Genomic DNA, 288,358 nt, shown 5'->3' on the forward strand with positions numbered 1-288,358 from the left:
ACGTGTATTTAAACAACTTGGCAAAAAGCCCCGCAGCTATGCAATCTTCCTCACTGTCACATGTTTCACTATCCCCGCGTAGTGGAAGCTCATTGACTGCTAAAAACTTCACAACACCTGCCATGCTTTTTATGTAATAACGATTATTTTCTATCTGTTGGGGGCCGAGCAAACATGCTACGGTCTCCCCCGACACCGATCGGCGGCAAAACTCTGTCCATGAGGTCGAGGCTTGTAAATGAGCTTGGCTGCACGCATGTTTTTGAAGACCGCGATCACGTTCTAATGCTGCTTTCCAGTTTCGAAAACCTGTTGAAACGAACGTGTCCTTTTCAGAGAAAGCAACACCGAACACTCGACACAGAAAACAAAAGCATGCATCGCGATCTACAGAATATTCAAGCCACGGCCGTGACTGATACCAAGCGGCCGAAAAACATCTCTCTCTCCCTCTAAAAAGAGTTCGGGGGTATGATTTCAGAACCGGCTGGTAAGGATTCGCCCTGTTTAAATAATTTGGGACAGAATTGCTGCATTTTTAAGTGGGTGTATTTGTGCTTTTGACACCATCGGAAGCTGCTGATGAACTCGACTCATCCATTTCTCCGACCTCATTGCCGCGAATGGATGAGGAGGTGGTAGCTGTGTCCTGGAGAGCTACAGTGGTTTTCTTTTGTCCTTTCGGAACAAGAAATCTGTACATGTTTTATTTTATTAGGCTACTATAGTGTGGTAATCATGCTCACTAACAGTTCTAATAAAAAAAAAAATTGTCTGTTACTGTCGTTTATTGCTTTATAATTCAGCACGTCCGTTTACCTCAAAGGTTGTGAAGTGAATGAGCTAAGTCTGTCTGTCTCAGAGGGAAAAAAAGAGGGGGTTGGGCAGAAATTAGAAAATAACGTATCTCGAGCTGAATTGAATATCGCACCAATTTTGTGATTGGCTGTTATGTGGTGTGGGGCCAGGGTGGGCCAAGCCTCTGATTGGGTGGGCCAGGCCCACCCTGGCCCCCCCGTGGAGCCGGGCCTGGTGCGGTGAGTATTTTTTCCCGTACCCATGTTTACAGAGCTTTCACACTGCACGCGGATGCAGTCCGTCGATGATCGATCCGTTCCAGTTGCGGTGCGTATACAGCAGTGCAGCGATCGTTTCCGCACCGAGTCTACTTTTGCCGTTTATATACTGTCTATGATTTCTGCTGTGCTGCAAACGCTGAATTAAAGTGACAGACAGCGCATGTTTCGTGGTCAAAATGAACACAGATTGACCTTAAAATGTAGTCATTTCACCATAAGTGCGATTAATTAAATAAAATGTAGTAATCTCACCATAAATTTATTTAATTAAATACTACTTTTTTCACTTTAAGACCGGGGTAAAGCAAGGAAAACTACAATTTACCTCAACAAGGCGACATAATGACATTCGTGGAGGTGGAAAAACAAGTTCTTTGTGACATGCAAGATTTATTGTATTAAAATTTAAATGCAAAAGATTTTAATATAAATACATGGTTAAATATTTTACCACTTGCTTGAGCAACTTAATATTGATGATGTTAATGAAGTTTTCATAACAATTACAGTGGGACCAGATTAACCATGTGGGGATACAGGTAGTAATCCATCCATATGGCTAAACTGGCCCTATCATATAACATACATAACAATAATAGTAATGGTAATAATATGATTGATATAACAGGAAAAAAAAATCTGCAAAGATCACCAATACTTACCAATTGCTGTTTGAGGGTGTTTTAAAGGAGGGCTGCTTTCTGAGGCATTGAATGAAACAAAAATGCATCACAATATTCAATATACACAAAAAATCTGCAAACTTATGAATAACAATCAGTGCAAGTTTTTAAGAGCACTGGAATTAGAGAAGGCAATAAAATTAGATTTTATAAATGTAATAGTTTTTAAATAAGTTAACCAGGTTATTTGTAAATGAGGCCTGTATCTCTATTTCACAGACTTTTATCCAAAATGACTTTGACAAATTAGGAAAATACAAGCAATTTTCAAACATTACATAGGCCTATGTGTAAAATCATCCTTAGCAGACACAAATGCATTCAAGTAAGTGCCTTGGTGTGGTGGTAATATTTTTAAAAGCCAGTCCTACCAGTCGTCTTTGGAAGAGCTGTAGTGGCTGCGGTGGTGTTGCAACCTGAAAGATATAATGTACCCACAAATGCAAAAAAAAATATCTCTCAACATACTGCAGAAAATAAAATTGGCCTTTTTCAGTTCATTGAGTAATTCCCTGTAATCTTTAAACAAAAAAATGCATCACAATATTCAATATACACAAAAAATCTGCAAACTTATGAATAACAAACAGTGCAAGTTTTAAAGAGCACTGGAATTAGAGAAGGCAATAAAATTAGATTTTAAATTTTAGATTTTATAAATGTAATAGTTTTAAAATAAGTTGACCATGTTATTTGTAAATGTAATCTTTATTATTATTATTATTGTTGATGTTTTTTTTGTTGTTATTATGGTGCACAAAATCTTACCAGTTGTCACTGGAAGGTCTGGGATGGAGGCTGGAGATGTGTTGCTTCCTGGAACATAAAGTCTCAAATATTATGTATGTGTAAAAAAAAAAAAATTTGATAATGCTACTAATAATAATATTAATAATTACCAGAAAGAATTTTGGCTACTAAACATGTTTGAAGCTCAGCATTTAATTTCCTCAGTTCCTTCCCTTCAGCAATAGCTTCTTGATATTTCCGAGTTAGAGATTTGTATCGGTTCTCAAGCTCATCAAATTTTGATTTTGGAATTAGTTCATCCTCACTCTCACTTGTTGTTATCTCATCATCTACAATATTTTTTCCTCTTTTAGGTGTAGAATGAGGAGGAAATAGTGGTTGCTTCCTTTTCAAGGCTTATCTCTTTTTTAAAATATTAAAATACTTACAGCATTATCCTTAGCTTCCTTCCTTTCTGACGTTTTGTTCTCTGGTGGACTTTTATCAAGCAGCTTTAGCACTCGAATCCTTTTCCCAGTTGCCAGCACATTTTCAATTTCCTCACAATGGAAAATTGGAATAGCTTTCTTCTTACTAAGTACTTGTTTATTTTCAGTCTAGAATTACACTAATGAAAACATCCATTTTTACTAGTTTGATTCATAAATTAAAATTACCTTTTTTTCTTTTACTTTAATATCTAATTTATTGGAATGGTCACCTGGTATTATACTGGCAGAAAATAAAATTGAAAAAGCATTTAAATTAACTAATTTGATATCAAATCATATTGTTTAAACAATTAGGATCTTAAAAAATGAATACATTAGGTTATTAAGATACAATGAGCTAGGTAACAACTAGCAGCTACAGGTTAACCTTATGTTATTAATAGCAGCGCTTTTCATTAAGTTATCTGGTTCACAGATGTCACAAAAACGTCCTCAGTTTTGTAAGCTGTTTATTAAGCATATTTATAGACATAGTACTGTAAATTGAAAGATTTAGGCCTACCTTTCATCAACAGAATCTGTCCTTTTATGAAGCGTCCTTTCTGCAGGATCCAGTAAGTGTGAGACGAGAAATCCGTCGTATTTTTTGGGTCAAAGTGTTTAATGTCTTTAACATTAACAACGTCTTTAACTCCATCGTCTAAATAATGTACATATGCGAACATTTTGTATTAAAAACGCAGATATCTGAAGCCTTCTCCGTGTCTGATAGAAGCCGATTCGAAAAGTTACCGTTAAACACGTGACGTGCATATGCGCGCGACACTTTGTGGTTCGCGCCACTTTGTGGCTCACGCAGTAGTTGCCCATGGATACGCGCAGTAGTTGCGCATGGATACACACATTCAGGGTTTTTTTTTCAAGTGAATTAAAGCTCCACCAATGTAAGTGACAAAAACAATCTGTTACTCTTATATTCCTCCCAAATTTTTCTAATTGTATTTAATTAACTTTTATTAATTAATATTTTTTGACAAATTTAGTTGACCGTTAGATGGCGCGCAGCTATTTCTGACAGATACTAGAGGTCCACAAAGGCTATGATTCTCACTATTTACAGAGACTCATGGTGGTGAGTGAAAAGTCTACTAGCTATTCTGTTTAATATTGTAGGATATCAAATAAATAAAAATAACAATTTGTTCAGCACAAATATGGTAGGCCTATGTATGTCTCGTTGCAACCTTAACGTTACATTGTTTAACAGAGTTTAAGAACCAGACAACAACAGAGGGACTAAAATGAAGAGGTATAAGCAGTACCTGGAGCCAGATACTACTTATCTGTTGCCAAGGACAACAAGATTTAGATCAAACACTTATAGCTCCCACAATGACGCACCTGGACCATCTAACAATGAGCACCCTGAACTAGAGGACAGAAATAGTGTAAATGGCACTGAAGTACATAATGAGGAAGAAAGTGAGACAAACGAAGCAAGCGATGGAGAAGCAATGGAATTGGAGGAAGGAAACTGTGTAGATGGTGACAGTGAAACGGCAAGTGATGGGGAAGTCACTGAAGCCGATGAAAGTGATGAAGGCAGTGATGTTGAGGAACATGATGGAGAAGAAAGACAGTCATTTGCACATGATACTGGTCCAAAATTTGATGAAAATCTAAATGTCCCAGTATGCAGATTTCTCTCAATTACAAAGGCTGAACTCCTCCTGCTGCTCATAACATTCACACTAAGGCACAATTTATCATTTGCTGCACTGCTTGACCTTTTGAAACTGATTAATTTTGTTTTCTCTAAAACAGTACTGCCAGCCAGTAAGCACATGCTTAGTAAGGTGTTCACACACTTCAGTCAGAGAACAGAACTTCATTTCCTTTGTACATTCTGTCAGTCATATCTTGCAAGTCATAAAAACAATAATCAGAGGAAACACTATGTGTGTTCACACTGTAACAAGACAAACAGTACCCAAGATCTGAAAAGCCAGAGTTACTTTGTAACTTTACCAGTTGATTTACAGGTTAAGTCATTCCTTGAAAATGACAACTTCAGAAATTCACTCAATTTGAGATTTACAAGAGCAACATCAGAGAATGTACTCAGGGACATTTATGATGGCGATATGTACAAAGAGCTCTCGCGCCCAGGTGGAATTCTGCACAATAAGGATAACCTTTCATATGTGTTCAATTCAGACGGAAGTCCCTTGTACAAAGCCTCAGGTACATCAATCTGGCCAATACAGCTGGCTATAAATGAAATTCCACCTGCCGAACGTAGAAAAAAACATGATACTTGCTGGTTTGTGGCATGGGAAAGGGGAACCAAGGATGGATATATTTCTTGACAAATTTGTAGAGCACGCAAAAAAATTGGTTGTAGATGGGGTAATGTGGTGGAACAAAATCACAAATTCATGGATAAAAAGTAAACTGGTAGGGTTATGCTGTTGTGTGGACTCTGTTGCTAGACCCTTGATGCAAAACCTCACTCAGTTTAATGGCTACTATGGTTGTGGGTTCTGTTACCATCCAGGAAAATATATCTGCGGAGCAGTCAGGTACCCTGTTAGTGAAGAGCAACATGCTGACAGAAATGCATCAGAAATGATCCATGACATGGAGGAGGCTGTTAGAGGTGGACATCCTATCAGAGGGGTTAAGGGCCTATCACCATTGGTCAATTTACCATATTTTGATGTGGTTCATGGATTTGTGCCAGATTATATGCATTGTGTTTTACTTGGTGTGACTAAACAATTGTCAAAGTTGTGGCTGGAGGAATATGGTAGCGAGTTCTACATTGGCTCTCCGGACAATCAACGTGTTATAAATGGACGCTTGTCTAAAATAAAACCCCCTCAGTATATTCGCAGACTCCCCAGGGATCTCAGTGAAAGAAAGTACTGGAAGGCTGCTGAGTGGAGAGCTTAGCTTCTTTTTTATGCATTGCCTTGCTTGAAAGATATTCTCCCATCAAAATATCTTTGCCATTTTGCGCTATTAGTGCAAGCTGTATACCTGCTTCTGAGTGACAGCATTTCAAAAGATGATGTAAATGCAGCAGACCTACTACTCCTTGAGTTTGCATTTCGCTTTCAGATGCTGTATGGAGAAAAGTCTTTGACATTTAATGTCCTTACTACATCATTTGTCAGCGAGTGTGAAAAATTGGGGACCTCTTTGGGCGCATTCAGCCTTTAATTTTGAAAATGGCAATGGAAAGCTTGTAAGACTTGTTAAAAATGCCAGGGAAGCACCACTTCAAATTGTTAACAAGTTTATAATGAGTAAAACTCTTCCCATGTACAGACACAATCAGCGAGAGCGTACTCGAGTTTTGTAAAGATGTGACTGAAACAAACAGACTTAAGCATTCTGACTCAGTTGGTGATGTCTGTTTACTTGGCTCTGCTGCAGTTTTGACACTCAGTTTTGAGGAGGAAGTTGCTGTGAGGCAAATTGTTCAAAACATGCCTATTGGTATAGAGTGTAACGTTTACTGCCGACTAATAGTGAACACTGAGGTCATTCACTCCACAGATTACCTAAAACCAGTCAGGTCAAATGACAATGTAGTGGTCTTGAAGGATGGAACATTTGGCATTGTCAGCAAGATCTTAACTTTGAAAATTGAAGAGTCAGAGAGATGCATTGTGCTGATAAAAGAAATATGTCCTGTTGATGTGCCCCTTTTGCAGAATGGAAGATCAAGGGTTTTTCTTCCTCACATTTTAGTATGCTCTTCTAATTTTGGTCAGTTACGGGCAGTTTCACCAACCGAAAGTGAACAAATGCTTGCACATTAACTTCACCAACGAAAAATACATCTGCATGTTTCCAAACACTATTGAAAGGGACATTTAATCTAATTGAAAATATAAATAAGATGCTCTATAACAGCACCACAATATTACTGTAAGAAGTTAGCTTACACATATGATAATGTGTCACATGTGTTATGACATTTTTTAAACAGTAAAACTTTACTAAACAGTAGCTAGGTGCAAAAACAATTATTTTAAATAATTATAGTATGTTAGCATTTTATTTCAACTACAGTATTTTATTGCATTTTACCTATGGTATTTAGCATTTAAAGGTGCATATACTCTGTATTTTTTGTCTTAACTATGTATGAATTATATTTTTTAAATATCTGTTTACCTATTTAACTTAATATTTAAAATGGCATATTTACGCTGTATTGCTTTGCTTTGTATTCTTACCTAGTATGAATTATAATTATTTTTTACATTTGTTTCATTTTATGTTTAATTTTTTTAATATCTGTTTACATATTTAACTTAGTATTAAAAATTGCATATTCACTAGGCATTTGATCTGTATTTATTTTCATCTTACTTGTGTATGAAGTATGATCATTTTTCATCATTCAACTGTTTCATTGTCTTTAATATAGCAATTTCACAAATTAGTCAAAGCATATTTTACATTAAATGTACAGTGGCGAGAGCTCAACGCGCTGCAACTGAATTAGAAAAACACCAGAAAATTAAGAAAACTTCTTCATCAGTTTGACAACACACTGCAAATACTCACATTTCATAGACGTATTACAGATGAGCAAACACTAACTAAAAAATACTCCCAGATGTAACACGCACATCAAATAGACATTACAGAGATACGTGTGCTATCAGAAATGGTTCCACCAGCTCATCCAGGTCCCCACCAGCTTAGCCAAACTGGTCCACCAGCTCATATGGTCCCTACCAGCCGGTCCAAGCTGGTCCACCAGCTCATCCAGGTCCCCACCAGCTGGTCCAAGCTGGTCCACCAGCTCATCTAGGTCCCCACCAGCTGGTCCAAGCTGGTCCACCAGCTCATCCAGGTCCCCACCAGCTGGTCCAAGCTGGTCCACCAGCTCATCCAGGTCCCCACCAGCATGGACCAGCTAATGACCAGCTTGGACCAGCTAATGACCAGCTTGGACCAGCTAATGACCAGCATGGACCAGCTAATGACCAGCTTGGACCAGCTAATGACCAGCTTGGACCAGCTAATGACCAGCTTGGACCAGCTTGGACCAGCTACCAGCTTGAGCTGGTATTAGCTGGATTCTCCAGTAGGGCGTTTAGCGCATACGGATCAACACCATTTCTGACTGAAATTTTCGCATTGTACCTCTCTCTGTCTTGTGTTAATAGAGTGTCTTTATAATCTCTGTCACTTTGTCTCTTCATGATTTTCGTAACATTATAAATAGGAAGAAATCTTCGAAATTTGCTTGTAAAACTTTGTAAACACAGCAGCTTATGCCCTCAAAGATGGCGTCTCCGGGGAGGTCACGTGACATTAATTGGCCTGTGGGAACTATGTATTCAAAGTTCACATCTAGCCAAGTCCAGTTCAAATCCCCGGATGTGTTCTTGATCCGCCCCTTTTACCGAGGATGCACGGGATGCACCGAGAGGTGACTTGTGCGAACTTGAGACAGCCAGGTATCCCAGAATGCATCTCACACCAACCAACAAGCGTCAATAGCAGAGGAGAAACCCCGTGTAATTTAAAAATACTGCTGTAATTGTGTCACAAAATGTAGTTTTAAGAGTATTTCAGGCGAGAATGTAGTTGTTTAAAGATCAAATTTTTGGTTTATTTATAAAGATATTTGAAAATTTGATCTGACGTTTTCGGAGTTGTGAGAACCAGGCAATCGGACGCTCGGCGCTCATGTAGGCCTACCCTGCTGAGAACAGCCTTTCCTCGGCTAGTGCTGCTGACTTGCCCCTGGCTGGGATGTCTCTAGTGGTTTAACATGAGATATAAATCGTCTTGTGTATATCTAACGGGCGATTTATTTATTTATTTATTTTATTTGTCTCATTAATCTATAATTTGTTCCCTGGTAAAACGTTAAGCTGAGGGCAAAGTGAAGTTTCATAGCTTTATTTAGTCTATTTAACTTTAACGTTGTAGCCTAGAGAGCTGACTTTTGTTTGACTGAATCGTTTGCTTTATTATTGTATAGCTTCTTATACCTTTTAGGCTACTTATACTTGATCATTAAAACTGACATTTAACAAAAAAAGGTTATGTCATTTTATTTTATATATTTAAAACATATAAAATATTTTATTATAGCCTACATGTTGCCTACATTCTCTTCACTGTATGTACATATATAATAAAATAAAATGACACAACCCTCTTTTTGCTAAATGTTAGTTTTAATGATCAGTATTATAATGTTTTTTATTCATCATTCATCAAGAGTCAGGGTTGTGCTTTATATTTCGTGTTGTTATAAATATGCAGTGAAGATAATCAATTGCGTTGCCTGAACCACATTTGTGTGGCCATTATGTTTAAGATTTTTTAAAATGAAAATGAAAAGAGGCAGAGTGGTGGTTTATAACATATTTTGTTTTATTTGTAGCCTAGATATACATAAAAAGATAACCGGAGTAGCCAGAGCGAGCTGAGTGACGCTATCAAGTACGCCGCTGTTCCATTTAAGAATCCCGTCCTCGGGAGTTCGTTCTCCTGAGTCGAACTTGTCAAGTCCGAACTACCAAGGACTCAAGTCCGAACTTTGCGTACTTGGTATTGAGAAACGGCTAGAGTTTTTTGGCACTCCCCTGTTCAAGGAACCAACCAGGTGGAGGAATGTTTATATAGCCTACTGATCTTCATTTAGCACAGACAGATTGCCAGCTCTGATATTCAATATTCATCCAGCATGTTGACAGACTCTCGCATTGGTTGACAGGAGACATGAGGAGGTGTGTCGACACGATCAATGGTTAAGTTACACAACATGGCACACATTAAAGGGTTAGTTCACCCAAAAATGAAAATTCTGTCAGTAATTACTCACCCTCATGTTGTTACAACCCCGTAAGACTTTCGTTCATCTTCAGGACACACACACAAAAAAAAGTATAAAAAGTATTCTCGTCGCTTGATAAACTTATGGTTGAGCCACTGTAACGTTAGTCACTTGGACTATTTTAAACATTGTCTTTAACAGTTACTAACTTTCTGGGCTGGCAAGTTTCAATTACAGAGAAGCCTGGAGGAGTGAGCCAGCTCTCAGATTTAATCAAAAATATCTTAATTTGTGTTCTGAAGATGAACGAAAGTCTTACGGGGTTGGAACAACATGAGGGCGAGTAATTACTGACAGAATTGACTACCTCTTTAACATCTCTGACTGTGCTCTGCCTCCACCAGACATATGAATTTCATTGCTCAGTTCTGGGAAACACACCCAGGGTTTCTTGAATTAGGTGTGCCAGAATACCTGAGAGAACGAGTGGGAGGAGCTTATGCTGTCATATGATGCCATGCAAATGAGTGTTATGTGATGTTTGCATGACTTTCTAGATTAAACATTGCTGTTAATAATCTAAAATAAAATGGATAGCTGGATGTTTACAGCAATAATAGGATGTAAAAGTTGGAAGGTTATACAGTGCAAACCCAACTTCCAAGAAACTGCCTGTACAAAAGTCTTACATCATGTGCCTAACGTGATTTATGCATGCATTTTGCGGAATAACAATGTTCAGGTTGTGCTGCTGTTCTGCGTGACTGAGCACATGATTATGACCCTCTTTTATAGCTATATGACAATTTATCTGTTCAATAAAATAACTTACCTGTTGAGCAATAAAAACTTTTCTCTTTTTACGGATATGACGAGACACACGGGCGAGTAACGTATGTACGCAATTTCCCGCGCAAACCATCCGGACATATTTTGGAAGAAGGATTGATGACTTATTTAAATTACATTATTTAAAATAAATGTACATAATGTACCGTTAAATAAATTTTACTTAGAATTAAAAGTGCCTTGTTATAAAATGTTTTATTGTTTATTAGAATTATTTATTTATAAAAAATGTTATAGACATTGTTACACAATTTGTCTCTTGGCTACATTTATCGAGCTCAGCCATTTAATTCTGTTACCCAAATTATTGTAAGACAAATGAAGAAAAAAAGATAAAATGAGATTTGAATCTACTTGTTCCTAAACTATCCAGTTTTACAGCTTAATATAGGCTACATCTTACAGCTTCAGTTTTACAGCTTAATATAAGCTACATTTACAACCCTGTAGCATAAATTTATATTATTATTTGAAAATAACTTATTTTTTTATTTAATTGTTTGATGTTTATTTAATGCATATTGCTGTCAAACCACTCAAATCATTCATATTTGTCTATATTAATTTTTTTTTATAACAATGGCTGCTATTATTATTATAACATTTTATTTACCTTAATACTATATAGGGCTACATTAGGTGACACCAACAAAAGTAACTTTATCAGTTATAACTATATCAGTTATCTTAAATGTAACAACTACATTTTCACTTTTTCCATTGGCTGGGCTTTGCATTTCCCCAGTTTGGTGGTCCAGTAGAGGTTATGTTTGTTTTAAGGCATACCTCATACCAGTGAGGATTCCAGACAATGTGATGTGTGACAACCTTACAACGTTATGAAATTATGGAAAGTTATGAAATTATGGAAATACGTATAAACATTTTGCAACATTGTTATTGAACAAAGGATTTATAATTATATCAGATACAGAAAGAAGTCAAATAAACCTGTTGCAACCACTTACAGTAAATGAATAGCCTACTTTTGTTACAACATTATTAGAAATTAAATCAGTGTAAGTGTAAACCTGTCTGTGGACATTACTTTGTCACACCATCGCTCACATTGTGCAACAGTGCAGACAAACAACATTATGTGTTCACATTTCACATGATCATATTTTATATGAGATACAATTTCATTTGGAAGAACTGCTGACAGTTAAAATGGTCCTCAACTGAAACTCGGCTAGAGCATAACTCTCATATTACAGACGGCAAAGTTCTTTGCCAAGCAACTCACCACAAAACGACACGATGCAATCTTCTTCTTTTTTTTACATTTTTGCAGTGTTCATGCCAGAGACAAAAAGAAAACTTAAAATAATCTTTTGACAGTCAGCATTGCCAAGTACTTACATAACCCTGTTTATCATATAACTACCACCCTATTATTGCCCCGCTTTATGAAAGAATGGTAAATCTTTTGTTACTGCATATACTGTACAGACATTACATAACTTGCTTTCAAAGTGTACACTTGCAATCTAAATAGAAAGGAGACTTAGTCTAAAGGCACTAAAATATTTATGTGGCACGACTCAATCAAAACATGCAAAGGCAACAGGCGCGGATAAGGAACATAACTCAAGTCAATGCATTATGTGCTAATCACCTTGATCAGAAGTGACAAGACATGCAATGTGGATGTGCATTAATGTACAGGTCTCGTCTTGGGCAGTCAGTATCGCTGCGAGAGACTGCCATCAAAAAGTTGGATCATATTTCCCACAAAGTTATAAATAAAATGTTTAATATGACTGGCAGGATAGTCAACCAAGTAATACTTAACAAGCACAGATGAACTCCAGGAAAATGAAAAAATGTATACACAACTCATGAAAGACAATGTTAAAGATAAAAAAGCTTTATTGACACAAGTTTTGTGATCATAAGAACAAAAAATGTGGATGCAAAGCTTAACTAAAAAATAATAATTTAATTTTGTTTCCCAGTCTCCCCTTCTATGGGATAATATATTCGCTGTGGGAAAACAATTATGGGCAAATGCAAGATATGAGAGAAATTGCATTTAACAAAAAGCAACTTTATGAAAGTGTGGAGCAAGACCGAAACTTGCAATTTACTTGTGAGCAGTCTGAATAAATAGATAGTGCACAAGAGAGGGAAAGCAACCAAGAGGGCTATGATAACATCATTTATCAAGACAACCCACACTTTCCCTGAGGACCTTCATTTGAGTCCCACCCTGTTAAATCCACAGAATCTTTGTCTGTTTATATTAGAATGGGCTGCAACTGCTTTTATTCCCATTACTCCGAACACAGCCATCAGCCTTTTTCCTCATATATTATGTTCTTCTTCAAAGGTAAAATTATTTATCTTAAATAGAACAAAAAAGAGAGAAAAGAAACTCAGAAAGAGAGTAGAATTTGGGAAGCTACGTTTTTGGAGCTGCAACATTCATTTTTGGATTTTCATGTCTGTTTGGTTTATTTTGCCTGGAGACATAATTGATCCTTTCTCACTAAATGCAAAGCACTTAAGGACACGTCGGGTTTAAACCCATTCCTTTTCCAACATTTAGCTTTTAAAATACCTTTGCGTCTCTGATGGTTTTCCCCTCTGACTAGAAAAGAGACCTGACCTCTTTGTATAATCTGCAATTACACATACATAGCCTGTGCTAGTCTATACAGATGACACAAAAGAGAACAGGAATATGACTATTTACAGACCATGGATCTCTCTTCTGCATCGCTATGAATCTTTATATGTACATATTTTCATTGTCCATGAGCAGACTCAGTTGGCCTGAGCGATGCGGGAGTCTGAGCCGATGAAGTTGAGCATCGTCTGGACCAACTCTGGCAGATCATAGTCGTGCTTCCAGCCCCAGTCATTGCGGGCGTTGGAGTCATCAAAGTTCATGGGCCAGCTGTCAGCTATGTAGACAAAAACAAGATCACACAATATTTTGCACCGTTTATTTTACAAAAATGTTTGATGATGCGTCTGAGGGTAGATTCATTGGCTCATACCTATAGCCTGTCGTACAGAGTCAATCTCATATGTGACCTGAAGGTCAGGAAGCTGTTTCTGGACCTCATTTGCGAGTTCCTCTGGAGTGAAGCTCATGGCGTTGATGTTGTAGGTGCGCATACTGAGCGTTTCCGTTGGCGCCTCCATCACCTCCAGCGTGGCCCGCAAACAGTCATCAATGTACATCATGGGAAGCCGTGTATCTGGCTTTAGGTTGCACTCAAACTTGCCATTCTTGACAGCGTCATGGAAAATCTGCACGGCATAGTCTGGAAAAGCCAAAAGAAACAGATTTTCATGACTCTTTGCTTTTTTTTTTTTTGGCCAGCAGTCGCAGCTAGCTGTAACAGTAAAACAGTAACAGCTGTAAAACTACTTTTCAGGTTTTAACATGTGACTTTAGGCAGTAGGAGGTGTGGTTCAAATGGCTGACTGGCATTGGTGCAGGCTATCAGTATATCTAAAAATACTGTGAACAACACCCCCGTTCTGAGCATGTGCCCGTTGTATAACTTCAATTACAAACACGAGCAAGGTCATGTGGCAAACACACAGATGGAGCAGAGTGTACCGTACCTGTTGTGCCACCGCCGGGCTGCGAGTCTGCAGAGATGATACCGGGGTATCTCAGACAGCGGAAGTCGAGGCCATAGCGGTGGTGGTAGTACTGCAGAAAATAACATTCTGAGTGACGTAAGGCCCAGAACAGTACTGAAAATACTGAAATAAGGATGACCCGTGTCTTACCTCTCCCATAAGCTCCGCGTGGACTTTAGAGACGCCATATATGGTACGTGGTCTCTGCACACAGAGGTCAGGAGTGGGGTTTCGAGGTGAAGTTGGTCCAAAGGCACCAATGGTGCTGGGCACAAAGAGCCGAAGCCCGTGTTCTGCTGCAATGTCGAGGATGTTGTGTAGTCCTACAGAAAAAAAAAAGAAAAAAAAAGATTATTTACATTTTCTGCCCAAAAGGAAGCAAAAGTTAAGCTATTGTAATTATAAATGGGGGGGGGGAGAAGTATAAAGAATGTTAAATCTAACTGTATTGTCTAAATGACTATCAGCCACTAACAAAACATGGTAAGGCACTACATTGAGTTCAAGTTTTCTTAAGTCTTACCTGTGATGTTGACTGCTCGTGCCAGTGCCACATTAGATTCCCCGACAGCACTTAGAAGAGCACTGTAATGCACTAACCAGGTGATCCTGTTATTTACTACAATCTCTCGCAAGTTCTTGTAGTCCAGAATGTCAGAGTAGATAAAGGGTCCTGTGTGGAAGAGGTTGAGAACTGTTAATCGACACATCAGCACTTGCATGATCTGTTAAGCTCTATGCTTTGAGTATTGTTCATTTAAAAAGTTTAACGGACTGATAAGGGAAAAACTTTATTTATGTTAATAAACTATTAAAATAAATGCTAGGAATGCAAATCAATTCTCTAAGCTACTCATTATAAGAGATTGTACAGAACAGGGCATTAACACCACAATTAACTTAATGAGCATTTCTTTACTGATTTAAATTACCTTAACATGGAAATTATAAATGATCCCTTACAACTCTAAACTACATTTGGCAAACATCTAATAATTATAATAATAATTATAATAATAATAATAATAATAATAATAAGACAGAACCCACTAATAGAGTGCAAACACAATTACTTCTCTAGTCTAATTAAATTATAGATTAAGAAATCACAGCCTTTCATTTGAGATGAACAAAAGACGTACCACTGTGAAATACGTTGCTTGGTGGTTTCCTGATATCTGAGAGGATCACATTGTTTTTTCCAAATCGCTTCCTATGAAACAGGAATAATTGTTTTATATACGTTTTTTATGTAAATCTTAAAATTAAGTGTTACACTTACAAATACATCTATAATGCAAAACTGAACACATTTTTTCCATGTACTGTAACTCACATACCTTAAGAGTTTAGCAAGCCCAACCCCTAGTTGCCCGAGGCCACCTGACGGAGAGAAAAAAAAAAATTAATGATCAAATATTATGCAAAAAAAACAGTAGGGGAGTCAGGAACCACCTTTCTTAAAAATAAACTAAAACATGGAGATCAACATGTGAGAATTACACAAGTCCCAACTTTTTAAATAATTAAAAAAAAGCATTAATCTAGTCGTTTTCATACCTGTGATAAGAACTTTGGGGTGGTCCGTCTCAGAGAAGGACACAGAATGAAAGCTGGCATCAGATCCAGAGGTGACCTGACGCGGGGAAAAGCTGATGTTGCGTATCGCCACAGTCAGAGACTGACATCCACACGCAGGGGTCAGCAGGGCCTGCTTTGCCACCTTACTAAGGGCTCTGAAGACTGGCATACTCGGTTACCTGCAAAAACAAGAGAATAGACAGGCGTTGAGACGTCACATAACCAAATGAATGAGTATTAAAAGAATAGTTCACCCTAAAACGTGAACTGTCATCATTTGCTCACCATCGTGTCCTTCCAAACCTGAATGACTTTCTTTCTTCTGTGGAACAATGATTACAGCCTCAGTCACCATTCACTTTCAGTGCATTTTCCCCCCTCCATACAATGGAAGTGAAAGGTACCTGTCATTTTGCTAACTTTCTTGTTCCATAGAAGCAAGTCATTCAGGTTTGGTAGATACTGGACATCTAAATATAAAAGTGTGTGCTATATTTGTATTAACATTTCGGGTCAAACATCGAACATATGTTTCTTACTTCAGAGCTATTTCCAACTTAATCACATGAGGCTCAGAATAGCCGATTTACCCACGCAAAATACACCGGTATCCAAACAAAATTTAATGAACCCTAGTGTAATGCATCTCAAAGTTCATCCTTTTAAAAATTCATACAGTAAACTTGAGAAAACAGTACATTCCAGGATGTCATCGTCGAACTTCTTACCTTGCAAACGTGAAAAGAACTAAAGGAACGAAGAATGTAATTTGAGCGTATTTATGGGGCCCCGCCTTCGGCGGCAGCCAATCAGCACGCAAGACCTGTGCGCGAGCGCTGCTCTGGCACCACGCCGAGCACGGGGGACAAGATGCCAGCCGAACACATCCTTCAATTCAACCTCTAAAGACTTCATTGTGCCAAGTTCTGCCGAACAATATCATGACACACAATCCGAGCCTTATTATTAGCCGGTTTGATCTTGAACGGAAAGGTCAGTCAGCCTTCAGGGAATTTTAGATCAGTTTAGGTTGTAAAAGACTTGTTTAAACTGGCTTTTCCAGTCAACCGTGGAACGTAATTCTGGGTTGTCTTGTTACATGTTCACACTGTTAATACTTTATCCTGGGTTAGTAATAAATCCTTGGTAGACATGCTTAGAGATTGTAAACCCCGTTTTGAAGTTCTTGTTTGCATATGTATTAGGCTAATACAGCACGCGGCTCGTATTAATAAATTCTTGCCCATCTGTAACGTTACCCAAAAGTCGCCACGTAGACCCGCTCTGGTCTCTTTAAGTATTCACATATCATACAGCCAATATAAATATAATACGCTCACTTCATAACCCACTGTGCCCGTTTGCTGCCGCTCTTCGACATTTTTATCCGTTTCAATCAGACATGGAGACTAAACTCTGCGCGTGAATATTTCAAGAAATAAGCACTGAGGAAGATCATGATTGGTTGTCTGTTTCTAAACAACTCGCTGTTATCTAACACAGACTAGCGGCTCTGTGCGTGAAGAACGTGAGCAAACTCACGACGACGACACCCCATGAATGAACATCTTAAAATAACGAGCACATCAAGATTTGGATATTCTGTTTCACATGAACAACCACATTTTGTCAAACACTAAAGGGGAGTCTTGCAATGAGATGATGAATAAAGACATAGAGGACAATCACCTCTTGAGCTTCATTATAGGCCTACAATCACATATATTTGCAGAGATCTTTAAGACAAAGTAATTGGATTCAAAGGTAAAAGCGATTCAACAGATAGTGTAAAATAAACAATGGACTATAATGCATTTTATCTTTCTAGTCAAGGCCTTACGTATAAGGTTCTAATTTCAATCAATTTAAAAGCAAAACGCAATAGATTTCAGTAAATGAATTCACTCACCTATTGACAAATAAGATAAGATTTGGCAAAAAACGTGTATTTCTGGTCTACGCGAGCAGCTGTCTTTATTTGGTTTTCCGTCACTGACGCTTCTTTCAGTGTCTTCCAGTATTGCATCAGCCCACCGAGGAGGTTTTATATCCGCAGCACGAGAGGCTTTCAAGAGAAGCCGGCTGCGCTCTGATTGGCCAGCGCTGGAGGTGAGGTCCTGGCCACGCCCCCCTGACGTCTGTAGAACTGAAACATGACGACTGAGGGTCTTCTTCAGGGCTGCACATGTTCAACCCACCTCTCACAACGAACGAATGCAGTCAACGGGACCTTTGATTATGAGATGGGGGTGGAAAGTGAGCGAAAGGAGAAATCTCGTAGTAAAGATTGGGAGAGAACATTTCGTATTTCTTGTAACATATTCTGTTTTCCCAAATGGAGGACCAAACAAATAATGACCCAATGAAATTTTCTTTCACTAAATTTAGTAAGAAAATCGTTTATTCTTAAACATTACTATTAAAGTCGACATGAAATCCAAATTGACCCTATTTAGGCTACTTTTTTAGCGCATATTACTAGTCTTGTGGTGAACAATTAATCCGTGCAAGTTAATACACAGAAACAAATTGTTTGCCGTGGTAATCTTCAAAATCTGAAAAGTTACTTCCGGTCTGGAATGGCGTTCTTTTTCTGATGACGTCAGCTTGACGGCTGGGGTTGAAAACGCTTAACCTGCCCTCTGTTCAATATTCCGTTTCAGTTGGAAATACGTCATAACACTGGAGAAAAGTCGTTTGCAACTTCCGGTTCACGGGGACTTTAAAAGTCGGCATGAAACGGAAGTTTCGAGTGAAGGCTTCTCAAGCAAGAAAAAAATGTAGGGCGGGACTTTATTTTATCCATCGTGATTGATTGGATGGTTGTAGTTTGCTATTGCTGTGATGTCATGTGAGTGACAGGTTGCCCCGCCCTCACACCAGTAAACACGTCATCAGAGAAGAGATGTCCTTGCAAGATGGAGTGGAAGTTATTTTGATTAAAGTTCAAAAGTGGATACATCATAATAATAAATAATACAATATTACTTTAAAACATAAAAATTGTCCATTTTGATTTCATGGTGATTTTAAACTTTTTTTAAAACAATTTTACTCATTTATTTTTATAATATTAATAATATTAATAATAATTATAAATCTGTGAACACCCCTAAAAAGTATGTTTTGGCATCTTTATCAAAAGCTGTGAACAAAAATAATAGAGGAATGTTACCAGCATAAATCAGCCTTCCTTTTTTATTGTTGCTGCTATTTTCTGCCAATGCCTGGACGACAAGTCAGAGCTATTACAGGTTATGCTCTGCCACACACAGTTAATATGATTAAGTTTTCCTGTAATGCTTCAAGGCCATTTCCTCTCAAAACAATCAATCGAATCTTTACCCTGAAAATCCATTAAAATCTCAATTGCATCACTCCAGGTGTATTTATGAGGCTTCTCAATTTAAGAGATAAATACTTGGACAGAGAAAGGAGGACAAATCTTCCTCTTTCCACAAGGTTAAAAAGCATCTTCCGCAGAACAAAATAGTGAATGAGTAACTCAAAGTTACACACTTTTAGGCTTGGCGAGGGGTGTTTACCAGAGGGATTACTTCAGGTCTGCTACTGTCTCTGTGAACCTAATGTGTCTATTAGACATTGTTTTTACAAAATTAGAAGCAAAATAAATTTAGCACATACATTATTTCCAGACATTGCAAAGAAATCATTACTGATGATCTTCACAGCTCAAGAGGTCACGTATAAGGGGCACTTGAAACTTGAGTACACGTATTAGGCCCGTCCCCCAGGAAGCACTGCATGCTCCTGATAATGAGCAGGGAAAGCACACGTGTTTATGTGATGAGAGATATGGCGCTTTACACAGCCAACGGTTGTATATGTAGCATAAGCATATGCAATGTAAAACTATCATTTGTGACAAAAAATGACAAACTTTAATACATATTAATGTTGATGTCCTACGGTGTATATATATATATAGAGAGAGAGAGAGAGAGTTTTTTTTTTTTTCCTATGAAATCTTTTATTTAAACTAAATATTCTAGAATAGATCCCATTTTGTTTGCTTTTTTCTTTGTAGCATCATGATCAGTCCTTATCGGCCATTATCACTTTGCACTGATAAGATGATAAGTCAAACTGACTTCTGTAGACTCTTTACAGTAGCAAGTCTGATTACTGAAACTGATTACTGTGACTCTTATAGATGTCAGTTTAAATATGAAAACACCACAAGGCTGTACATTAAACAATCTTTTAATGCCCACAGAACATAATGAAATTCAGTGTAACACTTGATCAATATTACATTTTGTAAAGCAAGGCATGACACTATACAGACACTTATAAGACAGATCTTAATGATGTATGTCAGTTGATGCTACTGAAGTGCCAGAATGAATTAATAAAAAATGATTAACTTGTGCACATGTATAAAAAAACCAAAACAACAACAATAACAACTAACTGTCTATACCAAGTATCAAAACCTTCCTTAAACTAAAACACATTCATAATTGCAGCAGTCTATTTGATGATAAGAACCCACTGGAATATTAAAATGACCTTTATATGCAACGGGAGTCATACATCATAGATTTAAATATTCACATATTTATGAAACAAATGGTTCCAAAAACCTTAATGGCACAATGAGTGTATATCTTGATTCATTGAGAAATGATTTGCAAACGTTTTTGCAGAAAGCACCTCTAGTCTAGATGAACATGCTCAAGTCATTCATGGAGAACTGGAGGGAATGAAGTGCTTTTGTTCACAACGGAAATTGTAATGATCCCAGTGGGCTTTATTTTTAGATGTTCCCAAACAACGGCTTTGTGTATCCTAATAAAGATCTTCATATTCACACACACAAAAAAAAAGGTTCTAAAGGTTGTGGATGGAGATTTATGACACATTATTTTGATTCACAATATCTCTAAAACAAATTTGTCATTTTAAACAAAATGCTAAATATTATTACTCAATACAAATATGTATATTACCCGTGCACAGAGGATCTTACATTTGTAAAGCAAACAGTGCCACTTTTGGCGATCTCTTATTCATGTGGCCAGAGTTATGGATCATGTAAGACTATGTAAACCACCAGTGTTATATTGAAATGATATTTTCAGCATCTCATAGTCAGTCTCTAATTCTTTCCCTTTCAAAACAGCTGTTTTATAGCTGCATTGTCTATTGCACTTTGTGACAAATGACTAAAAATGAAAAATGGCACATCAGCAGTCCCTTTGCTTTTGAGAATGTGTAAACCACAGCACCCAATTTGCAATATCTAGGGAAATGACATATAATAACCAGCTAATCAGTTCAAAGTGTTTACATTGAACAAGCAATAATAAGGACGAGCGCGGCATAGTGTTTGAGGAAGAAAACTACAATGATATACTAATATAGCATCAGATCTAGTGGCCATAGAGTAGAATCCATTGGAGACCAGTGAAATATGTTAATGTGAATAAAGTTGAGCAGTGGAATCATAAGGAAAGAGTACGGTCAGAGGGAGGAGTGTAGATACATGTGCGTATGACTCATTTCATTCTGTTGATGTCCTACGGTGTCTGCAGCGGGCTGTCCTCCGTCTCCAGCTGGGCCAGCTGTCTCCGCAGACTGTTCACTTTGTTCTGCAGCTCCTTGTTGTACTCTATAATATGGACCATCTCCTGATAGGCCTCATCCAAACACTTTGTGGAGCGATTCCAGCGAAGGAATATCCCTATAGAGAAAACAAGACCAAAGTAAATCTGTCACAATGTGATTATATATTCTTCGGTCGCTGATCAATGAACTTTTCTGGCATTTAAAAAAAAAGGTAGGTCAGTTTAATGCTGCATGAGAGATTTAAAGGGGTAATTCCCCACTGACTATAAAATGGCTGCCTATGTGGTGGATAGGCATGTTGCTGTCCAAGGCAACTCCCACCAGTCCACCCTTATTAGATAGGCTTGACCAGAGACAAATGCTGCCTTACTTTAGTAGGAAATCCTTCTTAGCAAACCTTTAGTCATAATGGTGTTGACTTGTATTGTTTCCGGGTGCAAGAATTCAAAGAATAAACGTTTAGCGGGAGTGAGTTACTTTTGGTTTCCAGTGAAGGATCCAGCGCGTTATAAGCAGCGGCTAAAGGCTGCAAATAATCGTAAATATGGAGAGAACGCTGCGATGGAAAATCTGAAATACCTCCGTGTTTGTACTCAACATTTCAAACTTTTAGGGCAAACGGAGGGGATAAACTGAAAGGAACTGCCATTCCGTCAGTTAAATTAAGGAACGGGGAGCGCAACGCCATAGAAAGCTGCTCATTTGCCGTCAGATTCTGTTCCCCCCATGTTTCTTACACAATGAGTTTCTAATATTTATCAAACTGCTGCCATAGTGTTCCATTTTTCCCATAATGCTGTTTATGTGAATTTCTCGGCCCAGGTAAAGAGTAAACATTTATTTACAGTAGTGCTGCACGATTAATCATATCGCAATCGCGATGTCTAGCCGATGCGATTATATGATGCATACCGACACTGAGCAGAGAGAGCAGGGCTGCCAACTCTCACTCATTCAACGTGAGACTCACGCAATTGACACTTTTCACACGCTCTCATGCCACACATCCAAAAACAAGAAGCAAAGAGGACACTGACACCGACAGACTAGACAGAGCAGGTTACTTCTGATAGGAAACAAATTCTCAGCCCTCAGATTCTGTCAATTTTATTAGGAAATTCGAACAATAGCGTTTTGGCGCTTGTAAATGTGACGTGACAGATCGTGGTCGTGAACCGAACATCTCTTACTTTTTACTAGTTTAATAGTAAATAAACACGAATGAAGTGTTTGTTGAAAGATACAGTACAACTTACCGAAATGTTTACATAATATCGATCAATCAGTGTTTTTCAACCGCGGAAAGAGGTCAATAAAACAGCTGGAGAACAATGTCACATAACGTTACATTTACCTCAGGAAAGCCATTTGCTAGTTGGCAAGACAAATTATATAGAGGAGTATTTTGCTAAATATGTGCACTATATTAAATAGTTATTATATTTTTACTTATATCATTAAAATATTGTAACATTGTTATTATAGCCTAGTAAAAACCACATTATATTTAATTTGAGTTGTTATTTTTAACCTTTAATAATAATACCAGCTGACAGGGCTCTGTATGTTTACAGCATTAGTTGAGTTTTTTTTTTCTTGAGAAAAATTAACATACTGTACCTAATATTTATCCAAATGAATCAATATTGAATCAAGATTGGAATCAAATCACAAGATTTGACTTGAAATTGTGAAATTTGTGTTAAGCAATAATAAAAACAGTAGCCTACCAGTCATTATACCATGTAAACATTGTAACGTTGTCACCAAACTTAACAAAATTCTGTTTAGTTACCAAATGTTTTTACAATCACAATAATCTTACACCAAAAATAATTTATTTCTACATGTTACATCCTACTTAAATGTCCCGGCTTGTTCAAAATATTTTATTTTCATGAGCATACAAAAGTTCTTATTTATGGTTCTATTTATTTTATACTATTGAGACAATAACAAGTTTGCAGTAATGCAAATATGTAATTATTTAATTTTGTAAAAAATACTATTTTAATTTGAAAACACTGTGCAATTTAGTTGTTGTTGCTAGTTTGAGTTGAGAAATACACATTTCAGCATTACCACTAATCTGTGTGCAATTTCCTTGAGAACCAAGCAAGTTGACTCATGAAACCATTTGTTTATTATATCGCAATCGCAATATTGACCTCAATAATCGCAATATGACATTTTCCCCAAATCGTGCAGCCCTAATTAATACATGTAATAACGACATTGTAACAAGGTTACACTTTAAATATAATGCTTTGGAAGAAATGCCGAAAAAAACTGAAAAAACATGTAAACTGGTCACATTCAGTTTCCATGACAGGCATTAACCATAATCAACTGCACCAAGTGTCTCAGCATATGTTTACACGTGCATATGTAATTAAGCTACAGTGGGTTTTTTGTGTAGTTGAGCTACAGTCTTCATCTGTCTTCATCTGCATAATCAGATATTTTAAGGATTAAATAAACATTGCACAATACACAAGAGCCTAACGCAGAGGCTAATTGTAGATTAACATACATGCACATGCTGGATGAAGACAAGCTACAATCACATTTTATAGCTCTGTTAGTCTGAATAAAAATTAGAACAATTTCAGTCAGACTAAAGCATTTATATGACATTTTATATAATTAAATAAAATGTATTATAGTTTAAATTCATATTAAATGCAATTAGCCAAATTTTAGAGTGCGTTTTTGACCCACCTAAGAAGGACTTTTAGTAAATCTGTATTTGTAATGTATACTTTAAATGTCAATTGTATTGATACTTGTATGTCATGTCATGTTTTGTACGCACGGCTAAAGTAGTGCTTGCCCGCATTACAGTTCCATATAACTTCACCAAATGATTTCAGTTATTTGAAAGGTCTTTACAGACTACAGAACCAAAACCCACAACGACAATGACCAAGCAAATAAATATAGTAAACAATAGGATAAAAATGACACATTATTTCCATGTTTTTGCCACAAAATTACATCTTATGTACGGACAGCACATACTCTCTTTCTCTCAAACGCACACATACAGTACGGACACACACTCATACAGAAACGTGTTGTCAGCGCTGCTCTAATGAATTTATCAGTAAACTGGTTTTACAACTTAAAAGCTACATGACATTTCTCACTAGTGAGGTAATGACAGCGCTGTTCTTGGAGCAGATAAACTTACAGTTTCGCTATTAGTAGAGTCGCAATTGCCAAACACTGTTGAGAGACGCACATACTCAGGTAATTATTTCTCTCTCTCTATTTACTGCATTAGTCTGCTAGTGCTATCAGTGGCTGAAGCCTCCGTTACGAGCTCTAAAATTACGTTTTGGAATTAGCAACGGAGGGATGAGAAGAGATGTGTAAAAAATTAGTCCTACACACAAGAACGTTTCAAGGACAAAAACCTGACAAATGTTTTGGAATACATCATCTGAACAATGACTTGAGGTGTAGTTACTCTAGTATAAGTGGAATAATTGACTCCTGGCATTTGAATTACTATAAAGTAATGCACGAGGTGTACCGAGGTGTAAGGGTGTGCATTCTTTTCTATTTAATGGCCCGTCTTCATTTATCCCTTACTTTGCAACTTCAGCATTACAAATGTGTAATTGCAAAACTTATATAATATATAAAAATATATAAACTTTAAATGCATTATCAAATAACACTGCAGTTAAAATGATAATAAAGTACTTCATGTGTGCTTTAGTATGTTATCAAAATAAGTGTACATGGGATACAAATAAGCACACTTTTTAAATGAACTTTTAGCAAAGCCATGCCATAATGACTGGAAACTTTGTCGCCACACCCATGTTTCTGAGCGCACGTACAGCTGACAGTCTTAAATGATGTCAGCAGCAGAGCAAACTGGTCAATACCCGCCCGACTGTGAAATTAACACTAGATTAGTTGTTCCTCAAAGGACCTTGAAGCTTAAATTCTTTGGGCACACTGTCCTCCCATTCTTTCAATTATTGCTCAATGCAAAGGCTTTTCAGATCCCATATTTTAATATCGCCTACCTTTAAAATAAATATTTTAAACTCTTAGCTCTTTTGGTGACTACATAATCGGTTAGTTTCATTTCATAGTTTGGATGAAATGTGGAAAATACTATTAATAAAGAAGAGTCGGTGTGTCCAAACGTTTGCCTGGAAGTGTATATGAAAGGTCTAAACATATCTGTGAGTTGTTTGAGAACTGCTCATGTGACTGAAAGTGAACCCCATGGCACTAAACTCCGTGTCTGCTTGGCTGATTTTCCCTTTCATTGAGAGTCCCTTTCACTGCACCTTTGAAATAGAGGCATGACAGGTTCCAGAGGTGAGGACTAAAAAAAAAAAAGACAGGCACAGAGGTCATCGGGGTTGAATCATTGTCACACTTGTGAATTCCACGTGACGTAATATGCATCCGCTGAAAGGTTTAAAACAAGCATTACTGAAGCTGAAGTTGCTTCTTTAATGCTTCTTTAATATCTTAATAAACATGATATTTTTGGGGGGCGAGTTTTCCTGAAAGTAATTAAAATTTCAACAGATCTAAATGGATCATTAAATTCAAAATAAATTTAACTGGGAAGTTTAGCACATTTTATCTTTATCTAATCTGTCAAGAAAACCACCATCTTTGCCTTAACACACACACTTTTTTTGCAGCAGACAACAGGTGTGTTCTTTACAATTTTCAGTAATTAATTTAAATAAAATGATATTAAAATATAAATAATTTAAATAATGACTTTTAATTAATTACATAAATTTTTTACAATTTTATATAATTGTATTTAAATTATTTACATTTTTTAAATTACATACAGTTTATAGTTTAAAGTAACAAATAGCCTAAAGAGGATAGATGGCTTTCATTTTCATTACACCAGGAAAATTATAATAATTAGGAAGGAAAGTTTGTTAAACATGGTTTTGAAGTGTCACTAATTCACAAGATATCTATAGGTTCGTCTACATCATGGAAGAATGGTTACAGTCATTTCAAAACACGCAAGGATCTCACAATCCACACGTTGCACATCTAAAGCGTCAAGGCAGAAATATAGCTAAAGCACCAAACAACACGTGACTGCCACCTACAGGTTAACTGGGTAAACGCATGGTGTCATGATGTAATATTTCGTGTCACTCACCCTCCCACAGCAGCAGGCTCTGAGGTGCCACAGACGGCCAGATGACCAGGTTATTGGGCTCATACAGCGGGTTGAGAAATCGCTCCAGCTCCTGAGGACGGTTCACCCATGACCACAGAGACACGGTTTTCTGAGACAGCTGCAGCTTCACCCTGAAACATTACACAGAAAGTACTAAGTTTACATTTACACCCAAACTTTACAGTAAAGTTTATGTTATGAGGAGCCAGACACATCCAGCCACTGCCATCCGTTATCTCAAATAAGCAAACAAAAAGCCTTTCACCAATTCTACTCTTCAAGCTTAACCCTAACATTCATAAACATTTAGAGCTACTGAATAAAGAACCTTTCAGTGAAAAGCCCTTTTTTCTTTGTGTAAAGACTTTACAAATCTAAACAATCTGTATTCACTAAAGAATCTTTTGTGGAATAAAAAGGTTCTATGGATGTTAAATCTTCTTTGTGGAACTAAACCCAAACCGAACCAAAACGAAACCTGTCCTCTGGAGTCTAAAGGCCAGATTTAGCCTATGTCATCACACACATTACACAATATTTATTGTCAGTAAATGACTGTACCAAATCTGGACATTTTGAAATGCGATACACATTTTAGCAATAAGTGGAAAAACATTGCACAACACATTTACCAAAACATCCTGCTCAGAATAAGAAACAAACACAAAAGGGTCACGGCCAGCTACAAGCTGACCTCTGCTGACGTAGGAGTGTTGACAGAAGAGGTCATGACCTCTGCTCCTGAACATATCTTTCCATACAGATAGAATTACAACCTGCCAACCAAAATGTTTAACACAGAGTGTACTTGGAAATGTCAAGTGCAAAATGCAGCCCTCTTCTGAATGCCAACCCTAGCAGTTCTCCTCTGAATCCACACTTTGGAGATGCAATTGCCTCACAGGCTGTTGGGTTAACTTCAGAATAATGGGACAGGGCCTGTGTTGGCTAGTTAGAAATTAGGGGTGATGTATCTGGGATTGTAGAAACAAAGTTTTTATAAGAAGGTTGTATGTGATGTAATAGAGGAAATGAGAGAATCTGTGAGAATCTGTAAATGGAGGGGAACACTAACCTTTCGGCCACTCTGTTTCCAAGGAAAGTGCCAAACTGTGAGGCATAGGTGTGCTCGAAAAGCATGATCAGGAAATTCTCATTGAACTGGAAGGAGCAGGGGAACTGCCGCAGGATCTGCCACACACAGTCCAGGAAGAGCAGGAACACGGGCGCTTCACTTCGAGGCTTCCCGTTTGAGTATGCAGACTGCGCACAACGCTGCTGGAACGGGTGACCGGCCTGGAGGTAAAGGATTTCATACATCACAGATAATAATCATTTTATAAAATAAAACCACAAAATTCCCTAGTTTCCTATTGTTAATCGAATTCAGCAATAGCAAAGGTGTTGATTCTCTTAACACTGACACTGATATGCCACTATATAAGACGTTGCATACAGTGACATTATGAAATACGCACTTGTCCTACAATTTTTTATTAAGAAAAACATAAATGTACATGCATATTAGCATTCAGACATGAAACAAATATAATACAAAGTAAAATCAGTAATATTGTGAAATAATACCACTACAATTTAAAACAACTGTTTTCTATATTTTATTTCTAAAATGTCATTTATTCCTGTGATGGCGAGTTTTCAGCATCATTACTCCAGTCTTCAGTGTCACATGATCCTTCAGAAATCATTCTAATGTGCTGATTTGCTGCTCAAGAAATATTTCTTATTATTCTTATTATCATGATATCAATGTTAAAAACAGTTGTGCTGCATTTTTTTGTGGAAACCATGATATACTTTTTAAAGATTCTTTAAACAAAAAGTTCAAAAGAACAAATTATTTAAAAATATAGATCTTTTGTAACATTATTATCGTATTTACTGTTAAATTTTCAAACAAATGCAACCTTGCTGAAATAAAAACCTTACGGACACCAAATTTTGCACGATAAAATCCATAAATTAAAAAGTAAAAATTAAAAGCTTTCTTTTAAAGATCTAAGAACTAAAATTCCTTTGTCACACACACACACACACACACACACACACACACACACACACACACACACACACACACACACACACGTTACAAAGGCTACTTTTATGGAAAGAATAGTGTTAAACAAAACTAAATTCTTTAAGCAACATAAGTTCTTTCAGCTTGATATTTATTTCCTGTATAATATTTTGCAGAAATAATGCAAAAAAAATTTTTAAAGACAGAATATACATTTACACTTGTGCTCATCCTGATGTCCTATGACAATATTTCTAGTGTGTAAATATAGTGCGCAGCCAGTAATCTACTGTATTTTTTCACTGCATTCTGGAAATTTCTAAGGAGAGCTGGAATGATTTTGACACAGCCTTAGAAATGGCCGCCTAGGGAGCAGAGTTGAAACAAATCAGGCATATCTGAGTAAAAGAGTTTTCCTTGTAACCTCCCTCACCTGTAACCACTCTCGCTCGATCAGCGCCTCAAAGCCACGGATGGTTCTGCATGCCGGATCGAGGATGATCTGGGCGAGAGACGTCACCTGCAGTGTCGAATCAGTGCCCTCCGTGCCATGAACCAGAACTGACGCCCCTTCCCTGCAAAACACCACAAATAACGCACATTACACATTATAAAAATGACTTAAGAGAGAAAAGAAAAACATTTTAGCTGTGATTTTTGGGATGTTAAGCACTTCCTCTGATCCCAGTTTGAAATTGCACTCAGTTTGAGATTATTTAGCTCACACACACAAACCTGATAATGAACTGCATGCCAAAAAAGCGTTTAAAACAGCAGTACTGGTGTATAAAAATAATGATGATTACAGCATGACAATTGCAGTAATTAACACCACAACAAGCTTTGCAACAAATGTGCTGAGAAACAGGGCGGCAGCAGCTTTTGTAATTAACTTAGACTAGAGCTAAAACAGTAATTAACACAGTATGCACAGTATGGCATAAGCAGATCTGTCTGTGGAGTAATGGGTCTGTGACAGGAACAGACAGACGCATCAACAGATGTACCTGTCAATGCACTGTGCAGCCAGGCAGGCCGTGGTGAGGATTTCCTTAACATGACTCTGCCAGTTGGAGGCTTCAAGTTTACTGAGCCAGCGGTCCATGCTGTGAGACTGATCATTGCACGCCTCCACCAGCTTTATCAGACTCTCCTGCAGAACATTAGACCTGTGGGAGAACAGCTGTCAGATTATAGTCCCAGTTACAGAACTCATTTGTGCAGCTGTGTTTGCCTGCTCACAAACGATATGCTTCAGCCCTGAATTGGCATTTTAGCTGCAATAGATGTGTATTTTCAGGCTTATGCCTAAAAGATTTTAACTAACAAGTCCCCTGATAAATGTACAGTCTCAGATGGTCCAAAGTTTGTTCACTGACTGTCTGATGCATATTGATCACATAATTGAGAAGTACTTTGGCAAGGTCTAATCTGACTTATGCAACTTTATCAGTACCTGGAAACCAAGCTGAGCGCTTAAGAAATGGTCACTGGATTTGCCAAAGTTTGTCATCAAAGTTAAAATTGCGATGAAACAGGAGAGAAGATTGAGTTATGTTTTGGATTATGCATAATTTACAACGTCAATTCAAAACAAGAAAAATAGATCTTATTGTGAACGATTCATCCATGTACAACATACATTTACAAAATAGCTGTAAAAATTATGAATTTTCATTTCGTGAGGACTTCTGCCATCACATTTTTGAAAGATACTCAGAGTTTTTGTTTAAAGGGGTCATATGATGCTATTTTAAAAGTTCATTATTTTAATTATTTTATTCATTAAAAGTTCATTATTTTAACTTTTTGTGCGCAAAAAAAAAACAAACAAAAAAAAACTATTCAACTATTAATTTTCTTCTGTGTGGGCCTCTGAGTGAGTTCACGTAGTGTAACAGCGCAGCGCTTCTGGGTTGTACGTCAGAACGTAAGCTCACTATTGGCCGACGCTGGTCATGTGTGTGATGCTGGCCAACAGTGAGCCTACGTTCTGACGTAGAAAATGAATAGTTGAATAAAGTCGTAATTTTTGTCTTTTTTGCACACAAAACGTATTCTCGACGCTTGATAAACTTAAGGTTGAGCCACTGTAGTCACTTGGACTATTTTAACGATGTCTTTACAAAATGTTCTGGGATGGCAGATATTGATTACCTAGCAGCCTATGAAGGAGTGAGCCAGCTCTCAGATTTCATCAAAAATATTGTAATTTGTGTTCCGAAGATGAAAGTCTTACGGGGTTGGAACAACATGAGGGTGAGTGATCACTGACAGAATTTTCATTTTTGGCTGAACTAACCCTTTAAAAACTTGATTTTTACCACAGGGGGTCTTTTAGCAAATCTCAAAATAAATATACATTTTTCATACTGTACATTATAATGTTGTGATGTCTAAATTTACTTCTAACATTTGAAATTATTATTATTATTTTTATTTATTTGGATAAAATAGTATTACATTTTATCATAACATGAAAATGATTATCAGCCAGAATATTAATATTATGCATCTCTACTATGCAGTTAGGATGGCTCTGTGAGAATAATTGGATACACACCTCTCAATGGCTTTATGGATCCTCCTCCACTGCGGGTAGTTGGCTTCCTGTTCAAATCCTCCTCCGCGAGCTTTAGCCTGCTGCGCTATCGCTATAGTCCGTGTGTCGATGATATAACCACGCTTCCCAGCGCAAAGCGTGGCATTGATCAGTTTCTCGTCTTCTTTGCAGCGGCGCCCATTGGTTCCTGTTAGTGGCTGCGCTGCTCGCATCATCACCTGTGGACAGCGAGATCAGGGTCTGTATTAAATAGATCAATATTTGGAAACAACATTTTCAAAGTGCATTTCTAACCATGCCGTTTTTCTTGTGGTAGTAACTGAGCATAGGGAAACGGCCACCGTGGCGGAAGGAAGCAGCTTTGCAGAGACTTTCATCATCGATGTCTTTGGGCACGGTCAGCAGGGACGGGTACGAGGGGCACACGCTGAAGTCTTTATTGACCTCACTCAGTCTCCATTCATCTGTCTGAGAGAGGACCACAGAGCAGTTTTTAGACAGTTCCTTTTTAAATCAAAATAACACAAATAGCACAAAAACAGAAAACCTAATTCTAACATTCTAATTGTAAACTAATAGGGGTTTAGAATAAGCTGGCATACACTACTGTACCCTTCAATAGTTTAAACTCACTAAGATTTGGTTTTTGAAAGAAATTAATACTTACATTTAATTGATCAAAAGTGACAAACTTCTATAACGTTACAACGATTTCTATTTCAAATAAAGTTATTTTGAACGTTCTATTCATAAAAGAATCCTTAAAACAATTTCAAAGTTTCCTCTAAAATATTAAACAGAAGGGTCATGTGACACTGAAGACTGGAGTAATGATGCTGAAAATTCAGCTTTGCCATCACAGGAATATTACATTTTACAATCTTTTAAAACAGATCATTTAAATTGTAATATTATTTCACAATGTTTGGAGCTGTATAAGTTTCTTCTGCTGAACAAAAAAGAAGATATTTTGAAGAATGTTGTTATCAAACAGTTGACCGGTAGCCATTGACTTCCATAGTATGGAAAAAATATCATGGAAGTCAATGGCTGCCGTCAACTGTCTGGTTATCCACATTCTTCAAAATATCTTCTTTTGTGTTCAGCAGAAGAAACTCATACAGGTTTGGAACAACTTGAGGGTGAGTAAACAATGACAGAACTTTCATTTTTGGGTGAGCTATCCCTTTAATATTCAACAATATTATTGACTTGACTGCACTGACACTATTTGATGCGAACTGAACTGAGCTGGACGACAACATCAATGTTTTTCTCTATAGATGTAAATGAACTAATTCTTTACAACGGATCTGAATCAACACTGAACTGACTACAGATGAACAATGACACTATTTTCTTTTAGAGCTGCTGTAGAGCCGAAATAAGCTGTTTGCATCGTTGAATAATTTTCCTGTTATCATTGTATAGCTGCTTTGAAACAATCTGTATTGTATTTCATAAATAAATAAAGGTGACTTGAATTGACAATATTCCTGTTTTACTCGGTCTTGATAAATGCAGCCATAAGAGTCTTCTTTCAAAAAACATTAAAAAACCTTACCGACCCCAAACTTTTGAACGGTAGTGTATGAAATACTAGCTATTTCAGAACATGTAATCATGAGCATTTGTTCCCTGGCGTCCCATAGAGAACAACCTGAAAAAACGAACAATGATACACTGAGAAAATGTATCACAATTTTTTTCTGATGACCTCAGTGTCAAGGCTTCCAGGGATAAAACAATACCATAGACTCTAGATCTTTGAAAGCCTCCTCTGGTATGAACAACTGCCATCCATCCTCAATGACCTCAAACAGAGGACGGTAGAAGAAGGGATACATCAGGGACACAGAGTCCAGCGTGGACAGAGCCTGAAAGATGAACCATCATAACCTGAACACTAACAGCATAAACTGATGAGTAGAAATTAGTAGATCCTCAGGTTATTATTTGTCTATTATTATTCTGCTTTATGAGTGAGTACTAATGCAGTCTTACCTCAATTGAGCTGGCAATATTAAGACACTCCTCCATGCCAGGTATGTCCAGCTGAATCACCCGCAGGTCTTTACACTTTACAATAATAGTTCCCAAGGATCCAACAAACCTGCACACATTAGGTCAGTAAGATTTTTGTAATGTTTTTGAGAGAAGTCTCTTATGCTCACCGTGGCTGCATTTATTTGATCAAAAATAGTGTAAAAACAGTAATATTGTGAAATAGGATTACAATTAAAGGGATAGTTCACCCAAAAATGAAAATTCTGTCATCATTTAGGCTACTCACCCTTATGTTGTTCCAAACCTGTATGAGTTTCTGTCTTCTGGTAATGCTGGTAACCAGTTGACATTGACTTCCATAGTAGAAAAAATACTATGGAAGTCAATGGCTACCATTAACTGTCTGGTTATCAACATTGTTTAAAATATCTTCTTTTGTGTTCAGCAGAAGAATACTGGTTTGGAACAACATGAGGGTGAGTAAATGAAGACAGAATTTTCATTTTTGGGTGAACCTTTCGGTATGTCAGTGGTACCTTTTCTCAATAGAGTCAATGTTGGTATGAAGCAGCCAGAGCTCCTCGGTGTTATCCTGGCGAGAGGACAAAATGAGGTGATGTCCCGTCAGACACAGAGTTCCCTCCACAGTGGGCATGAAGGGTCGGTGGAGGACCACCCCATCCGCACGAGGGGTTTTGATCAGCTCAGCAAACTCCATGATGTTTTGAGAGGCACAAGAAACCTGGGAGAGTCAATGGGACATGAAACAGTTATGAATACTGTAATACATTCATTACGTCTTAAGATTCTTTCTTTTTTTTTATGTTTGTCATTGTTGTGCGATTAGCATATATTTAGTAAGTTATATGTATATAACATTCTTTTTTTATTTAGCTAAGAGATGTCTTTGCACTGTTGATAAGAGGTTTGTTATTATTAATGTATTGTAGATGTGGATTTTGTATCTGCTGCAGGCTGAAAAACAAGATAAGCAAAGAGACAGCAGTAAGAAAAATACCACATTCGTCTATTTTACTTGAAGGAGCATAAATCAGACATATATGTTTCTTTATAAACAATTACTGTTACATATACAATGTATCTGGAAATTTCTCTCGGCTCGCTGTGTCATCACACTGAAATGATGACAACAGACGGGATTTGCAGCTTTGAGTCGCTCGTACTAAAAACTGTTCAAAGGCACTCGACAGAAAACCGTACATGCAATGTACCTTGTCAAAAACAAAATGTGCATTATTAACATGTACTTAGATTAGATGACAGCGGTAACAACAACATTCCTCTCACCAACACTTCCTTGTCTTCCACTCCTTTGTTGGATCTGACAACAGACCGCAAGCAAATATGAAGCAATATCGCCACCTACCGGTTTGGGTGAACGCGAGGGAGAATGAGAACATAAAAAAAAGATATGAGAGCTGAATAATCCTATTCTCACTAAAGGTGAAAGCCATTGAGTGATTATTTTAATAAATAAAACTATTTTTAAGTAGTTATATAAAATACGATATAATTATATAAATATAATTTTAGTGTTCTCTTCAGGTTTATAAAATATATTGACTTCACCAGAAAGACATGATCACAAAACATTAGTGACGAACAACACCACGACAATCACAACATGCAAAAGTTAAACAATGTTATACACAATAGAAGAGATTAGGAACAAGTTTTATATTTTGATATTGGGTCTATTTTTGCTTGCAAATAGGTTATTCTCAATTACTAGCTTAATAAATAAACAAATAAATAAATTAATAGCAGGATCTATATCTGAATTTTGTATATAAACCAAATTTAGAATGCTTGACAGGGATGCATTTATGTAGACTTCACAATCAGGACTGTTATTTTCATTATTTGAACTGTGGACTGTACATCTGTGGAACTGAACAAACAGTTCTGGAATGTATTCCAGGGAATACACAGTACTTGCTTCTTAATGTTATCCATTCAACCTTACAGGTGTTACTGGCAGTACTGAGAGTTTAGAACACTGCTGACGTGACCATTTTTGGCAATGAGTACAAAAAAACCTAAAAATCATTAATTTCGTGGCACAGGAATTTAAAAAATAGTGAAATTCTCTAATGTTCACCAGTGTACAAAGTATTCTCAATTACTTTATTTTTTAATGAAAATATGTACTATAATTTCCAATAAATAAATAAATTAATTAATTAATTAATTAAATAGAAATTAAAAAAATATATATTCTCATAATCTTCATGAACTGTTTTTCTTTCTGTGATTTCTTGGAACTGTATTATAAAATTGTACTGTACTATAATTTCACAAAGGTTTAATGGGGTTATTCTAAAGAATAAATAAAAAAATAAAATAAAAAATAAAAAAATATAATAAAAAAATTAAATACATTTTTTTTCAAAAATTAAAAAATTAAAAAATATATATATAATATAATATAATATAATATAATATAATACAAAATAAAATAAAATAAAATAAAATAAAATAAAATAAAATAAAATAAAATAAAATAAAATAAAATAAAATAATTAAATTAAATTAAATTAAATTAAATTAAATTAAATTAAATTAAATTAAATTAAATTAAATTAAATTAAAAATGTTTCTGCACGACTCTACAGGATAAGTGGTTTGGAGAATGGATGGATTGAAAAGTCTAATATTTTGGCTCCATTATTTTACTGAATTATAATATTTCAAGCATCTTTGACAGATTTGCAGCATTTACTGTTGACTTAGAGAATTTTTTCAGTGAAGTGTGTGTGTGTGGTTGTGTGTGTGTGTGTGCGCGCGCATGTGTGTACACCTGTATGAATCTACAACAGCTTCAGCTGTAGTCATAGCAGAATCCTGCTGGGAGCAGAGTGGCCTCCTGTTGAGGAGGAAGATGAGTGTTTCTTGAGCGCTGTGAGCGATTACAGTCACTGCATTATTTAGCTTGAGTTACATGTGTGCCATGAAGACCTACACTCCCCCCAAAAATATGCGGCTCCATTTGCTCTCATTAAAAATGCATGCTGTTTGTGTGTGTGAAAGAAAAAAAAACTCCCCTGACTGAGAGCTGATATTTTTGCAGATGTAACTCGAGCATTGAATATGGAGCCAGTCACACATAAGCATACATTTTCATCTCATGTTATGTCAAATCAAACCTCAACCTAATAGCTGCATGGCAGCATAAAGGTTTTAAAAATAACTGTGAAGACCTGCTTATTGTCATATGGCATATGATATGGAATGATTGTCTGTTTGTTACCACTGCAAAAAATAGCGGGAGAAAAAAAAGTCTCAAATCCTGATTATACTGGATCCAGTTCCACTATTGCTAAACTGCATTATAACATTTCAAGATATAGCATATCAATCCTTACATAGCTGCATGAAAACAGAAAGCTTTAAAAATGAAGACCTGCTTTTGTCATTTGCCATATGATATGAAATAATTGTCTTTTGTGTGTGACACCAAAGGCCATAAAGGCCACGAAATGCAATGACAATCTAAAAGAGACGGTTTCTCTTTTCTTCAGGCCACTTTGATATAGTGCCTTCTTACATTTAGTAGCTGAGCTATGCAGCTTATGCCATCATCAAACATTTCTGTGAAGTTCCATCGGCTCTAAAACCCAGAGGAGACACGGACGCCGCTCTAATTTAAAGAACTTCACACCAGACCTGCAGCACTGTGCAAACTCAAAGTCACTGCATTTATGAATGATTTCCAAACATTTGGGTACAGGAATCATTTGTGCATGAGGCAGCAGTGCACACACACTGTCTGAACATCTTACTTTCAAGTACTCACATCAAATGACCATTGCAGACTTAAACCAAATGGGTTGGCACAGGAATGTCATTCTCTTCCATGGATCGCTGTCATAAAAATGATGATTACTGTAATGCTGCCATGACGGTGCCTTAAGCCTGTTGGCAACTATAGTGTGAGATCATCTTATTAATGTAACAGTGACTCTGTCTTAATCCTGGTAATGCTTCCCTGCTGCTTCCACAGGTGTTGAGGATTTACAAAGGCTTGTGGGAGGGTGAGATGTAGTGGTGGCATCGGGCAACAGTTGGGCATTGCGATGCTGGCAGACAAAGCACGCTTCGTTTTGTAATCAGAGCTCAAGTGCTGTGTGGTAAGGTTTATTTCTTAGGATAACAGAAATGCTTTGGCAAAGTTTTATTTCTCTATCGTTTGCTCCATCTCACTTGAGTTTGATTGATACCTGGAAGAAACCTGATGCAAGGCATTGAGAAATAGCCGATCTCAGCGTTCAAATCGGCTGCTGATGCCATGGGTTTTCAAAGAATAAAAGGCTGAAGTTAGGAGTCAAACAAATAGTATATATCCTGTGTGGTTTTCAGCTGTTGGGGAATACGAGACCAACGTGGAGAAAAGTCACAGTTGCAATAAACTGTAAATTGTATTTTCCATTCTCCAAAATACTGAAAAGCATCTTACAGTTTTTCTCCATTGGTTTGGCTCATTTCTTGAAACAGAAATGACATTCTCAAAACAACATGGACAAACCTCCAAACCACTTGGCAATTGTTCACAACAGAATTGAATTTCTCATTCATTTCATCAAATTGCAAATGTCTAAGTACATGTCTCAATGTCTCAGTACATCTTTGCAAATGATTAAGTACAGGTAGCCTACATTTAGCACAAATTCCAAGTGAATAGATCTTGTTGATCTAAACTGATTGTTGATTCTCAGTCTAATGGTTGTTCGCTCCAAAACGTGTCAGCGTCATTTCATTGTATAAGTCATCACATGCACAATAGTCTGTTCAATTGTCAAAATTAGTCAAGAACATAATACCATGAATATTATGCTCAAACACTCTCCACCTCCAAGAGAGTGTATATAATCCAATTCCAAGAGAGAATATATAATATTATTGGCCACGGTGGATGTCCCAGGCCAGCGAGGGGGCAATATAACTATGTGTGCTGCCATATCTGAGAATGGTGTGGCCACTCACATCCCCAGTCTTGGCCCATACAATACGCTCCTCATCTTCTTGGACCGCCTTCATTTTGATTTGATCCCTGAAAATGAGAGAGGCCTCGTAGGGCCTCACCTACCACAATATGCCATTGTATGGGACAATGTGAATTTCACTCATCAGGGCCTTGTTCACTACTCATCCAAGGATGGTCATGGTGTTTCTACCACCTTACTCACCTTTCCTCAATCCTATTGCTAGGAGGTGGAGAGTGTATGAGCATCGGGCTCAAGATCAGAGGTCCCTGCTCCATGCAATGGACGCTGCGTGTGAGGATATTACAGGAGATCAGTGTAGGGGATGGTTGCGACATGCACGCCGTTTCTTCCCTCGTTGCATCGCAAGGGAGAATATACGCTGTGATGTGGACGAGAATCTGTGGCCAGACAGACAGCAGCGTGTGGATGGCCAGGAGGGTGAGGACGGTGGCCAGGAGAGGGAGGGCGAGGACAGCGACCAGTGAAGAACTGTTAGTTGTGAAACTCCAGCTTTATTTACAGCACTGTAGGCTGCATATCATTTTCATTGTTTTTTGTTTGTGTTTATATTACAGTATTATGCTGTATACATTTTCTTTTTACTCTGATGTATGGAAGTTACTTTATGTGTGTGAATGATAATGGTTACAATTTCCTTGGCAGTATGAGTGCAATGTGTGATGTCAAACCTTGGAGGCTACTCTTACCCTAAAATCCTATTTCTTTTTTTCAGTTTTATACACAATTGTATTCTGTTAGCTAGACAAAAAACAGTACAGTAACCACTGTCAGTGAAGGACTGGGCTAAGACTGAAAGGTGGACATGAGGGATATTTCAATGGTCCTCTGCCATAGTGACAAAACATCTAAACATTTTGACTTGAAGTGCTTACACAATGCCAAAGGGACGAAGCATTTTGGGGGCACTGACTGTTTAAATGAGAAGGAAATTTAGTTTTGACACATGAGTGAACTGTTTTGGGAGAGGTATGAGCTTTTGCAGGTGAACCATGGTGTTGTGCCGAACCATCCACGTTATTTTGGCAAAAGCACCAAGAGTGTTGAGAACGTCCGGTCTGTTTCAAGAAATGAGCCAAAGCAATTGAGAAGGATCTTTGCCATTTTCGTGGCACTGACTCTTTATATGGGAAACAATTTAGTTTTGAAGCATGAGTGAACAGTTTTAGGAGAGATATGAGCTTTTGCAAGTGAGCTATAGTGTTGTGCTGAACTGTAAGACTGTTTTGCCAAATGATCTTAGAGTTTTGAGAATGTAATTTCTGTTTCAAGAAATGGTCCAAACCAATGGAGAAAAGCTGTAAACCAGAAAATAGACCAAAAAAAATGTAGGGTGGAACTTGATCTTGTCCATCGGGAATTAATTAGATGTTGAATGGTTGTGGTTTGATAAAAGATTGTCAATTTTGAATTCTTCTTGCTTTTTTCAGCAGCTTTGACAGTAGTCAATATTACAAGTGTGACTAATTGAAAACAATGAAATGCTAACACTAATTTTATATCAATAATAAAATATAAAAATAATATTTAGTTATCTTGTCAAGATTGCAGAGAGACAGAACATGAGATAATGAGACCTTCTGCAGAGTTGCCCATTAATCATAAATATTTGAATATGAATGCCTCGACTGACCAATCAGAAGTAGCTGAATAACAGGATAGATAGATAGATAGATAGATAGATAGATAGATAGATAGATAGATAGATAGATAGATAGATAGATAGATAGATAGACAGACATATATAGACAGACAGACAGATAGATAGATATAGACAGACAGACAGACAGACAGATAGATAGATAGATAGATAGATAGATAGATATAGACAGACAGACAGACAGATAGATAGATAGATAGATAGATAGATAGATAGACAGACAGACAGACAGACAGACAGATAGATATAGACAGACAGACAGATAGATAGATATAGACAGACAGACAGACAGACAGACAGACAGATAGATAGATAGATAGATAGATAGATAGATAGATAGATAGATAGATAGATAGATAGATAGATAGATAGATAGATAGACATATATAGACAGACAGACAGATAGATAGATATAGACAGACAGACAGACAGACAGATAGATAGATAGATAGATAGATATAGACAGACAGACAGACAGATAGATAGATAGATAGATAGATAGATAGATAGATAGATAGACAGACAGACAGACAGACAGACAGACAGATAGATATAGACAGACAGACAGATAGATATAGACAGACAGACAGACAGACAGACAGACAGACAGACAGATAGATAGATAGATAGATAGATAGATAGATAGATAGATAGATAGATAGACAGACAGACAGACAGACAGACAGATAGATAGACAGATAGATAGATAGATATAGACAGACAGACAGACAGACAGACAGACAGATAGATAGATAGATAGATAGATAGATAGATAGATAGATAGATAGATAGATAGATTATAAATGGAATCGTAAATCCTCCCCTTCACAATAGAGTCATGAAGGAATAACGAAGAAGAGACCGCTGGGTATACCGACTGCTTCAGCACGCGCGCGATCTCATAAGGACAGATTTCTTGTCACAACAATATTTCTCGCGCTTCATTTTACAGATGTATGTAGGCTACTCTAACCTTTATTGCTACTTGAGGGAGATGCTGTTACGTTTACACATGTAGGCTACTAAGCTTTTCTTGTTTTCAGCGAAAAGGGATGTTTGTCATAAACAGGACAGCAGATGTGCGCGGTATCTGCCTGCAAACACGTCGCCCTCTGCGCTTCCATAGGCCTATTTGAAGTTAAATTAATTTAGTGAGTGGATTAAAATGTGTTATGATGATCAAGCCTAAAAAAAATTAATCATGGGTCTTGTAATTTTCATAAAAAAATGAAGGTGATAATTAAAAATAGTGTGTATATTTTATTAATAAAATGCCAGTGTTGTAGGAAGGCAAGGCAAGTTTATTTATAGCACATTTCATACACTACGGCAATTCAAAGTGCTTTACACAGAAAGGAATTAAAATAATCACAAATTAAAAGCAAGGAAAATTAAAACAAAATTAAATCAAAGTTGTATGGAAAACATCGAGGACATTTTACTTATAAAACCAAGAGATAGCCTACGTTTTCCCAAAAAATTTAAGGAAACATAAACAGTCTTGAGTCTTGAATTGAGCTGATAAAATTATGTAAAAAATAAATAAATAATAAATATATATCAAGCCTTAAAAACTATACTCAAAAATATAATGTGTATTGTTACCATAATTGTTTTTTTAATAGCAAATAAAAATGTTTGCAGTGTACAGGCCTAACAAGTGCATAAATAAGCATGACGCTCATAGTCGGGAACAGGAACAATTGAACAAGAATTGTGAATATGACAAGCAAAATCATTGGAAAACCTCAGAGACAGATATCAGAAATATAGCTAATGCATGGCCATTCACACGGTGAACATTTATAGAACATTTACGTATAAAGAAGAATGTTGTTTTTGGTGTAACTTTTTTTGCTTAGTCCTGTGCGCGAAATAAAATAATAATAATAATATTACTGATTATAAGCTATATAATATATGTTTAAATATAGGCTATAGACTTATAATTGAGAATAGGCTATATTTATATGAATAATAAGTAGGCTATTATACTTATTACAGAAAATAATTTGAAATAGTTTTAGATGGAGAATAGCATTTCACACCAGGCAATGACTTACCAAAATATTTAATGTCTCATAGCACAACACAGACCAAAAGGAAAGTCACACAAATGACCCATGCCCTGTTTGATGATTTTTAAAAATGTAATCCTTCGGGAAGATTTAAAATTTCATTTATTCCATTAATAAATATAATTTTTTATCTTATCTTATCTCATCTTATCTTATCTTATCGATTGTATTTAGTTGTATATATTATTATTCAATGCATAGCCCTCCTTTAAAAAAACAAACAAATTTAAATCAATATTTATAGGCTATTGAATCTTGATCATCTCGGAAGTCATGATGGCACAGAGGAGGAGGATGTGAATGGCAGCAAAGCCTACATGTGATTGTGTTCTTCCAACTGATTATGAGGAGCAAATTTCCACATGAGCGTGGATCTCTTCTGATAGCCTTTTTTAAAGGGTTAAACAACATGAGCGGCGAGCTCACTACTGCATTACATCATTCAGCAACCTCAGTCCTGGACTGTTGAATCAAGCACTAGGTGGCATCCTCGATGAGTAAGCATCCGCGCCTCTCTCTCTCTCTCTCTCTCTCCCTCTCCCTCTCTCTCTCTCTTCAGTCCAGACATCCAGTCAGTGGCGTCGGGTGTCTCAGGGAAGAGTCCCTCGCTCGCTCGCTCCCTGCGCGGGGATGCTGCGAGCACAATGTGCAGGTGACAAGAACCCGATTCCAGGAGTTCGTCTCTGACCTGTGCCGGTTCGAGGACTAGTTCAGCGCTGACTTCGCCGTCCGGAGCGCCGCAGGAGGAGGATGCTCTGCCTCTCTGGCGTCACCGTCACCCCACAACTCCATGGCTACCTCATTAGGGGTACTCTGGAGAAACAGGTGTCGGGGAAGTGACGTCAAGAGCCTCGGAAACCGGAGGTGTGCGCTTTGGAGAGCAAGATGGCAGCGAAATCCGACGGTCGGGGGGTCGTCACCGGTTTCGCCCAGCTGCACAACCTGGACGAGACGGTGGGAAGCTGCGAGGACGACCCGCGGCAGAACAGCTCCTTCCACATCTGCCACTGCTGCAACACCTCGTCGTGCTACTGGGGCTGCCGGAGCGCCTGTCTGCATTACCTCCTGGGCAAGGGGAGAGACGTCAGGCGGCCACCTCACGAGAAGGAGCGCCTGTGGTTGGACTGCCTGTGGATCGTTCTCGCGCTGCTCGTCTTCTTCTGGGACGTGGGCACTGACTTATGGCTCGCGCTCGACTACTACGCCAAGCAGGACTACCTCTGGTGCGGACTCACACTGTTCTTCGTGCTGGTGCCGTCGGTGCTGGTCCAGATCCTGAGCTTCAGGTGGTTCGTGCAGGATTACACGGGGGGCGGCTTGGGCTCCGTGGAGGGTCTCAGCAGCAGCCGAAGGGCCACGTCGGGCACGAGCGCAGGGGTGTACGGCAGGGCCAGATGCTGTCGCGTCTCAGTGTGGGTCTGGCAGACGCTCATACACATCCTTCAGATGGGACAAGTGTGGAGGTAAGCGTCCCGCGTTCACCTGGTATAACCCGTGCAGACAGAGTGGATCACTCGAAGCATGTGCTTTTCTGTGAATGAACATCATGCTCGGGTAAAATATGTGGCGTTAGTATGTGCGAAAGTGCAGCGCGTTACTGAGGTGAGTCTCGGTGCATCTGAGGATTCATTCTCCCTCCCTGACTGCTCAACTCTCTCAGACCACTTGGCGAGACGGCCATCGGGTTTTTACAGGCTCCCTCAGGAACGACATCCCTCCTTCCTACGCTCGATACCATCGACACAATTTGCGTTCCTTGATCCTTAATAGTGCATCTCACTGAATCATCATCATCATAGGTGCAGTGCATTGTAATGCCAGTCAGTAGCCTACAGTGTGTGTGTGTCTCGAGTGAGGAATAGTTCTGGCGCGTGCGGGGAATATCGCCCGTGACATATTGTACTTAATGTCTGATCCACTATAAAATGATGCGACAGTTTTCCCGCAGCAGACAGACGCAGTGGCCGCACTCACGCGTATGTGGAGGCGTTCAGTTTAGCCAGGCGATTTAGCTTGATTTCGATGCCATTCATTATTCATGTTTGCTCGTGTTCGTGCTTTCTGCTCTTTACGACGTGATTATTGCTGAAAGATGAAGTCCTGTGATCAGTGTCTGACAATTGTCATGATGTCATCGCTTTAAAGGTGCTGTACAGCATCTCACGCGCGCTCTCTCTCCCTCTGCGTGTGTGTACAAAATAAATTCCTTCTCATCTTTCATATAGGCCTAGTCACAAAACGGACGTTTGATGCATTTTCTAAGATAAATGTAGTTAAATCTTGATTAAAAGCCTTATGAAACGCTCATCTTGTAGCCTACAGTACAAGTTAAAAAATACTCTGCTCCCAATGTAAGATTTTATGTGGATTTATATTTTATATATATGTTTATATATATATATGTTGTTTTATGCTATCATTCGTGTTACACTGGAATCTAGAACTGACCCCGTAGAATTCCGCCTGCTCACGTTGATTTTCTGAGGTTGCTATGCAACCAGTTGTACATAATAGGCTACCAGAAAAGCGTTTTTTGCTCACGCGTCCGTTCTTCCTTTCTATAGTTTATATAGGCCTGTTATTTATATAGATGTAGTAGGATATGTAAAAAGCAGTATTTTAATAATGTCAGATGTTAGAATACTCAGTGTCGAACAACACCGGAGTGATTTGCTGAGATTGTGAAGTATAGACCCTGAACTATCCCATAATGCCACAGGTGCAAGCGTCATTTTCATAAAGTTGAAAAATAAAAAAGGCAGAGAACAGTGAGCTGTGCAGCTCTTTTTTGAAGCGCTATAGATGCTAAGGCAGTTGTCCCACAGATAGCATTAACTTTTAGTAGGGATGCACCGATATGAACATTTTGACCGATAATTCTTTAGGCTATATTTAAAAGCCGATAACCGATATATTGGCCAATAAATCTAAATCCAATTTTTTATATAATTTGTGTGAGCCTGATTAGCCTACAAAAACAAAAGTCTCTCCATTAAAAGCCATGTCCCAAAGCACACAATAATTATGTTCTCAATCTCATTATAATTTTATGTAGCCTATATGACAGACTTGCACATGTTGCACTTAACTGTAACCTTTCTTTCTTTTTTTTCAGTGATTCTAATCATATTTCAAGCAATTCAAAACCATTATGGTGAACAGTGCACATCTGAAGTGTCTCAGCTTGAAGGAAATAGTCCATTATTTATCGGCTTTAATATATCGGCCACATTTTCTTATTGGGCCGATAACGATAACATTAAAAATGAACACATATCAGCCAATACTGATATGGTGGCCCTAACTTTTAGGCCAAATGTGGAAGATAGCTGTCACATCTGGCCTGGATATGGCTTGGCTAAGCACACGTGGGCCAACTTTTCACCATATATGTTTTGCTATGCTTAAGAATTGGAGGGAGTTTTCTTTTGGATCACCATTTGTATTTAGGTATATGGCCCAGATGACAATACGCAACTGAGGATCATAAGTGGCTTGGCTATGTTAACATATGGTTAACATATGGTTTATACTTGGGAAAAAACGTATAACCTGCTAAAGTCATGTACATTTTTAGGTTTATGACAGTCCACACCTCAACCTATTCAACAACGCTATTGGTTGCTTTGCATCTTACATTGAAGTCCTATTGGTGGATTACAAATGTGACTTGCAGCTACTTAAATAAAGTTATTTCCGGTATTTCCTTTTCTGCTCTCTCTTCACATCAACAGCCTTTGCCCAAAACAATCTCTTATTAGCTTCAGGTAAGTGCTGTTTTTGGTGTTTTAAACGTATTTTTTATTATTATTAATATTAAGTAGATAGTATTAAGTATTATGTCTAAAATAGCCAGTTACTAGAGTAGCTTTAGTTTTGAATGGTATGAAAGCAATTTATCTAATGTTTTCTTCATTAAAAATGGCTGCACAGCAGCACTCATGCTACTGTATAGCCTAGTTGCGTCCCAATTCATATACTTATTTTATGACATTTTTACACCAAAAAAAACTTTCACTGTTGTTAGTTTAACTCAAATCATCCTTGTTCACATTACTTAAAAACTCATGTAACTACATGAACTTAATTTAACTGAGTTGTTTCTGCTAAAAATGAGTATTGTCAGCTTTACTTGATAAATGTTTGTTCAGTCAATTTAACATAGCAAATTAATGAAACAATATTGCACACGTAGCCGCCTACGCTGAAGTAGTGTGTTCACACTGAAAAGTCCACATAGAAAAAGTAAATTTTAAATACCCGGATGATGCACTTAATTAACGGAAAAGTAAGTGTGGACTGTTGGACACTTCTTGCACTCAACTGTCACAGCTTTAAATTACGTAGTGGTGGGGGGAGGGGCATCAGACTCCAATGGTGAAAGACAAAATAACTATAAAATTCATGCACTATGGATGAGCACATTGTGCATACATAAAGTGCAGAGGGTATAGTGCATCATTTGGGACACAACTTATGTCTTGGGTGGTAGAAACACAGAATGTGTGTAGTGTTGATTTACAATGATTAGTAATAGGCCTCTGCTATGTGCTTGTTTTACAATTCAAAAAACTATCTGATGTATGATACAAATGATATGTTATACTAATGTAATTATTTTTTATCTTCCTTTTCCTGACAGATGGTGAGTGAGAAAGATTGGTGAGACATAGAAGCAATTATTGTAAATGTATTCACACATTCAACACTTCCAACATTAGCACACTTCTGTTATGTTTAAGATGCTATATTTAATAAAAATAAAAATGTGTTAGTCAATTTTTGTGTTTAAGATTATTTGATTTACTGTGGGTTTTAAATAAACAAAAAAAAGGTGTGGTAAATATGATTAAACAATGGCTTTTGGTCTGTCAGCCACACAACTATATAAGAATTACATGTCAGGTTCACAAATGGGCCACATTTGTTTTTATTATTTGGCTCACTGTGGGTTGGATTATGGCACTGTTTTGGTTTAGCTCTGGCTAAAAAAAAGTGGACCAGATTTGGCTAGTAAACACAATCTAATCTGGGCCATACCTCAGCTTTTTATTTGTGCCAAATCTATGCCAAAGTATATTTGCTGACGGTTAAAGTGTACTTGTTTGGTTCATCATAGGTCAAAGTATGTAGTATGGAAGGTATTACACACCTGCATACCTCCTTCAATGGTGAAGAATTTAGATCTTCATTGAATTCTGTACTAAAAGTATGATAATTTGGATACAGCTGAAGTAAGGAAATGTTTAGCTATGTCTTGCTAGCTACCTCAATGAAAGACTTGCTGTATCTTTTGGCTGTTCAAATATCTTTAGCCTATTTTAAAGATGTGACTCAAGCACTCATGGTAATACAAAACAGTTACTGCTTCATTGTGCAATAAACGCAAAACCCAAATAAAGGCAGTCTGAGGTAGAATGCTCAGCGGTGTCAACATCAAAGAAGTGTCTTTTTACTCCTTTTAAGACTGTGAATAAGGTGTCCATATTTAGATTCATATAGAGACATCTAAACCAAATAAGTAAGAAGATACTGCTTCTTGCTTCACTGTTCTTATGTTTGTCGATCTTGAACTGTGTTTTGTTTATGGAATTGCATTGCAACTGTGTGCATTTTCATATTTTCAATGCTCATATTTTTGCTTTCAAAATATTTCAAATATTATTACTTTCAAATATCTTGCAAATATTATTACTTTCTACCAATAAACTTCTGAGGCCACACTGTCATCACCTTTTTACTTTTAACAAACTGAACCGATAATGTTCTCAGGTCACAGCAAACATTAGCAAGCAAAAAAAAAAAAAAATCTATAAAGTGGAATTACACAAATCTGTCTTTGCTAAAGCCCCTGACTACTAGACAAATCTTTTAAAAAATGTGCATTTTAAGAAAGTGCATGAGAAAAAAATTCAATTGGATGTTTTTTTTTATTCATGCTTGGCATGACAGCCCGGCAATGTTTTTGTTAGCTTCGGCAACTAGTCTGATGCAGCAGCTCCGCTGCCAAGACCTCAAGCCTTTCCAAATCGTCTTGACTTGAGAGTTAGTCAGCGCAAGTGTCTTGAGAGATAAATGGGAAATAATGCTCGATTAAGCAGCCTGGGCACTGGTTGTATAATTTGTTAGCCTTTGGCATAAAAATTGCTGTATGTCTAGTTCGGGCAACGTTTTGAAAACGACTACAGCTCAGGATTCTCATACCCAGCATGTCTGATATGCCCTGCGTAACACTAATATATATACTAATGTTCAAAAGTTTTGGGTCAGTAAGATTTGGTTTTTGAACAAGAAACAAAAACCGGAACATTTAAATAAGTATATGCATGAGATTACATATTCATTATTTTTACTTAACCTGTTCATTATAATTTTACTTAAAGGGGTCATATAATGATACATGCACTTTTACAAGTTGATTGTACTGGAATGTGTGTTGGCAGTGCCTGTACACAACCATCAAAAAATGATAAAAATCCATCCAGTGTTTTTTTTTTAAATCTTCTTATATGTTTTCCCCTCTCCTAAATCAAGCCGTTCAAAAAATCGACGCCCCTCCCACGATTGTTGATTGACAGCAGCGTTTCAACACAGACCCGCCCTCGCTCGTGAGCGAGCTGTCAATCATAGTCCACGCGTCATTGTTGATACGCTGGAGCACTGTCTATGAGCAGAATGGCGTCTAAGCGATTGTGGTGTTTTGTTCTTGGGTGCAATAAGGAACACAGCAGTCATTTTGATGTTCCTAAATCCGAACCGCTGAAGACGCAGTGGCTGAGTTTTGTTTTTGAAGGGAATATTCCCCACGATCAACGTCAATGCTTTCATGTTTGCGCGAATCATTTCACACACCAAACTGCTTTACAAACGAGGGTCAGCTGGTTTTGCTAAGAAGCTGCTCCTGAAAAAAGGATCGGTACCAACTATTCGTGTTCATGCTGCACCTCCAGAAGAAGTGAGTGTAACTTTTTATTAACCTTTATATTAATATTTATATTAATCTTTGCAAATCGCTAGCACGCTTCACGATGAATGTGGCTGTTTACACTCAGGGTACATTACGACATGTTTTCTATGTACGACGTTCTCAATATAATTCATAATCCCACGCTTATAATGAACAACGCGTTATGGTTATTGTGTTATTATTACAAACAGTGTATGCACAGAACAGAGGGGCGGGGTGAGCAAAGCTCATTATCATTTAAAGACACATGCACTTAAACAGCGTGCTGAAAACAGAGCTGTTTTTGACCAGGTAAAATGAGTGTTTTCTTACAATACTAATGAGAATTTTTAAATAAAGTATATTACAAACTTTTAATTTAGACCCTAAAGAATCATATTAGCTTGTACAAAATTGCATTATATGACCCCTTTAATAATTTCTTCATTATTTAAATTAGGTTATTTTTAAATAGGCTTAAGTTAAATATGTCATGAAAATAAGTTAGGCTATTACTGTCATTGTTTAAATGTTTATATTTCACCAACAAATTGTAGAAACATTAAAAAGTTGATTAAAAAGTTTATATAAAAAAAAAATGCCTTAAGTGTAATTTAAATGTTTATAAAACTCTGTATTATTTGAGTGTTAATTATTAAATACATTTGATGTATTAATTGATTATTAAATAAACTTTCATTTTAATTTTTGGTGTCGGTTTTCGGCCGTGTACATCCTGAATTCTCCTTTCGGTGAATCACTCCTACAATTTTATTTACACAGGAATTACAATCGCAGGAAACATATATATATATTTTTTTTCATTCAACAATATGCATTATGTGCATAAAACTATTTTTATGAATGTAATTAAAAAATGTAATTCTATCTGCATATCAACTTGACAAATAAAAGAGATTAAAGAAGTACTGAAGAAGAAATAGATATTGAAATTAATGCAGATCACCACTTTTTCCAGTGTATGTTTTAGTGTGCCACCCTATAGTATTTTTACTGTCCCCCTTTTGCCACCCCATTAAAAATTCATTGGAGACACTAAGTTCAATGAATGCGGAATGATTTTGAGTATACTGTATGAGTTAAGATGAACATATTTTGCTGGTTTGGTGTTGATGAAGGGGTCGTTCTTACTGATGGTGCTGTTGGAGTATCTAAGACAAAAACGGTTGGGAAGCACTGCTGTAATCCATGCCTTCCCTACTGTTTTAAGGCTCTTCCTCTGCCTCATTCCTTTTCAGTGCTGTCTGGGTAAAATCATTGCTTTGCTGCTCTGTCCTCCCCATCCACTAGTTAAAGTCATAATATGCACTTTCCTCTTCTCTCCCTCGCTGCCTGTTTTCCCTTTTACATAAATCTCCACTTGACCTCCATTCCTGTCGAGGAAACTGGAGCATCTGTCAGCCTTCCCATTATTAGAGACTTTTCCCCCATATGCGTGAAGTTTAGAGCACACTCCAGCCCCCCCTCCACACTCCATCACCTCTAGGAAACTCACTGTCCCCGTTCTCTCCTGTTTGCCCTCTCGGTGTCACACCTCTCACAGGTGCTCAGCTATAATGGCTGTTTGAGAGTTATATAGTGCTTGGAATGGCATATTGGGTAAAGTGCACAGACAATTTGTGTATGTACTCATGTCATAAACGCAAAGATTTCAGGGTGGTACAACTGTAAAATACTTTGTATCTTGAAAAGTATATTTCAAAACGTTTAAAGATGTGTACATTTACATTTATTCAAAAATGGGTTGCACTTTATTTTACAGTTACATGCATTTTCAATGTACTTACAGTGTACTTACCCACAAAAGTACGGCCTACTTTTGTCTGGCTCCAAAGCGCGAGGCTCAACTGCCTGCGTGCGCACCTCCCCAAACGGACGAGGCATTTATACTTGACGTGCTCGCTATTGTACTATTCTTTGAAACGACAGGGGGCGACTCAAGTAATTGTCCTCTAAACCATCAGGAATCAGCGGTGAGAAGAAGAAAGTTACACACGTGACAATGTTTATTTTAGTACGCCACCACCAATACCACACTACAAAAAGAATCATGTAAAAAACCCTGAGACTTGTGACATTAGAACAAAATATATGGATATGTTACAACTAAATTAACGATCTTTTAAAGGTGCTCTAAGCAATGTCACACGTTTTTTAGACCAACACATTTTTTGTCACATACAGCAAACATCTCCTCACTATCTGCTAGCGGCCTGTCCCCTGAACACACTTTAAGAAAACGCGTTCTCTGTAGACAGCCCAGGCTCCACAAACTGCAAGAAAAACAAACTGGCCCAGCCTGGACCACGAAACATAACAATGTTTCGAAACCTGGACCACGAAAATACCCCCCCCCCCCCCCCACATGTGCACGTTAGTGCTAACTATGTTAGTACGTTAGTACTAATATAATCGCACAGGGTTAGTGCGCGTGCACATGAAGGGGGGTGTGGGGAGTGGAGGAGAGAGAAGCTTGAAGAGGGAAGTTAGCTAGAGGAGAGATGTCCTAGACAACAACAACGACTAACGTTAAAAATTTATATTCTTGAGAATTTTGATATTTCACGACCAAAGAGACGACATTCCGATGAACAAATAACAAAGAAGAGGGAAAAGGAGAAGGAACGCGCTAAGTCCCGAATTTACATCGGAAAAGCGTTCAAAAGGTGGCGAGAACTCCGCCGGAAGAAGGGTTTCCAATCCGACATTCAGGTGGCTCTGTTTTTGCTGGACAGGTGGGTAAATCCAGTGTGTTTTTCCTAAATGATTCATGACTGTTTCAGGAAGCACGGAAGGGAGGGGGAGGGGACGGGATGAGGAGGAGGGAGGGTCGAGCTAGCCTCCGTTTTGTTTGACAATACTTTGAACGTCAACAAGGAGTGACTTAACCCAACATCGCTTAGAGCACCTTTAAATATTTTCTAATTTCACTAAACATTTCATTAAGTTTCGTGAACATTTTTATAAAACATGGACCTTTATGTTCATTAAAAAGGCTTATTATGCTATTGTATGCTCATTTTGTAAATATAAGCAACTAATTTAGACGTGCAAATGGGTGCCGGTGTGATGAGACGTACTTGCTCGGCTAGATTCACCTTGAAGTCGTTCATCTTCGGATGCGCAGCCGCGTGTGCTGGTACAAAATCTGCCATGCACAATGGCAAGCGAAATGGGGCCTTGCGCACCCAGCGTGCACGACCACCCACACCGCGATTACGTCATTTTTGCCGCGCACATTTTTGCGGACGTGGCGAGTATAAACTACATGGATTAAGTTAAGGTTTATGAATGTAACATTAACACAAGACAATGAACAGAGGAGAAATGAAAGCTTAAATACACTGGAGGAAGACAATCAATGAAACAGGGAACAGGTGAGAACTAACGAGAAACCATGACAACTAATGATTCAGTGTCCCAATGTGTAGTGAGCCAGGGTCCTTTCTGTCCTTACCAGTGCCCAAATTCATGAACACAATATACTGATTCACAACCTAGCAAGCTAGTGAACAGATTGAGACGAATCCATGAACTCAGACAAATGGTCACAATGAAACCTATGACTAGAAACTAAACACGACAGAGAAGCTAAACTTGTGACAAAAACGTTTTTTTTTTTTATCCTGGGCACTCACACTGTCGTTGACCCACAAATACTATAACAGATACAAATAACTTGGGTCTCTAGAGCTTTTTAAGCACCTCTTAAGGTGCTACTTTATTGTTCATCTGCCTCCTCAAGAGTTTTATACGAGTAAACAGCCTTCCTTACAGTTTAGTAAGTACTGAAGACCCAGCAGTGAGTGGGCTAATCAATGCGTTACACTCCTGACATGTCCTCAGATGTGCTTACAGTAAATACTACTCGCCTGTTATTCACAGCAACCTTGCAAGCATTGTAGAACGGTCTCAGTGAGAGTCTGGGCCTCCTCAAAGACCAGCCACACTCCATGAATTCATTTACACACATAAAGGGTTTCAACACAGACTTGTCAGAATATACGATCATATCATAGAGATCTGCTGTGGAGTACATATGTGTGTAATATATGTTGTGTAAGCCATGTGAATATGATCAATTGTCACAGCGTGTGTGCTAAAGGACATGGGGGGTGGAGAGATTGACATGATGCAGACATGCTGAAATCAGACCAGCTGACAAAAGCCAAATGCACAATGTAATGTTATGACTAATTGGTGAGTGTTTTCGTTTGTTAGCGTGTCGGTGTGAAGACCAAACTGGGTAATTCATGTGTGCTTCTATAATCTTGGCAGTAAACTGTAATGACTAATTTGTGAGTGTGTTTACAGATTGGACCACAGAGTGCTGTGAATAATCTAAATGTGTTTGATCAAACCAGCTGGGTTTACAAATACGATTATGACCGTATGTAGAATGGAGTAGCCTATTTATATGTGTGTTTCTTTAAAAATGTATATCACTGTCCCTCATGTTTATTAACCAGTGCTTTGTCTTGTTGTGTTTAGTTCGTTTTAGGTAAGCTACAGTAAATATAGTGCTGATTTCGTAAAGACCCCTCAAAGTAGTACGTGCATAGGTTAAGTTTCTGTGTCAAACTGAGGGGAATTAGAATGTATTTTATATTACGTGATAATTAAGATGAATATTGCAGGGATGCACGATATATCGGCCACCATATCGCTATCGGCCGCTATATTTTCATTTTTAATGTTATCGTTATCGGTCCAATAAGAAAATGTGGTCGATATATTAAAGCCAATAAATAATGGATTATTTCCTTCAGCTGAGACATTTCAGATGTGCACTGTTCACCATAATGGTTTTAAATTGCTTGAAATATGATTAGAATCACTTCGAAAAAGGAAAATACAGTTAAGTGCAACATGTGCAGCGCAAGGCTGTCATATAGGCTACATAAAATTATAATGAGAGCATATAATTGTGTACTTGGGACATGACTTTTAATGCTGAGACTTTAATTTTTGTAATCAGGCTCTCAAAAATTGTATGTATAAGATTTATCGGCCAATATATCGGTTATCGGCTTTCAAATATAAAGAAATGGGGTGGGGTAGAGACTGGTTTATTGGTATGGTTATGGGTGGGTTGTAAAGGTAGTAATCTGTAGGCTCAAACCTCACGTTTGACTTGTGCGAAAAAGAGTTAATGGGAGATGGAAACACATTTGCTGAATAAATTCTGACGTAGCGAACATTAAACCCTCAGACTTATCGGCTGTTTCCGCTGATGGTGTTTTATTTACTGTTGGTTACTAGGTTACCAATACCACCGTCATCCGATCGAACAACTTGATGGAAACGCACCTAATTAGCATTTGTTTTTTTATTTTGAACTTTGAAAAGATTCGCTTCACGTTTGGATGGAAACCCAGCTAGCTTGTCTCTCTTATCTTATCACTCAGTGCATGTGATGACAGACGAATGAGTCCCCTGAGGCCCGAGAGAGAGACAACCATCAGCTTGCACACCCACTAGTCAGCCATTAACCATTAGACATCACACCGTGACCCACAGCTGCCCCTTCTCTCTCTCTCAAACACACACACACACACACACACTCACTCACTCACACAGGTGTACAGGTATGTAGACAGATTTGTTCACTGTATCACTTTTTCAGGAATCCGTAATCCAGGAATAAAACCTCAAGGTTCCAACAGCAGAGAGATCATCAGAGATTCTCTTCAACGCAGCCTTCATGCCCTTACATAAATGATTTGCCCCATGTCTGTAAGAATCAGTGGGACAGATGACATCCTCGTGGAGCTAAAAGAGACTCCCTCCATCTCTATCCTCAGCTTATAAACATAAATCGCTTGTTTGCTATGAGACTGTTAAAATTAGAACAAACAAAATAAGATTTGAACTGTGAGCGGCTTACAGAATATTAAATCTTATATAGGCGGCTGAGAGTGAGCAGTTTTACATGTTCTTTGTGTCTAATATGAGCATCTGGCATTGAATCATAAAGGAAAAATATTACATATTTTTATAGCAATCCTGTTATTCAGAGAATCATATCAATGACTGCTGGTCTTTCTTTATGCAAAGAACAAAGAAAAGAACTCACTCTCTTTGTGACCTGACTGAGATGAGGATCTGTTTGTAAAATGCACTTGATGAAGTGTGTTAAAAATCTGATTTGTTTAGCCATGATGAAAGTGTGCTATTTATACAGTCATGACAAAAGAATCTCTGATTATAATTCAGAGGATAAGAAGTTGGCTGCAGGCTGTCAGGATAAAGCGAGCATCTCTATTGCTGTGGTGTTAATGCAGGCTTTGTAACAGGTTCTGTTTTGGTCTGGAACTTAAATAGACATGATGAAGAACTAAATAATGAACAGCTGTGATGATTAAATAAATATCCATTGTGACTGTTCGGAAAAGGAGAACAAATGAACACAGGAAAACAGGCGACTAAACAGACTGATAGAAAACGAAATCAAAACTGAACATAACTTTGACATCCAAGTAGTGGCGTTTCATTCCAAATCTGAATCTGTGTTTTGAACAAATCATTTGAGAGAGCGATTCAGTGACTCAGTGACTCGCCACCACCTGCGCAGGAGTGTAACATGCAGAAAGAGTTGCTGAAAAATCCCCACCAGTACTGCACAGACAATGATTACTCTCATTATGTATTTTTTTCCTAACAATACAACACAAATTGAAAGCAATATACTTTAAACAGTTTCTACTTGTTTGTACTTGACTAACAAAATTAGTTGACAAAAAAATAAGATGCCACGTAAGCGTAAAGTGAGGTTAACAAATTTGACTTTGTTGTTGTGCCTATTTGCAAAATAATGTGGTCTTTTGAACATACAAGGCATGCTGTAGGTGATAATGATTGTAGATAAAGCATTAGAAGCTGGCTTTAAAGTCACCATGAAATCAAAATTGATAATTCTTATTTTTTTTACAGACTGTTGTGGTGTTTATTATATACTAGTGCAAAATGCCCGTGCAAAATCAGTTTTTGTGTGTGTTTTTAGTAATTGTTGGTTTGGTGCCCGTGAAAGAGACTGTGAACGCATTGAATAGGATATGTTTAGTTGGTGAATAGCATAGGCTACTATTACACAGTAGCGATAACGTTAAGCGCACCAGAATGAAATACAATATTCAGAAGTAAACAGAATAGCTGACTTACAGATTCAGTTATCATCCACAAATGAATATAAGCGCGTCGATTCAGGGAGCAGTGCAAAGTGCCGTGTAAAATCAGATTTTGTGTGTGTTTTTTAGTAATTGTTGGTTTGGTGTATTTGAGTGCTCATTGTTACAATTACATAGCAAAAGTTCAGTGACATTTTTATTTGTGCATGGTAGAAAGCAAATACTGATACTGACATAATGACATACAATAAATGTGGAAAACTGAACTACACGATTGAGGAACTCAGAGAAAACGCTACTTAAGCTCCGCTGCTTTCTTTTTTTTTTTGCTTTTCTGGTCCTGCGCTGTGCTCACTCAGTGTGCAGTGTGAGAGGGGGAGTGGCCAGCGGCTAGAGTGGCAAAAGCCAGTGCGTGCTTCTTATACCGATATATATTTACCAATATTTTTTGCATTTCTAATCCAAACAATGTCAAACTTGGCACTGCACTTACTCATGCCCGTAGCGAGACAGCTGTCGAGTTTGAAATCCATCGGACTAACGGTTCGAGAGATATGCAAATAACACACACACACACAGACACACACAGACAGACAGAAATTTATAGATAGATATAATATACAGAAGTAAACGGCGTAGGTGACTTACAGATTTCAGGGAGCAGGCTACACAGTGAACTCCGAAAAAATGCTACGCTTGAGCAAACAGTTTGTGAATAGGTTACTACAAATGATGGCCGTGAATAAAATATAATAATTCAGAAGTAAACAGTGTAGCTTATCAGAATGTTTATTTTTAAACCACAACCTTCTAAGTGCTTCATTTACTGGTATTTTTAACGTTATCTTTTGCATTTCTCATCCAAACAACGTCAAACTTGGCACTGCACTTACTCGTGCCCGTAGCAAGACAGACGTTCCTGTAATTTATAGATAGATATAAATAGGTGTGCAGATTTATCCATGCACACACACACACACATATATATATATATATATATATATATATATATATATATATATATATATATATATTTATTATTATTATTCATGTGCACTCGCAATCTTTAATCAAAAACATTAACCTCCCCTCCCCCTCCAAACGATGTCTGTTCTCTCACGTGTCTCGGCAGAGGGTAGGGCTAAATATACACCAAAACTGACTGCAAACTGGCATTTAGATCTGCCTCCATTTACTTAGCAATGCCCAACAATCAATTCCGGATGGACAAAATTCAGTCCTGCCCTACATTTTTCTTTTATTCCACAAAACTTTTCACTTGGACATGCGTCATAATTGGGACGTTAAAGTTGGCATGAAATGAAAATTCACATTATTTTCTAAACGCATGTTACCGATCTTATTGTAAACGATTCATCCATGTGTATGTTTCATTTTTTTTAATTGTTTTGAAAAATGTTACATTTTTTGACAAAATGTCAACTGTATCTTCCAGTGAAATGGCAGACTTCTCTCTGGTGACATATGCTGGAGTTCTCCAATCATTTAATCATTTAATCGTTTAAACCCCGTCCCTTTGTTCAGATCCGCCACCATCCAATATACAACTGATGGACAAAACCAATTCCCACCCTATATATATATATATATCTGTTTCTCTCGGATGTACATCACGATATGGAAGAAAATATCTGTTAGAATACTCATTTATAATAAACACTGCAATATTCCAAAATAAATAAATAAATAAATTATTGTTCATTTTGATTTCATGGTGACTTTTAGAGAAATGACTTGTGTGTGGCCTCATCTGTGTTCGAAACACTTTCCTTCCCTCTGCAATGGGGAGGAGTACAAACCCTTTTTCGATAGCGCATTAAGTCTGGACGGATCGCCTCACAAGCAATGCCCCAATGCTAAAACTGACCTAGTTTTAATGGAGAGCATTGCAGTGACTATTCAAGCTGATAGTGCTTAAATGTAATGCCCTACAACCATACTCACTGCTCTCCACTCATGTGTGTTAACTCATGCCAGGAGCATCCACTTCCTCTCTTTCTTTTCTTGCCCAGCTCTCACTGGATCACACTTTCTTTTTCAATGCATCTCTTTTGCGGCCTCTTTTTCTGTCTCTCTCTTCCACTCTGTGAATGTGTTGACTCTGTTGAGGGACTCAAGGCTTTCCCACAGTTTTGTTATTTATTTATTTGAAGTTGAATGTAATCCCATGCATCCCCAGATGTTGAGACAATGCTGACTCTAGCAGCCAAGGCTGCAGGAGGAAAGACTTCCTCACATACCAATGTGTCAGGGTTTAGTTCCATGCTAAATCCGTATATGCACTGTAAAGCTTTAAAGGGATAGTTCACCCAAAATGACAGTTCTGTTATCATTTACTTTATCTCATGTTTTTCCAAACCTGTATGACCTTTTATCTCCTGTGAAACAAAAAAGTAGAAGATTTGCAGAATGTCTGAGCTTCATATTCCTTAAAATGCATGTGGATGGGGTTCTCATGCTTCAAAAGGGACAAAAAACAAACAAACATAAAGGCATTATCTTCATTATCAAGTCTTATGAAGCTGTTATTAGATGTGTTTCTAGAGGGAACAAACTGAAATTAATTAGTTATTCATTTGTTTGACAGCTGACAAAAAGCAGCTTGAAAATCTACTATAAATAATTAGTTTTTGTTCCAGTGAAGAAAGAAAATCATTTAGTAACAAACTTACAAAAACTTACAAAAACTTACAAAAACTTACAAATAAATTAAAGCTAAAGAGAATAAACTAAATTAATAAAAATGACAAAAGCACATAACAAAACTACTAAAACTTAAAATATAAAAATAAAAGCTAATTAAAAATATGAATAAATACTTGAATAATATCTAAATAATACAAAAATAACATTGTAGAGGTTTCAAAAGACTAAATAATGACAGAATTATCTTTTTTTTTCGGGGGGGGGGGGGGGGGGGGGTATTGTAGCGTTAAGTAATTCTCTTCATAAAATCTCATTTATACTTCTCTTTTCACACAGTTCAGATTAGAAACCACCCATGAGAACCAAGATTACCATCAGAAGACTATTTACTTAACCTTAATGCTTGCTGCTATGACACCTCCTCCACTTGTCTTTCTTTCTTTCTCCTTTTTTCCTTTCCCGTCAGAGGAACATGTAGACGCTTACACATACAAACTCTCATCGCGTGCTTTATCCCTCACTGCCTTCACTTTCTCTCTCTCTCTCTCTCTCCCCCCTCCCTGTGCTTGTTTCTAGTGGGTGCTGTGAGGCGATGACAGTTGTATTAGCAGTCGATTGCGAGGTCACTCTCGCTCAGCTCCTCTGAGACAAAGCAGTACAGCAGAGGAGCAAAGCAGAAACAAGAGCAACAAATATAAAGAATGAGATATCCAGTCACAGATAGCTGAATTTTCTCATTGAATTTTCAACATCTCTAACATTGTTTTTCCTTTACACGTGATATGAGGGAACGTTACTTCTTCCAACGTTGACCAATCCAAGTAAGATTTAGTTATACAACTGGGTCAGTGACAATTCTTTATATATTTTTTGTCCCAGTGATTAATTTATTCAAAAATCAACTGAAAATGCAATTCACACACGCAATGACTGGAATATACTTATTCCAGATTAGTATTACATTTTTGAATAAAAGATAATTTGGTTATTTTTTGGAGTGAAGTAAAGTGAAGTAAAGTCAAAAGTGTCTGGCTGTTCTGATATCATAATGATATCATAGTGAATAAAAAAAAAGCATCATTAAATGAATAAAATTCTTAAAATTCTTGGCATAATCTTCTTTTATTATTTCCTATGGGGAAAAATATCCAGAAAAACATAAAACAGGAAATTATGTCATAGAGGGGACCCCCTCAGACCCTCATGACTGTGTGCGACTGTCAGTAAATCTCTTAAAATATCAGGGAAATTTGACCTCTTTATGACAAACCAAGGTTAGTTTAGGTTGTAAAATGTCATGTGGTACAACTCCCCAAAAACGTATATGAATTAATAATTCATGATATTTGTAAGAAAAACAAAAACAAAACAACAACAACAACATGATATTGATATTAATTGACTGAATACATGATATTTGCAAATAAATTATTATTAATATATTTTTGGTAATACTGGTTAAGATGTGTAAACGCACATGTATTAAAGGAAAATATGCGATTACTTTTTACTTTATGGTTATGTCACATGACATTTTTCATTAAATTTAAACTTTTCTTTAAAAAGTTTTTCAAAGCCATAAACTAACATAAATGCATTGTGCATTTACAGTTCAAAAGAGTACATTTCTAAAACTTGACGTGTTTTAAACATTTTCCTAATTCCTTTTAAAGGATTTTTTCTTATTTGCTTACATCATTGGCTCAACTTTATTCTCACATCTGCTGCTATCTGACCTGCTGCTATTTGTAGGTCAGTGGATAAATGCATAGATCAGGAATATTGAACCTAAGATGTTTGTGTAGTGGAGAGATTTGTATTATTTAAGTACGAAGGGATCCGGCTTCCGGCTCGAATACAACTTTTATTTTAATAAACTAAACTGCAGACGGAGATGTACAGTATATAATTCCCTTGCTGCGAGCTATTTCATAAGATGATGGGGACAAAATCAGATGTGAGGAAGTCCCTACCATACAGTAAATGACAGTTATGGCAGCTGAACATCTGGGAGGTCTCTTGACATATTTTTTGGGAATCCTGTATCTTTGGCTGAAGAAACGACATGAGCAGTAAATGGCATTTTAAGAAGACTGACCTATCCGTGATGGCCCATATAAGGAAAGCCATGTTAGGGATTCCCCTTATCACTAATGCAGGTCTCTGTTCAATGTGACTCGCATCGAGGTGCCAATCACGACATCAGAGACAGCGAGGCACCCAGAGCTGGCTGTGCGTCTCCCGACAGAGAAGGACACAGTCTGTTACTCCTACACTATGAATAGACTGATGAGAAGCCTCCTTTGGGAACGCTGGATTCTTTGGGGAAAAAATGTGAGCCTGAGTTTATGGGCTGTTGAATGTTTGCTATACAGATTCGACAGATGGTGCAGTTGGGTTGACAGTGGGGCACCTCGTCCTAGTTGAAAATTTAAAATCCCTCAAGAACGGTAAAAACTGCTGTTCTAATTCACAATGGTTCTTTTACGGGTGTATTCACATTCTTATTACCTTTATACTATGTTTTCCTCCTTGACAGGACATATTATTTATGCACACATGTATTCTACGAGAGGCAGGGCATCATACAGCAGTTGTACTGAGGCAAATCTGGATTACTTGGTGCTCCAGTTTAGATAAGACACGACTAACGGGGAAAAAAGTATTTTAAACTCATTATAAATAATTTTTTAATGTATAAGATTAGTTAGTTAGTCTAGTGTTAAAGTTTTTGTTTATATGCAAGGCAACCTGGCTCATGTCCTGACAATAATTACATTTAAATATAATTTTAATTAAATGTAATTAAAATATAGATATTATATTACATAATACATTTTTCCTGTGAACACTGTGGTGTAATGAATACAATTGTGCTTGGTTCGTTAAAATGTGCTGTAAACTATGTGTATATGGAATATATATCTGCAACTCCTTCGGCACCTGTGGAAGTGTCTGAGGGTGATCTGTCGCAGGGGAAGAGTTGCCAAGCAGTTGAGATTAGCAGAAGGTGTATGGATCCCTAAGGAAGAGAATTCAAAGAACATCAGTCAGTTCAGAGTCATCTCACTGCTAAGTGTCGAAAGCAAGATATTCTTCATTATCCGACAACTAACTGAGTTCCTCCTGAAGAACAACTATATTGACACCTCTGATCAGAAGGGTGGAATCCCGGGAGTGCCTGGCTGTTTGGAACACATAAGAGTCATCACACAACTCATCAGGGAGGCTTGTGAAGTAAAAAAAGACCTCTCTGTGTTATTGGACTTTGCTAATGCATATCGTTCCATACCTCACAATCTCATTGTGCTTTCCCTCCAGCGACATCTTGCTCCCAGCAAAATCATGAACCTTATCCTGGACTATTACAGCAAGTTTAGGTCAAGAGCCACCACTGGGTCAAGTAATCAGACTGGCATCGGCTAGAGAAAGGCATAATTACAGATTGCACCATCTCAGTCCTCAGTCCAGAGTGCAGAGGCCCTTTGATGAGATCTGGAGTGCGATAGCCTCCAATAAGTTCATGGGAATTACATGACTGTCACAACCACATTCGTCCTGCACAGCAGGTGGATTCTCCAAGGGCTAGATCAACTGGGCAACTGGGCAAGGATGAGCTTTAAACCAGCAAAATCAAGGTCGCTAGTGCTCAAGAGGGGAAAAGTAGTGGACAGGTTCAAATTTTCACTGGATGAAGTCACCATTCTGTCCATTACTGTACAGCCAATCAAGAGCCTCTGTAATCTCTTTGACTGCAGTCTCAATGATTCTGCCTCCATCCAGAAAACCAGCAAAGACTTTGAGTTGTGGCTTAGCAAGGTAGACCAATCCGGTCTTCTTGGGAAATTTAAGGCCTGGATTTACCAACATTCTATACCGCCCCAAATCTTGTGGCCCCTGCTGGTGTACGAAGTGCCCATAACAAATGTCCAGGCCCTGGAGAGAAAGATCAGCAGCTATCTATGAAGATGGCTTGGTTTACCTCGCATTCTGAGCAGTGCTGCTTTGTGCGGCACCAGCAATGACATGCAACTCCCAATCAGCAGCCTTGCTGAAGAGTTCATGGTGTCAATAACACAGGAAGCATGGCAGTATGGAGAGTCCAGGGATCCAAAGGTGGCCGCAGCTGGCATAATTACAAACAGGCAAGAAATGGAGCGCAGAAAAAATTGCTGGAGGTGGCTAAGTCACGGCTGAGGTACAGGGCGCTGGTGGGGGCCATAGCAACAGGGCGTGCAGGCTTTGGCTACTTCCTGGTAACTAGAGTTGACAATGCTCAAGGTAAAGAGCATCAACATCGTGTTCAGGAGGAAGTGCAGGCAAGCGTGGCAGAAGTAAGAGCTAGCAGGATAGTGGGATTGGGTCAGCAAGGAGCTTGGACTAAATGAGAAAATGTTAGGCAACTTAAGATCACCTGGGCCGACATCTGGAAAGCAGACTTCCATCGTGTTAGGTTCTTAGTTCAATCAGTCTACGACATCCTACCAAATCAAGCAAACATCCACGTCTGGGGCAAAAGCGAAACGCCTTCCTGTCACATTTGTTCAGGAAGGGGATCCCTAGAACACCTCCTTAGCAGCTGTCCAAAAATCCCTTAGAGATGGGCGCTATCGTTGGCGTCATGACCAGGTCCTTAAGGCAGTTGCTGAGAGTATAGCCACAGCCATCAATTCCATCAAAGGCCACCACAAACCAAGAACCACCAAATTTCTCAGAGCTGGAGAGAAGGCCCATTTACAACCAAGAGCAAAGTCTGTCCTCCTCACTACCGCCATTAACTGGCAACTGGAGGTGAATCTTGGCAAACGGCTGAAAATCCCAACCAGAATGATATCTACTCAGCTTCTTCCAGACATGATCATTGTCTCAGTCTCTACTAAGCCTGTCACGATTATGAAATTTGGCTGACGATTAACTGTCTAAAAAATAATTGCGGTTATGACGATTAATTGTCAGTTTTAGGGCTTTGACGATTAATTGTCTGTGTTAGGGCTTTGGCGATTATGCCGATTAATTGTATGTTTTAGGGCTTTGTGCTTCATTCATTAAATAATTGTGATGAATTTAATCCTTTGTAAGTTATCATTTTGCAGTGTAAGATTACAGTTAACACCAAATATTAAATAAATATATTCAATAGCTATGACAATTTGTTTATTAAACTTAGTGAGTGTATAAATCAGCAGCAAAAAGTAATTTTTGAAAACATCTGCACAGTAATTTAATAAAATCTAAACATGTTAATAAAAACAAATGTGCACAAACCATGATAATATGATACGCTTCAAAACAGCGGAACAAAGCGCGTATAATGTAAATATACTACTGTCCCTCACATTAAGCTATGGAATGGCTTCAGATGACTTTGAATATATTGCTGGAAAACGTAATTAGTGCTTGTCTATTTATTTTGGTCCATGACTCCCCCTTGTGCCGTAGGCCTATAAAAGAGCGCAATAATCGCGGTTGTCTGAAACAATCGCGGTTAGATCAAATAATCGCGATCAGACGGTTATTTAATTATCGCGACAGGCCTAGTCTCTACCAAGCAATTGATCTTGATGGAGCTTACTGTGCCTTGGGAAGAGTGCATGGAGGAGGCCAATGAGAGGAAGTGCGCCAAGTACCAGGAGCTAGTGGAAGAGTGTAGGAGGCAGGTCTGGCAAACTCATTGTGAGCCTCTAGAGGTTTTGCTGGGCGATCACTCTGCAAAGTGTTTACACTAATAGGCATCACCAGAGAGACAAAGAGAAAGGCAATCAGATCCGCAACTGAAGCCGCAGAGAAAGGCACTAGGTGGCTTTGGATTAAGAGGGCAGAACCGTGGGCAAATACTGCTGGAACACAGGCCAGGGTCTGATCCACTCCAGCCGGGTCGCCTGGGCGAGGGTGTCTGATGTTGAAAGACCCAAAACACCCTATGACCCCAGGATACATCACTGATGATGTGTCCCAGTGCATCTGCATGATGTATCTTTTATCTATTTATATATATAATTTATATAAATATAAAAGTGAACCATTATATTCTGTGATGCCACTCAATAGCATCGAATGGACTGTGGGGAGTTTCATTAACTAAGCTCTACTCATCAGTGGCTCAGCATTTACTGCATGCAGGATGCAGTATCTACGGCAGAGTTTTCAGCCAACATGGCCATCACGCCAGAGTCCGCACCTGCCCATAAGCCCACTCCAGAGTCCACTCCTGCCCATGAACCCGCTCCAGCTCCAGAGTTCAGTCATGAGCTCCAACAACCTGCAGGAACCTTCTCCAGCCCATGAGTCTACACCAGAGACCACTCCAGCCCCAGAGCTTGGTCAGGAGGCCGCTCAAGCTCCAGAGCTAAGCCCAGAAAAAGCTACAGCCATTTTATGTGTGTTAGTGGCACACACCTCTGTAGCTCCCCCCCCCCCCATTTTTTTAGGGGGGTGCTACCCATCCCCAGCCACAGTGGCCGATCCAAGCTCCCTCAACATGACATCGGAGGTCTTCCATGAACTTCCTTTCTGCCCTAACACGACCATGGAGGTCATCCCAGAGCTACCTGTTTGCCCTGACTAGACCACAGAGGTCGCTGGTCGGTCCTGTTATGGCTACGGAGGCATTATTGAACTCCCTTCCTGTTTCATCTCGGCCAGAGAGGCCGTTCTAAATTCCCGAATCTCGGCCAAGGAGGCCACAATTAAAGATTCTGATTGCCTTGCCACAGACATCACACCTTGATGTCTTGCTTGCCCTGTTATGGCTACAGAGGCCATTACTGAACTCTCAGCATGTTTTGATAGCCAACCCTAACCTCTCTGTTCCAGTTCCGTCTGCAAAGCCTTGGTTGTTTCCATTTCCGCCTGCTCCAACGTGGTGGTTCTCAGCTATGCTTTGGTGGTCTTCAGCCCTTTCAACTCAGCCATGGTGGTCCTCAGCTACGCTTTTGTGGTTTTCAGCCTCGCTAGCTCCGCTGTGATGGCCTTCTGCTCTGCTGTGGGAATCTTTAAACCCGTCTGCTCTGCTGTGGTGGTCTTCTGCTCCGCCATGGGGATCTTCAAACCCATTCGCTCTGCTGTGGTGGTCTTCTGCTCCGCCGTGGGGATCTTCAGACCCATCCGCTCTGCTGTGGTGATCTTCTGCTCCGCTGTGGGGTTCTTCAGTCCCATCTTCTCTGTGGTGGTGGTAGTCATCTGCTGAGATGGTATTCAGCCCCGTCAGCTCCGCCCTGGCCACCTGCTATGTCTGCTTCACCCTGGTCACACGCTTGGCCAACTCCGCCCTGGCCATCTGCTCTGCCTGCTCCGCCCTGGCTCTCTGATCCTCCGCAATCTCAAGTTCCACCTCACTGGCCTGGCCCTTCATCCCTCCCCCTGTTCCACCTCCGCTCCACCTTCCCCGTGGACTTATGTGTCTGTTTGTTGAGGAGCATCTTGAATCCGCCCTGCTATAATCTTATAATTATAGTCATGTGTTTCCCTGGTTTTGTGTGAACGTTATTTCCTGTTTTGTGCCATGTTTTGTAGTCCGTTGCAGTTTTTCTTATTGATTAGTTCCTGATTGTTCCTAGGTGTGTCTTGTTTGCCTATCACCCCTTGTGTATAAATACCTCATTGTTTCTCATGTTCTTTGCCTGGTGTTGTCAAGTCAAGTCAAGTCACCTTCATTTAGTGCTTTTAACAATATGGATTGTTTCAAAGCAGCTTTACATAGATAATAGGAAATTACTGTAACAGATTGTTTAGGCTTTACAACAGCTCTAGGATAAAGTTATTGTCCAGCTAAAGTTAGTTTTGATTGATTGACTCACTTCCGTTGTGAAGATCATTAGTTATTAACTTAGGGACCGCTAACACAACACCGTTCTAACAGGAAAATCCTTAACGCACTCCGGCCACCCATCCGCACAAAACAGTGCCTGGTGTCTCGATAACGCACTCCCTGAAATAGGTTTGAAGGTGCAAACGTGGAAGTTATGTGTGCTCTGTTTATTTCTGTTAATATCATGGTTGGAATCTTCTGTTTGTTGCCTGTATTTACTTTTGTTTTGTTATAATAAAATAGTCACTGCATTTGGATCCTCCTCTCTGTCATTTCTTAACTGCCTCATAACGGGAATATATGTTTTTTTTTATTATTTTTTTATCAAAAGTTATTTTTGTATTTTGTTATACAGTACAAATTATTGCATTGTATCTGTCGATAATATTACAAAAATATTACATAAATAAAATCTCTAAGATTTGACTTGATAGGACTGACCAAATTTAGACAACTGACAACTCTCAGGAGACACATGCGTTGTAAATGCTCCACCTCTTCACTGAGAAGAGAGAAAAAGGCATGAAATCAGCATCTCCCAGTGGGAATACTCTGGAACTGTGCTCATCATGGTTACTATACTTTGACACCAGGCCCCGTGAGGCTGTCGCAGGCTGTTTGTATGGCCCCAGGCTGTGCAGGGAGCTGCTATATCTCTAAAAACATCACACTCTGCACTCTGATGTAGACATACAGGGAGACAGAGAGGGAGAGGGAGGGGAAAAAGTTGGGCGAGGAGAGAATCGGGGAGTCTACTGTAATGGAATTGAAATAAATTGAGGGCAATGCCAAATTAAATTGAGATACAATAAACTAAATCGAGGCATAAACTTGCACAAACATGAAAGAAACAAAAAAAGAAGAAACTGCTTGTTTTCCTCTCTGATTCATCTTTTGTTGAATGTTCTTTTTTGCTGTTATTCTGTCATCAAATGTTTGTTCAAAAGTTACTCACCAGTTTATTACAAATCTACATGATGTATAATATGCTAAATCACTCATTATAAAGCTGAATAAAATCAGTGCAACAGCATGCCATCTGCTCAAACAAACAGACTAACCAACCTTAGTCATCTGTCAAAACTGTCTTGTAATTCATAAAATGTTTTAACAATTTTCTAAGTTCAATTATACACTCACCTAAAGGATTATTAGGAACACCATACTAATACTGTGTTTGACCCCCTTTCGCCTTCAGAACTGCCTTAATTCTACGTGGCATTGATTCAACAAGGTGCTGAAAGCATTCTTTAGAAATGTTGGCCCATATTGATAGGATAGCATCTTGCAGTTGATGGAGATTTGTGGGATGCACATCCAGGGCACGAAGCTCCCGTTCCACCACATCCCAAAGATGCTCTATTGGGTTGAGATCTGGTGACTGTGGTGGCCATTTTAGTACAGTGAACTCATTGTCATGTTCAAGAAACCAATTTGAAATGATTCAAGCTTTGTGACATGGTGCATTATCCTGCTGGAAGTAGCCATTAGAGGATCGGTACATGGTGGTCATAAAGGGATGGACATGGTCAGAAACAATGCTCAGGTAGGCCGTGGCATTTAAACGATGCCCAATTGGCACTAAGGGGCCTAAAGTGTGCCAAGAAAACATCCCCCACACCATTACACCACCACCACCAGCCTGCACAGTGGTAACAAGGCATGATGGATCCATGTTCTCATTCTGTTTACGCCAAATTCTGACTCTACCATCTGAATGTTTCAACAGAAATCGAGACTCATCAGACCAGGCAACATTTTTCCAGTCTTCAACTGTCCAATTTTGGTGAGCTCGTGCAAATTGTAGCCTCTTTTTCCTATTCGTAGTGGAGATGAGTGGTACCCGGTGGGGTCTTCTGCTGTTGTAGCCCATCCGCCTCAAGGTTGTGCGTGTTGTGGCTTCACAAATGCTTTGCTGCATACCTCGGTTGTAACGAGTGGTTATTTCAGTCAAAGTTGCTCTTCTATCAGCTTGAATCAGTCGGCCCATTCTCCTCTGACCTCTAGCATCAACAAGGCATTTTCGCCCATAGGACTGCCGCATACTGGATGTTTTTCCCTTTTCACACCATTCTTTGTAAACCCTAGAAATGGTTGTGCGTGAAAATCCCAGTAACTGAGCAGATTGTGAAATACTCGGCCCGTCTGGCACCAACAACCATGCCACGCTCAAAATTGCTTAAATTACCTTTCTTTCCCATTCTGACATTCAGTTTGGAGTTCAGGAGATTGTCTTGACCAGGACCACACCCCTAAATGCATTGAAGCAACTGCCATGTGATTGGTTGATTAGATAATTGCATTAATGAGAAATCGAACAGGTGTTCCTAATAATCCTTTAGGTGAGTGTATATTCATTTATTTATTTACTTATCATATTGGTTAATATTGTAAATGTAAGTGTGCATGCTCATTTTCTTTAATTTTACATTTAGATTGTCTTTGTCTTATACTCACTTAAAGTTAATCAATAAAAACAAACGATTTATATAATATCTCAAAATGAATATACATTTTTCATACTGTAAAATGTTGTGATGAATACACTTGTAGCATTTAAAATGATTGATTTAAGTTTTTTGTGTTTTAATTTATTTTGATTAAATAGTGTATAATTTTAATATTGACCATTTATCAGCCATAATTATTGTTGGCTTATGGTACTGGGCGGAATTTTAAAATCAGTGCATCCCTAATCTAGTTCCATGAGTGTTGCATTTTTAAGACAGCTTGTCGCATTACAAAGAGTCCTTTCTGTTTTTGCCATTTTCTAGCCATTCTTTCATACTTAGGCTTACTAGTTGAGCAAGCATACTTGTGTCCATCTGTTTCACAGCTAACAATGTAACACTGAGCATTGTCAGTTTCTGCAAGCGTCTGTGATGAAGATCTCTCTCGCTCTCTCTCTCCCATTGTTTTTTCTCTCTATCCTCATCTTGAATGATTTGTGAATCTTATACTGATAGAGATGGAGGGCTTCAGTTCACAGAGGGTCACTGCACAACATCTCAGGCCTTCTGCTAATGACTTATTGACTGTGCATGCTTCATGGATGTGTTGTGATGCTTTCATCAGTGAAGGGAAAATGGGCACTTTAAAACCCTGCACATCATATGGGAACATGTGCATGCAAATTCACTGACATACACACCATATACAGAGTGGGAACAGAAAAAATAGTGAGACTGAGGGTACGTTTACACGACAACGATATGCTTAAAATGGAAAGGTTTTTCCTTTGAGTTTTCCGCATACAGACATTGTCGAAACGATCCCCATTCACACGGATCCACGAAAACAAATAAAAATGCTATATTCTGCTGCCAGGCCATTAGATAGCGATGAAACACTATAGACTGAACACGTAATAGCATGTGCATGACGTCATCGTCTTCAGAGATTCACGTTTTTGTTGTTTATACGGAGACACTTTGAGGTTTCAAAGTGTCTCCGTATAAACAACAAAAACGTGAATCTCTGAAGACGATGACGTCATGCACATGCTATTACGTTTTCAAAAGTTAGCGTTTTCAGCCAGCCAAAACACTGTTTAAAAGTTAAGGAATCTTACACTGGTTCAAACTAGGCTACTGTATTGTATATGTTTGATTTATGTTGAAGTGTTTGTGACAATGTCCTGCTGAGTGTTTGTGTAATGGCGAGCCTTTTGTTTATGTATACAGGCTATCAAAAAGTATATAAAAATTTGAATTTAGATTTATTGGCCAATATATCGCTTATCGGCCTTCAAATGTATTTGTAAAGAATTATCGGTTATCGGTATGAGCCAAAATTTTCATATCGGTGCATTCCTAATATAAATATTATATAATAATTACATATAGATAATAATAAATATATTAATTTCTTTCTGCTTAGTTTAAGACTTTTGGACTGTACTTTCCCACAGTTTGGAGGATTTCATGGTTTGCGATCATGACTGACCATGTCCTTCTATGTTTTAAACGGTGAGATAAAATCACCTATGATGATAGCTAAGCAGCTATTTTTGATAATTTACAGTAAGCAGACTTATTAAAGCAGTTGTTTCCTGTAGCTTTCAGCGTTCAAGAAAAAAATGAAGAAATGTGGAATGTTTTATCCACATTCTGTGTTCTGTGCATTTCATTCACCCCGCCAGCTGCCTGCTGTGGAGGTGACACCAAAATTTTGATCAGGGAAAGATTTCTGTTTCTCACATGCACTGCAAGCAATGGAGCTTCAAGTTCTTTCCCCCTCTCCCCTGCCCCAGAAAGGTCTCAATCCAGGTGTCCAGCAGAGATACCCCTCAGAAAGTGTTTGAGGGTGATTGTCAGGGATGAGTGCTTAAGCCTGTGTGGAGGGGTGGAAGAGGAAAGCGTGAACTGTATTTTCTGCCCACTGTTGGCGTCAGCGACTTTGTCCTGCTCAAAGCTGAGGCGCTGATTTTCCAGGACTTGTCTTCTTCAATTTGTTCTCAATGTGTCACTCTGACATGTTTTTTTTTTCTCCTTTTTTCTGAAGTAGAATGCGTCAGGGGCTCGCCTGTTTGCCGGAATGTGGAGTGCTTGAAGCCGGTTAAGAACGATAGCAGTCTAAAGCGTCCATCGAGGATATCTTTGTTTGAGAAAAGGGAGGAAACCTTCCAGTGAAGACTGTGACTCATTCAGTGTTCCTGGAGTGATAACACATCCCGATTTAATTAAAAAAACATGGATAATTGTATTTTCTGATCAATCTAGGCTTTCCGGAAGAGGATCTGTGTGTGAGAGGCAGTTTGCCTGATTTGACTGACATTTGAGGTTTTAGTATTGAGTTTTGTACTTTTCCACAGATATCTGTCCTAGTTTCCCTCTTTGTTTATCTCTTCCACCATTCTCTTCTCCATTCCAGTGTCGTCTCTATAAAAATTAGGGCTGTCAATCGATTGAAGATTGTAATCGAATTAATTATGTGAAATGCCAGTTAATTAGTCAAATTAATCACACATAGGAATATTTGCAGAGAAAAGCTCCCAAATGAAGATAAAGACGTTTCATTATTGTTAATAGACAAAAAGTAGCTCAATATCTAAAAAAAAATTCTATATCATTGAACATATGTTTATCACTGGCCTACAGCATACATAATTAGTCAATGTGTCTGATGTTGACTTCATGCATCTGTCGACTTCACTCTTTCATTATTGGACATGTTTTATTCAATCTAATGTTTTTCAGTGTCTCATGCCATGAGGGCATTGTTTTTTATTAAGACTATGTGTCAAGTTTAATGCTGGTTAAACTTTTACAAATGTTTTGTAAGACCCAATCTTCTGTTGCATTCTGTCCAGCTGTTTTTGAACATAAGAACACGTCCAGTGTAAATACGTCCAGGGTGAACACGTCCAGTGTAAATACGTCCAGTGTGAACACATCCAGTGTGAACACGTCCAGTGTAAATACGTCCAGTGTGAACACTTCCAGTGTGAACACGTCCAGTGTGAACACATCCAGTGTAAATACGTCCAGTGTGAACACATCCAGTGTGAACACGTCCAGTGTAAATACGTCCAGTGTGAACACGTCCAGTGTGAACACATCCAGTGTAAATACGTCCAGGGTGAACACGTCCAGTGAAAATACGTCCAGTGTGAACACGTCCAGTGTGAACACATCCAGTGTGAACACATCCAGTGTAAATACGTCCAGTGTAAATACGTCCAGTGTGAACACTTCCAGTGTGAACACGTCCAGTGTAAATACGTCCAGTGTGAACACATCCAGTGTGAACACGTCCAGTGTAAATACGTCCAGTGTGAACACTTCCAGTGTGAACACGTCCAGTGTGAACACATCCAGTGTAAATACGTCCAGGGTGAACACATCCAGTGTAAATACGTCCAGTGTGAACACTTCCAGTGTGAACACGTCCAGTGTGAACACTTCCAGTGTGAACACGTCCAGTGTGAACACATCCAGTGTGAACACGTCCAGTGTGAACACATCCAGTGTGAACACATCCAGTGTGAACACGTCCAGTGTAAATACGTCCAGTGTGAACACATCCAGTGTGAACACGTCCAGTGTAAATACGTCCAGGGTGAACACGTCCAGTGAAAATATGTCCAGTGTAAATACGTCCAGTGTGAACACTTCCAGTGTGAACACGTCCAGTGTGAACACATCCAGTGTAAATACGTCCAGTGTGAACACATCCAGTGTGAACACGTCCAGTGTGAACACATCCAGTGTAAATACGTCCAGGGTGAACACATCCAGTGTAAATACGTCCAGTGTGAACACATCCAGTGTGAACACGTCCAGTGTGAACACATCCAGTGTGAACACGTCCAGTGTAAATACGTCCAGTGTGAACACATCCAGTGTGAACACGTCCAGTGTAAATACGTCCAGGGTGAACACGTCCAGTGAAAATATGTCCAGTGTAAATACGTCCAGTGTGAACACTTCCAGTGTGAACACGTCCAGTGTGAACACATCCAGTGTAAATACGTCCAGTGTGAACACATCCAGTGTGAACACGTCCAGTGTGAACACATCCAGTGTAAATACGTCCAGGGTGAACACATCCAGTGTAAATACGTCCAGTGTGAACACATCCAGTGTGAACACGTCCAGTGTGAACACATCCAGTGTGAACACGTCCAGTGTAAATACGTCCAGTGTGAACACATCCAGTGTGAACACGTCCAGTGTAAATACGTCCAGGGTGAACACGTCCAGTGAAAATATGTCCAGTGTAAATACGTCCAGTGTGAACACTTCCAGTGTGAACACGTCCAGTGTGAACACATCCAGTGTAAATACGTCCAGTGTGAACACGTCCAGTGTGAACACATCCAGTGTAAATACGTCCAGGGTGAACACATCCAGTGTAAATACGTCCAGTGTGAACACATCCAGTGTGAACACGTCCAGTGTAAATACGTCCAGTGTGAACACATCCAGTGTGAACACGTCCAGTGTAAATACGTCCAGCGTGAACACATCCAGTGTAAATACGTCCAGTGTGAACAGTCTCGACTCTCGACACAATGCGAACCAGCATTATGTTGTGCTTATATGCTTATGTGTGTGGTGTGAAACGGGGCTTATTGAGCATTTAGTGCCTCGCTGTAGCAGAAGGAAAGAAAAGAATAATGTGTTTCATACCCTGTGCCTGTCTTTCTGTCTTCGGCGTTGATTCCATTAGTCCTCACGGATGGCTCGCGTAAGGCAGCGGTCTGCAGATCGAGGAGTTAACCATCTAAATCTTCGCTCTTTAAGTGACGGTGTCACAGGCGTGTGCAGATAGGAAGACGAAGACAGGTAAATATAGTAAAAAAATAAAAAATAACCCCGGCTTAGACCCCTTTGACGTGTAGTTTTTGCCCCATTTTGAAATTGCCTTTTATATTTAAGATGCTGTAAAAAAATGTGTATGTATAGCTTTATAATGAGGAATAAAATTTTAGATAAATTCCTGTCAGGTTTTAGAGTGTGCCATAGTACAGAGTCTGCTCTTCTGAAGGTCTCTAATGACATGCTATGAGGCATTGATTCTGGAAACTGTTATTCTACTTTTATTAGATCTTACCATGGCATTTGATACAGTTGATCATAATATTCTCATTGATCGTCTTAGGGATCACGTTGGTATTCAGGGCTTAGCCCTGAAATGGTTCTCTTCCTATTTGAAAGATAGGACTTTTTCAGTCAGTTTAGGGTATTATTCTTCTACTGTTGCCCCTCTTGTGTGTGGGGTTCCACAGGGTTCTATCCTGGGACCAATTTTATTTCTCGTTAGATCTCGTTTAAAAATGTAAAGGTGATCAGGCATTCTCTGTTGCAGCTCCTAGGCTCTGGAATGTCCTTTCTCTGTCTGTTAACACTGTCCTTAGCATTTAAAAATGCTTTGTAAGCTGTGTATGTCTCATGTTTGCATTGTTTTCATGTTTTTGTTTTAATTTTCTCAAATATCTTAGATATTAGATAGATTATCTTTTTCTGTCCAGCACTTTGGTTCCACTTGTGGCCTTGAAAGTGCTCTATAGATCAAGTAGAATTGAGTTGAGAGTTCTTAGCATGGAACATATGCCAATATTTATATATTATACCCACTTGAGTTAGTCTGACCCCAGCATGAGAAAACTTATTTCCAATCCAGACACACAATGGTGTAAACACCAGGCTGATCAACAGGTAAACTGTGTTAAACGGAGTTAACGTACTCGGACAGATATGTATTTGTTTGTGTAGTGAGCTGAAATTGGCTATCAGTACATGTTCAGATAGGCACATGCACACACACCGACGCAAAGCTGCTGATGTGACTCACTGTGAATCATAGGCCACCATGTAGGTGGATGAGCCAGCAGGAAATTAATAATGTAATCCACCTCAAAATACTGGGAGGTGGCCCACAACCTGCAGTATATATGATGTGATGACCTGTTATAGACCTTCATGCTGCCATTGTTATCCTTTCTCTAGGGAAAACTCAAAAATCCTCTGCAAATCTTTGTATGAACACCTGGCCCGTAACGTCTGTGTTCCAGTATTAGTAAGTGTAGCTGATATAATACATATGTCTGTGTGACTCACAGTAAACACTTAGATGGCAAGTCTGTGAGAGTGGCATCATAATGTTTTGACAGGGGGCATGTTTGGCGCACGCTTGCTTATTTTATCCAGGAACAGAACGCGGTTGACTAACGCAATTGGACGTGGGTGATTGATGATCCAGCAGGCTTTGTCACCGGTATTCACTTGACCTTTTCCTCCTTCTCTCTTTACTACTTTACTTTATTTTCTCTTTCTCCTCCTATCTTCATTGATGTTCATTAAACTGTGTTTTCTAGTCACTAGCCCTTCAGCCTATGACCTCTCTTTTTTCGTTTTATGTCTTCTTCCTCCCTCTCATTATTTATTCCTTTCTGCCTGTCTCACTTGCTTTATCTTTGTAGTGACTCCAGATCCTGTTTATAGCTGTGTTAAAGGTAACATGAAATCAAAACTGTTTTGATTTTTTTGGCATTCAGTTGCATGTGTGTTAGCTTTAAGCTCAATGCCAATCTACTGCTAAAGGTTGACAAAATCATCCAATATACCAATTAAGTTACTGACCGAAATTATTGATAGCTCATCCTTAAACAACCTAGGTTTTAAACAACCAATGCTCAGTGGAAAAACATGCCTATGGTGACATTTCCACAAAATTATATTATAGTACGTTGCTTCGATCTTGCACGTTTTGTGACACTTTCAAAGTAAATATCCAGTGAGTGGCGCTAAAAGCGTGTTCAGTTTTATCGAAGCAGATGAACGTGAATCTGGCAATGTTTATACGTTGTTTGTTTTCCGTATGATGGAAGTTTTTTTTTTTTTTTTGCTGAAGTTGAAGAAACATACAGTGAGCAAAATAAGTATTTGAACACCCTGCTATTTTGCAAGTTCTCCCACTTAGAAATCATGGAGGGGTCTGAAATTGTCATCGTAGGTGCATGTCCACTGTGAGAGACATAATCTAAAAAAAAAAAAATCCAGAAATCACAATGTATGATTTTTTAACTATTTATTTGTATGATACAGCTGCAAATAAGTATTTGAACACCTGAGAAAATCAATGTTAATATTTGGTACAGTAGCCTTTGTTTGCAATTACAGAGGTTGAACGTTTCCTGTAGTTTTTCACCAGGTTTGCACACACTGCAGGAGGGATTTTGGCCCACTCCTCCACACAGATCTTCTCTAGATCAGTCAGGTTTCTGGGCTGTCGCTGAGAAACACGGAGTTTGAGCTCCCTCCAAAGATTCTCTATTGGGTTTAGGTCTGGAGACTGGCTAGGCCACGCCAGAACCTTGATATGCTTCTTACAGAGCCACTCCTTGGTTATCCTGGCTGTGTGCTTCGGGTCATTGTCATGTTGGAAGACCCAGCCTTGACCCATCTTCAATGCTCTAACTGAGGGAAGGAGGTTGTTCCCCAAAATCTCGCAATACATGGCCCCGGTCATCCTCTCCTTAATACAGTGCAGTCGCCCTGTCCCATGTGCAGAAAAACACCCCCAAAGCATGATGCTACCATGCTTCACAGTAGGGATGGTGTTCTTGGGATGGTACTCATCATTCTTCTTCCTCCAAACACGTTTAGTGGAATTATGACCAAAAAGTTCTATTTTGGTCTCATCTGACCACATGACTTTCTCCCATGACTCCTCTGGATCATCCAAATGGTCATTGGCAAACTTAAGACGGGCCTTGACATGTGCTGGTTTAAGCAGGGGAACCTTCCGTGCCATGCATGATTTCAAACCATGACGTCTTAGTGTATTACCAACAGTTAACCTTGGAAACGGTGGTCCCAGCTCTTTTCAGGTCATTGACCAGCTCCTCCCGTGTAGTTCTGGGCTGATTTCTCACCTTTCTTAGGATCATTGAGACCCCACGAGGTGAGATCTTGCATGGAGCCCCAGTCCGAGGGAGATTGACAGTCATGTTTAGCTTCTTCCATTTTCTAATGATTGCTCCAACAGTGGACCTTTTTTCACCAAGCTGCTTAGCAATTTCCCCGTAGCCATTTCCAGCCTTGTGGAGGTGTACAATTTTGTCTCTAGTGTCTTTGGACAGCTCTTTGGTCTTGGCCATGTTAGTAGTTGGATTCTTACTGATTGTATGGGGTGGACAGGTGTCTTTATGCAGCTATAACGACCTCAAACAGGTGCATCTAATTTAGGATAATAAATGGAGTGGAGGTGGACATTTTAAAGGCAGACTAACAGGTCTTTGAGGGTCAGAATTCTAGCTGATAGACAGGTGTTCAAATACTTATTTGCAGCTGTATCATACAAATAAATAGTTAAAAAATCATATATTGTGAATTCTGGATTTTTTTTTTCCGATTATGTCTCTCACAGTGGACATGCACCTACGATGACAATTTCAGACCCCTCCATGATTTCCAAGTGGGAGAACTTGCAAAATAGCAGGGTGTTCAAATACTTATTTTCCTCACTGTATGAAGAAACATATTAAGGTTTTTTTTTTTTTTTTTTTTTTCATTTGCTGAAGCAACCATGCCATTTTAGCCAGTGTTTGAGCTCTTTTATCATGACTCAGTGCTGTGCATTGCAAGTGCAATGCTATACCAGGTGAGCTGCCCATCAAGTTTATTACATCAGAAAAGCCATACATATGTAGTGGTTATGTGATGCAAACGTCAAAATGTGTTAGTTTACAAATCATACATCATGGCAAAAGTGTTATTGTGATAAAATACATCTTGATTAATTGTAATCTTCCCCTGTCGTTTTTGGTGTTTTACTTTTTCTTTTTCAATATTTTCATTTTAAAACCGGCTCATTAAAAAGTCCAGGCACATACAATACACACACTTCATCTAAATATTTGCATTTCTGACATAAACATAAAAACACTTATTTTATTTTTCCTACCCTTTATAAATATTCAGTATTATGAATATACTGATTTTAAAACCGGGTGTAAACAGGGCCTAAAAGAACAACAAAGGATCAGGTTAGTGCTTGCAGAAGTAGAGTAAAAGGGAATCCAGTTTATTCATGTCTATTTCTTTAAGTATCTATTTCTGTCTGTCTCTGTAAGTATCTATAAATATCTATTATAAGTATCTCGGTCTGCGTGAGTGTTGAAGGACTTTTTGTGAATGAAATGAAAACTCAGAGGCACATTCATTACAGTCCTTGAATCACAGTCATTCAGATGTGTGTGTGAGAGAGAGAGCTTGTATGTGTGAATGTGTCACATTAACAGTGAGATATTGTCAGATTATTTGTTTTTCGCGGGATGCACCATTGCAGGGGGTTTGTTTTACTTTCCAAATGGCTCAAAACACTATGTAGCCCCATCCACTGTGAATCAAATTTTCATTTGGCCAGAGATGTCTAGCCGAACAACAGTTTATGAGTTTAGCTAGAAAATGAATAAGCTAGATGCCAACTCTTACATGTAAACGCAAACGATACATCCAGCTTAGACTGTTTGGTGTATTTTAGCCTACAACATGCTATATGGTTTATAACTGGTCCAAAACACAGCTACCAGCTAAATGTAGGTGTATTGTTTGTGTATGTGTTTGCATAGATCTACGTTCTTAAAACTCATTATTACCTCACTTTTAGGTTCATATAAACTAAACAGCTGTGTTGCTGCACATCCTTGCCATTTAAAAAATTTGTTAGAGCATCCCAAGTGAAAATGAATATACTAAAATGTATTTGAAATATGTTTATTTTATGCTAAGTATACTACAAATACATTTACATATTTATGTACAAAATATAAATACCCTGCAATTGTACTTTTGGTATACTAAATTGGTATACTTAAAGTCTGCTAAATTGGAACAACTAATTTTGTACAAAATGCACTTTAGTTATCCAGAAATTGTGCTGAGGTCCAACTAAAGATATACTTAATTTGATTGTGCCAAAGTGGAACTATTGCAAGTATACTTTAGGTACACTTTAACACTTTTTATCTTGCATTTAAAGACTGATATTATACAGAGATCATACTATCCTTACTAATAGTGGTATTAAAACACATTTTAGGCATAATATTAAGAAATGTGCATTGTACAATAAAGAAGTTCCCCGAATAAAATTTAATTATAATATTTATATCAGTAAGTCTTAATGTCAGTAAATATCAGAGGTGTAAAGTGCAGGGGTCAGAAAGTAAAAGTCCTGCCACATGTTTATTCCACACATGAATCTCCTGGCTGAACTGTACTAATTAGCAAATCCAAGAAGGTGATTGGAACAAAATACTGAAGAGGACTTTTACTTTCTGAACCTTGACTTTACACCTCTGGTAAATATGTTAATTGTTTTGTAGTGTACTTAGTATGAAATAAATATATTTTAAATACATTTGGTATACGTTATTTTCACTAGGGACAGCAAACACACTTTTATACAACTCAGGCATAGTGCTGCAGTGATGAGGTATTTTTGTAGGCCAAACCGGAAGTTAGCATCACCCTGCTTCTCTCAACAAAAATCCAATATTTTCCCACATATTTTATGAATAATTGAAGATAATAAGCTCAAACAGAGGTTAATGATTCTTACACGTTTTGTTCATCATGATTATCTTCACAAATGAGCACAACTTTTATGAATTTAGAATTTATTTATTTATTATTTTGAATACTTTTAATCTCGATTTAAATTTTTGATTTAAAATCTAAACATTTTCCAACTTGGAATAGTCTGCAAGAGTGTGACTATAAATGCAACATCTGTTAAAGCAGACTAACGATATGAGTTTTCTGTGTTTTCGACAAACTCTATAGTCCCATTTAACCACTTGTTAGCAATCACCTTTTTCAAGACACATAAAAGCTTTAAAAATTCATGAGTGGGCATTGTCATGTATCTTGAGCTTGTGTTACAGACCTTATTTCAGGCATTTAACCAGAAATGCATTCAAAAAACACATTGACTTGTAGTACAAGTACAAGTACAAAACTTGTTTATGGGTTTATTAAGCAGCACTCTATTATATTCCCATAATAATTTCAACTAACTACAAGATTTGAGATCCTAAGCTTTGATTCTTGAATAATACGCAAATTATGAAGCAAGCTTTTTATTCTTAGTACAGCTCTGAAAATGGCGTGACACAAGGTCCTGGTATCCAGCAGCACTGCAAGCTGATGAGTTGTCTGTCACCGTCTGTCGTCACGATCAGACTGACTCATAAGACATACGCTCAGTGTCAGGAGACACCTTGCGGTGGGTCAGCCACCTCTGAGTTTGCGGTGTGACTACTAACCCAGCCAAGTAAAAGCATCTATCCCGCACCCAACGACAGGGCCAGGAAAGTGTGTGTTTTGATAGATGATTTGAGACACGGTGATGGCGGGAAACCCCTCTCAAAGGCTCAGGAAATCAAACATTCACACGAACAACTGCAGCGTCTTTATTTGCAAGCAATATTTTGGTGAGGCGTAACTGATTCATGCTTCCCCAGGCGTCCTCCCCATGGGAAGCAATTCAAAACAGCACATTTGTTCCCCTTATTATCTCCCAGCTAAGCATGTCGGAATTGGGACACGAGGCATTTCCATCCTGATTTGTGTGTTTTTGACAGAATAAACCTTTGAACGTTTGCATGAAAGCACTGTAGATGTTCTTGACGCAAACATCTGTCATCATCATAAAGGCAGCGCTAAGCTGCGAGGTGTCGGGGGAGAGAGGAACATGATCAACGCGCCCTCAGACGTTACAGATGCACTATCAAACACTCTTTACGCACTCCCTCCTGAGAGACCTGCGCAGAGCAAAGCAGCTGCCGTTTTTTTTTTTGCGCAATGCCTTTTTTGCTGCTTAAACAAAGTCTACAATTATCCCCATAGCGCACAAATCTTCTTGTGTTCCTCCCAGCATCCTGTTCTCCTTCTGATTTACCTCTCCCATTTCTCCACTCCCAAACTCCCCTATGCGGGAAGGCGGAGTGGATGTGTCCCAGGGTTTGTCAGGGGGAGAGGGTGGTTGTGAAATGGTATAGTCTGATAGATGGAGTGGGCATGAGACTGCGTGTGTGAGCGGAATAGTAAAGGAGCCCTGGAGACGGGGAGGATGGAGGCACAGAGCCAGAAAATTGCATTGCATATTTGGTGATTAGTTTACCTCATGGGTTTCTTTCTTCCCATCGCTCTCTTTAGTCTTCCTCGTCTTCTTTTTCCTCATATTCATTCTGGTCATTAGTCTATTGTGTATACTGTATCATCCATGTTGCTCACATTGCCTGTATCACAAGCAATTTCTGTATTGCCCATATCACCTTTTTCCATGACATAAGACCTGTTTGTGATGTATTGGCTAAGGATTAAAAAAAATAATCCACATTCAGTTGTTAAAATCATGAGAATTTAGGCTGATTTCGATAATCATTTGGACACATTTTGTGAACTCTCCTGAGAACAAATATCTTGGTTATATATTTGATGAATCTCTATCTTTCTAAATTTCATGTAAATCAATTAAGGACTAAACTCAAGCTAGGGTTTTATTTTAGAAACAAAGCCTGTTTTTCATTTGAGGCAAAAGAGAGATTAGTTTATGTCACCTTCATGCCAGTTATTTTGATTGATATGTAGATGTTTTGTTGAGATGTTCCTTAGACACTCTTTAATCATGCTCTCAAAACAAATTGTAATTTCAGAACTCATCATTGTGAGCTGTATATGTTGGTCTCACTATCAATACGCAGACTTAAGCACTGGTACCTGTTTATTTTGAGTCTGTTGCCTTCTTATCTTTGTTCCTTAACAGAACATTTTTGGGGTATATTCTTTGCGTTCACTGAACTTACCCTCCCTTCCAGTTCCATCTGTACGAACTGAAATAGGAAAACAAGCTTTCCGGTGTGCCGTACCCAGTTATTGGAACTCTTAACAAAATTATTTGAAGATGCAGACTTTTAAATCTTTGTTCTGTGAGCTGTTGAAGGAAAAATCGAATTGACCCTTCGCTAAGCCACGCCCGAAAACCGCCACAGGCCAATCGTGGCTTAGCAACCGTAACTAGGCGCGGGAGGTCTGGCAAGCTTTCGAGCGAGGGAAACATGCCGAAGCGTTGTGTGTATGGATTGTGCAAATCTGATACCCGGTATCCTTAAAGTTCGGATGGGGGGTGGAATTTTTTCCCTTCCCGAAACCTAAAACCCAAGGGGAGAAATGCCAGGCGTGGATCAAGCAGTGTGGGAGACCCCATTCACAACTAAATGTCGACAGGATTAACAAAAACACCTACGTTTGCTCCACGACGTGTGAGCAGTAGCCTGGCGCGCTAAAATATAAGCGGGATAATATTATCATTGCAAAGTGGTCAGGCTAATGTCTTGTGTTTATTCTATAAGATTTATGGATAAGCTGTTTGATTTATAATTATTAGATTATTTTCAAATTTCACTTACCCTGCTGTGCATGACCATAGCTGTTCCTCAATTTGTGTGTTTCCCATCTGAATGGTCAGCATATGAGGCGGCTGCTGCTTGCGCTGGGTTATAGGCTTTAGCTTCAGTTTTGATTAAATTATTCTCTAATCGGTTGCATATTATGTTGTGGATATATCCCTTGAATGCATACTGCAGTCCCTTTTGTCTTGCTCTCTCAGATATTTCACCTGTTCGCCAAAAATTGCTAATTATCTCCTTGGGAATGTCTGACACCGGTGCATATATAGGCATACTGTAATAAAACGTGCCAGGCGCGAAAGCTTGTCAGGCGTAGCAACAGTAACTAAGGAGGGCGGGGCTTAGCGAAGGGTCAATTGTAAATGTTTTTAAATTTGTATTGATATTGTGGTGTTTTGTAACTGTGAAATTATGAGAAATTCTGTGGCTGCTCATCTTGGCCAGGTCACTTCTGAAAAAGAGATTTTGGTAACAGTTTTGATGGTCCCTTTCGAACGTACCCTACGGTGGCCGAGAAAGCTCAACGCACTGCAACTGAAGAAAACACATGCGAATAGAAAAACACCCGCAAATTAAGAAAACATCTTCATCAGTTTTACAACACATGTGTGCTCCAAATACTCACAAAACAACCAAAAACAGAAACGTGCTGCAAATAGCACAGACCACAACGGAAATGTTTCCAGGGGACCCCAATAAGTGACGAACCCGGCTGGGACGTGCTTATAGATCAAAGTCTACTTTTTTATTTATTTTTTATTTATTTATTTTGCAAAACATACAGAGATGACATGTTTATGACATATAACTTTGTATAGCCTACAATATGTTCAATGTCATCAGAATACAAATGAGAAAAGAAGAGTTAAAGGGATAGTTCACCCAAAAATGAAAATTCTATCATTGTTTACTCACCCTCAAGTTGTTCCAAACCTGTATGAGTTTCTTTGTTCTGCTGAACACAAAGGAAGATATTTGGAAGAATGTTTGTAACCAAACAGATCTCGGTCCCCATTGACTACCATAGTATATTTTTTTCCTACTATGGAAGTCAATGGGGACCGAGATCTGTTGATTACAAACATTCTTCCAAATATCTTCCTTTGTGTTCAGCAGAACAAAGAAACTCATACAGGTTTGGAACAACTTGAGGGTGAGTAAATGATGACAGAATTTTCATTTTTGGGTGAACTATCCCTTTAACAATGAGCTGAAGAAAAAAAGAACGGAGAAAAAGAACATGAAGGTAAGATTTTAATCTATACATCAGTTACTTACACAAAGTTTGTCATGTTATGTTTAAATAAGTTTCATAAGAAATGTTAGGTAATACAGGGTCCAAAGATGAGAGGATAAGTTTTAAAGTTGAGACACTCACATACTGATATGTAACGCATAATTTAAAAACTTTTTTGTATAAAATGTATATTTATTTGCAACAGTTATGTTAACAGTAACAATAAGAAATTTCTGTCGTAAAAACAGCTATTCCGCTGATGGACACCGTGCTGCGTTTTCATGGGAACGTCCCAGGTGAAAATAATGAGGAAATTACGTTGTCTTTCGTTGCTCCCTTCGCCAAGTGCGTTCCAAACGGCTACATAATGGCACACTAGTGCCCTGCTCACTCCAGAGTCCCCACTTCAAGGGCTCTACCCTTCGAAGGGAGTAGGGCATAGGGATGCTCACGAGCAATAATCGTGTCCCAGCCGGGTTCGTCACTTATTGGGGTCTATTATTATTTATAAATTATAAATATATATATTAATTATCTGACATTTTTGACAGTTTTTTTTTCCACCTGTATTTATTTTTTAATTCAGCTATTATTTTGTCTTGATGTATAAGAATATTTTGTCTCGTGGATTATAAGTAAACATCTGTTACACTGTAAAAAATTTGTAACACTCCCAAATCAAAAATTTCAATTGACCGATAACATCTAAATTTTTCAATTGGTCCAAGTGAAATTCTGTAAATTCTAAAATTAAATGTACAGATTTTCACTTGGGCCAATTGAAAAATTTAGATGTTATCGGTCAATTGATATTTTTGATTTGGGAGTGTTACAAATTTTTTACAGTGTATGTAAAATATCTTTTTTAGGGCAGTACTGCATTTTTTACTCTTATTTTCTAATAATATTTTTAAGATTCTGCAAGGTGTTTATAAAAATGACCACAACTATATATACAGAATTTATTATAGGAAGCACCTTGTTCACTGTTCTTTTAACAAACATATGAGTTCTTTCCACAGTCCTCAAAACTCTTTTAAAGATAAGTATAGGCAAATTTCAGTATAGTCCCACTGCTGAGAACAAATTTCAGTACACAGCTCCCAAGTCAGCAATTCTTTGAGGGAAAAATGTCCTTTTTGAGACTTTTTTTGCTCAGCCTTTGTGCAAAACAACACACTGAGACCATACTATTAAGAATGACAAATTGCCTGCTTATAAATGCAGACACTAGCAAATGCGTGTAAGTTAGTGTGCTCAGCTAGTGTGCTTCCACAGACTGCAAACTAGTAGGCAGAAATCTAAGACCTCCAGGAAATTATATTGATAATTGATTTCAATTGCTCTGCTGTCGCGAGGGTTCTCCGAAACGGTAAGCCACTTGCAGTAATTACAGTCTGAAACAGGATAAACCTGCACGACGTGCTTTTCAGTGACCGAAAGGGAAAGACAGGCAGCCGCAGCGTTCTCATAAAAAGCAAGTAGGTCAAGCGCTTTCTTTTAATCCTGGCTTAGTCAGGGCCCATGTCTGGTTGATGGGAGCTCTCAAAGCTCCAAAGAAGGCAGAGAAAATCCCATTCTCTTCTATACTGCCAAAAATTGTCCATATTCCCTTTGTTTAGATTCAAAGGATGCTCAGCTGTCAGTAACTCCTGCATTCTCTTTGGACTCGGATCTCTTTGAAACTCAGATGTTGTTTTTGTTGTATTTGCACACACCTGATGTTTGTTTAGTTATGAAACGACACAGGAAAGCATCAGAGATGAAATCGATGAAAGTCTCAGCATGAAATCTTTTACAGCTTATATAAGGCCTAATAATCATCCAATAAGCCAGCCAACAAAAATTAACTAAAAACTGCTCTGATTAGCTCACCGTTATTGCTTATTCGCAGCGATGGAGATGCATCGCCGTGGGCAGGAAAATACATTTATATTCGAGTGAAGAATCAGAACATCCCTGGCAAAGTCACGGTGGCCTCTGATTGGCTGGGAAGCCGACTCAAAAGGCCACACTTTCTACACATTCAGCTGCTCTCTGGGGCTCCAGAGCAGAAACAAGCAATGCGTGTATACTCTGACGGACATGACGGACCAGTATGCAAGGCACTTTTGTAACAGGATTTCTGCCGTGAAAGTGGAACACAGTGGCACAGTGTGCATAGACAAGAGGCATGAGATGTGTAAAACAGCAGCGGTGGATAAAGGTCTGGTCTACTGCTACATGCAGTTTATGTTAACATGCACTTGCTGGAATATAATTAAAAATACTGTGCTTTCATACTGTTAAAATGTAGCATGTAGCACGGGTATATTTGTGGCAATAGCCAACAAAACATAGTATGGGTCAAAATGATCGATTTTTCTTTTAATGCAAAAATCATTAGGATATTAAGTAAAGATCATTTTCCATTAAGATATTTTGTAAATTTCCTACTGTAAATATATAACACATTTAGTTTTGTGAGTGAATGCAGCACAATCGCGAACATAAATGGACAAGTTTAAAGGCGATTCTCTCAATGTTTCGATTTTTTTGCACCCTCAGATTTCAGATTTTCAGTTAGTTGTATCTCGGCCAAATCCTCTCTCTCTGTCCCTATCCTAACAAACCATACATCAATGGAAAGCTGTTTTTATTCAGCTTTCATATGATGTATAAATCTCAATTTCGAAAAATTGACCTGGTTTTGTGGTCCAGGGTCACATATGTATATTTATATGTATATGTACTATATATACACATATATATATCTCTATATTCACTCTGCCATGACTCTGCCATTCAAAGTCTGACTTTCTAACCATTACGCCATGAGTGCCCCCAGTCAGACTTCCTTCAAAAACATAAAAAAATCGTACCAATCCCAAACTTTTGAATGGTATATATATTGAACTGTGTATAAAAATAAATAATTGATTGGATAATTGAATAGATGACACTCATTGATTTCTGCCCGCTTCCGATTTCATCATGATCCCCAGACACTGTAAGTAAATATCACAAATTGACTATTTACCACAGACAGTAGATGATGATTTCCTCAGCCCCTCGTTTTGACAGACTGAGGTACGAATCTCTTTTTGCATTGACCACATCCTCTTCCTCCTCCCTCTCCTCAACATGAACTCATGTGATCCAGACTCTCGCTGTGATATGAGCAGGCAGTTGCTAATAGTGACAAAAGAGCGTGAAGAGAATCAGAGCGTGAGGGACTCACAGCTCCATTAACTATGAGCCGTGAGGCAGTGGGAGACAAACACACATAAACACACTAAAACAAATAACAAATGTTCTTTTTTTTTTTTGCTCTCTCTAAAGGTAGTGTCTATTCATGAATGCTACTGAAGTTGTAATTTAGTGCCAAATGATTAGAACTGACAGCCAAATCAGCATAGTGAAATTATTTTCTTTGTGACACTGAAGACTGGAGTAATAGCTGCTGAAAATTCAGCTTTGCCATCAAAGGAATAAATTAAATAAATAAAAAATTAAAACAGAAAGCAGTTATTTTCAATTGTAATATTTCACAATATTACTGTTTTAATCAAATAATTGCAGATAAATCAAATAAATGCAAATAAATTCAATATATTTACTATATAATACAGTATGTAGCCTAAATAATTAGCGGTTAGTCATTTTTGTTTATGTTGCAGTGGCTGGCAGTAATATATTCAGAAATCTATCCATTTACCCGAACATTCGAGAGCAAGTTGACTGAACGTCTGCAAGCGTAGTTAGACGCATGTATGAATATCTATCTGCAATAGACTTCAGCAGATGATTTTGCTAAACAAGACGACAATACAACAAGACAAAGGCGTCAGCTAACACGACATTAAAAAGGTACAAAAGTATAAGTAAAAACATTAAAGGTATAGTGTGTAATTTTGACAGTAAGTGGTTGAAATGTGTACTGCAGTCCGATTTCAAAATATTCAATATTATATTCCTGCAATACGGAGGGTAGAGTTTCAGTGGACGGGATCACACAGACCAAAACAAAAACAGACATTCTGACATGTAACACACACATTTCAAAGTAAAAAACAAAACTGTCTTTATTGTTTTTAGAGAAACAAGTATGTGAACTTAGCATGTTTCGTAAAAATCAGCAAACATATAGTATTTTATGCTTTAGTACAGTCAAAAAATTACATACACCACCATGAAATAGTAGTTTAAACCTGTAATATTGAGTTATTGTATATAAAAACACAAAGCAACACATTCTCACCTGTGAAAGGTTATCCCATTTCTCAGGGATAAATCTTAGCGGTTTCAAAGCCAAAAGCTGCCCAGTGTTGTGGCCTAACCCTTTCTGTGTGTTACAACACGCTGACCGTTCCAATATGGCGGGACGCCGACATGTCTGGAGTGGTCGAATGCAGAATGCTAATCAGACATGGGCTTTTGCAGTCTTTTTGGACTTATAGTGACACCTAGTGGCATGGATGCAGCATTACTCAAATGTTTTCAGTTATTGACCTTGCATCCTCCTAGTTAATAATATGTGATATTAGAATAAGCATGTCCCAAAGCATAGTCTGTTGAAAAGTCCAAAAAAGTCCCCAGATGTGTTTACTGGCGTGAGGGCGGGACAACCTCACTCACATGAAAGCACAGCAATAGCAAACCACAACAAACCAATCAATTTTCGATTGACTAAATCAAGTCCCGCCCTACATTTTTTCCTGTTTCAGAAGCTATTTGACTCAGATATACATCAAAATAGGGAAGAAAAGACAACTTCCGTTTCATGCCAACTTTAAAGCCTTCTCTGTGTCTGTGATTTATTGTATACTCTGTCTTAAAAGTGTTGTGTACTACTTTGATACATGGAAATGTTTCTGTACCCACTGGGAAGCATTAATGCCCTCACTGTTGCCATCATAGTGATGTAATGGAAGGTACTTTCTTGCTTTTCTCCAGAGACAACCAGTCAGCTCTAAATCTGGCACTGTCACACTTTCATAAAAGCCAAATTTAATTTGTAGCCATTTGTGTGTTTCTCCCTCATAGTGAATAGGACTGTGGCTATAAATACCTGAGTTGCACATGGGGACAGAGATGCTGCGCATAATCAAAGAGAACCTCAGCAGAGACAAATAATCAGGAGAGAGGGAGAGCAAAAGAGCGAGCGGAGAGCGGTAAATAATGATTAGAACCAGGAATAGAGGGAAAATGGAAGCATAAATAAATAGGGAATGCTGGGAAACTGGAGGAGCGTTCAGCAAGGTGATATGGAGGACCTGAAGAAAGTGTTCCCTCTCTCACCTCAGCTCAATGACTCATTTAGTGAGTCATCACTGTCCTGTCACACACACATCTGCTGCCCACACACACCTCTCCAACCAATTAGGCGTATGTAGACTACAGAAATATGCAAAACAGCCAAAATGGTGGCCATCTTAGCACACAGTATAATTTAAAAGTAACGACAGTGCTTTGTTAATACTTGAAAGGCATGAAATGGGTAATTTCCAAGGACGTCTATAATAGTGACTGTCATGTGAGGTGTGACGTGCGAGGCAGCAGACTAGGAAAATATAAGCTTTATGGTTCTCCAAAAAATTGGTCACTTCTGCTATATTGAAATATTTGCTACTTTAGGGTGTTTCTCCAAGATTTAGCTCAGTGGTTCTCAACCTTTTTGACTTCAAGGACCCCATTTGTCCAAGACAATATTCGAAGGCCCTCCTATCTACCCCTACTTCTGTTGTAAAAAAAATAAACTAAAATGTCACTTTAATGATGTACATTTTTATTTTAGGGTTTTAGCATTTTAATTATGTTAATATGACTAAATTGAAATCATTTTAAGACTTCCCCCAGGAAGTTTGGTTGAGAACCACGAGATTAATATTAATATATTTAGTTTATTTTTGATATGTGAAGGTCACATTAAAATATGGTAATGTCTGGGAAACTTTTTACTATGCCTTTTCTGTATACATTTAATTGTTTTACCCTTGCCCCAGACCCATACATGTGATGTGTGGTGAAAACTAAGAGAAATCAATGTAAATATTACTTCTTTTCCCCCCCAAAATATCAGAATATTTCATTGTGCATAATTTCAAATGAATCTGTAATTTTGTCAAATTATGTAAACATGTAAAAAATAGTGATGTATAAATATAGTGTATAATATACATACAATGTTAACAATTAAATTATTCAAGACATTAAAATAATTGTAATGCCATTTTATTAAAAAACACGTTACGTAATTTCCACTGTCATTCCTATCACAGAATGTTATTAAATGGCCAGTTCAGTTGCTGTCTATTTAAGCCCTGTGTTTGCATCACTTCTTTTCTTTGTCAGTTCTATGTAATTTTAGGTTGGTTGTTCTGTTCCTGGTATTCCTGTTCTTGAGTGTGATTTAAAGATTTGAGTTTTGTTTCTGAATAAAGACTGCTGCACCTAGATCCTGCTTTCTCTCTGCTGCAACCAACTGTGACAATGTAGGATAAATAAAATGCAACACGTGTGCAGCGGGAAATGGTCTGTATCTTTGGTGCGGATGGACAGATGGCTTGGACATGACCTGGAACAGGAGGCCAAGTGCAGGCTAACTAACGAGGCGTGAGCAAGCTCAATGATCTCAGGCCGAATAATTCAAAGGGAGCCAGGTTTCAGATAGCAGGTCTAAAAGGTCTCAGCGTGAGGGGCTTCAAATGCAGCATATGCTCATATCGTGTAAAAGGAAAAGACTGTGATTGAAGAGGATTTCTGTGTGAGTGAAAGTCAAACAAAGTTTACATGAACTCTCAAATAAGTCAGTTGAAAAGTGCAGCTTTCTTTTATATATAAAGGGCCCTTTGATGCGTCCCACCCCAGCTTCCCGTTTCAATAAGAAATACTTCAACTCCGGAAAGAAAGCTGCTCTTTTCAAGTGATTTATTTGAGTTTACATAAACCTTTGCTTGACTTTCACTCACACAGAAATCCTCTTCAATCATAGTCTTTAACTTTTACACAATTTCAGCATATGCTGCTGCATTTTATTGGACAATAGTTTTATGAGTGCAAATGATATTAAGACTTACATAAAGTTGGTTCATTCTCTCAGAAGAGAAAGAATATACATTTTAAATGTGTATCTGCTAGATGAATTCATCAAATTTGGGAGTGCATTCAGCATTCAGGGTGTATATTTGTTGTTGTCACACCTGGCAATGGGAGTGAAATGAGAAAAATCATGTATATTTCTCTCCAGCACGAGACCGTATTTTGAATAATTATTATAGAAATTGTTTTTTGATATTGTCAATTTGGATGCTTACTGTGAAGAGGAAGTTTGAAGGCAGTTTGACTTGAACTATAGCTGATTTCGGAAGCACATACTAGCATTCTACTTTTTTTTGTTGTTGTTGTCATGGCTTTATACAGTATGTGTTAGGTTGCAGTTCCTAATGGGCAAGCCATTCGGGGTGTCAGAAATCGCATACTGTCTGAGTAGGTGCTACATTTGAATTTACTTCAGGACCATTAAAAAACGAATGTTGTATGAATATGTGTAGTATGAATGAATTTCGGACGTATACATCCGTCATGTTGTTAGTTATGTGACCTACCAGCGTCAGTTACGTCACCTTACTGCCATTCATCAATTCTCTCCCGTGGCCTTATGGGACAGTAAAGTGTCCATCGCATATATATATATATATATATATATATATATATATATATACAGTACAGGTCAAAAGTTTGGAAACATTACTATTTTTAATGTTTTTGAAAGAAGTTTCTTCTGCTCATCAAGCCTGCATTTCGTTAGCCTCATAGCATAATTGCCTAAGTCATATTTCAATGTTTTTGGCAGAAAGGCAGGATGATGCAGCAGTGGTAGGACAGTAAAGTTAGGCAGATATCACAATTTGGCCAAAAAATGACTTGGGCAATTATGCTATGAGGCTAACAATTTATTTGTATCAAAAATACTGAAAAAAAAATAAAAAAATAATTGGTTTTCAATTTATTATACTTTAAATTATCATTTATTTCTGTGATGCAAAGCTGAATATTCAGGATCATTACTCCAGTCTATCACATGATCCTTTAGAAATCATTCTAATATGATGATTCATTATCAAAGTTGGAAACAGTTCTGCTGCTTAATATTTTTTCATAACCTGTGATACTTTTTTAGGATACTTTGATGAATAAAAAGTAAAAAAAAAAAAGAAAAAAAAAAAAAAAAGAAGCAAATTTAAAAAAAAATAACAACAATATACACTACTGGTCAGTAATGTGGGGTCAGTAATCTTTTTTCTTTCTTTTTTTGAAATAAATCAAAAGCAAGGATGTGTTAAATTGATAAAAAAAAGTGATAGTAAAGAAGATTTATATTATTAGAAAATATTTTTTTATTTTGAATAAATGCAGTTCTTTTTAACCTTTTATTCATCAAATATATTAGGCAGCAGAACTGTTTCCAACACTCATAATAAATCAGAATATTAGAATGATTTCTAAAGGATCGTGTGATAGACTGGATGTCACATGTGACACTGAAGACTGGAGTAATGATGATGAAAATTCAGCTTTGCATCACAGGAATAAATTATTTTTTAAAGTATATTCAAATAGAAAACTATTATTTTAAGTTGTAATAATATTTCAATATTATTTATTTATTATTATTTATTATATATTAATATTACTGGTTTTTTTTTTTCTGAACGCATTCGCCACCAATCTGACAAAACATTAAATGGTTATGAATTGTCATGTTAGCACACACTCAATAATACAATTTTGTTCTTTTTTTATCCACAAAAATAGTGCAATCTTAATTTTGTATTAACTTTGAACTTAAAGCTAATTTTGATTTCCATGGGGTCATTAGAAGCATTTGTTACATGTTTTTTTCTTACACTGAACTCTTCATTTGCTCCGCCCATTGGAGTCAGGAATCAGGATATGGAGCGCAGTCCAACAGCACACGAGTGGACTGGTTCTGGATCACACTGCTCCAACATTTGAGGAGCATGTGAGTGTGGGGGGCAAAGAGCATACTGGTGGGTTTGTTTGTTAGCACCCCCTGACATTTACCAGACTTACAGAAAATGTCAGTGAATGCCAGATGTTAGCTCTGGTTATGATGCAGCTCTTGAAAAGCCTGAGCTATTGATCCATAGCCTCCCTCCCCTCACCCAATTCACATCTCCTCTCACCCTGCCCCTTCACTTGTCTTTTCTCTCTCTCCTCCTCTCCCTCTCTCCTCCTGCCCTGTGCGGAGCAACCGACACCTGTCAAAGCTCAGAAGTCAAAGGTCTGAATAATGGATCGTATGCACATTCTGGCTGAAACTGTCAACATTTAGTTGCATATAGCCATGCTTGAGAAGAACAGCCCTGTCTTACATGAGTGGGCTATTGAATGTACGAGATGAATTATGTATGTTAAGGACAAATGCTTTGTCCTTTTTTTTTTTTTTTTAGCCCCACCTGAATCAGACAAGCCTCTGATGGAAAATCGGAGCTGACCTTCCCAGCTTTGACACACCATCTCACATTTCTTCACCCCCAGAGGGAAGTTTTATAGCTCAGAGGTTGCTCTTTCGTTGCTTAGGAGACTTAATGGACTTGTGTTTCTTTTATGTGTCAACTTTGCCTCTAGCAAATTCCTATTTTTAATTGAAATCTGATGTGATTGCTGACCCTTGTGGATCAATGATGTGACAATACATTAAAAATGCTATGACGAATACACCTTTACGCCACATATTTATAAATTAATAATTCATGATATTTATAAACTTTAAAAACCTTTAAATAATTAAGATGTGTACATTCATATGTATTCAAATTGTAAGGAAAATGTTAAATATATTATTTTGCTTGATGGTTACACATGACAATTTTGGAGTTATTAAACTTTTTTTTTTAAACCAACATGAAACAAAAAATAAAAATAGATTTTTATTTTGTATTTATTATTTATATGTCATATATTCTGGTTTCTAGACAAGTCTGAGCATGATTTGAGACATTGACTTTAAAGCGGACACGTGAAATTAGTAGGTCTTTTTATCAGGAGAATCAGGAGAAAAGTCTCCATTTGCTCTTAATGTTATCTGTAAACAATTGCAGAAACAATTGAGATCTCATTTGTGATTTTTCTTTCCTGCGGACAGGCTCCTTCCCTGGAACATTTTGTGTCACCTTCAGTCAGCTGACTATATGATTGAGCGGTGAAATGGAGCTGAAGCACTAGCTGCACGGTTTGAGATCCTCTCCTTGTTGAGGAAAAACCTGGCAAGTTACCTCGTTCATTCTGTTGGCATTGTGACAGGTGAAACTCCAGTTCACGTTGCATTTTTCAGATGCATGTGCTGTTTTGCCATTTGTCCTCAGAAATCTGATTCATGCAGTGAAGTGGTAAATGGGCTCCATGCATGATGCATTTAGAGTGACAGTTTCATTTCTTAACATGTAGTTATATTACATTTATTTCTTAACGTAGTTATTTGTAGGTTTGTCTTTTTTATTTTGCTATTTCACTGTGTCTTGTTCATTGGATCCTCATCTTTAGACACAACTGGTTTTATTTACTCATTGGTTACTGTTGGTGGTGGTCAGGCTGTTTTAGTAATGGATGGTTGTTGATTAGTCTTATTTACTCATTGGTTGTTCTTGGTCATTCTTGTTTAGTCAGATTGTTGTTGGTCAGTCTTATTTACTCATTGGTTGTTGTTGGTCAGTTTTTTTTGTAATGGATTGTTGAGTTTTATTTAGTCTTGTATAGTCATTGGTTGTTCTTGGTCAGTCTTGCTTAGTCAGATTGTTGTTGGTTAGTCTTATTTACTCGTTGGTTGTTGTTGTTGTTTAGCTTTATTTACTCATTGGTTGTTGTTGTTGTTTAGCTTTATTTACTCATTGGTTGTTCGTGGTCAGTCTCGTTTAGTCAGACTGTTGTTGGTTAGTTATATTTACTCGTTGTTTTTTGGGGTTTTTTTGTTGGTCAGGCATTTTTTTTTGGTAATGGATTGTTGTTGATTATTCTTGTATCTTTGGTGGTTGTTGTTGGTCAGTTTTGTTTAGTCATAGATTAGTCATTGATTAGTTTTGTGTAGTCCTTGGTTGTTGTTGGTTAGTCATGTAGTCATTGGTTGTTGTTTATTAGTTGGTTAGTCATTGGTTACTATTCATTTAGTCTTGTTATACAGTATTTTCGACCCCTATGTATGTACATAAGTTACCCCTCATGTTACCTTTGTCCCTTGTGTATATTAAATGTCCTTTTGGTTCTTTCTGACTGGGTTTTGTGAGTCTTGTACATGTCTGGTTTATGTTTAGAGCCCTTTTCCTCATCTATCTAGTCAAGTCCTGCTTTATTATGGTTTTTGTTTGCCAACTTTCCTATAATAACAATGTACTGGGTCTTCAGTTTCATCATTATGTCAGTTTGTTACACAAACACTGATGTTTGAACATATAGCTTAAAGGGGCTTTAGAGACATAAAATCCTCAGATAACATTAAATAAAATAGAGTGAATAACTTGCTTCTGTAACATTGTATGCAGAGATGTGTTATAGTCCAGGCTGTTGTGGAGAATTAACTCTCACAAAGAAACATGATGTGCTTTGCCGGTCTGCACAATAATGTCTTTTTGTTGCTGTTGTTAGTGATGTTTGCCACCAAATGTTCCTCCTACTTTTACATAATTACCGGCTCTTGTTAAAGCCATTAAGCTTTACAACGAATGCAAAGATGATTATAGTTGTAATTAGCTTCATGAGAGCAGTGAGCGGCAGAAAGAGATTACGCTCCATCCAAAACACATTCTGGTGAACGATTCTAAAGGCACACTCACTTCAAAAAAGCATGTGATTCCCAAGAGTCACTGAGACAAGCTGCCCTTTTCTGAAAGACCTGCAAATGTGCAAGAAACATTAGATACAGTATGCAGTCCTCATAAAACAATAGGCTATTGGGGAAAGCTTGATGGACAGTCTCGACAGGATGTTGAAGTCAAAGAAAAATTTTTTTTTAATTGTTTTTCATAAGAAAAAAAATAATTTTTGATTAAATGTTCACAGTACGTCTATATATATATATATATATATATATATATATATATATATGAAGAGTTCAGATGCAAAAGCCTCTAAGTGCCATCTGAAATTTTCTTCTAGAATGACCATTTTTATCAAGCTTGTATATTTTAGTTCAGTAATTTCACTTAAATGGCAATGAAGATTACCTATTAATTGTCATTAAAGTGAAATTACTGAACTTAAATATATGAGCTTGATACAAATTACCATTCTAGAAGAAAATTTCAGATGGCACTTATAGGCTTTTGCATCTGAACTCTTCATACATATATATATATATATATATATATATATATATATATATATGTATGAAGAGTTCAGATGCAAAAGCCTATTTTCAAAAAAAAACGTCATTTTCAATATTTATATATATATATATATATATATATATATATATATATATATACATATATATATATATATATATAAATATTGAAAATGACGTTTTTTTGTAAAGAAAAGTGTTTTGTCTTCACAATCTTTCATCAGATTGTAAAAACTATTTTTTTTTTTTTCTGAAAGAACCTTCCTTTTCCACAGGCATCACAAATGGGCAACTTCATAATGTTTACCAACAGCCAAATATCTATTGTGACTGTAGTTTAGAATGTTCACCAACAGCTATTTAGGCTACTTCGTAATGTTTACCAATGCCAAATAGCTATTGTGGCTAGTTTATAATCTTCTTTAATAGATCGGCTAGTATTCAGGCTACTTTGTAATGTTTACAATTGCCCAAATAGCTATTTTAGCTAGTTTAAAATGTTCACCAATAGCCAAATAGCTATAATGGATCATTTATATTGTTCATTAATAGCTTAGCCTACTTTGTAATGTTTACAATTAGCCAATAGCTATTGTGGCTAGTTTATAATGTTCACTAATAGCCAATTAGCAATACAGTTTATATTGTTGACCGATAGCTATATATGGGCTACTAAATAAGGTTTACTGATTAGCCAAACTGCTAATGTGTCTAGTTTTGTTCATCAATTGCAAAATAGCTATTTAGGCATTGTTATTTAAGCTCTATCTAACCTAAGCTCTATGCAATTCTAAACTCTTCTCTTGTTGACTATTCTGTATACTCGGAAATGCATTAAACAAAATAAAATGTGTTGCAAACAGCAATTCATATTGACTTCCAATATATCAAATACTACCTGAAACCATCGATGTACCATGGCATAATAACAGTATTTTTGTCAGAAGGGTAAACACAGCATTGGAAATAGAGTTTTTCAAACCAGTTTAGGTTTTCGGGAACAGACATCATCTGTGGAGTTATTGTGTGTGTGACTGTATAGCAGCTGTAGCGAGGTTCTGTACTTAATGTGTACATTAAATGCGAGAGCAGATGTAGCGGTGTTCACTAGGTGTGTAAACAGAGTGGGTGAGCCGCTCTCAGTGTAAAAGTAGCTCAGAGCAGATGGCACGGTTATGGCAGCCAGAGAAGTGAAGTCACAGCAACTTCAAGCAGCAGCTGCCCCTTTCACGCTGAAATATGACCCGCTGCTAAGTTTTTACATTCAGAATCCATGCCTGATGCAGTAAAAATGAGACTTCATAGATTTCAGTGTAACGAACAGGGCATTCAAAGCTTGGTGGTCCAGAGAGAAGTGGAGAAGAGGGAGCGGGGTGCACTTACAGACGGTGTGGATGAGTAAACCATGAAGAACATATTGTATGAACAGAATGGCAAACGCAGACATGAAAGAAACATAGAGCTGAGATAGCTGGAGATTATGCTCGTCAACATTGTTGTGGACTGGAGCCAAGGAGGTGGGGTGGCATCTGTGACTAACTTTGAAGTTCGTGTATAAATATGTGTGTGTTTCCCACCAGTTCCTTTGATGTACTGTGTATTACACTGTTTTCTGTGTAACAAAGGGCGTTTCCTCCGAGGTGGCAAGAGAGGCAGTGCCTCCTCAAAAAGACTAGATGAGAAAATAATCCACAGTAAAAATAAAACAATGCAGATATTACAAAATATTATACACTATTACAAAATCACTATTTTTCTAAAGTGACACTGTCCAACAGCGACACCAGTGACTATTAAAAAGAGTAGCCGAACATTAGTTAACAAATAAAATATATTTGTTACTATTTGTTATTATTTTGGAATAAATGTAAAAATATTGAGAAAACTTGATGATAACTATACTTTGTTTGAATAAATAGATCAATAATTACATTGTAAATGTAAAAATGCGTCAAGATTAAGTGTAACTGGTACATTAATCTACTTGAGCAAAAAGCAAAAAACTGTGATGACTTTGCCTCCATATTTCAGAACACCACTGTGCGCCACTGGCTTATAATGAGATATGATGGCTCGATTGTAAATAAATAGATAATTATCTTTATTTCTTGCAACTGCAAATTTACTTCTTGTGATTGTGACATTTATCTTGCCGTTGTTGTTTCTTTATTTCCCATCTCATAAGAAAATGTAGCTATTATACTAGTTGCTCATTTTGAATGAATTTATATGATTTAATACAAAAATGCACACACATGAATACATAAATTATTTATTTATTTATTAGTAGCTGTTTACATAGACTAGAACCATCACAGAGGCAGGTGTGATTTGTCAGGGAAGCTATTTTGAATGATATCTTTCAGGTAATAGGGACATTTTATGTGTAGAATTCAGAAAAATTGCTTCAAGCACCTTTAAGTAACAGAGTCATGCTGTTTTTACAGATTATGTTGGGCAAAGCCTGTTTTACACAACAGTAACGTGTACCCTCTAGTGGTGTAGTCGTATCATTACACTCTTTTTGGAGGCAGTTTCATTTTCTCAGATACTGGACCTGTGAGTCCTATTTACCTCCTGTTGACCTCATCAGTCCTGTTATTATGGCTGTATGTAATCAGCTCCTCTCAGCAACATTTTTATGTTCTTTATGTATCTTAGCTTCTCTCATTAAACACATCATAACTGAGCTTCAGTTAAGAAATGAGATTGTGCCTCCCGATGTTTAAATATTGTGTGGCTACATGGTGTTGAGCTCTAGAAGATCATCTAAGCTCAATAATCAATCTCTGACAGTCGCTGACACAGAACACCCTGTCTCCATCCCTGCCTAGACAGGCGCCCGTCAGCCACTGTCCTCACTGGTCTAGTGGTGTCTTTTAACACAGGATGAGAAAAGATATAGGCAAGATGTTTGCTGGAATAATTATCTGCTTCCAGTTATTGCACACTACTGATTTCCCCTGACTCTCAACTGAACCACATCAAATATCAGTCTTTTTAAAGACTGAAAAATAAGCCCTATAATGAATATGTTATTTAATATTAGATGTTTGGGAGCAAAAGGAGTATTTATGTGGAATAATAAATTTGTCCCATATATAAATGTGAAATAATGCTATTTGTCCTGTATTTTACATACACATAATTGAATAAACACATAAGGACGTTGCGATGTCATTGTCATTGACAGCATCTAACATAGTTTGTATATTTAAGTAATATTCACAAGACCACAATTCACAACTTTCAACGACAATGCAAATGTACTGGTGTGTGTATTACTGGACTGCTTGATACTAGCACCCCAATGGTAGAAGTCAAAGCAAAGCTTATGGCTCGATGCTTCTACACTACTTTTAGTACCTCCTCAACACAACACTGGTTTGAAGAATACAAATAATGCACAAGGTCATAATTGCAGAGAGAATGTACATATATCCATAATGGATACAAGATATCAGTCTGGTCAACTGATCCCTTCCCTTGTTTTCTCTTTCTCTGCCCCCCCCCCCCCCCCACCCCCACCCCCCACCCCCCCACCCCCACCCCACACACACACACACACACACACACTTGTTTACTGTCATTTTCTACATCTGAAATATAATCTATATAATTTCATCTCTGTATATTCCAGTTTCATACTATCTCTGCTTTCCTTTGTTTCTGCATCTGCTCCTCTGCAGGTACATCAGAACAATGTATCTCGGCATCCAGAGCCGCAGGCAAAAGGAGAACCAGCGACGCTTCTACTGGGCCATGATGTACGAGTATGCTGATGTCAACATGCTCCGTCTACTGGAGACATTTCTGGAAAGCGCTCCACAGCTGGTTCTCCAGCTCTGCATCATGATCCAGAAGAACCGGGCAGAAACACTGCAGTGTAAGGAGTGCCTCAAGGCTCTGTACTGAGACTGCTGACATTTCGTACAGTATTGCTTTTATACATCAGTAATGAATGTTCTTTGCATGTATACTTTTTTCCTGGGATAATTTTGAAATCTTGACAAGAAGATTATGACATAATTTATACTTTTCAGTAGATATATTTATTTTATAATTTCAGTAGTGAGAGTGTCAAATTGACTTTGCTTTGCCAGTAGTGTTGGACATTTTTCACATGCATTGCACGCTCAATCAACATTTCTTGATTAGAAATGTTGCTGGAAATGCATCTTTAATTTTTTATGAGTGCAACTCAAGACTCTGTAACAACATGATGCATGGCTAAAATTCGCAGTTAGGTTTGTGACATCAAAATATGATCTACTGGATCTCACAGCTTTGTGTTATATTAAATACATCAACAAGTCCAGCAACCATCTAGAAATGGGTAGCAACCATCTTAATCTTTCAGAAAACCGAGCAAATCATGACAAATCTATACAGTGCATCAGGAAAAAAGGCTGACTTGTGGACGAATCTGACAATCTGAGCCCTCCCTGGCTTAAATGATCAATTGTGTTTGTGGGGAACATGTTTGTTTTTTTCCTGCCGTGCAGCTGATAATGTGAGATGTAAGACCATTTCTTACGCGTGAGGTGACAGCACTGCCAGCAGTGTAGATGATTTTATGAACATGAAGTCTGAGCTCAGCAGGATGAATGGTAAACATCTTAGAAAAAAGATACATAGAATAAGCAAGAGGTATGTTTTGGAGAATATAGCTCCATAAATGGTAGGCAGGTGTTCTAGAAATGATAAGACAATGAATGATGCTGTTGTACTGTTTGTGTTAGGGTGCTTTTCATTAGCATTCCTGGATACAGATAAAGTCATTTATCACAGTACACACACATTGGGTTTGATTTTGTTCCCCCCCATTAATAACAGACAGATTAATGTAGATTATTTGTAACTTGGGAAATTTGGAAACTGGAATTCAGAGCACACTTTCATGCAGTTTTATTGTGGTTCTGGATGTTTCTCTATTTATCATGTAAAAATACATTACCATTCAAAGGTTTGGGGTCGGTAATGTTTTTAAAAGAAGTTTCTTATGCTCACCAAGGCAGCATTTATTTGATTGTTCTATTGTTTCTAATTTAACATTTTTAATTATTGTTGTTTTTTTTGTTTTTTTTTAATAATGATTAATACTATTATTTTTTTAAATATAATTATAATAATTACAAATATTAATAAGCAGTGATAGTACAGCAATAGTATAGCAATGATACTTTGTATATCTTATAATAATAATAAAAATTGTATTTCTCTCTGTTGTCAAGGTGTGTCAGCGATCGCGTCTCTTCTCTCGCTTTCCTGGGTTCTGGCCTCATACCACAAGCTTCTGCGTGATTCCCGCGACGACCAAAAGAGTATGAGCTACCGGGGAGCGTTGGTGCATCTTCTGTGGCGTTTCTTCACCATTTCTTCTCGGGCACTATCTTTTGCCCTATTTGCCTCGGTTTTCCACCTATACTTTGGCATTTTTGTGGTGCTTCACTGGTGTGCCATGGCCTTCTGGGTAATCCACGGAGGCACCGACTTCTGTATGTCCAAGTGGGAGGAGGTGCTATTCAACATGGTGGTCGGCGTAGTCTACGTCTTCTGCTGGTTTAATGTCAAGGAGGGAAGGACCCGATACCGCATGGTGGTTTATTATTCACTGGTGCTGGTGGAAAATACCATCCTTACCGCTCTGTGGTACACCTACAGAGACCCGGTTGCTACCGACTCCTACGCTGCATCCGCCCTCTGCGGCGTCTTCCTGTGCTTTGCCTCCGGAGTGGCCTGCATGGTCTTCTACTACGGGGTCCTGCATCCCATGGGACCCGGGCTGAGGGTGCTGGCCAGTTCCTGCTGTGCTGAGCTGCTCTGGGGTCTCCCGTTACCACCTGAGGCCGAGCCCATGGCTCCCACTCCGGGGCCTCGGGGCTCCCAAGCCACTCCGACCAGGGCTATGGCTTCAGGGGACTACAGCGAGGCGGAGGAGGCTGCCACAGACACATGCCTGCCGGTGTTCCAGGTGAGATCCACAGAGCCCACTGATGCGGCGGGCCGGCCCATTCAGCCCGAGGGGCCCCTAATCAAGATTGACATGCCCAGGAAGCGCTATCCGGCTTGGGATGCTCACTTTGTGGACCGACGTTTGCGGCGGACCATAAACATCCTCCAGTACATCAGCCCCAATGCAGTGGGCATCAGGTACAGGGATGGACCCCTCCTCTACGAGCTGCTCCAGTATGAGTCCTCCCTATAAAGGCGCACAATGCCGCTTCTTCTCTACTCTCATGCCCTCTCTGGTTCTCCACTTCCCTTGGTGCTTTTTTCTTCAGAGTTTTTATTTAGTTGTACTCTTGAGCTATAAGAGTGCATCTAAGGTCTAAAAGAGTCTAAACAGAGAATATTCAACATATATTTTGACTAACACAGTGTAGAGTTGCAGAACAAAGAGTCCGAAATACAACATTCCCTTGTTGGGGTTACTATGGTGTGAATGTTCGACTAATGTGTTTGTTTGATGGTGTTTGTGGCCCTGTCACCTCTGACATGTGCATGATGGGAATGATGGAGGAACATAGTCTTTAGCATCCTCATTCTGATTTTGGCTTTTACCATTTTGTGCCTAGGTTTTATTCAAACAGTTGTGATGACAACTGATCTTAAAAGACGGCAAACAAGTTCATATCTAATATCTAGACTCTAAGAAAGCACATTTGATTGTCAGAAAAAGCACACAATGCCCCATTCCATTTCTCTTGTGATTAAGGGGGAAGAGACTTGATTGTTGTCAAATTGCTTTAAAAAATGAACAATCGCTTTTTCAAGTAAAATACAATGATGTCATACCATATAGCACTGCCACTGCTATTTTGATCTTCAAGGGCCTTAATATTTATCTTAACATGTCTTTTCCTATTGAAACTCACTAGTGATGTGATATACAACTTTGTAATCTAATGAAGTTGAATATATTATTATTATTATTTTTTTACATATGGCCCACTGTTATATTTTTCAACCCATCTATTACACGTGAGTGCTCTTTATGAAAGCTAGATTTAATAAATGGGACATATTTCTTTGTATTTATATACACTATCGTTTAAAAGTTTGGGGCCAGTAAGATGTAAAGAGGTTTAAATTGTCACAAAAGATGTATCATGGTTTTCACAAAAATATTAAGCAGCACAACTAACAGTTTTCAACATTGATAATAATGATACATGTTTCTTAAGCACCAAATAATCAGCACATTTGAATGGTTTCTGAAGGATCTTGTGACACTGAAGACTGGCGTAATGATGCTGAAAAAATATATATTACAATAGACAACAGATATTTTCAATTGCAAGAATATTTCACAATATTACTGTTTTAATGTATATGTATTTTTGTATTAAATATCAAATAAATGCAGCTTTGGTGCGCATGTAAGAGAATCTTACCGACCACAAACTTTTGAACGGTAGCACATTTTTTTTTCTTTTTACATATGGCCCACTGTTATATTTTTTTAAAACCATATATAGTACATGAGAGTACACTTGTTGAAAGCTAAAAGGAAATAGACATATTCCCTTATATAAGTCCTTCCATACATAAATATACAGATATAAAGACAAAATAATAAGACTCTGTTAAACATTTTGTTATATAACTTAACTAAAAAAAGTGTGATTTAACATGCAATGTACCTGTAAATGAATTGGTTTTGTGCAATGAAAAAATATCAATTAATATGACAAAACTAACCTCAAAGAAATCATTTTTGAGGGTTAGATCATGTAAAAACTGACATTTAAGGTAACAATTGCAGGTTACTATTTTTACAGTGTTTTAATGAAATGTTTGCAGTGCGTGGTGCTTAATGCTAACCTTTAGTACTCCTCCATCATTCCCTGTACAAAATTGCATTTGTCTGTCCACTTAAACCTTTTCCTCAGAAAAAGGCTAATGGTTTCTTAAAGGGTCAAGAACCTTGACACATTGATATGTGTAAATGGTATACCATTCGCATTCAAAATGTACTATACTCATTTTTTTTCAATAGAAATCCTTTATTTGAAGTGTGCAATATTTCTGAAGATGTACTATGAAATGATTGGAGAAAAAGGTTGCTTTTGCCTGAATTAAGTTTATACGCCACCATCGAATGCATGCCGAGGTTGCACATATTGAGGATTGACTGGGTTGCCAGGTGCCAACCAATGAATGAGGCTTTCTAAAGTGCAAGATAATTAAATTAAACGTCCCATTTTTTATGTTTTTTTTTCTTTCTTTTTTTTCACTATCCTATATACGGTGCACTCAGAACAAACCTGAGGGTTACCTCTAGAAAAAGCCACTTGTTTACCTCCAATCCTGAGGTAATTTTCCCCCAGATTTCATTGATTCAATTGAGAATGAATGAATTGCTCTGAGGGGGCTGAGGTAATTTTTGTTGTTCCGACACTTAGCATCCAGGCAAGATAAGTGCAGGCATTAACATGGGATGCCAAGTTTCACCGCATGAGCCGCTACAAATCTCATTTGTGCCTGCTGAAATTTTCCCAGCAGACTTCAGATCGGTTGTAACGGACGAGGTGGAGTTTTTTATTTATTTTTTCATTTATTTTATTTTTTGCCAGGGATGGAAAAGAACATGAGGATAGACAATAGCTATCAGTGAGAATGTGCATTCGTGTGTATGTGTGTGTGTGGTTTGTAGGTCTTACCTCTTCAGCTCCATCCTTGGTTGCTGCTCAGACTCCTCCACCCCTCTCATGCGAGTGTTATCTGGGATACTCGAATGCAAACATTAGGGAAAGACTGCTTTCAAGATAACAACTTAGATTTATAACCTGGCTAAAGGGAATCAGGGATGGGCAAGGCGATTTCATGCAAGGAATTCTAATTCCTAAACATCAAAATTCAGTAATCCTCGCAATATCAGGTTTTCAGTTGAAACTATACGAAGCGTTTCCGTTCCCTGTTCCCTGTTCCCTTACAGTGCCTGTAACAGTCACCGATATTCCAATCCTGTAGGTGCTTGGCACATTGATGCACTGTTGTTTGCTGGGATATCACCAACCCTGTTATGTTATGATGTGTACGGCTACTTTAACTTGTTTTTACGGTTGTGTAACTCGGCTGCCTGGCATCCCATGATATATACGTTCATAGTCCAATTACAGAATCGGTTTCTACTGACGCACTTGAGGTAAGACAGACCAGGTGATATTTTCAACTACACTGTGATATTTCCTTCTATTATTCCACTTGCGCATTAGCATGATGTGTAGTGACCAACATTGCCACGTTTGAGCAGACATAAAGGGAGGGATTTGAAACAAATCCAACCCCCGTACAGCACACGTATAATTCCGAATTGGTTCGTTTTAGATTACCGCCTTACTAGTCAAAGAAGTTACACATCAGATTAGTCTATGTTAAAGTCATGCCTCCACTTGTACATGTCTAGTGTGGGGTGGGTGAGTGGGACCAGTCTCTAATATCTAATTCTTTGTGGTGCCTTGTCTTTTTGGGTGCTTCTGTATAGCCATGGCAGCCAGTGCAGCAAACAACAATGCCAGTGTCTCTATCTCCATTCAAATTTCACTCAGTACTGTAATGAGACAGTCAATTTTGTCCCATACATGCGCAGGAAGTGCTGTCTGGGTAAATCTTTGCTAAACGAAATGATCTGCATATTAGGCTATGTCTGAAAGGCAATACTTAACATCTACTAATGTTGGGTTTTACACTTTTCCTGAAAAAGAGCGGTTCCATTCAATCATTTACAAGGGTTTTATGAGCAGATGCGAAAAAGGAATGAGGTTTGTTTGGGTACTAAATGACAGTTCTGATGAAGTTAGCAATTTCTTTAATGATTGTTAATGTACTTCTGTCTATGCCTTCCTCTGTCTTGCAAAACGAATGAGCTGTAGTGCCAACAAGTTAATCTTTTCTCTCTGTCGTTTGTCTTGTGAACAAAAATGTCTAGCCAAATGGATTTATGCCTGCAAAAAAAAAAAAAAAAAGAAGTAAAAAAAGAACAAAATGTGTGTAGACCAATAAGAATAGAAAAAGTGGGGTACGTAAATATGGTGCTCACTGGATCGAATATTTCAACTTAAATCTGAGATGGCATTGGACACATTTTTAAAGGCCTCTAGTGGTGAACCATCTTCAGACTGCTTCTACATCCTTTGGATTTTTAGCATGTCCACAAAATGCATCCTATGGTGACCCCTCCGACACACTTGCATGTTTTCTTCAATGCAACGTCCCACCCATCGCTCCAGGGTTCTCAAAGAGCATCTATGGTCATCAAATCCAGTTCTGTACAGTGGTTCTGCAATGATTGGTATTGAAAAAGAGCCAAATGTTCTGATGACAAAACGACCACAAAACGGTGCATTTTTGTTTCTTGACCTGGTGCTTATCAACATATTCTTAAGGTGCTACCACACATGTGGACTGCAGGACCCCTGTTGTGGCTCACTAAGCAAGGCCACCGTCCGATAGACCTGCCTCTTTAAGCTCACGGACACTTTCCTCTCTGGAAGAACAAGCACCTCAACACAGTTTACAGCCAAACATCTCTCTTTGAAATATGGTGCCATGTATTATGTTTCAACCTGCACAAAGAAGCATTGGTGCAGCAAATATCTTAATTTTTTACTTCTTCCCCAAATTTCTGTTCATTTTTATGTATATTTGTTTTAAAAAAATGTTTAGGTGTTTAAAATATGCACTAGGATTTCTCGTAAGTGAAAAAAAAAGATGAAAATGCATCATTTTGACATTCATCCAGGCCTAAAAGTACTTCTGATAAAAAGGGATCGCTAAACATATAAGGTGATTGCCGTGCTGTATATTCCTGTCATCTCTATGTCCTAAACCTATGTGTATTTCTTCTGTTATTGTAGAGTTGGCTGTATATTTTGTTGGAAAATAATCTTATGATTGATTATGGTTGTCAGATGAATTGCTGCTGATTTTTAGAGTTGTTATCCATGCTGTTGGAGACGGGTAAATCACCTGCCAAACAGATTGTGTTAGATCGTCATTGTATTTCTCACATGGGGTATTAAAGAAATAAGGCACAACATTATAAGCAAATTCTTTGCTACTATCTGTAACGTTTCTTTTTTCTTAACTGACTGTACTCATTACTTATGTTGGGAAAAAAAAAAAGATTTATTTGATGTTGTCAAATACAAATGAAAGTAAATTGTTTTGTTTGATTGCCATTATTTGAGAACAAAAACTGATGTCTAGTAATGCATTAGACCTTATTTTTGGGGAACATATTACTAATACTGACAACATGGTGCTATGGTTGTTTTTGTAAACCTTAGTTTTTAGGTGAAAAAGGGAATATATTGGGAAAAAATAATATGTTGAGCCTTACTGTAGATCTATATATGAGACTGTTCATCACTGAAGACTGGAAACATAATTATAGTATTTGAAAGTTAGTACATATATACAAAATTGTATGCTTTACGTTCATGCACAATTTGCCCAATGACAGATAAAAGTGGTAATATACTTATGTATATGTTCAGATGTGTATGTGAATGTATACTGATATGATAGAGATAGATTTCCCAGATTAACAAACTGTTGTTTAATAAAGATATTACGTTATTATAATTCGTTTTTATCATCAAATTGCTTCAGTTGAATTACGGTGAAGAAAAGGGTTATAAAGCCCTGTAATTTATTCGGAATACTCTTATTCATAACTTATTCATATATCTAAGCATGTAACCACATGTTCAGGACTATGGGATGCGATTTAACAATAATAACAATATAGTAATGTTATTTTGGAGGTGGTTATTATATATAGAATATCAATAGACTAAAATAATTTGCTGTGGTGAATTTTGCATACATCTATCAATAAAAACATGCCACTTTATTTTAAATAATCATTTTGAGCTGTTTTGGCATTTTAATTAAGTTGTATTGTTTGAATTATATTATTTAAGTAATGTTGTGGCCCTTTAAGAAGTTTGCTGAGGCCCCCTAGTGGACTCCATTCCTCTCTGGCCCCAGAGCTACTGGACTAGATACAGAGTTACTATTAGGTTGCAGTTGTAGTTAAAGACAAAGCACTACCTAAAACGCCATAAAGTGGCCTAAACTATTTTTTTAGGGTTAATGAATAATACCATAGGCATTTAGTTTGTAGTTTAATGTGTTGATGAGATTTTCTGTTTGTCTCGCAAAGCACTGTGGGTAGACGCCCTACGCCCAAAATGGCGGCAGGATTGAAAAGTTTGCTGCTGTTTTTGTTTTATTTTATAATATTTGGTCGGTCTCTGTCCCCTTTTGAATAAATGCCTATTTTTACCAGGCTAAAGAAGGTTAGTCGTTTATTTCCGATCCCCGAGCACGTGATTTGGATCGTTGGTTTGTTTAGTTTAGATCGGTAAAGCGCCGCCGTTGACGTGTATGAGGCAGATGGCACTGAACTTGTGGACATCACTGCATCTAATACAGTTAAAATGAAGAGCATTTGTACATAGAGATGGAGGATGATGTAAAGAAAGTGAAAAAGGTAAGTTAACATTGTAATGTTACGAGAGTTTACACGTGTATGATCAGCAAAACTGGACTAATAGCTGAAAAGTGTTGACCTAACCACGGTTAAACAGCTGCAATAAAGCTCTTCAGCCTCTTAAAAACACTCGGCATTTTTTTAATACCCCTTCTGATATTAAGAAGTGTCTCTACCAGTTCTCTCGTGACCGGACTGGATTTGTATGTAAATGGCCGGCGGTTTAGGTTAGTTGTGGTACAAAGACGCGCAGCCCAAGATAAACACTGAGACTGCGATTTCACTGCATTTGTGACAAAAATCTGTCATTCTTCTGAGTTTCTTCATGGCTTTCAGTATCGCACTCTTACCTCTGTCTGAGATTTACAGAGCCCCCCTATGGCCACGTAGAAAAATATTTGAGATATGATTATCAGTACCCGTCATTTTCTAATCTGTACTCGGTTTATACAAATATTTGTAATCTGTACAATCTGTTGCTACTCACGAGTTCATAAACTGCACCCACAGATTTACAGCATGGTCATGTTGTTTAGAAACTGTCTCTACTGATTTCTTTAACGCATATGATCCTAAAATAATATAGATTTGCCTTGTAATATGTAAAATAAACAAACTCCCCAGCATTCAGTACATATGTCACCAAAAACTACAAATAAGACACTAAAGTTTGACAAAAAATATTCTTAGATCTTTGGCAAAATTTTATAAAAGTTTATGTTTACATAATATATGTGTGTGTCTGTGTACAGCCTATACATACACACAGATATATAAACATGATAATATAAACACATACTATGTAAACTTTTGTTGGATGCGATTAATCGATTTGACAGCACAAATATATATATATATATATATATATGTGTGTGTGTGTGTGTGTGTGTTTGCATGTTTGTATATATATATATATATATATAATTATTTTTTTCAACAATATAATTTTCTTAATATTATGCATATAATATTTTTTGTAATTTTAACATCTAGCTTATGTTTAATAAACTATTCTTGTTTTATAATTCATCCCATATTAATTAGCCCTATTTCGTGAGCAGTTTTCTAAATTAAGGGAATGACACTACAAATCTGTTTGTCAATCTCTGAGTACAAATCACAAAATCGAAGGTACAGTTTTTACAAATTTGAAAATGAGGAAACCATTTATAAACCGGGAGCACAGATTATTGGACCTGAAAAAAACTCTGGCTCTATTGGTTCTCATCTAGCCTGACTACGTCAGACTTCGTACTTCCGCTCAATTTCATTTCGCTTCTGTACTCAGTCTGAGACAGCGCAATAGCTTTCCGTTTTCCTCCGGCCTGAAAACAGCCGGCCAATCAACGAACAGAGGGCGGGCTGAGAGCCGTGACGTAGACACTGATTGTACCGTGGATGCGTAGGGTAGATTTACTTCACATAATCTGCAAAAGTCGTTCACAGCCATGTTCACTCCGGTATTTCACTCGATGGTTTTGTTTTCGCATCATACATGTGTTTACAGTGGAAGTTAGATGCGGCTGAGCATGCGCATAACACACGCCATAACCAAACGTTATGTGATTGGCTTACGGGTAACCAATGATTTTAAACTTCAGACAAGCGCCCCCCCCGCGAGAAAGAAAACGCTTTTCAATTATGCCATGCCTGACTCTTTCTACGAAGCAAAGCGAAGTAGCAGAGTTTGGTATTACCAGGCTAGTTCTCATCTATCCGATGATTCATTTAATAAGCCTACAGTAACGGCGTTATCTGATGTGAGGAATGGCATGATCACAGACAGGGTTTTTTTCATGATGTGACCTTTCCTATCCTATCAGCGTTGTATGGTAGGGGAGGTGTTTCCATGCCGAGGTCAGACTTTCCTCCTCGTACGCAGGGGAGAATGGAGGGCTGGGCTCTCCAAAGATTCAGACAGGATGCGACGCCCCCTGTGTCTGCCTCTTAATCACCACTGTTTCTTCCCCTCGGTCAGAGAGGCCACACAACATCCAAATAAAGCAAATCATTTGACATCCACTAGAGTTACAGTCCGTTTTGGGATGGGATGGGATGGGATGTTGTGTGATCATTCATATGTTTGGATTTTAGTACCTTATAATGAATGTTTTGGTTGTCTGATTGAGCTGAGAGGATAAGTTCCCCCAAGTGGCCACAAGCTGGAGCCATTGAGGCATTTACTGTCAAAGTCAGTGTAAAAGAAAAACTATAGATGGGTGTGTTTGGCCAGTTTGTTTTCATTAATAGCCATTTGAAAACCTACTGCAGATCCACAATTAGAGTATGTAATAGTTGTATAATTGAAATATTGGTTTGTAAACCAAGAAACATGCATTTTATAATAGGCCTAAGTATTCATTTTTTTGTTACCAATTGCTAATGTAAACACCGGCAAGACACAAGTACTGATACAAACCGTTTTTGTAAAACCTACAATAGACAAACATCAAACTTCTGTAGTATCATTCATGTTTGCATATGCACTACTGTTCAAAAGTTTGGAGTCTGTAAGATTATTTTAATGTTTTTCAAAAAAGTATTATGCTAACCAAGACTGCATTTTATTTGATCAAAAATTTCTTACAATTTAAAAGAGCTATTTTTCAATTTTAATCTATTTTAAAATATAATTTAATCCTGCTATGGCAAAGCTGAATTTTCAATAACCATAACTCTTCAGTGTCACATGATCCTCAAACATTTCTTACTAGCTATGTTGTTTACCGTATCGATGTTGAAATCAGTTGCTGCTTAATTTTTTTGTGGAAACCGTGAACCAGGATTTTTTGTTGAATTGAAAGTAAAAAAAAACAGCATTTATTTGAAATAGAAAACTTATGTAGCATTATAAATGTCTTAGCCTACTCTTTAACTGTAACTTTGGATCATTTAGTCATGAAAAAAAATCTTACTGATGCAAACTTTTGAACAATAGACAGTATATGTCTTTTTAATTCAGGTGAGGATCACCTGTGCACCTTGTTTCCTGAAATTTCATCAGGACACAGACTCATGAAATGTTGATGTTCCTGTAGTGTCTCCTTCCTTGGCTGTTCAATAATTTAGTAAGTGAGAGAATTAGGCTTGTCTCAAACAGAATATGTCTTGGATTTATTGATGAAAACAGACATGAGAATATTCCTGTCTACATGGAATGTTTTTGAATACCTTATAGCCTATATAAGGGCTCCTCCATCTTGTTCAGGCCAAAGACCCCTTGGTGGATATTAAAATGGAGCCAGGGCCTGTTTCAAAATTCTTATGACCATATTATGTATTTGCATTTATGACATTAAATCTTTAACTTTAAGCTTTACCTTTAATAGACTAGTAGACTGTATTATTAGACTCTGAATGGCATAATTATTTTTGGCAGTTCCTCTTTATTACTTCCTACCCAGCCTAGTGTTTTGCACCTAAATGATTAAATTCCATATCCATGTTAATATCCATTTATGCCATAATTGGAGATCAACTTATTGCAGGGACGACAGTACCTTTTCACGTACATTTTTAAAGTTTGTTTGAGTGTATCATCACAGGAAATGGCGGTTTCTGCTCTTCCTGATTGCATGAACTATAGCTTAAGTCAGAACGTGAGCATCTGTGTGTGGGGACGCGTGTGTGTCGTGGGGTGTGGTTTCTCTCGCTTCTTTGAGGGAGTTGGCCCCGATCTCATTTGTCACTAGCCACATGCGACCTGTTTCGAGAGCAGCATGCAACAGTAGTCACCTGTTGTAGAGGACAGCTGCCGCACGTCGTCCGTTTCCATTGTGTCGTCGTAGTGGCTGGTCATGGAGACGGAGGTAGGGCTCGCAGAAATCATGTTACTTTTCTGAATCGTAATTTCAATGTGCAGTTTACCATTACAAATCCTCAGACTTTGAAAAACAATGTGGTTGCTTAAACATTCGGTCCGCCTCCAGTGTTCAGCCTTAACTACTTTCAAGAGACTTTTCTGTTGGATAGCAAGAAGCTGACATTAGTGGTTGGGTTTACCACAGATTAAATAGCAGTCTTTTTCCATGGATGTCGATGTCATTATGCTTTGCAAAGGTGTATGGTTTCATAAAAGCCCTCAAGCCAATGTAGTGCCGAGACTAGTTGGTTATGTTATTGATTTTTTTTTTTTTTTTTTTTTTTTTAAGCCAATAGTGTATTTGATTTGGAAGGACAGCATGTCAATGCATATATTTCACTGATTATACTGAATGTTTTAATGTATAAGATACTTGTTGAGTCAGCGCAACTGACACTTCCATGTAGTTTGATGTACTGGCAGGCTTGGGATGGTTTTAGTAACAGTTGCCCCATCAGTCCAGATCACAGAATTCAAAGATGTTGTCAGTGGAAATCCAGTATATAAATGTGAAGTGTATACAATACATTAGCTAACATCATTTTGGCATAGCAAGCCACTGACCAAATGCATAAAATTATGGTCACACTGAAAAAAGCTCTTGTGTTTTTGACTTCCTCTGGTCGTGGTGTGATTTCCTCTTTCTCTCTTTCTGCAGCCAGGTATTGTGTCTCCATTCAAGCGAGTGTTTCTGAAAGGAGAGAAGGGGAGAGATAAGAAGGCTCTAGAGAAGTCCACTGAGCGCAGGGCCCTCCACACCTTCTCCCTCTCTCTCCCGGACCACCGTATCGACCCAGACATTCTGCTCAATGACTACATTGAGAAGGAAGTTAAGGTATTACTCGCCTTCTAATTTAGGTTTTTCTGTTATGTGCTTATATTTTATTGTTTTGATTAGGGTAAGCTTCAAGTTAGAGAAGAACAACTCCTGAAACTGTACTGGTAAGATTGCAGACAGCTAGAAAAATTAAATAAAAATGGGAAATGCAAATAAATGCTGCTTAACAAATAGTCATGCATAGTTAACATATCAAATTGAAAAGATGGAGAATACACCTGTCATATCTTTTGTTGCTGATTTCAAATGTGATTCGTCCAAGCAAAATCAAGAGCATGAAAATTAACTCATCGCTCGATTACCCTTAATATTCTTCTCCTGAATTCAAGCGCTTCATTTGACAGCCACAATAGAGGGTATGCGCGTGACGTCACGGTCGGCCGGAGGGACTGCAGTTACGCCCACTGAGTGGCAGAAAGACTGAGCGGCAGCATTGGTTTTTGCCGTGAATGCCGCGAAAACATACAAAACACATCTAAAACGGGAAAGAGCTTTGTGACTATACAACTAGATTTGACATGAAATCTGAGGTATATTTTTACAGACTGCCGAAAGCTACAGAACAGATAAGCAAATGGATCGCTGGCATTCATAAACAACTGGACTACAGCCAGCGAAAGATTGGTGGATTTGCAGTTATCATTTTGTGTCAGTATCAGTGGTGGAAAGAGTACTAAATAATTGTACTTAAGTAAAAGTATTGCTACTTAAGTAATAATTTACTTGAGTACAAGTAGAAGTACTGAAAAATAATATGACTCAAGTAAGAGTAAATATATAGTTTGCTTAAAAACTACTCAAGTAACTACGTTACAAAGTACTTTAGTATTATTTTTCTATTTTTACCCAAAATGGGGAGATGATGGCGATATGGAGTGCTAAACACTCTCATGTCAATTCTGTTTCATCCAGTACACACTGATTCATACCTCGCGCAGAAAGTCCACAAGTGAGATTCATAGAAGTGATTCACTTATGACGTTTCAGGAAATGCCAATATGGATATAATAACATGCAAATAGAGACATTTGACTGAAGAAACATGAAGACAAACACATGATAGCGATATCTTAGGTATTTTCATAAGAATGATGTATGTCTTTAAAGGGATAGTTCACCAAAAAAGGAAAATTAGCCCCTGATTTATTCACCCTCAAGCCATCCTAGGTGTATATGACATTCTTCTTTCAGATGAATACAATCAGAGTTATATTAAAAAATGTCCTGGCTCTTCCAAGCTTTATAATGGCAGTGAATGGCTAGAGAAAATTTGAAGCCCAAAAAAGTGCATCCATCCATGATAAAAGTGCTCCACTTTTACTCCAGGGGGTTAATAAAGGCCTTCTGAAGTGAAGCCATGTGTTTGTGTAAGGAAAATACCCATATTTATAACTTTATAATCTAAAATAACTAGCTTCAGCCAGACGACCGACCATACGCATCGATTTACGGTGGAAGACTAACCCCTGACCTGACGCACAACGTATATATATTATAGAAGAGGAGCTTCAGTTTGTTGCACAGCCCTATTAAGGCGTCTAAGCTTACGATACTCCTACATTCTACATCATACATGTGTCACAGGTTACTCTTGTGGCTAGTTATTTTAGATTATAAAGTTATAAATATGGGTATTTTTCAAAAACCCATGGCTTCGCTTCCGAAGGCCTTTATTAACCCACTGGAGCAGTGTGGAGTATTTATTTTTTTTTTATCATGAATGGATGCACTTTTTGGGGTTTTAAATTTTTTCCAGCCATTCACTGCCATCATAAAACTTGGAGGAGCCAGGACATTTATATTAATTATGTGTGAGTAAATCATGGGCTAATTTTCATTTTTGGGTGAACTAACCCATTAATGCAATGCTAATCAACATAGCCTGTATTATAGAATTTAATAAAATAATATATTCTCACACATGAAACCACAGAAGTAATTTCAAGTAATTTTGATTTTTGAAGCAAAACATGATATTAAACTCATAAATTGTATTTTTGACGGTATGCTAAGCAAACATAGGCTACTAGCTTTCCCTGTTGTCAAGAGAAAATGTTTTATTACTAATCTTTAAATGTAAGTCCAGGTAAGATCATTTGAATGTTTTTATTTGAATAATTTCAAGTTCAAGTTCAAAGTTTATTTGTCACATACCAGTTATAGTTCATACAACAAGCAGTGAAATGTAAGCCTGGTATTCCTATAGACTGTGCAATAAAAACATACCCTAAATATTATTTAAAAAGATACAACAATTTAATAAATATACAAATAATAATTACTAGTAAATTGCATAAGCAGTGCCATGTATTAACCATATTTGAATTTCATATTTGAAAGCAAATAAGGTTAAGTGAAAGGTCCGATAAAATAGATGTAGTATGAATAAAAAAGTGGCAGTAAAATAATAATAATTAAGTGAGGTATGGTTAACGTTAAATTAAATGCTCTTTTTTTTTTCGTTCTACCGAAAATGTGCTGGGAGCCTACTATTGCTTTTACATGCATCTGATTGACAGACAAATCATGCGATCTTATTTCACTGTTGTTGAGGATTTTTCAGCTTTGTACAAAGTTTGCTTCGTACATTTAGTTTAACTGTATTGTTAAAGAGGGCGAGCTTTACCTTTCAGTTGAACTGTGTTAATGTTTTCAAGACACTTACATTGTTCTTGCTCCGTCCAAGCAATAACGGTGTCCATGTTATGAGCCGAGTTTTTTATTTACTTCAACTGCTCAGTGCTCTGGTAATATCAATGGGATGACCCATTTCAGGAGTTGCCACAATTACATTTTAAAATCAGAATATGAGCATAGCTCACTTATATTCAATAAAATATTGAAACGTTAGCAATACAGATTCTAAACACGACACGAGCGCCAGTGATTGAATGTCAAAGCGTGGTTTGAACGCCCCGCCCCCCCAGCTGAACTCAGCCTCCACCGCACGCAGTCGTTTGAAAAGTGTTTGTGAAATGTAAGCTCGCTCTGTTGCTCCGTCGGCACCTTTGTCAAAGTACTCTGTACTTTTGGTGAAAAATAAATGTAGCGAAGTTGAATACTTTATTTTAATTCTACTCAAGTAAAAGTAAAAGTACCACAATTTAATTATACTCAAGAAAGTAGAAAAAATCTAAAAATCTACTCAAGTACTGTAACGAAAGTATTTGTAATTAGTTACTTTCCACCACTGGTCAGTATGCTGAATTTAGGGTTAAAAAAAATCAAACCCTATATATTGTATTGTTATATATTGTATTGACTACTCATCAATTAAATATTTACCGTCTTATATTCTGCATGGATGTTTTTAAATAAACACTGAAAAAATGATACTATAAGTTTTAGGGCTGGACGAAATGATGATATATATAACACTGATATGAGTGATCACCCAGATATTGTATTTATATAAAGCGCTCACACGCAAATTTGCTTTATGTATTTCCCTGGCGTCGAAATCAGGGACATATAAATGTCAGGAAACATGATTCCTGGCTGCATGTCAATATCCATGGATCACTGGATCTTTGGTAGGTTGTAAAGAACACTATATCGAGTCCAACCTTTAGTTTAAACTGATAATCGTTTGTTTTACTCGCGTTTTCACAGTCACGCAGCAGCTCTTTTGCCACTCTAGTCCGGCTGAGGGGGTGTGTTCCGGCGGGAAAGTGACGTCAATGCATACCCTCTATATACTTCCTACCTGCCTATCCTAAGTAATTGATATCACAACTCTGGATCACATCCTGCAGCATTTTATTATTATTATTATCAAATCTCCACCTAGTCAACATGTGGTGTCTCCCAGGGTTGGGTTCTCGGCCCGCTTCTATTTGCTTTGTAAAGTGATCTTGTGTTCTAGAAAGGCTCTATTCCATTATTGTTGTTATTTCTGTTGTAGTATCTGGGTCAGCTGACCTCAGTTCCTGGATATCTGAATCCCTCCAGTCGCACAGAAGTTCTGCAGCTTATTGACAATGCCAGGGTAAGTGTGACAGGCAGAGACTGTGCCTTATTTTGCAATGTAAAGAGATAAATTCCCATATTGCTTCTCTTATGTCTTTTGCAGAAGTCTCATCAGTTGGCAGGGCAGCTGACATCAGAGCAGGATGCTGTTGTCAGTCTGTCAGCATACAACGTGAAGCTCGTGTGGCGTGACGGAGAGGACATCATTCTTCGTGTACCCATCCACGACATTGCGGCTGTGTCATACATCAGAGACGACTCACTCCACCTCGTGGTGCTAAAAACAGGTACACGGTCTTGTAGTCAACCAATGAGCATTACACAAAAACTAAACAAATCAGAACACAGAAATTATGACTATTGTTGGGCTAAGGATAATGTGTGAAAAATAAGCTTGGTTTTTTCCTTACCGTTTTGTTTGCAGCTCAGGAGCCCGGTGGGTCCCCATGTCATAGTACAGAGATGTCAAAATCTCCCACTCTAAGCTCTCTGTCAGAGAGCGGGGCTGTGCTTGTGGAGGTGTGCTGTCTGCTTGTCCTGGCTGTTGACAACAAGGTTGGTTTTAGTCATTCAAAGCTACAATATGTAATTTTTTTTCGCCACTTCATTCTACCGAACTACCCGCAAGTGCTGAATAATACTCACACAGGTCAGTTTATTAGACGAATGACACTAAACTGCATTTGAGTGTGTTGAAAGTTATAATGTTATTCTGTGTGTTAGTTTAACTGTATGAGACCAGCAGTAAGCTATATCAACATTAGAATAACATACTGATCATATTCATAACATTTCATCATGTTGAGCTATATAACATTGATTAGTTTTATGTACATTTGCTCACCTGTCTAATAAAGTACACGCAAGAGCGGGGTCTCTGTCAAGTGGAAGTTAGTCGTGGACATGGAGCTCTGGGCATCATATTGTACCTTTAAAGGACACCTATTATGCACCTATTGTTTTTTTTACCTTACCTTTAGTGTGTAATATAGCTGTTTGTGCGTGTAAATGAGCTGCAAAGTTACAAATCACAAAGTCCATGCCAAAAGGGAATCACTCCAATAGAAAGCACTTAATCTGAAACACTCATTTTTAGTCCTGCCATTATTTTTGTTACACAGTTGTGCAATGTCCGCCTACTGGCTGCTTTGCCCCACCCTCAAATGATTCTGCTATCTTGAGGCGATGCTGTTTTTATTTTCAGCTGCTTATGAAGCCTCAGCTTAAGCTGAAACCCGATTATGGTAAGGGACATTACCATTTCCAACACACACTCTAAGCAGTAGACTAATCACAACAGACTGGGCTTTTTGGAAAGGCTGTTTTAAACAGACCCAAACTAAGGGTGAAAAGAGGTGCTGCAGCAATGAACAGTATGAGAAAAAATAGTTTTTTGGTTTTTTTTTTTTACTTTAAATCATGTAAATGTATTCAAGCTGACTAAATTATTATAAATTATTAACATTTAAATGAGTGAGCATAATATGTGCACTTTAAAAGGGCCTTATTTTTATTTGAGAACAAAGTGCTTAAAGGGATAGCTCACCCAAAAATGAAAATGCTGTCATCTTTTACTCACCCTCTAGTTGTGTTTGTTTCTTCTGCAGAACACAAAAGAAGATATTTTGAAGAGTGTGGGTAACCAAATAGTTGATGGACTTCCACAGTATTTTATTCCATACTATGGAAGTCAGTGGGGTCCCATCAACTGTTTGGTTACCCACACTCTTCAAAATATCTTCTTTTCTTCATGAGGAAAATAATTTTATGACAGAATTTTCAGTTTTGGGTGAACTAACGCTTAACATCTGGTTTAACTTGCTTTGATAAACCTTACAGAATTTAGTTTTTGGTTAAAAGGTATCTTTCAAGGCAGTTTATCGCATAAACTACAGATTTTCTGAAGGTTGTTTTCTATATGTTACGTAAGGGTTAATGCCCGACGAGGTGTGCATTGTCAGGTATTAATGGACGACGGCGAGGCGTGAACCGTCCGACGCGCAGCGGAGTCCATTACCTGACAATGGACACCTCGAAGGGCATTAACCTGGTTATACCATGGTCACTTGCCAAATAACACATTTTTAAAACATTAGTTTATATTTTAATTAGTTTTACAATCGAAATTTAAAGTTTTTAAAAACAATAACTTGGTTTTCCTGGTTACGCCTGACGGTTTATTTAGCAACCGGAGATATTTGTAGTCCGCTCAGCTTGTAGAACCCTTCAGTTTACTGCCTGTTGCTATGGTTACTCACAGCTGATGTAGCCAGCGCATTTATTTATTAATTTCGAACGGTAAACAGTCAGTTTCACCAGAACTCCTTTACTAGGTGTCCTCTATCACTTTTTAATGGACACCCTGCAGCCAATCAGAATCGAGTATTCACCCAAACTCAAATCAATAAAAACAGCAGTGGTCTGATTATCCTGAGCTCTTGTTTTGCAGGCTGCAGCAGAGGAGCTCTGTCTTCTACTCAGTCAAGTCTTCCAGATCGTCTACACAGAGTCTACCATTGACTTCCTGGACAGGGCCATCTTTGATGGAGCCACAACACCCACCAGGCATCTCTCAATCTACAGCGGTGAGTGAGCAACAGCTTCATCATTTTGGGATTTTCCAGTAAATTTGTTTTTGCCCAAAACCACAGACCACAGTCAGTTTCACATCACTATTATTTCATCTGGGCCATATTTATGTTTCCTGGAGCTTAGTCTGTGAAATATTGACCTTGTAGCAAAATGAAATAATTCAAAATATTTCCTATGATTTGTCCAATAAAAGAGGACTCCTCGAGCAAAGTAGATGTCAAAGAAGTGTTTGAGGCAGAGGCAAGCACATTGTGAGTATTGCTTCAACTGTTCTCTGCGGTAATGTGCTACTTTTTCGGTTGAATTGAGCAATCATGTTTTTGTCCAATCTCAGTTCGTTCCAGAGTTCTCTAGAGGCGGGGCACTCCTCTAGCCCCTCCCCCTCATCCACCCCGGCCTCACCACAAACCAAAACAGCCAGTGAGAGCGAACTGAGCACAACAGCTGCTGAACTGCTACAAGACTACATGACCACAGTGAGTGTATAAAAGTACACCTGGATGTCTGTTGTTAGTTTCTCTATCTTCAGAGTTCTCGCATATGAAATTTGTTGTTTTTCATCATATGTTTTTACACTGTTGTTTTCCTGTCATCCTCTGCAACAGTTGAGGACGAAGCTGTCGTCTCAGGAGATCCAGCAGTTTGCCACACTGTTACACGAGTACAGGAACGGAGCCTCCATCCATGAGTTCTGTATCAACCTGCGTCAGCTTTATGGAGACAGCAGGAAGTTCCTCCTCCTTGGTTAGTTACTTGCTGGGCTGTTCAATTGGTCTTTTAGTGTTTTTTTATTTATTTGTTTTTAAATGAAAATTAGAAGTGTTGCCTTGGCAGTAAATTTAAGTTTAAAGCTATGTTGAAAAATACAAATAAATTAATGCTAAATAGAAATATTTAAAACAAAAAATTATCTTAATAAAATGTTCAAATTAAAATAACTGAAAATATGAATCAGAAGCTTAATTCAAAATAATAAATGAGTAAATGTTAAAAGGACTTTTGCTGCTTCCTCATAGTAGGTATAGACGACTAGCATTTTATTTAAAGTGAAATCAAAGAAGTCAATTCATATTATTCATCTTTAAAAAAAATTCTCTGAGGTTCGCTTATAAGAATATTTTTTTTAATTGTATAAAAAAAAAAAAAAAGAAGTAATATAAAATGTGTCCGATTTGGATTTTCCACCCTCTCGCTGACACTTACACCATGTCCTAACTACACGCGGCGCGCGATAAAAGGTATCTTGAGAGTTTTTGTCCTAACCAGCCGCGATGGCGACACGCGACGATTCTATTTTAGAAACGTTTTTTCTGCAACGTCGTGGCTGGAACAACAAACACAAAGTGTGGCAATGATAATCTCAGGTACTGTTTATGTGCTTTATTTAATGTTAAAAGCGTGCCATGTGACTTTGAATATCATTTAGTGCTCCAGCTTTGTAGCTATAAAAGCAACAATGGATAATTCACCTCAGATCTTGAAATTAGTAGTAATTTAGTAACTCAGTAGCCTATGTATTTGAATAATGTTTAAATGGTGTAATATTTGTGAATTTGATTATGTAGCCTACTTATCCATTTTCTTGCGATTGCCGTCAAGATTACTCTGGCGATGTGCACTTGATGCGAGAGCCCGCCCACACGCTATTCTGATTAGCTGTGGGTTTTGATTGATTTTTACGCATCTCGCAGTCGCGTCACGTCTAGTGTGGACAGACAAATTATTTGTCATGTGAACCTTATCACATCACATCTGGTTAGGATACAGTGTTAGAATTAAATATTTTTTTGCTGCTGTATCTTTAAGACTTATATGTGAGCGTTACATTTATATATAAAAATGAATAACAACCAATAGTTTGTGAGTTTGCTGTCATGTCCAATTTTGTTGCCGCTTCTCCATCCTTCAATAACAGCTTCTTTCAGGTTCAAATGATTCATGCTGAAATTTACATTATTAAGGTCAGACTGTCATTGTCAGGGATTTACTTCCCAGAAAATAAACAGCTTCTTGTACAGTTCTGAAACTTACAGAATGTCTAAGTCAGGGGTGCCCAATCCTGCTCCTGCCGATCGACTGTCCTGCACAGTTCATCTCCAACCCTAATCAAACACACCTGCCTTTAATTTTCAAGTGATCCTGAAGACCTTATTTGGTTGCTTCAGGTGTGTTTGATTAGGGTTGGAGATGAACTGTGCAGGACAGTCGATCGGCAGGATTGGGCACCCCTGGTCTAAATAGTACAAGCTCCCATCAAGACTTACATTTGTTCTTACGCACCGGTGTTGTAGAATCTCTTAATTTGTCAAATCTATTCCTCTTTTCTTTTCTTTACTCCAGGACTGCGGCCTTTCATTCCTGAGAAGGACAGCCAGCACTTTGAGAACTTTTTGGAAACCATCGGCGTGAAGGACGGCCGCGGCATCATAACGGACAGCTTTGGCCGCTACAAACGCACAACGAGCTCCGCGTCAGACTCCACCACCAATGGAAACGGAGCTGCAGGCGGTTCAGATGAGGGAACGGCAACCTCTGAGGGCGACGAATGGGACCGTATGATTTCAGACATAAGCAATGACATTGAAGCGTTAGGAAGCAGCATGGACCAGGACGGTGTGTCGTCTTGATGTCACGGCACTCGGTCAGTGTGCTTTAGCCAATCACCACTTGAGATAATCACATGGGCCGTTGGTCCGTATTGCTGTCCATCAAATCTGACAATGCTGGAGTTTGGATACTGTATGGATACTACTTCCTGGCTATCATTCTTATTTTTATATGTTGTGCCATATTAACACAATTGTGTGATTTTCAAGACCTGTGATAGAAGGATCGTCTTTTGCTGTGGACAGCAGTTTCGTTCCTCTGGGATGTTTATTGGCAGTATCTGCTACCACTAATGAGAAACCTTGTTGCTGGTAGATGTTGCTCTTTCACACTGCTCTGAGACCAGTTTGTTAGTATTTCATTTAATAGTAAGCTGACTTTTGATCAGTGTGAAGAGGTTCATTCTACCTGGAGTGTGGAGCATTGCCTAGTGGCCTTCCTAAACCGTGTTCTGGATTGCCTTGTGTGTGTCATAACCTGATGGAAGTGAAGTGCAGTATATTTCCTCCTGCACTGAAGTGCTAATCAAAACTTGACCCTTTTACACCTTTATATTATCTGGTCGATGTTTGTTTTTCCTCTAACATATATTTTTCACTTCTTTATATTTTCTTTCAGCCAGGATTGGTTTTAATTACCCAGTTATTATCATGTGGGTTTCTTCAGGTAGGAAATGTAGCACTATATATGTTTGGTTTTGATTGAAAACCTGGAAAAAATTTGGTTATTAGACAAAGCCAGTTTTCTGGCTGATTGCAATATTCAGTACCCTGCATTACATTCACGTCCCGTCATTCATTGTATCCTCCTCAGTTTTCGGTAATCTAACATTGTGCCTTGCAGGATCACTGATTGTATCATCCAACAGGGATGCAAGTACTATTCTGTAATCTGTACAGAATGTGACTGAAGTATGAATTTATTAAAAAGTGCAACACTTACTTAATCATTTATTGCTTTTTGTCTCATTTGAGCAACTACCAGAGGGGTTATTTTACTCCAGGATTGCGGCCTTTCATTCCTGAGGAGGACAGCCAGCACTTTGAGAATTTTTTGGAAACCATCGGCGTGAAGGACGTCATAACGGACAGCGTTGGCCTAGCCTACCAACTACCAGAAGGGGTATTTCACACAAACGAATGGATTTACCTGCTTACCATAACATTTTATAGTTTTTGTTGGGCTTCTTTTGGAACCTATACTGTGCATTCTCAGTTAGGCTTCTGTTTTTTAACTGTTGGTTGAGCAACTTAACTGATTTTAAATCTTAAAAAACGGATTTGTTATTATGAAGTGTTGCTTTAGAACAGCTCCTTTTTTATGTTTAATGTGGAGTAGGAAATCATTTCCACTAAATCAAGAGTTTTGATTGCTGGTGGCTGTGTAACATTGTTGCCAGCAGGGGGCACTCAACATACAGTAGAAATCCAGATTGCCCCTCATTAGCCTTCTGCAAAATTAATAATTTGTTCAGGGAGTTATAAATATCTATTGTACAGATAGATAGCTTAAAATACTTACATTTCAAACTAATGACCAATGGACACCTTGACAGAAATAGACATTTAAGTAGAATCCCTGACATAAGCATAAGCCTGCTCGATTTATCCAAGTGTGTAGTTATCACGCAACGATAAGGAGGATTAAAAGTGCAACAGTGTACTCTCTCTCTCATTAGTGCACTTTTACCTCTGAAACAAGAGGACATTGCCCTGTAATGACTTTTTTTTAGGTTACCTAGTGGGTTAAATCTGAATGGGCTAAACCTGTGCTTTAAATCTGCCTTTTTAATTATTTTGTGCAGGAGTCCTTGCCATAAAAGCAAGAACTGTGTCCTCAAAGACACCGACTGGCATTCTCACATGGCTCCAGATCAAGCTCCGGTCATAAAATCATATTATTGTTCATCCCATCTCTCATTGGTGGTCCTTAAAACGACTGTACCAAAAGTTTATTCGAGCAGAAAACGTTAGCTTTATTTATAATATGCCTCTTGAATATGAACATGGCTGTTTTTAACATAACTTTGCTCACACAGCACATACTCGTAATTCCAGGGTGCAGGCATCCGTAAGACCCTCGTTCCTCGCTGTAGCCAAAATGAGCTGCTGTAGGGGCACACAAAAGGGTGTCAAAGGTCAGTATCCTGATCCGGAGATAACAAGGAGCTGGGAGCGTATGTCATGTTAGATCGCTGCATTTGAGACAATAGCACAGAGAGACTCGATCTCTCATTTGGGCTAACATTGTTTGGCGAATGGTAGAAGAGAATAGCTCTAAAACGGCAGCTGTCTTGTTAGTTTATGAAGGCTGAACAGGGTGAAACTGTGTCCGCCTACTTTTTCAGCGGCCTTGTTTCTGGAAGGATTTTTCGAAAAGGATTTTTTAAAAGTCTTTGATAAACACTTATACATCATGAAGCAAAACAAGCAATACAGAAGCAATGAAGCAATACAAACTGAAAATCAGACAAAAAGACAAAGGTACAAGACTGTATTTAACGGCTTTAATGAAGGAACTACAATCCCATGAAGCATTGCGAATGATGTAACCGAATTAACTTCTACATTTTTACATTTAAAGTGATTATATTTAATTTAATTTTTATTTAATTTTATTATACTTGTGCTTTATTGGAGTGGATGGGCGCTAAAGAGTGTTTGATTATCGGATTGGTGGAAATTGTTTCTGCAGAATTATGGGTAATGTAGTTTCGCTCTTAAACATGATTAATTAAAAAAAAATAAGTTGAAACAGTGCGAGTTGATGGCTTTAAAAAAAAGCATTTACCATCGTTATCATTCTAAATAAATTCCCCTGTGAAGAAAATGAATGGAATTTTTACTTCCGCAACTCGAATGTTGCACTCTGTGGCTTTGCACAAAAGATGCAATTTTCCAATACAAACAGTGAAAAGTCTCTGTGCTATTTGAATTTGAATGCCAGGCGCTCGATTAATCAAATTTGAGGTCTTTAGCTACTAACTTTTGTTATAATAATATTTAGCTATAATACTGGCAGTATTGCAACTTCTAATTGTGAAACAATGTTGAATGTACTGTACTGTACTGTACTGTACTTTACTGTACTACTGTCCTATACTGGACGTGGGGCTGAATTTCAACTATCCAGAATGCTTAGAGAGTTTAATCAAGGCTTGTTTGGCTGTACACAAAAGCCAGTCATTGAGAAGGGATGTGAAACACTACCTTCCTGAAAGAGGAGGTTGGCTTGAAACACACCCTTTCAGCTTTTGTTCAGAGCAGGTTTCACTCCATCTTTTGAAGAAACGTGAATAAGAAGGCCAAGACATTTTCTCTGAGGTAGACCTATTGTTCCCGCTGAGAGCAGCACAATATTCACATTCATTAAAAAAAAGCACTGTAAATGTTCAAGATTAACAAGAAAATCAACTGAACCAAACTATCGCAGTGTTCAAACAAACAGGAAACACCTAAACATCCATGTCATGAATAAGATAAATGAGCCTTGTAACGGCACTTATTATCATGACCTTTGAACATATGTTGGAGTTTTTGTTTATGAAAACATGCCATTTGAATGATTGAGATCTACTGAGACGCTCTTCCCAAATTGGGCAAAACGGAGCCACTTAAGAGCAATTGCTACATACCGTACTTAGAGATCGGCATCAGCTCAGTGAACTGAAAGTGGTACAGTGGTGACCCTTCTTGCTTCCTTTCATGCTGACATACTAACCCAGCAACAATGTACTGTAAAACATTTATTCTTGTATTATATGGATGAATTATTAGAAACTTTCTGTGAAAAAAAACTTGCATGCTTCCCCACAGATGCTCTATAGACTGGGATAGTATTACACTACATAGCAAATTATATCTTTACTGTACATTCAAAGTATAATAATATCCTCCTGGGACCCAAGAATAGACTTTTGTCCACTGTAGTGGACATTATATTTTAGTGAATTTCTCTGACATCATACATGTCACATGACACAACCTGGGTGTCCTGTAAAGAGCACATTCAGGACTTTCCAGAGATATGAAATGTTTGTAGGTTTCACCATGAAAACAACTTCTCCTTGGTCTTTAAAAATGTCTGACATTAATTTAGTGATCAAATGTATCATTCTTATGGAAATATGATAATATATTGTAATTATAATTTAAATTGGACTACTTTTCAAATTGTATTTCATAATACAACATCTCAGGAAAATGTTAAGAGGTTTCAAATAAAAAAAATATTTTCTGTTACAGAACAGGGCGTTGATTTCAAACGTGTCCACTGTAGAGGACACCAGGACTTAAATCATGTTTATCAGGCATTTTGTGAGACACAACAAGTGAATATGGAAATAAATTATACATCAATATTCCTATTAAATATTAGATATTATTATTAAAATGTTGCCAATTATTACTCCAATTATTACACTTCTTTTTTCATTAAATGTTGCTCCAAGAACACATTAAGGTGCAAATTAGATACAGTTTATAGATACATTGCATTGAATGGGAATATTAATTTATGGACATTTTACCCACATATTGCATAAAGTAAAATGGTGTATCAATTCATTCCGTTATTTCTTTCATAACATAGTTGAGAATCATCTTAATACAAATTTTGGTTGAAAAAATCCTGAAACCCCCAAATTTATTGGTGATTGAAAAAAAATCCCATTGTTTTTGCCTATACATATAATTTCATGTCATTTTATTTTTTAAACAACTTAGTCCTGGCGTCCACTACAGAGGACATAGCATAACGTATGAATAAAATATTATTTTTCAAAAATGTTTTTTTAGCATTTGTTTATTGTGCTCTAAACAGTGTGATGACTTGGAAAAAAAATAAATTCCAAAAACTTTTTTTTTCTGGGTCCCAGGAGGATATACCAGGTAATGGTAATGGATTTCAATTTAGCAATTAGCTAAAATCAATTTAGCCTATTATAAAGCTTGTTTTGATGAGAATCGGGTTGTAGCTCGTTGTCTAGGTTACTGTGATTGTAAATAGGTGTTGTTTGTGTTTTAACAACGTTTAGCTCAAGAATAGGGAAGTTCGAATAGCCCATGTGAATATTGCCAACTTCACTGAACTCCTTATAAGCACTGACCGCATTTCTTTATATGTGAGTCCAAGTTCAAACACTATGAAACGCTCCATTAACGTACGGAGCTCTGAAACACTGCCAGCGGGACATTACAACAGGAAGTGGCTGTCCGAGCTCAAAACAGGTTTTGCGTGGGAACGCAAATATCTTTGCGAGGGAACGCAAAAGTTTTGCGTGGGAACGCAAAATATATATATATTTTTTTAAATCTCCCATCCTAAAAACAATTCCACCACCACGTCCCTTTAGGGGCTCCGTACCATATCACTTCGTGTGATAATTCGTAAGGGGACACACTCGCATAGAAACGTGTTGTCAGGCTGCTCTGAAGATTTGATCAGTAAAATAGTTTAACAACTTAAAAGCTACATGACATTTCTCACTAGCGAGGTAATAATAACAGTGCCATTCTTGGAGCAGATAAACTATACAGTTTCGCTATTAGTAGACGCAGCTGCCAAAAACGGTTGAGAAACGCACAGACACAGGTAATTCACAATAATCTCTCTCTCTCTCTCTCTCTCTCTCTCTCTCTCTCTCTCTCTCTCTCTCTCTCTCGGCCCGTCGTCAAATATTCATTATTTAAAGACAACAAGTCTGTTTTATCAATAAAATGTTCCCAAATGAACCAAGAAATTATGTAGAATCATTTTTATCATGTATCAAAATTAATTTTTATCATTTTGAGATCTACTGTGATCTCAAAATTCTGGCCAGTTGACAATACCTAGAATATCAAAATCGACTGCTGGCGGTAGATCCTTCTCCTATTTAGCACCTAAACTTTGGAACAGTCTCCCTAACGTTGTCCGGGAAGCAGACACACTCTTGTCAGTTTAAGTCTAGACTAAAAACGCATCTCTTTTACCTGCCATTCATACAGAACATTACATTTCTATTATTCAAATCAGTTAAATGATTATTAGGCTGCATAGATTAGGTCAGCCGGAACCAGGGACACTTCCTATAACACCTGATGTACTCGTTACATCATAAGAAGAATGGCATCTACGCTAATGTTAGTCTTTCTGTTTATTAAGAGGTTTACTGAAGTCAGCCGGATCCCGGCCGTATCCAGATCAGGTGGTGGACCCATCCACGATGCATCCCTGAGGTGCCAGCCTCATCAGCCCTGTGAAGGCCTCATCGACACGACAGACATCGGCACTGATCCTCACAAACTCGTCTCCATACTGGCGTGACTTCCAGCCAGATGGAACTGGATAATATTCTGAATGTTCTGATCCAATCTGACTTCTGACCTGTAATGCTGCCTAAATCATAATCATACACTGTTCGCTCGTTGGCCAGAGGAGAACTGGTCCCCGACTGAGCCTGGGTTCTCCCAAGGTTTTTTTCTCCATTCTGTCACCTTGATGGAGTTTTGGTTCCTTGCCACTGTTGCCTTGGCTTTTGCCTTGCTTAGTTGGGGAGATTTAATATTCAACAATATTATTGATCTGCCTTATTAAGGTGGACGATGACGCAATTTTCTTCTAGAAACAAACTTTGTTGTATTATTTTCATGTTATCACTGTGAAGCTGCTTTGATACAATCTATATTATAAAAAGCGCTATATAAAGGTGACATGACTTGGCATGTACCATCAAAATGTGTGCAGTAGAGGGTTAAATACCACATTTAAATTACATTAATCAATACTTTTCACTGTTGATTCATAGTTTATTCATAATCAACACCCCATCCACAATCTTGTATGTATTGCTTTACTAAGTTTATCACATTGGATTATGGGGTTGCTTTCACCATGAATACTGCCTTAGAATTGGGCTAAAACAAGGTATCTTAAAGGCACTAGATTTATAGTACCTCCTGTTTTGGAACAGCCTTTCATGTCAAAGGGTGCACAAACGATTTGGAACAGAGCATGTGTGTGGTAAGAAACAGTATCTCATGACCACAACAAGAATTGTATGCAAGGCATAGAGCCATGGCTAACAGGTCAGACATTTTTTAGAAGTCACTGTCCATTGTTCATTTGATTAATTCAAATGATTTCACTGGCACAAGTACATAGACCAAGAGGCACAGGATGTTCTGTGACAACAGTTCTCATGGGTTTCAAAACAGTTGTCGAAGATTATTCAATTCACTTTTTGAGTCACTTGTTCTCTTTATTGCTGTATGGTCACTCAGAAAATTTCTAGCAAAGAGAGAAGCGTCTGGAGTTGATGTTCATCTTTGTGACACCAATGAGGCGCAGTGGTGAAGATAGGCCAAACCCCGGCGTGACGGGTCCATCACACAAAAGATCCGACAGCTCGTCACGCTCCTCCAGGCCAAAGGTGGCGTCATTGAGCATTCGGCGGTGCAGGTGACATGTCTGCTCCACTTTGAGTTTATTGATGTCACCGCGTAGTCGCATGAGCTGGCGTGCCAATTGCTGGTCCTGGATGCGCATCTCCATCTATGAATAAATAAAATTTAGGAGAAACTAAATTAAACGTAAGAAACTCTACGCCTACTCAAATTTCATAGTAAATATTATTAAACATACACCTTTACTTAGTCATTATGAAACAATATTGGCTAATTTTACTCAGAATAAGGTTTAGATGCACAACAAACTACACAATAATAAATGAAAAAATAAATGAAGTCACCATGAAATCAAAATTGAAAATTCTTAATTTTTATGGAAAATTTAAGTATTTTTTTTAATATATATATAAATGATTTATTGGTGCATTTTTTTTTTACAATTCATGTTCCCTCATAATCCTTAATCAAAATAACTTCGCCTCCCTCTTGCAAAGACATCTCTTCTCTTCTCTGATGTGTTTACTGGTGCGAAGGCAGGACAACCTGTCAAAATAAAAGTCCCGCCCTACATTTTTCTCTTGTTTGTGAAGCCGTTTAACTTGGATATACTTCACAATAGGGAAGAGAAGACTATCGCAATTAACTATCGCAAATTAACTGTTTCATGCCGACTTTAACTAATGTTGCTGTTCATTGTTTTGCTATTGCTTTGGCAAAGTTGTGTTTGTTGCCCCTTAAAGTTTTTGAGTCAGTGTCACTGTCATAGTGGAGTTTATGTACCAAATCAAAATGTGTCAGACTTATGTTTACAACAATGTACTAAAAACAGAAACGTTTTTCCGTACAGACAACAACGTTGGTAAAATGATCCCTGTTCACACGGATCCATGAAAACAATTAAAAAAAAGCTGTATTATTCATGCCAGGCCAGTAGTTGGCGATGTGACTTTATAAAGGAAAAATCGCACGCCTATAGACCATAGACTGAATATGTAAGATGCATTTCTCTAGTTTACAGGTTTACAAGAAGACGATAATGCCATATTTTTCAAAAACTTGCACTTTTTCAAAAGTTTGTGTTTTCAGGCCCCCAAAATGCCTTTGTTGTGTGAATGAACAGCCAAATCACATAAAAAGTTTCCAGTTTTTAATCGAAAACGCCTCAGTGCTCTATTGATAGCCAGAAAATATGACTGAAATAAATTAAAAGAAGAATATACCACTGATAGGCCAACAGCTGATTTTTCATTTCTACATGTTGTCATTACTTGAGAAATATTCACTTTAAAAGTTTAAGGGACAAAATCATAAAAAAAAATCTGAATTGTGCTGCTTAATATTGTAGTGGAAACCTTGATATTGTTTTTCAGGATTCTTTTTTTTTTTAATGAATAGAAAGTTCAAATAAACAGAATTCATTTGAAATAGAAATATTTTGTAACATTATAAATGTCTTTACTGTCGCATTATAAATGTCTTTACTGTCGCTTTTGATACATTTTAATGCATCCTATAGCTGAATGAATAAAAATCTTCCTGACTTTTAAATGGTAGTGTTCAGTCCTTTCAGACTCATGGCAAAATGCCTGGTGTGAAACTACTGCTTCTTAATTGCTTAATCGCTTCTAACCATTTAAATAAACATGGACATGTAGATCCATCTTTGTTAGCAAACATGCTTTTGTCCATTTCACATAACAAGGGGCTCAAAATTGGGAGAGGAGGTATGGATCGTCAGAAGTCCCCTTGTACCTCAACTGGCTCTGTTTATTTGTTTTTGTGTCCAATTTCCTTTGCGCAAAATGTTTATGGACACACACAGGGCAAAGGCAGTAGAAGAAAGGCTTCTGATGTGGTGAAAGGAGCCTCATTGCGTGCAGCGGCTATAATAGACTGTGCATACAAGTATGCCATGAACCACATGGCTCAGTGGAAGAGAAGTGATTACACTTACAGGAACAGAGAGCGAGGAAACAGACCGATCGCCTCTCATGCTCATCTGCTCACCATCCTTTCCACTCACTTTAACATGAATGGCAATCTCATGCAGTGATGAGGTCATGGAGGCCTGCACATTCACTCCATTGTTTCATGCAAATTAGCTAACTAATGGGGATGCTTTTTGTTTTCTTCCCTTACAAAAACATGATTGCAAAGAAGCAGCAATTATTTTGAAAAATCTGATTTATTTGTGAGAACCTGATAATGGCAAATAAGAGTGTGTAGGATAAAGATAAATCTTTTAAAAATCTTTTTTTCTTTTTGACCATTTTCAAGAAAGAAAACAAAATATATTTTCCATACACCTTGAAAGAACGAGTGTTCACAAAATATATTTTTCCAGGTAATTTTTAAGGTAAAATATCATGAATGATTAATGAATAATAAATAAATAAATATATATATATATATGAGATATTTATCTCATATATAGGGGGAGAGTAGCACCACTTGACATTTTACCTGAAACTGAATTAACATTTATAATAAAAGTTTTTTTTCTGATATTTTATGAGTCTTGACCTTCATTTTCAGGGGTCACGTATAATTTCCTATTGTTTTATTTGTTTGTTTTTGCATGTTGGTTACACTATATGACTATTTGATGGACAAAATAAATTAGTCCACTCCTCTTATGGACTTTTGCTGCCTTCACATATTATCGGAAATTTCCTACTTCCCACTTCTAAAGTCGTGATTACGAGCTCATCACATTCAAGTGCTTTGTTGTCGGAAGAACAGGAATAATGGAGGACACCAGGTTTAATCTTGCCTATTTATTTGGTAAATCTTATTAAAACTAAAATGATATTTAGCGTCCTTTTCATTGACAACCATAAACATTCACAGCGCTATACAGATAGTCAGCTTGCTGAAGACTCTGGAATTTTGGTCAAATACAGGCTATAATAGCTGTGTATAAAACAAACAATATGCTTCAGATTATTATATGTAAATATGCACTACAACAAGGCGATGTAGCTGCTGTAATAAAAACAAATAAAGAAATCCAGTCAGCAGTCGTTCTCCCCTCCGCCATGTTTAAAGTTTATGGCATGCCCAACTCTAGGGTCTCAAATAATCCATGTGAAGCATGGTCTATATTATTGATCTGACTGTACTGATACAATTGGATGAGAACTGAACTGAGCTGAACGATGACATCACTGTTTTCTACAGAGCTGCTTTATAGTTTAATTGAACTCATTTCATGTTTTATGATCTTCACACAGTTATTGAACAGAACTGAATCAACACTGAACTGACCTAACACTATTTTATAGATCTGTTTTCCAGCAGAATTAAACTTTGTTTGCATCAATGAATCTTTCCTGTTTATCCTTGTAAAGTTGTTTATTGTATAAAACGTAATATAAATAAAGGTGACTTGACTTAAGCATATAAATAATAATAAATGCATGTTTGAGCTGTTTTAACTGAAAGCAACTTGCACTAACATATGTTAAAATATGTCAGTGCCACTGTTTTGTCTCAAGATGCACACCAGTACTGTTTTTATCTAAGGCATGTTTATAAAAGCTACTTAAATGCCCTAATTGTACTAAAGCCTTATCCTGGCTTAATCTTAAGCCCTGTCTGTAAATCCAGGCCTATACTATGCCGATCTAATTAAGATTTTCTTTCAAGAATTTAATCCATTTCAATATCAAGTTTTATCACCCTAATGTTTTTTACTTTATGCTGTTGAAAAAATATTAACCTTAATTATATGTAATTTTAATTCAGAAATAATGCCACTTAAAGGTACACTACCTATTAACTTAAAGGTACACTATGTAACTTTTTTTGCTTTAAAGTTGACAAAAGATAATGAGCGAGTGCATTATAAATCCATCTTCCAAACCTTGTTGTTGTCTTATCCTGAATCACTACGGCCTGTAATAAGTGTTTATATTCGGACTATTTTAGACAAAGCGGGACGCCAACCTGTGTGGAGTAGCCCAGTACCTGTGTGACTCGTCATAGAAAAGAGAGAAGTAGCTACATGACTACAATGTTCTTCTGCAAGACGGATAGTTCTGTTTATTAACCGCCAGAGCGCCACAAAAGTCAGACATCAAGTCCTAATTAGGATACAAACTGGTTTTGAAACATATTGACTTACCAATTCTTTTCTAAGCCAAACCAGAGCTTCGTCAATATTATCGAACCCTCTAAGGCTTTTAGAAATCAGGCCGTTTCCTGCAGTCACTTGGGAATTCTCGATGTTCCTCTGAGGTGTTGCACTGGGCTTCAGTCCAGCACCTTTCTCCAGGTCTGATGAGCTCTCTGGCACAGCTAAGCTTTTGAAGCTCTGAGCTTCCACTCGTTCCTTCCACTCAAGATAGGACGGCCTTCTGGTTTCAAGTCTCAGCTTCTCAGTCAGCGCTTTCAAGTTTCTCAAGTGATCATCTGGAACAACCTCAACCTCAAGGCCATCATAGTCCTCTATATTAATCTGAGGTATAGAGCTCGCATCCATGGCCTTTGAGGAAGTGGTTAGTGTCGCCAAAAATAAACAGTGAAAATCAATTTAAGTGTCAGATGATCTCATCGCCTTGTTTGATCAATAAAAATACAGACCTTTGGATTTGCTTGTAGTTACCAGGATGGTTAGTCTGCGGGGCTATAAAATAAATCAGCAATGGAGATATTGACCTTCCATTTCTCCAGCAGTATCATCCCAGTAGTGTAGTCATCCAAACATATCTTGCTTCTTGATCCTTTCCTTCAATCGAAACAAACTTGGTTACCTTTTTATCATTTAAATGTTTAGGCCTAATATTAAATATTTATATGTATCAATTACATATAAATTCACCATTCTTTTCAATTTGACATTGATAATGACTGCTACAGTAATTGACATGTAGTTGCAAAGTTACTTATAGTTAGTAGAACGTCTAAAGTGGACTATCAAAATAAAGTGTTATCAATGAAACTAGTAAGAATGATATTTATTTAAAAGTACCAATAAACTGAATGTGTTTTAAAATACACAATAACTCATATATTTATCATCGAATCCATTTTATTAAATCAGTCTTTTAACTAATTACTCAAACTGAAACTAAATCTCGCTTGTTCCACAGTTAGCCCTATAAACCATGTGGTAAGTCGTTCAATTTAAAGGCATAGATCACCCAAAAAAATTTATTCTGTCATAATTTACTAACCCTCAGGTTGTTCCAAACCTGATTCAGTTTCTTTCTTCTGTTGAACACAAAAGAAGATATTTTGAAGAATATTAGTAGTAATCAAACCGTTGACGGTATAGCCATTGAGTTTACCACAATTTGATTACTAACATTCTTCAAAATATCTTCTTTTGTGTTCAACAGAAGAAAGAAACTCATACAGGTTTGGAACAACTTGAGGGTTAGTAAATTATGACAGAATTTTCATTTTTAAATCATCCCTTAAAAGTACAGTATGGAATTTTTCGCCACTAGGGGTTGCTAACCTCTTTACAATAACAAAGGCGTAGTTTGATGACGCAACATTTGCTAAGAATTATGGATCTTGTCGTCAACGTCAAGCCGACCGATCTAATAATGTTTATGGATGACTGAATAATACATCGATGCTTTTATCATGACTGTGATATGAAGCAGTTCGGGATTGCTAAGAGACAGCTATCAGCTCCAAACACGACGCGAGTCCCGCGGATATAAAAGGAATATGGACATTTCATTCTACCGAACTACACGCAAGTGCAGAATTACAACTCACAGGTCAGTTTATTAGACAAATGAAACCTGTGAGGTAACGCAGCGCATTTTTCACTTGGTCTAACATTACACTAGCACACTAAACTGCATTTAAATGTGTTGAAATGTACGTTATGTGTTAGTTTGTCTGTATGAGACTAGCAGTAAGCTAGATCAACATTAGAATAACATACAGATAATATTCTAACATTTTATCATTGTTGAACTATATAACATTGATTAGTTTTATGTAAATGTGCTCACCTGTTTAATAAAGTACATGTAGGAGCGGTCGAAGTCTCGGACGTGGAGCTCTCGTTTAGCTGTCTATGGGAGCTCTCGGCATCTCGAAAACACCGCGCTGATATTGATTCTCGTTTTAGTTCTCCTTTTTTATCCAAAGTCTGCTTGCCATGGTCCATAATGTTTGAATGAAACAACAACAGCTTGCAAATAGACATTGCAAACTACAAAGTTGTCCGCGTCAGTCGCTTTGGTTACTATCAGACGGCTCTGGTTCATAGCTCCGGTTACTATTGTAGTACGAGCGGAAACCAGGGACAACGCGGATATGACGCCATTGACGGCGACAAAACGGAAATAAAGAAACGGGACGTGTCTTCGAATTAAATTACAAATTTCTCCTGGTTTGAAAGTTGTTGGAAACAGTCGGGATAATGTAAGTACACAACTAAAAAAAATATAACATAGATATAGTGATTTTTGCTATTTTTAAAGCAAAAAAGTTACATATTGTGCCTTTAAATTGATTTTATATGATTATAAGTAATTTAAATTAATACACATTGAATATATGATTATTTAAATTAAATCAAATACATGCAAATATCTAATACCAAATAATGCATTTTTTTGGAGTGAAAGTAGAAGGGAAAGAGAATTTGATTCTATTATTTGGTTTTAATTCTGTAAAATCAGACGTTATTCTACCTCCTAATCCAGATCTTCTGGAGTAAATCATGGGTTAAACGGGCAGTTTACTGATCACATGGACACTTTCCATCCATGCCTTATATCACAGGCTCAATCTTACAAAGCTGGTGGTTTCCATAGCAACTAAACCCAGCCTATGAGTCAGCAGCACTGAAGACTGTCTGCTCTAAAGAAATGTCACTACCAGCCAGACCTGCATGTGACAATGAGCAAAGAATATAATGCTGCTCAATTACAGTCTTTCATTACTCTAATACAGATAAGCAAAACTACTACTGGACAGACATAATCGTATGAAGTAACTGCCAATAAATGGGCATTGTGCTTATTATGTAATTGGTCTCAGGACCACCCACATTTTTAATGCTTTCCCACAAAGCTGTCTGTCTATTGTACGTGTGATATAGTGTTTGGCATTTTGCCTTGATGTATTTCATCATCACAGCTGCTCTAGGAATGTGTCCTTCCCATAGGAGGAGTGGATGTTGGAGTATGTTGGTTCTTAATTGGCCTCTCTTTAACCTCCGCACGGCTCCAGGACTAATCAAACTCGGCTCATTTAGCGCTTTGCTCTGTGTGTGGCAGCAGTGGCGTCACTCATCTCACAGGGGGATCCATTCATCCCAGACCACTCTCACTTTAGACTGAAAATATGTGATTCTTAAAAGCCTTAGTGACTTTAAAATATGAGACTAACTAACATTAACTCGTGGTCAAAAAAGTGCAGAGTCTCTACAAAGAGAATGAACTGTATGGAATATGAGAAACTGATGAATATTCACATTCTGTTTACATAAGCATAAATATGTAAATGCCTGTAGTGTGATATTTATCAACAGAATAAATGAGCTCTGAAAGTTATATAATTTGAAAGTTAACAATATAATATAATATAATTAGTGCTGTCAAATCGATTAATCGCGATTAATCGCATCTAATAAAAATTTGTAAATATATATATATATATATATATATATATATATATATAGATGTGATTAATCACGACTAATCGATTTGACAGCACTAAATAGAATAGAATAAAGTAGAATATATTTTTTCTTTAAAAAAAACCCCCTCTTTTCGTGAGTCATAATAATGGTTTTGAGTGCTGTATCTTTCCACACACTCTAAAGTTTTGTTTAGAATGCAGATCTCAAGGGGAAAATTCTCCTTTTTTCCAGACATATCATGTTCTTGGTCCAAACAGACAGTTTAGAACACTAGTCATGACTGAATTTATCCATGTCTAATTAGATGTGGTGAACATAACTGTCATATCGCTGCAGTGCAAATCTGTTTTTCTCAGCATAAAATGATTGTCCTATTTGGAGTGAAAAAGGACTGTTCCAGCCAGAGTTGCGCTTCATGACCAATATGATCATAAATAATGTATTTTCCTAAATGGCTAATCATTTTCCGTTTTAGCTGTTCAGTTGTCTTTTACATCTCATGTCATAACAACATTTCTTTGATTATTACCAAAGAGTTTATTTATTACACATGTCACATAGCAATGATTAACTCAGCCTAACTGATACAAACTAAATACAAACTTGCAGGGTGTTGAATAACCTATGTCTAGACAGATCAGGAACATTAAATTGGTATTATAATGTCATAAATTAGGCTATATTATTTTAAAATGCACCGCAGCTCGCCTAATCATGGTCAGTGAACGCAGCTGATTAAAATGTAAAGTTCATTTAAGATTATCCCCAGTAACCTAAGTGAAGTAGATCCTGATAAAAATCTGATTGAAAGTCATTTTTAAAAAAAATAAAAAACTTCAAAAGCACCAGCTCAGTGACTCTTAATGAAGATTTAAATACTTAAATTTTCTAAAAAAAAAAAAATATATAACTTTTTTTTTTTTAAAATCGAAAATATCCCGTTCATATGGGGTTTAGAGAGTCATGAACTCATACCTTCGTACGGATAGCCTAGTATTAAAAAAAAGATGAGTCTTACCTTCATAGCAAGTAAGTAGTTTATCAGGCACTTGAAGACAGTCTTCGCGTCCCGCTCTACTGGAGAGCTCAACAACACTGCTTTTACTCCACACTTGTGTCTTGAATGAGATGAGAGGCTTGAATGGAGGAGGGGCGTAAATTGCGTCAGGTTGTGGTCGTCGTGGAGACGGTAAAGAATCTGCTCAAAGCCGCGAGTCCAGCAGCATCCCCGGATCTCACAGCAAGGAGAGGCCAGCATAGTAGACTTCTCTAAAACACAGGCTATAGATGGCCGTTGTCCACTTGTGCATCCATCCATCCATCAGCAATACACAATAGGAATCCTGTGGAAATATCATAATGAGCTATCAAACATTTTAAAAGCCCAATTTTACATCCAATTCAGCATTTTAATCATAAATATTTGTATAGAATTTCACAGAGTTGGCCTATGTGGGAATGCGCGTTGTTTTGTGTAGCTATTTCAGTTCTTAAAAAAGGCAGAAAAACAGAAAAGTAGACCATTATTATCCAAGAAGACCATGAATGCATTATATATTGGGTAGGCAATTGGGCTAGTACGTATTGATGACTTGACTAGCTGCTATTTATTATGTTTGTGTGACCTCTGGTGGAGAATAATGAAACTTACAGTATAAGTTAGGCCTATTCGTTTTTACATAGCTATAGCCTGTGTATCCTGACTATGTACTTTTACCTTACAGCCTATCGTTAAACACATTAGTCAGAATGTGATGGTAAACCCTCGCGAACAGAAATTGTTCGAGGAGCTAACCATAATTTATGACGTCTATAGCCTGATCTAGCGCTTTTGTTTACATTTGACAAAACATTTATTAATATTTTATATATTACAAACACAGGTAGGCTTAGCTCTGCGGCGACTGCAAGGCCGGGACGTTAAAGAAAATTCGCCTAAAAATTCGTATTTTAAACTTAATACCCCCCTGAAGGATTCCTGGTTAAAAATAGTACCTGCACACAACAAAAAGCAATTCAGAATTGGCACTTACGTCTGCCATTTAGGGTTGTCATATGTAGCCTAAATATACACACTACTTGTAAATGAAAATAAAATGAATAGTGTTGTTAGAGTTTATTGCTAATGATTTTTCTGTAACATATTCTCTAATGAGATGGAGAGCGAAAAATAGGCGGAGCTTCCTGTGATCGACCCTGTGCCTCAGTGACTGTGTTTATTTTTTTTGCAGTGCCAAATATTCCCCACACACACGGTAAGCTGAACGGTTGCTTGTATTACCTCAGGTTATATATATGCGTTTAATTTAAAATTTACTGGTTGTAATTGTGAAGATGCATTATATCGGAGACATTTTCGCGATGTAACGTAATGACATAAAGAGTTGTCATAGCATGCACTGCGCTAACTTGAGCTACGGTTTCCCGTTTGTTAACAGCAGCTGCCGTTTAATGGATAAGCACACTCGTCAGTTAAGGTTGATGTGAAAGAACCCAACAAGGATTGTTTTGTAGATTTTTTTTAAAGGATGAGAGTGAATCGAGCGAGCAGCATTAACGTTACAGGCGGCTGAAATGCGCTGCATTGTGTATGATGTCATGATGTTCCATTTCTAGTGACGCACTATACAATTGAATTATTTCGGTAGGCTATATTTGACATCCGTTTTGACCTGTTAGAGCGTTTATATACCGAAATGTTTCCATTTAGTTGTTACATTATGTATAAGAGAAATGCACCTGTTAACTGAGCAGGCGCTCTGAAAGTAGGCTGCACTTTCATGACCGAATATGACATGCATAACCGTTCATACATGCAGTGCCATTCATGACACAGTGCGCGACCGATTGCATTGTCATCTAAAGGGATTTTTTTTTATTTCAACAATGTGTCAGTCGTTGATTGGTTATATATATATATATATATATATATATATATATATATATATATATATATATATATATATATTTAGTTTTCTCTGAGTACCGATATTTTAAGATTTCCATTATGATCTTTCACAAAGCTGCATTCCCCTTTTACAGCTATATACTGTATATATATATATATATATATATATATATATATATATATATATATATATATAATGTATATCAGAAATGGTTGACATTATTTTTAGTGCCATAATCAGATTACGATTAAGTCAATATTCTGGTAAGTAAATATCTTGTTCAGAATATCCACCATAACCTTAACATTAATTCATATATTTGCATGTCCAAACAAAGATAGTTCTGGGTGATATTAGATACTGACATTTCTGAAAAGTCAAGATGTTGAAAAAAAAACAAAAACATTTTTGTATGATTGTATACTAATATTTTATAAACATTGAAATTTTATAGCCAACATGTTGTAAAATATCTGGCTCTTGTAAGTTATTGTTAAGGACATCAATGTGATTATTTAAATTGATTATGATGTTCTTCTATGTTCTATGTTATTCTTTTAGCATAGTAGGCTAAATGGCAAGAGCATCTTCCAAGCAATTTCCAGAAATTAATGCACATGTCTTATTAGCAATATGCTGATGTATGTATGTCAGTGTTCTTCAACCCTACTCCTGAAGGACCCCCAACACTGCACGTTTTTCTTTGTCTCCCTAATCAAACACACCTGATTCAATTCATCAGCTCATTTTCACATGGGTTAATGAGCTGATGATTTGAATTAGGTGTGTTTGATTAGGGAGACAAAGAAAACGTGCAGTGTTGGGGGTCCTTCAGGAGCAAGGTTGAAGAACACTGATGTATGCAGTAGGAATTCCAATAACTGATACATGTTTAACCAGAATATTGACCTTTATCAGAATGTTGTTAATGGTCCAAACTTTCTTTCATTCCCCATTCATGTCTATACAATGAATTTGTTTTTCTAGGTCTCCCTTTCATAGAAAAACTTGCATCATGCCATACCAGAGCTGCTTCCTTAGTTGCTTATTAGTACTGCTACAGACATCAAGCTCCCAGCAAGAAGAGCAAAGCCAGCTGCTACTGGTGTCCTTTGATGGCTTCCGCTGGGACTATGTGAACCGAGTACCCACTCCCAATTTTCGTGCCCTGATGGATGAGGGTGTGCAGGTGGAGAAAGTGGAGAACACCTACATCACCAAAACCTACCCGAACCACTACACCTTAGTGACAGGATTACACGCCGAAACCCACGGCATCATTGCTAATGAAATGTACGACCCCATTCACAACAAGTCGTTTTCCATGGAGGGACCTTCAGTGTACGATGCATGGTGGTGGGAGGAGGCCGTGCCGTTGTGGGTGACCAATCAAAAGGCTGGCAGGACGAGCGGAGCTGCCATGTGGCCTGGATCAGATGTAGCAATTGGTGGAAAGTACCCAACACATTACATGAGTTATAATGCGTCAGTACCCTTTGAGACCAGAGTCGAGAAACTCATTGATTGGTTCTCAGGGCCGAAGGCCATCAATTTTGGTGTCTTATACTGGGAGGAGCCAGACGAGAGCGGGCATAACTTGGGGCCGGAGAGTTCACAAATGGATGCAGTCATAGCAGACATCGATGAGAAGTTGGGATTCCTCAGGGACAAGCTCAAAGCCGCTAACCTTTATGATAAAGTCAATCTCATTGTTACAAGTGATCATGGAATGACTCAGTTATCACATGATAAGATTATTGAGCTGGACACCTACGTCAGCCGAGATCTTTACACATGGATAGACAAGAGTCCTGTAGTTGGTATTTTGCCGAAAGAAGGTAAGAATGAAAACAAAGCATTTGTTATTGTTTTTTGCGCTATTAATGCAGTCAGGTGTTTCTTCCACTTAAGGCTCTTTCTTTGTCTATGGTTTGTATTCAAACTAATAGATTTCATCTTTTTTCTTTTTGTAATATGAAGACCACATCCTGGTCAAAAGCAGGACAAATATAATTTGTGAGCAAAATATTTTTTTTTACAATTTCCAATAAGAATGAACTTCAGGCAAGGCAAAAATGCAAATAGTATTATTGTGTATTTAGGATACATCAAAACCTAACTATGAAATTAACCGTGGCATGACAAAAGAGATGGTTATTTTATTTCAAAAATGTTCATTTCCATCACCGTCATTTTCACCAAAGAATGCTGTTAAACACAACACATCATTTGAGATTTGGTGGAAAAGTTCATGACTTTCAGAAACAAGACAATTACCTCATGATTTATACACTATAAGATATTATTAGTGGACAAATTATTAATGAGTGCGTGAAAAGTGTTTTAAGAGATTTTATTTGTAAGAAACACTCATCAATCATCAATGAAATAATATGCTGCTATAATTGGTGACACATTCACACAAAACGTGTTTTTGCTGTTAAAAACGCGAGACGGAGGTCAGAGGAGTGAAAAGAAATGCAAGGTCTGGAAAAACACTAAACTTGTTTTAACTTTAGCACCACATTTTTAGAAAAGCGCGCCATGCACGAGATGCTGCAAAAGACGCGAGCGCAACGGTTAAACACGTCTGTCTAGCTCATGTTTACTTTGAAAAACAATGAAAAACGCATTCTGTGTGAACAGTATTTGAGTCCTCCTCTTAACCCAGGCAAACTTGAAGAGGTCTACAGCTCGTTGAAGAACGCCAACCCTAACATGGCTGTGTATAAAAAGGAGGAGATTCCAGATCAATACCACTACAGACACAATGCCAGGATCATGCCTCTGATCATAGAGGTCAAAGAGGGATGGACGGTCATGCAGAACAGAAATGGATCTCTTATGTGTGCGTATTGTTATTTACACATAATTCAAGCACAACGAACACATGCGATAACACATTAATGTCGCCGATGTGCTTGCTTATCAATACCTTGAGATACCTTTGCAGTTATTTAATGATCATGTGTTTGATTTGCAGTGGGAAACCATGGTTACAACAACAGCCTTCCCAGCATGCAACCTGTGTTCGTCGCCCGCGGACCCGCTTTCCGCCAAGACTACACCAAGGCGTCCATGCGCTCCGTCGACCTCTATCCTCTCATGTGCAGCATTCTTGGTCTCAAGCCCTTGCCCAACAATGGCTCTTTGTCAAGCGTGCAGGATCTCTTAGTGGAGACGTCAACCCCAAAACCAGTGGTGCCGCTCGTGCCCAGAGAGACTTCCTACGCCTGGGCTGTGGGATCCATCTTCGGCACCGCACTCGTGATCGGGTTTCTCTTTATCTTTGTGCAGCAGGTGACACAAAGGCAGCTACCGCCACTGCATCTGTCCAATAGTGAGATAACACAACCCTTACTGTAGGCTCAAACACGTCACTTCTCATGTGAGCTTCTTAAAGTATGCAGCACTGAATTTTTCATCCAGTGCCACAGATCTCATTTCAGTCTAAAATAATTCTGATTACACTTTTTAAGCAGTCAGCATGGTCGCTCGAATTCAAAAGCGATCAACATCCACGGTACCATGCCAAAGCCAAATATACCAAAAGCAATATGGGGAACGATGCTACGGTGGAAAAAGGTGATGACAAAAATGATAAAAATCAAAGCTGACCAAGCCAATAGTGCCCTCTTCTGGTGAAGCTGTCAGTGATACCTTTAATCTTGTCATCTAAAATCTAGTATATGAAGAAAAATGGCTAGCATCCCCATGCTTTTCCTTTCAATTTGAAGCTGATATTTATTTAATAAGAGAGAGATTTGCCCTATTCTCTTGAATTTGCATTAAATGTATATTTCGGGTTAAGTGTGGGTTTAAATCAATCGCATTTGTGGCATAATGTTGATTATTACAGAAATTCATTTCAACTTGTTTGTCCTTTTCTTAGAAAAATAATAAAAAAAAGCAATCTGGGACACAGTGAGGTACAAAATACTCACTATTTCAATAGTATAGAAAATTAAAATTACTGTTAAAAACATTTAAACAGCTTCACAGCTCAAATAATATGCACATTTTATCAGAAGACTAATTTTAAGTGATTTTATAAACTATAATCCTTTTGAATCCAAATTCACCTAATTTTAAGGATTCTTTGATGAATAGAAAGTTCAAAAGAACTACATTTATTTAAAATAGAAATGCTTTATAGCAGTCTTTACTGCCACTTTTGGACTCAAATAATACTCATATTTTAAAATAACATTTATTTTGACCCTATTATGCTATTTTAAAGGTTTGGAGGTCTTCTACAAAAGGTTTTCATGCATCCAAGGTTTTCCTCATAATAACATTGCAGCATCTCCTCACTTTTTAAAGTCTAAAAATGGTCTCAACAGTCTCCTTTCCATGAGCCTACTCTGCACTGATTGGTCAGGTGACCGAGTCTGTCGTGATTGGTCTACGGCTTACAGTGTGTGTCGGAAACGAAGCGGCCATTACCACATTTGAAATTCAGCTCCTGAAAGCGCTTGATACACAGTGAAATGTACAGTATCGATGCCGTTGTTTTTTTCCGTAACAATTCCAGCTTGATTCCTTGGAAGTGCATGCAAAGTGGATCTTTGGATTTCACAGCGCTGAAAACAGCATCTTCCCGACATGTCGACAACACAAACCAAACTCTTCCATGCCTCAGCTACTACTACTGTGTTTGAGGATCAAACTAGACTTTGTTCACGGGCAGCCAATGGAGCTGTAGCCTGTAACCATAGCCTGCCATTGTGCAAATTTGTTACAAACCTATTGGAATTGCTGACAACTCGTTTCAGCAGTTCAGAATTTCTTTTTTTAGAAGAGAACTTTTTGTCGTGCACTTTGATCTTTAAAGCTTTGCAGACTTTTTACATTCACAAACAGCTATATTACACACTAGGTAATATAGTCGAAAAAGCATAAGAAAACAAGTTCAACATTTACCTGTTAATCAACATTATGCCACAAATGCTGTCGTTTGAGTTTAACTTGTATTGAACATGGAATAGTCCTTTAACGGAATGTTATGGATAGTTAAGATTTTGAAGAAAAAAATTAAGGGACATTAGTAGCAGTTGCTTTTTGAATTTGTTGTTTATTCTCACACCCATTGTAGTTTTGTTTGTTAATTTGTTAAATGCAGTTGTTTAATTTGGCAGATTAATGTTAATGTGTTAATGAAAAGAAGCCGGTAGTTGTCAGACTACCTCCGTGTTGCACTAAGATCAATGTAAGCTAATCAGGATAGAGAGATGAAATATTAGACTAGTGGAAAGTTTTAGCTTATCTGCGTTTTGCACAATGTAATACCATCCAAAATTTATATAAAAAGGGGTAGGGGTTTCAGTGCCAAAATCCTTTTGATTGACATAGTAATTATATAGTTCCTGCGTTAATGTATTTTGTACTTTTTGAAAATAGCATTTAACAGAAAGCCCTGTGTGGGGCAAAACACTGTGATTGTCTTCTACTGGTGTAAAGATTAAAGGGAAATTAAGTATTTATGCTCTTTGAAATGTATGTTGCTGAAATAGTCGTAGTTAGCTGCTTGCAGAATGTTAGGATTGTTTCTGTCGAGGAAATTATGACTTTCTATATGGATGTGTGCAGAAACTGTGTTTTGTGCTAAGCATTTCTATGATTTCCTGGATTTGTCTTTTATGGCCTACTGTCTGACTTGATTTGGACCCGTTAAAAGTCCCATAACTAAAACATGACTTGTGCAAATGTGCAACAATAAAAGGTAAATTAATGCCTAATTTGGAAACTCCTGAGTTCTTATTAGCAGTCTCAACCCATTTCCCCCACAGTGATTATCTTTATAACTTTTTGAAGGCTACCAGGACATTGTGAAAGACCAGTGTGCAACAAAGTGATGGCTCAATTGTGGTTGTTTAATGTCATTCAGTGACCCGTTTTTATCTAAGCCAGTAGCTTCTGGCCAGAAAAGGCAGCTGTAGACTATACTGATGATCAAAAATTGAGCTCTTTAAGACTGTCACCTTAAATTCAGAAACATACCCAGCGAGATTTTTTTTTTTTTTTTTTTAAGAATTTAAAAAAGTATTTTATGCTGCTCAGTGCTCACAAAGACTGCATTTATTTGATCAAAAATACAAATAACCTCAATATTGTTTAAAATGTTTAAGTTATTTCAGTGATGACAAAGCTGAATTTTCAGCATCATTACTCCACTCTTCAGTGTCTCATGATCCTTCAGAATCACTCTAATATGCTGATTTGATGCTCAATCATTTATTTTTGTGGAAACAAATAGAAAGTTCAAAAGAACAGCCTTTATTTGAAATAAAAGTCTTTTGTATTGCCAGAAATTGTCACGGTTATTTTTGATCAATTTAAATGTCCTTGCAACATAATTATTTTTTGTGACTCAAAAACAACTAGAAACATGGTGGAATTCACAGGCAAATCTTTAATAGTTGCAAAAATACAAGGGGAACTCGAGTGCATTTTATGCTCTAGAATCTAAGAAACTCATGCATACAAACGAAAGCAACAATTCATCAGTAGAGCTGGTGAGAAGACTAAATAAGTGGCTTTCAGCAGATCGCTAACCTAGGCCTGGAGCTGAAGAAAAGGCCAAAGGAGGTGAAAAGGCATGCGTCTGACAAAAAGAAGCTGAGCAATATGGAAGAGGCAAATTTAGCTTTTTGGTTATTTCTTTAAATGGCATCAATATCAATGTCCTCCTCCTCATGTTCTGACTTCTCAGGTTTTTTAGTCTCCATTTTTAGCTCACGGGCAGAGGAGGAATACACCACCTAGGGAAAAGGGAAATTTGAGCAAATTCTGTGCTATCCAACAATGTTAAGCATCACATTTTGTATAACAATCTTACAAAAAAAAAATCTGAAAACCCTGGTTATGAAAGTTGGTGTGATAATGTGGCTTTTTTTTTACCTCAACATTGTCCTCATCATCATCTTCCTCTTCCTCACTGCCCTCACTCTCCTCCTCTGCCTCTTTGAGCCATTTAACGAAGGGCTCTGCCTTGGCATGAATCTCTTTAGCCAACTCTTTAGAGACATACTTCTTGGACACCTACAGCAAAACATCACAAACAGGTTTAAACTCATGAATACTGGTAGGTAGGGTTGGGTACCGAAACCCGGTACTAATATGGAACCGGACCGAATCAAAACGCAGATTTCGGTGCCACTTAAATGCCTCAGATGTTGGTTCAAATGTTTGCCCTCTGGTTCTTCAAAACGGACACAAGAAGCATCATCACCACCAGGGGCGCGGGTAGATATTTTAGGTTGAGGTTAGGGCTGCACAATTAATCGAATTTCTAATCGCGATTACGATTATGGATGCCACGATTACGTAATCGTTCAAAACCGTGATTACAAAAAAAAAAAAAAAAAAATCCACTCTGCGTGCATTTAGAGCATGTTATGAGAGGCGAATCACAACTACTTCAGAAAACCCAGCACAATAGAAACTACCAGGCAGTGCTATGTGTAAGTATTAAAATAAAAAGAATTTCACCTCAGAAAAACGGACGTTCCTGTGACAGTCATGTCAGCCGTTATAGGCTACTGTGTTCGTAGCGCACACTCTTAAATCGCACGCGCAAATGCGGCGGCGCGCGCTGTGTATAAAATGCAAAGGAAACTACGAGCATGCAACGTTGTTACGTTGTAAATTAGTAAGTCACGAAATAAAAGTAAAATACCAATAAATCATGTTACTGGTATGTCGTGTGTTAGCTAAGAAGGATTTGCATGCAGGTATGATTTTCATTCTATTCACCAGGAGCAGTTTCCATGTTTCATTAACAGTTCTTGTTAATATTGTGTATCACCATGGTAACTGTCGTTTCAATATTAACCCCAAAATGCCACTTTATTTTCACTTTGTGTTATTTTTGATATTTTTAAATGACTGGTGGCTCATACCAACATTGTATTAACAAAAGCTAGTTTGGGACTGCTATTTAATAGATTTAGCATCTATGCCTAATGTTTATTTCTCAGTAGTCTTTACTATTAGTCATATTCTTACAATTAATGTGTATGTTAAGTAAAGGGGGACAGTGTGTGTGTTCACAATTTTTAAGTAAACATGTATAATAATATGTCTATATATATATATATATATATATATATATATATATATATATATATATATATATATATATATATATCAAATGTAAATTGTGATAATCGTAATTAATAATCGCAATTACAATTTCAAGGGAATAATCGGCAATTATGATTTTTGTCATAATCGTGCAGCCCTAGTTGAGGTGCTGTTCTTTTGAATAACAATAGCAAGTCTATAAAACTCGTCAAAACTCTGCAAATCACAAGCATTTATACACTCATTTATACAGCATACACACACAAACTTGACTGCACATCACATTTTTGACATTATTGATACTGCTTTCAATCGTAATGCAACGGACCGGCCTACAGAACATAAATTACGCCTTTAAATAAAGGGTTATTCGGCTGTTTACACTCATGTACAATAAAAAAAGCATGAATAGCGACAGGAAATAGAAGTGCACAAAAAACCTGCCTAGTGCCTACCTTACACAAAACCGTGCCCCTAATCACCACAAGTGATCACTAGTTAACCCTACGATCATTCACACTGGTGTGACTAGAACGTTCAGATCGCGTGATCATCAACTTCTAAATTCAAATCTGCGTTCGTGCGTTGGCAGTGTTTAACAACATAAGGTTTTTTTAGGTTTCGGACATTTAAATACACAAGTACTAGCAAAACAATACATTTATACTTTGTAAAATACACACTGATGTCTATGGAAGCGGCAATAATTATTTTGATTATATTGATGACGTGTTAGATACACATTGTGTAGATAACTATAAAATTTACTCTATTCGTCTCACACTTCACCAGTCACTTGCTTTCATGCATTTCGGGAGAAGTGGATGAATTGACTTGTAAACCTGACAGATAATTGTCTGAACTGCGGTGCATTATAGATCAACTAACATGAATCAATCATTATAAAGGTTTCTTAAATAACAAAACATATTCACTTACATGTATTGAATAAAAAAATATCAGCCAAGGACTGACTGACATATGACGTGGAAGAAAACGATTTGTTGCGTTACATTTAGTAACGGACTGGCGTACATCTAATAAATTATTCATTGAAGAACGTTGTGCAAGTTTACTGCAACAATAGAGCCGCGAATTTCACATACTTTTAAAAATCCAGCATTCAGTTGATCCTGATGAGCGCTCATTGTCAGTTGCTAACATGACGGCGTTTTTCTTACACAGGGTTTCACATCACGGCATTTAAGGTGATACACTATAAAATAACGTCCTTTGGCAGAACATGCAATAAGTCAGGAGAGGTTATTTTGCCAGAGAAGGTAAAAAAAACGGTCATATTTCTGCAAAAGAAATGCTGAAATTTAAAGCTGGTTTGTAGCATAACAAGAATACAGACTACTTTGCTGTTATTAGTACTGTAACTTAGTGTAAAATTATTGTAGTTGAGTTAGGTGGCTTAGGTTTTATTGTGAATTTGTTATGTAAATTTGTTGTGTTTTGTATTTATGTATTGTATTGTATTGACTTATATTTATATATTTAAGTATACTTTAAAAATACATATATTGTTCAATTTAAAGAATTCTTATTTAATTATTATTATTTATTTTTTTTAAAGTCATTCTCCATCATATTGAGGCTCTTTTTTTAAGTATCAGTTCAGGCACTGGTACCGTTTTAAAAGTATTGATTTGGCACCGGTATCGAAAAAAACTGACCGATCTCAAAAGACATGCTCCTGACGTAAGAGGTATGTAGCAAAGCAGTCTCAATCTCTGTCCGGCGTGGGTAAAATTATGCTGAAGGTGAGGTACAATTCATATTTCTCAAACAGCGTGAGTGAATCTCTCTCCCTTTCACTGTTAAAATGCGCAAATGGCTTCAAGTCACCACATCTGCACGCTGCAGAGTTGAGACAGGAATTGTCATGCAGTGGCAATTGAGGCAGTGTCGCGTCGTTTGACTTAAGTTTATAGGCTGCATTTCTTAAGGGGCATGCACTCACACATAAGGCTGCCTCACAAAAAGCTTGAGTACCAAATTGCACTAAATAGTCAAATAGTAGGCATGTAAACAGTCGGTTTTGTCTTACATGAATGTAAACAATTCAGAAAGAAAATGCATGTGTATCAGTATATTGGATCCGTGCATTCGGTCTTAAAGTGACAGCAGCCTAACAACCCTGCTGCTGTCACTGATTTTGTCTTGTTGTTTGATTAACATTGACACTCGCTGCACTTGAAAGAATAACTTTAATTCTAAAGATTAATCTGTATTTAATTTATTCAGGGAAGACCATCCAGTATTATTTGATTCCTTTTTAAAGTTCTACTACTGTTAGACCTACCTGAATAAAACCTTAAAGCACTGTTGATTTCCTTTGTATCTTTATTCCATTTTATTTATTTGTGATATTGCTTGTAAATAGTTCAGTTCTTATTTAACAAACTGTTTACTTGTCTATTTTGTGAATTCAACTCGTGAAATCAGGCTCGTGCTGTGTGTAAGTTATTGTGCAACAAAATTGCCCCATTGTAAAAACAAATGCACTGCATGATCAAACATTTAGGTGAGAATTTTTTTTGAAAAATGCTTCTTATCGACAATCGGCTTCAAAAATCCAATCGGAACACCCTTAAACACTGGACTAGTCAAGTATGATTGCTGTTATCAAGCATGCAGGTCACAGACGTTACCATATTACAACCCCCTCAGACATTCAGGCTAAAATGACAGATCCTTCAAGGGTTGCCTGGCAACGGACCACATCATCCTTCTGTCTATGGCTACATTTATATTTGGTTTCATGCATGTAAACAACTGAGATCGATGTTTGGCATCTGATCATGACAGATTCTAGAATGTCAAGTGTTTTGATGGTAGGTTACCTTTTCAGCCCATGCAAGTATGACATCTTCCTCCAGTAGATCTGCATCATACAGGTCTTTGAGTATAATGGGGACTCTGGGTAAGAGCTGAGTCTGATGCAGCTTCACAAGGCACTCAAACCCACCCAGCAGATACTTCTGAGCTTTCTTATTGTTGTGGCAGAACTGTGGGTAGAAATGTAAACTTCTTATATTTACTATAGTTCATCAACAAGTCAGTATGACATTTGCAAAAGCAGCAATAATGCATTTTAACAAAAGAAATATGGAAAGACTTGTTGATGTGCAACTAATAGCATTTGAGAGATTAAGAAAATAAATCCAGATAATTCACTCCTTTTTTAATTACAACAAACCAGGGTTTTCCATTATCTTGGACTACATGGATATATTAGGTAGCCAATTTTAAAATTATGCACGTTCATGCAGGCAACAAATGTACACGTCAGATGAAGCTGTTCACTGCTGGATTGGACAAAGTCAGTATGGTTTGTGAAAAGCAATGTTTATTAGATAGTCAAAGATTTCCGAACGCTGATGGTAAATGACAACGTATTATACAGCGTTTGTTTTTATACAGGGTTCTTGCAGGTTTCAGCAAGTCAAATTTAAGACCTTTTTAAGACATTTTAAGACCATAAAGATTGAAATTTAAGACCTACACGACGCATTACCAAATAAATATTCAAATCAAAGAATTCATTTTATTTCAATGAATTCAGTAATTGAAAAAGCATTAATTTAATTTGCCGATAAATCACATTAGTAACCTTCCACACCCAACAACGCGTGTCAGAGAAAAGAACAGAATCAGATATAATTTTTTTTATAGAAAATTGCATATTATACTGTAAAAAACACATAATTAGTTGATTTTAGTTGATCATAACTAGAGATGAAATGGCATGAACATTTAATTTCATTATTATAGTGACAAAAATGATCACGGTTATCACAGAATGATGTTCAAAAAGTATTAATAATGTACAATGAAATCAATTCACCAAGTTTTATGTCGAAAACCAGCAAATAACAAATAAATTTAGCATCAATATGCACTTTTTGTTTACATAAACATTAAAATAATACCATTAAAAATGAACATTTTTAAAGTGTCTTGCATGTTATATACTAACATGTACAAGTTAAAATAAAGGTTTAACAAAAAAGGTTTTAGAAAAAGATAAACCTCACATATTTCAGACTTTAAATATTTTTTTATAAATATTTTTTTATAAAAAGAATGAGTCAAAAAAGATAAATTACTGACATTTACAATGCACTTTAGCTTATCTTTTATTATTAATAATAAAATTCGGTCCTATTTTCCCGTCTGGCGTTGCTATGCAACCATGCCCTGCGTCTCCACAATGACAAAGAAGTTGTAGCAGAGCCCGTCTACGGAGAGCCTTGGCACTTCCTATTAGCCCCATTGTATCGATCTTGGTTGCAGTTCCATTAGAATTCCACTGGAGGTGATCGCGGGCGAGTGCAGACTGAATGGGAGTCTATGGGGCTATACGGCTAAATGTGTCTCTTTCACCCGATTGCCGTTGAGAAATCTCAGATTTTATTGTAGGTTTTGCAAGTTCAACATGGGTTATAGGTCGAAAGTTGAATGAACGAGTACTTATGTCCTTTCGATTTCTTACAGGTTGAGTTGTTGTTGCCCATAACACGCTAGCATTCTGCTAATTAAAGCTGATTGGTCAGTGAAGGACTGATTACGACCAGAGATGCCGCTTGATGGCATCGTGGTATCCGAAGCGGGACCAGAAACAAACAAAACAAAAACTCTTCCAGCACGTGTGTTTGCCTGTGTCAGCTGTGTTGTCGATGCCTCGAGAGAAAAGAAAGTGCAGAGTGCGAAAGCACCATAGTGACTGAAGGATTGCCGTAAAGCAGCATCTCTGGTCGTACGATGTGTATGATGTCATTGACATTTTAAAAGACTTTTTAAAGCAAATAAGTGACTCTAAAAAATCTAACACCCAGCAATGTGTAATTTCTTTGCATCTCCTTTCGAATACAACATTCAAATTACTAGACACAAAATTATATCCTGAGAAAAGTGGATTTTGAGGGGTATTTCGCCATAGACCTCCATTCATTCTGCACTCGCCTGCGAGCGCCCCCGCATGGACAGAGACGTGTTACTGCAGCCAGTCCAGAAACCGGAAGTAAGCAGAGAGTGCCAATTCTCTTCCTATTAGACATTCTCTGGTTGTAGTAGCTAATGGATTTTCCACCACCGAAAAACGCTTGCTGTAGCTCTGCCACAAGATTTATTTACGGAGAAGAGAAAAACACCCGTAGTGTTTGGGTGCACCCCCATCCTTCCTGTTGACTGAGCTTTCAGACAGCGCCTGGAAAAAACGAGCGCGTCGCTTCAATAGCGTGCCGCACGAGTGCTATTTTTAGACCGCAAGGCCGCGTGACGTCAGCAACGTAAACCGGAAGGGGGTCAACATAGAAGCACGCTCGCTTATGATTCATGCTAGTACTGCTTGTTTTCTGCCGGTTATCCCTCAAATAAGCCTGGTCATGCTACAGGTAGGCCCTAGATCTGACAGATTTACTTTTTCTGTAGTAAGGAAACAGCCTTAGGGGGGAGGGTAAAATAATTGAGAGAATTTAGATTTGATATTAATTAAAAATTAAGTGTTGTTGGTTGTGACCAAGTAGCATTAGCGATCGCTAAACAAAAAATAAATACATTAATAATAATAATAATAATATAAATTACCCCCAACAACTGTCAGACGCAAGACAACCAGAGGACATAGTATATATGACAGACAGGACATAGGGTGGTAAAAGATAGCTTGTTGAAACTGCAAAATGTCACTGTCAGTGGCGTAAGGCGATGTTTTTTGGGGGAGAAATTCTGTCGATAACAATCTACCTCTGGATCAGGTCGGCTCTTTTTCCCGTCTTTTTCAGCCCTCTACACTCAAGCCATCTCTTCAATTGAATATTTGTATGTTCTTCTACTTCTATACCAGTGAATTTGGCACCGGGGACATCATTCTCGGACAGAGTTAGCAGGTTTAGCTCAGTAGACATCTCGTCCGTAAACTGTTTACATGCGTCTAGCATGAGTGACACGCGCGAGTTTGACCCCCCTAGCAACCGTCGCTAGCTTAATGAATATTAATGAGAAAAGGTGACGTATATCGTGCGGTACGCTATTATGAGCACGCTTACCGCGCGCCTACATTTGAATGAACTTGAGCGCGCAAAAGACGCAATATGTGAATGGCCTCTTGGCGAGCGACCTCCAATCAGGCCGCGAGCGACGTGTTGGAGACCCCAGCACTAGAGCTCCGCTTTGTAGGCTACGACTCCATACTTTTTTACTACTTTGTAATAACTTTCTGCGGCCAGCGTTTATGGAAATAAACGAGGGTAAACCCTTTTTAAGACCTGACTAAATTAAATTTAAGACCGCGGATGAAAATCTGTCCGTTTTTAACACGTTTTAAGGCCTTAAATTTAAAGTTCAGAATTTTAGACTTTAAGACTTTTTAAGACCCCGCGGGAACCCTGTTATAGTACTAATAATATAAAAGCAAATGCTATACTATTTGGTATACCATTTACTTTGTTTAATATTTCTATCTAATAACGTATTAGACAGAACTGTTAAACAGAGATCATAAACTAATGATGATGAAGAATGGGAGCGGTGTGTGGCACTCTTAGCACCGTCAATATAAAAGTCCCGCTTCTGACACATTGGACAAACAGAAAAACGTATCGGTCAATGCAGATATTTAAAAAAAAATGCAAAGGCCGATATATCGGTCGACCACAAATTTTATTAAATTGAGTGCCATTTTTTTTAAACACGTAAATTAATTGGTTAAAAGTGTGACCCCTGGAACTTAATTTAGTGTTGGGTTTTCAAATATTGTGGACAACGAGGGGCCTTTGAATCAAAGATTTGAGAACCATTGTTCTAAATGTTAAAAATGCTAATAGATGTCAGGACGTACCCTGAGGAAGTGACGCTTGTACTTCTTGATCTGGTCACGGATGTTCTCATCAAAGAGCAGCTCGCTCAGAATCAGAGGACCCATGGCCTTTACATCAAGCCTTTCAGCCTCAGCCAAGACCTCTTTATCTGCAGTGTCAATCGCTCCACTGTCCTTCTTTTCCTGAAGAGCAGAAGTAAAAAGATTGGATCTGAATAAAACAGTGTCTATATATAAATAGTATCTTTCTTTAAAAAAAATTCAATAAGATCTTAAGACAAACACCTTTACAAAGTTGTAAAATATGTTGACCCTCTCCTCCAGGGATTTTTCCAAGTCTTCAGTGAGCGTGAGACCCTTGGCGTGCTCGCTGATCTCCTCCATCCTGCGGCGCTGTGCCTCCTCTGTGGTCTCCTCAGCCCAGTCTTCATCATCATCATCCCCATCCTGCCATGATCAAAATCACATTCAACACCAGCATTTCTCATTTCCTCCACTGGTTAGGCTGAAAGTGGTTTCTCAAAGCAGCATTTACCACCGCATCAGGGGCATCTATGTCATTATGGTTCCCAGCCTCTCCACCACTTGAGCCATTCTCTTTGTCTTTCTTTCGGTTTTTCTTTTCCTTCTCTTTTTTCACAGATCCACTGTCATTCTCTACCACAAGACCAGAGAGAGGAAACAGTTCAGTTTATGCATAGAATCAACATGCAATGGGTCTGAATTTTCTGACCACCATTACAGCAGATACTAAGACTGAAACACATAAGGTTAACCCAAATACTCAGAAACTGAAAAGGCCTTCTTTTGGTTTCATGTGAAAATGAAAGGTTTATGGAAATAAGAAAATGACAGCAAGAACAATTTAAAGGTGAAGATAACCAACACATTTACCACTGGGGATTCAAAACCTCAATTCACCATCTCTTTATAATCTGTATTTACCAGGTGGATTCTTGAGAATGAAGGTGCAGAGCTTGTGTCTAGTGTCCAACATGCCTCGGTACCCACAAGCCTTGCAGGAGTTTCCAATGGTCTGCTTCTTGGGATTAATGTGCTACAATGACAAGAACATTTGAAGCAACTTTAAGGTACACTGATAAACAATCTGTACAACAATGAATCCAGCAATAAATCTCTGGGGCAAATAACTCACAACTTCTAAACAAAGCTTCCTGTACTTGAAACCTGCAAAGATTGCTTTGTTGCCATAAAAATGTATGCTTTTCCCTGTATACAGGTGTGTATATCGATATAAGGATTTATCCTGTGTTGTGTCTTATGACCTTACAGACAGTTCATAAGGCAGACTGCCGCATGAAACAGAAACCAGGCCAGCTGAGACTATGCAAAATCTCAGGAAGTCAAACAGTACTGCACTGCAGAGGAAAATCAGTAGAGCAAAGTAAAAGTATTTTGTTCTCAACTGAATATTTCATCTAATAATCAAACTTGTCATTTACTCGGTCTTATGTCACTTCAAACCCATAAGACTTTTTTTTTTTCAAAATATAACATTTAAAACAAAAATGAAGAATTTTTAAATAAAACAAGAATTTATGTCCCTCCATACAAAGTCCTTGCAACCAAAACGTTGACGCTTCAAAAAGGTAATTGACATTGTACAAGTAATGAGGAACAGATTTAATTTAGGCTTTTATTCATAAATATACACCGATCAACACACATGTAGCACATTGCATACGGTAAACGGAAGCTCAACTGTACTTGCTTGATGTGCAAAAACAAACCTCAGTTCGTGCAGAAAATTAAATGTGCTTGTAACAAAAAAACAAAACAAAAAAAACATCATGGTGGCTCAAGCAAGCTTATGTTTACCATATTTGATGTGTACTATGTAGGCATGAGCGGTATATGGACTTTGTAAAGGTATATTGATATGTGGGATAAGATTATATGCTGATATACATTATATCATATACAAAAAAACTAATTATGAGGACACAGTGAGCTGCTGCAGGGAAATGGCACAATCCGAGTGGTCCTAGACAAAACCCCTGCTGTCAATGGCTGGTAGTAGGGCTTTCCAATTAATTCTAATTTAATGTTTTGCCACAATTTTATTATTTAAAAAAAAAAAAATATTCGTGGTTTTGAATAAAAATGTTGGCAAACGTTACAATTAGACATGTTGACAATTCAGCAATGATAACAGTTAAGTGAAGAAAATTATCCGACCAGATGGAGCATCTGATTAACCGCTCACATTGTTTTGCATTTGCACTATGCTGATCACTTCAGGTGTGGTGCACATGGAATATAATTTTTACTAGATGGTTAATAAAGATAGTTACCTGAATTATATACAAGTAATATATTAGTAAAATTGTGAATCGGGATTTTATTTTTTTGCCATATCACCCAGCCCTAGCTGGTAAGTTTTGGCAACTGAAAACAAGAGACTGAATAAATGTAACAATGAGAGACTGAAGTTGGCCTGTATACAGCTAATGACACAGCTACTTTCCTCTGTACACCTGCAAAACAATCTCAACACATAGAAGCCAGATGTGTGACCCCATAGACTCTACCTACTCAGCAACATCCATACAAACATAAAGGGCATCCAGTTCAACTGGGCATCGAGGGCACACATTTTTGTCTAGAATGCACCGGTTCATCAATGGTCTCACTGACCATGACTCATCTATGCATCTTTATTAGCTATAAAAGTCTAAATGTACAGGTAAAATGGAGAATGTATTTACCAAATCAGTTTCAGGATTGTCACATTCAGGACACAGCACAAACTTGCGAATGAATCCATCTAGCATGTCTTGCAGTTTGTTTGCCTCATGAGATCCATTGACGATGTAGCGGTCATTCTTGGAATCGAACTGGGTTTGGGCTCCCAACTCACAACCAAAGAATTTGGTGGGATCTAAACAGGGGTTACAATTTAATGTTATATGAAAAAAACTTATGAAAATTTAAGTAAAACAGCTTTTAAATTCAATGCTCACATGTCGGAGGCCTATTCAGAGCTTTGGCAACATCAACCATGTTGACTATGACTGTTTTAATTCCATTCCCCTTGCCTTCCACCTGTGAGAAATAGAAACAGTTTAGAAGATTATTTATTTTATATATATATATATATATATATATATATATATATATATATATATATATATATATATATATATATATATATATATATATCACATCCTTTAACACCCACCTTTGCAATGATACGGGGCATTTTATAGCGGTAGAACTGGTCCGACACGCTGCGGTTGACATTGATGGACATTTTGGCTTCCCGTATGGTTTATCAGCAAGACGAGAAGATCTTGAATTGGCAATTATTAGTATCTTCTGTTTGGAGAGGAGGGGATGACATAAACGACTGCAAGAGTACTTTGTCTCTGACATGAAAAGGGTACGGCCACTGAGGCTCCAGGCTTGGAGCTCGTTGACTAAGTTCCCCCCAAACAGGTTCCGTCAGCTGCACTATAGCACTGCGAAAGGGAAATAAAACCGAGAATGAGGATTAAGAGCAGAAAACACCAAGTGTCACACAGTTTAGCAACATTACCCCCCTGATATCAAACACAGCAGACATATGAATCGAGGTGTGCCCATTCTCTATAAGACTGACTAGTTATCTACTAGGACCACCTGTCAAAGTGATATTGGGGTATATATATGTCCTGTGTAACTATTTAGAAACAACTCTAGGCTGAAATAAGTTGCTATTTAGTATAGTAAACAGTGGCAGTGTGAGGCTAAGTACAGAGCCTGACATTCTAAATTCGGTGCAGCATTTAGTTTCTGATGGGATAAAACACCAAACAGGCCTCTGCTGAGCAAACCCATGCTGCAGAGTGCGTCACACCATAGAAGGACGCCATTTTATTCGGTGCAGTATGCAACACATTACTGATGCGCACACATAGATCTGATTAAACAAACCAACTATCGCGAGAGTGTTCGCGTAAGTTACACATGAGAGGAAAAAACACTAGAAATAACGAAAATCCACATACCTTTCCCATCCGTAGCTCCTGTCGTCCAGGTACTCACCGTTTTCGCAAAACAAAGACATAAACACACCGCTGGTCGCCCTGAAAAGAGGTGAACTACTGGTTTGAGTTTGTCAGTTTAGTTGGAAACGCTAGTTAGTGGTCGGCACGGCGGTGCCTGACTGGGTTACACCTTGCGAAGCAGAGTGATAAACCCTGGAGAGAAATCTCACGACGCCCTCAATACAGGGGATCTGAAATAAAACAGCACTCATGAGCAAAATTATACAACCAACAACGCAATAATGCCGTTGCGTACTAACATGACTGACGTTACGTATAAGAGCTAGTCAGCTAACATATGGCAGCATAACGTTAACCTGAAACCTAACACGCAGTAGCTCCTCAAGTCAGACTCCGAATATATGTATAAAATGTGCCAAAATCAGAATAATTTCTTATTCAAAAGAATTCCTTGTTGAAAAGGCCAATATGTTTTCGTGAAGTTTTACTCACCTCTCGCACGCTTTCGCCCGTATGCTAAACCACAATGAGCACATAAACCCTCGTGACTCGTGACTTAACTCGGCCAAAAAATAGCCCCGCCCCATCACTTAAACGGCTGTTTTGATTGGCTTCTGCCTCACTGGATTCTATTTGATTTGTCAAATTTTGCTATCAATCATATTGGGCAGTTACTTGCTGATTGGGGAAGATCTCTTTTGTGGTAGGCCACATAACTTATTACTTTAGACATTTTTTATACATAAATGCTGCTTAATGGTATTTACAGATGCCTGTTTTTTATAGTAATGGTGCAAAAAACCTTGCTAATTGGGCAATTCCTGTTATGCATTACATTATTATGCGCCCATCACATATGTCTGGATATATAGCCTGGATAAAATCACTATTTTTTTTAAAGATGGAAATCATATTAGTTTGTTTTTTCTTATTACAATAAAGGGGAATGATGGCATTTTTGCCATGCAATTTCTAACATGAAAACAATATATTTTTTAACAAAATGATTTTATATATTATTTCTTTCCAAGAATTATGAAAAATTATAATTTTTTTAATGATTTGCCTCTCCTTCTACATATTCTGCTTTCAGAAGCAACACAAATTATAGCCTGGGACAGTGGATGACACACAGAGTGAATTCTCTGGATGTGTTTACAAACTACCGGAACAAAAGATTCCTGGCTGAGCACATCATGATGTAGGCCAATGGAGAGGAATGCAGAGGACAAACAGCCAGTGTGGGTCCACAGGATTACCTGTGGCATTTTCAGGGTTCAAAGGGTTTACTGTTGTAAGGGACAGTGACAAAGGCTTTAATCTTTCTTGCACAAAGGAAAATATCCTATATTTCTATCAAAAACATTTCTCAGCCTTCATTAAGTGAAGGTCTTATGTCTGGTTATAGCACTAATTATGACCTAAAAGGTCATAATGTTGTTGTGTTTTTACAGTAATAAAAAGGAAAACATAGCCCACTAAGAGTAGGCTATAGCAAATCAATTAGAATTTTTTTGAAGTGAAAACATAAATGTGATTCCTCTGTTAGGTGAATGCAACTGAATGGGCAACATTTATGAATTTGCCAGATGCTTTAATCCAACATACATTTAAACAATACACTTATTAGTACATGCATTCATTCAAACCATTGGCATTAGCACCACACCCTTGTTGAAACACAGGAACTCTTTATACCCACAAATTAAAATTCTGTCATAATTTACTCACCTTCATGTCGTTCCAAACCAGTACGCATTTCTTTTGCCCCAATTTACCAATAAACGCACATTAATGTGTGGTGGTATAATTTTTTTTTAAAAAGTAAGAGTTCTGTTTTTAAAAAGAGAGAGTTAAATAAGTAATATAGTAGTTAATAATAAAAAAATATAAAAATATATATAGTTTATAAAATAAAATAAAAATTATATATATATATATATATATTTATTATTATTATTTATTTATTTATTTTACACTTTAAAAAAAAAAAAAAATTATATATATATATATATATATATATATATATATATATATATATATATATATTACACAAACCACTTTGTTTTAACAACCTAAATTGGTATGATATAAATTTGTTTTAAAAGGTAAGCCATCTAAACCATTAACATATTTCAATAAACTTCAGTTTAACAGTTTGTCATGTCAAATTTCACTACAATGAATGTTCTCTCTTTAATAACAAATATACATTTTTCTCTAAGAATGTTTTGCTAACATTCCCATTAAGTTATATATTATGTATTAGTTATACATTATTTTCCAGAACATTCAGCTTTATAAATGTTTCATTTATTATTATTTTTATTTTGGTTGTATAAACGTTAATGGAACATTGTTACTTTGGATTTTTTTTCTGAACAATCTGAAACAAGAAGGAACATTTAAAAATGTTAGAACAACGTCTAAAATTTTTCAGAAAAACATTATATGAACGTTGCAGGCCTGTAGACCCTATGTAGCTCCACCCCTTTTCGGCTCTACGCTTGTTGTGTTCTGTCTTCTGGTTTGTATTTCCACAGCATGAGGGTAAGATCTTACAGATTACTTGCAAAATAAGGTGGATAGTCGAGGTTAAAGGTGCATTGAAGAGTTTAGTGGTAATTTAAAAAGTTGTATTCATTAAGAAATTAATTGTGTTTTTGTGAAGAGTCCTTTGAAAGGTGTACAACCAAAAGAGATGATGACTGTACTAAAAGTTTTCTTTAAAATGTATTTTAATTAGGCTATTGGAGTAGGTCGCTCCCTCAATGTAGGCTATTCCGCATGTATTTTCCGCAATGTTTCACTAAGCGTCGGGAACTTTCTCGCTATTTCACTAGCGGCTAATGAATCAGAAGTCTCACACATTCACAGAAAGTAGCCTACTTCCGCATTGAAAAATAAGGTGGATTGCCAAAACTTTTCAAATTTCTATATTGTCTGATGTCATTAATAATAAGAATCTTCTGACATAGCAAGCATCGATGCTCCTGCATGGTCTTTGCGGTGCATTGTGGGATTTTTCAGGAAATGAAAGTTCCAGTGCACTGGAAGTCCCTGACTAGTGAACTAGGGAGATGATTGAGACGCACCGTTAAATTATTGTGCTTTATACCAGTGGAGACAACGTGAGACAATCCTATGAGGTCATAGGATGGAGGTCAACGCCTCCATCCTATGACCCGGAAACCGATCGAGCTCAGCCATCTTGAAGGACATCTCGACCGCGAGGAGGTGAGGATCGAGGAGCGAGAAGGCTTCCTGAGGAGTCATAAGCGAGTATACACAGGTGTATCCTTTGCGGAAGTGTTTTATCGACTAAATGTGACACACGTACATTCTCCTCCCCCTTCACATCGGTCACAATCATTTGAATTTATACTTTACCTTTGCAGTTTAAATAAACCACACATCTCACATATTTCAACAGGGTATCTTGCTTTATTATTTATTATGAATTTCTTAAATAACCAAACTAAAACAATATAAGGGCAGATCCTTTGAACGCTGCGATGACGCTGTGAAATGACACTCGAGTGAACAAGTATTTCAATAAGCTTTCCTTCGATTCCTCCGTCTTCCTTTTCTTTCCTTGCAGCGTTCCCTCGCATCCTACAGGGGGAGGAGCTGAGACGTGAGGAAAGGAAACTAGGGCTGTGTTCCAGTCCACTTTTAGACACACTTGCAAACTTCCCCAAGCACTTCCCTGCCATTTTGAAGTGCGTTCCACTTCGTGAAGTGGATGAGGGAAATATGGACACACCCTCGCTCCCTTGATTTTGACCGAGGGAGCGAGTCTACTTCATATGTACACTTCAGGCACCTATATGTCCCACAATGCAGTACGATTGTGACGTCACCACAGATCTCGTCTAATCACCACCACAACAAACAACTCTATGATATATTAATTATATATTTTTTAATTTAAAACAACCCAAACACACAGATATACATTTGGATGCTGCATTAAACAAATGCTTAAAGGGAAACATTTTTTAAATAATACATCAACTCCATAGCTGATTCCAAGTGATCCAAGGCTTAGGTCGTTTCAATTCAGCCCGCCGCAGTTTCCGCCAGTAATGGGCACTCGGTGCAACGTAAGCAATGACGTACATCCGAGTGAACGAGACGGAGGGAAGTTAGCAAGTGAAGGGCATCACAATTTTGGACTGGAACGCAGCCGAGGAAAGGAAACGAGGATACAAATATAAGAATTGAGAAGCACCCCAGCACTTGCACAGCGAAAGAAACAGAAAAGGTCCTTGAAGGGGACTTTGTCTGAAGTCAGAACTGAAAGAAAAAAACTAATTGTGTAGTAGTCTAATAGTTAAAATGAACTAAACTCCTCTCTACAACTCACTAGTATAATCATTGTTATTTATATAAAACTCAGAGACGATCATGTTGAACGCTAAATTAGCAGCGTGTCAACTATACTGCAGGTGGCAGTATAGCATCTGTAAACGGACCTGGCCAAAACACTCACTGAACACTTCAGCCCTTGTCAGGGAAACCCCCCAAAAGACCAGAGAAGGTCAGAGACCACGCTTTCTTTCTTTTCTTTTGAAACGCTTTATTTCGCTTTTGTTTTGTGGTTTTCCACAAGCCTTGCCAGTGAATCATGTAGATCAGTAGGGGAGAGTGGGGTGAGTTGTGCCAGTTTTTACTCAAAGTGACTTTAAAGTGAGGCCATGGCAGTAATGCCTTCAACTTAAGGATGTACATATATTTCAGGATGTGGTGCATCCCTGAGAACAATAACTTTGGATCTGAAATAAATTGTTTCAGAAATATAGCTCTTGGAAAAAAAGTGGTCTCATGGCACAACTTGCCCCTGGTGCGGGGGAAGTTGTGCCTTTGGGGGAATACAATGGGGGTAAATTGTGCCAGTGATTTCTGAAGTAAAACAGAACATTTTAATGTTATGAACCATAATGCTATATGAAAGCAAGATAAATTCAATACAAAATTACTCATTTAAGGTTTATTTAGATATTGTCACCCTGGAATACCAAAGCATGCGTTTTTCCTACTATGGTCAATTGCATAGGGATTTTGTATTGAACATAACTCTGGATCACAGTGTCATAGAGACAAGGGGGCGGGCTCATTTTACTCAGACGACCAATAAGTCTCTCAGGATCATTGTGAAGCTATCAAGCTACGCCCTAGCAACCATTTAGAGCACCATAGCAACACAATATATGATATTTGTGAATCATTTCAGGCAAAAAGGCTTTGGCAATAGATGCCTGTTGACAGTGCTGTTTGTCAATTATGTAACATATAAGAATAAAGTGACTAGGCTCATTTCTAAACATCCTATTGTGACATAGGCCACTTAAAAACGGAATAAAACTTCTCTTTAATAACATAGTGCAAACTCAAAACTAAAATCAGTGTTAGCTAAATTAAACAAATAACAGGCAGGCCCAAGTAAAACAATGATGAGGCATGCCCATCTCCTCACTTCTCAAGATTATCCCCTGTGAGAATGTAGGTCTAGGTGGTCTGGATCTGGCACAACTTAACCCAGGCCCTTTGGCACAAATCACCCCGGACCCACAAGTTTGAAAAACTAGCATGATCCAGCAGTTAAGAGCTAACATCATGCTAACTGCATAGACTCATTGTGTAGCCTACTAAAGCACTAAAACGTGTGAAATGTTTTCAAACTTGTCTATAATTGTTCAGACACTACAATCAAAAAACCTTAATCATAGAAATTTTACTTTGAAAGGGAAAAAACAGTTTTTTGCACTAAAATATGCTTAACTCTCATGCCATGTGTCTCTCTTCTTTGGAGGACGAGTAAAAGTGATTGCTTTTCAAAATTATGTGGTCACATGACCAATTTCTTCTATGGTTTTCCAGAAACAAGGGTGGAACTACTTCCCCCCCTGGCACAAATCACCCCACTCTCCCCTAAAGCACCCCTTCAAACCACGGAAGAAATGGAGCAGCATCACTATGCCAAGTAAACAAATGGCAGCATTTTTTTAAAACTTGATTTCTTGTATTCTTTAACTTTTTAACTTTTTTTGTATTCTTCTTTTTTTAAACTGTTTTAACAACTAGTTGTTAAGACTGAGACTTATTTAGATTTCTTATTTAAATAAAAATGTTGGCATGCAATGAAATAGGCTACACAACCAGTCAAATTACTGGACAAACTTGACAGAATTTAAGTTTATGATGATGAACTTAAAAAGCCGTTTTTATTAACAATTTTTTATTACAGACAAATGTAAATTGTGCCTATGAGTTTCACACAAAACTGAACTTTTAATGATTTTTTTAAGGAGTGAGCCCAACAAGTGGCCAACATTTATTGATAAGAAATTGTAAAGACCACCCATTGGCCCAACGACGGAATCCAACGGCCTGGGCGAAGGGATAATGCGTGTATGTCTTTCCAGCGCTCCAGTGAAGTTCACTTAATTTATTGGAATTTAGTTTAAATATTACTTTAGCTCTACACTTAATCTGACTCCAATTTCAAATGATAATCAAATTTAGATCGTGTTTCTTATTAGAAAATAGTCATAAATAATGATTATGAATTAATTTAGATCTTTGATTATTCTGAGCATCCCATACTTTCAATTGTTAATTCATTAAGGGACCCGATGCCGCACAGAGTCACACGCCCCGGGTTTACGTGGATCTCCCGGACACAGCCTCGCCAGTCTGGTCTTGGTCAGAGGGTGCAGGGTTTGCTAATATCTCTTTAGTCGGTTGCCTATTGCTCACTCATACAAAAAAGTGTAGTTTATTTAGCCACTTCCTTACAACTTGCCAAGTCAGTGATAGACAGAAATCAAAAGGTCTTCAGATGACGTGCCTACTGCTCCGTTCATATGCGCCTTTAGTTTGACCTGTCCATGGACACAGAGCTGCGGTAGCACCAGCCTCCTCATAATCTACTAAAATAATGATTTCAGAAAACTTCAGAATAAATCAAGATGTAACATTTATTTGTCAGGTAAAAATGTATCATGCCAATTCAGAAATAATAAATACATGACATAATTTACTCAAAGATGACTCTAAAAGTAAGCAATGCATTCCTGACAGAGACATACAGTGGTGTGTGCGTATTTTCCAATGGGAAAACACTGAAACAGCACTGTATGGGGGTCGTTCCTGGTTACAGGCTTCCAAAGACTGCTCTGTCACCTATCCTTAAATACCCAGACCAGAACAAAAGGGTTGTACCAATATTTTTGGGTCAATTCATGTACCCCAGGGGGTAGCACCTGGTTTCGGGAGATATCTTGAAGAGACATCACCCAGAGAGGAGAACAGGATTCTCCTAAGTTCTCAATGTTTCTCATTAAACCAATGACTGCAATGAAATTAAGACCATTTTACTTATCGCACTGAGACACTTAAAATGATACCAAACATGAAAAGGAAAAACAATAGATTCACAAGATATATTATATGTGATATATAGACATTCTTAGTGAACTTTTGGTGACTTGACTCGGGGAGAGGAAGGGTGGAGGGAGAGGGGTATGCAGAGATAAGGAAGGAGAAAAGTTTGGATGGCCTGTGCTTTGTCTTATCTTCTGTCCAGGGTGTGTTTTATGGCTTTATTGCAGGGTGAGTTTTGTCTTAGCAGGAAAATTAGTTCTTCCAGTACTGTAATCTAAAGGCAGCCACAGAATATAAAAACCTTAGGTTTGTTTAGCATTTTTTTTAACACTATATAATCCCCATTCTTCCATTTGTGTTTTATCATAGTTTCGATGACTTTACTTTTGTTCTATAATAAATTAATACATAAATATGTGTGCAGATTTTTTTTTACTGTACACAAAATAAAGGTTCCAAAAGTAGCTTAAAAGCAAAGACCATAGAACTATTTTTGGTTCTTCAAAGAAACTTTCAGTGAACAGTTCTTAAAATAACCTTTTTTTATTTTTTCCAATTTATATAATCTTCTAAATCATTTTATATAATCTCTTGATCCACTTAAAAGAGCCTTTAGTGGAATGGAAAGGTTCCATGGATGTTAAAGGTTCTTCATGGAACCAAATAAAGAACCTTTATTTTTTAAGAATGTATTAGTCGTCATTTCAAACAAAGTAAAACAGCTTCAGTCAATTTGATTGTATCTGTCTTAAGGCAACAAAAAATCAACTGTTGGCAAATTATGAAGCACAACAACAACACAGACTCAGGTTTACACTTCCCATAATTAAAGACTGCTCTCAGAGATACAGTCCGTGTTGAGGGAGGCAGGGGCAAGTCACTGTAAACAATCAAGATAATGTTGTTTAGAACAATTAGAGTGGAAGAACATCGAGGTTGTTGACACTGCTTATGAAGGGCTGACAAGGGCAGGGAGGATGAGGCAAGACTGACTCATTATTACATAACACCACATATCAAGCACAGCCACCAAGATGATGTTTTGCTGTAATGCATGTCTGATACATCAGAGAAAAGAGGTTTTGTTTAGGTCTTATTTATCTATTTTGAAAATACAATATCTTTCTGTTTGAGACCCCACTCTATACAAAAGATTCATTATTGCCTCACATGTGTTTGTTCTTGTCCTTTAGCTGGCATACAGGCGCCATGAGGGGGCTCGGGGAATGAACATTAGTGTATATGCAAAACATTTATATACCAACTACTACCAGTTACAAACAAGAGTAAATACTGATTGAAGGATTTTAATAATGTAATGTATAGTTTGAAATGAGACCTACAGAAATTAGACAATGAAACTGAAACACTGGCCAATAGAGTTGGAGGTTGGTGGCCAATCTTCACTGATTTTACATTACATCAGTAAGAGCAGAGTGTGAAGGTTTAATTAGCAGAGCAATAGCACAGCTGTAGGCTACACAAAATACTGCAATCCACACACAACATACATAATGGGAGACATCAGAGTTGTTGGTGCACGTCTCATGGCTCATCTGTGTGTCCAAAGCCGCTTTCCGACCGGAGGAGCCTTTTCATAGTTCCTAGAACTATTGGCTAAAGTACCCGGATATCGGCGTGTTCGCAGTCGCACCGCAGGAACTAGGAACGATTTTAGTTCTAGGAACTCCATTTGGAGGAACTAATTTAGGTCCTACTTCAGAGTAGGGTCTAAACCAGCACTATAGGAACTACCCGTGACGTTAGTGTACGCTGATTGACCGAACGCACGCGGAACACCAGCACCCGCAATTTTTAAAACAGCTAGAATGTAAACACACAGATTATAGCCTATATATTTACTCCATAAACTAACTATACAAACATGGAAAACAGTGATAGATGAGTCTCTAAACCTTTATGCTGAAGAGAAAATCCAACGCAACTTTGAGGGGACCAAGTCAAACATGATTATGTTTATCTGCCCAGCTAGCAACACTGGACATCAACCACACAGCATAGGCTAATAAACTTTTTTTTCATATACTGTCTACTTTCTATAACAGTTCTATCTAATAACATATTAAACAGTACTGTTCTTCTTCTTCTTCTTCTTCTTCTTTTTTATTGGCGGTTAGCAACTATTTCTTGTGCATTACCACCACCACTGGACTGGAGTAAGGAACGGGAGTTACTGACTATTCTGTACTGTTTTAAACAAACAAAATAAACAAACAAAACAAACAAATAAACAAACAAAAACAATAAGATAAAGTAGAGTTTTTATCCTTTTCAAAAAAGAAAGTAAGAAACCAAAAATTTCTCCTGAACTTCTTTCCAATAAGGTCTTAGTATCTAGAGACACTTGCTTTGCTTCCAGCTGATTAACAAGCCTTTGCCTAGCCTGATTGTATTTATGGCAGTAAATTATTACATGCTCTACTGTTTCAGGTGTATGGCTCTGGCAATACTCACAATTTCCATCACCATGCTTTCTCATTAAGAACAATGTACTATTCAGCTTTGTATGACCCAACCTCATCCTAGTCAGCACAATTTCTTCCTGTCTAGATCTGGCTGTGTGTGTGTCTTTTCCCACTTTCCCTTGTATCCTATATAGATGTCTTCCTGTGCACCCATTGTCCCAGATATGTTGCCACTTTTTAATGGTTTTAGCCTTAACTATACTTTTTATCTTTGCTTTACTGTATTTCACGTCTATATCTATATTGTTTTTCCCTGTTGCTCTCTTTGCATGTTCATCAGCCAGTTCGTTACCCTCCACTCCTATATGAGCTGGAACCCATAAGAATGTCACCCTCCTTCCTGATGCTTGCAGTCCATTTGCTAGCTGTAAAATTTCAATTAAAATATCTTCCCTTGATTCAGACTGAGAGTTCTGAATACTAATCAGTGCTGAACTAGAATCAGAGGCAATCACTGCCTGCAAACAATTATTTGACTCTAGCCACAAAAGTGCTAGCCATATGGCTACCAGTTCAGCAGTATACACTGCTAGGTCATCATTTATCCTTTTAGCCTTTACTATGCCCACCTCAGGGATTACATAAGCTACCCCTACTCTCTTCTCAATATTTTTAGACGCATCTGTAAAAACCTTTACATACTGTTTGTATTTTTCTGTTATATAGTTGCTTACCCCATATTTATCCACTCCATCATTCTTCCTTTCCTCCAACAGTCCTAAATCAACCTTCACCCTTCAATATCCAAGGAGGCACTACTGGATATGCCACAGTTGGGCTGATGTTCAGAGAACCAATTCCCATATTATTCACCTTATCTTTTATAACCCATCCATAACTCTTAACTTTCATACTTTCTTTTTCCTGACATTCCCTTAACACTGTCTGAGACATGTGGTTCTCTTTATGCCCCTTAATATTTGCCCAGTATACCAGTGCTAGCTGGTCCCTCCTCAAATGCAGTGGCACCTCCCCCACCTCTACTTGAATTGCAGCTACTGGAGAAGTTTTAATTGCTCCACTAATTATCCTCATTGCTTGATTATGCATACCATCAATTTTGCTTAAACTTGTCTTGGAAGCTGATCCATATGCTATACAGCCATAGTCAAACACTGATCTCATTAGACCTGTATAGATGGTTTTTAATGCTGACCTTGTAGCCCCCCAATCTATCCCACACAGACATCTCATGACATTTAGTATCCTTTTACATTTATCTACCATCTTTTGGATGTGACATGCCCATGTCAACCTCTTATCGAACCAGACTCCCAGATATTTAAAGATCTCAACCCTCTCCAGTTCTTTACCTGACACCATTATTTTTAATTCTTGGCTAATTTTTTTTCTTGTAAAAAACATAACCTTAGTCTTCTCTATTGAGATCCTAAACCCCCATTGCACTCCCCATTGCTGAACTTCATTCACAGCATCTTGCATCTTACTCACAATAAACTCAATGTTCCTCCCCTTCTTCCACATTGCACCGTCATCCGCAAATAACGCTACTCAATCTAGGCCTTGAACGCTGCTGCTATAATGCTTGAACTTATTTCTCTAGTTAGCACTTCAATACTTTCACTTCCATCAACAAATGATAGCCATTCCTCACTTAGTTCTACAAACTTATCCCAGTCAGCTTTCTCTACAAACCACTTCTCTACTTTCACTTCATTCTCTTTCTCTATCTCCACACCTATTTGTACCTTTATAGGATAGTGATCACTACCCACTGTATTCCCTCTTAATACCTCCCATTCACATTTGTCCGCCACATTTCTAGTAGCAAAGGTTAAGTCTATTGCTGACTCTGTCCCTCTAGACACATCTATCCTTGTACCAGATCCATCGTTAAGACAGATTAGCTCTTCCTCTTCTATAAATCCTTCCAATACATTACCAATTACGTCATCTTTATCACCCCTGTGACGTCTCAGCCTAGGCTGTACGTAGAGGTGTGGTTGGTGTGTATGTTTTTAGGTGCCGTCTGGAGGGGGCGTGGCCGACACACCTGACACTTGTTGGAGGCAGAATAAATGCGGTGGAGACTGTTCGTGAAGTGGCTCTTTTGGACGTTTGGTCTCCGGCATGGATTTCGTCAGTCTGCGTTTTGCTGTCCTGTCCGACCCTGACACATTTCTTTATTATGTTATGTTGGTTTCGCTTGCGTTACAATAAATGTTTTGCTGAGAGTTGGCGCGTCTGGTCTCCTTTTTGTTGCAGCTTGAGAGCCGGCTGTAACAAATGGGGGCTCGTCCGTAAATTAAAATGAATGCGTTAATCACGTGTATTATGATTTTCGTTTGATTAGTTTGAGGAAATTTTGCGGGAGACGGACGTGATAATCCAACAGAACCATTTGTTCACATTTTTATGGGTAAGTGACTTTATGTAGGTGGTAAATGACAGGATGAGATTTAATTCATTCCCCTGTTAGGCTTTAGCAACGCTTAGCGTTGGTTTGTTGTTTTAGTTTGTTATTTTTGTGCAGACTCCTGGGCTGAGTACACTGCCGTGGTTTGGGGATTGGGCAATTTTGCTTATTTCACTACCAGCGGTATTTTAGTGTTTAAAGGCGCTCGGCTCTGGGGAGTTGCATGAAGATTAGGTTTAAGAGATAGTGGGGTGGTATGTTGTAGTGAGAAGGGGAACGTATGAATGAATGCTCATCTGTTTTGACCACTTTATTTATTTTTGTTGCCCATGAATTTGTGAATTAGAAATTTTGAATGAGAAAATATGGTATCAGTTGAAGATTTTATTAAAGCTCCGTCGGAGGGGTTATTAAATGTGCTAGCTAAGAGACAATTGTGGGAGCTTGTGGAACATTATGGCTTTGGAGATGTAGATAAACGTTTAAAAAAGAATGAGTTAAAAACGGTTTTGAAGGCCAGGTTGAGTGAGGGAAACGTTTTGTCCATTTCGGATGTTGTAAAGAATACAGGGGAAATGAAAGAATCAGTGGACCTTTTTTCAGGTTTATCTTTTGATCAGAAAAAGGAGATCCTTGAGATGCAGCAAATGCATAGTCGAGAAATGGCTAAAGTAGTTAACGAACGTGAATTGGAATTGGAAAGGTTAAAAATGGACGATTCGCTTAAACGACGCGAAATAGAGTTATTGCAGCTTAAGCATTCTCAACAGCTGGAATCTGAGAAGCTGTCCAGAGATTTTGAGTTACAAGTTCAACGATATAGGTTAATCGGTGAAGGTAAAATGTCATTTGAAGGTGCACCATCACAGGAAAGAGTATCGCGTGCATTTGATGTGGTAGGGAATTTAAAATTGCTTCCCAAATTTAATGAACGTGATCCCGATGTTTTTTTCTCGTTGTTTGAGAGTATTGCGGAGGAACGTAAATGGCCTATTGCTGATCGCGTGGTGATGCTTCAAAGTGTCATTACGGGTAGAGCACAAGAGGCCTATATGGCACTTACGGTGGAAGATCGAAAAGACTATGATAAGGTTAAGTCTACTATTCTGAGAGTGTATGAATTAGTTCCAGAGGCATATCGTCAGCGGTTTAGGAATTGGAAGAGAGGGGAACGTCAAACCCATGTGGAAGTGGGGAGAGAGCTGACTGCGCATTTTGATCGGTGGTGCGCTGCTTCGAATGTGAGTACTTTTGAAGAGTTGCGAGATTTGATTCTGTTGGAGCAGTTTAGAAACATCGTTACTGACAACATTGCTACATATATCAATGAAAATAAACCCGGTACTGTTGCTGAAGCAGCTGTATTGGCGGATGAGTTTATTTTAACTCATAGGAGTGGATTTGTTGATGTGCGTGCAGGTGGCGGTATTGGCTATAGAGAGAATTTGTCTCAGCAACGCTCACGAAAATTTGAGGTTGTGCCTCCTACTCAGAGATCAGTTAATTTTGTGCGAGGGAAAACTGATGGTAATGTTTGTCATTATTGCTTTAATAGTGGACACTGGAAAAACGAGTGTCCAGTGTTGGCAGGCAAACTGAGATCACGAGGTAAAAAGATAAATTTTGTTCCCACGTTATTGGTAGAGACAGTGTCTGTTCCTGGAAATCTGCCAGTATTCCCTGATTGTGTGATGGAATCAAAAACTCTAAAGACCGATTCTCATTTAAATTATGCTCCATTTATTACTGATGGTTTTGTGTCTTTACCTGATGGTATTGACAAAGTACCAATTAGGATTTTGAGAGATACTGGGTCATCAGAATCGTTCATTTTAGAGTCGATCCTACCTTTTTCTGCCGCCTCAAGTGCAGAGAAAAATGTATTGATAAGGGGGATAGGACTGCAGACGTTGTCTGTTCCTTTGCACAGAGTTCATTTGAAGTCTGAGTTAGTGGAAGGAGAGGTAATCATTGGAGTGCGCCCGTCGTTACCTGTTAATGGTGTTTCTGTAATTTTGGGAAATAATTTGGCAGGGGGGCGAGTGTGGAGAGATGTTGCTTCTCCACCTGTAGTTCTGTTTACTCCATTGAAAGGGCAAACTGATGAATTAGGGTGTGATTTCCCTGAAGTGTTTGTGTCCTGTGCCGTAACGCGTTCAATGAGTCGTACTTTATCATCCGATTGTGTAGAAGTGAAAAAAGTTGAGGTACCTGGGTTAACTGTTCTTTCTCCTATTACTCGTAGTGAGTTAGTAGCTGCACAGCGGAAAGATCCAATTTTACAACCTTTGTTTGCTGTTGTAGTGTCCCCTGAGGAGGTGGAGAGTGTGGCCAACGGCTACTTTGTTCAGGAGGAGTTGCTGTTGAGGAAATGGAGTCATCTAAATGAGGATTCAGGCGGTGAGGCGATAATTCAGGTAGTGGTGCCAGATCAGTTTAAGGAGGTGGTATTAAGGGCTGCCCATGGTGATTTTGCAGGCCATTTGGGAGTTAAAAAGACTTATCACCGGGTTTTGCGGCAATTTTATTGGCCTCGTCTTAAAAAAGATGTAGCAACATTTATTAAAACTTGCCATACCTGCCAGATGGTTGGTAAACCTAATCAGGTTTTGAAACCTGTGCCGTTGTGTCCAATACCGGTAGTAAGTCAACCTTTTGAACATATCATGATTGACTGTGTTGGGCCATTGCCTCCGTCTAAATCGGGTAACTTGTATTTGCTCACAGTTATGTGTCAAACAACTCGTTATCCCGCGGCATATCCATTGCGCAAGATCACCACTAAAGCTGTGGTTAAAGCTTTGACTCATTTCATTTCTATTTTTGGAATACCTAGGATTGTCCAGAGTGATCGAGGGACAAATTTTATGTCCAAAATGTTTGCAGAGATTCTGAAACAGCTTGGGGTGAAACACAACCCGTCCAGTGCTTATCATCCTCAGAGTCAAGGCGCACTGGAGCGGTTTCATCAGTCTCTGAAGTCACTATTGCGTGCGTATTGTGTGGAATTGAACAGGGATTGGGAGGAAGGGCTGCCTTGGCTAATGCTCGCTGCTCGGGAGGTGACACAAGAGAGTTTGGGTTTTAGTCCAAATGAATTGGTGTTTGGTCACACGGTGCGGGGACCACTTGCAATTTTGCAAGATGAATTAAAGGGCAAGGAACCACCTAAAAATTTGTCCGATTATGTTAGCGGGTTCCGGAGACGTTTGTTTCTTGCAGGACAGAAAGCGCGAGAACGTATTGGGAAGGCGCAAAATAAAATGAAGAGATTATTTGATCGCCATACGGAATGTCGTGTTTTTAGTCCGGGCGATCAAGTTTTGGTGTTGTTGCCTTACCCAGGTTCTCCATTTTGTGCAAAATTTTCTGGCCCTTATACCGTGGTACGGAGAGTTTCGGAACAGGATTATATCATTGCTACTCCTGATCGGAAAAAATCAAACCAGCTGTGTCATGCTAATCTGCTTAAACCTTATTTCTCCCGTAGCCCTGAGGTAAACATAAGCCCTGTTTCTGTTGCCGTCACAGTCCTTGAGGAGTCTCATGTTACTGGGGAGGATGTGAAAGCACCTGGAAATAGTGAGTTGTTACCGCGTCTAAGAAATTCTGAAGCACTTGGGAATTTGGAGAGTTTGCTAAGTCATCTGTCGGACGGGCATAGATCAGAATTAATGTGTTTAGTGGCTGAATTTCCTAAGTTGTTTGGAGATGTGCCATCGCGGACTCATCTGATACATCATGATGTGGATGTTGGTGATGCGCTACCAATACGACAGCGTTTTTATAGAGTTCCTCTTGAGAAACGGAAAGTATTAGAATCTGAGGTGCAGTATATGCTGGATAATGGCATAGCTCAACATTCATTTTCTAGTTGGGCATCACCATGCTTGTTGGTGAAAAAATCAGATGGTACACACAGATTCTGTACTGATTATCGAAAGTTGAACAAAATAACTAAGCCTGATGCGTTTCCTCTTCCTCGCATGGAGGACTGCGTTGACCAAGTTGGTGCATCCAAGTTTGTGAGTAAGCTGGACCTCCTGAAAGGGTACTGGCAGGTGCCATTAACAACACGTGCCCGAGAGGTAACTGCTTTTATTACACCCTCAGGGTTATACTCGTATTCCGTTATGAGTTTTGGGTTGCGAAATGCACCGGCAACCTTTCAGAGATTAATGAATCGGGTGATTCTGGGGTTGGAGGGGTGTGCTGTTTATTTGGATGACGTTATTATTTTTAGTGAAACTTGGAAGCAGCACCTTCAGCGTTTACGGGCATTGTTTGATCGTCTGGTTGAAGCACGCCTAACAGTCAATTTGGCGAAATGTGAATTTGCCCAGGCCACAGTGAAGTATTTGGGGAAGGAGGTGGGACAAGGCCAGGTACGTCCACTCCAAGCTAAAATTTTAGCGGTTGAAGGTTTTCCTCCTCCATCGACTAAAAAGGAGCTGATGCGGTTTTTAGGACTCGTTGGTTACTATCGGAGTTTTTGCCCTAATTTTTCCACTGTTGTTTCCCCATTGACAGATATGTTGAAAGGTTCCACGAAATTTGAGTGGACTGTTAATTGTCAAAGGGCATTTGACAATGTAAAATTGTTACTGACGACAGCCCCAGTCCTCGCGGCACCGAAGTTTGATCAGCCTTTTAAAATGCAGGTTGACGCAAGTTACGTAGGAGCGGGGGCAGTTTTGTTGCAATCAGATCGAGACGGAATGGATCACCCTGTATGTTTCTTTTCAAGGAAGTTTAATGTACATCAGAGGAATTATTCGGTGATCGAAAAAGAAGCTTTGGCTATGATCTGGGCGCTACAGTATTTTGACGTCTATGTGGGGGGAGGCGCAGAGGTGCTGGTTTACTCGGACCATAACCCTCTGACATTTCTGCATTCATTGCAAAGCCCTAATCAGCGTTTGATGTGGTGGGTTTTATTTCTACAACCATATAATTTGAATATTCAACATATCAGAGGGGTTGATAACGTCATGGCTGATGCGTTGTCTCGCACGTTTGATGTGGCTATGTAATTGTTGATTACGATGCTATCGACTTTTCCTGTGCTCCCTACTATATTCTTTATCACCTTAAATTGCTTTTAGGATCCGGATTGCTGGGGATGAAGATGTTGGGTAGGTGAGATGGAAGGATTAGTGGGTCGAGTTTGTTTTCTCAATTATATGTCAAAAGTTCTTCATGAATGTTATTTGATATCCTTAATGTTTGTGTTTTGATTAATTTTTTTCTTATTTTTTGTTATGGATTTTGGGGTTTTCAAGGGGGGGGTGTGTGACGTCTCAGCCTAGGCTGTACGTAGAGGTGTGGTTGGTGTGTATGTTTTTAGGTGCCGTCTGGAGGGGGCGTGGCCGACACACCTGACACTTGTTGGAGGCAGAATAAATGCGGTGGAGACTGTTCGTGAAGTGGCTCTTTTGGACGTTTGGTCTCCGGCATGGATTTCGTCAGTCTGCGTTTTGCTGTCCTGTCCGACCCTGACACATTTCTTTATTATGTTATGTTGGTTTCGCTTGCGTTACAATAAATGTTTTGCTGAGAGTTGGCGCGTCTGGTCTCCTTTTTGTTGCAGCTTGAGAGCCGGCTGTAACAACCCCATAAAGTGCTATGTGCATTAAAATCACCACACCAAATGACTCTGCCTTCCAAATCTTTCCAAATGTCCTCAAGCTGGCTGCTTTCTAACTGTTTACATGGGTTGTAAAAATTAATAACTTTAATATTACCCTCTTTTACCCAAACTTCCACAGTGACATATTCCAATTCCCCTCCTTTCTTAATTTCACTGTACTGCACCCTCTCTGTATAAAAGTTATAACACCTCCACCTTTACCATTCTCTCTGTCCCTTCTTACTGCATTATACCCTTTTATGATAAAATCTAGCCTGGGAATTAACCATGTTTCTTGAACACAAATAATATTGGGCTTCTCCTTAACATCTTCCACATATTTCTTAAACTCCTGGCCATTCGCAATTAAGCTCCTGGCATTCCACTGGAGTATTGTTAACACCATTAAGAGGATCCAACCCATGACTGTGATTGTTGAGTTTCCTCAAGGGTTCTTCTAATATTTTCCCACTGTAACCCTTTCACATCCAAATACTTCTCAGCAGTTTTTACTATAATCTTAATCCTTTCAGTCCTACTAGTCGTCTGGGCTGAGCAATTAATGATTTCTGCCATGAAAAGCACAAAGCCTATTTTGCTCACTATCAAAGTTTCTTCCTGAATCCTGTCACACTTTACACATCCATCATTGTCTTTACTCTTGTTTACTGCATTTGGTAATGTCTTTGGTACTTTCCTGGCTGCTTCAGCATACGTGATTTCCTGATACACTTTAACCTTCTGCACTTCTTGCATTCTCTTGTACACCTCACACCCACCATATGCAGCACTATGATCCCCACGACAATTGCAGCATTTTTTTCCTTGCCCCTTCTTCACATTCATCATATTTGTGTTCACCGCCACATTTACTGCACCTTATTTTCCCTCTACACGCTGCTGCCACATGCCCAAATCGTTGGCAGTTGAAGCACCTTAAAGGGGGTGGTATGTACATCTTAACCTCATAGCTCATGTACCCTATAAAAACTTCACATACTACACCCTCCCTTTTTGTTTTTAATCTTTTTAGTCTGTTTCGCCCTGGCCGCCCGATGGACTGTCGTCTCCGCCCTGGCTACCAGATGAACTGTCACTCCCTGTCCCCGTTTCCCTCCATGGACCTGGGCCCCCATCCCTCCCCCTGATCCTCCACCAGTCCACCTCCCGCCTGGACTCTTGTTTTGTCTGTCATGTCTTGGAGCGTCTGGTAGCCGCTCTGTAGAGGGGGGGTTATGTCACAGTGTCTGGTTTGAGTTCCCTGGGTCACCACTAGATGTCCTCCTTCCCCACGGTGTCTGTCACATTCTGAACTACATTCCCCACGATCCTTGTTCTTCATTGCACTCAGCTGTCCCTTGTCACTAATCATTGCACTCAGCCATTTCCCCATTAGCATTGTCATTTCCCTGTGTATATAACCCTGTCTGTTTTAGTATGTGTCACGGAGTCCTTGTAATTATCGCGCCACTTCTGAGTTCTGTTTCTAAGTCTGTTATTGCCCGTTGTTTTGTTTATGTTTATGTTTGATTGCTACCCTGGTTATGACCTCTGCCTGGACTGGATTTTGAGTAACGGATTTCCCTCATTAAAGATACTTACTGCATTTGGATCTTCTCCTGTGTTTCCTAGTGTGGATCGTGACCGTTTCATAACTTTATAAGCTATTTAACTTTACCGTTGTATGGTTAGACTAGAGCGCTGACTTTGTATGTTTGACTGAATTGTTTGCTTTATTTGTATATCTTCTTGTACCTTTTACTTATACTTTTATAATAGCTAATATTGATAAAACTGAAATTTAACAAAAAGAGACTGGGTTGAGTTTTGTCATTTTAAATTTTAATACAACGAAGATGATCTGTAATGTTGTTTACTGCAACATCTGTTGTTTAGTACAAATGCACATATTGCCTGGACCATATTAAAATGTTTAATATTTTTATATTATATTTAAAACGAAAAGAGGCAGGTTTGTGTTTTATATTTCGTTTTGTTATAAATAGGCAAACGTTATATGCAGTGAATATAATCAATACGCGTTGCCTGAACCACATTTGTGTGGCTATAATGTTTAAGATTTCTTTAAATGAAAACAAAAAGAGTTAGTATGGTGTTTTATAACATATTTCGTTGCCTAAAATATACAGAGATAACCGGAGTAGCAGAGCGAGCTGAGTGACGCGCGCTGCATCCTTTACCCATATATGGATTGGCCAGAAGGTGGGCGGGGTTAGGATTTCCCAAGATTTTCCAAGATGGCGCCGCCCATACCCCCCATAAACGGCTTCAAAACCGTTCTTCAGAAAGTCTATGGGTGACGTCACAGACGCTTTGTCCATATTTTTTACAGTCTATGGTGCGAACGCAAACAGCAAAACCGAGTTTGGGGGAGAGTAGTTCTTAGAACTGTTTAGAAGTGGACAGTTCCTAGAACTAAGTTCCTGTAACTACTTGGTCGGAAAGCGGTTCAAGTCTTTGTGGTGTATTGAGATCTATGGCATATGGGATGTCCAGGTACTAACCCAGTATTGTATCCAAAAAAATAAAACCGCAGCTGCCCCTTAAATGTGCACCACGACTTTCCTGTTTCCACCAAAACTGTTCGTCGTGAGCTCCACAGAGTCAATATTCATGGTTTGGCTGCTATAGCCAAACCTTTGGTCCCTCGAGCCAATGCCACCAGTCGGTTTCAAACAGGCCAACACTGCAAATCTTGCTGTGGACAATGTGAAACATGTATTGTTCTCTGATGAGTCCACTGTCTTTCCCTTTTCCGTGGGTGTTACGGTGTGGAGAAGCCCAAAAGAGTCTTAACACCTGGACTGTAAGTTGCTGCCCAGAGTGAATGCACTCAGGTGGATCAGTGATGGTTTGGGCTGCAATATCATGGCATTCCCTACTGTGCTTGATGTGACCATTCTGCAGGACCATCTCCACCTAATGGTTCAAACATTGTATTCTGAAGAGGGTGTCATGTCCCAGCATGATAATGCACCAATACACACAGCAAGACTTGTGACAGAATGGTTTGATGGACATGAAAGTGGAGTTAAACATCTCCCATGGCCTGCACAGTCACCAGTATTTGTATTTTGGAGGAGCAAAAAATGTTTTCCTCCACCAGCAGCACATAGTGTCCTGGCCACTGTTCTAGAAGAGGAATGGCTCAAAAATCTCTCTGTGAAAGACTCATATCTGTTCCGAAGACAAATTGATGCTGTATTGGCCACAAAAGGAGGCCCTGGCCTAGACCATGCTAATAAATTATTGTGGTCTATAGGTGTTTCAGTTTCATGTTTAAAAACAAGAAAATATCTAGACATATACAGGGGTTGAACACCCCGTATATGTCTAGATATTTTCTTGTTTTTAAACATACTTGTATATTTATTTATAGATTGTAAGACTAAAGCTTATATTTATGGGGAAAAGTGATCAGTTAAATTCTGTTAACAGTTAAATATACAAAAATATGTAAAAAAAAAAAAAATTATAAAATATGTAAAGAAAAGTATAAAAATGTATATAAAGTGTATACAAATGTCACCGATTATTTACAGTTTCTGTATGTACCTTGTAATGTGTTCTAGACTTGGGGTGAGACATTGAGGTGTCTGTGAATGTCCATAACCAAACATTTTTGTGGCCATAACTCAAAGATAGCTGCTGTGATTAAGCAAAATAAAAATTAAAAAGTAGTGGTTTTGCAATACCAATTACCAATACCAATTAAATAAATAAAAAATGTGAAAATCGGGAATAGGTTAAAAAAAAAACCTCCATTGGACCACTTGAGATGGACTGACCAATGACATGTAAATCATTAGAGAAAAACTTTAAAAGAATAATATCAATGTGTTTTTAGTTGCAACAGTTGTAACAGAGAGTATCCTGCGTGTTTGATGAGTACTTTAGAGAAGAAGGAAGGGGAGGACTCAGTGTCCTGTCTGCTTCTGTTTTCACTTAAACACGCTTTGATCCTGCACAAATCTGAGCTTGAAAGGTTGGTCTTCAGGTTCAGGAGAGCAAGAACATGCTGCTCACTAGTGGAGAGTAACAACAAAGATCATTGATGAAACAATACAGACACTATAGGGTTCTCTAAACTCTAAATTCAAAAATATTGTTCATTCTGCTAAAGCCATCTAATACAAATGTCAAAAATATTGAATTTGTAAAATATTATTATTCGAGAAGTTATTTGTTTAAAAAAAACAAGATATTTGAAAATAGATTATTCTGATAAAAATGATAATTTTGGGCAGTCAGGTCAGAGAGTGAAACATCATATAATGGTTTTGGCTGTGGCCTAGTATTTGCCTCTCAAGTAAAATAACTGAATCTTGCTCGCTCACATCTATCAGACTAATGTCAGGATAGTCTCTTGCCAGTGTTGCAATCTCAAGTTGCAAACTCCCAAGATCCTGCAGTCTCAGAATCTCTGATAATTTGGGCAATATTTGATAGAGCCATTCCTCTTTGGATCCCTAGAGAAGAGAATGGTTGCTAAAGCCATCTAATACAAATGTCAAAAATATTGATTTTGTAAAATATTATTATTCGAGAAGTTATTTGTTTAAAGAAAACAAGATATTTGAAAATAGATTATTCTGATAAAAATGATAATTTTGGGCAGTCAGGTCAGAGAGTGAAACATCATATAATGGTTTTGGCTGTGGCCTAGTATTTGCCTCTCAAGTAAAATAACTGAATCTTGCTCGCTCACATCTATCAGACTAATGTCAGGATAGTCTCTTGCCAGTGTTGCAATCTCAAGTTGCAAACTCCCAAGATCCTGCAGTCTCAGAATCTCTGATAATTTGGGCAATATTTGATAGAGCCATTCCTCTTTGGATCCCTAGAGAAGAGAATGGTACTTCACTTAGAAAACTAATTATAATGTATATTTGCAGTGATATGATCTTTACACAAACTCTTTCTGCATTCACACAATTTATATGCTCTTTTAAACAAAGAGAACCATGTAAAAAGAAAACATTAAATGGGTCCATATTTTGTCTGGGGCTCAATGTCAAATTGTGTCTAAAACAATACAGTGTATAAAAAGTCTACACAGCACTATTAAAAAACCCGGTGTTTGTGATGTAAATGCCACTGAAAACCAAAGTGACAGATTTCAGAGAAAAAATAAAATAAATAAAAAACTTGGAATACTATCTGCAAGTGTGCACACCCCTGAACTAGTTCAAGCACCCTTTGTTTTTACTACAACACTCAGTTTGAATAGGAGTCTATCAGCTTGACACATATTGACTTGGGAATATTTTCCCAGTCTTCTTTGCCAAATTGTTCCAGATCTGTGAAATTGCTAGTAGGGCATTTCTTCTCTTGTGCATGGCCCTCCTCAGGTCCTTCTATAGATTCAGATCTTGTCTCCATCTGGGCCATTCCAAAACATTCATATTTCTTTGCAGAAGCCATTATTTTGTTTATTTACATGTGTGTTTTGGATCATTGTCATGCTGAAAGGTGAAAGTTCTCTTCATTTTTTAGCTTTCTAGCAGACGCCAGAAGGTTCTGTGCCAAAATTGTCTGGTACTTGGAGCTATTAAGGATTCCTTCCACCTTCACTAAAGCAGTTCCAGCTGAAAAAAGCAGCCCCAAAGCATACTTTTTGGGGGTTTTTTCCACGATTTTGTCCAGAAAGGTCAATCTTGGTCTCATCAGACCATAATTTTTTCCCCACATGCTTTTCCAACACTGAATATATTTTAGCCAAGTTTAGCTGGGTTTGGATTGTTTTTTTTTTTAGTTGAAAAAGTCCATAGCCCAGACAGATATATGAAAATACGGGAGATAATTGTCAAATGTAAAGAAGCAACCAGAAGTGGCCAGAAAGAACTGCAACTCTTTTAATGTTGCTGTAGGCCTCTGGAAAGCCTCCATGACCATTTTTTCTCTTTGTCTTCTCATTAATTTTGGAGGGATGCCCTGTTCTTGATAATGTCACTGTTGTGCTATACTTTCTCCACTTATTGATGACTGTCTTCACTGTACCATGGTAAATCTAATGATTTTTTTTTTTTTATGTAGCTCTCACGAGTTTCAACAATGAGATCCTGTTGATGCATCATCCGCTCTTTGTGGCCTATATGGCTCTTGTAGTAGTATGCAACCTAAAAGACCTTGGTGGGAAAAAAAACGTTTACGTTTTGAGTGGATGGCGAGCGCGAGACGCCGAAATGGATGCCAATAAGATTCAGAATGGAAAGTTTACTTTTAAAAAGTTGCCAAATGGTTCCATTGACAATACCAAAGTGATCTGTGTGTTTTGTCGTTGTGAACTGAGCTATCATCGCAGCACGTCCAGTCTGAAACATCACTTGACGGCCAAGAACACACAAATGCGATTATTTGCTCCAAGTGAGAATGTTAGTGTGAAATTGAACACTACAGTATATGCCAATGTTGTTTTCAATAAAAAATCATTTGCACAAAGCAAGCCGATCCACTTTTCCATGTTGATAAGCGCATTAAAATGAGAAAAAATAATGGGACAAAAAGAAATCAGGGGACATTTAGAATAGATACAAATGTGCGATTAATTGCGAGTTAACTATGACATTAATGCGATTAATCACGATTAAATATTTTAATCGTTTGACAGCACTAGTACTAAGTATATTTTAGTTATAATTAAGTTGTAGTAAAGCATAACTTTAAGTGTATTAAGTGTACTTTTGTGTACTAAAATGGACCAACTTCAAGTATACTGCAAGATAAATTTAATCAGCCTGACTTTTCTGTCTCTGTTTCACCCTGTTTTCTTCCTTTTTGGACTTTGAGGCTACAGGGACTGAGTGGAGAGAAGTTATTGCATCTCTGCACACATCTGTTTTACTTTACTTCAAGATTTGTAAGTAGATTCCTATGTACACTACCAGTGGACCACACACAGATTCACATACTCAGAATTAGAAACATATCTGTTTTCTTTATAAATAAATATTTTCAAACAAATATCATATTTGTATATGAAGAGTTCAGATGCAAAAGCCTGAAATTTTCTTCTAGAATGATTGTTTTTATCAAGCTTGTATATTTAAGTTCAATAATATCACTTAAATGGCAATGCAAATTACCTATTAATTGTCATTTAAGTGAAATTACTTAACTTAAATATACAAGCTTTATAAAAATGTAGACTTTATATCAGCTGTGTGTTATTGGCAGCATTTCAAGCACCCACAAATTTGAACCAATTAACATAAGAGCCAGATTTATTTAACAGCCTGAGAGGGAAATTCCAGCAAATGCATACAGTCAGCTACAAAACTGGAGGTTTCTGAGAATCCAAAACATAATGACACCAACATGTCTTACTACACAATTCAGGAATTCCTGTGGTTTCCCTGAATTGTCCAGAAATAAATAAGTTGGATTGTGTTTGCAAGCAAGATCCAGTAGGAAATACTATGATTTATATTTTTGTGCTCTATTGAAAATGAAAATGTAGTGCATTTTTCTGTGCATATTTTGGTCACATGTGAGTGTTTATTCTACATGCAAGCATGTGTGGGTCTGGATGAGATCTTAACACTTTGGCAAACACAGAGCAGATTTGATTATTGTCGTGGCCGATGAACTCAGCAGCTGCATCTTGCTGTTGTTCTTCAGTTTCCAGATGTTCAAATAGTTGTATCCCGGCCAAATATTGTCCTATCCTAACAAACCATACATCAATGGAAAGCTTATTTATTCAGCTTTCATATGATGTATAAATCTCAATTTCAAAATTGTGACCCATGTGACTGGTCTTGTGGTCCAGGGTCACATATACTATAAGCCATTGAGAGTGATTTAAACTAATAAACCCCATTCACACGGATCCGAAAAGGACTAAAAACGCTGTATTCTGCTGCCAGGCTATTAGATGGCGATGAAAAACTATAGACTGAACACGTAATATGCATGTGCATGACATCATCGTCTTCAGAGATTCGCGTTTTTGTTGTTTACACGGAGACCGTTTTCAAAAACTTTCACTTTGAAACACTTTCAAAAGTTTGCGTTTTCAGGCACCCAAAACACCGTTGTCGTGTAAATGAATGGCCAAAACGCATAAAAAGTTTAAAGTTTTTAGTTGAAAACGGTGTTGTGTAAACAGCCCCTAGATACAACTAAATGATGAGCAGCTGTGATGGAGGATTAGTGTCCATGGTGATGAGTGACGGGAAAGTAGAAAAAAGGAAATGTCACTGAAGACAAACAAACTAAAAGTCCATGAAGGTGACATAAACGTCCATAAACGTGACAACACCATGCATTTCTATGGAAGCAGAAAGTGTCTGCCTTGATGGCGTTTTCAACTCATCCTGACTGCAAGTGGAAAAATTGTGCCAATTGGCAAGTCCATACCATTCGCAGTTGAATTGTTGAACACATAATAAGGAGTGGACTTTTAGGAGCCCTAAGCAATTCCATGTATTGGTCCCCAACACACAAATGTGCACCCTTTTGCTGTTGCATTCGATTCGATTTCGATGCACTCGATTCTAGAAGAGCTGTCCCCTAGGCCAAGAATAAAAAACAAGAGGCCACGAAAGAGGGCATGTGAATCTTCAGTTGTGCTGACCTCCTCGCCATATAAAAAAATGTTGGAGGACAAGATAGCTGCACGAAACAGAGGCACACACAAAAAAAGTGAAGAATAAGAATAAAGAAGATGATACAGAATGCCTCTACTGTGGGGAGTTATTTTCAATTAGTGGGGGGGACTGGATAAAGTGTGAGGGGTGCCAAAAGTGGGCACATGTAGATTGTTCCAATGAGATTCGAGGTGAATTCATCTGCGAAATGTGCATGAATGAACAGTGAATGGCTAATGTTTATTTATTTATTTATTTATTACAACATATTTGTTTGCATGGCTTAGTTATATCATATGTATTGTAAGGACCAGCCATTGGCCCAAAGACGGAATCCAACGGTCTGGGCGAAGGGTTAATGCGTGTATGTCTTTCCAGCGCTCCAGTGAAGTTCACTTAATTTATTGGAATTTAGTTTAAATATTACTTTAGCTCTACACTTAATCTGAATCCGATATCAAATGATAATCAAATTTAGATCGTGTTTCTTATTAGAAAATAGTCATAAATAATGATTATGAATTAATTTAGATCTTTGATTATTCTGAGCATCCCATACTTTCAATTATTAATTCATTAAGGGACCCGATGCCGCACAGAGTCACACGCCCCGGGTTTACGTGGATCTCCCGGACACAGCCTCGCCAGTCTGGTCTTGGTCAGAGGGTGCAGGGTTTGCTAATACCTCTTAAGTTGGTTGCCTATTGCTCACTCATACAAAAAAGTGTAGTTTATTTAGCCACTTCCGTACAACTTGCCAAGTCAGTGATAGACAGAAATCAAAAGGTCTTCAGATGACGTGCCTACTGCTCCGTTCATATGCGCCTTTAGTTTGACCTGTCCTGGACACAGAGCTGCGGTAGCACCAGCCTCCTCATAATCTACTAAAATAATGATTTTAGAAAACTTCAGAATAAATCAAGATGTAACATTTATTTGTCAGGTAAAAATGTATCATGCCAATTACACAAGTAAATGATTAAAAGCCAATTCAGAAATAATAAATACATAACATCAGTTGAATGATGACTATAAGATGACTCTGAAAGTAAGCAATGGAATGGAAGTAAGCAATTTTTCCAATAGGAAAACACTGAAACAGCACTGTATGGGGGATGTTCCTGGTTAAAGGGTCCCAAAGACTGCTCTGTTGTCACGGTATATATATTCGCTGTCTCCTCTCTCGTCTTGTTGAGTGTGTGTGTGTATGGGCGGAGCTGCTGATCAGTTTCCAGCTGCAGCTGATTTACGCACCCTATTTAGTCTCTCTGTTGTCACCTTGTCTTTGTCAGGGCGTTGTTGGATGTTCTGTGTGTTTCCTGTCTGTTTCCCGTCTGTTTCCTGCCTGTTTCCCGCCTGTTTCCCGTGTTTGCTGCCTGTCGTCAGAGCCTGTGTGTTCGTCATTGTCCTGCACTTCTGTCACCCGCGCTACATACTTCCTGGTTTCCGGTTTGAGTTCATCACCATCATCAACGTCATTCATCATCGGATTTCCGGGCTGTCCTCAGTGTCCCTGTGCTGCCAAGTGCAATTCATCCCTGGACATTATCTTCACCACTCTCACCGTCTCTGTCACCTAGCCTTAAATACCCAGACCAGAACAAAAGGGTTGTACCAATATTTTTGGGTCAATTCATGTACCCCAGGGGGTAGCACCTGGTTTCGGGAGATATCTTGAAGAGACATCACCCAGAGAGGAGAACAGGATGAACAGGAAGTTCTCAATATTTCTCATTAAACCAATGACTGCAATGAAATTAAAGGATAATTCCGGTATTTAGCACTTTGAGTCTCTTTTCTGGTTTGTTTTGGATGAACTAGAGTGGTGGACAGAAATTTTGACGGTGGGTCCTGTCTCGACTTTTTGGCTCGTTTAGAATCGCCTTTGACCGCCTATGATATATAGACAATTTCAGTGAACTTTTAGTGACTTGACTCAGGGGGAGAGGAAGGGTGGAGGGAGAGTGGCATGCAGAGATAAGGAAGGAGAAAAGTTTGGACAGGACAATGGCAGGAAAATGGCACCCTTTGTACAGAAATATTTTCAGTCAAAATGCTAATTAATTATGAAGGCTGAGCAATTTTAATATTTGGTGAATAACTCCTGCCATAGTCACTCAAAACTGGGATGGAAATTCTAGTCACATTTATGTTTTGTTTCACAGTAATGTCACATTTTCCTTAAGGGGGGGCCTTTTCCCCCACTCTTTGTTGGGTTTCCCTGGGGTCCTAATGCGACCACTTACCTCGCTTATTGGTTAAGTCCGCCCCAGTACCTAATCATTGAGATTGAGCCAGTTCCCACACTTGGGTTATTAAGTATTAAAGTGTAAGTGAGTCCCATTGGGTAAAGTTTTACTCACTTTCACCCTTCGCTCCCACGCTTTGACCAAATACAGGAAATGGGACGTCATGTAGGCTAAGAAGACAAGTGGTCGGGTGTAAAGGGCACATACTGGGACTGTATCCGAAATTACCCCATAACCTAATTCACTATTCCCTATACACTAATATGGTCCACTAAATAAGTGAATGACAACCAGAATTACAACCTTTTCAGCTGTAAAGCATTTGAACCCCTCACAGTTTTTTCAGGGGCGCCGAAAGGGGGGTGGGGTAGTAAAACTGTGCTGTGCGGAGCCCCATAACGACAGCAGCACAATACATCTTTCATATCAGCGAATATTAATCCAAACAACAGAAATAACGTATCAATCAAACACTATACACTTCTGCAGCTCATTCGCTTCATTGCAAGGAACTGTATTGTACTGTATTATGAGTTTAAGCGGCAATCTAAGTCCTAATTTTTTTGTCGAAATCAATAACATTGAAAAACACAACAGCAAACTTTCAATATAGCCAGAATAGCAGAATGGTAATAATTTATTAATAGAATTAGGAAAATGTTTACTGGCTGTTCAAAAGTAGTTTTAACGTTACTGAATCTAGTTATCCTAGTTCCGGTTATAGTGATTCAGTTTCACTATGAAATCAAAATTGACCATTCTTATTTTCATGGAATATTGCAGTATTTTATTATAAATTATTTGACCCAGCACACACACACACACACACACACACACACACACACACACACACACACACACATATATATACAGTATATATATTAATTCATGTGCCCTTCTCTTTAATAGGGGACAAAGGACCATCAAAACTTTCATTCCATGACAAATTTTATTTAGCTATAGGAGAAAGACATACAGTGACAGCAAAGATTAAAAAACAAGTAATAAAAACTCGTTGAGTGTTTTAGCGCAATTTTCTGACCTCATGGGATCACAACACTTAGAGATAGTAAATCTTTTCCTGGATTTTTTTTGTGCGTTCCCGAGATTAGACCTTCCTTAACATAATGCCGAAAACCCGAAGTCTCTAGGTGGTCTGGTTGAGGAGTAGATAGAAGTGCAAGATTGGTGCGCACAGACAGAACAGAAATCATGAGTTAACAATCGCAATTTTGTCCGGTGGAAAATTGCGCTAAAAAGTCAAACAACATTCAGTCTACTCTGACAGTGGGATTACTTTATATGTACCATTCTGTATTGATGGCTTATGATAAACAGTTTGTTATTGTGAAGCAAGGCCTTAGCTGGATTCTAATACATATAGGCCTACATGCATTTTACCAGAACATTTAAATAATTGTCTTTATTTTCACATCTTTCAAATAGAAATATGTATATAGAGTCTGTTGTGAAAACAGTCTCGGCTAGACCGCTAATTTCACCCACCATGTATTCCCACAAGCCACATTGTTTTTCTCTTGCTCCCTAAATATCTTCTTACAGCTGCTTCTCCCCTGCATTCAATTCAGTCACTCCAGACAAACATTCGAATAAAACTAAAACACAGTACACAGAGATAAATATATATACCTTTTGACATTTTAGAGGTTACATACTTCTGAGGTTTTCTCAACTGACAAACTCAGTGCTCTCAAATCATCAACACATCCATATGAACACATTTTGTATTTAACAATACGTTGAAACAGCACATTTTATTCTAAATAAATATTTTATTCTTGACCTTAGTGATAGAGTAGAGTGAAAATCAGAAACTAACAGAATAAGTTATTCTATATTCATCGCTGAGCTCTTAATAATAAATATTAAATAACATAATACTGATTATGTATCACAAGTTGCATCACAGTTGATTACATTAGCTATGGATGTAACATGGCATTCAGATGATTTTTCGTTTGACCAGTACTTTAGAGAAGAAGGCAGGGGAGGACTCAGTGTCCTGTGTGCCTCTGTTTTCACTCAAACACCTTTTTATCCTACGCACATCTGAGCTTGAAAGGTTGGTCTTCAGGTTCAGGAGAGCAAGAACATGCTGCTCACTAGTGGAGAGTGACAACAAAGATAACTGATAAAAAAGACAAACACTGGAAGATTGATTGTTTATCTTTCATTTTGCTAATGACATTATTACTAATATGTATGTTGTAAATAGTTATTTGTATAAAGAATGAGACATGTGAAAATAAGATATCTTGCTGGTTTCTTTCCCAGCAGGTTAAATAACTGCATCTTGCTCGCTCACATCTATCAGACTCACCTAATGTCAGGATAGTCTCTTGCCAGTGTTGCAATCTCAAGTTGCAAACTCCCAGGATCCTGCAGTCGCAGAATCTCTGATAATTTGGGCAGTATTTGACAGAGCCATTTCTCTTCGGATCCCTAGAGAAGAGAAGGGTGCTTCACTTAGAAAACTAATTCTATTGTTAGATACAAATTTCCCACTTCTTTCCTACAATTCATGCTCTTTCAAACAAAGAGAATAATGTAAAGAGAATACACCGAAAAGGTCCATATTTTGTGTGTGCCTCAATGTCATATTGTGTCTAAAACAATGGTGCCAGACCTCTGTATGTTACAGTTAGTATGTCATGCACACAAATGTTTTAAATATTTCAAATAATTTGAACAAATTAACCCTACAACACTCTAAAGCCTCTGAGGCTTTAATTATTATTGTATTGTTTCCAATGCAGAAGGAAACTGATAAAAACACACAGAACATAGCCTACATATTTACACAAAAAAACCCTGAATCAATTAACTCTTAATTATTTGCACATTTCTCTGCTATATTCACCAGCAAAACTAACATTGTAGTTTAATCTGTTTGCCCTTTTTGAAATGTTTATGTACTCATATAATGGCTTATATGTGCGTGTGTGTGTGTGTGTGTGTGTGTGTGTTACTTTTAACATCCACTACACTATTGATTTACAATTCAGAGAACAGAAATGTAAAGGAGAGAGATTAGAGGATTAAAAAAAAAAAAACATAGTGAAAACCATGTGTCACTATGAGCCAGGAATTCCAGCGTTTTCCTAAATGGTTCCAGAATAAAGAAGGTGTTGGATTGTGTTTGCAAGTAAGAGTCAAAAGTTAATTTTTTCTAAATTTGAATGTGGATGATAATCCTGATTGCGCATGCTTTGGATGCATGTGTATATGTTTATTACATGCAGCGTCTGGATGAGATCTTACCACTTTGGCAAACACAGAGCAGATTTGACTATTGTCATGGATGATGAACTCAGCAGCTGCATCTTGCTGTTCTTTGTCCTTCAGTTTTAGTTTTCTCTTCATCATTCGTCTCACATACTCAACCATTACTTCTACATGCATCTCGGCCAGCAGTTCCTATACACACATAGAGACATGTGATCTTCAAATATATATCTATAACTGTATCTTAATCACCACATTAGTGAACAATTTAAGATTATATGTCGATTTACATCATGTTATAGGACTGTCAGAAACAATATTTGCTGTAAAAGTGATTCTGACCTCTCGGCAGACAGGCTTTAGCTCTTTGAATTGATCTATGTTATTCTCCAGCGCCTTCATCAGCTCCTCCACAACCTCACAATGTCCAGCAAACCAGGCTTGAGTCCACAGCTTTCGGTACATCGGCTGTACAGATAAACAAGTCTGGTTATTTCCAAAATGTAAGATTTAATTTAAGATATGAATTGTAAAGAAGCATCACAAACATGGAAGAAAAGCTCAATGCTATTTTCCCAGTATGGACATGTAAAAATAAAAAATTATCAGGGCAGTATCTCCAGGTAAAAAAGTACTCTCATGATTTTTTCCCTCTTTACTAACCTTCAGTTCTGTGTGAGTCCGACTGAGGAAGTATTTGTGACAGATGTTTTTGAGGTCTGCTAATGTGGACAGACAAGCCTTTCTAGTGTCTTCTGAGAAAAGATGCTCTGGTACACTTTGTACATAATCCCTGAGGATATAGAGAAATAATGGTTGCTATATTTTAATTTAATTTAATGACATTTTTTAAATTTTATCTAATTTAAATACTGATAGTAGACTGCATGTTTCCGGTTAAAAGAGAGCTGTAGTTTACATAAAGTTTAATATAAAAATTATATAAAAATTCAAAAATGAGTAATATAAGACGTTATACTATTGTCAATTAAAGGAGCAGTAAGCAATTTGAAACACAGGGTGCTACTCGGTGCTACTCAAATTGATGCTTCCTCATTTCCTCGCTCCTACGTCCACAAGCCCGTGACTCAGAAACCGATCGAACTCAGTCATCTTTCAAGGACTTTTCAACTCTCTAATTGCACCACGATGAGGCGAGGAACGAGGAGCGAGGAAGCTTCGGAGTCATGAGCGAGGATACACAGGTGTATCCTTCCCTCACATCCTAAAGGGGTGGAGCTAAGACACGAGGAAAGGAAGTGAGGGAAGGAAACAAGGATGCACAAATAAGAAGTGAGAAGCACCTAACATGATATTTTGCTCTCTGGGAAGTCGTGTTTACGATGTCAGGTGCGTTTAAGTAACTTTTGTTGGAGCAAGATGGCGGTTTACCTTCTTTTAATTACACTACACAAAAATACAGAACATTTTTTAACTCTTCTTCTAGAAAATAAAGTACAAAAATTGCTTTTATATGTTTTAATTATTTAGGAAGCCACCGTAAACTTTATCATATTGTTTTATTACAATCATGTACAAGCTATCATATTTTGAGCAGGCAAGTTTATTTTGTTGACAATGTCACTGCTCGTTCAGATCGGGTCTCCCACTGGTATTAACAACTTTTTGGTGGCGTTCATGTACGTTCAACTTGTAAATATGATCTTTTCCGACATGACTTAAATGCACCATTTGAAATTGACACCCAAACAAACACACCCCTACCCAAAAGAAGGTTTGGGTACCTTGCCCCACCCCCTCATTGCTCCACCCCCAATATAACAAACACAAAATGTAACAGCTTCCAAATCAGACAGCTCGCACAAGTATGGATGAATCAGCTGTGATTTAACAACACCAGAATATCTTCTGTGAAACAGCAAAAAACCATTGTTGCTCAAGTATCAAGCGGAAACAAAGCAACCTCAGCATCCATTTTTATGCCTTCCGCTCTCTCTCCAACTCTGAAAAGCTTTTCCAATATTAAAGCAGGTTCTAGCTCCTGCCTGATCGGAACCCTTCTTCTTGCAATTATATTCTTTTGACCTTTTCCTCTTTGGTAATATCTCAGCCATCTCTCTTCCTATAGTCTTTCTACAAATGTCCCGCTTGCTCACTTTCTCTCCTCCCCCATCATGACTGTATACAACACCCTACTGCTGATTGACTACAAGAGTGTTTTGGTGCTCTGTGAATCAGTTCAATGAACCCACTTTATTTTTTCTCCTATTTACACAGCCAGCAATATGTTCAAACACTATTTTATTTTTCAGCTCATATACAGAACAGACATCTAGAAAATATTTAGATGTTGGTTTAAATTTTCAACAGAGTTTCTCAGAAATCGCTTACTGCGCCTTTAAAAAATATACATATTTTACAATTGCTGCAGTAAGGTAGAAAAATTATCATTTAAACTCACCTAAACAGGTAAATATCAGTGAGACCAGCACTGAGAGTTTTAGAAATGTTTTCTGGTTTTCTTTTGAGAAGTTCCTCTAGACTTGTCATATAGCTGCCATTGAAAAAAGGAGAGAGCATGTCAGTCTTATTTTAATGCATGAAAATGTGACAAAGATAGTGAATTATTATCTACCTCAGAAGAAAGCTGTCCAGCTGGCATAGAAGAATCCAGGCTTTACTTTCACAGCTCAAAAGTGTGTTGACCTCTCTCACAGTTGCATCAACAAGCTATAAAACAAAAATGGTTACACTTCAGTGGCTAACCACATAAAGCCAAAAACATTTTTTTTTTTTTTTATGATACCAACATACATGACTAAATTAAGATTATGGTTAGAGAGTGAGTAGAGCCTATAACCTACTGGTAAGACATCTACAGCAAGGTTACTGAAGTAGTATCCATCCATGATCTCTGGATCGCAGCCATCACTCCACTTTTTCACTTCTTTCTCAAGAACGTTGGATAGCCACTTTCTGATCTCGTTCTAATGAGAGAAAATAAGCAACAGGAATTAGGCTATAAACTAAAGCTGTAAATGATATGAGAGTAATAAGAACATTAACTAATACCATATATCTACACCAGATGTGAGCTGTTCGGACGGTCAAAAGCAAATAGAACACATTATAATCATTGAAGTTTCCTAAATTGGATGCTCCACATTGCATATAGTGGTGATTCACCTACAGTAAATGGATGCCTTGTTCTTTCTGATGTACCACATGCAGTTGTGCTACTCCTGACAACGGGATGAATGGATTTGGTAGGCAGCCTCAAGTCATTGTGGTGTGGTGCATTGCATCAATGGACGCACCGAGGGCAAACATGGTACAACCCTAATTTAAGAAAATTTGGGATATTTTGTAAAATGCAATAATACCAAGAATCTGTGATGTGTTCATTCTCTTGAACCTTTATTCAGTTGACAAAAGTAAATGGCCAAATTAAATGTATTTTGTAAATATAAACAAATTTTGATTTTGATGGCTGCAACACACTCCAAAAAATAAAAGTGAAAATATTACAGAATATCCAAGTTAAACTGTTTTGAAACAGTCCACAGTTAGCAGGTGAATTGGTAATATGTGCGGCATCGTGATTGGGTATAAAAGGAACATTCAACATAGGCTGCGGTAAAGGTGTTGTGACACAGTGGTAAAAGTTAATGTGACAATTTTGTTGCAGTGTGTTGCAGCCATCAAAAATCTAAATTTGTTTATATTTACAAAATACAATTGAGTTGGTCAGTGAAACCATTGAAAAATCTATTCTTTGCACTTTTGTCAGTTAAATAAAGGTTAAAGAGAATTTACAAATCACAGATTCTTGATTTGACGTTATTTTACAAAATGTCCCAACTTTTCTGGAAATGTGGTTCTATACGAATCTGTTAGATTATGCAATTGTGTTATTCTGAAATAAGTTTACTATTGATTTAACCATTTTCTAATAACATTAGTCATGTACTGAATGACCTCTTTGTATGAGAAGTACTGTTCCTCTAATCTCTTAAGATCTTCTTCAGGTAACAAAGGTCCAATCGATGAATTGTTGATGTGCTCCTCAAGTTCTTTGTGCTTCAATACATCTCTGAGAAAAAACATATTAACGAATATTAACATTTCTGAAACTGTGTCTGAAAATGTTGAATAATTCATAATTTAGGAAGTAATAGGTCATGATTTTGAAAATGCTAATTGGCACTTACTTTGGGTAGTAATTGACAATCCAACTCAATATATAGAGGCAATCCTCAAAATCAATACTGGATCTGGCGAGCTCTTGGAGTCTGATGGAGAAGGTTTGATGGTAGATTTGAGCATACGTTCTGCAGATGTCAAAGTCTGGTGGATAACACCCTCTCAGATTTCGGACCACTCTAAGCAGGTCTTTTTGTACTTGTTGGCCCATTCGACACACCACTGTCTTCAAGGAGGTAGACAGCTTGTCTGCTTTATTCTCCTGTTCATCTGCAGTCTTCATTCGTACCTCTACGACCGTCTGAAGTAGATTGTCATGCATCTTTCTGCACTCTGTGGGCCTCCATACTGGACGCTGATCCACAGCCACTTCCGCCCAACGTCTGTCTTGTTCCTCCTCTTGAAGTATTGAAGTCAAAGCACTCTTGAGTGTCTCCTGATTGTCCTCATTGAAAGAATCATGGATGGCCATCCTCAGTCGCAAATTAAAGATCTCATAGTCTCTCTGCAGCTTGTCCTCCACTTCCTCTGTTCTGGCCACTTCATTTGAACCGAAGAGACGTTCCTCAGCTTTCACAAGCTGCTGCTGTGCTTTAGCCAGATGGTTCTGTTCAAGGTTTCCATTAAAATCCAGTTCCACTGCAGTATGTGAGAAGACAATTCTGTTATATTCAACTTTTTTTCTGAAAAATAACCCTCTGTTGCGAGCAAGCCGCTCTCTCTCCTCGTCGTGTCACTCATCAGTAATCAAGCCATCGGCCTCAAGCCGCTCTCTCACGGCCCTCGGCCTCGTCCTGCTCGCCACATCCTCATTTCTGATTCAATATTTTTTATATATGTTTAAACAGATGTTTATGAAAATATACAGCTGCTAAATATATTTTAGTAGGGGTCATATTAAAGAGTCCTTGGCATCAAAGAGAAAACCCCAGCTATACCACACACAAGGGAATAAATGTATAATGTAGAGGATAAAATGTATAAATGGGCATTTAGATTTTTTTATATATATATATATTGTTGGGTTTCTATAACCCAGTTTTAAAACCCCTGTAAAATAGTTCCTGTAATTTTGAATTCATGAAAAGATTGTCTGTTACCTGATGGAGTTTCGTGGGATTTTGAATTCTTCTGCCGTTTCATGAAGTCAGGAATTTTCATTTTCATTTTGATCCCATGTTTCTGTCTTTCCTCTTCGGGATCACCGGAGGAACTTGCTATGCCTTCATAGGCATCAAGGTCCACAACTAAAGTATAAATCAGAAATTAACAGATAAGAAACTTATCTGTTTCTATAAGTATAAGAAACTGAGCTTCACTGACTTATAATTTCATAAATGGAACATGTAGCAATGTAGACAACAAGATGACACATAAAAACAAAACAAACCAACCAAAACATGAACAACACAATCTGCTATTTTACCTAAGTTACCTAAGTTATTCGGTTGAATATTTTCAGTTTTTTTGAGTTTGTGCTGTTTTTTCTGACATTGTGCTTTGGGAACTTCATCAGCTATGCCATCATCGCTTCTGATTTCTTCACAAATTTCAAGGTCTTCTTCTGAAAGCAGAAAGAACACAACAGTGAATGTACTAATTAAAACATTAATCTTGTAAATTCTTCAAAGAAATAAATCCCTTTGTTTGAATATTGGGGCGTAAGTGTCCCACTGGTGGTTAATCTGTCAGGATGTGCTACCATGCTATTCTAAAAATGTTGTAATTATGACCGCCGCTAGCGTAGCTAGCGAAAGCGGTCATATAGGGATTGTCAAAGTTTTTTTTTTTTTTTTTTTTCGTCACCTTACTGAATTTTTCGTCAACGATACCAGGGACACCGAAACACCGGGGAACATGAAATTTGGTGGGCATGTAGCCCCACTAGACTTTTACGGAAAAATTTCATTTGGTCCCCGGGGGCCACTCCCCCCCCGCGCTGGGCCCCCCCAAACCCCAAAAAATGCAGTTTTTCCTAAATAACTACCTGAACCGTGGCACCGAGGATGAAGAATTTTTTATGGTATGTTGGTCTACTAGACTTTTACGGAAAAATTTCGTTTGGTCCCCGGGGGCCACTTCCCCCCCCGCGCTGGGGCCCCTGTGAATTTTTCGTCAACGATAGCAGGGACACCGAAACACCGGGGAACATGAAATTTGGTGGGCATGTAGCCCCACTAGACTTGTACGGAAAAATTTCGTTTGGTCCCCGGGGGCCACTCCCCCCCCTCGCTGGGCCCCCCCAAACCCCAAAAAATGCAGTTTTTCCTAAATAACTACCTGAACCGTGGCACCGAGGATGAAGAAATTTTTATGGTATGTTGGTCTACTAGACTTTTACGGAAAAATTTCGTTTGGTCCCCGGGGGCCACTCCCCCCCCGCGCTGGGCCCCCCCAAACCCCAAAAAATGCAGTTTTTCCTAAATAACTACCTGAACCGTGGCACCGAGGATGAAGAATTTTTTATGGTATGTTGGTCTACTAGACTTTTACGGAAAAATTTCGTTTGGTCCCCGGGGGCCACTTCCCCCCCCCGCGCTGGGGCCCCCGTGAATTTTTCGTCAACGATACCAGGGACACCAAAACACCGGGGAACATGAAATTTGGTGGGCATGTAGCCCCGCTAGACTTGTACGGAAAAATTTCGTTTGGTCCCCGGGGGCCACTCCCCCCCCGCGCTGGGCCCCCCCAAACCCCCAAAAATGCAGTTTTTCCTAAATAACTACCTGAACCGTGGCACCGAGGATGAAGAATTTTTTATGGTATGTTGGTCTACTAGACTTTTACGGAAAAATTTCGTTTGGTCCCCGGGGGCCACTTCCCCCCCCGCGCTGGGGCCCCTGTGAATTTTTCGTCAACGATACCAGGGACACCGAAACACCGGGGAACATGAAATTTGGTGGGCATGTAGCCCCACTAGACTTGTACGGAAAAATTTCGTTTGGTCCCCGGGGGCCACTCCCCCCCCGCGCTGGGCCCCCCCAAACCCAAAAAAATGCAGTTTTTCCTAAATAACTACCTGAACCGTGGCACCGAGGATGAAGAATTTTTTATGGTATGTTGGTCTACTAGACTTTAACGGAAAAATTTCGTTTGGTCCCTGGGGGCCACTTCCCCCCCCGCGCTGGGGCCCCCGTGAATTTTTCGTCAACGATACCAGGGACACCGAAACACCGGGGAACATGAAATTTGGTGGGCATGTAGCCCCACTAGACTTGTACGGAAAAATTTCGTTTGGTCCCCGGGGGCCACTCCCCCCCCCGCGCTGGGCCCCCCCAAACCCAAAAAAATGTAGTTTTTCCTAAATAACTACCTGAACCGTGGCACCGAGGATGAAGAATTTTTTATGGTATGTTGGTCTACTAGACTTTTACGGAAAAATTTTGTTTGGTCCCCGGGGGCCACTTACCCCCCCGCGCTGGGGCCCCCGTGAATATTTCGTCAACGATACCAGGGACACCGAAACACCGGGGAACATGAAATTTGGTGGGCATGTAGCCCCACTAGACTTGTACGGAAAAATTTCGTTTGGTCCCCGGGGCCACTCCCCCCCCCCCCGCGCTGGGCCCCCCCAAACCCAAAAAAATGCAGTTTTTCCTAAATAACTACCTGAACCGTGGCACCGAGGATGAAGAATTTTTTATGGTATGTTGGTCTACTAGACTTTTACGGAAAAATTTCGTTTGGTCCCCGGGGGCCACTCCCCCCCCCGCGCTGTGGCCCCCGTGAATTTTTCGTCAACGATACCAGGGACACCGAAACACCGGGGAACATGAAATTTGGTGGCCATGTAGCCCCACTAGACTTGTACGGAAAAATTTCGTTTGGTCCCCGGGGGCCACTCCCCCCCCCCGCGCTGGGCCCCCCAAACCCCAAAAAATGCAGTTTTTCCTAAATAACTACCTGAACCGTGGCACCGAGGATGAAGAATTTTTATGGTATGTTGGTCTACTAGACTTTTACGGAAAAATTTCGTTTGGTCCCCGGGGGCCACTTCCCCCCCCGCGCTGGGGCCCCCGTGAATTTTTCGTCAACGATAGCAGGGACACCGAAACACCGGGGAACATGAAATTTGGTGGGCATGTAGCCCCACTAGACTTGTACGGAAAAATTTCGTTTGGTCCCCGGGGGCCACTCCCCCCCCGCGCTGGGCCCCCCCAAACCCCAAAAAATGCAGTTTTTCCTAAATAACTACCTGAACCGTGGCACCGAGGATGAAGAATTTTTTATGGTATGTTGGTCTACTAGACTTTTACGGAAAAATGTCGTTTGGTCCCTGGGGGCCACTTACCCCCCCGCGCTGGGGCCCCCGTGAATTTTTCGTCAACGATACCAGGGACACCGAAACACCGGGGAACATGAAATTTGGTGGGCATGTAGCCCCACTAGACTTTTACGGAAAAATTTCGTTTGGTCCCCGGGGGCCACTCCCCCCCCTCGCTGGGCCCCCCCAAACCCCAAAAAATGCAGTTTTTCCTAAATAACTACCTGAACCGTGGCACCGAGGATGAAGAATTTTTTATGGTATGTTGGTCTACTAGACTTTTACGGAAAAATGTCGTTTGGTCCCTGGGGGCCACTTACCCCCCCGCGCTGGGGCCCCCGTGAATTTTTCGTCAACGATACCAGGGACACCGAAACACCGGGGAACATGAAATTTGGTGGGCATGTAGCCCCACTAGACTTTTACGGAAAAATTTCGTTTGGTCCCCGGGGGCCACTCCCCCCCCTCGCTGGGCCCCCCCAAACCCAAAAAATGCAGTTTTTCCTAAATAACTACCTGAACCGTGGCACCGAGGATGAAGAAATTTTTATGGTATGTTGGTCTTAAGGGCCCACATCAACCTAGCCCATAATCGATTGTCAAAGTTTTTTTTTTTTTTTTTTCGTCATCTACTGAATTTTTTCGTCAACGATACCAGGGACACCGAAACACCGGGGAACATGAAATTTGGTGGGCATGTAGCCCCACTAGACTTTTACGGAAAAATTTCATTTGGTCCCAGGGGGCCACTCCCCCCCCGCGCTGGGCCCCCCCAAACCCAAAAAATGCAGTTTTTCCTAAATAACTACCTGAACCGTGGCACCGAGGATGAAGAAATTTTTATGGTATGTTGCTCTTAAGGGCCCACATCAACCTAGCCCATAATCACTCATTTGTGATTTGCGCCCCTCCCATAAAAAATGAAAATGCAATATTATTCTACTTTAATCGCCCCTATCTTCAGTTGAGATGTTCAGAACTGCACCATATTTCATGTGTATGATTAACTTGACATCCTCTGGGGGTATGCTAAGTTTCGTAGAATTTCATCCATGGGGGGGTATAAAATAAATTCATTTATGTGCACATTTAGTGACTGTACACTCATCGGCCTGTAGATGGTGGTGTTGAGCGAAGGGTTGCTGGTTTAGGATGATACTGTCACACACACACATGCAGGAATACAAACAAACGCAAGCATGCACACACACTGACATCCACACGCACAGACACACACCCATACACACACATACAAATCCACATGCACAGACACACACACACAAACACACACGCGCACACACATGTACGCACGCACACATACACGCACAGACACACACACACACACAGACACACACATACACAAACACACAGACATGCACATACTACTACTTTTTTTAGGTATATACATAAACACGCAATACAGCCAAATTGCTCCACGTCATTTATTTTTGTGGAAAGCCAGTGCAGGCCTGAGCGGCGGTCATATTTTGTACCGCCCTGCGGTACATCTAGTTACCGTAATGATTCTGAACTGTAAAAAGCCTTCAAGAGCTTGTAGAACTTGTAATTACAACGTGTAAATTACATGCAAATCTTGATGCTGAGAGCTACCAAGCATACTGCCTGGGCAATAGGCAGGTCCATGGCGGGAATGGTGTCAGTAGAGCGCCATCTTTGGCTTACTCTTACTGACATCAAAGAAAAGGATAAAACTGTTCAATGTCTAAGACTATTTGGAGAGTCTGTTACTGGTGTGGTGCAGAAGTTTCAGGCAGTGAAACAGCAGTCTGCTGTTTTTCGCCAGCTCATCCCACGCAGGTCTAGGGAGGCCGAGCTGCAACTGCCTTCAGCTTGTTCACACTCGTCTTCTCTATAGCGCCCCCGTGAGGTGCAATGAAGTGAGCCATCGCCTATGGAACCCCCTTGCAGAAACTGGGGTCATAGGACTCGTCCAACGGTTCGCTAGGGGCAACGCAAACGGATAGACCTGAGTTTGACGGCCAAGGCCTCTCATTTTCAGGTTCCCAGCAGCAGCTCCTGATTCCTTCACTCGTCCTTGGATGCCAGGCCCTCCATTGGAGAGTTTGGACGAACCACGCAAGTGTATTTGCCTCTCTCATCGTGGCCTCCTGGCTCCGGTCTTAACTGTCCCACCGCAGATTGCACCTGGGTCGGTTTTTGGCAGAGCCCTCTCAACGAGCAATGACTCAGATTCTCTGTGCATTCCAGCCTTCAGAGTTTGTTGAAAAGCCCTAGGGTCATGTGCGCATGCCATGTGCTGTTGATGTGGTGGCCCAGCCCGATCGGGCGATTGGGTAGCTTCCTGTTTTAAAGGTTCCCGCCACTCATGTGCCTCAGGGCCATATGCAAGGAGCTCAGTCTATAACAATAAGATCATTAAATGTGGTCTCTCCACATGTGCAACCTGTTTTCGCAGATGCCAGAGGCTCTCTTCAATCAGAGGATGTATTGGTACCTGTGGTTTGGCAGGTTCCAAAAATGGAACGATTAAGGCCCCTGGTGGATTAATTGGCCACGTGGCAACGCCTGCCCGAGATCTCGAAGTGAGTGTTACGTACCGTTCGTCACAGCTACACCATCAAATTCTGAAAAGGCCAGCCTCCTTTCAAAGGGATTCTTCCTATGACGGTTAATTCAAGATGCTGTCCATTTTGTGTCATATCCAAACTGGATACTGCGTACTTCCACATCCAGATCATCAAGAGACACAGGAAGATCCTCAGGTTCGCTTCCGAGGGCAAAGCTTACCAATACCGTGTTCTTCCGTTCGGACTGGCTCTGGCTCCTTGAACATTCATAAAGTGTTCGTAAGGCTGATATTAGCTCAATTACAGGATTTAGCAGTAGCTCATCGAGACTTGGTGCTTGATTATTTGAGGACCTTAGGACTACGCATGAAGCATATGTGATATGAAGCATATGTGACATTCTCGGGGCAGGACGAAGCACTACTGGCCAATGAAATGGCATGATAAGGGTTTCAGACATTAGCCGAAGGTGCTCCCATAGCGACGGCTTCGCAGCGTCTCATTTCCTATTCAGGGAACCAAGGTTACATACATAACCGAGATGTTTTTTGGATTGTTCTGCTGACGAAACACTAAAAATATCTTTCCAAGAAATTTCAGTAGACAAAAAACTCCAGACAACATGAACTTTAGAAAATGGGAAGTGATTGAGGAGCTTTATACATCGGTTTTTTTTTTTGTTGTTGTTGTTTTTTTACAGAAGATGCCACTGAAAACACCTCACAGCTCAGGGGCCTCATTTATAACCATTATTGCGTACGCACAAAACAGGGCCTGAAAGAAGCGTACGCCACTTCAGAGAATAAGTTGTGATTTATAAAAAAGGGAAAATTTGCGCACCTGCACGCAAACTCTGACGCGTACGAACGTTTTGGAGATGGAGCAGTTTGACGACACCGATGGTGAGCTGGAGTTAAATGTATTTTTGGTCACTTTTAGACAGAAAATCTAAAGGAAATTAAAGATAATACAAATATAATTTCACTCACCAATCCTATCACTTGAAGCAAATATCCATCCCTTCTTAAATGTCCGCGCCAGCGAGCGCTTTGGGCCGTTTAGTGAAACTGACGCAAATTTATCTGAAACTGACGCATGCTGAACTACCATAAATCTTCATCATGAGTCCTAATCATAAATACAGTGCATGCTCACAATAACAGTTTAAATAAATAAAAGAATGATTTGAACTATGTTTTACTTCTGATAGGCTAAACATTTAGATTAAATAAGCTATTCTCATTAATGGAGTTAAACACTTAAACTACATGAAAGCATTACTGAGAAGTTACAACATTTTTTTATATTCAATAAATATAAATATTTGTTGTGGATGCAGTCCTTTTGAACACTTTTCCTCTGGCATGCTGTGTTTTAATGTTTTAACTACAGAGATAATTGCTTATCATGATAATAGCAGATTGTCTGAGAAAATAGTTTCGTGCAAATATGCACAACAAGGTCTATCTGTTTCCATTAAAAAGATAAATAAATTAAAAATACTATTTGGCTAGTGGAAAAGATTGAGAAAAAAACTTTCTCTGAAATATATTTTAAACTATTTGATTTATTTATTCAAAAACAAGGCAAGGATGGGCTAATGTTTTTTTTAATGTGACGGCACACGTCTTTCATATTTTCCTAATGTCTTCTACCGTTAAATGTTATCGGGTGGATGAATAATCATATGCAAATGATATGCAGATGATGATATCATGTAGTAAAATAAAACTAGGCGTTGTAAGCTTTATGCCTATGGTTATTTCGGGGAGGAGACGCATGTGCGCACAATCTTCCGCTGACTGGGATTTATAAAGTTAATTCTGCGCATGTTCTGGCGTAGCCTATGTACGAACGGTTTTATAAGTCTGAATATTTTTTGGCTTTCAGGCGCACGTACACTTTTAGTAAGTATCCTACGCACCGTTTTATAGGCTAAATGAGATGATCACAGCCTCGCTTTCATTCCTGTCATGGCGCTGCGCTGAATGTCATGGCTGTTTTTTTCTGACATAGCCTACAAAGCTTATGTGATAATGCATTTTACTACGAACAACGTCATAACACACACATTTTCATCGTTAAAATGGATGGAAAAAGGCGGGAGATGCCATTTTTTAACGCAAAATGTAGAAGCTATTGTGTGTGCGTTTGTGCTCGCTGCTAGAGAGAGAGAGAGAGAGAGAGAGAGAGAGAGAGAGAGAGAGAGCGCTAAAAGCTGCAAATTTATTATGAGTAATAAATAATGCTAAAATCAGTTTGTTTTCTGGTGTAAAAAGGTGCGAGATATAGCCTAAATCTGACAAAACTGGTCAACACCACATTTGTGATTCGAGATTCGGAAAACCTATTGGGTCTGAATTGTCATTTCACGACGTGACATTCAATGTCTAAATAATAACAACGTTGTCACTTGTTTTTTCGTGCGCCACAGTTCAGCAGCACCACAGACATATGCGGAGCAAAATGCCCAGTTTACAGTCTGTTGTGCATGGACAGCTTGTAGAAATCTTTTAAGAATTTTGTCGACGCCTATAGTATAGCCTACTAATGTAGGCTATAGTAGCCTAGCCTATATGTATAAACTACCCAGACCTCAAGAAAAGTTTTAATTCATTACCACTTGCATTCAAAAATGAAACATTTCAGAATAGGATGGTGTACAGTATGTCATGCATGCTATAGATCTGTCTTACCTTTCCTCACTCTTCTAAGCAGCATTATCCAGTATTTAATGCAGCTGAAAGTGTGTTCAGGCTCGCTTTCAGCTTTCAGCTGGCTGTGTCATTCTGTGTTTGAGCCCCCTTTTATAGAGCTGCTGATGATGCTGAGGCTGCTCCAGACATGTGATCTAGTGGAAAGTCCGACTCCCAGAGAAAGACTACTGATGATTTTGACTCTGTATTATCATGTTTTCATTTAAATCTTGATTGCTATAGCCAGCTTCCTGGACTTCAAATATAATGAATACAAATAATAATATCCTAATTATATTTCTGACATGACTCATGTCTGATGACTCATGAATGAGTCTAACAATGCCATTTACATGTTCTTGTTTTTTCCTCTCTCTTAATTTCAACTTAAAACAAGCGTTAATAACAAGCGTCCCTTTTTGATCAGCACTGGGTTCCCAAAATTTTCCAAATTTGGTTGTTTTTAATGCAGAATTTTTATTTTACAGATTGGACACTGGATTTAGGTCAGTCTTTAGAAATGGCCTTTGAGTTGTTGTATTGTGAGAAGCAATACTATTGTGCTGTAAATGTAGGCTATTGAGAGATTGTGCTGCAATCTGATTTAGACATTTTTTTAACAGCATTAACTATGAAAAACACAATAGCAAACTTTAAAGGGATAGTTCACCCAAAAATATATATTTTTGTCATCATTTACTCACCCTCATGTTTTTCTAAACCAAACCTGTATGAGTTTCTTTCTATTGTTGAACACAAAAGAAGATATTGTAAAGAATGCTGGTAACCAGACAGTAGATGGTAGCCTTTGAATATTTTTTTTTTTTTTTTTTTTTCTGCTATGGAAGTGAATGGCTACAGTCAGAGCCATAGAGAGAAAGAGTTGCGACACTCCCATAGACCTCCGTTGTAAAAAATGGCGGCGCTTTTAACCGCCTACTTCTGGGATTTGAAGATCGGATTAGTTCCAAACACTGTCATTTGGGCGTTGGACCCCATTCACTTACATTGCTGCGCGTCGAGTTGTTCCAGAGTTAAGTTGCTGAAATATCGACCTCTTTTGAATTGTCAACTGTCTATATTGTTTCAGAGGCCCTTTGCGATGCTTATACTGGTCTTCATTTGTACATGCACAGCGTAATTATTTACATTTTATGTTGGTTGTTTCAACCAATTTTCAAGCACTGCCTGCTAGCTAGTTAGCTAGCGCGACTTCGTCAGCTGTGACAGTAAGAGTTCGGTAATGAATCGCTACCACCTTTATTGCAACTTATTTAATTTAATTTTTTGGGATATACTAACTTTTCATTATGTTTTATTGTCTTGAGTGAAGCGGCTTGTGAGAACAATGCTGGACCAGGATTGTTATGGCCATCACCAGTCCTGTCTGTTTCATGGATCACCTGCCCCTGGTTTTTGTTTTTCTTGTTCACATACACTCACACACGCACACATTTTTGTTGTCTGTCATTGTTTAATAAAAAATATTTTATTTGAAAACCTTCATTTGTATCAGCCATGCTTAATTGATGTCTCAATAGCTGTAACAGAAGTTACAAGTGTTTTGTTAGTTAATTTCTTAAGTTACTTGGGGGTCATTCTATAATTAGGGGTACATCTCGTCCATGGACTCTATTATCATTTTTTTTTTTTTAAATCATGAACTTTTCACTTCAATCAATGATCACTTTTATATCAGGGAAAATTTCTAATTCGTTTAATACAAAAACCCATCTTTTATCTTGCAAAAATGGCATATTCTATACTGGAAGTTGCTGTTTTTGTGCTGTCCGATTTGGTAAATGTGAGGTTTTTGTTCTTCAGATTAGCTCTAGAATGCAGGTTTCTGTATATATTTCTTATAAATATTTGTCCAAAATAATCATTAACTTGTGAGAAAGGTGTTTAAAAAATATTTTGCTCATGCATCTACATTTAATCATCCATTAATCATACATATCCATGTATGTCCGAGAAATCAGTGTCAACTGTGTTACTCCCTATAAAACCCCCTATAAATCAGCAATGGTTTGTTCCAAAGTCACATGTCCAACATCACTGTGATGCAATTCCTTTTTTGAAGGGAAATGTGAAGACAGTGTGGTAAGTCATAACTTCTCCTCTTCAAAATATTATCTATATCATTGTCTGCGCATAGAGTAGATTAATTGACCGTCAACTGTGTTATCAACATGTTCTGGTGAACTTACGTCACATGTTATATTTATAAATATGTAGAGAAAGAATATAAAAACATAAGTTAATCAAGGTCAACTACTAACTAGTCCAAGGCCAGCAGTTTGCACAAGGCCCTAAAATGGCCCAAAATGTCAACTGTGTTACCTGTCAACTGTGTTACCCATCAACTGTAACACAGTTGACAAGGATTAACACATTTGACAATGTTGGCAATTCAGTTTCACTTTATGCTCACACTACATTATATGGAAATTACATTTACATTACACAAAATTAAAAAAAATTCTAAAACCATGCCTAAAACCATGATTTGCATTACAAATGGATAAACTTAACTGATCTCATCACGGCCACACTTTCTATGAACTCCGTATCCATAACATAATATACACATTATATATTCACATTTGTCAAGGGTTATAAAGCATTCAGAATTCCTCATGATTGACTTAAACCTATATATTATTATAGATTTGACATATGTCTATTTCTGCTTAGTCGTGACTGATCAGTCCTTACAACCCGAAGTGTCATAATGCATTATAAATCTTAATTTACCTTGATAATAATATAAAATATTAATTAATATTTTTTTAACTGAACTCTTTGCTTAATAGCTTGTTACTTACATTTGTTGAATAAAAAGAAAGTTATCATCTTAAAGAAAGTTTTCTCTTTTCCTTCTAATGTGTCCTGTCAATGGTGTTACTCCTGTCAACTGTGTTACTTTCTCTGTCAACTGTGTTATGTGTGGTTTTTATATCATAAATCTTTTAAATGTGAACTAAACCGTCAGAAAAATAGATTGGGATATCTCTGGAGATGGAAATCTTGGGTAAGGATGATGAATAATACTAAATTCAGCATACTGTGTGAATTTATGTTGAAGAAAAGTTTCATCCTTCATGACATCATCCCACAACGGCCATTATGAAGCCCCAAATTCATATTTACAAATCAGTTAAGACAGATAACCTCAAAAACTCTAGTTAATAGACTCAAAAACCTTCAAACAAATGTGTTATCAAGCATGTGGTACTTCATTCATGTTTCATTTGACACAGCATTTGTCCGTAACACAGTTGACAAAATAATGAATCAAATGTAAATTTTAATTAACATATTTAAAAAATCATTAGAGCTTAAGCTTGCCAAATAAATAATTTAGTACATTAAGGGCATATATTATTTAACCAACTAGTTTATTGATCAAAAAAGAATAGTGATTTCCTGACTTTTTGGCTGACATGAAATGTACCCCTAAATATAGAATGACCCTTGGATTGAGTTACAGCTACCCTTACTCTTAGCCTACTCTGTACACTAACCCAGAGCATAGAGAAAAATCTTCACTCTGCACTTACCTATAGACCCAAACATAAAAGCGTAAATTCGTTTTTAATCTGTTATAGTTTTGATAATGTGTATGGCTTAATCTTAAAATAATATTCTTAGTCTTAACATGATCATGTTTCACGTTGTGGTCCTGGGGGTGGCCACTTTCATCAGAAGAAGTGAGCTAGCTTCTAAGCGAATTCTGAACGGACCGCCATGGCAGACCTCTTTGCGGGATCATGAAGGTAGACTAATGGCTGAATCGGAATTTATAAGCAAAATCACGGGAATCAATAGCCTAATACAGCCCAATTGTGCTAAAATAAATATCATGAGACGTCCATCATCAGATGAATGATATGGAAAAGTTAACTTAGAGCCGCTAAAGCCAGTGCTACTACCCATGCGAACATGAACACTAAGCTTTTCCCTCCAAAAATATAGCCTAAAACTTATCTCCAAATGCAAAACTGACATTAACAAAATGCAATAATGCAATAACAGCTGAAAAAGTACTTGGGTGTGTGTTTTATTTTATATTTACCGTTCAATAATGCAGTCGATGCTGTCTGTCCCATAGAAGAACATGATAGCCAGCGTATGTTTTGGAACTATTGGGGCTTACATGAACCACGTGACAGCCATAGCGGCGACATCAAAGAGTGTCGCAACTCTTTCTCTCTATGGCTCTGGCTATAATATCTACTTTTGTGTTCAACAGTAGAAATAAACTCATAGAGGTTTGGAACAACATTAGGGTGATGAGTAAATGATGACCATTTTCATTTATGGGTGAACTATCCCTTTAAATAGCCAGAGAAGAAGGATAATTTAATGAGATTCAAGTTTTTTGTTTTTTTTCGCTTATGTAATTGTAGCTGTTTGACTGAATCTAAATAGTTAATTTACTAGTATTTTAGTTTTGGTTATAGTGATACAATGTAATCTATAGTTACAGTAAATTGCATCTCATTTTATTTAGCTATGCAGGGAAGGCACTCTGAGCAGCCCACATTTTCTTCGGTTTAAAATTTAATGTCTACTCTGACAGTAGGATTTATTTATTATAAATATTTACCCATTTGTATTCTTGGCTTACAATAATAGACTTATAATAAGACAACAAGAAAGTGAAGGATGAGCAAGGCCTGCTGCATAATGAAACATAAGTGCTTTATGTCAGAACATTTAAATAAATGTCTTTATTTTCAGAGACTGGCAACAAAGATGTGTATTGAATCTGTTATGCAAGCTAACCGCTAACCGCTTCACACAAGCCATGTGATTTCTCTCTTGCTCTCTTGAGTTCTTACAGCTGCTTCCAAATAGGCCAGTAGCCTACTTATATCTATATATAGGCTATGGTCACAAAACAAAATGGTAGCTTACCCTTAAAAAAAAATTACCTTTTTTTTTCTAAAGCTTGCATATGCTTTAGTGTATAGTCTTAGTAGTGTGTGTTACCTGAATAAGCCATAACGTTTTTTTATGTTTTGTGATTGACTGTTGTTCATGAGCCCCTTGTCCTCCTGAGCAGTTAAACTGCCCTCTGTTCTTCAGGTTTTTTTTACAGCATGTTCTGCAATATTTGAACCTGTGTGCAGCTTCTGAAGGACAGTATGAAATAAAAAAAGGTAATATACCAAAGATCGGAACCACATTGTCTAAGTTGTTGCTGGTATAATGCAACCATAAGATTTTTTTTTTTTTTTTTAAACTAAAAAATTAAACTATCAAAAATGATTTATAGATTCCCCCCTTTTTCTGTTTCATCAGAATTGGTCACAGCCATGACAGTTTCTCTGAAACCGCGTGGTTTCTCTGGAAATGCCCTCACTGCTGCCTCCAGTGGTTTTTCCAAGTGGATGGACATTCCAATGTGGGAAACGCTTACATTCTGTAGTATGGGGGTTTATGTTAATGAAATGAATGATTACTCCCAATATAGAATAATCTAATGACAGCTGATAACTGATATTTTGGTAAATACATTTAAATAAATAAAAATCCAGACTATACATTTGATATTTAATTAATCTGATGAACATCAAAACTGTCATTCATCCTGGATAAGTCAGGTATTATTTCAGGGCAGCTTTGGACTGCATTTGGAAATGTAAATAAATGAGATGAGAAACAATGGCCAATTGTCGACTGCAGTCTACTATTTATGGCATATCAGTTGGACAGTGACATCTAGTGGATTTAAAGTGTTCATTGTAATGCATGAGGTCAGTAATTCACTTTAAAACGTGCAATTATTCAAATTAACGGAGGCAAAAAACATTTTAAGTTTTATAGGTACGAAGTTAAGTGTTCTGTGCAGTTAAAATAGCAATTAGTATCAGTCTAACTACAAATATAAAGGATGCTTGTGTAGTGGGTCAGGATAGCTACGCTGTTCCACAGAGCATTTATTCCTCCTTCAAGCAGGGCTCTTAAAAAGGTGAGCTGAATTAATTACAAACATACGATTTTAATTTTATTAACAAATCAAATTTACAAATGTTTTTTTCTGATTCATGGTAATGAACAACTCTCACTGCCTGCATGGTGTCATACTGGTATTTAGCTTGCCTTATATTTAGCTCAAAATGAATTACAAAATGTAAAACTGCAACAAAACAAACAATCAAAAACAATGAGCACATTTTATTTAGACATTTGTTTTTATTCTTTTTAGAGACCATTTTCTTTTTATCTGTCTGTTAATTAATTTATTTTTTGAAGAGTCAAATACAAGTTTAAGTGCATCTTTGCAGTGCTGTTTGACCTTTATTGTGATGTTTTGATGTCTTGTATCTCTGAGCATCATGTGACCTGACCCGAAAACTACAAATTTGAGTGATTGTAAAACTATGTTCAATATGGACTTTACACTTTTTAGAAGCCTAAAGATTTATATTTTTTTGGTCCGCTTTGAGCGAATTGATTGTTTACTGCTAAATATGATTTTTTTTTTTTTTTTTTCATCATTTGTAAGCCACTGAGAAATGTTAGACCCAGTTAGACAGTGACATCTAGTGGATAAAACGTGCTGGCCTATTTATTTTATTTTGACATACCGCATGAGGTCACTAGTTCACTTTAAAATAACATTATCAGGTGAACATGTAATTATGATCAAATAAAGCCACAGAAATAAGGTTTTATGAAGTGTTGGAGTGCTTTGGCAAAACAACAAATAATGAAATGCATACATGCTATAGCCTACGTATAGTTTACACTATTGCATAGATTTCAAAGGCTCTTTGTGGTTATCTTATGTCTGAAAAAAGACACTCTACACTGTTAAACTGTAACATTATATTTAGGCTTATGTTAAACTGTTCCCTTCTAGACCTTATTGAAAGGGGGTGCCTGGGGAGTCCGTTATGAGCAAATATGTCACGTGCATTTCACCTTCATGTGAATCGCCCTGCTTACAGTCATCCTCAGACCTCGTTCACAACCGATGGTGTTTCTCAATATGCGTTCTTCAGCGATCTTGCGTCCTTGTATTCTCGTTTTACGTCATCATTAACCGTCGAAGTTCAGACCCAATTCTCAAGAACGCAAGTACAGAGGACGCATGAAAGAACCCGGATGTGTTCTTGATACCGAGGATGCATCAAATGCAGACTTGAGCTAGTACTCGCCTGGTGTCCCAGAAGTCATTGCGGCCGGTTCCGAGTTCGTTCTTCCAAGGAAGCTTGGCAAGACCGGTCTCCACGAGAACACAAGTCCGTTCTCTGCGTTCTTGGAATTGAGAAACAGCCAATGTTTTGGCCGCTTGAAGACTGCTGCACATATTAGCTAGCGGGGGCTAATCTGCATTTGTTCTCATCATCTGCTCATTCACATTCACCAGCAAACACGCCAGTTAGTGACTTACAGAATAAAACCGCATATTTAAGGGCACCTGCTGCCACAGCAAATAGTGGGCGCTTGATGAATAAAATTAATGTTGTAACTCGATACTGTTCGGAGGATGTTGCTGATCTAGTCATATTCAACATGGTTACAGTTTAGTCCACCCTTGTGTAAAAGACTCTTGACTTAGACTCTTGACTTAGACACCCTTTACAAAGACTTTTGGCATACTTTAAAAAAAATATATATAGTAGCCTAGCCTACTTATTACTGAAATAATAGGCTACTTTAAAAGAATATAGGCTACCTAACCAAATGTAATGTTTTCAGACCCCTAATTGCCTGTTGCAATTGAATCAAAATTGATTATAGTTTAGTAGCCTAGAAATCTATAGACGCACCCTAGCGGCAGCAAAAATTATTTTGCAGCCAGGGTAGTCTAGCAACTCTCCATTGACTTTCGTGCTGGAAAAACCTAAATTGGGTCAGGCCAATCACGTCGTGTATAGAGTAGGCGGGGCGGGCTTAACATAATGACGACAGAGTTGCAACGGTTCCCTGCTACTTGAAAACAAAGAATGGTGGCTGCTGCTGGAGAACAGTCTTTCGAATCGGCTTTGGCCGCGACTCTGGAGGACTTGGAGTTAAGTTTTTCTTTGAGAAAAGAGCAAAGAACGCACTTAAGTCATTCTTAAAAAAGGAAGATGTGTTCGTAGTTTTGCCGGCCAGATTCAAAAGTTGAATCTATCAAACGTTGAATCTATCAAACGTTAGCTCCGCTGTTGGGAAAACGCTCTGGTTGGTTGAAGCGCTGTAGTAAAGCTGGTAAGTCCCGCCCCTTCCGCTAACCTCACTGGACCTCTAGGTTGAAAAATCGTCAATGCAAGTGAATGTGAGAAAATAATTATTTTCTGGTCCCGTTTGAATTTTGCCATGAATGTAAACATATGTTGTCTGTGAATTTTTAATATAATTTTTCGTGTGAAGAATGCTACAGTTTAGCGGGTAGAAGTTTGATACGGTTAGACTTTGTGTGAGAGCACTTTGTGGACTACAACTAGTTTTTACATCAGACGGGAATCTGAAGAAAGAACAGCCCATTTGGTTTGAATGGTGACATTTGGGTACAAAACACACAGGCATCTTGATCTGTATCCATAGATTATCACAGCATTAGCACCGTGATTTGACAAGTGGAGGGAAAATGTGTTATGGGGTGACGTCACATAGACGACATGTAGTCTTTCTCGTTATGTCTTTTCCACAACTGCTAGCCAAAGAATCATACAACGTACTGTTAAACTTGTAACATGAAAAATTATATAAAAAATTCATAGACAACATATGTTTACATTCATGGCACAATTCAAACGGGACCAGAAAATAATTATTTTCTCACATTCACTTGCATTGACGATTTTTCAGCCTAGAGGTCCACTTGGGGTTTTACCAGGGGGGCAGGGTATTATTTTTAAGTTTCCCCGGGCGCCGCCATTGGCTAGCAGACCATCACCTGCTGTTAGCATCCCATTGACTCCCATTCATTTTTTGCGTCATTTTGACAGCGAATAACTTTCCATCTGAGGCGTTTAAAGACTCCATTTGTCCATTATTTATTTCTAAAGAAACACGAAAATGTATAAAAGGCTCCATTACCTTGTATCTTACGTTATGGCCCCGCGAAGCAGTTTTTGTAAAAATAGGCTAACGATTGCGTCATAACCACGCGACTCTCTGTCGCACAGTAGAGAAATTACCATATGGACAGGAGGAGAAGCTTGCGCGCAATCGGGGGGACGTGGAGGCAAAATGACAAAATAATTAATCAGAATACTTAGCAAAAGTTACTCCTGCTCCTAGCTCATGGACACGATTCGGAAGGGAATGATTCAGATTTCGCTTGGCACAGCTACTAGAAGACAGACGGGTTGCTCACGTCACATCCACGTCGTCAAGCTCAGTTTGAGTCTGCGCAGTACGCTCGACCATCAGGAAGTGAGTGCTTCTAATTGACTTCACTTGTCTCCGTTGAATCCAATGGGGTCGCTGTGTCCAGTTTATATACTGTCTATGGGTTTTACGGATGGGCGGGACTTACCAGCTCTATTGCGTGCAGAGGGAATTTGAAAGACAGCCGTTTATCCCGCCCCTCGGATTGAGCCATGTCTATGGTGAGTTGCCAGACCTAACATCTTGATGTGGGTCTGGCTTGCCAGGCTAATAGTTTAGCTGAATTTAGAGTGATTTTTTGACCCACTTTATAGGACTTAATTACATCTTTATGTAACTTCATCCTTATATTGTCTTTGAAATAAAGTGTAGGCCTATTGCTGAAAGTGAAAAACTAAAATATAACTGGCATTTCTTTTGAAACGTATACCAAGTGTTTAAAAATATAGCCCATGTAATTACACATAATGATCAATGTGCAATTTAGTACATTTAAAATATATTAAATTTAAAGAGGCTATATGCGTTTTTCTGAAATTTAAACTCGCGACTGACACCTGTGGCCAAAAAACAGAACTGCTCTTCCTTTCTGCTCGCTCTCGTACGTGCACACTTCACAAGTCATCTGCTGCAGGGAGGTCAACGTTATGTTTACAGAGGTAAGAACAGTCAAATACATATATTGTTTGAGATAAGTGTTCTCTTACACTGATAAGAGTAAGTTTCTCCATTGCACTGCTTGCGAGTGTAGGCTACTTGCTGACTAGCGGTGGTGGCAGAGTGATCTGAAACGTTTAACATGAACGCGCTTGATGTCACATCCGCAGACAGCGCGGGAAAAATCCGACCCGACAGAAAATAGGAAAAATAGGATACAGGCTTATAGGTGCACCCACTGTGAGCGGACAAGGTGTCAGTATGCTCATCAGGAGATGTTTGAGTCATAAATGGTAAAATAAAAAGGCTATTGTTACGTTTATTTTGGGGAAAAAGTTGCATATAGCCCCTTTAAATGTAATATCAAATAGGCTAACCCACTGCGATTAAAATAATAAAGTACTTTACATGTGATTTACTATGTTAGATCACACATCAAAATGTGTACTTCTTTAAAGCACAGCAACATACTTTTTAAAAGTGTATACTTGACTTTGTGTTATGGTGCATTTCATTAATATTATTTGCAAGTACAGTATGCGTATATATATATATATATATATATATATATATATATATATATATATATATATATATATACTGTAAATATATATATATATATATATATATATATATATATATATATATATATATATATATATATATATAAACACATATACATACACACACACACATACTGGTCAAACTTTAGGTGTCTTTACACTTTTACACTGTACTTACGTCAAAAACTATTTTTTAGGTACAGTACTTATTTTTTTCATGTTGTATTGCAAAACACTTTTTCTGCTAGTTAAATGACACTTAATATAAAGGCCCATACACATGTAAGATCCAAAGTACACTACAAGTGTACATTCAATACAATTAAGCACACTCTTTCATAAAGGCAGTACAACTTTCATTACATATAAATAAAATTAAGCCTGCTTCAGTGAACTGCAGTTAATCAGCACATAATAAACATTTAGCCATGATACCCACATGATAAAAGCTCCTCACATGAGAGGTCACAATGTTTACGCATGATGGTCATTGATAATGCCTGTGCACAATGCCTCTCTTTCTATCCGAGTGGAGGATGGTGGTGTCAGCTCAGAGCTGATGACACACAGGGAGTTAATTGATGCTCTGATGAGAGTCGTTTCGGTCTTGGATAAATGTTAGAGTTCAAGATTTGGTCCTTTACCTTACATAAGGTTCATCCCAGTCTTTCTTTGTGCTACAGAAGAAAATTAGGGCTGTTTTAATGCCGTATGTGCAAGTTGAACTATATGGAAACCTAATTATATATAAGGAAAAAATATAAGATTTGGTAAATCATAATTATGAGATAAAAACCCCAAATTATGGGATAATTAGTCCTTATTATGAGGTAGAATTTTTTAATTAAGAAAAAATTAATAATAATTATTACTTTTTTAATAATTGTATGTCATAATTATGACTTTTTGTGCCATAATTATGATTTATCAAAGCATTCTTTTTTCTTATGTGATAGAAATGGTCACATGTTGGCTTCCAAAACTATAGGCTATCCAGATGCTTACTTGCCAAGCAAAATACTGAGGCGACTGAAGTGACTAACAATAAATTACCCAAATGCAGGCACTTACTAAGACAGGTAACACTGAAAACACATGATATAGTAGGTCAAAATTCCCCTCAAAAATTCTTGAACAATTATATTGATCATCTAATGTCGTCATTAAATGCAAGTGCTTCAAACTGAGAGTCATTTTGTGAAGTAATTAGTCCAACTAATCCAAAGTACAGAAAGCTTAATTTTGCATGTCATTAAGGAAAAGCTATTTTATTCTGTTATGATTCCCTCATCACTTAATGATACTGAATTTATATTAAAAAATTCACAATCGGACACTTTTTGTTGCAGAATAAATTAATCTGGCAATTCTTAAACTTTTCTTTTGCGTTATGCTGCATCCACACCCATCGGGACCAGTAACTATCACCACTCTTCCTTATCTATTTATTGCTGTTGTTGTTGCTGCAATTAAACCATGCTGAGGATATTAAAAATTTGCTGTGTAATATTTTGTTGTTGTTTAGCCAACAACATGGATCACAGACTACACTAACATTCATAAATTGAGTCAGGAACATTTTTAAAATTGTTTTTGAAGGTCTCTAGGCTGCATTTATTTGATCATTTGAAAATACCATAAAAACAATAATATAAAATAGTATTACAAAAGTTTCAGCAAGATTACTCTAGTTTTCAGTGTCACATGATCCTTCAGAAATATTTCTGATATAATGATTTGATGCTCAAGAACATTTCTTATTATAAATGTGGAAAACAGTTGTGCTGCTTAACATTTGCATGGAAACCATGACACTGTTCCATGTTTCTATGATGAATAGAAACTTCAAAATAGATTTGAAATAGATTTTTTTGGTAACATTATCAATTACTTTGTCACTTTTGGTCAATTTAATAAATCCTTGCTGAAGATAAATAAATAAATAAATAAATAAATAAATAATGTGTCACTGCTAGGGCCGAGGACAACCACCACTCCGGAGGAGCTACACCAAGAACACCAAAAGTCAGACAACGACGTGATGTAAAAACTTGATTCTTTTTATTGAATATAAAAACACTTTACAGGAATGCCACTGCCACAGGATTCTTCATAAGGGCCACTCGTCGGAACGTGGCTTCAGTGGAGGAAGGCTCAAGTCAGCCGCCAGTTTGTCACCTCCTTGCACAGAGCGATACAGGGGAGAGGGGAAGGGACAAGGGACGGATTAGTCCAGGGGCCGGGACCTTCAGATGGCAGACAGCAGACCAGCGTAAGTAGTGGGCGGGACACAGGAGGCTACAGGTAAGGATCGGCGGACGGTGGGTTTTCTCTTCTCACAGGACAGCATCAGATAACTGAGTGTCACCTCTCTTTCACAGGACAACGGGGATTGGACGGAGGACCAGGACCTTTTGGTGGGGAGCAATGAGCAGTATATAGTAGGCGGAAGGCAATAACCGTCCGAGGAAATGCAGTAGTCAGCAGTAGGTGGCGGGCAGGGCACAAGGAACTATAGGTGTGCGGCAGCAGACAGAGGGCCTTCTCTTTTCACAGGACAGCATCAGATACTGAGTGTCACCTTTCTTCCACAGGCCGGCGGCAGTTGGGATGCAGCGATGGATAAGGGGATCCCTCACAGAGCAACGATGGCCGAATGCAGTGGCAGATAACAGGTTCTTCTATGTTCACAGAAGCACAATGGTGAGTACAGAATCCAGCAGTCAACAACTGCGTTTTCTTCCCACAGGGCAGCGATGGCAGAATGCAGTGGCGGATAGCAGTTTCTCTATGTTCACAGAACAACAGTGGTGAGTACAGAATCCAGCAGTTAACAACTGCGTTTTCTTCCCACAGGGCAGCGATGACAGAATGGAGTGGCGGATAGCAGTTTCTCTATGTTCACAGAACAACAGTGGTGAGTACAGAATCCGGCAGTTAACAACTGAGTTTTCTTACCACAGGGCAGCGATGGCAGAATGCAGTGGCGGATAGCAGTTTCTCTATGTTCACATTAATTGTTGGTTCCCCACCGGGCTGGACGATCTCCGACTAAGCTTTCAGAGTGCTGGTAACATCAAACTTTCAAATACTCGTGCATGTATCAAACCACTTTAAATCTTCACAAGTGCTCACTTCAATCGTCAGACACTGCAATGGCACTCCGCTTAACAGTGAAAAGAGTAACTTCACTTCAGCTCGTCGGGCCGGCGGATCCACCATGATGATACTTTCGAAGGGAGACACCAAGTTCGATCAACAATCCGTAATTCAGAGCACACTCGCGTCTTCAAACTGCCGCCTCTGCCTCTCGTCTTCTCGTAACCTCGACTTTGATCAAAACCACCCTGCTTATCTGCGCACTCTCTCTTCAAACTGCCACTTCTCTCTTTCCAGACCTCCACGCACACTACCCACTTACTCGTTCCCAACACACGCTCAAATAACCCCTTGATTATCCCCTGCAGCTGTCGCTCATCAATACGGGCAGCCATGACAGGTCACCGGAACCGGCCTTGTGTTACACCGGAACTGTTTCCCCAAGGGAACTCGTTCCGTTTGTCGTAGTTCCTTTTCGTCACTCGGTGACAAATGCACTGACCCCAAACTTCGGTTGTGTTATGTCACAGAAGATGAAGATGAAGAATAAGGTTCCAACACGAGTTTAATATCAATAATATCAGAACAGGCAAACAGACGGGAAGAACACACACTTAATGTTACTGAACAATGACAGACTGTGAAGACAGAACTTAAAGGGGTCGCTGATTATGATTTCATTTTTCTAACTTTAGTTAGTGTGTAATGTTGCTGTTTGAGCATAAACCACATCTGCAAAGTTACAATGCTCAAAGTTCAAAGCAAAGGGAGATATTTGCTTTTAAAGAAATCGTTTTTTAAGGACTACAACAAAAGGCTGGTAGGGACTACACGACAATCCTCCCAGGTTAGTGACATCACCAACCCTAAAATTTACATAAACCCCACCCCCGGGAACACGCAGTCCATGTTGAGAAGAGGAAGAGTTGTTGTATTAGAGCATATTTATGAGTCTGCTCAAGTTGTCGCATCCGTCTTTTCACATGCAATACAGTACACAAATGCAATAGCGTGTCACTCTGTAGTCATCTTACTACAGTTCCCACACAAGCGATTTTATAGATTATCATGACAGAATATGCTAATCAAAGACTTGAAGATAGTTAACTCCACATCAGCTACACAAATTCATCAACTAGCCATTCAGAAACAACCTGTTGCATTCTACATGTTGTCACTTCTTCTTGAGTCTCTCCATCATTGTCCGACTCCAGTTTAAACATAAAAGGCAGAACAGTTTCTGACATTATAGTGCTTGTCTGCGTGAGGTAATCGGAGCAGCTAACACACATGAGCTCTTGAAGCTCCGCCCTCTGTGCCGGAAGCAGCAGCTCATTTGCATTTAAAGGGACACACACGAAAGGACGAGTTTTTACTGACCCTCAAAAAGGGACAATTTTAACATGCTGTAAAAAAATTATCTGTGGGGTATTTTGAGCTAAAAGTTCACATACACCAGGGCTATTCAATTGGCGGCCCGCGGGCCAAATGCAGCCCGCCAATCATCTCCATGCGGCCCGACGGCACCAACCTCCCTCCTCCTCTTTTCCTGGCGGTGCGGCTAATTCAGTTTGATACTCGCTCCGATTGACCTGAGAAATGTTTTACGTGCGAATATTGCCGCAGTTATTATATGTGTCCCGAATTTATGTGACTTAACCAGCGATACCAATCATTCGTGAATGAATCATTCTTTTGGTTCGATTCTAAACGCGCTTGCATAACGGTCTAAAACTATTCGGATTCATTCGGACCGCTCCGTCACTGAATCATCTGAAGCGGTTTCTCGTTCAGTACAGTATAACAACAAATAGCAATGTTTTTAGTTGTTTCACTAGTTGTTTCAACACGGCCCAGCACGGAGTTGCGTTTACTCCATGGTTTACTCCCGGTCCCGGACACTATATTAAACAGCGTTGCAACAACCAGTGGGAAGTGTTTCAGTTCGACAGAAACCTCTCTGTTACAAACCACAAATCACTCGATGGTTTAATTAGTATTAAATCGGAGGAAACAGCCTCAACATTCCCAATAAGACTGATGAGGAAAGCAGGAGAAACATTGTGACATGAACGAAATTAGAAGACTTTAAATCCCCTAATCACCCTTACAAACATTTAGGCCTACCATGAATTTACTGTAGTAATTTACCATGGTTGGGCAGAAATGTGCAATATTTATATTGAATACTATGTAGTAATAGGCTACATAAATATAGTATATATATATATATATATATATATATATATATATATATATACATATATATATATATATATATATATATATATATATATATATATACTATAATATTATATATATAATAGTAAATATAGTGATTTATATTGCATTAGTTTTATTAAGTGGGTAGAGGAATATATAATTAATGTTTGTTATGAAATTATGTAAGTTTCTTTGTAAAGGTGCGTATAGTTTTTAACTTGTGTTTAGGCATTTTTTATACATTGGGAGTGAGTAGCCTGTGGTTAACAAGTCTCACTGTCAGAATATTTTCATTTAAGCATAACAATTCTAAATAAAATAATTATTATTTCTCACCAACAGCTATAAGTTTGTATAAATAATTTATTTGTTCCAAGGAAAATAGTTGTACACAGCTGTAAATTATCAAGTTTTTTATTTATTATGGTTTTATATATTTGCATAGGCTACTGTTGGGTACCACATTTCCAAGTAAATACCATACTTTTTTAGTTACTTTAACTTATTTATTGAAACTGTTATGTTTCAATAAATAAGATAAACCCCCAAACCAACCCACCGGCCCACCTCAACTTTTCAATTGGATAATGCGGCCCTCGAATGAAACTAATTGAATAGCCCTGACATACACACTCTGGGGACAACAGAGACTTATTTTACATATTGTAAAAAGGGGCATTATACCACCTCTTTAAATAGTGACTCAAACAAGATGATTAATAGAACACAGCTGAACCAAACAAACTCATAATGACGGTGACCATGGAAACAAAGGGAAAAGGGAACTTTTTAAATTTAAATTTAAAAAGGGAACACATGAGAATGAATGAAAACAAACTAAAACTCCATGATAACTAAGACAAACTGAACATAACTGTGACAAGTAGATTGTTTTTTTCCATATTTGTTTTTGGAGGCTCTTAAAAGCATGAAATGGGAATACTGCACCAACAGGAACTTTCCCGAAATGAATAGGAATGATAATTGATGTCCAGGTTCAGTATTATAGACCTCCTTACTAGTCTGTGTCATGGTTAAAGTCCAAGGATGAAGAAGGTACAAATAACAGCAGTCTGTACTAAACATAAGCCAACAACTCGAAAAAGTGTGCCATGCACAAAACAAAACCAGACCAAGAATGAGTGAAGGTGAGGAACTAAAATAATGAACCGCCGTGAATATCCATGGTGACTGATTATGGTGGGTAAAGGAGAAAACAGTAACACAAAAAGGTGATTAAACAGACTGATAGAAAACGAAACCAAAACTAAGCATTACTGGGACAATCAATGGGTCTCTTAGGACTTTTAGATGCATTCAGGTCACTATGTCTCATAAGCTGTTATTGCCCCATGACTTTTGCCTCTCTGCAGATCGCTTGACTCTTCCAAGAGAACCCAGGAGTCTGTAGTTGGAAATCCTGCAACTCAATTAGAATAATAATCACCTTGGTAACCAGAGGGCAATTCCTAATCTGGCTCCCCGAGGAACATCTGCAAGCCTGCAATGTAAATGTTCTCATTATCCCTCCTCAGTTACCTCCAGTCATTCCCTCTGTCCAAATGCCACAACAATATTAAGCAAAGTTTTTTTCTCAGGGTCTTTTTTTAACTACTCAGTGTCTGTGTGTGTGTTTTTTAAAACGTGCTATAATTACGTGTGATCATAAACTCTATCATATGATCCTAAACTCTAATTTTCTAATAATATAATGTGAAGAGTTAAAGAAATGGTTGACGTGTTGCTTCTTAATTGAAACAACAAATGATCACTTAAAAAAAAAAAATAATGAAAATAAAGAGAAAATGAGAGAGATTCACCACAATTATACCAGGCTTATGTAATCATTGTGATTGAAGTAAAATGAAAGTCTGATACAGGTTATTTGGAAGAAGAAATTGAGGCCACTGTGACTTCTCAATATTCCATCTGAAGGAAATTAAAGTTAACAGGAAGCAACCCCTATGGAAATGAACTACTCGTAATCTTGATTATTTGAATGAGCATCAAGATCTATTATCATTTAGAGGAAAATTATTCCTCTGACATATTGCAATTGCAAATTACATGAAAAGCTTAGATTAGTAAAAGCAGACTAGATTAGAAAAGCAGATTAGTTCAACTTTAGCATATGATGAGTTTTCTAAAATGGTTCACTTGTGTTGTTGATGTTGTTGTGTGAGAAATTATTTCATAGACTTACATTGAAGGAGAAACCTAAGGCTGTCTGTCTATATCGAGCGCAGCATTAATTCAGACAGGCCACGTAGGCATAGGCCGTGTCAGCTGTCAAATCGCTCCAACCACTACCATTCTCCTGTTAGACCGGGAGGATATATATACATGGCATTACTGCTCGGTAAGCATGCTCAAACTGCTCGCAACCCTCCTGCCCTCACCACTATACGTTTCAAGCATTTTTCTGTGCACCTTCTGGCTGTCTTCTTTGTTTCAGATTATCAAGGCTTCCAAGTCCTAGCTGTCACAGACATCATCGCAGAGACACTCATCCTCATAGCCAGTGCTATCATAAGTATCTATCTATCTATCTATCTATCTATCTATCTATCTATCTATCTATCTATCTATCTATCTATCTATCTAACTATCTATCTAACTATCTATCTCAATCAAAAGAAATGCTCCTGACCAGTAATGGCACAAGAGTTTTAAAAATATTGTTTTTCCAGGTTGACACTATCCTCTTGTAGTAGGGAGCATTTGTGTTGTGTGGTAGTTTAATTTGGTTGTGTTGTGGTTTAGATTCATTGTTTTAAACTTTTATTTGCTTTGTAAAATTTGTCTTGTGTTACCATAATGGATATCTTCCTCAGAGACATCTTTTGAAGAAACTATTTGTGTTAAAGTTCAGTTCATAATGTTCATATTATACCTCTGATATAAAAACAAAGCTCTTGTGGATCACTCTGTAATGTGGTGGAATAAAGTAACAGCATTAACGTAATATGCATTGCACATGTGATATGAATTTAATCAGCTAGTCAAGAGATATGAATGAGGCCTCGTTCATAGGTGGAGCATTGCTGAATCCCTTCTTTGCTTTGAACGTTAGCAGGGCAAGGTGGTAGTGTGTGTGTGTGTGTGTGTGTGTGGGGTGGGGATGGGGGAGCTGACAAGGTTAAATTTAGCGGCTGATTAGACTGTATGAATTTTAATCTGCCTCTGACAAAGGCTCAAGAGCACCCTCCGCTCACCAAATCTCATTCTTCCTCATCCTGTCTTTTCCCCCTCTTGTCCCCTCTCTCCCACTACATCTCTCTCTCTCCCGCTCCCCTCCACTAACTGGATTCCTCGTTCTCTCTCTATCTGTCTGTACATATGTGCCTGGGGTTATAATGATAAGAGGGGATAGAGCTGATTTGAATGTGACTCAGGTGGGGGGCCTTGGCTCTCTTCTTCTCTCTCTCTTCCTTGATGAGATTGTAATGGATGAGGATGATTGTGAATGCATATTCATCGACCATAGATGGCGGTTCAGAAGCGTGACCCAGAGGTTGCGATGAGTTTATTTTCCTCCCCAGTTAACAGGTGGGCTTCTCTGGAAACTCATGTTGAATCACTGCACACCTCCACAAGATTTAAGTTGTCACCTAAAAGATTTAAACTGTCACAAATCGTTTCAGGACATCCGTGGGTTTTGGGTATCCACCTCTGCTCCATGTTACATCATGGAGGATAAATACTAATGAATTAAATCTGAAAACACTGTGGAAATTAAAGGTGAAATTTTTCATTTGTGAGTTACTAGCAGCAGTGGTATAGTGGTGATTGAAGATATGGGGATACTGGGGATATGGGGATATCTGTAGTAGCCTAAAAGGTTTTCTATTTCATCTCATGAAACAGAAGTATTCTTTGCATAAAAAGCCTTTATCTGTAGAAATGTAGAAAATGTTACTATAATTGAATATATTAAATTATACTATAGTAACATTTTATATATATATATATATAAAGAATATATTATTATTTTTTTATATCTGGACTAGAAACAAGAATACTAATCAAGAAAACAATTTTTTTGCAGTGGGGTGAGTAAATGATGACTTGCTTTTGATTTTAGGATAAAACTACTCCTTTAATGTTTACATACCAAGAAATATAAGGCGTGGACTCTCTGGCAAATGAAGAGATTGCTGGACATCAAATGGAGTTGCAAATTAAAAAGACAGCACAACCATGATCAATAGAACCAAAACATAAAACAGATTAAAGATAAATGAGATTTGTTAAATAATCTTAACTTACATCTCCTTGAAGGAAAACACCATCTAACTTCTCTTTGAAGTGTGCAAGAGTAATTGTAGGACCATAGCATCCACATCATTTTCACCTCTGGAGATTTGTCCACACTCCTGAATAGACAATTCCAAAAATCTGAGCACTTTTTTTCAGTGAGCTCTTCAAAATGGCCATATACAGTGAGGAAAATAAGTATTTGAACACCCTGCTATTTTGCAAGTTCTCCCACTTGGAAATCATGGAGGGGTCTGAAATTGTCATCGTAGGTGCATGTCCACTGTGAGAGACATAATCAAAAAAATAATAATCCAGAAATCACAATATATGATTTTTTAACTATTTATTTGTATGAAACAGCTGCAAATAAGTATTTGAACACCTGTATATCAGCTGGAATTCTGACCTTCAAAGACCTGTTAGTCTGCCTTTAAAATGTCCACCTCCACTCCATTTATTATCCTAAATTAGATGCACCTGTTTGAGGTCGTTAGCTGCATAAAGACACCTGTCCACCCCATACAATCAGTAAGAATCCAACTACTAACATGGCCAAGACCAAAGAGCTGTCCAAAGACACTAGAGACAAAATTGTACACCTCCACAAGGCTGGAAAGGGCTACGGGGAAATTGCCAAGCAGCTTGGTGAAAAAAGGTCCACTGTTGGAGCAATCATTAGAAAATGGAAGAAGCTAAACATGACTGTCAGTCTCCCTCGGACTGGGGCTCCATGCAAGATCTCACCTCGTGGGGTCTCAATGATCCTAAGAAAGGTGAGAAATCAGCCCAGAACTACACGGGAGGAGCTGGTCAATGACCTGAAAAGAGCTGGGACCACCGTTTCCAAGGTTACTGTTGGTAATACACTAAGACGTCATGGTTTGAAATCATGCATGGCACGAAAGGTTCCCCTGCTTAAACCAGCACATGTCAAGGCCCGTCTTAAGTTTGCCAATGACCATTTGGATGATCCAGAGGAGTCATGGGAGAAAGTCATGTGGTCAGATGAGACCAAAATATAACTTTTTGGTCATAATTCCACTAACCGTGTTTGGAGGAAGAAGAATGATGAGTACCATCCCAAGAACACCATCCCTACTGTGAAGCATGGGGGTGGTAGCATCATGCTTTGGGGGTGTTTTTCTGCACATGGGACAGGGCGACTGCACTGTATTAAGGAGAGGATGACCGGGGCCATGTATTGCGAGATTTTGGGGAACAACCTCCTTCCCTCAGTTAGAGCATTGAAGATGGGTCGAGGCTGGGTCTTCCAACATGACAATGACCCGAAGCACACAGCCAGGATAACCAAGGAGTGGCTCTGTAAGAAGCATATCAAGGTTCTGGCGTGGCCTAGCCAGTCTCCAGACCTAAACCCAATAGAGAATCTTTGGAGGGAGCTAAAACTACGTGTTTCTCAGCGACAGCCCAGAAACCTGACTGATCTAGAGAAGATCTGTGTGGAGGAGTGGGCCAGAATCCCTCCTGCAGTGTGTGCAAACCTGGTGAAAAACTACAGGAAACGTTTGACCTCTGTAATTGCAAACAAAGGCTACTGTACCAAATATTAACATTGATTTTCTCAGGTGTTCAAATACTTATTTGCAGCTGTATCATACAAATAAATAGTTAAAAAATCATACATTGTGATTTCTGGATTTTTTTTTTTTTGATTATGTCTCTCACAGTGGACATGCACCTACGATGACAATTTCAGACCCCTCCATGATTTCTAAGTGGGAGAACTTGCGAAATAGCAGGGTGTTCAAATACTTATTTTCCTCACTGTATATGCCTTTGTGTGAAGAGATATGGCTATTTGGTTTTTATATCTGCAATTGTAGGGGATGGGGTTGCATTGATCATGTGACGCTGAAGCCAATGAGCTTGCAGGTGTCTCCTCTGTCTGCTCTAGAGATTCCTTCATGAAGGTGTATCTCCTCCATCTTCTGACATTTCACTTCAAGACTGCCATAACTTTCACCAGGTGGAAGAGCAGGCTGCCATCTTGTACAACCATACGAGTCAGTGGAACTTCATTTTCTAGTAGTTCCAGTGTCACGTCTTCGGATATTTGATGACTTGTGTACTTATTCGATTCAGATGCTCTATGCGTACTTTCAGCTGTGAAAGAACAGATTCATATCCCATATCCCCAACCTGCTTGTCACCCAACATGTCAGCAAAAGACTTTGGATACTGGCTCACTATTTTGCGAGTAACAGTAAGACACTGTGATCTGGTGGGGTTTGTGTCATGTTTTTTCATTTCGTCAGCAAGGATTCTAATCATTTGTCTTCGGTCAGAAGGAGAAGGCTATTCTCTCTGTCTATTCTCAACAGAACTCTTTATACCGGCTGGCATTAAGTTCCAGGGAACTTTGAAATTTTCAGGCCATGAATGTGACGCACTGGTTGATGCTAGACTGCTTGATGTTGGCCTTGAGGAGCTTGATGGAGGTGAACCAAGAGTAGCGTTTGTTTCGGCGGGCAACCAAGGGGAGAACCTCAGCAGGTTGAAGTACCACTGTGCAGTTTTGATGTTCTGAGTACATATACTGTATATATAAATAATCAGTTATTACCTCATGAATTACACCATAAACAGTACTGAAATGCATTGTAACACAGTTAAAAGGGATATTTCACCCAAATATTAAAGGTAGGGTAGGTAGGAATTGTCTAAAAAACTTCTTTTCCAAATTTGTTTAAACTTTATTTATATATCAATACATAATTAAAATGTAAGTACTCTGAAAAAGAAAGTATAAAAATCGAGTGTCTGTAGACCTCTCACGACTGTTTTAAAGACAGCTCATTATTTCCATTCACTCCACCCCCTCCATTCTGGGCTCCTTCCAAAGCCACGCCCCCAAAACACATGAACGCGCGACGCCGACCGCTGAGCTGGAAGACGCATTATTTACCCGAGACGAGCGGAGAGGAAGGAGCGCAGTGCATGTAGTGACATCATGTCAGAATCACATGTAATAAAAAAATCTAACTTTATCATTATGAATATAAACAAATAAGATGTATTTTAGTACTCACTATCAAGCTAGCATATTGATATTGGTAAAGTTTAAAATATATATTTTTTGATTCGCTAACGAGCTAGTTATATCTATAAGGCAAAGCTAAAAACAGGTTGCATTGCATACACGTTTTTCCATTACCATCAGTTACACTGTGATGAAGATGAATTTCGTGTAAGATTCATAACATATACGGTGTTCTGCATGTAAGAGCTTCCATGATGAAAGCATTGTTGACTCTGATGAGGACTACACTCCAGAGACAAGTACCGCATCGTCAGCTCGAGGACAGGTCCGGGGTCGAGGGCGAAGCAGAGGAGGTCGTGCAACTAGGGTCCGAGGATATTGACACGCGTTTTATTCAAAGACTTTTTGTTCATTACCTTTTCTAGTACTGTCTTCCTTTTTTGCCTTCGCTAACTGCATATGCCGGTAATGTGAATTTTTGATTGCTCTTTCTCTGCCATTGTTTTGCTATTCCTAGGTTCCGTGCCTCTTGAATTCCTCAAATCAAACGGGTGCGCGCGCATATGGGCAGATCCTGTGTGGCAAGAGGGTGGTTGCCATGGTTGCGAGAGAGTGACAGTCGCCTAAGCCAATCCTTTGTTTCGTCCCGAATGGAAATAATGAGCTGTGTTTAATGCAGATTAAACGGTCTAGAGTCACTCGATTTTTATACTCTTTTTTTTTCCAGAGTACTTACATTTTAATTATGTATTGATATATATAGAAAGTTTAAACAAATTTGGAAAAAAGTTTTTTATAAAAGTCCTACCTACCCTACCTTTAACATTAATTACTCACCCTCACGTCATTCCAAACCAGTAAGACTTTTGTTCAATTTTGGTACACAAATGAAGATCTTTTTAATAAAATCCAAGAGACTTCTGTCCCTCTATAGTATATGCAACTTGCACTTTCAGTATAGTAATCCATATGACTCCAGTGGTTTAATCTTAATTTTATGAGGCAATGCAAGTGCTTTGTTTACCCCCCAAAACAAAAAAACATAATATACCACTTTATTTACAAAATAAAAATCACCAATGTGCGTTCACACAACAATGTCTGCTCTCATGTCAACACAGCACGCATGCATCGTGGTGCTTTAGTGAACATGCCTTGGAGATTCATATTGTGTAAATAAAGACTTTTTTTTTTGGTGTGTGTGCAAACAACACACTCGTGTTGCTTCATAGAGGTTACACCACTGGTGTAACATGCATTAAATTAATGTCTATGGAGTGACAGAAGTTCTTCAAATTCATCAAAAAGATGAAAGATCGTCTTGCTTGTGTGGAACGACATGAGGGTGAGTAATTAATGACAATCAACAAATCAACATTATCTTTACCTTGATTTTTCCAGGAACTAAGAAGTTTTCTGCATTGGATAGGTCATATAAACTCCAAAATGTCATCTTCTTTTACATAAACCAAATCATCCAAACCCTCAACACCTTGGTCCATGAGCTTCTCAACCAGCTGGTTGGTTACATCTGGAGATAGGCTTGGCAACACCGACAATACAGCATCTTTCAGGACTTCTTTCATTCCAGACATTATTCTAGAATTGGGAAGGAGTGATGGAGAACAATTACTGACAAGCCACACAATGAGTATTCAGTTAGAGGATAGTAATCCAGTAGGCTGTCTTGATTTATGCACAGGTATCCTCTATCTTGTGATGTCAAGCAATGAACTCCATGGTCTATAAGACAAAAAGACTGACTTTTCTTTGTGACAAAATGCACATTGCAATTGTCATGTACAAGAAATAACTGAATGTTCCCAAATACAATTCCCTCATCATTCTTCTGCAAAACAACATGCATGCTTTCCCTTTACAGTCACTTAGATGCTACTGTATTCCCTGGCTGAAAGTTAAAACAGGCAACAGATCCTCGAATGTCATCATTGTAGTCATTAACATGAAACTCTATTCCCCTCTCTGCCACAACATTTTCAGGGAAAGGGCTTCCTGCATTTAGGTAAGCCTGCAGAAGTTGATGTCTTTCTCCCAATGTAGCACTCAGGTTCTTGAAATTGTGCAATTTTCTCACACACTGTTTAAAGCATGAGTGCTTACTTTCAAAGCGTAGTGTCCATAGGCGAATAAGTGGACCAAAACGATCAATGAGCTCAGGATAATGACACAGGTAGTGGTGCTTTGGCTTAAGTGGATGATTTGGAAAAGCCACCTTTCAAGTCTCAATAATACTCCTCTATTAGCACTGATAAATATACAATCTGACCAATATTAATGGAAGGAGCACAGATGAGCTCTGCTATCTGTCTGAGTTGAAGTACTAACTACCATACCTCATTTTCAGTTGGACTGACAGTCTTTTCCCCTACCAAAAGAGGTAAAAGCTGGAAAAGGCAGCAATTCTGAACTGCATGTCCGCTTAATTTCCCAGTACCAAGAGTCACCTCAATTGGTTTATCACGCGCATCATTCCCAAGATACTTTAACTGGTTAATGTGACGATTTAGTTCAGTGTATGTGAACTGTTTCTCCTGATTCACAAGATGATCGATATACAAAGTAAGATAAAATGACACAACACCTTCAAGACAAGGAGGTAATCCTGGCTGGCAAACGTGAAAATATTTCAGGTTATTAAAGGGAGAATTACATTTGACACCAATTGCAATTTCAGTTTGACCAGCATCCAAATCCTTAAGATTTTGCAGTTCTTGTTACAGCCTTTGTTAGGGGAGCTGAGATAAATGTCTGGCGGTAAATTTCACAATATCTGCAAAAGTTTTTACTTTTACTGAAATTTTCAACAAAGCCACCAATATAATGCGATCCAAAGTTATCTCCAGCTATGGCACACAATGTACCTTTGTGCACCTTTCCATCAGCTAATTCAACACCATTTTCCTCAAGGTCTTTAAGGTCTTTTACCAGAGTAGCAAAGACCAAATCTTGTCCAAAAAATCGAAAATCTTGTTCCCTACACAGGGTCAATGCCTGACCTACAGTGAGGAAACAGGTTTGCAAGTGTCATGTAAATGGCAAGAATTTTGTGCTTTTTCTTACCAGACCCAAGTGGATTGGCAACTTCAAAAGCATCTTCATATAAGATTAAAGCTAATGAATCTTTATCAGTTTTAAACAGGATATGTTCATCAATATTTTTGCCATCCCATACATCAGAGAGGATATCTTTTGCTCTGACTTCAGATCGTGAATACTTATGTTGTTCTATCACTGATTTACAGTAGAACAGTGCTTCTAAGCTTTTCTTAATAGGAATATATTGAGCAATGCTTTCCTTGCCAGATTCATTTTGACCAAGACAGACTGGGACAGAATCCACAAACTTAAAATTGTCTTTATAAAAAGACTTTCTCCTCTTATCAGTGCTAAGTACGTTAATATTAGACCTCCGAAAAAGATAATCAGTTTGCAAGGCATCAACAACGCTCTTTATATCATTTTCAGAAATACCAAGCGCAGTCAAGTTTTCACTTAGCTTGAGTAGCAAATGACACTGGCTAATATCATCGATGTCCTGCAGCCCATCAATTACCGACTGAATCACAGATGAGGGGAGAATATGCTTTTCCTGTAACTTGAGATAAAACAGAGCCATGTTTTTCATAATCTGCAATTTTTGGCAATAGTGTATTATCCAACTGCTCTATGCCATCACCACAATCAAATAATTCAGACTGTGGATGTGTGTATTCAGCCATGTTAAATACCTCACCATGCAGCCTCTGTACTGAAACATTTGACTGCAGTATATTATGAAGCAACCTTTCTGCTGAAGAGTTTCGATGATTCCTGGATAAATGTGAAGTCAATGTAGATGCTACAGAAATCAGTGAACTTTTTAAATGTTCTGGAGCAATCAGGAATACCACATTTGAAAACAGTATTAGGAACATGACTATGGATTTTCATGTGCTGACAAAATGCTGACAACGATTCAAAAGGACGATCACAGAACTGACACCATGGCATTTTTGTTAACACATGGACTATAACTGTAACACTACTAAAGCACTTATGTTAGCACTGGACCGTCATCAGATTACAAAACCTGAAACGAAAAAAAAATACATATAATAAAAAGCAGGTCATGCAAATGACATGGTAAATGTTGCCTATGTGAAATATCGAAGTTACTTGATAAAGAGGTGGAACAGAGTGATTTTTTTTTTTCGCGGTAGCAAACTGATAGAGAATTAAATAGAATTGGCAAAAAATAGACTGGCTTACCATATCACTCAGGTGAACAATTTTCCATCTTCTCAAGCTCTAAACTCCACTTATGGTCACAGGCGCAAAGTTAGATTATTCAGATGACAGATTCTTCCTCCCGTCTTCATGTGACATTAACGGAAATACGGAAATTATTATGGAAATACAGCACAATTCTGTAATCACCTGAAGCCCAACAGCACCATATGTCAGCGTGCTTACCACAAGGCTATCAGCGGGATTCAGAGAAATCTGTGAGCCAGGACTTATACACAGGTCACCCGAAGCGCAACGGTTCTATTTGTCAATGTGCAGCACACGAGGCTATCGGCACCAACTAACCAGCTCATATTCATGCTTAAATTAAATTTTGATTTCATGGGGACTTTAAACTGTTTTATTCTATCACATTAAAATGTGAGCACAAATGAGTTAAATTATTTGATTTATTATTTATATTGTATTTCTTTTTAATTATTTTATTTTTATTCTTTCTATTTTTTAAGTGTGTGTTAAAATATACACGTTATACATTAAAGATGAACTGAACTGAAATAATCAAAGTTGATAATGTGTTGTTTATGACAATTAAAAGTAAATTACACAAAAAATTTGAATTAAAAATATCAATATAGCTCTTTTTTTAAGCAACACAAAAATTGCGTTTGTTAGTATAAGAACGCTGGCAATTCCGATGACGTCACCGGCATGGTAGAACCTGCGAAGGTATATAGGCAGCTGCAGCTGCAGGTCCTATACACAGACGAAAATTAGTGATTTTAATGGCATGGGTATCTGACTACCACCACACGCCCGGCCTGACACATTAACTGTCATTATGAACCCAAGCCCGATTTAAACCTACCATTTTTTTAATACGTGGGCCGTTATAACCAGGGGCGGCGCCAGAGAATTTTTTAACGCAGGTGCTGAGGGGGTGCTAGATATATACAAATAGTATTAATAAATGAGCAAACATAGGCCACTTAATATTTAATAATCAATTATTTTAATTATCACAATTAAAGTATTAATTGTATTCAATTGAACAAGCAACATTCAGCATTCAATCAAATATTCTTATAGATTTATTATTAATAATGATAATTAATAATTAGCCTAATTATTTCAACATAATATCTCGTTATTTCGTAATATGTAGCCTACATAATATGTGTGCGTGCAACAAGCAAGATGTGCATTTGTAAATCCGGTGACGCACATGCATTTATTTATATTAATAAACAGTGTCGGCTGCAAAGATTAAGCTGACGATCGCCATCTCCGTAGTGAACGCGCCTATAGAGAGAAATGCACATCATTACATAATCAGAGAGTAGGCTAGCCTATTTATTTTCGTTTTGAATTGTTTCGTTTAAAGACATTTCAAGCTTTCTATATTTCTCATGTGTGTAAGGCATACACTGAGTTTCGGTTAAGTTAGGATGAGATGCGCTCCAGTTCACGTGCAATGCAAGTGGACGCGCGGACGCCTCCATGATTATAATGTCTGCTATATTTGCTTATTAAATACAGGTTGATGAAAAAAATATTAAAATTAAGATACAATTTATACAAAACGAAATTCACTTTAAAGAAAGGCTTTCTACAATGCAAATCTTAATTAAGTGGTCAAAATCATGTCTGACCCGCTCCATATCTCTCGATATATTGCGCATATCCTATCTTACTCATGCTGTTAACTTTTTTATATTCAACATAGATGAAAAAAATTATAATAATAAAAAAATAAATAATATTTTAATGAAACTAAATGAGCTTATTTAATGGCTACAACACGTATAGTAGGCTTACAGACTACTTGTACAACTTGTTGACTTATTTGTACAAATTGCTGCATATTCATTTACTTCTGAATTGTGTACGTTGAAAGGCATTTGTTTGTGCATAAAACATATCTGACTGCAACATTTATCAAGTTAACGGATAATTGTGCGTGCATTTATTAATTATTATCTTAGTGAATAATGCAACAAGGATGAAGCATGTAAACTGCGTTGTTTGTTTATTCAGAATGAAATGGATCGCAAATGGATCCGAATGAAGAAACGTAAAAAAAACAAACAATAAAAAACAATAAAAAAAAACCTGAACTCCCTCTGTATCAACAATGTGCCCTGAGACGATGGACATCAGCTAGCTTCAGGGTGGGTAGGACATTGGAATCTGTTTACAGACAGACCTGCTGTGGTTTTATTAGCAGCTAGTAAATGCATTATTATCGAGACGAGTCATGATTTATACGGTTTATATGGTCGGAGTGGTGGCTAGCTTGTGGAGTTTGACAAAAGTGCTTCCAACGTGTTTACGTTAGCTGCTAGCTCTTTCCCTAGGTTGGATCGTTTGGTATATAGCTTGATTTTGTTACTCAAATTCAATGAATGAGTGTCTCAGTTTTGTTGAACGCTATAAAGCTATATTGAACACAATATGGTTTGTGTATGTGACAACGTTACATCCAGCCCTTTGCTTAGCTTGCTATCATGATAACAGTTAACATACTTCTCTGTCCTCTGCCTTGACGTGAGCGTTTCAGCGCCCTGTCTCTGCGGTTACATAGATAGCATCGGTGGTGTTAGTACTTGCCATTGGTCTATCGGTCTGCCCTGTACTACAGCCTGAAAAGTTTAACATTGACGGAATAGCCTCAGGTTTAGCCTAACCCTCACCAGTGAACCAGTTGTATAAGTACAAATCTCTAAATAGACTGTCGCTAAAAAATGCTCACTATGGACTCGAAATCCAGGGGCTGCATGCAATGGCTGCTCTGCTAGTGTTGGTTAGCAACGGAGTAGCTTACCATTCCAGTGACGTTGCCGAATGTTGAAATCCAAGATGGCGGCGCCCGTGTAACAACAACAACATTTTCAACATACCATTTTATCCCTTTTAACAAATTCTGCCACTTTAAAAATTGTACCAATGAGAATAAATAAAATGCATCTTTTATATCACCTTTACTCAAAATTCCAGTTCAGTTCATCTTTAATGTTGGTATATCATTTGTGTGTGTGTGTGTGTGTGTACTCATCTGTCATCGTGGAAGCCAGATTGCACCATAACAACACTGTTCTCCTGCTCCAGCCTAGAACATCAAGGCGGACTCTCTTGTCTATTCAAAGAGCTCAAAGAGTACTGGTCCAGTCTGAAACTCCAGGGAAAGTTGGCAAAACTGCTCTGCGCGGACCACTCTGTGTCACACACCATCTACAGCAGTGCCACCATCAGTGAGGAGATCCTAACCTTCTGCGTAAAAGCACTTCTGCAGGTTCTTCCTACAAAATACAACTTATCAGTGTGGTTTCCCTCCACCCATTTCGCCCCTCTGCATGCTGCATGCCCCCCCTCAACACCTGGGGTCAGTAGCCCACATCATGAACAGTTGTTCATCACTTAAAGGACTATATATTGCCAGCCATGACAGACTTGTGGACCTCATTGCTGCTCAGGTTCCCTGTGTGGGTGATGAGCAGATCTTTAAACACACTACTGTACAGTCTGAATGGTTTAACTCACCTGCAAACACTTTTTTAGGAATTGCTAATACACCCGATATTGTTAAAATCTCTCAGAATGGAAAAAAAGTTACACTATTTGAAGTGTCATGTGCATTTGACTTGTTTATGGAGGATTCTTACTGCTCTAAGATTCTAAAATATCAGTCATTGATATCGATCATTGAGAACCTTGGGTACAAATGCCAGCTTATTGTGCTGGTGTTTGGTAGTCTAGGTCATGTACACAGGCTGGCGATCCGTGGACTTTGCATTGGGGGGATTTCTAAAACAAGAGCCAAACAGTTGGCAAAGTACTGTTCAATCTCAGCAACTAGGAAGCATGATTGTTTGGAAGAGGCGATGTTTTCTGTACCCTTAGAACAGGTTTAATCTATAACAATGTGCTGATTTGTTTTAATCTGTTGGATTATTTAAAAAATTTGATTCCTAATGAAATTTGACTTGTAATGTGGGATCAAATACAGTATATAAAATGTGTGTGTATAGTCCAATGATCTCCTGATATATGGACACCACAAACACATACTGCCATTTGTCTCCACACCCCAGTGAAGTTGCGGAAAAGCTTATTTCCTTCCTGTCCTTCCTTAACATTTTGTTCCTTCCCCCACTTCCTTCCCTTTACACATTCTTCTCTTCACTTAGAAAGATTATATAAAAATTATAATGTTCTATGTCAATATAAGTGAATTAACAGTCATGTTTGGTATCATTTAAAATGTCTCAGTGCGACTGGTACAATTGTCTCATCTTCTCAGAAGTAAACCAAATGGTAATAAGGGTTTAGAGTTACTTTGCTTATTCGGTGTGCACTTTTTCCCAGGGTCCTTCATCCAAACTACCTCCTGTTCCTCAACAAGGTGTGAACTCCCTGTGTCTATAACTCTAGAGGCTCAGGGCGATTTGTAGTCCAAACCTGCCCATGAAGTCCTCAAGAATTGGGGCACCCAAACTGAAGCCTTAGAGCTCCGCCTAACACATTGGCATTTATCAATGTATACTTAGAGTGTAGAGGCTACTAATGGGTTTTCCATTTAGAGCAACAGAATGTTGTTAGACCAATCTAAATTCGGGTGAGCCTCAACCTCTGATTATTGGAATATTATTCTAACTAACTGTACGTGGGAAAACCATGGCATTATTATACAAAGTTATCATTAGAATAACCGAGACCGATTGGGCAGGCCTTACAGTATACACTTTTCTTTTTTTAATCCACAACTCATACTCATACAAATCCTCAGGCAAAATATGTGCACATTTGTGTATGCAATCAATTAAAAAATGGAATCGAAAAAAAAAAAGATTTATTTTGAATAAATGTGTCTGTCTGCTCGCTTAGCATGACTGGTTGCTGAATATGGCCATGGTAGATGATGCCTGCAGACAGCCACTAATTGAGGCCAGTCTATCTATTCAGTCCATTTCATGGGTCAGACACCCAGGATGAAATTGTGTGAGAAGACCGACATCCTTAGAGAAGGGACTGAATATTTAACCATAACCAGCCATTCATCCACACGAGGGTCCTCTCACTGAACTAATGATATAAAGAAAATGGCAATGGTTTGTATGCATGATTTGAAAATGATCCAAAGAACATCTTAACAATGTAAAAAAAAAACATTTTTAAGAGAGAAATAATACACTTTCAAAAGAATATTAAGTGCAAACTGAATGTAATGTTTTAGGACAAATAATTGCATGTTATTTATAATTAAATAACATGCAAAATTTTTATTAAATGCAACAAGCTGAACTTTAGAGTTCTTTTTGATCACCTTAAAGAGGACTTAACATCCTGTCACATATATGTTCTGTTTTGGCTTATTTTCTTTGTATTTAAGGCCCTGATTACACGAAGGGAAGACGCAGATAATTCCCTGCGGTTTGGCCTCTCATTTACACGAAAACCCTGTTTTTATCACAGAAAATTTCTAAAAACTCCGGTCAAAGTGGAGATTTCTGATAATGCCGGTTATGTGTTGCCGTGTCAACTGGGAGAAACAGGGTTTTAGGTTCTCAAACGTCACATTATGCGCCAGAAAATGCTTAACGTCATGTGGGCGCCTAAGTCGCTCGTGTTATTTGTTGTTGTCGATTCTGAGGATTCTGATTGGCTTGCATGGCTTTATCCTTCTCCCTACACTGCCGTTTGGCATAGTTATGATGGAGCTCGACGGAGTATTTATGCGGGTTTATGTAAATGACAACTTTTTTGAAAACGATGTTGTGTGCACGATGGTATTATTGATCATATTATTGAATGTGAAAAATTTTCAATTTGATTAATTGTTTTGTCTTTTCAGGCATAAATGAAAACCATGTCTGTAGAGCAAAACCCAGTTAATACTGGGTTTATTCTTTTCTTTTTTCCATTATGTTATTTTTATTGATAACAGAATAGTGAGAACCAAGAAACTATTTAAAAATAGAAAATAGTTGTCAGATTGTATTGCTGAAATATATGTTTTGGAGACCGTAGTCTTTCTAATTCAAGCAAATAGGAGCTGTACTGGTATGCTTTCCCAGAACAAAAATATGTTTTAAAAACATTTTGCAAACATTCCCATTAAAATATGAAAACATTATATCTAAATGTTTTCTGAACATTCAAAAAAAAGTTTTAAATGTTTTTGAAACATTTTATCTTGGTTAAACAAACATTAAGGAAACATTCCATTTTCACATTTTGCAAACATTATGGGAGTTACTTTTAAAAATTCTGAAACAAGCAGTAATATTTAAAAAATGTTAGAAGGAAATCCAACAATGTTTCAGGAAAAAAAAAACGTTCCATAAACGATGTATAAATAATGTTTTTGTGATAATGTTTTGAAAACATTATTAAAGACCAGATAACTTTTGAGCACACATTCTATTAACAGTAGTGGAATGGTGTTTAGCCAGAATGTTCTGAGAACATTATAGTGGCACTTAGACCTACAAATACAAACTGAGACATGTCAGTAAGCATGTCCTGGTCTTTACTTAAACCCACTCTGAACCAGTCCTTTATTTTAATCTCCTGAAAATGGCAGGCAGTTTTATTGTAAGAGGCAGGAATCTCAGGATACTGGCACAAGGTCTAGTCCAAGAGAGCTGCTGAAGAGAGAATAAATGAAAGAAAAAGCGAGACAGACAGGACGTGAGAGCAAAATGATTGTGACTAAAGGAGTGCTGCTGTTCAGTGGTAATTGGATTTGTAATACTCAAAGGAGACATTGTTCAGCACTGGACATCAATGTTTATTCATGGAAAGAGGTTTCATATCCTGCCAAGACACAGTTGACCACTCAGGTGTGAAGGATTAGGAAGTGATGAGAGCAAGTGTGTGTTTGTGTGTGTGTCTTCTTGTTTCTGAAATCTCCTTTGAGCATTCATCCAGATTTGACTCCAGCCAAGCGTATCGCAATTTTGATGTAATGATAATTGATCCCATTAAGCACAGATGAATGTAACCATACAAATAATGAGGCAGTGGTTTAATTCACATGTTGCTCTGTAAGAAATTATGTTACCATGGTTATTTGGAGATGTATCATAGTTGTATCATGAATTTATTCTTTCAAATGTAGTAAAAGACATTGAGCGATATTAACCTTTTATGACCAATAGCCTACTGTATAGATTATTTTTTAAGATTTAGTTTAAGAACCTATTTTTAATTATTGTTTTATTTCTGCTTTTTGAAACAATAATTAAATTATCATTGAACTAGTACAACTACTACAATAAATATAATAATAGCCTACTTATCATTAATATATTTTATTAATTGTATTGTAGCGTGACCTTTCCAACGTGATTACATAGGCTAATGCCTGGCGTCGCAGACCAGCACAAGACAAGCAATTGTGATTAAAAAATATATCAATTTTAATTTTATTTAGAAAATGACCGATCGTTTCGCTAGATAAGACCCTATTCCTCAGCTGGGCTCGTGCAGAGCCCTTTGAAACTGCATTGATTTGGACTTCAACAATTTGGTTACCGTTGAAGTCCATTGTGTGGAGAAAAATCCTGAAATGTTTTCCTCAAATTTTTTTATTTCTTTTCCACTTAAGAAAGAAAGACATGAACATCTTGGATGGCATTGGGGTGAGTAAATTGTCAGGAAATGTTCATTTTGGGGTGAACTAATCCTTTAAAATATAATATGCACAATAAACTAGCCTATGGTAAAATTTATTTACATCTCTCGACAGAAAGGTTTTTGCAGGTTTTAATAAAATGTTATTTAATAAGTAGTCTTAATAAGCATAGGCTATTTCCAGTAGCTATGTGCGACAGGCTTGCATAGTATCGCCAACTCACTCATAAGACTTGGTAATCCTCGGCAAACTTCGACAGCTGGTTGACCGCCGGCTCATTCAGTTCTTTTTGAGTCGGACGTGCAACATCGGCTTGTTCGCCTTGCGTCATCAACCCGGAACGGTTACTTCCTATGAACCGGCTCAAAACAACGATTCATTCAAGAACCGAACATCACTATAGTCTTTATGTAGCAGAACCGTGACAGTTTGGACTCTACCAAACTTTTCACTTGATGTTAAATTACTTATTTAAAAAGTTGAACGTTTATTCAAACAATAGGCTGCATTAAATAATTTACCTGTGCGTTTACTTTATTGTTGTGATTTCTTTGCTTATTCTTATACACACTTGGGAACTGATGTCCTCTGAGCCTCTATAGCCTACTGTTCAATAGTTTCACTTGGAAAGAAACTATTCGAATCACTGAGGCAAACTAGACTTTAATGCTGAACTACATTGTGTGTGCTTTCATCTTATTTATATATATATAGCCTACATATAGCCTTTAATTTAACAAATATGACAATGCAATAATGTACTTCAATATGCTTAAATTGACACTATATAATTCTAATTGTGTGCATGTGTGTAAGGAAACCAGCCAGAGCTCAGCTCAGCTGGATGAAACAACTGGGTTTGACATTTCCACCGTAAATATCAGCTGTTATTTTAGTGTGGCATCTGGGTGGCTGGCAGGTAGCAGGGTGAACTTTGACTCAGTGTGAGCGCTCTGATCCCAGCTGGGCTGCACACCACCGAGCGCTGCAGTCCCATGGAGGAGAGGAACCGCCTGAGAACCCTCCACACCGAACCAGACTCACACATACCTGATGTCAAAATGGTTCTTACAGATATATTTTATTGTTGGCGTGGGTGTGAATATGAAATGTATTTCAGATTCATTGGCAACTGAATTGCTCTGACGTCTTCTCTCATTTTCTTATTGAACATCCACCGTCTGACCTCAGCAGAGAAATCAAGGAGCACTGCACAATAGGAGATCGCTGGATTTACAATAGAAGATGGCACCGCACAAGAAGGAAAGATTTTAAAGTAATTTCACATGCTGACATTTCACCTGAGGCTATTTTTTTCTGGAGCTCATCAGACAGAACAAAGAACATCATCAGTTCCCTTTTGATGTTTTTTAACCTTCTCTCGTCCAATCTCACCTCTCTCTCTCTCTTTCTCTGTGGAAATCATGGTTTCACGGCTTGGCTTGTATATTTCCCCTTTAAATTACTCTTCAAAATTGCCCCTCTGTGCCATCAGTGGGTGCCGGATTGAAAATGAACGATTTTATTACGCTGTCCAAATCACTAATAGTAAGATCGTTCATCAGACCGCAAACACTGGCCTCAGTGTTTTGCTAAATGCTCCCTGGCAGATCAGTGGTGTGAGCATCTGCATTGAGCTTAATGCTGTCGACTGCTGGAAAACGTCTGGCTCACCTCCACACATGATACTTCTGGAGAAAATGTAACCTTAAATGAACCAAAATAACCTAAAGAACATGAATTTTCATGATGGTGAAAGCTGGTTTATGCTGGTTTGGTGCTATTAGCTCAGGGGGTTTCAAACAATGCCAAATGCATTGTACAAATTATATTTTAATTAATATATATAATATAGCACTTCACTTCAATTCTGATTGTTCCAAACCAATCAGTCCAAACCAAACAGTACCCCCCCCCACCCCCCCCCCCCCCCCCCCCTCTCTGTAAAGCTGCTTTGAAACAATCTGTATTGTAAAAAGCGCTATATAAATAAATGTAACTTGACTTGACTTGGCTACCTTTAATAAGGTTTCATTGCTAACTGGAGTTAATTACATTAGTAATGAGCTAACAAAAAAAAAATACTTTAAAGCATTCATTAATCTCATGGTAAAACTTTATTTTACAGTGTCCTTGTTACATGTAGCCTACTTACTCCAGTAATTGTGCACAATTTATAGTAATTACTAGAGTAACTAATGTGTAACAAGGGCAAATAAAGTGCAACTAACCTTAACCACATCCTAATCCTAACGATATGAATACATTTTAATTATTATTACTCAGTAGCCTACTTAAATATATTATACTGTAACACAGACACTGTCAATATTTCTGTGGAGCCCAATAACAAAATTAATTTCCATGCTGGACCAAGCAGGATTATTGCTTGTTTGGTGCCATAGCATACAATGCTTTTGGGAAACGCAGCCCAGCATAGATGAAGCTGGTTTACAAAGGGAGGCTTGCTTCAGCATCCAAAACACATCATATGAGATGGTCACCATGCAGCAATGGAGGTCTTTAGGGTGGAAAGATTGTGACCTGAAGGATCGCCTACCTAAAGAAATATGCAAATGTACACGCAGACGCACGTGAAAGCCGTTTCTGCATAACTTGATGCATAACGCCGCAGGTTCGGTCTGCATCAGGAGGCACGTTTAAAACACATTAGTGAGTGCCACAAAAGGCCGATCCAATATAAAAAAAAGCCATCAAAGAAACATACTGTTTTCGCCTCCCTCTCTGCTCTGATTAATAGCGCCACTAGTAGCACAAAAAATGTATTATGATGAAGTCGACTCAAACGATGCGAGTGGGTCAGTGGGGAGGAGCGCTCAGCTGGAGAATGACATTACTCTGATGCCTGCTTGACAGAGTGGTTGCTATGGTAACACCACCGCTCAAAGTCCTAAAGGACGAGCACATCAGAAGAGCTCTCCAGCAGACGAGAGACAGAGAATGAGTGCGGAAGAGAGGGAGGGATGAAATGATAAATAAAAGAAGGATGGAAATGGAGGTGGGCGGTGTGGGAGAATGGGGCAGGTGTGCAGCGCTCACTTTATAATAGGTAGATGCGTCCCACTGCCGCCGATACATGCTTCACGTCCCGCTGTCGGCGTCAATTGACACATCATGAAGCAGAGCCACGGACCATAGCGGCGTGGGCTTGAAACTCCTTTTTATCACTGAGTCAAAGGGGCTGTATCAATCTGAAAGACTGAGACCATGAAATACTAGGCTAATTTAAGAACTAATGGAGGCTAGAGGTAGCTACACATAATGTTTTTAAAAAAATTGCCTCGGATTCAAGAACTCTGAGAAATATGCCAGAAAGCTTTAGTCTTCAAAATAGCACGACATGTTTGGTCCACCTACGGTTCCAACCTTAATTATTCACAGAGGCACGGGAAAAAGCCTTTAAGAATGTTCAAGTGTGTTGGCTGCACTGTAGTTGTGTATTTCTGCGCGTGTGGGTGCATGAGCATGCGTAGGAACACTTATAAATCAGAGCCGACTCATACCTGCAGCTTCCGTAATATCTCTCACTCGAGCGAGCTTTAGTACTTTCGAGATCCTTTGAGAGTGACAAGTTTATTTTCGGAAACCTGCGACTCCAAACAAGGTCACTCTGCCAGCAGCATTGGCAGAAAATGAGTGAAAATCATCCCCTGCCTGTCAGGTCGCCGCTCTCGCTGGAGGTGGCTGAACTCTACAGTGGCTCATTTCTCAGGAGCCGCCTGACGATGAGCTTTTAGTGCTCTGTCCGGTGAGAGTCAGTCTCCACTGGAGAGCACAAACGCAACGTGACAGCTCTCTTATGAACATGCATCCTCTGCTTTCGTTTAGAGAGGAGATAGCGACATTGAGACTGGGAAAGGGTAGGATTGTGCATTCTGTGAAATGAATGAGCCAATCTTTGAATAGAGTAAAATTAATTTTAAACAGATCACTGTAACGCCATTTTAAAGGGACAGTTCATCCAAAAATTAAGGCTCGAGGTCATGGTGCAAAGGACCCTAGGTTAATTTTACTCCGAACCATCCCTTTAAAGGAACACTCCACCGGTTTTTGAAATAGGGCTTATTCACCTTCTTTCCTACATTTAGATAGGTGGGCAAATGCATTTTTGTCTCAGTGCATGCATTGTTTTAGTTTGACAGGGTCGGCGCTAGCTTAGCTTAGCATAATGAATGGAATCCTTTGTTGCCAGCTAGCATGTCCTGAGTAAAAGTGATAAAAAAAAAAAAAAAAACCCACCTAATTACTTCTTGTGGCCTGCGTATTCACAACGAGTACAAATAGCGATGCAGATTAACACTAGGCGATTTCCTATGCAGATATTGACTTGGGACTATATTAGGGGGAAGCACAGGCAGATATATCACGCCCAAGTAGCAGTGCTTCGCCTGTGCTTCCCCCTAATATAGTCCTTAATATATAAGTCAATATCTGCCTAGGAAATCGCCTAGTATTAATCTGCATCGCTATTTGTACTCGCTGTGAATACGCAGGCCACAATAAGTACTTAGGTGGGGTTTTTTTATATTTTATATCACTTTTACTCAGGACATGCTAGCTGGCAACAAAGGATTCCATTCATTATGCTAAGCTAAGCTAGCGCCGACCCTGTCAAACTAAAACAATGCATGCACTGAGACAAAAATGCATTTGCCCACCTATTTAAATGTAGGAAAGAAGGTGAATAAGCCCTATTTCAAAAAACGGTGGAGTGTTCCTTTAAGGCCCGTTCACACCAAGGACGATAAACATATTGATAACGATAAATAGTTTTAAAAATTGTCCACACCACAGCTAGCCGCACAGAGAAATGTAGAGAGAGTGTCTAAAGGGACATGCTGGTGGGAAAAAATATGGAATGGGAGAAAAAAAAATATTTCAATGCTTTTGCGTTCTTGCAAAAAAGTTGCATTCCCACAAGAAACTTTGCTTTTGATTGCAAAACCTTTGCGTTCGCAGAGATATCTCGGGGGGAATAAACATTTCGCGAGCGAATGCAAAAGCATCGAAAAGCATTTTATTTATTTGGGGAACGCAAAAGCATCGAGATTGGAAGAAAAAATCTATCAAACATATTTTCATACGTATATCAAACTATACATATTTTCCTCTCATCTCATGTTTTTTTTTCACTTCACCATGTTACTTTAGTCCTTAAGGGGCTTTGTAAAAACGATTGGAATCACTATCACTACAATTTTTTTCCAGCTGATGAATGATAAAAACATTGACAGCCAATCAGAATCCATCCTGCTTTAAAGAGTTCGAGCATTTAAAGCTGCAGACTACATAACTGCATAACAGACTACATAACAATATCTATCTATCTATCTATCTATCTATCTATCTATCTATCTATCTATCTATCTATCTATCTATCTATCTCCATTAAATGTCAATGGGGTACAATTTTATTTTGGACCCAACTGACATTCACTATACCCTTATATAATGTAATATTTGAGGCACAGACATTTATAACTTTATACTATAGAGTGCACTCATTCAATCTTGCTCCTCATTAACAAGTGTACAACCGATGTACACTGAACTGCTAGCCGCTAAATAATACCTATGCACTGTGATCGATGTGTTAATTACACTCCAGCGTGTCACCAAAAGATGTCGTACCAAGCACTTTGGTTGTGCTCAGTGTCCAAATTCGCTGACTCATTTTCATTCTCTCATTCAATGAATTAGTAATTTAGAGAAAAGTGAATGAGGGAATCAAAGTGAATAAGGGTCCAAATAAAAATGCATCTCAACTGAAAAAAAAAAAAATTGTTGTGAACAATGGGGGGCCTTGGAGTCAAAAAGGTTATTTTTAAGGTAAAAGCATGTGGACATTTTTAACTTGAATGTGCAAGGTTTCCTGTGGCAGCCACTTCCAGTCATTTTAGTCGTACAAAAACAGTCCATTGTGCTGCTTGTTGTTGCAATTTGTTGTATTTGTTATCGCATTATTTTCATTTATTATTATAGTCACAAACACACTGGGTTGTAGCGCGAATAGTTTTGCCATTCGCTGCATTTTGTTATTCTTAGTTATTTGCCTATAACAGCTAATGAATCGGAAATAGGAAATATTTCACAGGATATAGCTCACTTCCGCATTGATAGGAGCCTTCGAGCCTCAGCTTGTGATACATTCTGATCCTGCCTGCTCTTTAGTGTACTCAAATGAACCCAATAGGAAAGGTTGTCAAGATGAACTTTGAAATGTAGCCTTGTTTGAAAGTTTAAAAAAAGTTTTTTAAAAAAAGTTTTTTAACGGCATTCCTAAAATCAGATTGCTTACCGCATACACTGTTTTCTGCAAACTGTAAGAACGATCACATTATAACAGATTTAAAAATGTTCCAACAGTTAATCAAAAAAATATTTAGGAGGAATGAGATGAAAGACAAGGGGGCTCTAGCAGACTGCTGTGGATGCTGTCGAGTTCTTATGTCAACACAGCATTCAACTGAAAGAGCCTTTGGCTAGTGCTTGACATCCACCCACAAGAAATCAGTGTTGTGTCAAGGCTGGATCCTACATATGTTCATTTAATGAATCAACAGAGCACAGATGTAGAAATAACTGCCTTTAATGCTTAAATTAAGTGATACTGTGCTGCATTCATTCCCATTCCCAGACAGATTATTTATATTTTATGACCAATACTCAAACATCAAAAGAAGAGCAGTAGATTTGTAATAGAATACAGTGATGAACAGACTCTGAAGCACCAAAGAGTTTCGCCTAAGGAAAGTAACAGATACATATGATGGGAAAAATAACGAGGGTTCAAACATATACATACAAACAGTAATGTCATTTAAATTATGACGTACTTGCAGTGTAAGTACAAATAAATGTCTAAGGCAAAGAAAGCTACATTTACAGCAGCTCTGACGAACACTTGCAAATAAGCAGCAGAGAATGGCAAGAATATGTGCAAATATGTATATCTGGAAAGCGTGTTAAAAAGGAAACCCTATTATATTGTGTGTATGTGTAAACACACTGAGGATCTACTGCACATTGTGTAGGGTTTAAAATCTAGCCATTATGCACTCTAGTTCATTTATATATTATTTGAAATCCATTTTCACTTAAAGTATGCTGATATAGTACATCAAATAAGATCCTTTGTATAGGAAGGAATGAAAGACTTTGGTCCAAAGCAAATAAATACATAAATGAATGCCAATCTATAATTTAGCAGGGATACAGGGTAGGTGACTTCTAACGGGTATCATGGTGTTGTTATTGGAGATCATTTAAAACTCAATCACTGCAGCTGACTACCACTAGAGTTTGGCACATGAGCTAGTTCAGTTAAGAAGTCTCTCAGGCCTCGGCTCCACCTAGTGGAGTGGAGGTCAACAGGTGGGCAGCTCTAGTGTGGATGATAGGCAGACCTAACTGGTGGAGTCTCCCATTCACTCCTGTCCGTAATGAAGACATTCACAGTGATTGGCTGGAGTAGTGCCAACCATCGCCTCTTAGATTTCCGTCCCCGGTCCGACCTCTTTGCTGTCTTCTGTGAGCTTGTCACCTGAAATACAAACACAATATACTCAAACATCCCTGCAAATGCATTTTAACGAAACACTTTATATGAGCAATATCGAATTCCCACATGTTTGCATTTCAAAATGTGTCAAACTGCAATTGAAATGTAATTTAAAAAAAAATTGTTTTAACTTGGACTGCTCTTTAAATGTTTGGGGTCAGTAAGATTTTTATTGAAGAAATTGCTACTTTTATTCAGCCAAGACATTAAATTGATCAAAAGTGTAAATACATACGTTTTAGTGGCGTTTTCTGCACAACAATAATTCAATCTTTGATGACTGAATAAGTACAAATCACCTTTATTCCACAAGGTGGCAATACACAATGATGAAGTGACGTTTCGCTTGTAGTTACCGCAGGCAGAAAACAAAATAATAGGAAGGATCATCAGCAAAACTTGAAATGGCTCAGCGATTTACAGCAAAGCAAGTACTGAATGCAATTAAATATTAGTGTCACTTTCACGTGATGGTGGATCTGGTGTAGAAGCTGTCCGCAATCAAAAAAAAAATATTTTGAAGATGTTGAAAATTATGATTTTGAGAATATGTTTGAGATCGCAAATTTGAGTCAGATGCTGAATGTACTGGGAAATGAGCTCTGATGAGGACAGTGTTTATGGTATAAAACATCTGCTCAAACTGAACCCTTCCAAGCTCCAAAAGGTAACAAAATATGCTTTATTATATTTTTCTGTAATTGTTACTCTAATATCAGGAGAGTTTTATGTTATTGTGACAGGTAGAGATCCATCCATGTTAGATTTAGATCCAGGTCGCTAAAAACCCGAATATGTAATAATGATAGGCAAAACATTCATGCATTTAAGGGTTAAAATAAAATAAAAATCTAAGATCAACATTACATGAATAAAGTTGTAAGGTTTCGAGAATAATAGGCCTTTTAAGACAATAAGTTTTTAAAATAAAGAAAATATTGAAAAGAAATTGAGATTGAAGCTAAAGATAGAAAACAAAATATGATATTAAATTGTAGTATTATGAGAACAAAGTTGCAAAAGTAAACTTAATAAATGTTCTTTTCATGCTTTATATGAGCTTACTTGCAGCCTGGGCCTGTTTGTCTCTAGGGTCTTCTGTAGGGCTCAGATCATCAGGAGGCCAGCGGAGTTCCCCGCTCTCTACCTCCCCGCTCTCAGTGGGCTCAACCACGATGGACGGCAAGCGTTTGGAAAGCTTGGGAAACCTTTCATGGGAGTCTGGGAAGATCTATATCATAGGGTCATAAGAAGCCACATTACATGACAGTGTGTTAAAATGTATTTTAAAGTCTGAAAGCCCTCAAAATGACCTGACAGTTTTCATGAAACAGCACAATTTGATATTTACTTCTATTCAAGATCTGGGGACCTCTCTAAACCATCCAGTTGGAAGCAGTAGTTCTAACTTTAGCATAAACTTTACAAAACTTAAATTTGTGCTTAAAAGAATTTTTTTTTTTGTTAAAATGGGTTTAAGAAAAATCTAATGTTACGCTTTATTTCAATAGTCCACTAATGTTTAATCCAGAAGGGAAGAGAGCAGAATGAGTCCAGTTTTGTGCTAGAGAGAAGGAAATTTGCATGAGAGCACAGAGAATTGTGTGTTACAATAATGCTCTCTTGATATATGTCATTAAAATAACGCCATATCCAACAGAAATTCTATTGACTAGAAGTAACAAAACATGTCAACTTATACTTACCGAAACCCTAAGACCTAACCCTAACAGTCTCCTAAAGCTCTAATGAGAGTTAGTTGACATGTAGTTGCAAAGTTACTTATAGTTAGCAGAATATCTAAAGTGGGCCATCGAAATAAAGTGTTACTAAATTAAATAATTCATGATATTATCTAAACTTTAAGTAAATTTATTGTGTTTTATGTATGCTTAGAAATAGCATTTATCCTTGAAAGCATTCAGCACTAATACCTAGTTAAGTTTTCAGTGCATTCCCATTATAAGCAGTCGGAGAGGAGAATGAAATCTGGTTTTAGTGGACAATCACTTATAATATGAGTAAATATATGGTTACAAAAGCTTCCCCCCAGCAGTTTCATCAAAAAATTTCTATTAATGAGGTGTTTGGCATTCACCTCATGCCTTGTGTGAGTTATATTGCTATAGAGCATGCAGGATGTGACTCATGTTGTGTAGATGCAGTGAAGTGTGAACAAGAGCATCTTGAGTGTGTATCTGTGTGTTTGCAACATGTCGGGTATTAAGTCTAAAAGCATCTGTACCAACTGTGGAAAAGGGTGTGCACCGGCATGTTGGTTTACACAGCACAGAAAGAGCTTACATGACAGAGTGAATGACAGATTCAGACAGGGTTCATTCAGCTAGCATATAATGCCACTGCTTATCCTGTGGTAAAGAACGGGTAATGATGATCGTTTCCTGAAAAGATTGTGACCTTTTGAGTCTCTCTTGAGTGTCTGAGAGGAATCTGAATTCATCCAGCATCAGGCTGTATGAACGAGCATGCATCCGATTTGCTTTTTGTAGCGATGTGAGCAAAATAAAAGGGACTTCAATCAGGCTGAAATGATGGAGCTCAAAATAGATCCACGGAGACCCGTCATCTATCCAGGAGCTAGAAAAACACTCAGCATGTATGTCTGCGTGACTATGACTTAAAATATAACCTATTATTTACCTGGCTCTGTGGAATACTGGATTTTGATTTGACAATCATGGTATTTAAAGCTCAAATATTTCTGTAAAATGCTGCTTAATGGTCGGTCCACAACAAAAATTAAGGTTCTTTATTGGCATTAATGGTTCCATGAAGTACCTTTAACACCCATGGAAACTTTCCATTGCACAAAAGGTTCTTTATAGTGGAAAAAGGTTCTTTAGATTATTAGAATGTTCTTTACACTAGGGGAAAAAATGGTTCTTTTAAGGACTATTCACTGAAAGATTCTTTGGGAAACCCAAAATGGTTCTTTTATGGCATCACTGCGAAAACCTTTTTTGGAACCTTTTTTAAAAGTGTAGTTTCAATAACCGTTCTAATTCTATGAGAATAGCAACGTCCACACCACAGCTTTGACAATGCATTCCTTTAATTAATCTAAGAGGCCATGCCGTGACGTATCATTATTCTGCAGTAATTGGTCACGCATTTTCAACTTACGCATGAGCCTATTTTTCATTCGCATATGAACGAATGGAAGTCAATGGAATGAAAAGTGTTGTGTGACCTTTACCGCCTTTACAGTTATTGTTTTAGTTATCGTTCTTGTAAACAGGCTTTAACTGTATATTTTCAGCATTCAATACTTCAGTATTATATTTATGGAGAACGTAAACCTTCTGGTAGATGTCTAGAGAACTTTGGAGTCCCCATTTAAAGCTACAAAACAAAAACATCACTAAAGCAAAGCTAGGAACAACGAATCTGAGATTTAAAGAGCCGTATGAGAGAGAACATAAAAGTAGTGTCTGTTTGCACTAAATGCAAATAGCCCTTCTTGTTTGCAAAAGCCATTGCATCTATTGCTATTTGCTCTGCTGAACTGACAATGTGTTTCATTGAAAAAATGCTAACAAGTCCATAAAAAGTAACATGGATTGCAGAATAAATTAAATTGCAGATTATATTAAAAATGTATTAAATTGTTAGACCAAGTTTTCTATATTTATTTAACTATATTTCTTAGCAGAACACTAAGCTAATATACATGTAAGATAATAAATTAATTTATTTAAAATAATCCAAATCCAGTATTGGGGAAAGCCATTTTTAAAAGTAACGAGTTACAATATTGCATTACTCCCTAAAAGGTAACTAATTGCATTACTTACTTTTTATAAGTTACTTTTTAAAGTAAGTTACTTTTCTCACCTGGGCTGAGCTTACGTGTTTGTTTTTATAACAAAAACAAAACAAAACAAAAATTCTACTTTTGGCAAATTTTGGCATTTTACTAGCCTGGAAATCCAGAAAGATTAAAGGGACACTCCACCCATTTGCACTAAGCTTTGCATTTTTAGAAACCCAGTCATACTATTGAATGGTCGTGCAACACTCTCTCATTTTCCCCTGAGACGGGAGAAATCCGTTATTTACCTCTTACACTTCCTCCCACAATGACGCAAAAATCGTCATTTTGCGTCATTGTCGGAGGAAGTGTAAGAGGGGGGGATTTCGAGACTACAAGCACTAGTTCCTCATCTCTCCAATCTTTCCCAGGGGCGGGACCCGCTCACGCTACAGACCTATTACAGATCAGTGGGTGGGACTTTACTCTCTGAAACTGAAAGCAATATCCTCCATCTTGTTTGAAGCTAAGCTAACAGGCGCTGTGGAGACAGATGTAAAGTTATGACAATAGCGGAGGAGAGTACTCAATATGATATAGAAGAAGAGGATTTCGGAAGTCTGATGCTTGAATCAGGTGTTTGTGGCTACCTTTACAAGCCGCATTATAGCGAAGAGCTGCCGAGGCAGAAGACCTGCCTGCCGCGGACGAGGAGCCCAGACTGGCTCGAGTTAGGGCGGACTGATGGCGCCGGTGATCTCACTATGCAACTACGAACACAGAGAGTCCGTCTGCGGCAAAGAATTTCAACGATGACAATTTCGCCTGGACGAAATCTCTGAATCAGACGAGGACACGGACGTTTGTGTTGTGAACTATCCTAGTTTCGCACCACATATGTTCTGACTGAACATCCCGGTACCATGCGATAATTCACCTTTTCGAAAGAAATAAAAACGAGGAGTAATGCACTAATGAGTTCGCCAACTAACTAGACATTTTGTGTGAAATGAATTTCAAGCTCTGGTGGTAGCTAGCCTTGTAGACGGAAGAGTGATTTCTCTTATATGCAGATATGCGCTGTTCTGGATTAGTGGGAGTGGCTTGCGGAGCTGTGCAATGTGGTGCATTGTGGGAGTTGTTGTCTTTCATACAAATGCGTCCTGAAGTTATTTTTTGTCTTTCCTCTGTCACGAAGGCACCAAATTCAAAATTTATTTTACATTTCGACTACATATATGACCCACTTTCAATAAAAAACAATGTTCCTATGGGTGGAATGCCCCTTTAAGGGTCTGGCATCGAGTAATGAAAATCGCCCAACTCGAGGGGCGGCACCAAGCATGCATTAGAAAATTTCACTGCACGCAATTGGATAACACTACGACCAATCACTGTCGTGACTGTCGTCATCTGTTTAGCTCTCCTCTGGTGCGCCTATATCAGATACGCCGATGTGATTGGTGCAGCTCGGCTGCAAAGGCATAGTTAATGACCATCATTATTCAATGCCAGCAAATTCAAATTGTGCTCTTGCGTGAACTCTGAATTTCCAGGGTAGCACTTTACACCAAAAGTGAAATGAATAAACCTCTGGCTGAAGGAAGTGCAAATTCAAGTCTGTACATCAGAGGGCGCAGCTCAAATAAACCTTTCAGCTCTGCTGCCATTTTGGATTGCAAAAGAATAGGACGCAGGAGAAGAAAGAACACTATTACTGCAGCAATAAAAAAATTAAACACAAATGTGATCTTTAAAGTAATTTTGCTTCTTCATATGGCTGAATCGAATTATCAAAGGTCAGCAGCAAAGACATTGGTTAATAAAGTGAGATTAAATACATAAAGTATATCTGTGATATTTAAAATATTTAATTATTGCAGGTTTGCATAATATTCTGAGTTTGCATTTCAGTAAATACCTTCTCACATTTAACGGTGATTTCCAAACTCTTTATAGTGGCTTACCCCTGAGGCATTTAACATCCTTTTGCATACCCCTTTCTTGGACTTCGACTGATTTTCCAGTGGATTTTTTTACCTTTATAAATAAATAATGTTTTAAATAAAAGATGTTCAATAGAGATATATGCAATGATGGTAAAAACAAAGTAATACTTTTGAATATTAAACTAAAACCGCATGTAGGTGGCAGTAAGTCACTGTCTTGAGTGATTGAGTAAGTGAGTGAGTTATTCATTCATTCATTCAGTAAGGAAGCGAGCAAGTGGCTATATGTATGAATGGGCCATTGAATCATTGACTCTAACGATTCTTTCAAAGACGCAGATTTGTTAACAAAACACTGGTGTGTGTTGCAGTTCTTCTGTGGCTTTTGTTGAAACTATTATTTCGCTGCAAATAGAGCAAACAATACTGACAATGATACAGTTTAAAACATCACTTAATATGTGACCCTGGACCACGAAATCAGTCACATGGGTACATTTTTGGAAATTGAGATTTATACATCATCTGAAAGCTGAATAAATAAACTTTCCACTGATGTATGGTTTGTAAGGATATTATAATATTTGGCCGAGATACAACTATTTGAAAATCTGGAATCTGAGGGTGCAAAAAAATCCAAACATTGAGAAAATCGCCTTTAAAGTTGTCCATTTATGTTTGCAATTGTGCTGCATTCACTCAGAAAAATAAATGTTTTATATCTTTATGGTAGGAAATGTACAAAATATCTTCATGGAACATGATCTTTACTTAATATACTAACGATTTCTGGCATAAAAGAAAAATCGATAATTTTGACCCATACAATGTATTGTTGGCTATTGCCACAAATATACCCGTGCGACTTGTGACTGGTTTTGTGATCCAGGGTCACATGTTACCCTTTTGTTTGTTGAACTGTTGTATAAAATCTATGTCAAATGTGCAATCGTGGATATTTGGGAAAAAGTTCATTCTTGCTCTTATAATATATTACTAATCAAGAACTCACACAGGGTATGCACGCTGCTTGTGTGGATGCAGTCAGTTTTGACTGTGAAAGATGAGGTCATTTGATTGGATGTCATGTATTTGACCTTTTACGGCATTTTGCCTGTTGGAAATACATACTTGGTTTTAAATGTTATTTTAAGGTAGGGTAGGATTAAATTAACTGCGAAATTCAGCATTTTGAACGCATTCCCCCTCTGTCACCTCACGTACCACAGGGATATGCGTATCCCAGTTTGGAAACCACTGGTCGAGAACTACAATAACCATCAGGTTTACACAGCGCACACAAAACCTCTGCATCCAATTTCTCTCAACATGGGGACAGGAGACATGTCAGTCAATAAATGGGAAAATGTAAATGGGAAAAAGTAACTTGCATTACTAATTTGAAAAAGTAACTAATTACCAATTACTTGAATATGTAATCTGATTATGTAACTCGCATTACTTGTAATTTGTTACCCCCAACACTGATCAGTATTTCATGTCCATCCGTTTCCTTTTTCTTTCTTTTTCTTTCTTTTTTTTTTGGCAAAAAGCAATTTAATGTACTACTAATGTATCGCAAATTGCAGTTTTTTAGCCTTGTTCCTCTGACTTGAATAAAATAATTTATATGAATCTCAAGAGAGATCCAAAGGAGTGAAAGCCCACCTGTAAAGAGATGTTCTGTTCCTCAGATGCACCGCTCACATTGTAGTCTCCTACCGCAGAGTCACAGCTGTTCATCACATCCGTCATACTGCCCAGTGAGACACCTACAACAAGTCAGGAGGAAGCACATTTAGAATCTCATAGGCACAGCGTCGCTCGGTCCACTCATTTGCCTGTGAATGAGTGAGAGACTGATTCAGATGAGCCACCTAACCACAGCTGGGTTTTTTTTTCTCATCTATGAAAAGATCTTGCCAAAACCATCCAGCCAATCCATGTGAACCTATACCATGATTTTATGCAGAGCAAGTCTGTAGGCCTACATAGTTTGTTATTCAAATCAACTCTTCCACCATTTTCGAAGGAAATTACTTTCACGCTCATCAACTAAATTCAAGAGCAATGATACATTCAGTGGGTCGAAATAATATCAAGGCTGTTCTCCGATTCATTCTAAATGCAAAACTCATCTAGGAGATACAAATTGAATGGTGCTGAGCATCCAATTGTGAGAAGTGGGCTATATGAAATTATTAAATTTTGGTCCCAAAATCTCAGATCAGCAGCTTTGTTTAAATTAAAAGAACCAATACATTTTTTATTCTTGAGGTGAACATCATAAACATCACTTTTCAAAACTTACTCTGTAAAACGTTTATTGGCAGTTATACTATATAAAATTACTTTTGTTTAATGTAACCTAAAGTAGTCAGGTTGGTTCAGAAATTATATAATATCTTTAACTTCAGTAAATCCATGTTAATAATGTAACCACATAAAGTACATTTTTAGGTTATCTACTATTATTAGGTTATGTGTATCTGACTGGTAGAGCAGCGTTCTTGACAGTGCTATTTTTATATACTGTAATATTAATTATTAATATTTTGAATTTTATTTTCAATTTATTTAAAATTTAGTCCTCCACTTTAAACTTATTTTATTTCAGCTAGTTGCTAAGGCAACATTTATAATTTTTATTTTATTTTTTTACTCTAAGTTTTCATCTCATATTTATTTTATTTTTAAGAATAGCAACACTGGTTCCAGACAGACTGTGGTCTGACAGACACTCTTACACCAGTGTATGGCGGCAAGTGACTGTACGTAATGTACGTATGAGTACGTAATTTATTATTCACTCAAATGATTCATTCAAAAACGCTGATTCAATCAAGAACAATGCAACTGGCTGTCTTTATGAACAAAAAAATTCATTGAATCATTCACTCGATTCATTCAGGAGCAAAACATCACTGGGTGTTGCTCAAAAACAAGCAAAAACTCTGTTATGGCCTCGTTTGGAAACATTTTGTTGTAGCGGAGCATTCATATTGCATCTAAAATACAAGGTACTGAGTTGTTTATTAAGAATTATTATGACAGTACTTTTGCTCGTGAGATACTGATTAAATAATACACAGGACAGACTGGTCATATTTACACATGAGTACAGTTGGCTTGCACAAGTCTGCCACACGATTTGATGGTCTGATGTAATGTGGAGCAGCTGGTGGTCCTCAGCCCTCCGCATGGCACATGTGCACACCGTCCTGTGTGAATGACGAAGGCAGGGTGACTAATATGGACATTTACCATGAAAACATGCATTAGCACAATCAACACATGGTATTTGTTTGCTAAAGAATGGGGTTTTATTCGTTAGTTCGTTGTAGTTTACTCTCATAGTGTTTGAACAATTTATTCTGTCATGTAAACCTTTGCTTATTATACTGTAATATTTTATTATTATACTGCTTAAAGGTGTGCATGTATACAATGTTGCTCGTTCACTATATTGCACATTCATCGTCCCAAAAAAACCTGCTTTTTTAATCTGATGACACATCATCATCATACTATCACCTCATCATTTGCATGGATAAAACCAGTATCCAGGCTTAGCTGATCTGAGATAAGGCCGTGAAGAGACCACAATGATACTTCTCGTGCTTTGATGTAATGAGAAACATCCATGCTCTAAAGCCACACAGATCAGCCACTTTAAAGATATTTTTGTTTTATCTGAGAAACCTCAATAGAGACTAGAGAGAGTTATTATACTGTCATTCATTATCATTTTAGTTTACCCTTGATTCCATTTGGGAACTGGGTGACTCAACTGAATCAAAGGACAAGGGATGCTGTGGAAAAAGTGAGGGTGAACAGATAAAAGAAAGCAGCAATGAGCAGTACCATAAAAGAAAAAGGATTAAAGGACAGTGAAAATGAAACGATGAAGAAATAAACTGTTTGGACCAAAGAACGGCACCAACATGCCTGATAAAACAGACCCTCAAGCTACAATCTTACACACTGCTATGAAATCATAGCAGTTCAAAGAGTGACCATGGCAAATCATCCAAAAATAATTAAATAATCTAAAAGCACCATTCAGATTAATTAGCACCACACAGATGCTGGGTGGCAGACAGAAAAAGAAACTAAGCTGTTTATGTTCTCTGCCTTTAATGTTGGTTGAAAATGGACTGATTATTCATGCTGCTATTATGTTAATGGTGACCAGCACAAATACAGCTCGCTCCTCTGACCCTTGTTAGCATACAGGCTTTTTCATTGGTGAATGTGAACGGCAAAGACAAAAGGGACTTGAGTTAAGGGATCAAAGGGCTGTACGTGTGCTTGGTGCCATTTATAGTGAGACAAAGCACTGTAGAAGACTGGCTTTGTAGGCGGCCGCACAAAGACTTCACATGATCATCAAAATATTTTCGGATGGGTGCAGGTGTTATTGTGGGTCATTGCATTATTGAGTTTCCGTTGTTTTAAAGAAAACCCCATGCTCAAAAAAAAAAAGTGCACGGTGACTTTTCTACCAATTAAAGGTGTCTCGCTGTGCGTCGCTCTGTGTTTCTGTGAAAAATAGAGATGGCATCTGAATAATTTAACATGACTGGGTGCAGCGACAGACCTCACCCCCTTCCTGGTGACATGGAAAATCGTACTCAAATCTAGGCAAATGACCGATACTGAACTGCAGTCAGCTTGGATCAATATCAAAACTCTTGTTACCGTCACAAACCACTCACACATGAATTAAACATGTAAAATATCACACTAGCTTGATTACTAACATAATTGACTGTTGAGCAGATTACAAAATTCTGACATCATTTACTCACCCTCATGTTTTTCCAAACCCATATAGCTTTATTTCTTCTCTGCAACACTAAAGAAGACCCTCGGTCTCTATTCACTTAGTCATTTTTGTATTTTTATCAAAGTAGTGCAAGCTTATTCTTGCATGTGAAAACACAGAATTAACTATTAAGGTAAGAGAGATCTTACCATACTGAGAGTTACGACTAAAGGCACGTTGTTATACACTATTTATTAAAGCTTGTTTTTAAAATAAAAATGAAAAACTCTGACATATATCTCACAATTCTGAATTTATTTATCATAAATCTGACTTTATTTCTCACAACTGTGAAATCACCATTTCTATTTTTTTATTCTGTGACAGAAAAACAAGCTTCCATACAACATAGCTGTCAGGAGTATGTTTTGTTGCACTGTGTTTGTTCCTGTCTTAGGGTACGTTTACACGACAATGATATCCTTAAAATGGATACGTTTTTCCATTGAGTTGTCCGCGTACAGACGACACCAAACGTCAAAAACGATCCCCATTCACACCAACGCTATCTCACGACCAATTCGTACGAATTCGTACGAGTGATAAAAAGGTGGCTAATTCGTACGAATTCGTACGACCTCACTCGTACGAATTTGTACAATTTGTCTAACCCACGTGATGGGTAGGTTTAGGGGCGGGGTCAGGGGTAGGTCATTCATATGAAATCATACGAATTGGGCAATTCGTAAAATATGTACGATTTAGCAAAAATCATACTAATTCGTACGAGTGAGGTCGTATAAATTCGTACGAATTAGCCACCTCGTAGAATTCGTACGAATTGCTGTGAAATCAGTCTGTTCACACAGATCCGTGAAAAGGACTAAAAACGCTGTATTCTGCTGCCAGACCATTAGATGGCGATGAAACACTATAGACTGAACACGTAATACGGATGTGCATGACGTCATCATCTTTAGAGATTCGCATTTTGTTGTTTACACTGAGACCGTTTTCAAAAACTTGCACTTTGAAACCCGTTTTCAAAAGTTTGCGTTTTCAGGCACCCAAAAAGTTGTTGTTGTACAAACGAGCGGCCAAAACGCATAAAAAGTTTAACGTTTTTAGTTGAAAACTGTGTCATGTAATCAGCCCCTTAACCTAGTTTCTAGTCTGTGTCACTTTCATTCAGTTCACCTGTTGCTCGTTAATTAAATCATTGGTTCCCTCATTTATTTCTGGTATAAGTGCTCCCTGTTTTGTTCAGTTCTTGGTCCTGTCTCGTCTAGTGGTCGTTTTCTGAGTTTCCCGAGTGTTTGATTAAAAGACTATTTCCTGGAATTCTCCTTTGTTGTGCGCTTCCTTGCAACAGCCACCTGTGACGATAGCAAGGCCCAGGTGCCTTTTAAAATTGATAAAAATATTAATAGCACAAATTAAAAAAAAAAACTTCTGATTGTATTATTTTTATTTTTATTGACCGTTTATGACTGAAATTACCATTCCAAATGACCAGCTGCCAAAATACCATTCCTCCACTAGAATATAGTCTATAAAGCCTTGCATAACAGAACATTGCTATGCAACAAATGAATGATCCAAGTATCAATATACAAATAAATGTGATTTGAATTTAATTGAATGTGAATTGAATATCCTGGACAATTATTGACCTATAAGCATCCAGACCGGATCTCTCTGTTGTAGAAAGACCACTTTATCCAACAAAGTATGAGATAAGACTAGCCTATAAAAAGGCAATTTAAAAAGATTATGGTACAGATTATCTCTGATTTGATTTCAGAGATACTTGTGTAATGTGTAATCAGTAACGTAACACCGTAAATGGAAGAAATAATACAGTACGGGTTTAGAATGGCATGAGTGCGAGTGAATGATGACAGAACATTCTTAACAATAAGGGTTCTTTATTGGCATCTGTGGTTCCAGGAAGAACCATGGAAACTTTCCATTGCACAAAAGGTTATTTAAAGTTAAAAGGGTTCTTTAGATTATTAAAATGTTCTTCACACACACACACAAAAAAATTCGGTTATTTTAATAACTATTCCCTGAAAGGTTATTTAGGAAACCTAAAATGCTGATTTTTTAGATAGGCTACACATAAAGTGTAGACTATTCCTTTAAAATCAGAAGGCATGCTAAAGCAGTTGCTGGTAATACTATAGCCTAATAAGATACTAAATCTGAATGCATAATGGTAATAGAAATAAAAGTAGAAGCCTACATTTGACAGCTCTTTTCATTAGAATTAGAACACAATTGGTGACAGAATTGCACTGGCATGAATTACAAGAATCAAGAACTGCGGGTTTTCGTTTCATTCTTTAAAATATTGCGTAAGCGTAACCTCAGAGACTTGCTTTCAATATAGGCAATATCAATTTGATCAATCACACAAGGCAATGCATCTTTCTCAAAACACGAAAATATCTCACATATCATGCAGTAAACCTGGACCACTTAATGCTTATGAATCCTTTGAGTGTTCGTCAGACAGTTTCTGAGTTCAAGCTCAAGCGCACATTGTGCACGGCATCTGTACGGCTGATGTGTAAAGTGCTTACCTGTAGCCTTCAGAAGTGTTGTCCCTCCGTGTAAAGCTCGTGACTGTTCTTTCCAGTGGATGTGTGTGCTAGACTCACTCAAGTCAGATTCTCCCAGACTGAAGCGCTGCTTCTGTTACCTCAGAGCGCGCGACTGAGATAGCGACTGTAATTTCACGCGCACTCACCCAAGTCACAAGAGCACGTGTGCGTGTGTGTGTGTGAGAGAGAAACCTCTGTCAATTCACGATGGTTTTAACATGCAGAGAGTTTAGTGTACATTACTATTAAACATTTGCCAGATTTTGGATATGGTCTTATTGCAATCCTTGTTAAAATATGTATAGCTATAGACCTATGTAAGAATTAGAATTAAATATAATAATGGTTTATGAAATATTGAATCTCTCCTGGTGTCTGGCAGTCCTTTTAAAAGTAAATGGTCACATTTTCACATTTATCCTCTGAAAATCATGACTTAACATCACTAATTTAAATAATTATTCTAAAAATATACATGTGAGCTAATTGTTTTTATTCAATATTAATACACAAACAAAATTAGTTTTAAGGGCTGGATCAAGTAAAAAATAGTTTATTCTTGTAGATGGTATTTTCTGGATTTTTACTTAATCGTTGTATTTTATTAGTTTATTATAATTGGATATTATAATTTGAACATTTGTACTTTTATTCTTAACATTTCTGAGGCATTTCTCCTCACCATTTTAGTCACCACAATATATAATTATAAACAGAGTTGTGGGTAAGTATCTGATCAGATTACTTTTTTCAAGTAAATGGTTGTCAGTGTTTCATTTTGTTTAGTTGTGTTGTTGTCTTGGTTTCATGTTTTACCCTTTCAGTTTAATCTTTAGAGTGTCTTAGTTAGTCTCCTTGGTTACTGATTATGTTCACCTGTTTATCATTAAGTTCCCTTGCTAATTCTGTGTATATATATACTCCCTGGTCTGTTAATTTCTTGCTGTGTGTTAAGTGGTGTTAGTGTATTTTTTGCCATGTGTATCTACTCATTGTTTATTAGTATTGCCTGTGATTCCTCTGCATCATGCATTTCCTAAACACCTATATATGTGACACTAGTAAAGTAATGCATTACTTTTTAAAATTAGTAATGCAAGTTACTTTGTTTTCCCATTTATTGACCTCTCCTGTCCCCATGTTGAGAGAAATCCTGAGCGCTGTGTAAACATGATACTTATTAATTCTAGACTAAATGTGAGCATGCATTTACTCATCTCGTTTGCACAAAAACAGATTTAGGTCTGGTTTTACATACAGGGGTTACATTAACCAAGGATTAAGCTTTAGTTCAATTATAGCATTTAAGCTTTTAACATTACTGGTGTGCATCTTGAGACAAAAAATGGCACTGACATATTTTAAGATAATAGTGCAAGTTGCTTTCAGTTAAAACAGCTCAAACAGGACTAGGTTTAGGCCTGGGTTTAGGTTTAAGGTTTAAGCCCTTAATCCTCAGAATTCTACGCATACACTCTCAGAAAAAAAGGTACAAAAGCTATATTATGCAAACCTGCAATGATTAAATATGTTAAATTACACAAATATGTATTTAATGTATTTAATCTCACTTTATTAACCAATTTCTTTGCTGTTGAAGAAGTTCATAAGAAGTGGTGCAATTAGTTACTTTTTTAAACAACTTTATTCAGAAGTCTAACAACTATAAAACTAACTGCATGACCTTAACGCTTAACAATTTCAGGTAACATTGGATTATATAATCACAACATTGAGAAAATTCAAATTCAAATCTGCATTAATGAAAACATTTATAAAATTCTACATATTTGACTAGACTTTTGTTTTTGTACTTTTTACTGACCTTTAGCTGCAACACCATATAACCTAAATCCAATCCATACCTTCTTATGGCATAGGGCACTTTGTTGCATTATCTTCTTAGTCTATGTGACTGTATAGCTGAGTCCCAATTCAGAGGCTGCATCCTTCAAAGGATGCAAACTTCAAAGGCCACGTCTTCAAAGGCCACGAAGGTCGGACAGAGTGTTTTTAAATGGGACGGTAGTAGTTATAACCCTATACCACCTGTCAAAATGATTGATGACTTCCGGTCCCGCCCCCTAGATATGACATCTGGTCCCCGCCCTTCCGGTTGTCCGTTGAGCTGTCCCGCCCTTTCTGGCTTGTATAGATATGGATATGTATTGTCATATCGAGCGTTCGATCACGCGTTTTGACAGTTTTATCTACCGCATATGTTGTTTTTATCTATTATCTTTCCGGCATATGTTGTTGTTATGGTTTGCCCTATTGTCCTAGTTAGTCGTAGATCATGTGGTTTTGACAGAAAGTTTTTGACCCTATTTGACCCTTTTTATCCTTAGATCATGTGGTTTTGACAGAAAGTTTGAAGACTGTGTCACACAACCATTATCTCTTGTGGACACAAGCTGGGTGTATTTTCTGTGTTTGTGTACTGGTCATTTTAGCAGTCCGTTTGACTTTACGATCTGTATTCGCTGAATCGGACATAAACACTGATATCTCTGCTACACAGACGTCCACCCTCACATTCCTGAGGTAACAGCAAAAGTGAGAAAAAAGAGAGTTGTCCCTAATCATGTTTTATATTTCACACAAATGATATACAATAATATCTTAGCAAAAATCTACTGAAACCATTTAATTCAGTTTTAGATAAACAAAAGAATAAAAAATCATATTACATAAACATTCCGTTCTTTAGGCCTATAAGTGTATAAAATAAAATAGCTATCTTGTTAATTTAACTAAAGTTGAAAACCATTCAGTTCTTTATAAAAGTATATAATGAAATGCTTATAAAATAAATATCTTATTGATCCAATTGTTTTTGATAAACAAAAGAATAAAAATCATATTACATAAAACATTCCGTTCTTTATATACATTAAAATGGTTATCTTACTAATTTAACTAAAGTTGAAAAACATTCTGTTCTTTAAAAGTATATAAAAAAATAATAAAAAAAAAAATCTACTGAAATTTCAGTTTTAGATAAAAAAATAAAATTAATCTAAGTCTGCTGACTGAAGATTTCATGAAGCACCAGACAAATGGTATGTGTGTGTGTGTGTGTGTGTGTGTGTACGTGTGTCTGTGACAGGTTCCGGTAAATTAGTGTGCCGTCATCTTTCTGAATTTATTTCAAAACATAATCGTAAAAGTTTAAATATGATCTTTTAAAATTAAAAGACTGTTTAAATAAAATCTTTGAAGTTTGAATACATTCATATCTTCTATTTATCTTTTAGAAGATTACTGTAGTGATTTTGTTTAACGGTGACGGGTGACCAAAAGTATAATTGTTATTAAACAATGTCTGTCTGTTCAAAAACTTTAGATTGTAGAAAAACTGTACTTTTTAGTCGTCTTAAATCTCATTTATATGAAAAGATTCAATCAGCATTTTTTTGTCCATGCGGGGTTTCAATTTTTATGGTGGGGGCTTTCCATAGCTATAATTAATTTTGTACCGTACACCTAAACACAGAAAACTACATTTGTACATTTTCAAAATGAAATAAATAAACAAATCATTTAATATAATTTTGTGCACACACACGGTTCTAAAAAATGAACTAATCTCTATTTTAAATTAAATTATTATTAATAACATATGTTACTAAAAATGTAAACAAAGTTTTAGCTAAATAAATATATAAACAAAAACACCTTTCAGCCCCAGATCCTTCAGAGATAAACCACAGTGTGAACTGAAGCTTCAAGAAACAGGGTATCAGACCAGATGAGTCTCGGGGGACAATGTCAGTAAATCTAGTCTGCTAACGCCTTTCCAGAGTACATCCAGAGTTTATACTAAATTCATTTAAAAGCATAACCTTAAAAGTTTAAATCAAATCTTTAAAGTTTTATTAAAATCATATCTTATATTTATCTTCTAAGAAGACGTATGTATTATTTTTAATAAACAACGTCTGTTCAAAAACATTAGATTGTTGAAAAACTGTGCTTGGGCATCTTAGATCTTTTGTCCATACAACATGTTGTCAAAGTTTTGTTGTTGTGTTGTTTTTTAGAAATCCGAGGACTCCACATTGCTCTTATTTAGACTAAGTTGTATCATTTGCAAAATCACTGACACGGCATAAGTAAAGTTGGTCTTGAGCGAATATTTAATTTTACTCGTCTTAATTCAAAGTAAAAGATCATATCATTTTTACTTGCATCTCCCGAACTATCCTTAATCAGTGTGGAAACACACAGGGTGAAACCCTTTTCTGAGAATATCGGTTATCTACTCAAAATATATGTAGAAGTGTAAATCTGGTGTTTAAAATCTGTCTGGTGGCCGCATGAATAGACTTTGGGGAGAGCTGATGATACTATCTATAGCAGGAAGCATGCCCTTTGACCTCCTCGATTGTGGAGGCTTTTTTGTTTGTTTGTTTGTTTTTTGTTAAAGACCCAACTACAAGTTAGTTCTCCCAAAAGAATTTCTCCCATCTAGTGGTTCTCCCATCTACTCGCTTTTTCAAATGCGTGTTGCAACTGCGGTAGCCATAATGTGTCAAGAAGCTATGACAACATGGCTTCCAATAGCACATCATTGAGTTTAACGATACATGTTCTACTGTTATGGCAGCTATATAATGATTTACACAACCAAGCAATGAAAAAAGCTTGTAATTTAGACCATACCTTTGACTTACCTGTCGAGAAGAAATCAGGCAACTTCCCTTTCAAAGTCTTTCTCCTTCATTAGCTCTTTCCACATGGGGAAAAGCTATCCCGATATTTATTTACATACCGATAAATTAAGTTTTAGCTTTTAGGCGATGAGGATTCCTTCTCCTGCATAACTATGATCCAGAATTATAATGTACTGTGCAGCCTTTTCAAATTTGTCTGGGGCAGTATCAACGTCTCTCATATGGTCTAGCGGTTAGGATTCCTGGTTTTCATCCAGGTGGCCCGGGTTTCGACTCCCGGTATGGGAAGACAATTTTTTTTACATTGTCAACAAAATTCAAGTTCATCAATAATCATTTTTAGTTATCCATAGTCTTGGAGGCCTACACGAACTGCAGAAACAAGCAGAAGATATGTAAAAACTCATAAATGCTGTTTCAGTACTGAATCATTTTCACAAATACAATTATATAGAATTCAGAAAATTTCACTATGGAATATTTACTTTATCATTTAGTACATCATCATTTAAACTTTTCATCTCATAATTATGACGCATAGTCATAATTTTAATTTAAACTTTTTGTCATAATTATTACTTAATTCAGAATTACAATTTTTGTCAATTACGCCTTTTTAACGTAACACTATTTTGATGGTCCTTTTGAATGTGCTGTTGACTATAGTAGTGTTGATGATGAAACGTCTTGAGTTAGGCTAGCGCTTTTTGTCCCTCTCTGTTATTATAGTGTTTCAAGATGGCGGAACGGCACGGAAGCCTCCTTGGACTTACCCGCCCCATGTAAATAAAGATAAGAAATGTTTCGCTTACGAGGATAAGTCAGATCATTGGCAGAGGTCATTTTACACCCATGAGGACATATTTTATGAATACAGACAATGATTTTAGCTAATAAAATACCATTTTTTTCAACGAGCGAATCTACACATGAGAGGCCTTCAGAAGTCATAACTTCAGGGGTCAACAGCTTAGGCCCGTTGGTTTAGGTATTTGTAAAAATCAAATACTGTATTACACTTTTCAAAGTTACAATAAAAAGACCTGTTGTGTTCTGACACAAGGCCATTAACTTGTTTTTATAAATGTATTTTGCTTATTTCTACAAATATCGGCCTGAAAATTGAAAAATCAGAAAAAGAAGAAAAAAACAGTGTTTTAAAATACAACTAAACCATGATAATGTTTAGTTTAGATGTTGATGACTAAGCTTCTGGCATATAGTGCAACCACGCAACAAGAAATCTAATATTGGTGTAATCTTTGCTAGGTCTCACTCACGACACACAACTTTGTAAATAAAACAAAATATCATTGTAGTCATTGTACTGTAATTTAACCATATTTTATTGATTAATATTATGGCTTCATGTTGATTTAAAGTTTTTAATTGTTATTAACTAATACCTTTATCTTTTAACATCCGGCACAAAATGAAAGAGATGTATTATTTGAAAAAAAAAAAAATAAAAAAAAAATGGAATGTTCACAATCACTATGTGTCAAAAACAGTATGCGTGTAAATAGTTGTGCTAAGTTCCACACCCTATGGACTAACTTTAAAAAACAAAACAAAAATACACATACATATATATATATATATATATATATATATATATATATATATATATATATATATATATATAACATACACAAATCATTTCTTAACTAAGCAACTGCTTCTTAAATTATCAGACACTCACCGCACTGATGTTAACATCACCATATATTGTGTTTTCTACCATGATTGTAGTAACTATTGTCCCACCATTCTTCTGGGCAATTGTTAAGTTAAGCTGATTAGGGTTCTGAATTAATGGCTGTCCCAATGATGTAGAAATATTATGCTTTCGTCGTTGTGGAAGGTTGTTAGGCTGTTGAACGTCACCATCTGTTAAAAAATGAACAATTAAATACACAACCAAAAACCATGTAAACATTATAGTAAAGCTTATTGAAGATTGAGAAACATATTGATTACTAACAAAGTAAATTATACAACTTTTCCTACGTTTGATATTCTTTTTTCTGATTTTTTTCACTATGGACTTGATCCTTTTTAATGCTGTTTTCTCTCCATATTTATTCTGTAGTTCCTCTACTGTGTCTTCCAACCTCCCTGTTGTTCCTCTCCAGCTGTGTTAACCAAAGACAAACAGTTAGAAGAATAAAATGTATGTACAATAGCAAAAATAAAGTTGGTCATTAGTTGTTAGGGTTAGATACACCTGTAGACACATTCATACACCCGTCCGCCTGTTTTCATTTAGCATACACCAGAGTTCAAACATTCACTTTTTCACTTTTTATTTATTACATCGAGAAAACATAAATACGACACACTGCACTTGGATGAATACATTTATTAGATTTATTTAATAATATTACCAGTTCCATATTATCTTTATTAAAAAATAAGGCAATAAATGATTTTATTTTTTAAATTTGACTGCATTCTTTACTTTTTGATTTATAAATTATAATAGACTGATGGGAAAAACATTATTTTGCAGTTACTTTTTTAAAATTTGTTTTATTATTCAACTATCTCTTTCTTTTTGTTAGATTTTATTAGTTGTAATTTTATATATAAACATTTAACTTTTAAAATAAATGTTTTACAACAACATCACCATCTTCCGCTATATTTGGGCCTCCATGCTCATCTATTTACAGTATATGATATTGGTGAAGGGGGCCAGCATGAATATATTTTTTAGGGGGCCCCCGAATTCTCTACGGCCCCGTTCACATCGCATCGTAAGCGCATAATATCACCTGCTCAAGTACGTCTTGACGAGTTTCTTCTGTATTAAACAGCGAATCTTCTCAGTCAGATCGTCGCAAGATCTCAGGAATCCTCTCACACTGCTTGTGTTCACGCGCTCCATCGCTAACGATTCAAACTTCCATAAAGCGCGCCAAAACAGCAGCGCGGAGATGTGACGTCATGTGTCGAGCGGGCGCTCGTAAAAAGCACATCTTTGCATTTCTTCTGAAACAACAATTTTTAACATCACTATCGCAACACTTATCGTATTGCCGGCTGGGATTGTAATGTTTTGTATGCCGTTTTCTTTACACTCACCCCGGATATCTGTTTCCTGCAGTTAGCTGTAATGTTAGTGAACTCTAGGTCTTCTCTTTGTTCATATACGACAGTATTCGCATGAATTGGCTTGATTTGATAAAATTATGTTTTAAACCATCATCTTCACTTGAGACATTTACATTATACCGTCCTAGTTTTTAAATAGCGCTAAAATGTATATTTTAACCCTTTATGCGGATATGCCGCACAAGGTTCTCTGTTCTCTGGTTCTGTGTTTTTAAAAATAAAGACAAGGATACCTCTTTCTATAAGCGACCCTTAAAATCTGTGCATACAACAAAACACGTGTAGGTGTACGATGATTTATCAGAAAATTACTTTTGTTTGAAGAAAAACTTAAATCAGCTGGTGCTTGATAACTATTGAAGTTATGATGATGCGATATTTATCACGTTTTCATTTTAACTCAATACTCTATGAACTTTAACATCTTGTTGGTCAAATTAACTAAAGCCTGCGCAAAATGTTTGTTGCGAACAATTCACCTATGCTGAGGCGAGAGGCGGACCCCAGTCGTTGTCATGATAAATATTTCAGGACATCGCACGATCTAGCTCTACTAGCCACAGACTGCTGTGCTACTGCAACAAAAGTTGAAAGTCCTGTTTGCCTGAACCTGACGCAAACTTCCGACCCAAAAACACAAGGCTTGGATAATTGTGCCGCAAGGACTCAGGAGATTCAAGGAACAGTCGGGACTATTCTGCACGAATTAAAAGACAAACCATTCATCGCCGCTAAGCTAGAAGAAATCAGCGCGAGACTTCTGGACAAACCCTGCGAGGAAATAGTGCACGACGTCGTTGATCTCTGGGAAGGTCTCTCGATCGTGAATGGAGAGTGACCAAGACCCCACCAGTATGGGTGCTGCCTGTAGCCTAAAGAGCTGTATGGAATTCATGTTTAAAGACCATTACAGACACCAGATGACCGAACTGATGAATAAGATTATTGCGGATGCATCCCACCCTGATACACCGTGTTATGAAACTGTGCGTGAGGCAAATCTCAAGAAAAATATGATACATATAAGAGGACTGGCTAATTCATGGGACGATTTGACGGACAAATGCGCTTATGGTACCGATCCGCCTGATGTAATGATAAAACAGGTTCTAGATATGATGTGTGAATCACAATCCCTACTAGGGTTCACCGATGTGCTGTGTACTTGTACGTATGTGGCGGATGTCTGTACCGAGCTGGTAAAGAATTCAAAAGAATATGACTCCGATGATGAGGATGATGCTGTTCAAATTGTCGAAGTGATTAAAAACGTTGAAAAAATTATCGAAATGTATGTCGATTACATCCTAGATCGTAACATGATGGCCTGCCGTGACTTTCTTTTCTGGTTAGACTATCAGTGATCCATTTTACTTAGACTATGCATGTAACATCGTTATATCTAATTTTACTATATTCCGTTTTGTACTAACATCATTATATTCAATTTTACTTAGATTTTGTTGTACTAACATTATTATTATTATATCCATGTATATTGTATTATAATCATTTTTACTATCTTCTATTATATCCATGTATATTGTGTTATAATCATTTTTACTATCTTCTATTATATCCATTTTTACTTGTGTTATATTAACATCATTTATCCATGTTTACTTATATCATGTATCCTGTAACTTTTTTAATAAAAGATTGATTCAAACCACATGTACGCGTTATTCTTTTGCAGCGGTTGAAACGGCAGCATGTCGGAGCTCATGAAAAAGGCTTATTATACACCCTCCAACCCCGGCTCTTTAGGGGGTAAAAAACGATTAAAGGACGCCGTCTTAAAAGAAAGTGGGGTCCGTTTAAGCGATAAAAAGGTTTCAGAATGGCTGGCTGGTGAGGATGCTTACACATTACACAAAACAGCCCCTATAAAATACAAACGAAATAGAGTGGTTGTGTACGGGGTCGATATGCAGTTCCAGGCCGATCTAGTCGACATGATCGCCTACACCTAGGATAACGACGGTAATAAATATCTACTGACGTGCATAGACGTATTTAGCAAGTACGCGTGGACTCGCGAGGTCGCTAGAGCGTTCGAGTCTATACTCGAAGAGGGTCGTGTGCCACAGAAATTGCAGACGGATCAGGGGAAAGAATTTTTTAACAAACAATTTCAAGATGTAATGAAAAGGTACGACATTAATCATTTCGCTACCGCTACCTATTTGAAAGCCAGCGTCGTAGAACGATTTAATAGAACGTTAAAGAGTCGTATGTGGAGATTTTTAACGGCTACAAATTCCCGACGATACATAGATGTTTTACAAGACATTATGCAGGGGTACAACACCAGCCATCACCGAAGTATCAGAATGAGACCCGGTTACATGGATATGTCTCACCAGCGCCCTCCGGCTTGTCACAATCTTGGCATGCGTCGGGAACAGGAACGCCTTGACACCTTTAAGAAATGGACTCCTGCTGCATTATCTCCGGCCGAGCTTGCCAAAGCTGGTTTCTACTACCTTGGCCAGGGCGACAGAGTGGCTTGCTTCAGTTGTGGAGGCCAGCTTAGCAACTGGGAACCGGGAGATCGTGCAGTATCAGAGCACCAGAGACATTACCCCAGCTGCCGTTTCGTTCGAGGTGACCGTGCAGATAATGTACCTTTATCTAGCCCTTTCAATGTATCAGCAATGCAACGGTGTGAAGAAAGGTTGCTCACATTTGTCTACTGGCCCTCAAGAATAACTGTTCGACCAGAACAATTGGCTAAGGCTGGTTTTTACTATGTTGGTCGTAATGTTGACGTGAAGTGCTTTTGTTGCGATGGTGTACTCGGATGTTGGGAGTCTGGTGATGATCCATGGGTAGAACATGCCAAGTGGTTTCCAAGATGTGAATACCTCTTGCAAGAAAAGGGCCAAGAGTTTGTTCATCAGATTCAAGTAAGATTGCCAAGACTATTTGAGCAGCTATTGACTAATGGAGACAGCGACTCAAGAGAATTTGTGAGAGAACAAGAGAACAATCCTGTGGTGAAGTCTGCTTTAGAGATGGAATTTGAGTGTGGCCCGACGCCCCAGACAAATGAAGCTGCATCCCCTAGTCAAGATCTTTCAGACTTGCCTATGGAGGAACAGTTAAAAAGACTTCAAGAGGAGCGCACATGCAAAGTTTGCATGGATAAGGAACTGAACATTGTCTTCATCCCCTGTGGTCACCTAGTTGTGTGCAAAGAATGTGCACCTTCTCTGCGCAAGTGCCCCATATGTAGAGGATTGGTCAAAGGCGCTGTACGTACTTTCCTATCCTAAAGTTTTCCTATCATTTGCATTTAACTTAATAAATAATAAAAACAAAGGAGAAGTTTATTATTTTCACTCAGTCCAGTAACAAAATTTGTTTAAACATTACACGTTTAAAACATATGGCTAAATTGTTCACCATAAGTTCTGTTACACACATTTAGAAAGTAGCTAGGATGCGCAGGCTTTAGTTAATTTGACCAACAAGATGTTAAAGTTCATAGAGTATTGAGTTAAAATGAAAACGTGATAAATATCGCATCATCATAACTTCAATAGTTATCAAGCACCAGCTGATTTAAGTTTTTCTTCAAACAAAAGTAATTTTCTGATAAATCATCGTACACCTACACGTGTTTTGTTGTATGCACAGATTTTAAGGGTCGCTTATAGAAAGAGGTATCCTTGTCTTTATTTTTAAAAACACAGAACCAGAGAACAGAGAACCTTGTGCGGCATATCCGCATAAAGGGTTAAAATATACATTTTAGCGCTATTTAAAAACTAGGACGGTATAATGTAAATGTCTCAAGTGAAGATGATGGTTTAAAACATAATTTTATCAAATCAAGCCAATTCATGCGAATACTGTCGTATATGAACAAAGAGAAGACCTAGAGTTCACTAACATTACAGCTAACTGCAGGAAACAGATATCCGGGGTGAGTGTAAAGAAAACGGCATACAAAACATTACAATCCCAGCCGGCAATACGATAAGTGTTGCGATAGTGATGTTAAAAATTGTTGTTTCAGAAGAAATGCAAAGATGTGCTTTTTATGAGCGCCCCGCTCGACACATGAGGTCACATCTCCGCGCTGCTGTTTTGGCGCGCTTTATGGAAGTTTGAATCGTTAGCGATGGAGCGCGTGAACACAAGCAGTGTGAGAGGATTCCTGAGATCTTGCGACGATCTGACTGAGAAGATTCGCTGTTTAATACAGAAGAAACTCGTCAAGACGTACTTGAGCAGGTGATATTATGCGCTTACGATGCGATGTGAACGGGGCCGTAGAGAATTCGGGGGCCCCCTAAAAAATATATTCATGCTGGCCCCCTTCACCAATATCATATACTGTAAATAGATGAGCATGGAGGCCCAAATATAGCGGAAGATGGTGATGTTGTTGTAAAACATTTATTTTAAAAGTTAAATGTTTATATATAAAATTACAACTAATAAAATCTAACAAAAAGAAAGAGATAGTTGAATAATAAAACAAATTTTAAAAAAGTAACTGCAAAATAATGTTTTTCCCATCAGTCTGTTATAATTCATAAATCAAAAAGTAAAGAATGCAGTCAAATTTAAAAAATAAAATCATTTATTGCCTTATTTTTTAATAAAGATAATATGGAACTGGTAATATTATTAAATAAATCTAATAAATGTATTCATCCAAGTGCAGTGTGTCGTATTCATGTTTTCTCGATGTAATAAATAAAAAGTGAAAAAGTGAATGTTTGAACTCTGGTGTATGCTAAATGAAAACAGGCGGACGGGTGTATGAATGTGTCTACAGGTGTATCTAACCCTAACAACTAATGACCAACTTTATTTTTGCTATTGTACATACATTTTATTCTTCTAACTGTTTGTCTTTGGTTAACACAGCTGGAGAGGAACAACAGGGAGGTTGGAAGACACAGTAGAGGAACTACAGAATAAATATGGAGAGAAAACAGCATTAAAAAGGATCAAGTCCATAGTGAAAAAAATCAGAAAAAAGAATATCAAACGTAGGAAAAGTTGTATAATTTACTTTGTTAGTAATCAATATGTTTCTCAATCTTCAATAAGCTTTACTATAATGTTTACATGGTTTTTGGTTGTGTATTTAATTGTTCATTTTTTAACAGATGGTGACGTTCAACAGCCTAACAACCTTCCACAACGACGAAAGCATAATATTTCTACATCATTGGGACAGCCATTAATTCAGAACCCTAATCAGCTTAACTTAACAATTGCCCAGAAGAATGGTGGGACAATAGTTACTACAATCATGGTAGAAAACACAATATATGGTGATGTTAACATCAGTGCGGTGAGTGTCTGATAATTTAAGAAGCAGTTGCTTAGTTAAGAAATGATTTGTGTATGTTATATATATATATATGTGTATTTTTGTTTTGTTTTTTAAAGTTAGTCCATAGGGTGTGGAACTTAGCACAACTATTTACACGCATACTGTTTTTGACACATAGTGATTGTGAACATTCCATTTTTTTTTTTTTTTTTTTTTTTTTTTTTTCAAATAATACATCTCTTTCATTTTGTGCCGGATGTTAAAAGATAAAGGTATTAGTTAATAACAATTAAAAACTTTAAATCAACATGAAGCCATAATATTAATCAATAAAATATGGTTAAATTACAGTACAATGACTACAATGATATTTTATTTTATTTTATTTACAAAGTTGTGTGTCGTGAGTGAGACCTAGCAAAGATTACACCAATATTAGATTTCTTGTTGCGTGGTTGCACTATATGCCAGAAGCTTAGTCATCAACATCTAAACTAAACATTATCATGGTTTAGTTGTATTTTAAAACACTGTTTTTTTCTTCTTTTTCTGATTTTTCAATTTTCAGGCCGATATTTGTAGAAATAAGCAAAATACATTTATAAAAACAAGTTAATGGCCTTGTGTCAGAACACAACAGGTCTTTTTATTGTAACTTTGAAAAGTGTAATACAGTATTTGATTTTTACAAATACCTAAACCAACGGGCCTAAGCTGTTGACCCCTGAAGTTATGACTTCTGAAGGCCTCTCATGTGTAGATTCGCTCGTTGAAAAAAATGGTATTTTATTAGCTAAAATCATTGTCTGTATTCATAAAATATGTCCTCATGGGTGTAAAATGACCTCTGCCAATGATCTGACTTATCCTCGTAAGCGAAACATTTCTTATCTTTATTTACATGGGGCGGGTAAGTCCAAGGAGGCTTCCGTGCCGTTCCGCCATCTTGAAACACTATAATAACAGAGAGGGACAAAAAGCGCTAGCCTAACTCAAGACGTTTCATCATCAACACTACTATAGTCAACAGCACATTCAAAAGGACCATCAAAATAGTGTTACGTTAAAAAGGCGTAATTGACAAAAATTGTAATTCTGAATTAAGTAATAATTATGACAAAAAGTTTAAATTAAAATTATGACTATGCGTCATAATTATGAGATGAAAAGTTTAAATGATGATGTACTAAATGATAAAGTAAATATTCCATAGTGAAATTTTCTGAATTCTATATAATTGTATTTGTGAAAATGATTCAGTACTGAAACAGCATTTATGAGTTTTTACATATCTTCTGCTTGTTTCTGCAGTTCGTGTAGGCCTCCAAGACTATGGATAACTAAAAATGATTATTGATGAACTTGAATTTTGTTGACAATGTAAAAAAAATTGTCTTCCCATACCGGGAGTCGAAACCCGGGCCACCTGGATGAAAACCAGGAATCCTAACCGCTAGACCATATGAGAGACGTTGATACTGCCCCAGACAAATTTGAAAAGGCTGCACAGTACATTATAATTCTGGATCATAGTTATGCAGGAGAAGGAATCCTCATCGCCTAAAAGCTAAAACTTAATTTATCGGTATGTAAATAAATATCGGGATAGCTTTTCCCCATGTGAAAAGAGCTAATGAAGGAGAAAGACTTTGAAAGGGAAGTTGCCTGATTTCTTCTCGACAGGTAAGTCAAAGGTATGGTCTAAATTACAAGCTTTTTTCATTGCTTGGTTGTGTAAATCATTATATAGCTGCCATAACAGTAGAACATGTATCGTTAAACTCAATGATGTGCTATTGGAAGCCATGTTGTCATAGCTTCTTGACACATTACGGCTACCGCAGTTGCAACACGCATTTGAAAAAGCGAGTAGATGGGAGAACCAATAGATGGGAGAAATTCTTTTGGGAGAACTAACTTGTAGTTGGGTCTTTAACAAAAAACAAACAAACAAACAAAAAAGCCTCCACAATCGAGGAGGTCAAAGGGCATGCTTCCTGCTATAGATAGTATCATCAGCTCTCCCCAAAGTCTATTCATGCGGCCACCAGACAGATTTTAAACACCAGATTTACACTTCTACATATATTTTGAGTAGATAACCGATATTCTCAGAAAAGGGTTTCACCCTGTGTGTTTCCACACTGATTAAGGATAGTTCGGGAGATGCAAGTAAAAATGATATGATCTTTTACTTTGAATTAAGACGAGTAAAATTAAATATTCGCTCAAGACCAACTTTACTTATGCCGTGTCAGTGATTTTGCAAATGATACAACTTAGTCTAAATAAGAGCAATGTGGAGTCCTCGGATTTCTTAAAAACAACACAACAACAAAACTTTGACAACATGTTGTATGGACAAAAGATCTAAGATGCCCAAGCACAGTTTTTCAACAATCTAATGTTTTTGAACAGACGTTGTTTATTAAAAATAATACATACGTCTTCTTAGAAGATAAATATAAGATATGATTTTAATAAAACTTTAAAGATTTGATTTAAACTTTTAAGGTTATGCTTTTAAATGAATTTAGTATAAACTCTGGATGTACTCTGGAAAGGCGTTAGCAGACTAGATTTACTGTGACATTGTCCCCCGAGACTCATCTGGTCTGATACCCTGTTTCTTGAAGCTTCAGTTCACACTGTGGTTTATCTCTGAAGGATCTGGGGCTGTAAGGTGTTTTTGTTTATATATTTATTTAGCTAAAACTTTGTTTACATTTTAGTAACATATGTTATTAATAATAATTTAATTTAAAATAGAGATTAGTTCATTTTTTAGAACCGTGTGTGTGCACAAAATTATATTAAATGATTTGTTTATTTATTTCATTTTGAAAATGTACAAATGTAGTTTTCTGTGTTTAGGTGTACGGTACAAAATTCATTATAGCTATGGAAAGCCCCCACCATAAAAATTGAAACCCCGCATGGACAAAAAAATGCTGATTGAATCTTTTCATATAAATGAGATTTAAGACGACTAAAAAGTACAGTTTTTCTACAATCTAAAGTTTTTGAACAGACAGACATTGTTTAATAACAATTATACTTTAGGTCACCCGTCACCGTTAAACAAAATCACTACAGTAATCTTCTAAAAGATAAATAGAAGATATGAATGTATTCAAACTTCAAAGATTTTATTTAAACAGTCTTTTAATTTTAAAAGATCATATTTAAACTTTTACGATTATGTTTTGAAATAAATTCAGAAAGATGACGGCACACTAATTTACCGGAACCTGTCACAGACACACGTACACACACACACACACACACACACACACACACACACACACATACCATTTGTCTGGTGCTTCATGAAATCTTCAGTCAGCAGACTTAGATGAATTTTATTTTTTATCTAAAACTGAAATTTCAGTAGATTTTTTTTTTATTATTTTTTTATATACTTTTAAAGAACAGAATGTTTTTCAACTTTAGTTAAATTAGCAAGATAACCATTTTAATGTATATAAAGAACGGAATGTTTTATGTAATATGATTTTTATTCTTTTGTTTATCAAAAACAATTGGATCAATAAGATATTTATTTTATAAGCATTTCATTATATACTTTTATAAAGAACTGAATGGTTTTCAACTTTAGTTAAATTAACAAGATAGCTATTTTATTTTATACACTTATAGGCCTAAAGAACGGAATGTTTATGTAATATGATTTTTTATTCTTTTGTTTATCTAAAACTGAATTAAATGGTTTCAGTAGATTTTTGCTAAGATATTATTGTATATCATTTGTGTGAAATATAAAACATGATTAGGGACAACTCTCTTTTTTCTCACTTTTGCTGTTACCTCAGGAATGTGAGGGTGGACGTCTGTGTAGCAGAGATATCAGTGTTTATGTCCAAATCAGCGAATACAGATCGTAAAGTCAAACGGACTGCTAAAATGACCAGTACACAAACACAGAAAATACACCCAGCTTGTGTCCACAAGAGATAATGGTTGTGTGACACAGTCTTCAAACTTTCTGTCAAAACCACATGATCTAAGGATAAAAAGGGTCAAATAGGGTCAAAAACTTTCTGTCAAAACCAAATGATCTACGACTAGCTAGGACGATAGGGCAAACCATAACAACATATGCCGGAAAGACACCGGTAGATAAAAACAACATATGCGGTAGATAAAACTGTCAAAACGCATGATCGAACGCTCGATATGACAATACATATCCATATCTATACAAGCCAGAAAGGGCGGGACATGTCAACGGACAACCGGAAGGGCGGGGACCAGATGTCATATCTAGGGGGCGGGACCGGAAGTCATCAATCATTTTGACAGGTGGTATAGGGTTATAACTACTGACGGTCAAGCAGAGGACTGTTCTTGTCGCCAACGTTACCAACTGTGACAGCTGCCGTCGACGAGCGCCAGTAACGTTTGTACTGGACTTTTTTAAAGGGTACATAACATGCACAGTTTCACCTAATCTCATGTTAATCTTGAGTACCTATAGAGTAGTAGTGCATCTCCTTCATATCTCCAAAAAGTGTTTAGTTTTATTATATTTATAAAAGATAAATACAGCTTTCCGATTCTCTCCGGAAAAAGCCGAGATCCTGGAGGCGTGCCGTGGGCGGAGCTATAGAGTCAAGCGGTAGTGCTGATTTCCAGCAAAAGACAGAAATCTGATCCAGTTGTACTTACATGAATGGGGTCTTTTATCACTGGGACCGCTCCACGTTTTAATAGCAAACGATTTGCAAATCCAGCGTCGACCTGGGCCTTGTTAATAAAACATTCGTTAATTAAACATTCGTCACTGAAATGACCAGAGCACACAACCGCACTTGCCTATTCAGAAAAACAAACTGCATCCACTGTTCCTGTAACACTGGGTTCTTTGGAAAGCTGAACACGGTAAGCTCTCCCTCACAGAGGTAAACAACCTCCGTGAAGTTGGCACCCCATAAAACGAAATCATTTCCAAAACTATGCCATTCGTTTGTGCTGCGTTTGTGCTGATTTGTGCCGCAAAAACCAACGTTTGTGCTGGTTTCGTGTTTGAGATATTGAACATTATTTTTTGGGTTGCGTGACGTCACTCTCCACCCCATGTCCTTCAAATCGCTCCAAACCGGTGTCATTCGTTTGTGCTCGGTTTGTGCTGGTTTGTGCCGTTAAAACAAACACTGTATCTGTTTTCCTTTCGCAGATATAACAAATTTAATTCGGGAGCTGTGACGTCAATCTCCACCCCACCTCATCTAAATCGCTCCAAACCGGTGTCGTTCGTTTGTGCTCGATTTGTGCTTGTTTGTGCCGTTAAAACAAACACTGTATCTGTTTTCCTTTCGCAGATATAACAAATTTAATTCGGGAGCTGTGACGTCACTCTCCACCCCACCTCATCTAAATCGCTCCAAACCGGTGTCGTTCGTTTGTGCTCGATTTGTGCTGGTTTGTGCCGTTGAAAGAAACAGTGCAACTACGATCCCCTCTTAAACATAAAAAAATAAACTTTTTAAGTACAGTTACATAACTGTCCACCCCATATGGTCCAAATCGTTGCAAAACTGTGCCGCTCGTTTGTGCTCGATTTGTGCCGGTTTGTGCCGTTACGATGAACATTGTATCTTTTTCCCCTCCTTAGAAATAACACATTGGATTCGGGACAGTGACGTCACTCTCCACCCCATGCCGTCCAAATCGCCCCAAACCGGTGCTTTTTGTTTGTGCTCGATTTGTGCTGTTTTGTGCCGTAGAAAGAACCATCATAAATTATTCCATTCTTTAGACATCACAAAATCTTTGGAGGAGTAGTAACGTCACGCAAGCAAGCCGCGCTCTCCATCCATCTCGTCTACAAACCTGTCCGGTTCGTTTGTGCTTGCACAGGGCCGCAGCTGTCAGCGTTCTTCTTTAGATATGGGAATGTTTTATTTTAGATTTGTGCTATTGACATTTGGTCTTTATATAATCACCAATGCACTACGATATGTAATGTATAGGCTACTGTCACTACTCTGGCTGTAAGCTACGTGTGACTGATGCTTAATTTTGTATTAAAATAAATTAAAATAACCAATAAAAAAAAAATATTAAAAAAATTGTGTAGTGTCTTAAGTTTTCTGAATAGGCCTACTTTTGACAGCTTACAGTGCCTGTTTGTGCTGTAAAAAGTTTCGTTTGTGCTGCTTCGGTTTTTTAGACATTAAAATCTATTATAATCTTTTATGCTGCATCGGGTTTTAAAATATTAATCACTGAATGTTTGGTCGATTCAAAACGAAAGATTTCGGTTTTTTAGACATTAAAATTATATTTTTAGGTCATTCTGAGGTCACTCAGGTTTCACGGTTTCCACAAACAAATATTAAACATAAATAAAAAAACAAGCAATGTGTATTAAACATTGATCAAATATAAGAGCCTTTCTTAACTGAGCAGTGAGCACCAATAATAATTGAGCACAAAATCAACATCTTACGATTTCTAAAGAATAATGTGACATTGAAAACTGGAGTAATGATACAGAAAATTCAGCTTTGACATTACAGAAATAAATGTCTTTCGTTTTGAATCGAGCAAACATTCAGTGATTAATATTTTAAAACCCGATGCAGCATAAAAGATTATAATAGATTAATAGATTTTAATATCTAAAAAACCGAAGCAGCACAAACGAAACTTTTTACAGCACAAACAGAGAAAACTTAAGACACTACACAATTTTTTAAATATTTTTTTTTTATTGGTTATTTTAATTTATTTTAATACAAAATTAAGCATCAGTCACACGTAGCTTACAGCCAGAGTAGTGACAGTAGCCTATACATTACATATCGTAGTGCATTGGTGATTATATAAAGACCAAATGTCAATAGCACAAATCTAAAATAAAACATTCCCATATCTAAAGAAGAACGCTGACAGCTGCGGCCCTGTGCAAGCACAAACGAACCGGACAGGTTTGTAGACGAGATGGATGGAGAGCGCGGCTTGCTTGCGTGACGTTACTACTCCTCCAAAGACTTTGTGATGTCTAAAGAATGGAATAATTTATGATGGTTCTTTCTACGGCACAAAACAGCACAAATCGAGCACAAACAAAAAGCACCGGTTTGGGGCGATTTGGACGGCATGGGGTGGAGAGTGACGTCACTGTCCCGAATCCAATGTGTTATTTCTAAGGAGGGGAAAAAGATACAATGTTCATCGTAACGGCACAAACCGGCACAAATCGAGCACAAACGAGCGGCACAGTTTTGCAACGATTTGGACCATATGGGGTGGACAGTTATGTAACTGTACTTAAAAAGTTTATTTTTTTTATGTTTAAGAGGGGATCGTAGTTGCACTGTTTCTTTCAACGGCACAAACCAGCACAAATCGAGCACAAACGAACGACACCGGTTTGGAGCGATTTAGATGAGGTGGGGTGGAGAGTGACGTCACAGCTCCCGAATTAAATTTGTTATATCTGCGAAAGGAAAACAGATACAGTGTTTGTTTTAACGGCACAAACAAGCACAAATCGAGCACAAACGAACGACACCGGTTTGGAGCGATTTAGATGAGGTGGGGTGGATAGTGACGTCACAGCTCCCGAATTAAATTTGTTATATCTGCGAAAGGAAAACAGATACAGTGTTTGTTTTAACGGCACAAACCAGCACAAACCGAGCACAAACGAATGACACCGGTTTGGAGCGATTTGAAGGACATGGGGTGGAGAGTGACGTCACGCAACCCAAAAAATAATGTTCAATATCTCAAACACGAAACCAGCACAAACGTTGGTTTTTGCGGCACAAATCAGCACAAACGCAGCACAAACGAATGGCATAGTTTTGGAAATGATTTCGTCCACACTTTTTTTGGAGACATTCTATGCAAACAAATCCTATGCAGCGCTGCCGATGATTTCCTGTTGAAGCGCGTTGATGTGCGCAGTCTCGCTCTCCTCTGGTCGACGTGTGCGCGGGCGCGCTTTTCCGAGAGAAATGCTCATATAAGGAGTTCCACTCTAGTCTACGTCATTAGATCCACGATCGAAAAAAAACAGCCGAAACTTGTACCAACCCGGAAGTAAGATTTTCGGCACAGAAATTCTCCATTATTCGTCCAAAATATATTTTTTTAAAATTTGGCCATGTTTAGCATGAGAATCCATCTCTTTAACACTGTAAACAACTCTGAATACATGAAACACCATTGTACCCCCTTTAAAAGTTATATTCAACTGTCTAAAAAAAAAAAAAAACAGGGTTCACAAACTGTCTAAATATGTTCACCATGGTCCATTTTTGTATATAATAAAGAGTATAAACTATATAATCGCATCTTAGTAAGATATGTCAACATTGGAAAATGAACTATGAGTGAGTGGCTATTTAAACAAGTTAGCAAGAGATTGTATTTGTGATGTAAAAAGTCAAGACCTCTGGAGTTCACACACACACTGGTACCTAATGTGCTGACATTTCTGTGTCAAATTACACAGCGTGATGGAAAACAGGGAGAGAAGATAAATGTCAGAGGTTATAGCACCTCAAATTCCTATTGGCTCAACCCTGATAGTGTTGATGATGATGTCACAGTGAGCGAGTGAAAGGAGATGCTGCTGTTTATATAGATGCTTTGGGCGATCATCTCACAGCTCAGGATCCAGTAAAACCCAGACCTCAGCCTCTTGGCAGGCAGATTTTTCCAGTGGCTCTGTAACTTGACAAGGAAAGGTATCCATTTTGACACATATACCTCTGTGGATGTTAATTTTTAAACAGAAAGAGTCAGTGTCGGTTCAGCACAATGATCATGTATTCCTGCACTAAAGATAAAAGAATTTTAGTTATGATCGCCAAAAAGTATTTGGATGCCTTTGTACACTCAAGTTACACTTAAAAATATAGGAATATTGTTGTGTTATAAAATGTATCAACAAATTGTCGGCTAAAAAGGACATTTTCTCTTTTCTGGGCTAGTTTTTGCAATGAAATTTAAGTGACTAGTGTCAATATCATCATTAGTATGAGGTTCTTAACAGCGTTTAACAAATTGCAAATTTTAACAAGACAAGTTTTGTGTTTTTTTTTTTTGCTTGAAATGTGCTTGTGCTTTATATCTCTTAAATAAATGCCACTTGTTTAATATTTTGTTACAAAGTACAAAGACAATTCCACAATTAAGTATTCAAATACTTTTTGGGGCCACTGACATTTATTTCTCATTAAAAAGACCAGAAAAGTTTCTCTAGTCTCACACCAAACACAATCTGAAATGCAATTTCCAAAACAAGTTCAAGAGGTTCAGGCTTGGGACAGTGAAACCGGCTTGCAGACTTTTCTAGAGTAATTGAAATGTAGCGCTTCTCCTCTCCTTTCCTCTTCACTCTTTTATACGACTGCTGTGTCTCTTTGAATGAAGAGCTCTGAACTCTGCGTATGCGGAGGAGTGTAATAGAGTGACCTTTCAGTAATTTTGCCATCTCGTATAAATTCACTTCAGGCCTGCTTTCTGACATTCTCTATTCATTCAACCAATTAGCACTTCATGCATCTGCCTACTCTCCCTCAGCTTTTGTAGAAGTCTCAGATTGAAAGCACCTCTGAGGAAAATAAGTAATTAACTGAAATATCTTTCAATATCCCGATGTCCTCCGACTGAAGAGGAATCTCTAACATCAGATCGTAATGTTTGATTAAAGAATTAATATAAATATTAATGGTGTGCTGAGTGGCATCAAGTTATATAATTGGAATAATTATTCACATAATCGTATTCACCATAATACAGCATACTATATACAGCCTAATACTTTATATGCTTACAATCAACATTTCAAAGCACTTTACTGAGTTTCATATGGTGTTAAATAAATTGTGACATGAATTTCTTTATAAAACTAAAATTGATCTCATTCTTTTTTGAAAGATATGATAATGAAGCCAACAATCTAAATATTTAAAGTACTGTTTAAAAAGCATCTGTTGGTGAAAAATTTTGGACAGGTGGAAACTATCTACTATCTACTAGTTGTGAATATATATTTATAAATCCATTATCCAGACGTTTACAAAAAGTAAAGTCATTAGCATTCTTTTTATGGTAAAAGTTCAAAAGCAAATATGTGGAAAGATACAAAAAGGACTCTGGAAGATATTGCCAAAGGGATCAAACTTTTCCTCCTATTATTTTTAAAGTCCCCCTGTAGTCAATAATTGTATCCCTTAAAACTCATTTTTGATCACCAAAATTACATATTTAAACGTTTTTTCCTTGAAAAAAAAAAAAAATTCTTCATGTCTTAAAATAGCTTGAATGTTGCCTCATTCTATGAATATGCAACTTAGCCCCGCCTCCACTCACTCTCACCAGTTCAGAGATCCACTCGTTGACGATCACACGTTGACCTGATTGGTTACAAGGTACTTTGTGAAGTCCGAAACGGTGTTTGGTGTTTTATGCCCCCAACGGCGCTTTCCAGGCAGCGAGGGGATGGGTTTAAGGTTGAGGGTAGGGTTAGCTGCCTCTAAGGAGCCATTGGGGGCTTAAAACACCATCGAGCGTCAGAAACACCAGCGATTTCAAAACGCGATTTTGAGACTGTCTTTGGTTCACTAGAGTTTTAAGGAGAAAATACTCAGCAATGGTGTCAACTTATGAATTTGCACATGATTGCCTTAAAGCATATTAAAAACACCACATGAACATAAACAACATTAAAAGCTTGATTTTCACCACAGGGGGACTTTAAGACACCAAGTTTAAATGGTAGATGGTGCTATTAACACTACAATCATTTATTTCCTAGTGAACACACATATTCATGAAATTTATGATGTAGGCCTATATTTAAATGGCACAGTAGCCTATGACAGGTGTCTACCAAATGAAGAGAGACTATACCCTTAAACTGTTACAATAATCATGCATGATTTTAAAGCGTATCCACATCATGTTAATTTGCAAGACGTTGTTTAAGGAACTGATGGTAAATGAAAAAAAATTAATGTTAAGTACAGTCAATATGGTCATCTTCATTAAGGCCTTAACCAACTCATGTTTTTAAAGGCCAGTTTTAGCTTTGATGTATGAATGATGCCCAAGCTGTGTTGTGAGATGCACTCAGTGTCGGTGGGCAATCCCAGAACATGAATGAATGAATCCGTCACACTGCTTGTGCAGAGAGCAGATGTGAAGGCCTGGTGCTCCCTCTGCTGCACAATGAATGTAACAAAGATAAAAGAAAATTAGCATGTCTTACATGTTCAATGCAACATGACAGAGTTTACTGTAATATTCTAAACATGAACTGGCATTTTTTTTACATAGGCCTAACCCCCGGACAGTTCCAGCGTTCCAGTGTGACACATAAAAACAACAGTAACTTACTTTGACTTTTTTTTTATATATTAGAGGTGCTTCCCTCTATGAATCCTTATCACTTGGCAACAGAAGCTGTTAGGCTTCAGGGTGATAGAAGGAGAGGAATGCAAGCTAAAGCGTGACATTCAAGAATCAGTGAATGAGTGTAGCATGTGGTCCATTTCCCCCCACCTTCAATCAGTCAGAACAGATTGGGAGAACGACGGACCAGAAAGAGGGGAAAAGCAAAGACTTCAAATAATCTCTACAGGGTAGCCTATCCTTTTTTTTTCCTAGCTTGTGTGTCCCCAAAAACACCCCAGGGCACCAAAATGTAGGCAAAAGGCAGAAATTACGCTTGAGGCAGTAAAAATAATCCGTCCTGACACTTACAAGCTCCCACAGAGATTTGAAGCCCTGTGCTTATAAAATATTGAACAGCCACTAACACAATTCTGTCTTCCAGAGCTGTCTGCAATTCGTCTCGATGGGAGGTGCTAAGACTGCAGAGAGTGATAAAAGGGCCACTCAGTCTCACCACCAGAGGTCAATGTTTTCAAAGAATTGACAGTAATCCTACTGTCGATTCTTTGAAAACATTTTGTGGCAGAACCTGATTTCACCAAGTGCAACATGTTCCTGGAACAATATCTTTGTTGATCCTGGAACAACATTCCAATCAGCCAATCAGATTTGTGGGACAATTTTACAGTTAATATCAAGTTTACAACCAGGGTTATAGGTGCTTTTACATCAGTGTTATTCACCTATCATTTCCCTCTGATTATAGGGGTTATAGGGTTTTTATTAAATTTTCAGACAGGAATGTTGTTCCAGGATCAACAAAGTATGTTGACTCAGGAACGATATAACTCGCCGAGATCAGGATGTGCACATTTCTATGCTACAGCTAGGTTTGAATGGCTAAATGAATACGTGGATATTATTTGCACGGTAACACTTTAAAATAAGGTTCATTAGTTAACATTAATGTATTAACTAACATTATCTAACAATGAGCAACACATTTGTTACAGTATTTATTTATTAATCTTTGTTAATGTTAGTTAATAAAAATACAGCTGTTCAGTGTTTGTTCATGTTAGTTCACAGTGCATTAACTAATGTTAACAAATACAACCTTTGATTTTAATAACGTATTAGTAAATGTTGAAATTCATATTAACTAGTCTAAGATTAATAAATTCTGAAGAAGTATTGTTCATTCTTAGTTCATATTAACTAAGGTATACAAATGTTAACTAATGCACCTTATTGTAAAGTGTTACCATTTGCACTAACCACTCAACAAATGATTAAATAACTATAATAGTATAATATTGATCATAAATAATGCTCTTGGATCATGAGAGCAGACTGCAGTGGCAGTGAAAAGGTCACTGACTAATAGCTTAGTGAATGACCAGGCAATTATAATCTGCGTTATTGCAATGAGAGGCTATCAAGAGGTCATAGGTGTGACTCTTACACTGCAGATGGCTTGGAACATTATTGTCAGCACATTTTTGTATCTTTTGATCACAGTACATTTCCATGAAAAACTGATGTTTGAGTTAATCTATTTGTGTGGAGCTAGAATAGCCTACTTGAAAACATGATTTACAAATAAAATCAGTATGGGTGTGTATGTAAATTAGGTATTTTCAGAAAATCAGGTATTTAAAAATTATTCAGAAAAAGGTATTTTCATTATTGTCAAACGTCCCTCCATTAAAGGGGACTAATAAAAACTTCTGGAAATGAACTTTACTGATTGTCTTGTTGTGCAAACCTTTGCTTTTTAAACTTTGAAACCCAAACATGTAAAAAAAATATAGCACAATATTATTAATATTATCACACCTGTACTGGAACCTGGAACCTGAACATTGGAAACCTGGACTGTGTGTAAAAAAACACACTTGAGCTTGTTTGTCAAAAGTTTAGACGGGGCAACTATCTAGAATCTATCTCTCAAAAATACCTTTTTGCGAATATATTTATAATATTAACCAAAGTCATTTGCATTCTCAATATATGCATTTAAAATAGTTGTGGTAATGTTATAAAATATTAAATATTTCAATATGTATGTTACTAATAAAATAGTAGTCTATATAATATTATTAATCATATTATATTAAACGTTATTAATATTAATAAATTACATTAAAAAATATATACATAGCAGGGTATTGAAAAAAAAAATGGAATTGCAATTCAAATACAAAAGTAAAACACATAACTGAAACTTGTAATCTCAAAATTCCCGTTAATTTCAATGAGAGGCTGATGAGGTCAGTGCTAGCTGCCTCCCGGTGTCAATCAAACAATGGCGTCATATATCCCCAGCGTTTCCGGTGCGATGGGCGGGGCTCCGCGATCCCGGTCTGGATTCTTCATTCGGGAGCGCTAGACAAGGCTGAACACGAATGCAGCCATATTCGGCTTCAGGGAGAAGCAGACCGGCTAGCGCCAACTTACACGCAAGGATTCGCCTACTTAGAAAAAGCACCCACTCCCAGTTTTTGGAGGGCGTATTTATGTAGGGTAAAGAAGTGTGTAGTTCTTCATTAGGGAATTTATTATTGAAGATATACAGCAGAGCGGAATGAGCGTCCAGTCATCCTGAGATTCGACGGGAGAAAAAGCCCCGACACATCCCGCAAAGTGGAAAGTACAGATTTGTCCGGATTAAGGCAAATGGAGCCGACAGGGCCTCGGGAGTGAGGAGGGGGGTGGAAACGCTGGGAACCAGCGGACAGCGACGGGGTTAGGCGCATTAGGTCTTCGTTTATCTGAGCACAATGTTGGGCACATTTTGCTAGCTGGCTAGCTGGATGGCTGGCTAGCAGTTGGAGTCTGGGACTTCAGATCTCCACACATATCAGCCAGATAAATCCCGCTTGTATATATTTATAGCGCTAATCCCTGTTATATTAATATCGACAAGTGTTATTTTATATTTTCTGGCTGTGGGAGTGGTAGCCAGGCCGCTAAATTGGTAGAAAATGTCTGCGAAGGTGCGCCTGAAGAAGTTGGAGCAGTTGCTGCTGGATGGCCATCAGAAGAACGAGAAGTCACTGAGTGTGGAGACACTGCTGGATATTCTCATATGTTTATACAACGAGTGCAGCAACTCGCCCTTAAAACGGGAAAAACACGTGACGGACTTTTTGGAATGGGGTAAGTTGATGAATTTGGGTGTACTGACTGCATTTGGGAATATAAATCAGTGCGTGCCCCTTTAAGAGCTGTTAATCCGTTATTACATTTGCCTTAATCACCCAGCTGACTTCAGGCTATTGTCAAAATTGCTGCAGTGACATTTGCT

At 37.9% G+C, this 288,358-nt stretch overlaps 11 protein-coding genes and 2 long non-coding RNA genes across 27 annotated transcripts in view; 6 read left to right on the forward strand and 7 right to left on the reverse strand.

Annotated features, from left to right (window-relative positions):
• Positions 1-2,133: 2,133 nt before the first annotated feature.
• Positions 2,134-2,890, reverse strand: LOC311069176. Its single transcript, XR_014603488.1, has 3 exons — positions 2,662-2,890; positions 2,531-2,578; positions 2,134-2,178 (listed from the first exon to the last, which is right to left on the reverse strand). It is a non-coding gene; the product is annotated as an uncharacterized lncRNA (long non-coding RNA).
• Positions 2,891-12,456: 9,566 nt separating this feature from the next.
• Positions 12,457-17,842, reverse strand: tdh (L-threonine dehydrogenase). Its single transcript, XM_084090991.1, has 9 exons — positions 17,703-17,842; positions 15,773-15,972; positions 15,553-15,595; positions 15,355-15,425; positions 14,736-14,885; positions 14,363-14,535; positions 14,192-14,282; positions 13,615-13,884; positions 12,457-13,518 (listed from the first exon to the last, which is right to left on the reverse strand). Exons 2-9 carry the CDS (start codon positions 15,960-15,962, stop codon positions 13,379-13,381), a joined length of 1,128 nt encoding a protein of 375 aa, XP_083947117.1. The 5' UTR covers positions 15,963-15,972; positions 17,703-17,842; the 3' UTR covers positions 12,457-13,378.
• Positions 17,843-20,001: 2,159 nt separating this feature from the next.
• Positions 20,002-34,527, reverse strand: mtmr9 (myotubularin related protein 9). 3 transcript variants are annotated; one of them, XM_084091349.1, is made up of 11 exons: positions 34,490-34,527; positions 33,718-33,923; positions 33,179-33,287; positions 32,926-33,051; positions 31,469-31,642; positions 31,175-31,392; positions 29,619-29,780; positions 29,045-29,186; positions 27,649-27,869; positions 26,553-26,704; positions 20,002-21,500 (listed from the first exon to the last, which is right to left on the reverse strand). In XM_084091349.1, exons 2-11 carry the CDS (start codon positions 33,897-33,899, stop codon positions 21,337-21,339), a joined length of 1,650 nt encoding a protein of 549 aa, XP_083947475.1. In that variant the 5' UTR covers positions 33,900-33,923; positions 34,490-34,527; the 3' UTR covers positions 20,002-21,336. The 3 variants fall into 3 exon arrangements, with proteins under 3 accessions (XP_083947475.1, XP_083947476.1, XP_083947477.1); XM_084091350.1 differs by having other exon boundaries at positions 34,450-34,520; XM_084091351.1 differs by having other exon boundaries at positions 34,414-34,493.
• Positions 34,528-42,703: 8,176 nt separating this feature from the next.
• xkr6b (XK, Kell blood group complex subunit-related family, member 6b) lies at positions 42,704-102,218 on the forward strand (the record flags this gene model as incomplete). Its single annotated transcript, XM_084090669.1, has 3 exons — positions 42,704-43,406; positions 99,700-99,896; positions 101,245-102,218. The coding sequence occupies exons 1-3, from the start codon at positions 42,829-42,831 to the stop codon at positions 102,216-102,218; spliced, it is 1,749 nt and encodes a 582-aa protein (XP_083946795.1). The 5' UTR covers positions 42,704-42,828.
• A 5,774-nt stretch (positions 102,219-107,992) lies between these two features.
• ccm2 (CCM2 scaffold protein) lies at positions 107,993-123,329 on the forward strand. Of its 2 annotated transcripts, none has more exons than XM_084090940.1 (10): positions 107,993-108,515; positions 113,036-113,212; positions 117,120-117,203; positions 117,288-117,471; positions 117,609-117,739; positions 119,634-119,769; positions 119,970-120,027; positions 120,111-120,252; positions 120,382-120,520; positions 122,117-123,329. In XM_084090940.1, exons 1-10 carry the CDS (start codon positions 108,486-108,488, stop codon positions 122,401-122,403), a joined length of 1,368 nt encoding a protein of 455 aa, XP_083947066.1. In that variant the 5' UTR covers positions 107,993-108,485; the 3' UTR covers positions 122,404-123,329. The 2 variants fall into 2 exon arrangements, with proteins under 2 accessions (XP_083947066.1, XP_083947067.1); XM_084090941.1 differs by lacking the exon at positions 107,993-108,515 and adding an exon at positions 112,176-112,324.
• Positions 123,330-126,752: 3,423 nt separating this feature from the next.
• fam167ab (family with sequence similarity 167 member Ab) lies at positions 126,753-138,503 on the reverse strand. Of its 2 annotated transcripts, XM_084090942.1 has the most exons (4): positions 138,405-138,503; positions 134,356-134,500; positions 133,898-134,257; positions 127,178-129,916 (listed from the first exon to the last, which is right to left on the reverse strand). In XM_084090942.1, the coding sequence occupies exons 3-4, from the start codon at positions 134,252-134,254 to the stop codon at positions 129,653-129,655; spliced, it is 621 nt and encodes a 206-aa protein (XP_083947068.1). In that variant the 5' UTR covers positions 134,255-134,257; positions 134,356-134,500; positions 138,405-138,503; the 3' UTR covers positions 127,178-129,652. The 2 variants fall into 2 exon arrangements, with proteins under 2 accessions (XP_083947069.1, XP_083947068.1); XM_084090943.1 differs by having other exon boundaries at positions 126,753-129,916; positions 133,898-134,500.
• Positions 138,504-139,565: 1,062 nt separating this feature from the next.
• Positions 139,566-146,033, forward strand: enpp5 (ectonucleotide pyrophosphatase/phosphodiesterase 5). The gene is made up of 4 exons (XM_084091227.1): positions 139,566-139,641; positions 141,283-142,133; positions 142,967-143,143; positions 143,279-146,033. The coding sequence occupies exons 2-4, from the start codon at positions 141,311-141,313 to the stop codon at positions 143,659-143,661; spliced, it is 1,383 nt and encodes a 460-aa protein (XP_083947353.1). The 5' UTR covers positions 139,566-139,641; positions 141,283-141,310; the 3' UTR covers positions 143,662-146,033.
• Positions 146,034-146,687: 654 nt separating this feature from the next.
• Positions 146,688-159,825, reverse strand: eif5 (eukaryotic translation initiation factor 5). Its single transcript, XM_084091228.1, has 12 exons — positions 159,709-159,825; positions 159,217-159,446; positions 158,409-158,688; positions 158,191-158,272; positions 157,936-158,108; positions 156,152-156,263; positions 155,742-155,863; positions 155,492-155,653; positions 155,228-155,389; positions 151,230-151,394; positions 147,196-147,336; positions 146,688-147,056 (listed from the first exon to the last, which is right to left on the reverse strand). The coding sequence occupies exons 3-12, from the start codon at positions 158,478-158,480 to the stop codon at positions 146,958-146,960; spliced, it is 1,290 nt and encodes a 429-aa protein (XP_083947354.1). The 5' UTR covers positions 158,481-158,688; positions 159,217-159,446; positions 159,709-159,825; the 3' UTR covers positions 146,688-146,957.
• A 29,063-nt stretch (positions 159,826-188,888) lies between these two features.
• tnfaip2a (tumor necrosis factor, alpha-induced protein 2a) lies at positions 188,889-205,023 on the reverse strand. 6 transcript variants are annotated; one of them, XM_084090664.1, is made up of 14 exons: positions 204,878-205,011; positions 203,171-203,269; positions 196,795-196,929; positions 196,469-196,615; positions 195,377-196,007; positions 195,144-195,258; positions 194,030-194,152; positions 193,801-193,895; positions 193,627-193,719; positions 191,868-191,997; positions 191,547-191,672; positions 191,241-191,396; positions 190,300-190,421; positions 188,889-190,081 (listed from the first exon to the last, which is right to left on the reverse strand). In XM_084090664.1, exons 1-14 carry the CDS (start codon positions 204,900-204,902, stop codon positions 189,922-189,924), a joined length of 2,157 nt encoding a protein of 718 aa, XP_083946790.1. In that variant the 5' UTR covers positions 204,903-205,011; the 3' UTR covers positions 188,889-189,921. The 6 variants fall into 6 exon arrangements, with proteins under 6 accessions (XP_083946790.1, XP_083946791.1, XP_083946789.1 ...); XM_084090665.1 differs by having other exon boundaries at positions 196,804-196,932; XM_084090663.1 differs by having other exon boundaries at positions 196,795-196,932.
• Positions 205,024-206,924: 1,901 nt separating this feature from the next.
• On the forward strand, positions 206,925-211,561 carry LOC311069048. Its single transcript, XR_014603464.1, has 3 exons — positions 206,925-206,980; positions 209,972-210,045; positions 210,188-211,561. It is a non-coding gene; the product is annotated as an uncharacterized lncRNA (long non-coding RNA).
• Positions 211,562-246,494: 34,933 nt separating this feature from the next.
• On the reverse strand, positions 246,495-260,717 carry LOC311068145 (protein LBH). The gene is made up of 4 exons (XM_084090413.1): positions 260,560-260,717; positions 254,872-254,975; positions 248,548-248,713; positions 246,495-247,464 (listed from the first exon to the last, which is right to left on the reverse strand). The coding sequence occupies exons 2-4, from the start codon at positions 254,956-254,958 to the stop codon at positions 247,412-247,414; spliced, it is 306 nt and encodes a 101-aa protein (XP_083946539.1). The 5' UTR covers positions 254,959-254,975; positions 260,560-260,717; the 3' UTR covers positions 246,495-247,411.
• A 10,004-nt stretch (positions 260,718-270,721) lies between these two features.
• Positions 270,722-271,651, forward strand: LOC311067992 (putative inhibitor of apoptosis; the record flags this gene model as incomplete). Its single annotated transcript, XM_084090134.1, has 1 exon — positions 270,722-271,651. One exon carries the CDS (start codon positions 270,722-270,724, stop codon positions 271,649-271,651), a length of 930 nt encoding a protein of 309 aa, XP_083946260.1.
• A 15,740-nt stretch (positions 271,652-287,391) lies between these two features.
• Positions 287,392-288,358, forward strand: part of cdc42bpb (CDC42 binding protein kinase beta (DMPK-like)) — a 69,277-nt gene continuing 68,310 nt past the window's right edge. For all 6 annotated transcript variants that reach the window (XM_084091917.1, XM_084091918.1, XM_084091920.1 and 3 more), the window contains exon 1: positions 287,392-288,210. In XM_084091917.1, the coding sequence (XP_083948043.1) occupies positions 288,036-288,210 (175 nt within the window). In that variant the 5' untranslated portion in view covers positions 287,392-288,035. The remainder of the gene's footprint in view (positions 288,211-288,358) is intronic.

This window comes from Abramis brama (assembly GCF_963993115.1).
Source record: "Abramis brama genome assembly, chromosome: 18".
Taxonomy (NCBI): Eukaryota; Metazoa; Chordata; class Actinopteri; order Cypriniformes; family Leuciscidae; genus Abramis; species Abramis brama.

Coding starts and splice junctions, on each gene's coding strand:
- eif5 (XM_084091228.1), bottom strand. CDS start 158,480: ATGTCCATCAATGTCAACCGCAGCGTGTCGGACCAGTTCTACCGCTAT. Junction 158,109..158,190: donor TCTGAATAGGCCTCCGACAT/GTGAGCATTGAA, acceptor ACCCCTGTTTAG/ATCCCACCAAATTCTTTGGT. Junction 156,264..157,935: donor ACAATCCTGAAACTGATTTG/GTAAATACATTC, acceptor TTGTCATTGTAG/CACATTAATCCCAAGAAGCA.
- ccm2 (XM_084090940.1), top strand. CDS start 108,486: ATGGAGGATGATGTAAAGAAAGTGAAAAAG. Junction 117,472..117,608: donor CCTCGTGGTGCTAAAAACAG/GTACACGGTCTT, acceptor TTTTGTTTGCAG/CTCAGGAGCCCGGTGGGTCC. Junction 120,253..120,381: donor TACAAGACTACATGACCACA/GTGAGTGTATAA, acceptor CCTCTGCAACAG/TTGAGGACGAAGCTGTCGTC.
- enpp5 (XM_084091227.1), top strand. CDS start 141,311: ATGCCATACCAGAGCTGCTTCCTTAGTTGCTTATTAGTACTGCTACAG. Junction 142,134..142,966: donor TGGTATTTTGCCGAAAGAAG/GTAAGAATGAAA, acceptor CTCTTAACCCAG/GCAAACTTGAAGAGGTCTAC. Junction 143,144..143,278: donor CAGAAATGGATCTCTTATGT/GTGCGTATTGTT, acceptor TTTGATTTGCAG/TGGGAAACCATGGTTACAAC.
- mtmr9 (XM_084091349.1), bottom strand. CDS start 33,899: ATGGAGTTTGCTGAGCTGATCAAAACCCCTCGTGCGGATGGGGTGGTC. Junction 31,393..31,468: donor ACCACAAGAAAAACGGCATG/GTTAGAAATGCA, acceptor CGCTGTCCACAG/GTGATGATGCGAGCAGCGCA. Junction 27,870..29,044: donor TCGAGCGAGAGTGGTTACAG/GTGAGGGAGGTT, acceptor CTTTACCTCCAG/GCCGGTCACCCGTTCCAGCA.
- LOC311068145 (XM_084090413.1), bottom strand. CDS start 254,958: ATGACGGATGTGATGAACAGCTGTGACTCTGCGGTAGGAGACTACAAT. Junction 248,714..254,871: donor AACAGAACATCTCTTTACAG/GTGGGCTTTCAC, acceptor CCTATGATATAG/ATCTTCCCAGACTCCCATGA. Junction 247,465..248,547: donor CAAACAGGCCCAGGCTGCAA/GTAAGCTCATAT, acceptor TTTGTATTTCAG/GTGACAAGCTCACAGAAGAC.
- fam167ab (XM_084090943.1), bottom strand. CDS start 134,254: ATGGATGCGAGCTCTATACCTCAGATTAATATAGAGGACTATGATGGC. Junction 129,917..133,897: donor TTTGGCTTAGAAAAGAATTG/GTAAGTCAATAT, acceptor ATTTATTCATAG/ATGGAGATGCGCATCCAGGA.
- tnfaip2a (XM_084090663.1), bottom strand. CDS start 204,902: ATGCTGCTTAGAAGAGTGAGGAAAG. Junction 196,008..196,468: donor ATCCCACGAAACTCCATCAG/GTAACAGACAAT, acceptor CACATACTGCAG/TGGAACTGGATTTTAATGGA. Junction 195,259..195,376: donor ATTGTCAATTACTACCCAAA/GTAAGTGCCAAT, acceptor GTTTTTTCTCAG/AGATGTATTGAAGCACAAAG.
- tdh (XM_084090991.1), bottom strand. CDS start 15,962: ATGCCAGTCTTCAGAGCCCTTAGTAAGGTGGCAAAGCAGGCCCTGCTG. Junction 14,536..14,735: donor ACGAGCAGTCAACATCACAG/GTAAGACTTAAG, acceptor TTTTTTCTGTAG/GACTACACAACATCCTCGAC. Junction 14,283..14,362: donor ACGCGGAGCTTATGGGAGAG/GTAAGACACGGG, acceptor TATTTTCTGCAG/TACTACCACCACCGCTATGG.